This window comes from Vombatus ursinus, unplaced genomic scaffold, assembly GCF_900497805.2.
Source record: "Vombatus ursinus unplaced genomic scaffold, bare-nosed wombat genome assembly UNPS02014807.1, whole genome shotgun sequence".
NCBI lineage: Eukaryota > Metazoa > Chordata > Mammalia > Diprotodontia > Vombatidae > Vombatus > Vombatus ursinus.
In genome coordinates this window covers 59325804-59614161 of record NW_020954585.1, presented here as the reverse complement: position 1 = coordinate 59614161, position 288358 = coordinate 59325804, and the positions used below count along the sequence as shown (strand labels likewise).

Genomic DNA, 288358 nt, shown 5'->3' with positions numbered 1-288358 from the left:
TTATCAAAAACTTTGCTAACATCTAGGTAAACTATCTTCGTAGCGTTCCCCTCAGCTACCAGTTTAGTAATCTCACCAAAAGAGAAATGAGGTTAATGTAGCATGACCTGTTCTTGACGAAGTCCTTCATAATCACTACTTTCCTAGCTGGATGTTGGCCAACCATATCTTTAACGATCTGAACTAGAATTTTCCCAGGAATCAAAATTAAGTTCACTAACCTAGAATTTTCAGACTCTATTATTTTCCTTTTTTAAAAAAATTGAGATGACATTTGTCCTCCTTCCCCATTTCCCATGATCTTTCAAACTTTAATGACAGTAGCTCAGCAATCATATCTTCCAATTCTTGAATTCAACAAGGGCATTTACCTTCTCTCATAGTACATCCTTGCTTATCTTGGGTATCAAATCCCTATTAGTCATTTTTATTCTTCCGTTTTTTTTCCCCAATATGGTTTTAAAAAACACACAAAAATGCCTCTTTCTTTGTCCTTGGCTTACCTCTCTAGGCTCTGTTCATTCTGAGCTTTAACATTCCTAATGCTACTTTATAAGACCATGTCACACTCATATTTATTCTCTGTGCCCTGGCCTTGCTCCTATCTGCTGTACATTTCTTTTAAAATTCTAAGTTGGCTGGTGAGTTCCCTGTGTGTACACATAGGTCTCATTAGACAAATCCTATTTTCCTTCCTCATTGGAATCGTTTCCCTTTGAGTCTTCAAAATTTCATTCTGGAGCATCTCCCATTCCTCCCAGGCTGGCTTCCCCAGTAGCTTTTTATTTTGTGTCATCCTACCTAGCTTTGCTCTCATGCCTATGGAGTTTGCTTTCCCAAAATCTAGGGCACACATCAGACAATAATTGGACTTCTTCTCCTCTGTCATAAACTCTTAGATAAAGTGGTTACTTTCTCCCTTCAGGATTCTCATCCTTTCAACCCCCCAAAACCAGTTCCTCCCTGTTAGTGAGAATCAGATAAAAAATAAAATATCCTCTTGTTGGTTTCTCCACTTTTTGAAGGATTAAATTATCACTGAGTCAAGTTAAGAAGTTATTAGCTGCTCTACTTTTGAAAGAGAGAGAGAGAGGGAGAAATTCTTTCCATGCTCTGATAACAAAAGTCCCTCGTCAACTATTTTATCATACCCCTGTGCCAGGCTTCTCATCTGTTTGTCAAACTCCTAATCTATTTTCTCTTTTTATCCAAGTGGTCTATATTATTCTCTACTGTCAAAATTGTACTTGCTTCTTTCTCTCTCCTTAGACCTTCTCTCCAAATATTCTCTGTTGTTTCCCCTACTCTGTGGTTCCTAGATTTCCTCTCCTGAATATACCTTCTTCATACAGGGCATCCTAAAAGTCTTATTGCAGTTATAAGCTTTAATAGCTTTTATTAATTTAATAGCTTACATTAAAACAATTAAAGCTTAAAATTGCACTAAGACTTTTGGGATACTCTGTATGTGACTTTATCTTTCATTACCTTTTATCTAACCTATCCCTTTGTTTTTCCCACAATAACCCTGTGAATTATATAGTAAATGTATTATTTTCTCTTTTTAAATTCCATTCAACTCAACAATAGTTAAGCTTCTACTATGTATATAAGGTACCATGATAGGCATTGAATGACCCCATTTGAGGTTTTCTTGGCAAAGATAAGGGATTGGTTTGCCATTTCCTTCTCAAGCTCATTTTACAGATGAGGAAACTGAGGCTAAGAGGGTAAGTGACTTGTCCAGGGTCACACAGCTAGTAAGTACCTGAGGCCACAGTCAAACTCAGGAAGATGAGTCTTCCTGACTCCCAGTCCATCACTCTATCTACTGTGCCACCTAGCTGCCCAATTAGACACTAAGTATGAAAGGCAAAAAAGTGAAACAGTTCCTGCCCTCAAGGAGCTTACTTAGGGTTGGGGGGAAGGAGGGAGAAGATAATTCATGGTTACTTTGTTTTGTTTGTTTTTGGACCAATGATTTCATCTGTTTAGGCAGCTCCCACTGAAGAAACTATCACTGTGACCAATGTAATTTTTACTGTTAAAATATTACTTAGGGCACTGAGATTAAGACACACAACTATTACAGGTTGGGGGCAGGACTTGAATCCAGGTCTTCACAAAATAATTTCAAGAGGTAGCAGGCACTAATGCCTGGGAAGATCAGGTGAAACATACTGAGAAAGATTTAGTGACTTGCCCATAGGGACATCAGAATGGGAATTTAGACACAGGTTTTCTGGCTCAGAATCCTGTGTTCTTTCCACTATATCACAGAGTTTCCCAATGAATTTTCATTCAGCACTCTGCTAGATACTAGGGATAGTTTAGTCCTTTCATTTGTATCCAACTGTCCATGACTCCATTTGGAGTTTTCTTGGCAAAGATACTGAAGTGGTTTGCCATTCCCTTCTTCAACTCATTTTACAGGTGAGGAAACTGAGGCAAACAGAGTTAAGTGACTTGCCCAGAATCACATAGCTAGTAAGTGTCTGAGGCCAGATTTGAACTCAGGAAGATTCCTGACTCCAGGTTAAGTGCTCTATACAAAGTGCCACCTATGTACTGTGGAAAGGGGACACAAAAGAAGACTCCTTACCCTGAAGGAATTTATTATAATCCAGGTAGAAAAAAAATGAATATACATGAAACAATGGTGAACAGTAAGTACATAGATAAATGCTAAATGGTGAAGAAGAAACTGCAAATCTTGTAGGATTTCAGAGAAGGAGATGCTTTTCATACATATTATCACTTTTGAGTTTCATAATACTGCTGGGAGAAAAGTGATGAAAGTATTATTATCCTCATTTCCATATGAATCTCAGACCCTCAGATGATAGGCACTGCCTGGTTTTTTAGGTTTTTATATCCATGTCTCTAACACAGTACCTTGCACCTAGTACTATCTTCAAATAAATACATGTTGAACTAGATTCCTCAAGTTGATATACCCTGAATCTGAGATTTTGCTTTATTTATTATTGGGGGAAGGAGGAGCAGTTTGAATTCAACCTGTGATCTCATTGGTGTAGGGAATTTCAGGTGAGGAAGCTCCATCAGCCAATGCCTATCAACCCTTCCTCCATAATTTACTTAGAGAGTTGCCTGGCAGCACTGAGAAGTCTAGTGCTTTGCCTAGAGTCACACAGCCAACATTTTTTAGGAGTAGCACTTGAATCCTTCTTGATTCCAAGGCCAACTCGAGCCTCTACACCAAACTGCCTTTCAGATTTATCGTTAGTGAGACCGTAGTACATAACCTTATGTTCTGACTATTATTATTGAATCTCAGTTTTAGAAAAGACATCGTAGGGCTCTGTTTAGACTCCAATAGTAAGCAATGTGACCAAAATATCCCAGTTCTGCCATTGACTGCCTATGTAATCTTCAGCAAATCACTTAACCCCTCAATGTCTCAGTTTTCTCATTTGTAAAATGCAGAATCAGACTAGATGATCTCCAAGTTTTATTGTAGCGTGAAATCCATGATCCCTTGATCATTAGCCTCTAAAACTATGAGGATATATATATATATATATATATATATATACACATATACACACACATATATATGTATATATTGCACCCTTTAAATTAATACATAAATATTAAGTAGTTATTGTTGCTCAATACCATATAAAGCACTTTGCACCTCTTTAAAGTATTGTATAGGGGCAGCTAGGTGGCGCAGTGGATAGAGCACCAACCCTGGATTCAGGAGGACCTGAGTTCAAATCTGGCCTCAGACACTTAACACTTACTAGCTGTGTGACCTTGGGCAAGTCACTTAACCCCACTGCCTAGCCAAAAAAAAGAAAAAATAAATAAAGTATTATATAAGCATTAAGTAGTAGCTGTTGTTGTTCAATATTACATAAAGCACTTTTCACCCCTTTAAAGTGTTATATAAATATTAATATTTATTATATTATAATTTATTTTTAATATATTTATGTATTATAATATAAATATTAAGTCATTATTATTGTTATTCAATGCTTGTTGATTTGGTCAATATAACAAAATAGCTGATCAATTCCTCAAAAATAATCAAACCAGTTGCTAAGTTGTATCATTTTGTCATTTGATTGAATGAAATAGTCTTGGAATGAATTGATGCATCAATAGAATAAAAATAGCCAGACTGGGTAAAAACAGTTGAAAGTTCACAAAGACATTTGATTTTTTTTCATAATTGATAACTCCTTTCCAGAACTATGATTTCATTGGTTATATCGGCTCCCAATGAAGAAATTCCTCTTACCAATGCTGATCTGTAACTCATCTTAGAGAATTACCTGGGGTACTAAAGAGTTAAAATGACTTCCCTTGCCTCACAAAACCAACATAAAAGGTAGCACTTGAATCCCACTAGACTACAGATCTTCCTGACTCTCACTATAGCACCCTGTCAGGCCTTTAAATGCACAAAAGTCAGGGCAGGGCTGTCTCAGGATTCCCTCTCTTGGAATGCTTAGCAGCGTCAGCACTTTGGCGTGCTTAAGAAGCTATGGGTACGGGCTAGAATGTGATTTTTGTTCAGACAGATCCAGACGTGCTTGTTCCACCTCCATGTGAAGACCCAGGAGAGAGGGGGAAAAAAATCTGTTGCTTAAGTGGAAAAGAACAAATCTTCAATTAATTGTTCCCTAAGGGGATCACAGAAGGGGAGTGAGTCTTCTGTGAAATTTTCCATCTGCAAATGACTGTGAAAATGGATGAGGAAGGAGGTTACATTTTTATATTTCCAAGATGATCCTGTAAAACTGTGAGAAGGGAGGATTTTATTTTAAACTACCCAGATGACTTTGATCTTTTCTTCTCATTGTCAGCTCAAGTATGAAAATGCCTTGTTTATAGCTTTAACTTTCACCAGGTTACTAGAGATTAATGAAAAATGATATCGTAATGTTTTCCTGGCTTAGCACTTCATAAGCCTCGAGGGCAAGCATATCTTTTTCCTTGGCCAAGAGGGGAAGTAGAAGTCTCTAGACTTCTCTGGAAGTCTCAGGAGAAGTCCAGCGTCTTCTACTTCCCTGCTCCGCTCCACTGCCTCACCTCAACATCTCACCTTGATCCCTTCCCAACATCCTCCAAGAACCTGAGAGTCTACTTCATCCAGATAGCTGTCCCAGTACAACCAACCAAGAGAACTGCCAGCTCAGAGAAGAGCGGAAAAAAGAATGCATCTTTCTTCTTTACAGGAGTGGTAGGCTGTGAGTGAGGAGTAACAAAAGCTAAGATTTGTATAGTGCTTTAAGTTTTGCAAATTGATGTATACGTTATCTTATTTGATCCTTATAACAACCTTATGAGGTTGCTATTATTAATAATAATATTATGCTAATATGCTATTATTATCCCCATTTTAATGGAGGAGGAGACTGAAATTGAGAGAAGTTAAGCGATTTTGATATTTTATGTTTTAGTATTGTACATTGTGTTGGTTTGGAATTATGTGTTGTTTATTTTGCTTCATCGCTTTTTTTCTTCTTTAAAAAATTCTTAGTTATGAAGGATGGCTATTTCGGTAGAGGAGGGGAGAGGAATATATCTGGAAATGAAAGTAATGTAAATAAGGGTTGTTGGGGAGGGAGGAAAGGAAAAAATTTGGAGCTCAGTTTTAAAAACAAATGTTAAAAATTGTTTTTACGTGCAACTGGGAAATAAGATACAGAAGCAATGGGGTATAGAAATCTACCTTACCCTACAGGGAAATAGAAGGGGAAGGTGCTAAGAAAAGGCAGGGTTGATAGAAGGGAGGGTAAATTGGGGGAAGGGGTAATCAGAATGGATGGTCTTCTTGGGGTGGAGGGAGAGGAGAGATGGGGAGAAAATTTGGAACTCAAAATCTTGTGGAAGTGAATGCTAAAAACTAAAAATAAATAAGTAAATTTTAAGAAAAGAAAGTAATGTAAAAACAGAAGATAGCCATAATTTTTGTAAAAAAAAAAAAAGAGGTAGGCATCGAACACATTAACAAGCATCATTAGAGACTGGCTCTCTAGGAATTTGTCTTAGGATTGGGCTGACTCAGAGCAGCCTGGAGCTGCCCTGGAGCTGTGTGATGAAGGTGGAGCAGCTGGAAGAAAGATAGTACCATGAATCAAGTGAGATTTAACATCCTGCTGCCATCAGAAACACATCCAGAGAGCCCTTCTAGGGGATTGTTCGGGACCTTCCTCATGCTATGAATGGGCGACCACATTTAACAGAGAGAAAGAGGAAGATTGCTCTGCTCCATCATCATCATCATCATCATTATCACATTTCTAGAGTGCTTTAAAGTTTTAGAAGCTCTTTCCTTATAACAATCCTGCCAGGCAACTAGCATAAGTATTATTATATTCATTTGACATCCATAGGGATATAGTGGGGAAATGACTCAGGGTAGGATAATCAACAGCTTAACCACTAAGCTGAGCATTTTAACTCTAGCTCAGTCTTCGTACGCTGAGGATCATCTAAGTCCAAGTTTCTTTAAGTTTCTTGGCTTCATCAGTAACACAAAGCTCAGAGTAACTGCACCAGCCTTCTATCTTTCATCCTCCAATCTTTTAAAGTTCTGACTCCTCTTCTCTTTTTATCCAATTCCATCAATCCTATGAGGAAACTAGGTGGCTCATGGCTAGAGCACCGGGCCTGGAATCAGAAGGATCTGAGTTAAAATATGACCTCAGACACTTTATTAGGTGTGTGACCCTGGGCAAGTCATCTAACCCTGCTTACCTCAGTTTTCCCATCTGTAAAATAAGCTAGAGAGGAAATGACAAACCACTCCAGTATCTTTGCCAAGAAAACCCCAAATGGGGTTACTAAGAGTCAGACACAACTAATCTACAAAACAACAACAGTCTATCCTATGATCACTAGCTTGTCTTATTTCTTCTAGAAGACAATGTTTCAGTACCTGTTGATTGTAGGATCACAGGTTTGGAATTGGAAGGAACCCCAGAGGTCATCTTGTCCAATACCCTCATGTGCAGATGAGGAAAATGAGATCTCTTACCCAGGGTCACCCAGCTAATATGTCAGAAGTAGGATTTGAAACCAGGTTCTTTAATTTTGGAGGCAGTCCTCTTTTCTGCCTCCCAGGACTCAGAAGTCATATAGTCTCACTTCCTCCTTTTGTAATTGAGGCAACTGAGGCCCAGAAAGGTTAAAAAGACTTGCCCAAAGTCACATCCTAGAAGAACTAGGATTAAAACCCAGGTCCTTGGACTCTAAATTGAGGTGCATTTCCATTGGACCATGCTGCCTTTCTTCCCCTGGGCTTTCTTTACAGCACTTATGGTTTACCCCACACACAATCTGTCACTTCAGCATATATAGTCTTGTACTGTTTTCTAATTATTTCATTTGTCATGTTTCCTTAAAAATAATGTAAGCTCAAAAAAAAAACAAAAACAAAAACAAAAACAAAAAAAAGAGGGGCAGCTAGGTGGTGCAGTGGATAGAGCACCGGCCCTGAAGTCAGGAGGACCTGAGTTCAAATCCGGCCTTAGACCAAACACCTAACACTTACTAGCTGTGTGACCCTGGTCAAGTCACTTAACCCCAATTGCCTAAAAAAACAAACAAAAAGAAAAAAACAAAAATAATGTAAGCTCCTTGGAGGTACAATATTTATATTTCTCTTGTATTTGCACAGTATATCGACACTGTACTATTTGCACATAGCAGATGTTCAATATGAGGCAGCCAGATGGCTCAGTGGATAGGGTGCCAGTCCTGGAGTCAGGAAGACCTAAGTTCAAATTTGGCCTCAGATACCTAATAGTTGTGTGTCCTTGGGCATGTCACTTAACTCCTGTTTACCTAGGAAACAGTTAAGTGGCTTAGTGGGCTTGGAGTCAAGAAGACCTGAGTTCAAGTCTGACCTCAGACACTTACTACCTGTAGGGCAAGCTGCTTAACCTCTGTTTCCTTTAATCCCCTGGAGAAGGAAAAGGCTAACCATTAGAGAAGACCCTATGGACAGGATAGTTCTCAGGGTCACAAAGAGTAGGGCACGAATGAACAACTGAACGGCAATAACAGCAAGGTAGTCAGTATAAATACTTGTTGATTGGCTGGTTGAATCAGACCCTTAGTGTTGTGCTATATGCAAAACATGGTGTCCTTTTCTCTATCTGGCCATTGGCCCCAGAAGCAATTGGTTGCATTTACCCATTTCTCCAAGAAATTAGAAGCACTGTGTCTTGGAAAATTCATAATATAATTAAGGTCAGACTCTAGGTCTTGAGAGAAAGACTTTATATTTGATGTGTAGAGATTAGAAATATGGCATTTCCATAGTTACCTCCTCTATAAATCTGCCCTAAACATTGGGAACCAGAGTATGTGTCAGCTTTTTAGATCTCTTCCTAGGAGGGACCCCTCTGATTTCTTCTCCAAAAGGAAGTACTGATTCCTGGGTTCATTTCCAAAGTACACGTCATGTCTAATTTCAATATATCAATACTTGTCCCTAAGGAACAAGTATGACAGTTTTGAAAAAAACGGAACTGATACATTTGGCCAAAGTCCCCAGATTCTGAGAACCTGAACCACAAGTCCCTGGGATATATTGGAAGTAATTGTTCTACCCTAAGCTAATCCTGTCCTGGGAGCCTGGTATGACTTTGTTCACAGGAGCTAGCAGCTGGTTGGTCTGGTTATCTACAGGCTGCTCTATGTAATTAAGCTCACTATCAAGAAATGATTAACGATACCCATCAGAGCCAGCTCAAACGAGAAGACAACCACCGAATGTATTCCTCTCAGCTCCCATCCCAAAGAAGCAGATAGGAAATGGGTCATAGGGAAATGAAAACATTTCAAGGGAAATCAAATGATCTGGAATTCTCAGGTCTGATAGAATTAAATTAAAAGGAATGGGAGGGTGGGGGTGGAGAGAGAGTAAAGCAATCCAGGTAGGATAAATCAAATCCAGAATGTGAGTTCCTGTAGAAGGCTGGATGAAACGCACTGGTTACTCTTCATTCAGAACTGAAATTTCTGAGATAATCAAAAGTCTGCTGCATTTCCATATTGTTAACTACAAAATAAAGGAGAAGATTCTGGAAGAAAGCTGATGCTACAGAGGTGATCATTGTGTTTAAGGGATGGCTAGAGAAAGTGAGAGGGGGAAAATAACCAAAGAATGCTGAATTATTAAAAACAAAGGAGACTTAATAGTGATGTATCAAAAGAACAAAGGGCTAGAGTAAGAGTTCTTAAGCATTTTTTGTTCTTCAGCATTGTTTTGTCATAAAATTGACCCCTTTGGCAATCCGATGATGCCTATAGACCTCTTCTGAGAAAAATATTTTGAATAATTGAAGGAAATACTAAATTTCAATTAGAAGTTAGTGAAAATAAAGGTGTACTTTTTTTTCCATCCAAGTTCATAGACCTCCATGAACTCTATCCATAGACCCCAAGTTAAGAACTCTTAAGATAGAGGATCAGCAGGCCTAGCTTCCTGTCCTTCCTTTACCAGGACCTTCTTCTGTGACTGGGCAAGTTACTGACTTTCTGGTCCTCAATTTCCTTAGCTTCAAAATAATGAAGTTAATTTAGATGATCTTTAAGGCGCCTCCTACTTCTAACTTTTCTTCTATTCCAATCATAGTTTTACACCTGAACCCTAATTCCAAATGAAGACATATGAAATCCAATATAAACAACAGAAAATATTAAGGAATTTCTCAGAGAAGACTATATTGTACAATAGTGATTTCTTCTTTCCCCTACTAGGTAGTAAGCTCTTTGAGGGCAGGTGCCATATCATATTTACCTTCATATCATAGATTTATAACTGCAAGGAACTTAGAGACCATTGAGTTCAATCTTCTTCCTCCCTTTCCCCTCCTATTTTGCAGATGAATAAACTAGAACACAAAGAAGTTAAGAGACTTACCCCAAATTGTACAGCTAGTAAAAGTCTGAGGACTTGAACCTTTTTGTTGTTGTTCAGTCGCATCTGACTCTTTGTGACCCCATTTGGGGTTTACTTAGCAATGATATTGGAGTGGTTTGCCATTTCCTTCACCAGTCCATTTTATAGATGAGGAAACTGAGGCAAACAGAGTTAAGTGACTTACCCAGGGTCACACAGCTAGTAAATCTCTGAGGCCAGATTTGAACTCAGGAAGATGAATCTTCCCAACTCCAGGCCTGGCACTCTATCCTTAGGTCCTCCCAAATCCAAGTATAGTGTCCTATCCATTAGGTCATGCAACCAGCTCTTACTGAGTATTCTCTGAATTTTTATTTTAGCTCCAACTCCAGTCCCAGTCCCAGATCCACTCCAGTGACAGCCTGTTCTTATCTACTTCCTTTTCTTTTTACTGACTCATCTGTAGGCAATTCCAGCAAACTCCTAAATCTGTCCCTAGTTTCCCTTGTTTATCATTGTTATGACATCAAAGAAGTAGGCCTAACAGTCTTCAGTCTAACTGGTTAATTTTGCACAGGAGGCAAGAACATAAGTTTAGAGCCTAGTCCTAATGACATGGTATACTTGGGATGGTTGATTTGTGTGCAGGAGTATATACATACAGATACCTACATACATACCCATAAGTATGCAGTGTGTATGTGTATATGTGGGTGTATGTATATGTAAAAAATCAGCTTTGCAGGCCCAGAAATTTCTTCCTATCGGGGTAATACTAGAAAAAGCACAAGGGAGAGAGAAAGAGAGACATGGTAGAGGGGATGCCAGGTCATTTTTCATAATGAATTCAAGCAACCTAGAGAGATGTTGGAAATTAAGATAACTACTTGTTAAACTGTGGTTCACTGCTACACAATAAATTTTCCTTTCCTGAGCAAGACTTAAAGCTGGAGTCTTGACCACAGGCTATTACAATACGGCTTCTGTCCTGTAAATAATCCAACTACTATATCCTTGGGCCAATGCTGCGAAGAGGAAGAGTTCAAACAAAGAAAACTTTGTTGGTGCCAGTTAATGTAAGTGTAGCAAGAGAAATTTTTTTCTTTGGTACTTGGTATTGAATGAAGGTGTAACATTCTGTTCAATTTCTTTCAGTTGTTTACATATATTATTTTAAATTTTGTCTTGTTTATGTGTGTGTATGTGTGCATGCACATAGGTGTTTGTGCATGTGGCAGTTTGACAGGAATATCCTCGGGAAAAGTCTGAGCAGTAGTTTAGAAATAAAGACTACAACTTAAATACTCATTAATATTAAATTATAGTAAATGAGATAATACATGTAAAACATTTTGAAACACTGGAGAACGCAAAGCAAAAAAAAGCTTTGGGTTTACACGGACTATGTTCAATCCTGGTAGTCTTCTCTCCAAAATCTCTTTTTTTCTCCAGGGTTCCCCCTGGAATGTGAGATTTGCTTATGTCTAGATAACTATATAAAAGGAAGAGGACCTTCAGCGTTTCTGCAAGCACTAAGGCTATTATGAACGTCAAAAAACAGTGCAAGTTTTATTTAACTCCACAACAATAAATGCAAAGGACTTACCATCAAGTCCATAAACAGATACGACAACTCTCTTTCATTTTCCATGAGCACTACCTCCCTGGAGACCCAAGTGGTATTCAGATTTATAATATTACTTTGAAAGTCTTTCACCTTCAGTTCCTGATAAAAAGGAAATATAATTAGTGTTTCTAGAGAGTCAAGCAACCACTTCCCAGGGACCCAGACAGAACTCCTGACTTACAATAACACTAGACTGGATGGAGGACACCCCACCCCTCCCAACAAAGAGAAAGGGCTGGGGAACAGTTGAAAGTTGACTCCCCTTTGTGAACCTGCACAGATCACATATGGACGATATCAGTAAAGGAAAGTTCTGGGTTTGATCTTCCATGCCATGGCTACATCGCTTGATCTTCTTGCTTGGTCCAGAAACTAGGAGTACTCCTCTACTGGTCCAAGAACTCCAATTCCCCACATCTCTGCAGCTGGACAGTTCCCTTAACAACCACACATATATCTTAGTCCCTCCTGGGAATGGATTTCAAGTCTCTATTCAGCCCTTCTCTTTTCTTTCTCTAATTCCCCAGATCTTCAGTTTTTTTTTACTTCTTTTTTAAAGTCTAGAAACATAGCTCAAGGTTGTAAACTATCCTTATCAAGCATCCTCAGCATGGTGTCAAAGGGGCATCAAAAACATTTACAAATCTTCTGCTATCTTACCAAAGGGCGGCTGGGTAGCGCAGTAGATAGAGTGCCTGCTCAGTTCAAATTTGACCTCAAACACTTGCTAGTTGTGTGACCCTGGACAAGTCACTCAACTCTGCCTCAGTTTCCTATCTGTAAAATGAGCTGGAGAAGGAAAAGTCAAACTACTGCAATATCTTTGCCAAGAAAACCCCAAATGGAGTCACGGAAAGACAGACAGGACTAAACAACAATGAAATCTTATCAAAGTGGCAACCTTGTTCATAGAATTTCATGTCTTATTAAGGAAATGAGTCAACGCCAGGACAAAGCATCTCTTAGCAATAAGGACCTAGGACAATACCTGCACACATCAACTGACATACAAATTAAGGATTATTCTTAAAATGATAATGTCTAGCAAGACTATGTGGAAGATAGGCAGGACTCGGAGTCTAAAGACCTGAGTTTGAATTTCTAACACTACTGTTTACCTTCCTCTACCTCCCACCCCACTTTCCAGCTCTCAGTTATGTGCTGTCTTCCCTCTATTAGAATGTATGTTCTTTGAGAGTAGAGACTAACTTGATTTCTTGAATTTTTTTGTTTTTGCTTTTTTTTTTCCTAGTGAGGCAATTGGGGTTAAGTGACTTGCTCAGGATCACACAGCTAGTGTCAAGTGTCAGGCCAGATTGGAACTGAGGTCCTCCTGACTCTAAGGCCGGACCTCTATTCACTGCACCACCTAGCTGCCCCTTGAATTTTTTTTATCCCCAGCACTTATTTAGCACAATGCTTGGCATGTTGTAAGAACTTAATAAGTGTTTTATCTGTTATCTATCAATCTATCTCTCTATCGGGCAAATCTTAGCTTCATTTTCCTCATGTGTAAAAAATGGAAATAATAACATAATGCTATCTACCTCACAGGGCTATTGTGAGGAAAGTGTTTTGAAAATAGTCAAGCCTATATATCCATGAGTTATTATTATCATCAGTTCCTCTGTACTGCTGAATCTCCATGACTTCCAGCTACTCAGCCAATTCCTCTAAGTTGGGAGCAATTTAAAGATAAAAGAAACTGTCTGAAGATGCCAGGGTCACCTCCTCAGAATTTCATTTAGTTCAATTTTTTTTAAAGTCAGGAGCCAGGAACAAATGTTACAAGTGGGTTAGAGGTGAGGGTTGGCAGAGATAGGGACAAGCTAACCAACCAGTACAGGTGGGGGGGGGGGAGGCTCTTATCCAGGCATGATGGAGTCCCAGGTGAAGAATGAGGGGAATACCCATAAATATCTTCTCTGCTACTAGAGAATGGCTAACTGTAGTTTGTCAGCACCATGATTTTGTACCATAATTTAACATACACAATCACTCTCTCAGAGGAGGGCAACCATCACAGAGGAAGCTGGGAAAATACGTAAAATATTAGGTCACTGAACAGAATTTCCAAAAGTTCATATCAGCTTTCTCACCAAGAAGGTATAATCTTTTCCCATAATTCTTTTGACTCTAGGAAAAGAACCCTGTACCTTAAGAAAAATTCACAGGGGCGGAGGCAAGATGGCGGAGGGAAAGCAGTGACTTGCTAGAGCTCTCCCCCAAACTCTTCCAAATACCTACAAAAATGGCTCTAAACAAATTCTAAAGCAGCAGAACCCACAAAAAAACAGAGTAAAACAAATTTCCAGCCCAAGAAAACCTGGATGGCTGATTGGAAAGGTGTATTGTGCCGGGCGGGGAGAGGAGCACAGTTTGGTGTGGGTGCACAGGCCATAGAGACCCTGGAGCAGGCCTCAGAGGACTGAATCACCGGCAACTGTGGTGGTTTCCAGACTTCTCAACCCACGAACGCCAAAGACAACTTAGAAGGTCAGTGGAAAAAGTCTGTTACTGCAGTGAGAGAAGAAGCTAGATCTCAGCCACCCCGAAGGCAGTGGCTGGCTTCTGAGCTTCCTGCCCACAGACTAAGGGGGAATCAAGTGACTGATCAGAGGGGGATTGAAAGGATCTCTTTGACAGGGCTAAGGCAGGAATCTCTTGCTTTGCCCATGCTTGGATCTGGGTCACAGTTCTGAGGGGCAGTCCTGGGGCAAGGAGGAGTGCTGGCATGGTAGAGCTTGTTGTGGTGGTGGAGAGGAAACACCTCGCCCCTTATCATAGCACTTTGGAAGAACTGTTGCTTTTCAGGTCCCTAGAAATATCTCAGAAAACAGCTGTACAAATCCCCGAAGCTTGGGACAGTACATTCTCCACATTGGAAGCAGACTCTTATCTTAACAAAGAGTTTAAAACTCAAGTAATTGACTGGGATCATGAGCAAGCAGTGCTAGAAGAGTCAGGCTATATTATCTTACTTTGGTGACAAAGAAGATCAAAACATACAACCAGAAGAAGAAAACAAAGTCAAGGCTCCTACATCCAAAACTTCCAAGAAAAATATGAATTAGTCCCAGGCCTTGGAAGAGCTCAAAAGGGATTTTGAGAAGCAAGTAAGAGAAGTAGAGGAAAAACTGGGAAGAGAAATGAGAGTGATGCAAGAGAATCATGAAAAACAAGTTAACAGCTTGCTAAAGGAGACCCAAAAAAATAATGAAGAAAATAACACCTTAAAAAATAGCCTAACCCAAATGGCAAAAGAGGTCCAAAAAGCCAATGAGGAGAAGAATGCCCTAAAAAGCAAAATTGGACAAATGGAAAAGGAAGTCCAAAAGTTTACTGAAGAAAATGCTTCCTTAAATATTAAAATAGAGCAACTGGAAGCTAGTGACTTTATGAGAAATCAAGACACTGGAAAACAAATCCAAAAGAATGAAAAATTAGAAAACAATGTGAAATATCTCATTGGAAAAACAACTGACCTGGAAAATAGATCCAGGAGAGATAATTTTAAAATTATTGGACTATCTGAAAGCCATGATCAAAAAAAGAGCCTAGACATCATCTTTCAAGAAATTATCCAGGACAACTGTCCTGATATTTTAGAACCAGAGGGCAAAATAGAAATTGAAAGAATCCACCGATCTCCTCCTGAAAGAGATCTCCAAAGGAAAACTCCTAGGAATATTGTAGCCAAAATTCAAAGTTCCCAGGTCAAGGAAAAATATGACAAGCAGCCAGAAAGAAGCAATTCAAGTATTGTGGAAACACAATCAGGATGACACAAGATTTAGTAGCTTCTATATTAAGGGACCAGAGGGCTTGGAATATAATGTTCCAGAGGGCAAAGGAGATAGGATTACAACCAAGAATCACCTCTCAGCAAAACTGAGTATAATTCTTCAGGGGAAAAAATGGTCATTCAGTGAAATAGAGGACTTTCAAGCATTCTTGATGAAAAGACCAGAGCTGAATAGAAAATTTGACTTTCCAATATAAGACTCAAGTGGAACATGAAGAGGTAAACAGGAATGAGAAATCATAAGAGACTCATTAAGGTTGAACTGTTTACATTCCTGCATGGAAAGATGATATTTGTAACTCATGAGACCTTTGTCAGTATTAGGGTAGTTGGAGGGAAAAAATTATATGTATGTATATATATAGATAGATAGATAGATAGATGGATGGATAGATAGATAGATAGATAGATAGATAGATACATAGATAGATAGAGGGCACAGGGTGAGTTGAAGATGAAGGGGTCATATCTGGAGAGTGAAATTAAGGGGTGAGAAAGGATTATACCAGGAGAAGGAGAAAGGGAAAGGTAGAACAGGGTAAATTATCTCACAAAAAAACCCAGAATAGAACAGGCTCTTACAGTGGAGGGGAACTGGGGGAAGGTGAGAGGAAATGAGTGAATCTTATTTTCATAGGATTTGACTTAAGGAGGGAATAACATACACACTCAATTGGGTGTGGAAATCTGTCTTACCCTACAGGAAAATAGGAGGGGAAGGGGACAAGAGAGTAGGGGGATGATAGAGAGGAGGGCAGATTGGGAAAGGGGGTAATCAGAAGCAAATGCTTCTGAGGAGGGACAGGGTCAAAAGAAAGAATAGAATAAGTGGGGGGGTGGGATAGGATTAAGAGAAATAGAGTTAGTTTTTCACAGCAGGTCTACTATGAAAGTGTTTTGCATAACTGCACATGTATAGTCTATATTGAGTTGCTTGCCTTTTCAATGAGGGAGGGTGGGGAGGGAGGAATGGAGAAAATTTGAAACCCAAAGTTTAAAAAACACATGTTTTAAAAAAAAATGTTTTCACATGCAACTGGGAAATAAGAAATACAGGAAATGGGGTACAGAAATCTATCCTGCCCTACAGGAAAATAGAAGGGGAAGGGGGGGAGAGATAGCAGGGAAAGCAGACTAGGGGAAGGGGTATTCAGAATGCATGCCATCTTGGGGTGGGGGAGGGGCAAAATGGGGTAAAAATTTGGATCTCAAAATCTTGTGGAAGTAAATGTTAAAAACTAAAAAGAAAAAAAGAAAGAAAAAGAAAAAAAGAAAAAGAAAATTTCACCTATTTTTAAAAATTTAAAAATAAATTTTTGTTAATGTCTATGGTTTCTTCATTGCCTAGATTTCCCCCTGTATCTTTGCTACCACCCTATACCAGAGAGCCATCACTTATTATAAAGAATTTTTTTAAATAAACAAACATTTATTAAGTATCTACTAGCATTGCGCTTGGCACTGGGACCACAAATATTAAAAAAAAAATGGCGTATGGTGCCTGCCCTCAAAATAATTTATAAAGTAGTAGAGGATTAATCATATACACAAGTACCATGATACATTAAATTCACCAAGTATTAATTAAGCACCTATTATAAACCAGGCACCCACTATGCTAGGTAGCAGGGATATAGGTGCAAAGAACAAAATGAACCCTATTCTCCCTCTCTCTCTCTCCTCCTTCTCTCTCTCTCTTTCTCCTCTCTCTGTCTCCTCCCTCTCTCTCTCTGTCTCTCTCTTTCTCTATCTCTTTCTCTCTCTAATTTCTTATTTATTTTAAAATTCTTTTGTTCTAAAATTTTGATTCTTTCCCTCCCTCCCATCCTCTCCCCTGTTCACTGAGAAGGCAAGCAATATGATATTAATTATATGTGTTCAGTCATGCAAAACATATTTCTATATTAGCCATGTTTCAAAAAAAAGCAAAAAAAAATAAAGTGAGAAAATTATACTTCAATTTGCACTCAGAGTCCATCAGTTCTCTCTCTGGAGATGGATAGCATTTTTTTTATCATGAGTCCTTTGGGATTGTCTTGGATCATTGTATTGAGCAGAGTGCCAAATCTTTCACAATTGATCATCATTACAGCATTGTTGTTAACCGTGCATAATGATCTTCCAGCTCTTCTCACTTCACTTTGCATCGGCTCATATAGGCCTTACCATGATTTTCTGAAACCACCCCCCTTGTCATTTTTTTATAACACAATAGTATTCCATCACAATCATATGCCACAACTTGTTCAGCCATTCCCCAACTGATGAGCATCCCCTCAATTTCCAATTCTTTGCCACCACAAAAAGAGCTGCTATAAATATTTTTGTACACATAGGTCCTTTTCCTTTTTTTTTTTTTTGAGCTCTTTGGGATACAGACCTAGTAGTAGTATTTCTGGGTCAAAGGGTCACAGTTTTATAGCCCTTGGGGCATAGTTCCAAATTGTTCTCCAGACTGGAGTCACACAGCTAGTGAGTATCTGAGGCCATTGAACTCAGGAAAATGAATCTTCCTGACTCCAGGCCAGGCACTCTATCCACTGTGTCACCTAGCTACTACTGATTAGCAGGTACATAATTGAGATCCCAGAATTGATAAATATGGAACATGCTTCAAATTTTGCATAAGCACAAAAGAGGGAGTTTTCTTCAAAACTTGTTAACAACCAAACTCATGGGATCCAAGATTTAGAATTAGAATGGATTTTAAAAGTAACCTAGTCTGTCCCCTCATTTTACAAATGAAGGAACTGAGATCCAGACAGGTTACAATTTCTTGCATCAAGAATTGTAGAAGTGAAGTTCCTCAAGTGTGGAACATTGCATATGATAACAGATCTTTGTATACATTAATCAATCAGTTTTGCTAAAATTTTTTCCTATTTTTTTCTTCTTAAAAATTTCTTTATAATTTATAAAAATAAGAGTCATGCCCCAATTGATAAATGATTAAAGGATACATACAGGCAATTTTCAGAAGAAGAAACCAAAGTTATCAATAGTTACATGAAAAAAATGCTCTAAATCACTATTGATTAGAGAAATGCAAATTAAAACAACTCTGAGAAATGCTGGAGTGGATGAGGGGAAAAACAGGTACACTAATGAACTACTGGTGGTGTAGTGAACAGAATTACAAGGTACTAAATGGCTTCTAAATGCTTTTCTTCTACTTTTTTCAAGTGGTAGAGGGGTATGTGGCTCCTTGACCTAGGTGAGAAAGAGGGATTAGAGGCTCCATCTCAGAGTGACAGATCATTAGGGCTAGAATTGACCTTAGACATCACAATGTCCAGCCCACTCATTTTGCAGATGAGAAAACTGAGGCTCAGAGAGATAAAAGTCACAAGGGTAGTTAGCAGTAAATTTGGATTTTGAACCCCATGCTCTTCTCACCGTGCTCTCCTGAGTGACTACTTTTATTTGCAAGGGGAGAAAGGGGAAAGAAAGGGAGGTCTGTGTGCTTAGGTGTGTTTTTTGTCCTTTTTATGAAGATAGGTCATAAGTCTCATTGCTTCTGGTCACTTCAGTGCAGGTGGTTTTGTTGTCCTTGGTTTTTGTTTTTTTTGGTCTAGACCTATGATTTTACCTGTGTGGTGAACTCTTGGTTTGAAAACTCCTTTCCCCAACATAAATGAAGTCAAGTGACTTGCCCAAGGTCCTGAAGCTAGTACATATCCGAGGCAGGACCCACACCTAAAAGGCTTGATGCTATCCATTACACCATCCTGTCTTCCTTCTTGATGTATTTACATCCTAAAAATATACCAGGTTTACTTTGACAATTATTTTTAATTTGTCTCTTGGAAGCAACACCAAAGATCCAAAATAAAGTAGATTACTGGGGCAGTTACTCTTAGATCATTCATGAGCTCACAGGGTGATAGATTCAGAGTTGAAAGGGACCTCAGAGTTCAGTTACTTATTTTACGTGTTAGGAACTTGCCCAAGACTACACAGGTAAAATGTCTGAGGTGAGATTTGAACTCACATCTTCCAACTCCAGTGTCAGTGTTTTTTCCTAGTCCTGAAAAGATCTTAGTTTAAAAGGACCAAGGTCTCCCACTGCATCCTGGGCCGTCTCCAGTCGTCCTGATCAATATCTGGCCACTGGACCCAGATGACTCTGAAGGAGAAAGTGAAGTTGGTGACTTTGCACAGCTCTCCACTCACTCAAATCAAAATCAATTGGAAGTCATGTCCTCATCCTCTTTGAGAATGAAGGACAAACCACACAACCTCCCTAAATTCCTTCCTTTTTAATTTCGTCTGGTGCTTCATTCATCTGTCATTATGGCTCTAAATGTCAAACTTCTCTGTGATGTAGAAGAAGGAGCCCTGTGTTTAATGTCAAAGGACCTCAGTTCAAATACTGCTTCATTGTTACCTTTGGCAAATATCTTTCTGAACCTTAGTTTTCTCATCTATAAAATGAGAGATTCATACTAGATGAATTCTAAATCCTATAATCTATTCACAAGGGCAAATGAGCAGCTTCCTTTTGGGGATTTCTCACAAGGAAGGTGGTATATATGGTTATGGAATGCCCCTAGAATCAGTTCCTCAGAAGCAAGCCACTCCAAAATGTACCGACACCTCAGTTCCCTCTTTTAAGTTCTTATGTCTATTGTCTTTTGGACTCCAATAAAAATATGATTTCCCCCATTAAAAATAAAATTCAGAACATGATGAAATCTCTATTTGAGTCTCTGGGAAGTAAAGAGTACTGAATTAAAGAATACATATATAAAGAATATATAAAATGAGTATAATAGTAATACCTACTTCATAGGGCTCTTTTGAGGATCAAATTAAATAATATATGTAAAGCATTTTGTAAATCTTAAAGTGATATTTAAATGCTGGCTATCATCTCTTCCCAGTTTTGGAAGTTGTATAGGTGCTTTGTGTTTGAATTCAACTTGATATCTTTTCCCTCATCTGCCTTCCTGAGCAGCTGAGGGTTCTACCTGTCTTCTCCAACATTTCCAAGAAAGCAGACACATTTTCTCCTTGATGAGTCATGAAGTATTTTCTTCCTTGGGCAAGGTGCACAATCACATGAGCAGTTTTAGATTAGTCACTCTTATGTCTGGGCCAAAGGAGGAACATTTGTGCTATTTCTTCAAACTTTGTTCCCTCTTAAATGTGGTTATTAAATTTTTGGTTTGGGGGTTTATTTTTTTTCACTTAGGTAAAATGGTGAGTTTTCTCCTCTGGAGAAATTAAAATGATAACCATTCCTTTTATCTTTGCTTTAGCAGATAGTTCTGGACACAGCAGCATTTTCCATCCTACCCTTTGTAAGAAAGAAATTTTCTTTGTCCTCTTTACTATCTGCCTTCCCACTCCTTTGAATAAGGAATCATTGTCATTTAAGACGTGAATGTTTCTGGGAAGAATGTTCACATCCATCAGGAAGTTCAGATTGTTTCCCCTCTCTCTTATTTAGTAATTCCCAATTTAATGACTATAACAAGGTCCATGAGAGACAATGGAGTATAGTGGAAAGTTTTGGAGTTAGGAAAGGTCAGGTTCAAGTCTCTGTCACATATTAAATCTTTAACCCTAAGCAAGTAATTTAAAATCTTTGTTTCCCAAGTAAGTATCTAAGAATACTTTACAGACCAGTTGCATATTTGCATTGGTGGAAGAAGACTCTATACCAGGTGTTTCCACTTTAATGAAATCACTAGTCTAGACCTGTTAATAAATAGTATGTATTGAGGTTATGTCTTTGATCCAGCTTAGTAACAATAGATCTTAGGTTCAAAGGTTTCATTTTGGCCTGGGGGTTAATAGGCAGTGCAGATTGGAAACTCACAGTCGTCAGCATTTTCAGGGGTTTTGAATTAACTATCATGTATTCACTGTGTGTGTGAAACTCCAGAATGTGGTTATTCTTAATTTATAAATGAAGGATAAAAAAGATGCCCTTATATGTGCTCATTGTTAACTGTTATTGCAACCTGAGAAAAATAATAATAATGCAACTCTAAGCTGTGATTAGTGAAATTTTGCTATTTCAGATAAAAACTCTTGGGACTGCAATTTAATACTGTTCTGAGTTTTGATTCCAGGTATGACTGTTTTATTAAGCCAATAATCCACCATTCAAGGAGAATGCCATATGTTGCCCAAAGGGAGTATGGCCTGAGAACTCCTACAGGTGGATATCTGTGCTCAGGAAAGTTTGAGGGATTGACTTTGGAATTGACCACAAATTTAGATAAAAAAAATAGTAAGATCTTTCATACTTGCATCTTATTATAGTAACTCAGATATTTTCATATTAATCTATTAATTGATAGATTTAGTATTGCAACAACAAAACTTCTACTGTTTATAGATTATAGAAATTTGCTATGAAAGGAAAAAGGAGGGGCAGCTAGGTGGCGCAGTGGATAGAACACCGGCCCCAAAGTCAGGAGGACCTGAGTTCAAATCCACTTGACATTTACTAGCTTTGTGACCCCGGGCAAGTCATAACCCCAATTGCCGGGGGGGGGAAAAAAAAAAAGGAAAAAGGAGGAACGTGGTTATGATTATAGAATTTGTGGTCAATTCCATTTTCTAAGCAACTAAGTAAATGAATTCTTAGGCTTGCCACCCACTTGCTAATAGTTATATGTTCATGCATAAAATTAGATCTTTGAAGAAATCTGAGGCCTAGGCTATATAAATATATATATATATTTATACACATATATTATTTACGTAATATTTATTTACACACACATGTGTATATGTATGTATTTGTGTATACATATATACGTATGCATGCATATATGTACATATGTGTTTATATATACAATTGCCTTCCAAATGTTTCTAATGGGAAATTCAGGCTTTGAGTATGTTTGAGTAATAAGTTCTAAAAATTAGATTAAGAATTTAATTCATAAAATTAAAATGTACATTAATAATTATAAAGAAATTTTAAGATCATCTTTTTCTTACTCTGAAGTTTCTGTCTGATATTATTAAGGGACAGAAGGGCTCATTTTCTAAGTCAGGACTTCATGGGTTTTTGTTTGTTTACTTGTTTTTAAGATTCTTCCTTCAGTCTGTCTGTAGCAGTGTCCATATCAGATACAGGGTTGGGCAAAGGTAGAAAGAGCAAGTGCTATGTAAAACCTGAAATTCTCTGAAGTTTCAGGTGAATTATGGGTTTCTAATTAGGTGTTCTTCTTATTGATCTGTTGTTAATAGGATTAATCCATAGGATCTGAATTGATTTTCATCACATAGCAAACACTATATAAATGTTAACTATTGTTATTTTTATTTGGTGTAATTATCCTTTACTGCTTTTTGAATGCAATTGGTATAGAATACCAAATTGATAGATGAACTAGTTTCTATATAAGAGAATTTGGAAATACATTCAGCTGAATTTGATGTTATTTGACTGAGGGAAACTTTTGTGATGTGTTTTTAAAATCTATAATGTTATTTATTATTAGGCTTCTAATTTTTCTTGTATTGTGATTTTTGGGAAATTGCCATATGTAAACTGCTATTGCTTTGAGAAAAATGATAGCCAGAGCGTGATAAAATTGTATCGTTAGAAAAGTAACTTCCTTTTTAATCTGGATGATCTTGGATTATGAATGGAACAGGTGAAGAATGTGATCACTAAGTTTAAAACTATGATATTTAATTGGGTGTATTTTGCTTTAAAATGGATAATAATAACTTCCTGTTTATATTATGTTTATTATATTATATTATGTAATATTATGTAATAATAATAATAACTTCCTGTTTGGTAAAAGAGTACCACAGCCCTCTTAGGCTGTCCTTATCTGTGAGGTTCCTTGGGACTTTCTATTTGTGCAACATCATTAGCCCTATGAGAGAAGCTGCAAATATAATGGAATGGTTTGATGAGGGACTAAGACCACTCCCAGCCAAAGTGGAAGGATTTTACTTATAGTAAAGAGTAAGTTCTGTCTGATAGATTGTTTTGCCATCACCTATGAACATTATGAAATTTTACCTGTTAATTATATAATGTGTATCAAACTTACATCTTTGAGCCAATTTAGTAACAACAGGACTTAGATTTAGAGATTTTATTTTGTTTTAGAAGTTAATAGGTAATACAAGTATCTGTTAGTCTGAAAGTTTACGGTAGCCAGAATTTTTCTGGGGTTTTTGTGTTCACTGTGTGTGTGGGACTCCAGAATGTGGTTACTCTTAATTTCTAAATACTTGATTTCTGCTTCAGGATAGATTTAAACTTTGTGCTTTTTGTTAATGACTACTGCAACTTGAGAGCAACAATAATAACCTAGCCCTAAGCTATGATTAATGAAATTTTGCTATCTGAGGTAAAATATCTTGGGACTATAATTTGATATTATTCTGAGTTTTGATTTCAGGTATGGTTGTCTGAATTGTCATTGAGCTATAGTCTACCATTCAAGGGAAATGCTATGTGTTTACCAAAGTGAGTGCAGTCTGAGATCTACTACAGGTAGATGTCTATGCCTGGGAAAAGTTGAAGGGCCACCCTTTCATAAGTTAAGGTAAGATCCTTGAAATAGTTTCCCAATTGTGCTATTCCCTTACTGAATAGGAAATTTTCCCACCTGGTTAATTCTGAGCTTAGTCAGGATACCTTGTGAATAATGTGGAACTTTGTTGTATTATTGGCTATTATCTATGACTTTTACCTGGAATCAAACAGAGCTTGAGGATTCCTTTGTTTGTTTTTCCCTGTCATGCTTACATTGGGTCAGACTGTGCACTTGACAGGACAATCGTAACATATCCCTCCTTTTTCATTTTATAGCAAATTTCTATAATCAAGGCAGGTGAAGAGTAGAAGTTTTTGTCATTGCAATATTAAATCTATTAATTGATAGATAAGTACTGAAACATCTCTGAGTTACTGTGGTAGGATACAAGCATGAAAGATCTTACTATTTTTAATTTGCATCTGTGGTCAACTCTATATCCTAAGCAATTAAGCGATGAAAGAAATGATTATTTCTTTCCGGAATTATTTCCTCATCCAGAAATCAACCATTGTGGGAAATCTTGGGTAAGACTTACCCAACTAAGAAGACTAAGATGTAATCAAACAGAATAAAGAAATTCTAAGTTTAGGTGAATTGGTGGATTCCTGCTAAATGTGTTTACTCAGACAGATATGGGAAAATGTGAATTCTCCCTTTTGTCAGATGGATGATATCAATACAGATAATTCTCTTTGACCAGATCTGAGTGTTCAGTGTCAATACTCTATGACCCTCATTGGAATAAGCCTACCTCTCATTATAATATTCATTCTCTCATTACTTGCTAACCAATCAGTGTTGATTTCTACCCTCAGGTACATCCCCTTTCCAAAGACAAGCTCTGTCTCTTTGCTCACTGAGGGGAACAATAAGCCTATGTTTTTGACTGATTTCTAGATGTAGTTAATAAAATTGATTATAATTTACCCAGTAACTCTTTCTCTCAGAAATTTTCAATCATCACAGTGAATAAGATCTTGGGTTTGTCATCTCCTTGCTAATAGTTATATATTCATGTATAAGAGTAGGTCCTTACAGTATCACATTCTTTCAGGATGATATGAAGATAATATATATTCTCAAAAGAGGGGGATAGATAGAGATGTCATTTACAATTTTTAAATTTAATTTATTTTTTGTTACATTTTAAGTCTTCCTCCTTCCCTCCCCACCCCGCATTAGAGAAAGCCATCATTTGACACACATTTATAAAATATATATGAAACCATACTATGCTTACTTCAGTTTATCAGTTCTTTCTCTGGAGATAGATAGCATCTTCCTTCTTAGGTCCTGTATAGTTGATTTGAGTATTTATAGTACTCAGAATAACTTGGTTGTTCACAATTATTCTTCAAATGATATTGCTGTTGATGTATACAACGTTCTCTTGGTTCTGCTCATTTTACTTTTCATTATTTCAGGCAAGTCTTTCTAAAATCAACCAGCACATCATTTCTTAGAAGACAATACTATTCCATCATGATCATATTCCACAACATGTTTAGCCATTCCTCAGCTGATGAGCATGCTCTCAATTTCCAGTTCTTTGCTACCACAAAGAGAGCTGCTATACATTGTTCAGTGATCAACTATGAATAACTTAGCTCTTTTCAGTAATGCAATGATCAAAGATAATTCCAAAGGACTCATGATGGAAAATGCTATTCATATGCAGAGCAAGAACTAATGGAGTCTGAATGCAGATCAAACCATACTATTATCACTTTCTTTATTTTTTTGTTTTTTTTTTCTTTTGGTGTGTCTCTTCTCTCACAATATAACTAACATGGAAGTATATTATACATGATTGCACATCTATAACCCACATCAAATTGCTTACCATTTTAGGGAGGAAGGATGGGAGAGACGGAAGAAGAAAAATTTGAGACTCAAAATATTTTTAAAAGAATATTAAAAATTATCTTTATATGTAATTGGAAAAAATAAAATACTGTTTGAAAAAAGAAAAAGAGAAAGCTGCTATAAATATTTTAGAACATATAGGTTCTTTTCCTTTTTCTCTGATCACCTTGAGAAACAGACCTAATAGTGGTATTGCTGGGTCAAAGGGTATACAAAGTTTTATAATTCTTTGGGCAAGTTTACAATTTGAATGAAGTAGTAAACTTTGAGAAAAGAATAAGATTAGACTGTTTTCTAGGATCTTAGGGTACATATATAGTTGGTTTCCAAACGTTAGCTATACAGGCTTTGAGTATGGTTTAGTAGTAAGTCCTCAAAATTAGATTAGGGATTTTACATGTGAAATTATATTAATAATCATAAAGAAATTTAAAATCATGTTCGGTTCCTATTTTGAAGTCTCTGTCTGATAATATTAAGAGACAGAAAGGCTCATTTTCCAAGTCAGGCCTTCATAGATCCTTTTTAAAATTCTTCCTTCAGTCTGCAGATAGCATTGTCCATGTCAGGTACAGGGTAAAGATAGTATGAGCAAATGGTATGTAAAAACTGAAATTCTCTGAACTTTCAGGTGAATTATAAGTTTCTAATTTGATGTTCTATAGTTCTGTTGTCAATAGGATTAGCTCCATAAGGTTTGAACTGGTTTTCGCCATATGAGCTAGTTATTAGAGAAACAAATTTAGGAGGTTGTACTATTAAATTTTATTGAGTCTCAGTTACTGGTGGATTTTAGCAGTATTAAATAAGGAATTACTGCAAGTGATTTGGAACCAGAGAAGTAGATCTTCTAGAAGAAGCCCACTCCAGAGCTGCCCTAAGAATAAGGCCTATTCTAGAATTTCCAAGGGAAGAAGTTTCCAGGGAGCAGATGACCACAAGTTGGACTCAAAATGGACATTGGGAGTGGGTTACCAGGAACAAAAAGCCTTGATGTTATATAATATTGATGACCATTATTGTATTATTTTGCCTTTAATGTTTCATGATGTTTATGTTTATCTGTGAGAGAGGTATACCTAAATTCCTTTTATTTATTGTTCAAGAATCAGGGCCATTCCTCCTGCAACTTTTGGTCAACTGAAAGCCTATCTTCTACTTATATTAACCTCACCTTATCAAAACTTGACATATAGAAATAATAAGGTCAACTGTTTGACATTCCTCAAGTAGGAGCCAAAGAGAAGTTTGAGCTTCTTAAAGTGATTTGGTTATTTATCAGCTACCCTAGCTAACTGATGGTATGCAAATCTTCCCTCTCAACTAGTCCATTGTGAACCCTTTAAATTAGTATTTTAGTTATATTTATGTAATTACTTTAATTAGTATTTAATCTGTAACCTGATTTAGTTTACCTATAGAGTCTATTTCATACGGTTTGTCTCCTTAAGGGATGTATGAGATTATGACTCTTGTTTAACTAAGTTTGTTCAACTTTTATGACATTGAAGGAAGTATGGGATTATAATTTTTTATGTTGTTCGTGGCCACAGTGCGCTTATTTCCTAGTGTAAGTTTAAGTCCCTTGACTTACAGCCCTGAGACTAAAAAGGCTCTTCATTCTCTCCTCAGGATGGCTGACCATTGCAGCTTTTGGATCCCCAACTACTCTGTAACTGTCAAATCTTTGGAAACCTTAACTTCTAAGGGCACCCCTGACCATTTTATGTTACCCCAGACCACTTGCAAGAATATGATACACGTACTCTCAGAACAACCTGGAAAGACTTACATGAACTCATGCAAAGTGAAGCGAGCAGAACCAGGAGAACAGTATACACAGTAACTGTGATATTGTATGATGATTGGCTGTGAATGACTTAGCTATTCTCAGCAATACAATGATCCAAGACAACTCAGAAGGACTTAGGTGAAAACTACTATCCATTTCCAGAGAAAAAACTAATGGAGTCTGAATTCTCCATTCAGAATCTTGAAGCATACTTTTTTTTTAACTTTATTTTTCTTGGGGGATTTTTGGTCTGTGTTTTCTTTCATAACTTGACTAATATAGAAACAAGTTTTGCATGACTGTGCATGTATAACCCAAATTAAATTGCTTAACTTCTCAATGAGGGGGGAGGGTAGGGAGGGGAAAGGAGGGAAAAAGTATTTTAAAAAGAGAAAGAAAACTTTAAAAAACAAATTCTATGATTGTACATATATAATCTATATCAAATTGCTTACCATCTTAGGGATGAGGTGGTAATAGAGGGAGGGAAAAAATTTGGAACTCAAAATTTTAAAAAATTTAATGTTTAAAATTGTCTTTTCATGTAATTGGGGGAAAATAAATTATTATTTTTAAAATATTAAACTTATTTTACATGTAATTGGAGGAAATTATTAATATTTTTATTAATTATATTTATAATATAATTAGAAATATATTGTATATAAATATATAATTTAAAATAATATTATTTAAACTATTAATATTTTGTTATTAATTTAATTTATTTGTATTATTAATTAACTTAAAAATAAAGATTAAAAAAGGAATATGATTCATGGCCCCTTGTCAGAATTTTGTGCTTCTATAGCACAAAAAGGGAGGAATTATGGGTCCTGACCCCTTCATCCTGTCACCTGTTTGTCACTCCCTCATCATGTTCCCTGACCAGCCTCGAATAAGGTATCAACATGTCCTATTTTGCACCCCAACTGCTTAACTACAATATCCTGGGTTCGATGGACAAAGAGGTATGAAATAAGATCTTCCCCAAGGTCCTAGAAACACGTACTCCATCCCCAGTTCTCTCTGGCTCCATAAAAACATTGCTCCCTCCCTGAATGGTGTGATGTTATTTGTATGAGAGAGCTACCCTTACAGGTAAATTCAATAAATGTTGTTTTGGTTTAAAATAACTGGTCCTGGTTACCTGGTTATTCCCATCTCCCCACAAGATCCTCAGATGAAAGTTCTCCAATGAGGCCTGGCTGTACTCGTGGTTATTTCTGCATCGCATCCCATTTGATTCTGGATAGGGAAGACCTGGAACAATTCAGCTCTTTACCCATCAGGTAATTTATTTAGAGCTGATTGCTTCATGGAACTCTCTGGCACTTTCTAAAGATAGCTATAGATTGATTCATTTCCCTTTTCAAACACAGTGCATCTTAGATCCCAAATATTTGAACCTAGCTCCAATAAGGTGTTAGACCTTTTCCTAATTGGGGAAGACAATATACAAAGGAAGCTAAAAAGGAGTGTGTACCCTGAGCTGTGAACATAATGTTCTTGGAGTGGAAACCAAGTAGAGATGCTGTTGGAAAATGGAGAAAGTATTAACTAAGAAGGCAATGTTTTCGGTGGGGTTGAGGGGGGAAGCAAACTCATCATCTAAGCACAGGAAAGCATGAATAAAAGGGATAGAACTGAAACCCCTCCCAAACACCTGGTGATTTCTGGAAAGCAACCCAAGTAGAAACCTGAATGAACCAATGAAGAATTTAAAAAGCACTTATTAAGCACTTACTATGAATCGAGTAAGCGTTGTGCTAAGTGTTAGGGATACAAATTGGAAACAGACAGACTCTGTAACTTACAGTATAATGGGGAAAAGAGGTGACTAGGAAGGTGCACTTTGGGTCAAAAAGTTACAAGGATAGTGAGTGGGGCCAGATGATGACACACCTCTTCCAGAAATAATAGCGAAGTTGATTGGATCATGACTCATGATTCCTAGACTGGGGGGACGGGTATGGGGAACAGAGGGTAATGTAAAAGAGAAGGGGAGAAGGGTTACACTGGGGAGGAAAATAATTTTTAATATGAAAAAATGAATGCTAGGCATTATACCACCTCTCCCTTCAGTTAACTGTGGTTTCATCTTCAAATGATTTAAACTTATTTATTTTTCACTATAATTTCATGAAAATCATATTGCAATTCTCCCTATAATTGTCTAGTTCATATCAAAAGGTGGGTGTGGAGACATGCCCTTGAGTAGCCTTGAGAACACAAAGGCTCACAATCTTTTCCAGTTTCCACATGAAGGAAAGGGCCAGATTCCTTTCTTATCTCTGGTTGCTGTGGGTTCAGGGCTCCCTATCTCTGGATCTGACCCAGTCTCTGTGTGGTTAGGCACATGAGGTGGAGGTTTTTGTTTTTTTTGATTGGGTTTCTTCTTTCCCCAAATAGTGAGAACAGTCATGCCCTACATATTTGGGAGCTGAATCTAGATAAGGTAAGGTCATAGGGAGAAAGGGAGCCAGTATGGATAGCGTTCAGAGCCCCAAGGGGGGAAAAAAAGCATTTTCAAAACTAGGCATGATTAGTGAAGGTGGTCCATGTCTGCTACAGTAATCTTCCTGAAACAGACCCAGAAACTTGCTCAGAAAACTTTCTCTTGCCTAATGGAAACAACATTCAGAGTCAGAAACCTGAGTTCACATCCTGGCTCTGATCCTTAAATTTATATGTGACAATGAGCTACATCCTGGCTCTGATACTCAATTGCATGTGTGACAATAAGCCAGCTACCTTACCACTCAGTAGCCTCATCAGTAAAACTTGGAGAATAATATCTTTGCTATCTACTTTACAAGGTTGTTAGAAAAGTTTTTTTGCAAACCACAAATGTACTATGTCAATGTGACTTACTAATATTATCACTAGAAAACCCTTAGATACTAACCTTATCTCTATTGACTTCCTTTTTTTTCCCCCACCCTTGGTTTATCTGAATTCTAGTCTCAAATATGGAAAGCAAAGTCTTACATTCACTGAGGAATAAAAAAGACCTCTGCATTCTGGTCACATAGTGCAGTGGGAAAAGTCTGGAATTTAAAGCATTCCTGGCTTCCCTAGTTTTCCTTCAAAAGGCAGCTTAAAACTCCTGGAAACCTTTCCTAATATCCTTAATTCTCCCCTCTGTTGCTTATCTCTAATTTATCCTGTATATAGTTTGTACAAAGTTGTTTCTATGTTGCATACTCCATTAGATTGTGAACTCCTTGAGAGCAGTGACTGTTTTATTTTTTGCAGTCAACAGTGCTTAGTACATAATGCCTAATTCATAGTAGGTGCTTAATAAATGCTTATTGATTTTATTGATTGATTCTAAGTTAAAAACTTAAGTTGAAATCAAGATTGCCACTGCCTGAGTGACTGGACACGTCACTCAACTTCCCTATGTCTCAGTTCATCTGTAAAATTGGGAAGTTGGTCAATATTATAAAAATGACAATTTTACTGAAACTAACCTATTTATTCAATGCCAGCCCAATTAAATTACCAAAAAAAATTTTTACTGAGCTAGAAAAAATAATAACAAAATTCATTTGGAGAACAAAAGGTCAAGAATATCAAAGGAATTAATGAAAAAAATGTAAAGGAAGGAGGTTTAGCAGCACCAGATCTTAAACTATACTATAAGGTACTAATTATCAAAACTATCTGGTACTGACTAAGAAATAGAAAGGAAGATCAGTGGAACAGAGTAGACATTCAATATACAGTAGCAAATGATTATAGTAACCTTATGTTTAACAAATATAAAGATTTAAGGTTTTAGGATAAGATTTCATTATTTGGTAAAAAAAAAAAAAAAAAAGAATTGTTGGGAAAGCTGGAAAGCAGTTTTGCAAAAATTGGGCATAGACCAGCATCTTATACCATTTACCAGGTTAAGGTCAAAATGGCTACATGACCTAGATATAAAGGGAGATATCATAAGAAAATTAGAAGAACATGGAGCATACTACCTATCAGACTTACGGACAGTACAATTTATGAATAAAAAGAGGTAGAAAATGTTGTGAGGTATAAAATGGATAATTTGGATTACATTAAATTTAAAAGGTTTTGTACAAATAGAACCAATCCAGCTGAGATTAAAAGGAAAACAGAAAATTGGGAGAAAATTTTTAGAGATGATTTCCCAAATAAAGGTCTCCTATCTCAAATATGTAAAGAACTTTTTCAAATTTATAAGAATATGAGTCATTCGCCAAATGATAAATGGTCAAAGGATATGATCAGGCAGTTTTTTGATGAAGAAATCAAAACTATATAAAGACATATGAAAAAATGTCCCAAATCACTATTGATTAGAGAAACTCAAATTAAAACAACTTTGAGTTATCATCTTATACCTATCAGATTGACTAAAATGATAGAAGTGGAAAGTGACAAATGTTGGAGGAGATGTGGAAAAATTGGGACAATAATTCATTGTTGGTGGAACTGTGAACTGATCCAACCATTCTGGAAAGCAATCTGGAATTATGCCCAAAAGTTATCATGTCTACCCTTTGACTCAGCAATCCCACTATTAGGTCTGTTTCCCAAGGTGTTTAGGGAAAAAGGAAAAGAATTTATATATTCTAAAATATTTATAGCAGCTCTCTTTTTGGTAGCAAAGAACTAGAAATTGCCCAGCAATTGGGGAATGGCTAAACAAGTTATGGTATATGATTTTAATGTCATACTATTGCACTATACAAAATGATGAGCTGGTTGATTTTTTTAAGGTTTTACATAATTTATTTATGCTCTGATGAAAAATGATCTTCACGGATAAACATCACCCATAGTGCCTTTTATTCCTTCTTTTTGCCAGCACCAAAATTTGCCTTTGCAGTTCCCCTGACTTTCTTCATTTTCTTCTTGTGTTCCTTTAGCTATTTTCCTGATGTCTTTTTCTTCTCCTATAGGCCATGCCTAGCAAGTCCGTGCTTTGGTTCATTTTTCTTTGCATAGTCAAGGAAATCCTAAATCATGCCAAAGCCTGTCGTTTTGCCACCACCAAAATTAGGTTCTGAATCCAAAGACAAAAATGATGTCTGGAATTGTCTTGTACATCTTGGCCAGTTTTTCTCGAATTTCAGTCTTGGGCACTGTGGCCTTTCCAGAATGAAGGACATCTATAACCATCCATTTACACTGAAGAAGTTGGTTTGTCATGAACTTCCTGGTTCTGATGGTTACAGTGTCACTCGTGGTGGCGGCCAGCTCCTCGAGCAGCGGGAGAGGGAAAGGAGAAAGCTGGTTGATTTTAGAAAAACATAGAAAGATTTGCATGAAATAATGAAGAGCTAAATGAGCAGAACCAAGAGAATGTTATACACAGTAATAGCAATATTGTTTTAATAACAACTTTGAATGACTAAGTCATTTGCAGTAATATAAATATTCAAATCAACTACAAAGGACCTACAAAGTAAGATTCTATCCTCATCCAGAGAAAGAACTGATAAATAAAAGTATGTATACTATGGTTTTATATATAGACACATAATTGTATCTAATGGTAGCCTTCTCTAGGGCATGGTGGGGAAAAAGGGAGAAAAAAATTAAAAGTGTATGATAGAGAACAAAAGAAAATTTAGAAGGAAACACAAAAACAGAGTAACTTTGAAAAATATGTGTAGTATTTATTACAGTTTTTAAAAAAATAAACAATGTGAAAAGGAAATTCATGGTTTTATATTGAATCTTCTTTTTATGTTCTACTGTGTGCATGGAAAGGCTCTTTTTTTTGTCCTTTTGTACTGAAGTTCAAAATGAATAAAATAAAATGAAATAGGAAGTTGGATGAGATGATGCGCAAGGTTTCTTCTATCTCTAAATCAACAATCCTACATTTTCAATCATATTTGTCTCTGCTCTCTTAACATGTATCCTCCAATGAAGTTAACTAGTTTTAATTTCAGTTCCCTAAACACACCTTGCATTTTTCTGCTTTTGTTGATACAATTCATTCTATGCAGAACGCTTTGAAAACCTTAACACAACAATCCTGTGAGGTAGATACCTTGGCTGGTATTATACCCATTTTGCTGATGAGAAAACTGAGGCCTAGAGAGGTTATGTGACTTTCCCAAGGTCCTACAGGTAGTATTCAGAGCACAGCCAGGATTTGGACACAGGTCTTCTGATGATGATGAGGATGATGATGATTAATAATAATGATAATAGCTTACATTTATACAGTGCTTGGAGTTTTATAAAATGCTTTACAAATAGAATCTCATTCAATCCTCACAACAACCCTAGGAGGTAGGTACTGTTATTATAATGATCTTAGAGATGAGAAAACTAAGGCAAAAAAGGATTATTAAATCATTTGTGCCAAGTGACATAGCTAGTTAGTGTCTGAGACAGAATTCAAACTTAGGTTTTCTTGATTTGGGGTCAAGTACTTCTATTCACTGCACCCCCTAACTTCCTCCCAAATCCTGTGCTCATTTCACTGTACATTTTCTTTTTCCTTATTAAATTGTAAGTTCCTGCAGGGCAGAAAATATTTCTTAATTTTTTGGGTATTCCCCACAGTGCCTAGAAGAGTGTTTTATACATAGTAGATGATCAAGTAATGTTTATTGAATGAATATATGAATGAATGAAAATTTGATTTGAGAAATGTGACGAGACCCCTTTACTCAGTTACTTTTTTTACTGGCCTACCTCTATTCTTGAAAGTTCCACAATTAGGGAAGGTGCCCTGAATAACAGAATTAAGGCTCCTGTGAAAACAGAACTACTTTCTCAAGGGGGCGGGAAGCTAGGTGGCGCAGTGGATACAGAGCTGACCCTGGAGTCAGGAGCACCTGAGTTCAAATCCAGCCTCAGACACTTAACACTTACTAGCTGCATGACCTTGGGCAAGTCACTTAACCCCATTGCCTACCAAAAAAAAAAAAGAAAGAACTAATTTGCCTGGAAAGGGTAATATGGTACTAAAAGCAATACAGTAATATGAAAAATGCAGTTATAATATATAATTTATATAATGATACATAATAGTGATAATAGATAACTCCTCTATATATATGTATATATGTATATGTACCTGTATATCTATATGTATATAGATATACATACATATGTAGGAGTTATATGACTTCAATTTTTAATTTTGGTCCTGCCACTTCTTACCTCTATTTCTCTAAACAAGTCATATAGTCTAACTGAGTTTCAGTTTCTTCATCTGTAAAACTGGTTAATAACATTTTCACCACTTAGCTCATAGGATTGTAGAAAGGATAAAATGAGATAATGGATGTGAAATCACGCTGACTAGCTATTATCATTATCATCATCATTGTTATTAAACATTCAGCATGAATTTACTATATATCAGATTAGCTCTAGGTGTCTAGTCAAGCACTGGCTGAAGAAATGAGAAATATACCAGGGAAAATTTCCTGTGAGTTAATAGGGAGAGGAAAGACTAGAGTACTGAAGGACACTAAAGTGAATGGGGGGAGGGAATTCAGGAAGTGTCCGGGCAGCCAAGGGGCAGTATGTGAGCTCAGGAAAAAGCAGAGGGGGAACAAAAAGGAAGAGCAATGGAAGGATGATGGAGTAACTCTAAAAATAAATTTCAACCATTGGATAATTTTGCCTGAAGATGACTTTGATCCCTGAAGGTAAACTATTTAGTGTAGTAGAAAAGTTCATTTCTCCCTTCCGTCTCCCACTGATTACTCGGAAGTCCTAAGGTATACCTGAAGAATCTTTGATTTCAGCATTGTGGGGAACTCCTTGCATGGGGAATCTATCCACCAACAGAGATCATTATCACTTTTTGATTTAAAGATAAGTCCTAAAAAATAACCTGAAGGACAGACTTAAAGTGGCTTGTCTCAATGTCAGAGGCAGGTTTTGAACCCAGGTCTTCCTGACTCCAAACTCAGCCATCACAACTCCACCTACCACCACAACATGTTGCCTCTATCCAAGGATTAGTTAACATAGTATTATTCCAAAAGCATTAGTCCTTTTCTGGCAGGTCTCTGAGTCCTATAGACTCGGGACTTTGGGGCACCAAATTCAAATCCTGAATCTTCCCCCCTTATCTTTGCTATACTTAGGAGAGTTTTCTAGACAAAACCATAAATATTCTTCCAGTGAGGTTTACTGCTGATGTTGGCAAACTCAAGGGCAATCAGGTACCAAGTTCCAATCCAACAACCCCATTTCTGACAGAGACATGGAAACATAAATCCTCATTTGTATGATCAATTGGTTGGTTGAGAATTAAGAAGAAATCATCACTATTGTAAAAAAGAATTTGTCAGATGTTCTGTGATACATGGTACCATATTGGACATTGATCAAATTAAGTTGAATAGCCTTCTAAGAGGGAACACCTCCCCTTATATAGAAATCTTCCTCTTCCTTTAAGGTCCAGTAAGGATATATCCTTATTGGTGCAGTTTTCACTATTCCCCAATTGAATGACTTCCCTCTTTCCTCAGATTTCCCTAGAATACTTAGTTGGCATCTCTCCCTCATCCCCATAAATCTTTACCTTATATCACACTGAACTATATATATATATATATATATATCATCTGGAACCAGCAATTTGAGGTATATCTCTTGTCCAAGGCAGCTAGGTGGTGCCATGGATAGAGTACCAAGTCAAGAAGACTCATCTTCATGAGTTCAAATCCAGCTTCAGACACTTACTAGCTATGTGACTCTGGGGAAGTCACCTAACCTTGGTTGCCTCAGTTTCCTCATCTGTAAAATAAATTGGAGAAAGAAATGACAAATCATTCCAGTATCTCTGCCAAGAAAACCCCAAATGGGGTCATGAAGAGTCAGACACAACTGAAAAACAACTGAGCTGAAAAAAAGGCCAATCTAGCTAAATTCAAAGATTTGTCACCATATTGGCCATAGACTAATGAATCTGTGACCATAATATCTCTTGTTGATCACTTACTACATTGTAGTAGAAAGTTTGCAGTCTGTACTGGTTAAGTGAAAGCTCAAATTAGGAAATGAAGGATTCTTTCATTTACAGCCTCAGAGAATCAGAATTTTAAATTTGAAAGGCACCTAAGAAGCTATCTAGTTTAAGTGTATTTGAACAAGAACCCTTTCCATCATATGCCTGGCTGATGATCATCCAGAATTTACTTAGATACTCCAATAAGGGAGAAATTCACAAGGCAACACTTTGCACTTTTACATAACTCCAATCCTTAGGAAATCTTTCCCTTACATCTAAGCTAAATTTGCTTCTGCCACTTTAACCCATTGCTCCTGGTCCTTTCTGCACTTTAGGGACAAGCATAACAAGCCTAATTCCTTTTCCACATGACAATATGATAGCCATTGGAATTTTGAAGAAATGCACTGTACCTATGGCATAAGCTGAGGGTAAGGAATGTGTTGTTTTCCATCTTTGTATCTCCAGTGTCTTGCAGGTAAGAGACAGCTAGGTCTTGAAGTGTATAGAATGCTCAGAAAACCTGGGTTCAGATCCTGCCTCAGACACTTACTAACTGTGTGATCCTGGGCAAGTCGCTTAACATCTCTGAGCCTCAGTATCCTCATCTGTAAAATGGAGGTAATAATAGCACCTACCACATAGTGTTATCATGAGGATCAAATGAGATTATATGCAAAGTACTTTCCAAACCTTGAAGCAATATATAAACGCTGCCTATTATTGTTAAGAGATGCTTGATAAATGTTTGTTAAATGAAATGACCAGAAAACTTCTCTCCTAGGAGTGTTGTGAGGATAAAATGAGATAATATTTGTATTGTAAAACATTTTGCAAAGCTTAAAGCACTATATAAATGTTAGTCACTATTTTTACTGGTGTTGTTATTATTATTATTATTATTTTAGCAAAAGTACCTTTGCATCATTTAGGACCCCAGAGCCCTAACTGGAGCTGGAACTCCAAAACCAGCAAAACTTGTCTTTGACCATGCCCCAAGGGAATAGAAATAATTAGAGGAAGGAGTCTGACCTGCTGGACAGGTGGGTTTAGCTGGATTCCCAAGTTTGGGGGAAATGCTATGACTTTGGATCCTTGAAGGGGGTTATGGGAAAGAGAAAGAGACCACAGAAGGAGGAAGATGCCATAGAAAAAAAGCCATCTGGCTGAACTACACAGAGGAGTAGGGCTGGAGTGAGAAGTTACAGAGATGAGCCCTGCTCTGGGCTTTTTTTTTTTCTTCAACTCTGGGTTGCTGAAGAAGGCATTGGAGAAGGGTAAATGAGGGAATGGCCCAAAGACTACTATAAATGACTGGCATGTAGAAGTTTGAATTGCTTGTGGTCACCTGGGTGCTGCTTCCTTCATCTAGCTGCTAAAGGGTTAGCTCAAAGTCCCTAAATCCCAGTTTAACTATGAGTCAATCATTTCCAGGCCACTCTCCTTCCTGGCTAGCACAGGAGGAAAAAAGAGAGGGAGACACAGACAGGAGAACTGACCCTCCTGGGATGCCATCCAAAAGCGGCTGGGGCTCACACTTTAGTTACCATGACTAACCCTTTTCCTATGCTATCTTGATTGTACTCTATAAAAATGTGGCACCACCAGTCCTAGCTTGTGTGTTATTGATAGAAGTGAGGAGATGGAGAATTTCTTTCGCCCTCGTGGAGAGAGAGAGCTGAGGTGAGAGAAAGGTTTTTTAAATTTTTATTTTTATTTTATCTTAAATTTTTTAAAAATAAATTTTATTGATATATTTTGCTTTTACATTATCTACATTCCCCAAAGTAACCCTTTTCCCTCTGAATCTTCCAGGAATAACAAAGAATCAAAAGGAGGGAGGAAAAACAGTCCAGCAAAGTCAACCAATACATTCAAAAAAAGTCTGATATTTTGTAATGTTCCACGTCCATAATCCTTACCCTGCTGCCATCCCCATCTCTTCAAAGAAGGGAGAAGAGATGCCTTCTCCTACAACTATTTTCCTGTTTCAACTTACTTCATTTTACAACAATTCGTATAAGTCTTCCCATGATTCTCTGCATCTTGGTTTGGCCCTTCTTTTAGAGTCATTTTGGAGCATGAGGTCAGGAGGCCCCTACCCCATTTCCGGTGGGGGGTGGGAGTAGGGAGGAATTCATCCCTTTGTAATAAATGTAGAAAACTCTAGTCACGAAGATAAAAGCCCAAGTGAGGGGAGAAATGCAGAAGTTGACAGTTGAGTCTTTCTGGAGGTTTCTTAGCTCAAGGACTCAATGCTGCAGCTGCTAAAGGGCACTGAGGGGGTTTGGTTACACCAATCACTTGTTGGTCCATTACTTTCTTAAGTGAATAACCTAGTTTCATAATTCATTTACACATGAATATATATGTGTCAAATATATTTTAAGCTATATGTGATTATGTGTTGTTGTTGTTCAAACATTTTCAGTTGTGTTTGACTCTTTGTGACCCCATTTGGGGTTTTCTCAGCAGAGATACTGGAGTGCTTTGCCGTTTCCTTCTCCAGACCATTTTTTACAATTGAAGAAACTGAGGCAAACAGGGTTAAGTAACTTCCCCAGAGTCACACAGCTAGTAAAAGTTTGAAGCCAGATTTGAACTCAGGAAGATGAGTCTTCCTGACTCCAGGCCTGGCACCCCATCCACTGTACCACCTAGTTGCCTCTTTGTATGAGTATAGCACATACTAACATGCTACCCCTGCCATGCAGTAGAACTAAATGGATTGCTTCCTTCACTCTGTTTAGGGGATACTACTCTCCATTTTGGCAAGCACTTGTCTTATGGTTTAAGTCTTTGACTGGCTCACATGAAGCCAAGCCCTCTGCCCCTATTACTTTGAAAGTGAAATTGTAGACTTATTCTGTCTTCCCCTACCCCAACCCCACCTTACACTCTGTCCAGCTGCATCTTTGTAGTCCTGTAAGGATTGTTTGGAGTGAAAAAAAAAAAAAGATTCAAAAATTTCTTTTTTTGACTTCATAAGCAACTACCCCTTTTGCAGGGCAAGGAAAGTGTTTTTACCATAATTCCCTGGGGGGGGGCACTTCCGGCATCAGTCTATCGTTGGGTTTGACCCAAGAAATCAGGACAATCTGAAAAGGAAGTGCTAACTCTTCTTGCTGTTGACATCTGTGACTTGCTGTTCTCTAGTTACACGTATCTTGATATACTTGATACACTGTTGTTGGGTACAACAACAGATTAAATGAATTTGCTATCATAAGATCTCTTTGCAGACACACAGCATGAGACTTGGGTTTCATCAAAGAACATATGAACACAGAGATTATTTTGCATAATCTTCTCTTTGTAAACACCCTCTTGGGTGAGTCATGAGACTTTCTTAGCAGCTTGCATTTGGTGCCACATTTCATTAAAATAAATATAATTTCCTAAAGATGCATTTCTCCAGTAAAATAGCTTATGTAAATCATAGCTGGAGCATTGTATATTAATGTAATATGGAGGTACATTTCTAAACAAACGTTTATTGAGGGCAGCTGGGTGGTGCAGTAGATAGAGCATGGGTCCTGGAGTCAGGGGGAACTGAGTTCAAATCCGACCTCAGACCAGACACTGGACACTTACTAGCTGTGTGACCCTGGGCAAGTCACTTAACCCCAATTGCCCCAAAAAAAGAAAAGAAACGTTTATTGACAAGCTATCGTTTTTAACTGGCAGGAGTTTATATAAGCTAATGGGTAATATTTCCTAACTATATGACGGGCAGCTAGGTGGCACAGTAGATAGAGTACCAGGCATGGAGTCAGGAAGACTCATCTTCCTGAGCTCAAATCTGGCCTCAGACTTGCTAACTGGGCAAGTCATCTAACCCTGTTTGCCTCAGTTTCCTCATCTGTAAAATGACCTGGATTAGGAAATGGCACACCACTCCAGTACATTTATTTGCCAAAAAAACCCCAAATGGGGTCATGAAGAATCAGACATGACTGAACAACAACAAATATGACTATATTTTTTTTTAAGTTTTACAAGCTATTAGCAATTAAAGCTAATACTGTACATTATTGCCAAGAAAAGAGCAAAATCAAAATCTAAAGGGTCTAAAATCAAAATTACATATGACCTCAAAATCTTTTGAGTGGGTAAATTGATTTCTTTAATTTATCTCCAATAGAAATTGAATGAAAGGATTAAAATGTACAGTAGTAGAATGAACTTTTTCTGAAAGAAATGAACTTCCCATCATTGGAAGTATTGAAGTAAAGGGCTCCCTTTTGCCTCTGGGATAAAATATAAATTCCTTCACTTGGCATTTAAAGCCTTTCATGCTCTACCTCCAATCTATTTTTCCAGACTTATTTTTCATTGTTCTTCTTTGTGTGATCCTATCAAAGTGATCTCCTTGTAGTCCCCAAATATTCCATTTTCTGCCTCCTTGCCTTTGCAGAGGGTGTCCCCCATTCCCTTGCTTCTCTCTCTTATAATCCATAGTTCACATGTCACCTCCCACTGATCCCATAGCTGTTTGTGCCTTTTCCCTCCTTGTGTAAACTTGTGAGTTTACATGTTGTATTCTGAGTCCTCCCCCTACCCCCACCCCACACCATGTTAAACCCAACCCAAGTCAAGTCAATAAGTGCTATTTTAAGTGCTTTGATGTGACAGGCTCTGTGCTAAGTGCTGCGAACACAAGCAAAAAAAAGACAATCCCTGCCCTCAAGAAGCCTGTATTTTAACGGGAGAAGACGATACATAAAAAGGATCAGAAAAGGAGGAAGAAATGAAGGGACCCAGCTTGGGAGCATTGTAGAGAATGTCTGGGAGAGTCAGGACAGCAACTTGAGGGAAATGAAGATATGCCTGGCCTGGGCCTCCTCCTGCACGTGGAGATCCTGGGAAGAATCAGCCAATCAGAGTGAGAGGCAGCAGAGGCAGAGGCTACTTCCAGCATGTGAAGTTTGGGGCAGAATGAGCTTCCAGGGTGAAAAAGAGTTCTAGGGCGAAAAAGAGTTCTAGGGCATTGGATAGAAAGTCCCAGAGAGCACAGCCTGGGCTGCTTTGTATCTCTAGGTCTAGCAAAGTGCTGAGTACGGAAATAGGAGTTACAGAATAGCAAATGTGTGTTGAATTGCATTGGATTGATGAAGGCTTTTCAGAGGTTAGCAGAGAGAAGATTTGATTCCCAAGGAAGACTGCAATAAGGGACCTACTGTTTACCTCTCCCCAGGTACTCCTCTGATTTCTCATCTTCATCCCATCCCTCCACTAATATCTTCCCCACCCTTCCAGTTATATCCTGTCCTCACCTTCCCTTTGTCTCCTTTCCCTCCTCCATCAAATGCTGCCAATCCAGTCCAATGCCATCTCTCTATCTCATTCTGTCCTAGACTGAATATGTGCTAAAAAGTCTAAAGGTTTTTTTCTACTACTAAGGCTCTATAAACTATGTGCCAAGCACAGAAAGAATATATATTTAATATATAATATAATATACTTGTATAAAAAGAAGCAAAAAACAATCCCTGCCCTCAAGCAAACAAATGTGCACAAACAGGCTATGTACAGGATAAAGAGGAGGTAATTAAGAGACGGAAGGCACTAGAATTAAGAGAGGTTGAGGGTGAAAGATGAGACTTTCATCAGAACTTAAAGGAAGACAGGGAAGCCAATAGGTGGAGATAAGTGGGGAGAGCATACTCTCTACTACATTGCTTCAGTCCCTGGAAAGAGTGGGCTCAAACTTAAAACAGTTTCTACATAGCCTTCATCCCACCAAGTTCACTTCCAAATGTATGGCTGCTTTGTATGAATGATGAATGGATGAATGAATCCAAATGGCTGCTGCTGCTGCTGGATTGGGCCAAACAGGTCCATAGCACTTTGATCCTCTCCCTTTGATTCAGGCAAACCCTAGTATGGACTCCAGCTCCCAGGTTTAGGGTGGCTCACTCTCCTGACCTTTCAAATCTCACAAGGTACTTTTTCACCTAAAAGCCAGAAAAAGATGAACACAACAAAGACAATACTCCCCCTACAAGGGAAAGAAACCAGAGAGAACCTTGATGTATGGCCAAACACCAATTCAATATGTGGTCAGTAAATTCAAGACAAATATTAATCAAGTAGGTGTTTGGTCTATTCTATACAAATCAATCTCTACATTGAGCCAAATTTGACAACTTAAGTCATTTAACCTCGGTTTCCCCATCTGTAAAATGACAGGGTTGGACTAGATCAAGGGTTTTTTATTTTTTTGTGTGTGTCATGGATTCTGTTGGCAGTCTGGCAAAATATTTGTACCCCTTCTTAGAATATTTGTTGCTTACATTCATTATTTTTTAAATAATAGTTTATTTTCCACCCAGTTACATGTAAAGACAAATTTTAGCATTCATTAAAAAAAAATTTGAGTGGAATATGAATGTAATGGAATACTATTGTGTTATAAGAAATGATGAGCAGGCAGACTTCAGAAAAACCTGGAAAGACTTGTATGAACTGATGCTAAGTGAAGTGAGCAGAACCAGGAGAACATTGTACACAGTAACAGCCATGTTGTGCGATGATTAATGTTGATAGACTTAGCCCTTCTCAGCAATGCAAGGATCTAAGACATCTCCAAAGGCCTCATGATGGAAAATGCTATCCACATCCAAAGAAAGAACTATGGAGTTTGAATATAGATCAAAGCATACTATTTGCTATATTTTTTCTTCTGTTTTGTTTTGTTTCCTCTTTCTGGTGGTTCCTCCTATTGGTTCTAATTCTTCCTTACAACATGGCTAATGTGAAAATATGTTTAATAGGAATGTATATGTATAGCCTATATCAGAGTGTGTGCTGTCTTGAGGAGGGAGATGGGGAGGGAGGGGGAGAAAAATTTAAAACTCAAAAGCTTATGGAAGTGATTGTTGATAAATCAAAATAAATTAATAAAAAAAATTGTTTTGAATTTCAGATTTTCTCTCTCCTCCTCCCTCACCTTCCCCCTCCCTGAGACAGTAAGCAATTTGATATGGGTTATACAGTTATATTTATTGTTGAAGGCAATGCTGGATTTCAGTTGGTTAATGAAAATAAAGATGTAATATTTTTCCCATTCAAGTTCAAGCATATCCTGAACTTTATCCATGGGGGTCTGTGGATCCTTCATTAAAAATCTCTGGCCTACATGATCTCTAAGGTAGCTTCTAGCTTTAAGTCCTGTGATCTTATAATTCCTCCATCAGTGCATATCAATACTGCTCTACAACTTTAGTTTTTGTTGTTGTTTAGTTGCTTTCAGTAATGTCTGACTCTTTGTGACCTCATTTGGGGTTTTCTTGGAAAAGTTATTGGAATAGTTTGCCATTTGCTTTTCCAGCTCATTTTCCAGATGAGGAAACTGAGGCAAACGGAGATTAAGTGACTTGCCCAGGGTCACACAGGTAGTGTGTGTCTGAAGCTGGATTTGAACTCAGGGCTTCAGGCCCAGTGCTCTTGCATTATGTTACCTACATCTTGTAGATGAATAGCTAGTCCAGAGAGCTTTTCGCTATGGAAGAGATTCTTTTAAGTATATTCCATAAGAAAAATACCTGTATACACAAAAAGTACTGTATGAACAGTAAGAACGTCCTTAAGGTTTTATGCTAAGCATTTCAATTAATCAATCAATTAAAAAGTATTTATTAAATGCCTACTGCATGCCAGGCCTTCTGCTAAACTAGAGACATTTAAACATATCTCACCTTTACTAGCTCTTTCTTTGAGGTCAAGGGGGAGGGAAACCCAAGGTGAAGGGAATTCCCACAAGGCTGCTTAGGAAACATCAAGAACCCTGAAGGCAGGAAGTGAGTTAAGCAAGCCAGTTTATTCAGCACATACTCATAACGAGAAACAAACACAACACTGAGGTTAAAGGTTTTTATATGAAAATTAGTATTTACACGATTGAAGATGTATAAAGCTATACGATGTCAAAACATCCATTTATCATTTGTTACAGAAATGACATGTAGTAAGTTTTTTGTTTTGTGGTAGTGGGGTTGGTTTTTTGGTGGGAAGGGACAAGGAAGGGAGATTCCAAGCCTGGAATTCCTTCTAAAGAGGCAGATAAAAATCTACCTACATAGCTATAGCCTATGTCCTAGGGATTTGCGTGTTAAAAGATTTACCCAGGGTTAGATTAGTAAGTATCAAAGACCAGATTGTAAACCAGTCAATCTTCCTGACTCTAAGTCCAGCACACAAAGTCAGACTTGATCACAGCATTTATTAATTCAGAAGGAGAAAAATCAGTCAAACCAATTTTGGGGTGTCATATAAACTTTTGAAAAAAGGTTGATTGCTTTTTATACTTGTTAATTAGTATTTTACGTCATGCTGACATGGTCTGTTAAAAGATAAAAAATTACTTGTGAAGATGAGAGACAACTATCTAGATATCCCAAAGTTATACATTTTTGTTCCCTTCAAAGGAGCAAGACAATCTTTATTCCAAACATTGCCCCACAAATGCAGATTTGAGTGATCACAAAGTGATCATGTTTCATATCTAGGAATCTAAGACACTCACAGACAATGCAAAGTCTCACATACACACACACACACACACACACACACACACACACACACACACACAGAACCCAAAGCTGTAAAAACATAACTAGACAACAGCAATATTTCAAACAAAATACAAAATTAATAACAAATTATTCAAGAATTCCCACCAGAAGTAAAACACTCCACTTCCCTCAGTTGATTCAATTATCTCTCTAAAAAAAGATTTTTTTAACACCTCCCACACAAGCAGCAGATTCAGTCAGTTGGTGAGGATAACAGTGCATAATCTAGATAGAAGCATGAGCCTAGGGTGTGGAACAAGAATTACATAGATTGCTTAAGGTAGGAGAAGATAAGTCTGATCTTCTTAAGAGTAAATGTTTAAAAATGTTCATTGCCATTTTTGGTCTCATTTAGACGTTTCTTTCTTTCTTTCTTTTCTTTTCTTTCTTTCTTTTTTCCTTCCTTCCTTTCCTTCTTTCTTTTTTCTTTCCTTTCTTCCTTCTTCTCTTTCCCCCTTCCTTCCCTCCTTTCCTTTTCTCTGTCTCTCTGTCTTTCTTCTTTTGTCTCTTTCTTCTTTCTTTCTCTTTCCTCCTTCCTTCCTTCTTCTCTTCCTCTTCCCTCCCTTCCCTTCTTTCTTTCTTTCTCTTTCTTTTCCTCTCTCTTTCTCTCTCCCTCTTCCTTTGTCTCTTTCTTCCTTCTTTCTCTTTTATTCCTTTCTTTCCTTTCTTCTTCCTTACTTTCTTTCTCTTTCTTTCTTCCTTCCTTTCTTCCTTCTCTTCCCCTTCCCTTCCCTCCTTTGTTTCTTTCTTTCTCTTTCTTTTTCTCTGTCTCTCTCTTTCTCTCTTCCTTTGTTTCTTTCTTCCTTCTGTCTTTCTCTTTCCTTCTTTTCTCTTTCTTTCCTTCCTTTTCTTCCTTCCTTCCTTTCTCTTCCTTCCTTTCTTCCTTCTTCTCTTCCCCCTCCCTCCCTTCCCTTCTTTCTTTCTTTCTTTTTCTCTTTCTTTCTGTCTCTCTTCCTTTGTCTCTTCCCTCCTTCTTTCTCTTTTCTTCCTTTCTTTACTTTCTGCTTCCTTCCCTCCTTTCTTTCTTTCCTTCTTTCCTTCCTTCTTCCTGTGTAAATGAAAGACCTAGCCATGGCCAGATCCTAATAGTGATTGGCACAGAAGCTTTAACCTGCTCCACTTTTTCTGACCTGGACCTGTTCACCCCTTCTTAGGCATCTTGGAAGCCCTCCGCTTCCTGAAGACTCACCATAGTGGTGTAGTCTTAGTTCCAATACTCAATGAGCTTTAGCTCTAATGCATCTCAAAACTTCTGAATTCAAGCAATCCACCAGCCTCAGCCTTCCCTGTAGTAGGGATAACAGGCCTGTACCATCCATTGACCTTCTAGAATATTTTCCCAGTGAAGAGGCCCATCATCAAAGCCTTAATGAATTCCTGATTATCAGAACATCCTGGTAAAGTCCCTAACTACTGTAGGGTAGTCTCTGTAACTATACTGTTTTCATCTTAAATTCCTTGTGAGATAGAAATTCATTTTATAAACAATAGTCTGCAGGATTGGTAATAACGTGCACATAAACCAATGCCTTTTTCTTGAGATGCTCTAATGCTCTAGTGCTACAATGCCAGACAGAGGCCCTCAATTTGTGAAACTGATAAGTTTCTAAAAAGTTGGCCTCTGGGTAGCTAGGTTGTGTAGTGGATAGAGCACCAGTCCTGAAGTCAGGAGGACTTGAGTTCGAATCCAGCCTCAGACCAAACACTTGACATGTACTAGCTGTGTGACCTTGGGCAAGTCACTTAACCCCAATTGCCTCACCAAAAAAAAAAAAAAAGTTGGCCTCTAAATTGAATTTCTGTAAATAAAATAATTTTTAGATGCACTAATGGTGACTTCTGGAGGCAATGTGCCATCATGGAAAGAAAACTGGCACAACCTAAGTTCAAGATCTACCTCTAATACATATTAGCTTTATATCATGAGCCATTAGCACAGCTCATGGCACATAGTAAGCACATAATACTTGCATGTTGACTGATTCTATGACCCTGAGCAAAGCATTTAACCTCTCTAAGGGTACACATTTCAGGATAATGACTGATTCCCATTGGTAGAAAAGTGGTTTCTGAGAAAGTTCCCTATACCAAAGAAATGAGAGGTCTGGAAAAAAAGGAGTAATTTAAAATCATCCTATTTTTAATTCTTTGGTAAAGTTGAATAAAAGAAATGTTAATTCTCACTTCATCTTTTCAATTAAATTCTATTTAATAACTATTTGCTAAGAGCTTTTTGTTTAGACTGGATCTATGATTTCTTTAGTGTAGGTAATCATACACCAAGTAAGCATTTACTATATACAAATGCAAATTTTCATATTACATTTTGGGTTTCATGGATTAAGACTTAGACAGTGGGGCAGCTAGATGGTGCAGTGGTTAGAGCACCGGCCCTGAAGTCAGGAGGACCTGAGTTCAAACCTGGCCTTAGACCAAACACTTGACACTAGCTGTGTGACCCTGGGCAAGTCACTTAATTCCAATTGCCAAAAAATAAAGAAAGAAAGAAAGACTTGGACAGTACTAACCCTGGACAAGAAAGTGTGTAGGGAATGTAATCCACACTAGAGGACAGAGTACCCACATAAATAATAAGAATTATGACAATAAAGGCATTTATATAGTATGTTAAGGTTTACAGTGCTTTACATTAACTCACTTGATTTTCACAACTCTGGGAAGTAAGTGCTATTATTGTCCCCATTTTACAGTTGAGGAAACTGAGGCTAAGGAACTTAGGTCTTCCTGTCTCCAGGTCCTATTCTCTATCCACTGCACTACAGAGCCATCTAAGTAAGTATTTGTTGTGCCCCAGCCTATTAGGAGTCCTTACTGTCTAGTATGGCAGTAAGTCTCTAGAGAGAAGCACAAAAAGGAAGTGACTGGCCCACTTTACAATTTCTCCTTAGTGTGACTAGTATGTACTCTTTTGTTTCTCCTCAGCCCTCTCCCTGCTTGCCTTCTCCCCACCTCCTTCAGATGATCAGGTTCTATGTGTTCCCTTTTCAAGGGATTCTTACTTCAAATTCCTAGTCTCTTTCCTCTTTCAATAACCTTTATACCAAGTGTGTCTTAAAATAACAGTAGAAGTCACGTTCTCATAGCCCATTAATTTTTTTCCTTTCCTCATTTAACATTCGTTTTGTTTTTTCTCAATTACATGTAAACAAAAATTTTTAACATTCTTTTTTAAAAATTTTGAATTTTATATTATTTTCCACCCTCTCATCCTTCCCTTGTTCTTGAGAAGGCAATCAATTTGGTATAAATTCTGCAAGTACAGTCATGCAAAACATTTCCATATTAGCCATGTTGCAAAAGAAAACACAGACCAAAAAAAGAAACAAGATTCATAAAGAAAATTTAAAAAGTATACTTCAGTCTGCATCAGTTCTTTCTCTGAAAGTTAATAGCATTTTTCATCATAAGTCCTTTGGAATTGTCTTGGATCATTGTATTGCTAAAAATATCTGTCATTCATAGTTGATTATCATACAATATTTCCCTTACTATGTACAATGTTCTCCTGGTTTTATGCATTTCACTTTGCCTCAGTTCATGTAAGTCTTCCCAGGTTTTTCTGAAACCATCCTGTTTATTATTTCTTACAGTACAATCGTATTCCATTACAATCATATACCACAGCTTGTTTGGCCATTCCCCAACTGATGGGCATTCCCTCAAAATTCCAATTCTTTGCCACCACAAAAAAGAGTTGCTATAAATATTTGGATACATAAAGGTCATCTTCCTTTTTCTTTGATCTCTTTGGGGTACAGACCTAGTAGTGGTATTGTTGGGTCAAAGGGTATGCACAGTTTTAGAGTCATTTGTAGCCCATTAACTGTTTTTTGTATTAAAAATTTATTTTATTTTGGATTCATGGAATAAAACAAGCATTTCCATAACACGGTATAATAAGAAAGATGATTGCACATGAAATTGCAAATTTACCATGTACAACTTACTATTCCCTCCAAATACACAACAGTTATTATGTAAATTTCTTTTTTTTCCCTTTTTTCTCCCTCCCCCCAACCCTAGAGATGGCTACAATTAGACACAAATAGGGGTGTGTGTGTGTGTGTGTGTGTGTGTGTGTGTGTGTGTGTAAAATTGTTCTCTACATACTTCTATTTATCAGTTTTTTCTCTGGATGCAGACAGCATCTTTCATCATATGTTTATTTTTAATTTGTATATTTATAATAGTCAAAATTACAGTAGTTACTCAAAGTATACAATGATCTCTTCATTCTGCTTACTTTGCTCTTCATCGTTTCATGCAAGTCTTTCCAAGGCTTTCTAAGATGATTGAGCTCATCATTAACTTTTTTTTCCTTTTTTTTGGTGAGGCAATTGGGGTTAAGTGACTTGCCCAGGGTCACACAGCTAATAAGTGTCAAGTATCTGAGACTGGATTTGAACTCACATCCTCCTGACTCCAAGGTCAGAACTCTATCCACTGCACCACCTAGCTGTCCCCTTTAACTTTTAATAAACCTTTTTGGGGCAGCTAGTGGACTCAATGATAGAGTGTGAAGTGTGAAGTCAGAAAGACTTGAATTTGAATACACTATGGCCCCAGAGACTTACTATCTATGGACAAGTCACTTCAGCTCTGTTTGCTTCAGTTTCCTCATCTGTAAAATGGAGATAATAATAGCAATTACTTCCCAGGGTTATTGTGAGGATGAAATGAGATACTATTTCTAAAAGCACTTAACACAGTGCTTGGTACATAATAGGTTCTATAGAATGCTTATTCTCTCCCCCTATTTTTCTTATCTCTTCCCTTCCGTTTTGTAGGTGGTCAGGCTTCTTCAGGACTGAACCTAGTCCATAAATGCCTAGGTTCATTGAGGGCTCTTTAGTGAAGAGGGAGGTGAAGGACCCAAGTCCCCTGAGCCCAGCAGCAGTTGTAATTGCTACACTAACATTGACTTCTAGATTATCTTCAGCTATTCAGCTGATCTACAAGTTGAAGACCATTCCCAGGTCTGGATTTCTCATCAGAAAGTAAATAAATTTTCTGATATCATTGAAAAATCATCTTTTGTCATGGGTATGTGCTTAATTTGGGGGGATAGTTAATTGGGATTACTAATTTTTATTTTTTTTATTATACCAGACTCCAAATTTCTTCTTTAATTTCATGCCCTCAAGTAGTCTTGTACATTCCAAATTGGTATTTGTCAATATATAAATGGTTTTCTCCTGATTTGTAAGATTTTCTCTTGGACTATGAAACTACCATTTCTGGGTGAGTTAACTAAAGGATCTAAACGTAGATCCTCTTTGTTGGCATCCTGTGGATTCTGGTCTTTTGCACCCTGCCCTCTGTTTCTAATACCTCCACACAATTTTCTCACTTGATTTCCTGGAATATAGTATTAAAGTTATTTTTATTTATATTTTTCCAGGAAATAAATAATTCTGAGACTGTTTCACTAAGCTGTTTTCTGTTTCTTTGTTTTCTGGAGATCTGAAATTTTGCTTTTTGTCTTTTTTTCCAGATTTGCCATTTTAAATTTGTTCTCAATTGTATGTTCTTCCATTTCTGAATTTTTTCAGTCACCCTAAGCTGATCAATTTCTCAGAGCATACATTGTTTCATTAAAATGTTCTAATATCTTTTTCGTGTTATCAGCCTTTGTATTTGTCCCTTTAAATTCTTCCTTTAGCCATCTTATCTCCAGTTGTAGAGATACCAGCTCTTCTTTCATATCTTTCATTGTAATTATAAACCATTCTGGAGTTTCTTGCAACACATGCATTCTCTCTTTCACAGTTGTCATTTTATTACTTTTCTTTCCTTTTGGAGATTTATCCTTACTTTCTTTTACTCTCTAGTAACATTTTGATGCCTTTTTTTTCATGAATACTTTCTTTGTTTATTTTTTTCTACTAGTTTTCTCAAAAGGTTTTCCTTCGGGAGGTCTTCCTACAGAAGATTTTCTTGTAAGGGCTTCTTCCCTTTCCTCTCCTTTAAAAAAAAAAAAAAAAAGATGTATCTGTCATTGTTTGGAGGTGGTGCAGGGAAATTGGGTGTAGTCACAACTACTCACTCCTGCCAAAAGTATTTAGACACACCCTTAGAAAGCCCTTTTTTCCTGTCTATCCAATTTTTTTTCTTCCTTAGGCCTTCTCTTAAACTGAGTCATAGGCCTGGAATGTCCTTCCCTTTCTTCACTCCTACCACTCCAAAACTAAAATTGAATAAATTAAACAGATATTTATCCAGCACCTACTATGTGCAGGGAGAAGAAAAGAAAAAAACCTGAGGTAGACCTTTCCTTTAGGGAATTTATTACCTAGTATAAAAAGGGTGTTTCATACCTCTCAACCCCAATTAAGGTAAATAACAAAATGCTGAAGGCCCCACTGCCTTTATCTGCTGAAAATGCCTCCAAACATAGAATTAATCATAGAATTAAACACAGAGATTAAAGTAGGTATAAACAATTCTTACACACTCCTATTGGATCAATCAATCAATCAAAGGCATAAACTAGTGTGGAAATGTCTGTAATCAACCTGAAATGTTTCTAGGGATTAGATAAAATGAGATGACACTACACAGGAAGTGTATTGCACTTGGCTGAAGAAAATTAGTCATGTCCTAGGGGGCTGGGATAAAAAAGCAAGTGAATTTGAAATCCAGAATTTCAGTACCTGGCCAGCCTAGTAGTAGAACAGTTACAGCCAAGTCCATAAATAGGAATCACTTGGGGGAAGGTCAGAGAGGGGAGCCCCTTTGACCAATGGAAAACCTTGTGATCTTCAAAGGGTTGGAAGATTTGGACTTCCCATTGGCAATAGTAGCCCTGGTCTGAAGATAAACTACACAGGCAGAGGAAAGGTAGCTTCAGAACTTTACAAAGGTCACAACCCCCTAAGCCTAGCAGAATGCTAGGGGAACCTCTGACAACTGCACAAAAAAAAGAAGAGGACTTCCATCCAGCCAGGGGGAAATCTAGGCAATCCGGGCATTGTCTCTGGCTGTCCCTCAAGCCTGAAATACTCTCTCCTCAATTCTACCTTCTCACTTCCCTGGCTTCCTTTAAATCCCAACTAAAATCCCATCTTCTATAGGAAGCCTTTCCCAATCCCTCTTAATTCTAATGTCTTCCCTCTCTTAATTAATCTTTTCCCTTAAATACTTTTTTGAAGCTTCATATATTAATCTAAAGATTAAAAGGAAAATGGAAAGGTCAGTAGTTGAATGGAACCTTTATGGAAAGAAATAAGCAAAAACTACACAGGATGTGAGAGGTCATGGAAGGGTTGTAAGAAGCATCAAGAGAAAAAACACCTACACCAATAATGTCTGTCAAAATATTAAAAAGCACATTTTGAAATCAAGCTTTCCATCCCTCACAGGATCTCAGAATGGAAAATTTCTCATACTAGACTGGAAACTTCTTGAGGTCAGAAATTGTTTCATCTTTTTCTTCCCAGAGCCTAGTTCATACTTCAATACTTCAATGGCTCCATAATTGCATGGATGAGGGTACTCCTATGGATCATCTCCATCCTTGACCTCTCATCCTATGTAACTTTTCTCTAGGTCCTCCCATAAATCCTCTAAGCCAGTCCACCCCACAGGTTGGAAAGGCAATAGGCAGACAACAGGCATTTACTAAGTGCTTACTATGTACCAGGCATTGTGTCAATTGCTGGGATACAAATATAAGCAAAAAGAAAGTTGATCCTTGCCTTCAAGGAACTTACATTCTGATAGAGGAAGATGACACATAAAAGGATTTTGTTTTAAAAAGGTGGAGGAACATTTGGGGCATGGTGGGGAAGTCAAGAGAGTCAGAATCATAGCCAGGAAGGAAGCGAAGCAGCCTGGACCCTTCCCTAAAATGAAGGTTTCCCAGAAGGACCAGTGGGAGAAGGAGGCCAGCATGAAAGTAGGATATTCCACATTGAGGATGCTCTAGGTGCTGAGGGAAATTCTAGGTTCAAAAAGGCAGCTGAGTTATAGTAGCAAAGTCCAGAGAGTCAGAAGCACAGCCAAGAGAATGTGTCAAAATGCCTTTTGATATCATGTGATTATCAAAGCAGCACCTAGGATATCCATCAATATGATATACCTCATCCTAGGTCCATGGACTGATGGCTTCCTTTTCTGATCATCTTCCTGAATGATATCATTTATACCACTTCTTTCATGCAAGTCATCGTTTTGAATATTCTGTTGAGTACTTATTCCCATTGTATATCTCTCTGTTGTCCTCTAGTCACCCACATTTTTGACTGTGGTATTCCATGACTCGTAGCCATATAGCATCAAATAAGGCATAAAACAAAGCAATTCATGCTCACTAAAGATGTTTGTCATAGAGGAAATCCACTATAGAATCCAAATGGAAGAAGTGAGGTCCTTTTGGTGACTGGCATTGTGCTGATTATATCAAACCTCAGGATACTACAGAGCCTCCTAAATGAGACCCTCAAGTACTCAAAAGAGTTTAGTATAACAATCCCCAGAGGAAAAATAAGTAAATAAAGGATTCCTGTTGTCTGGACAATGATATAAAATTAAGCAGCTCCTATCCATCAGCATATATACCTCAGACAGACTGTAAAAGGGCATTTGAGATAGGCCCAGATTTGAAGAAAGGGAGGAAAGTTGTTTGGAGAGGCTTTTTAGGGTGAAAATTTTGCATCCTTTTTTGAAGATCCCAAACAAAATTCAAGTTCTTCTTATCTGATATCTTCCTCATAGCCAGTGCTTACTACATCTTAAAAATTGAATTAAGAATAAAAGAAACATGTGTTTGTTTTTTTAAGTTTGACTTAATCACAGATCTGGACCAAAAAAAGTGTCCTAATCATCCTCTACTCAAGTCCTCCACTGATGCCTCCTGGTGGTGTGAAGTTGAGCCTGGGTTCTTGAACCGATGCCAGTAGAGAGCAATGTCTTGCGGGCCTTGCCAAGCCGTAAAGGTGTGGAAGATGTCTGCTGGTCAAGGGTTAGCCCAACAGAGTTGGAAAGGTTCATCACCAGCTGGGCCCTAGGAGGATGGGCTTTTCAGCCACACCAACTCTCAGAGAACACTGAGTTTCAGAGACCGTAATCACTGGTGGGAGAATTACCTACACCAACAAAATTATGGGTAGTCTAACTATTGGTATTTGTCCTAACAGTCCTAGTGAAGCCTCAATCTGATTGACAGGCTTATAGTTTGTTGTAGCAGAAAGAGCAATGGATTCTGGGTCAGAGGACCCTGGAACCAGGACCAGCACCCTAATTTGACTACTGACTGCCTTTTGAGACCTGGAGCAAATTACTCCCCCTCTCTGTTTCCTCATCTACAAAATGGGTGGGGGTGGGGTGGGGGGGAGGTTCAATTCAGAATTCAACGGAATGACTTGTTCATAGTTACAGCGGCTAGTAAGTTTTCTTGTTGTTCAACCTTTGTTCTCAAAGAGGACCACCATCTTAACTTGCCTGTGAATTGGATTTAAGTAGCAGGGCAGCTAGGTGGTGCAGTGGATAGAACACTAGCCCTGGAGTCAAGAGGACCTGAGTTCAAATCTGGCCTCAGACACTTATTAGCTATGTGACCCTTGTTAAGTCACTTAACCGGTTTGCCTCAGTTTCCTTATGTGTAAAATGAGCTGCAGAAAGAAATGGCGAGCCATTCCAGTGTCTTTGCCAAGAAAATCTCAAATGGGGTAATGAAGAGTAGGACTCATCAACAGCAACGAGTCAAACCATGGGTATGATGGAACTTGCTTGAACTTTGGTTAAATTTTCAGTGTGAGCGTTTACATCTTTGAAATAGGCAAATGCTAAAAATTAGGGCTTGATTTACCATTTTGTTGATTGTCTAGACTAAAAAAAGTGATGGAGAATATGTTAGTAATGTGGATTCAACTTAAAAGTGTGTCCTGTGTACATGGTTTTGGTTCCTCCTCTCCCCCAGAGAGCTGATTGTTAAATATTTACCAGTCAATCTTTGTGACCTTACTCTTTGTCCAATTCTCTTTGTATTACCCAACCCAGTCTCATGTTATTTCCACCTCTTTCCTTGAAATATTTTATTTCTGAAATTTAAAATCCTCATCCAAATTTAATAGGCTCATTCATAGAATCATGTATTTAGAGGTCGAAGGGACCTTATATGCCATCTAGTCTAAACTTCTCATTTTACAGATGAAGGAAACTAAAATCCAGATTGGTTGTGTGACTTGACCAGGGCACATAGCTAATACATTTACTAAATGTTTGAGGCTGTGTTTGAACACAGGTCTTCCTAACCCCAGGTCCAGCAATCTAAAGCCTATAATGGGCAAGGCACTGCCCTAGGCCCTGGGCTTATGGTCTACAAAATGTAGACTATCCCTTGCCCTCATGGAGCTTACATTCTTCAGGAGAGAGGGACATGTTAGCAGATAAATACATATAAGGTAATACATATGAGGTCCTTCCTACCTATGACTCTGAGGATCCCAATATGAAAAACTGTACCCAGTAATATAGACCTATTTTTAAAAATTTAACAAACTCAATAAATATTTATTTCATGTGGATTTTGTACAGAATGCTGTGCTAGGTAACAGATGTACAGAGGAGATGGCACACCCTCTTCTCTCCCATTCACTCTTTCATGTCTGACAACTCTCAGGGTCAGGAAATTATCCCTGGTGTATAGTATAAATTCCTCATGCTAAAATTCAAGAATTTGTTTCATTTCCATAGAAATGGAGACTATCATACTTTATGTATTTGAAAACTTCTATTACATCATCCTTTGGGCATCTCTTCTTGTGCTTGGAGTTGAATCAAGAGAAATCTAGTGAGAAGAGCCTTTCTTCTATAACTTCAGAAAGATTCCTTAACATCCTTTAAGGGATGTGGGGTCAGGAAGAGCTGGACACAACTGGAAAATGACCTAACGACAATTAAGGATTGGTTTATCATTTTGTTGATTGTCTAGACTTAAGAAAGTGATAAAGAAAATGTTAATAATGTAAATTAAACAAAAGTGTATTCTGTATATATTTCATTTTCGGAGAGCTACTTGTTAAGCATTTAGCAGCTCAACCCCATCTGTAGTTGATCATTTAATTGGTAAATGGTACAGTGGATAGAACACTGGACTTGGAGTCAAGAAGACCTGAGTTCAAATCTGTTCTCAGGTACTTACTAGCTGACCCTAGGCAAATCACTTAACCCTTGTTTGCCTCCATTTCTTTATCTGTGAATTGGGGATAGGTAATAGCACCTACTTCCCAGAGTTGTTTTAAGGAACAAATGAGATAATAATTGTAAAGCACTTAGTACAGCACCTGAAATACAGTAAGTGCTATATAAATGTTAGCTATTATTATTATTCAAGTATGATCTGGATTAAAATCCTAGCTGTGCCACTTTCTACTTGTGTAACTGGGAGACAAGCCCTGAGCCTTTCTGGTTCCTTGTAGTTCCAAACCCAGATCCAGAGGGTCCATGAGCTTCAAAGTCCCTTAAAAACAAAGTCATGAGGAACATGGGTAAATAAGTGTTGCCCACTATTTTACATTCCTAAAGAAGGAACTGGGAGGAAAGGAGGGCAGCATCACTCACCTTGTACCAAAACTTCAACTTGATTGTCAAAGTTTACACCTTCCATAAAAAAGCTCTCTTCAGTTGTCTATTAAATGTAGAAAATTGTGTATTTGTGACTGAAAAAAAAGAAAGGGAAGTTACATTCTTACTCTTCATGCACTCACTTCAACTCCACTTTTGCCATGCTGTAGAAGAAAAACTGCCACTTGTGTTTAAAACTTTGTGCAATGTAAGATGCATATAACCAGAAGATGGTACAGTTCCAAACTTTTTTCATTTTTGAGCCAAGCTCCCCTTTTATTACTCCAGAGGAGAATATAGCCACCATTCCCAGATCTGATCTCGCTACTGGAGAAGCATGGAAAGCTCTAACCATCTGTGACATGGACAGGTTTGCCCTTCATTAGGCATCCTGGAGGGTTCACCGTACTGGTGCCAAACAGTGTGGTCACCAGATCATATAGCATAGAACTTCCAAACTCAAGTGATCCATCAGTCTCAGCTTGCTCAGCAGCTAGGGTTATAGGTGTGTTCCATCATGCCCAAAACAATCTCTTGTTTATTTTTGGCACAGGCGGCAACAAGTTTTCAATATATAAGAACGCAATATAAAAGAGAGAAGGAACCACACTCTCCAACTTGCCTTGTCTCAGAATGCTGGAACTGCTTTAAATCATTTTCTGCGTAAGAGGATTGCAAAGGATAAAAGTAGAAGATGGGTTGCTTCAAAACCTGAAACAAAGGCACTCCATCTTATTGATCTGTTATGTTAGATGTCTCAATTAAATACCTATATTAGTATCACATATTGTTAGACTCTGTATAAAGAGTCTTATTACTTTCTGTACAAAGAAAGTAATATTGTCAAGCATCTTCAGTAGTACATGAAAAGAGTGTCTGATTTGGAGTCCAAAGTTTGTTGTTATTGTTTAGTTGTGTCTGACTCTTCATGACCCCATTTGGGATTTTCTTGGCAAAGATACTGGAGTGGTTTGCCATTTCCTTCTCCAGCTCATTTTACAGAAGAGGAAACTGAAGCAAACAGGGTTAAGTGACTTGCCAGGGTTACACAACTAGTAAGTGTCTGGAGCCAGATTTTAACTTATCAAGATGAATCTTGGGGCAGCTAGGTGGCGAAATAGATAGAGCACCTGCCCTGGAGTCACGAGGACCTGACTTCAAATCTGCCCTCAGTCACATTGCCCTTTACTAGTTGTGTGACCTTGGTCAAGTCCCTTAACCCCATTGCCTAGCCAAAAAAAAAAAAGAGATAAGTCTTCCTGATTCCAGGCCCTATTCCACTGTGCCACCTAGCTGCTTGTGTAGTCCAAAGTATCTGGGTTCAAATTCTAGTTCTGCTATTTGCTACCTGTGTGGCCTTAAATAAATCACTTAAGGTTTATAAGAATGAATCTCCTCACCTGTAAAATGGAAGGGTTGTATTAAATAAACTCCAAAGTCCCTTCCAACTCAAAATTTAAGAACCTTTGATCTCTAGGCACCAAAACTTTAGGGCTCCTTCCTAATGGTTTGGAATTTAGAACAATCTAAGACCCTAATGATGAAGACAGAGATATTAGAAATATACATTAAATAAAAACATAAATAAGGAAAGGTGGAAATACATGTCATGGAAGTTCTACTTTACTTTATTTCTAGCTAGTCAGGGAGACCTTCTGAAGTCATCTAGTTCAGAAATGGCAGACACCTGGCCCCAGGGGTCCATGTGGCCTAAAACCCTCCTGAGTGTGGCTAGAACCAGATTAAAATACAATTGGAAAATGTTTAACAAAATAAATAAAAATACAATAAGAGAAAGATAATATTATGTTTTAAAACTGAATCAACATGCAGGTCGAAAGGATATTTATGTACTGTTTATTGACCCTCCTCATTTCTATTTGAGTTTGCCACCACTGATATAGTGCATTCTCCTGTTTCTAAATAGGACCTGGCCTGAGATCCAAAAGGACCGGTCCGTTCCTAAAGCATCTAAGGCCTCTGAATGGACATAAAATAGAAAAAAGTCTTTCTTTCCCTCCCTGTCTCTGTTGTTTTTCTGTCTCTCTCCATCACCCGGTCTTTCTTTTGTCTTATCTTTTATTCACTCAAAAGGAAATCAGTCACATTCTTTTCTTAAGGGTGTGGTTTCCAGGTACTGGAATAGGTCACATACTTTGACTTCTTTTCCTCAGCAGGGCTGAGGGTAAAGGACAATGTGACTGAGGGCTGTAACTTTGGATCTGGCCGAGTGAAGTTTCACCTTTCTCAGCAGCGGACATTTAAGGTTCCAGAGTTTGAGGAAGCTCCTGGGCTGGCCTGTATGACTGAGGCAGGTGAGGTCTGATTGGTCCCTGACACACTATTTAACTCCAGCGTGGCCCACACCCCGCTTAAATGAATCACCCATCGTGTTGCATAATGGCACTTTGGGGCTTGTTCCCAGCCTTCACCCGATATACTACAACCTGCACGAAGATTTCTCTCTCTGCCCATTTCTAGTTTGTGGAATGGGACTCGTCACTTGAGGTTGTAAAATGATTAGTAGATGAGATGATTCTACCCTTGTCATCTTCCAATTTATTTGCTAGGGACAAAAGTCAACACTTTGCCGGAGCAGTCACACCTGATCAGGGAGCTAACTCACATAAAATCACTGAATGGAAGCATTTGTTGTCGTTCAGTCGTTTTCATTTGCATCCAACTCTTTGTGATCCCATTTGGGGGGTTCTTGGTGGAAATACCAGGGGTGGTTTGCCATTTCCTTCTCCAGTTCATTTTACAGATAAGGAAACTGAGGCACCAGGATTAAGTGACTTGACCAGAGTCACATAGCTAGTATCGGGGGTCAGATTTGAACGCAGGAAGGTGAGTCTTCCTGACTTCAGGCCCAACATTCTAGCTATTGCACCACCTAACTGCTCAAATAGAAGCACAGAGGTGGCAAGTTCAGCAGAAAGAACACTGGGTTTGGAATCTATTACTGTTCTTCATCCTTTGCTTCCAAAAAGGACCAGTGACACCAGGAGGGTAATGTCTGGACTTGAGCATGAATCGGATTTAAGTGAGGCAGAGTTGCGCAAAGTCATTAGCTTCATTCTAAAATCTGTGGGTCTGGGCTCAAATCCCAAACTCTGTGTTATTACCTGTGAAATCTTGGGCAAATCACATCACTTTTCTGGGCCTCAGTTTTCTTTTTCTTTTTTTTTTAAACCTGCAGTTATAGGAATTCCCATATTATCCATTGTGCTATAGATAATATTATAATTCAAGTCTCAGTCAGCAACCTTTCAGAAGATGCAAAGCAGCTGAATACTGTTTTCCACCGAGAAGTAGTGGAGGGAGGGGGAGAGGCAGGCAGGAGGATTATAGGTTATAACTCTGAGTTAGTAAGGAACAACCAGAAAGATCCTAGACCCTGCTCAAAAAGGTCTCCACCCACAGCCAACCAATTAGAGATTATTTGTGGGTTAACCCCCCCCATTTCTCTTTTAAAAGGAAACTACTCCGTTTTAGCATTAAACCTAGTAGTCACTCACACCTTGTGATGAACTAGTTCAACAGGAATTCTATTCTTACTAACACTTACTAAGCAGATACCAGTTCAACCAACCAACAGGCAATGGAAATTTTTCTGGGGGGAGGAGGAAGCTGAGGTAGGGGATCCTAGGATCATACAATTGGAAGCAGCCTTGGAGATCAATCTAGTCCAACCCCCTATTTTATAGATGAATTATTAGAAACCCAGAGAGGTGAAATTTCTTCATATTGCCATACAGGTAATAACTGGTAAAACTAAAACATAAATCAAGGTCTTCTAACTTCAAATCCAGTGCGGGAAGAGGTAATTTTGGAGCAGGGACGCTTCTAGGAAGGGTGGACCAGGTAGAATGCTACCAAAAAAGTTTCTGGACAGACAATTGTAAGCCTGGAGTTGAATTCTGCAGGACAAGGGCAAAAGGGCACTAGGGCACTGGGAGATGTCATAGGAGTACAGAAATGAGAGGATGAAGTTATCAAAGGAAAAAAATCACCTGCTACACAATGTTGCCTGGGACTAGGAAGTCTGATAGATAACTGAAAATCACAGTGAGGTAGATTACAGAGGAATGTCTTTCCTTGGTCCCCTGAAGAGCCTTAGCTAGGGAAATACTGCTAATTAGTTACTAATTCGAACCTCCCAGGGTTCAAGAAGTTTCTCTGAATTCGTGGAAGGGTATTATTCTTGGGACTGCCTTTGTATTGCTTGGCAGTTCATGAAAAGAGTTTTCCTCCAAACCCCCCCATCTCTAGCCCTCTTCCAGGAAGCCTATAGAAAAGAAAGTGGCTACAAATAAAAAGAATTATGCTGTTTGGGGAGGGGGGAGGGGTGTGGAGTAGGAGAGTTTTCTGATCCCTCCAGCTAACCTGAGTTCCCCAAAGTTTTTAGGTCCTCAAATTCAATGGTCCCTCAGTCCCTCAGATTCCTATTCTTCACTGTGCAGAATGGAATTCAGGTATCATTTCTGCTTTTGGTGCAGCCAAAAGCTTTATGAGGAGAGGGTGAACCCTTTTTGTTGGTAAATCAACCAACAAATATTTATTTATTAGTTAATATGTGAAAAGCTCTGTCTGTGGCTCCTAGGAGGACAGCAATTTAGGAGTCAAATGCAAGCTGCTATGAATTATCCCTTAGCATTATTACTTCTGGGGAAAAGCAGTAGACAGCAATAAAAATGTTCACATCATACTAAATTCTTTTCAGATGGAAAACACAAATATTACATAGCTGTGTTCCATTACAAATAAGGTATAGATACCTAGTTTTATTTGGCTCAGCAGAAAGATGAGTAGCCCGCAAATGATTTTTAGACGATTTACTGCCTTTGCATAAGCCCGAAGAAAGAAGAATGTAAAAGAGAATTTTAGTTCTTGACTGGTAAAATTAGCAAGAAGCCAGGCCTTTGTTAGGGTCCTCTTTTTTTTTTTTTTTTTTTTTTTTTTTTTTGGTGAGGCGATCAGGGTTAAGTAACTTGCCCAGGGTCACACAGCTAGTAAGTGTTAAGTGCCTGAGGCTGGATTTGAACTCAGGTCTTCCCCACTCCAGGGCCAGAGCTCTATTCACTGCACCACCTAGCTGCCCCTAGGGTCCTCTTTGATAGGAGAGGCAGATGATGTGATGGTTAAAGAAGGTAGCCTTTGGAGTTGCGAAGACCTAGATTCAAATCCTACTTCTAACATAGTAGCTGTATGATTGAACAAGCCTCTCAGTGTCCCAGGAACTCTGAAACTATGAGTTACTCATCTACGTGTGAGTTTCTTCACAGGGAGTTCACCATGCCAATGAAACCACAGGTTGTGAACAACAAAATAGATAAATGGTGGTTAGACTAGCAACAATCTGGGTGGAAGAAGTTCAACAGCTCAGAGGTCCAGTGACAAAACAGATGACTGGAAGTGGGAAAGTCAATAAGATGAAATGAACATGCAGAGAAAACTGAAAAGCACCTAAAAATGGAGGCTAGACATTGTGTGATCATACCACTTTTAATCTTTAGGAGTTTACATGACAGGCTTTATTAAATTCCATGTGGCCCACCTCCTTGGGGCTGGGAATGAGAAGGTTTTTGTTTTTGTTTTTGTTTTTTCATTTAAAAAAAGATCTCCTTTTGGAAATCTTGGAGAGGGGAATAGAAATGAGCGTGGCAATGGGGAAAGGTACTAGAAAGGGGGTATCGTTGGCCACCTGATAAAGAATTCGAACTCTTTCTTCTAGTGTGAAGTGAAAATAAGATTTTCCATCTCTGAGGTGACTATGAACTCTGAAGGGAGCGATTATTTTTGCACTTTGTTTATTTCCTAATACACCTTTGGCACTTAACTATAATTATTACTAACAACAATAATAATAGAGGCAATGTGGTACGGTGGATCAGGTGCTGGGCTTGGAATCAGGAAGGCCCAGCTGGATTCAGATTCTTCCTTTGACACAAACTAACTCTGTGATCCTGGGCAAGCTGCTTAACTCCTCTGCACCTTAGTTTCCTCATCTGTAAAATGAGGGGATTGGTCCCCAAGGTCTCTTCCTACTCTAAATCTATGGTTTTTTTTTTTTCCTTCTGGATAGACCTGTGATTTGATTGAACAGTAGTCCAAAGGACATTAAATATTAAAGAACAATGGAGCTTGGCGTGGTGGCACTTTAGTTATACTTTGCTACAAAGGTGGCTGAAGCTGGTGGATCTCCTTGAGCTTAGGAGTTCTGAGTTGCACTGGGCTAAAGTATCATGAAGGACCACCCAGTAGCCTAGGCATGTGCTAACCAGTCCACGTTGGAAGTGGAGCATGTGAAAGCTCCCATGATGAGCAGAGAGGAAGAGACTTGCTTGGGCAAGATGAGGAGACCGAGTCTCAAAAAAAGTATGAGATGTACCAGGAGGACTATTGCCTCTGGTATGAGGGCTTGCTGAGCCCTTTTCAGGGCTGCTCATCCAACTCTGGAGTCTATCTGATTCACCCAACTCTCACGTGTGCCTCCAAGAAACTGTGACATACACAGTGACCACACCCCGGTAAACCTTCTTGGCACAGATGCTAAACCAGGTTGAAGGTAACCTACAGGCCTCAAACCCATCGATGAGTTGAGGGATGTCTACCCCAAGCATATAAGGACTTCCCCTAGTGGAATGGGGGGGGGAGGGTGAGAACAATACCAATGACCATGAAGTGGGCTGAAAGCAGGTGCTGTGGAGCTCTTAGAGCTTGATCAGACACTGTAGAAGCCAAGGTCTCCCACTGCATCCTGGCCACCACTGGTTGTCTTGACTTTTGTCCTGCCATTGGACTTCAATGAATCTGGAAGAGATAATGAGGCTGACGCCTTTGTGCAACTCTGCCTCACAAATCCAAATCATTCGCAAGTCAAGACATCATCCCATGATGTCATTGGTCCTCTTCAAAATCAAAGGACAAACAATAAAAATAGAATAGGCAGATGGTAACTTGCCTTAGGACTGTTTCTGTCTGACAATTTAGTGCTTTCTTTCTCCATCAAAAAACAAACAAACAAAAGAGAGACAGAGAGCTAATAATGAAAGGACTTTCTGCAAACACTGATATCAATACATTTTCTCATCAGGCTTCATTCCTTTGAATCTTCTCTACCATACCCCTGCAGCCTCCTCAACTTCACCTCTGGATTTCCCCTGCCGCCCCTTCCTCTGATTGGCTGATTCTTCCCAGAACCTCCATTTTAAACAAAGCCATTAATACATACATATAAATAAGAAAGAAGGGAAAAGAAAAGCTCTCAGGGAAGCCAAGTCTTCATTCTTCTCCAGGCTCCACACCATTTTCAGAACTTTCTCTACCATGCCCCCATCCCAGTACCTTTACCGTACCCCCATCAGGCTTTCACACATTGTTTTCTCCATTAGAATGTAAGCCCTTGAAGAGAAGAACTTTCTTTTTGCTTGTATTTCTACTCCCAGTGCTTGGCACAATACCTGGCCCATAGTAAGTGCTTTATAAATACTTGTTGACTTGATTTGGCCATCATCAAGTAGTCTGCAGTTTAGTACTTTCTTTCTCCTTCAAACTTAAAAGTTAAAATAAACCCATGAAGTTTTCCCTAATTGAGTGAAGTGACAGGATGGTTTTCCTGTCCCATTAAACTTTTGTTTTCCCCACACAAATAATTCCACACAAAATCATAAATTCTTAGGCTCTGTACATCTAACGATCCTTTAATTTTTGTTAGTTTGTCATTTGTTGGTTATTTATTGAGTACCTGCTATGAACAAAGCATACCATTAGATACAGTGGGGCAATATAGCATATAATGCCCAGTCCCTGCCCCCAAAGGATTCATAACAGCCACAAACATGAACAGTTACATAACAAAATGAATTAGTAACAATAGAAGATGAGAACACAATCAAAAAAAGTCAAACTTTTGCCAAATAAACACTATTATTTATGAATAAATGATAAATCCTTATCAGGTAGAGTTAGGTTCAAATCCTATTTTTGGTGCTTATTAACTATGACCCTGGACATGTCCCTTAACTTTTCTGAGTCTAAGTTTTCTCATCTCTAAAGTGGGGATAATCATACTTATTGTCTCATATCATAGGGTTGTGGTTAAGTCTCAAATGAAATTAGGGAGGGAGAGAACACTGTTAACTGTAGTAGTTAGGAAAGACTTTCCTGGAGGAGGTGAAACTTGATCAAGTCTTGAAAGACAGTTCCTGGAAGTGGGAAGAAAAGAGAGTAAGCATCAAGAAGACATGGGGAAAATCTGGAAAATAGAAATGTATGTGATCTCTTCTAGGATAATGAGTAGCTGGAACAGAGAATAATAGGAGAAGAGTGAAAAATAAAGTTGGAAAAGTATATTAGAAACAGACTACAGGGAGTCAAGCTAAGGAGTTTGGACTTTGTCCCATAGGAAAGGGGGAGCTGGCCTTGCAGTCAGGAAGACTTGGGTCTAAGTTCTGCCTCTGACACAAAACTAACTGTGTGACTATTGTAAAAGTAAATCACTCACTGTCTCAGTGTTCCAAGTTTCTAAGACTGTATGTTACAGATGAGTTCTTGATCTGTTTGAATCAATGGAGGGAGCTTCCAAACCAGGACTTCCTCACACAAATGAAACCATACCTTCAAATCAATTAATAGGGATCTCTTGAAGGATTTTTAGTACAGGAGTGACATAATAAAACCAGTGTTTTATAAACTGGCAGTGATATATTAGTTGGGCATAGGCTGGAGGCACAGTGGTCAGTTATGAAGTCACTGGGGTGATGGTAGTATGATGTTATGAGGATGGTGGTAGTGGTCATGAAAAAGATGGCAGGAATTTAGAAGACTTTACAAAGGAAAACTTTATGGGACTTGGTCATTAATTGTATATTATGATTGGATATCATTGCATAAAACTTTTTGCGGGGGAAGCAATCAGTTTTAAGTGACTTGCCCAAGGTATCTGAGGCTGGATTTGAACTCAAGGTCTCCAGACTCCAGGACTGATCCTCTATCCATTGTGCCACCTAGCTACCCCTGTCACATATCATTTTACAGATAGATTTAAAGCTGGAAGGTGTCCACTAGTTAGAACTTTTAACTTTATAAATGAGGAAACTGAGACCTAGAAGGGTTAGAGAACTTGCTTAATTTCACATAAATAGTAAGTGGCAGAGCAGGTATTTGAATCTGGACTAATAGAGAGGGAAAAGTAAAAAATAACATTAAGTTTTCAAGTATGAGTGATGTAGGGAATGACAGAACTATTGATAAGTATAGGTAAATCATAAAGAGGATTTGTTTTGGGAGGAAATGATAAATAACAATCATAGGATGTTAGAGCTATGGAGGAGAAAATTGAGGCCAAAGAGAAGGGGACCTGGCCTTATGTTCTAAGATCTTTTCAACCTATCAGTTAGTCAGGGGCAGCTAGGTGGCCTAGATAGAGCACCCGCCCTGGATTCAGGAGAACCTGAGTTCAAATGTGACTTCAGACACATAGCACTTACTAGCTGTGTGACCCTAGGGAAGTCACTTAACCCCATTGCCTAGCTAAAAAAAAATGAAGAAAGTTCATACATTAGGTGCTAGGTATATTAAAATGAAGCAGTCTTTAACTTTTTTTTTTAATTAAAATTAAAACAAAGCAGTCCCTGCTCTCAAGGAGATTACATTCTAAAAGGGAAGAAAAATACGTACACATATAAGTATTCACAAAATAAAGACAAGGTGATTTTAGGAAGGAGTTATTAACAGCTGGGTGAATCAGAAAATCCCTCCTATTAGAGCTTGAAATGAATTTTAAGGTGATTAGAGATTCTAAAAGGTGAGGAGGAAGTCTATTCCAGTCATGGGGGACATCGGTTCAAAAATCTGGAGAAAGGAAATGTGCTATGCTGTGTGGGGAATAGAAATAAGCTGGCTTAAATGGTACATGCCTCTGTGACTCTGAGGACTTGATCAAAGTTATATCTAGTTCTAGATCTATGAGCCTGTGATTGCAGTTAATTAGTGAGAGAACTGAGAACTAGAACTCAGGCCTCCCTAATCCCAATCTCTTTTCACTGCACTTTTTAGCATAGTGCTTGGCATATTTGTTGTTGAGTTGTTTCAGTCCTGTCCAACTCTTTGTGACCCCATTTGGATTTTTCTTGGTAAGGATACTGGAATAGTTTGCTATTTCCTTCTCCTGCTCATTTTACAGATGAGGAAACTGAGGCCAATAGGGTTAAAGTGGCTTGCCCAGAGCCACACAGCTAGTAAGTATCTGAGGCTGGATTTGAACTCATGAAGTTGTCTTCCTGATTCCAAATCTAGTGCTCTCTCTACTGTGCTACCTAGCTGTTGGTTTGAATATAGGAGTTGCTTAAAAAAAATGTTTGTTGACTTGGTTGAACTGAATTCAGTTTTGGTTGTGTAGTGATGGTGTGACATCCAATAGGAAGCTACAAGCATCCTAGATTTCTTTTTTCTTAATGTTTTTCTTAATATTTTGCTTCTTACATTACCATAGTTATGTCCCATGTATCTCTCCCTGTCCCACTCCCAGAGAACCATTCCATATGACAAATAGTATTTTTTAGAGAAAAAAAAATCAGCACACCTGATGGACTCATTGGAAAATATCTGAAAACACGTGCAATGTGTAACACCTGTGGACCTCCCACCTCCACGAAAGGGTAGGTCGGGGGTATCTTCTCGTATGTCTTCAGGAGAGTTCCTGGAGCTTTATAATTTTGTTACATTACTTTTGTTTGTGTAGTTGTTCTTTCCATTTACATTATTGTAGTCACTGTGTATATCGTTTTCCAGGCTATGTTTACTTCACTCTGCATGTTAACTTCACTCTGCATCAATTCATGTACATCTTTACATGCTTTGTATTCATCACACACATTATTTCTCACACCACAGGAATATTCCACTATATTTGTGTACCATAATTGGTATAGCCATTGCTTAATTGATGAGCATCTACTTGGTTTTCAATTTTTAGTTATCACAAAAGTGCTGCTATTTTTATTTTATTTGCTATTACATTTGGAGCATATGGTGACTTTCTTCTTATCCGTGACTGTGGGGAGGATGCAGCCTAGATTTCTCCACACGGGTACTGTTCCAGCACCTTTGCGCCTGCAGGCGGCGCTATAACTGCTACCTCCTCTCTCCATCCCCACCCTCCCTCCAGCTGCAGAAGGATCTTCGCTGCTCACTCCTCCTCCCCAAGCCGCCAAGGAGGTGGGCGGGGCCTCCAGGAGAGACCGACTTGCTCCTCGATTCGCTCCCTGAACCATCAATCCCGGGATTTCGCTCCCGCCTGCGTCACGTGACGTAGCCCATCATGGCGACGGTGGCGGTGGCGGCAGCGTTGCTGCTGCTGGGGCTCCGGGCTCCGGACAGCGGCTGCTGAAAGGCAGGCGGCAGCGGCGGAGGCGGTAGGAGCCGCAACCGCAGTATCGACCTACAGACCCTACGACGCGAGCGGGAAAGATGCTGTTTCCCGGGCTGGAGCGGCAGGGGCGGACCAGGAGCCGGGCCGGGATTTGGGAGCAGCGATTTGTCTTCAGGAGCCGGCGCGGGCGCCGCTGAAGCAGCCGAGGGAGGGAGATAGGGGAGAGCGAGAAGGAGGGAGCGACCGACGGGCCGGCACGTAGACGGACCCGCAGGCCCAGGGAGCCGGGATCCAGCGCCGGCCGGCTCCGGCCGCAGAGACCTCGCCCGCCGCCGCCTCCACTTGTGCGGGGGAGATGCCGGGGCCGCCGGGCGCGCTCCGGCCGGCGCCGCCTCGGCCGCTGCTCCTGCTGCTGCTGCTGCTGCTGCTGCTGCTGCCGCCACCGCCGGGCGTCGGGGCCGCGCCACTTCCGCAAACAGGTGCAGGTAAGAGGTGGGGACACCGCGGCGGAGGTCCTGGAGGAGGCGGGGGGGGGGACCTGGGGGGGGCCGGGGGGGGGGCCGGGGGGGGGGGGGCCTTCGGCTAGATGAAGGAAGAAAAAAGGAAGCGATGTATAGAGCGGGTTGGGATTTGGGGTGCCGCTTCGGGGATTTTGTTAGGGTGAAGGGGAGGAGGAGGAGAGAGATGAGCCGAAATCAGCCCGACGTCTCGGGAGGATGAAGGGGAGGAGGCCGGGAAAAGCCCGTATCGCGGGGGAGGGGGCGGCCGAGGGAGGGGAGGGAGGGAGAGCTCCAAGAAATGAACCTTTGGTTTGGGAGAGACTGGGGAGCTTCGCCGAGCTGGTGAGGGAGGGAAGGGAAGTCGGGTTGGGAAGGTGCAAAGGATGTGCGGACGGGAGCACCCGGCTAACCCCACCCCTGCCGCAGCCCCGGCCCCGTACCTGTTGTGCGTGGCGCCGGAGCCCGCATCTCCGCAAGGCGATTTAGCTTCCGCGGTTTCAGAGCCTTCATCTGGACGCGGCAGCTGAGCTTCCCCTTTTCTGCTGTCACCTACGTGCCTGCTGCGGGATTTTCACTTCTTGTAGCAGGAAAGAATTTAAAAATCCTTTTCGTACTGCATTGTAAGTGATTAGTGAGTGCTAGTTCTTCTATAGCTTCTTGAAACTTAATTGTTTACAATTTAAAAGCAAATGTTTTAGGCTTCTGTTTTGTTTTTTTAATTTCTTACGAAATGAATCTACGAAGATGATGATTTTGGAATTCCATCTGTAAATTACCTATTTGTTGAAATCATGTAATCAGAGTAAACTGCTTTGTACAGTTATTAGGAATCTGGTCTAAAGATGATTAAATTTGTTTTCTTAGCAGTGTCATTTATTTTTTTCCTTCTTTTTCCTCTATAATCTACATTTGTCAATTTTTCCCCCAAGAGTACATTAGCCCAATAAAGTATATTCTGCATTTAGCCCCTTTTTTTTTCTGAACAAATCTACATGAATTTGCCATTATGAGTTGTTGCTTGTTTGAAATAGGAGAGACCAATGTTAACTACTTAGGGAGCTTCTTGTGGTTTATTATTTTCGAGAGTCAGATTCTTGGAAGAAGAAAAACTGGAAAGCAAAAAATCTTTGTAGGATGAGTAACATTTATTGATCACATTGAAGTTATGTATATATTATTCAAGAAGCTTTGGAGAAAAATTCACAGTATTTTGAGACAAATACCGCTGAATTTGACCCAACCTGGTACGAAGAGAGTCTTTTAATTGAGAGTCTTTATTAATGAACTGGGTAATGTAATTTGCGCCAATTATAGGGACAGAGATTGGACTTGTGATTTCATTGCTAGAGGGAAGTACCAGATGAGGAAATCCTTCTTTCAATATAGATTACTGACATTTTTGGTATTGATAGTCTTAAAGAATTGCTTAGAGCACTGAGAGATTGAGACTTGCCCAAGGTGGTACAGCCAATAATTTTCCTAGAATTTGAACCTAGGTCTTCCTGGCTCTGAGGCCAGCTATCTAGCCATTACCCTTCAGCTTCCTCAACCAATTATCTTGTAAGAAGAATTTTGATCTAGTAGATAAAAAGAAAGGTGAATTTTTAATTAGCCCAGAGCAGATTAATGGAACATCCTCTAAGAGGAGAAAATGAAAAAAGATGTAAAAAAGTAATTTTGAAGTCAATTCAACAAACGTGTGAGTACCTGCTATATACAAGGTGCTATATTGCCTACAAGGAGCTCCTAGGAAGACTATGCCATGTATTGATTGACATAAATAATGAAGGGTATGATAAAGGTTGCTTGTAAAAAGAGTGATGAAGGTACAATCGTCAGTTCTCAGGATTATTGGGGACTTGTATTTTAAAACCTTAAACAAATCTTTTAAAAAAAAAACCCAAATCTTAAAATAACAAAAACAGTCTCTATTTGTGAATGCTAAATGTCAGTTACTGCCCTTTAGGTCTGTAAATTCGAATGGATGCTTACATATAAAACATAAAATGAAACATCAGCTTTTGCCTGAATATTATAAAACAAAACGACTTCTAAGGTCCTAGATTCTTACATTAAAAATTAAGCTATAGCTATAAATACTAAATAGATCTTTTCTAATTTATTGGTGTCTAGATTATCATGACAACTTTTGTAAAAATAAAGTTTTCCCAGTAGATGTTCACCTTGTGACGTACTGAATTCTGTTATTAGAGGGTTTCAATAGATGAGTGACAAATTTAAATGATAGTTATCTAGGTAAAATTCTGTGGAAATGACAGACTTAAAATATAAATCATGTTGTCTTATGTGGCTGACACAGTACTAGATATTAGAGTACAAAGATCCTGAATAAGTGTTGTTGGATTGGACAGATAATTGAGATGATTCAAAACTGAATTCAGTTAGGCCAAGAAGAATAATTTGAAGAAAACTTTGCATGTTATTATTTCTCACTAGGTAAGGCAGACTTCCCAATGAATTTGTACACTTGGTAAGAGCCATTAAGCATTGTAAAAATGATAAACACCCATCTTTTTTATTACATCAGTCATTCCCTACAAACATTAATTCCCTACATGCCAGCCATGGTGCTGGGTTCAGAGATTACAGAAACAAAAATGAAATAGTCTCTGGTCTCAAGGATATGACACACATATTATAATATGCAAATATTTACAAAATAAATACAAGGTAATTTGGAGGGAAGGCAGCAGCAGGGGTAGGGAAAGAAACTAGAGAGCCTTCATCTAAGAGGTGGTCTAATCCAGGGGTGGGGAACCTGTGGCCTCATGGTCACATGTGGCCCTCTTGGTCCTCAAGTGTAGCCCTTAAGAGCTAATCTTTAAAGGAAATTAGGATTCTTCGGGGAGAGGTAGTACATTTTATGCATGAAAGTGAAGAGGAAGTCCCTTTCAGCCTTGTGAAGGGAACAGTAAGGGAGTCATGAAATTGGAATTGGGAAGAACAGTTATACTTTTATCTAGAGATCTGTATATAGACTTATTTATTGCTTCTTTTTTCCTTTTGCTCTTTTTGTAGAGAAAAGGAAGGAAGAATAGCATAGTATTTCTTTTACATTTACAATAATTTTAAAGCTATTAGGTATTATCTAGCCTAGGTGAGCCTTCTCATTATTCACTTTTATTATTTGTTACTACCCCTTTATGTAAAAAAGATATGGTAAAGAAGTCATTTGAAACAATCAGGTAAAATCAGGCTTTAGAATTTCCTTTGAATTTCAGGTATCTTTAACCATTCCTATTTGTAAATGACAAAATAATCATAGATAAATGTAAGTCACAGAAAAGTCAACAGCTTGATTTTACCTTATTGATTCAAATTCCTGCTTAAATCATTCAGTTATAGTGTGATTGTGGTAAATATGTGGGTTGGGCTTACCCACCAGGTCTGAAGGAGTTTGCTTCATAACCCTCTTACTTGGCTCTCCCTTTAAGCTTCTTGGAGATGTTCTTGCAGTCAGTGATCTGAAGTCTTTTTTTTTTTTTTTTGCTGCTAGTCCACATTTCTAACAGGTCCATCATTTTTGGGCAATCCCATCCTGGCGATCTTCAGGAAAAAAGTAAAGTTCATTGTTTTCATGACAGTTGTAAAGTTAACAATTTTTGAACAATTTTTTCTCGGCCTCAGTTTTCATTAGATTCTGCTTATCTTAGGAAGATTTGTCTATGTATGCAGATTTCTTTTACATCTGCACTATTCTCAGACCTCTTACAAAGTGAAGAGACTTTGAATTGTTTTGAAACATTGAGTATTTTCCTATATTGAAGGCCCTCCTATAAGTACACAGTATCTTAGTGATATTAGGGCAGTAGTTAGTCAAGGAAACCTACTTCTATTGTTCTGTGGGATATTAGGTCACAGAGTACAGAAGAAGCTTTCAGCAGTTCCAGATAAAGGACTATACGGAAGTTTCAATGAAGCCAGTGGGAATCAGCTACTGATTAAACTTGAGTATGTGAAACTGGGGCTCTAGGGTTAGACTAAACAGAGACTTGTAACTTGCAAAATCCTTTTAAAGGGAGAATTTAGTAAAAGGCAAGTTTTGACATACTGACACACAGCTTCAAATTATTTCTATCACAATTTCCACAAAGGAGTTTTTCCATCTTTGTTAGAAATAGCCTATATAATTTAGTTGTAATTACTGCTGTAACTACTTTTAGTATAATGGATAAGAAAAAATACATCTTATAGAAAGGTCAGTTCAGATATTTTATAGGTCATCTACATATATACATCAAACCCCTAAGTTTTGATTGTGTTGCTAATGTTGAGTATCCATTTTTTTTCTTTGTTTTTTGAGTTAAAGAGTCCTTAGGTCGTTAGAGTTTTGTGGATAATGTAATTGAGATAATTGTAAAAAAGGAAGTAAGTTTTCTCTGGATTATATCCAGAATTCTGAAACACTTGGGAATGAATCCTCAAAATAAGGCTATGTGAATTTAGTTATGCAAGGAAAAACATATAGTCAGCATTCTGTTTCATACTCACTGAGAAGAGAATTTATATGAAGACTTGAGTTCAAATCTGGCATTAGACACACTTGCTACCTGAGCGACCCTGGTCAAGTTCACTTAAAAAAAAATCTCTTTGGCTCAGTTTCTTTGTGTGTAAAATGGAGAGAGTAACAGCACCAATTTCACAAGGTTGTTGTGAGGATCAGATGAGATAATATTTGTACAGCACAGTGCCTGCACATAATAGGCACTATGTAAATGCTAAGTGGTGGTAGTGGTAGGAGTGGTGGTGTTGGTGATATTTCTTTTTCCCCCCACTTAATAGTATTTTATTTTTTCCAATTACCTGTAAAGATAGTTCCCAATATTCACTTTTGTAAGATTTTGAGTTCCAGATTTTTTTCTCCCTCCCCTCCCCCTCCTTCCAAAGACTGCAAGCAATCTGATATAGGCTGTACATGCACAATCATATTAGACATATTTCCACATTAGTCATGTTGTGAAAGAAGAATCAGAACAAAAGAAAGAAAAAACAAACAAAAAAGAAAATGGTATGCTTCGATCTGCATTCTGATTCCATAGTTCTTTCTCTGAATGTATATAGCATTTTCCATCATGAGTCTTTTAGAATTGTCTTAGATTGTTGTATTACTGAGAAGAACTATATCAAAGTTGCTGTTACTGTGTACAATGTTCTCCTGGTTCTGCTCACTTTATTCATCATCAGTTCTTGTCTTTCCAGGTTTTTCTGAAATCTGCCTGCTCATAATTTCTATTTATTTTTTTGCATTATATTTCTTTTTTTTATTAATTTATTTTGATTTATCAGCAGTCACTTCCATAAGCTTTTGAATTTAAAATTTTTCTTCCCCTCCCTTACCAAGATGGCATGCAATCTGATATAGGCTATACATATATATTTCTATTAAACATTTTCACATTAGTCATGTTGTAAGGAAGAATTAGAACCAATAGAGGGAACCACAAGAAAGAGGAAATAAAACAAAACAGAAGGGAAAAAAAGAGCAAATAGTATGTTTCGATCTGTATTCAAACTCCATAGCTTTTTCTTTGGATGTGGATAGCATTTTCCATCATGAGACTTTTGGAGACATCTTAGATCCTTGCATTGGTGAGAAGGGCTAAGTCTATCAAAATTAGTCATTGCACACCGTGGCTGTTACTATGTACAACGTTCTCCTGGTTCTGCTCACTTCACTCAGCATCAGTCCATACAAGTCTTTCCAGGTTTTTCTGAAGTCCACTTGCTCATTATTTCTTGTAATAGTATTCCATTGCATTCATATTATTACAACTTGCTCAGCCATTCCCCAACTGATGGACATCTCCTCAATTTCTAATTCTTTGCCACTGTTTATCCTGTCCTTATTAATAATGGTCAAATATATCATTTCAAAGAAGGAAATATCTTCCTTCAGTTCAGGGAACCACTTCTAGAAGAAAGATACTAGGGAAGGTCTAGAATTTTTTGGATTGTTAAATTTTAATTACCCAGAAAACTCATTCTATGATACGTTGACAAAAGAAGACCCTTCATGCCTAGTATGCAGATTGCATAGGCTGGTGTAATTAATTCTCAAAATAATTTTTTGTATTAGTAATTTATAGGCAGAAGGACAAGAAGTAATTTGAGCCTTTGAGAAGGGGTTATGTAAATTAATGCTGGTCTCAGTATACTATACTGAGTTTTTAATAGAATAGTATGTTATTCTGTGTTTTTGGAATACTTTTTGGGGGACAAGTTGCAGTTATAGCAGCTCTTATAAGTAAAAAAAATTGCAAACTAAACAAAGATCCATCTAAATTGAGTGGATTGAAGAATGAATACAGTATTTTGTTGGAATAAAGCATCTCTGGAGACTGCATAGTAAAAAATGAACATTTAGTAGACATCTATCTGTAGGATAAGCACAAAGAAATGCAAACCTTAGTTTATCAAAGTTAGTTGATTTCCACCTAGGGAATGGTTACTAGTGGCTTTTAGCTATTAATCATTTTCCCCTACTTCCTAGCTGTCTAGCTGAATATCTCATTCGTAAGGGAAAAAGTATTATAAAATAGGGAAAGTTGGACAAAAATCCCTAGTCTGAAATGTGCAAATTGCTAATTACAAACTACTTATACATTCCATTGTTAACCTGTCCTTGGACCTTTCTTGGCAACACCGTAAGAACAAGCTAAGAAAATAAGATGAAGCTGGTATGTTGGAGCAAAATAATGAGATAATATATTTTAAAATTGCAGCTGGTGACTAATTTGGAACCATGCCTTGGCATTGCAGTCATAGCCATACTGACAGGCACATCAGTGAAATAACTTTAATGGTTAGACAAAAGTTAAAATAGATTGTACTTTTCATTCAGAATTAATATTTGATCTTAAAAACATGGAAGAAATGAGGACTATTGTTATCATATAGTCTAGGTACCTGAAATCACAATATGGTAGATGTTCTTTCTTTCTGTTTCCATTTCTGTTACCTTTTCCAAGCCTGCATCACTTGCAGTAATCTAGGCATTAGTAGTCTTCTATCTGCTCTCCCAGTCCAGAGTCTCTTCTCCCCTTCAACTGATCTTATACATTGTTCCCAGATTAATTTTCCTGAAATACTGTTTTTTGACATTTTACCTTCTCTGCTCCAAAATCTTCAGTGACTTCCCATTGCCTATAGAACAAAATGCAAACTCTTTAGCCTATCATTCAGTTTCTCTCCACAGCCTGGATCCCACCTAAGGCATCCAATTCATTTCATACCAATTTTCTACTGCAGCGGTTCCCAAGCTTTTTGATCTCAGGCTCCGCCCAAAGAGTTTTTGTTTATGTGGCTTATAAATACGTGTAAGTAAATGCAAAACAAAGGAGGAAGGTAGTTTGGGGGAAATCCAGGGAAGGCTTCAAAAAGGAGACATTGCTGAACCTTGAAGTGCAGTCATCATGATCTTGAAGTTAGATAATGATGACAATAACTTCTGACATTTAGATAAACTTTTTAACATTTGCAGAGTGGTTTATGTCCTCTACTTCATTTGAAACTTAAAATAAACCTGTTATTAACCCCGAGTTAAAACTCAGATTTTATGACCATTTTCCCCAGGAGGATTCTGATTCTCACAGAGCTTAAGTGATTTTCCCATGATTATACAGGTTTTAAGGCAGGTTTTAAGCCCAGGTCTTTCTGATTCCAAATCTAGCTCTCAGTGTACTGTGTTTCTGAACAGGCAGAGATGAGGGGAAAAGGCACATTACAAACACAGAGGAAGAGTTTCTGTGAAGGAAGTAGAATATTAGATTTAGGAAACAGCTAATAGTATAGTTTGGATAGAACATAGAGTTCATAAAGGGGGTTTAAAGTGAAGTAAGCCTCAACAGGAAGGTTGGAGCTGAATTATAGAGGTTCTTAAATACTGGGCTGAGGATGGGCTTCGATATCCGTTGAAATTCTGTGGATCTCATGAGTTTTATTTTATATTACAGGCAGGGAACTGCTAAAGGTTTTTTGGTACAGGAGTGGCATTGTCAGACCTGGGCCTTAGGAAGTTAATTTTGGCAGCTTTGAGAGCAGGACAAATTAGAGATGGGAGGATTTGGAGGCAAAGAGATCAACTAGAGGATATCACAGTAGCACAAGTGAGAGATGGTGAGGGCCTGCCTGAAGGTATTGGCCCTATGAATTGAGAAAAGAAAATAGATGCAAGAGGTGTTGTGGGTTTAAATTTATGGTATTTGGCAACTTATTGAATATGGTTGGTGGATGAGGGAGAGGGAAGGGTCAAAATGACTCAGCGGTTAAATGTAATTGACTTTGAGAATGGTATTCTCAACAGAAATAAGGGAAATTTGGAGGAGGTTTAGGGTAGAGAAAGAATTCCAGTTTGGTTTTGAGATGTTGACGTGTTTTCCATGTGGGAGATGTCTGGCAGTCAAGTTGTTGCTACAGAACTTGAGGTAGGCAGATAGATTAGGACTTTAATATAGAGTTAGAAGTAATATGAAGTGTGTTACCTACTAGCAGTGCCTGTAGCAGTGCCCTGTATAGTTAGCAGTGTGAGTTAACTGCTGCCAGCTTTTGCCTTCTTTCCCCCAGAATCCTGAGACTAGAAGTATGTATGGTTAAGCAATCACTTTATGATGCAAGGAGGGATGCTTTTTATGATTACTTTTTATAAATGCATATAAATGTGCTAACAATCACAGTTTGTAAACATTCACTTAACATGATTGGTATGTTAAATGGGAAATCCTGGTCCAGTGTGCTATGAGTAGAAATGCTACTAGAATAACTGAATCACTTCAATATTGACATTCTTGCTATAAATGAAGACAGAAAGCAAAAGGAAATTGCAGCTAAATGGAAGATAAGTGGGTTCTTGAATTTTATTGAGAGGCTTAGCTTTAACTGCCCTAGTTAGGCCATATCTGGAATAGTGTTCAGGGTACTACATTTTAGTGAAGCAAAGAATTTCCAGGTTAGGGCAAACAGGTTGGTGAAGGGTCTTCTTCTGTGAGTCTGTGTCATATGGAAGTCATTTGTAAGAATTGGTGGTGTTTAACTTGGACAAATAGAAAACTCAGGGAACTAGTAGCAATGGGTGGAAGTTGGGAAGAGGCACATTCAGGCATAATGTCAGGAAAAACTTCTGAATGGTTAGAGCTGCTCCCAAATGGGATGCGTTGCCTCAGGAATTACTGGGTTGCCCCTCCTTGGAGGCCTCCAAGTGGAGACTGGATGACCATTTGTCACAGTGGGATTCCTTTTGTGTGCAAGTTGAACCTCTGATGATCCCTTTTAATTCTAAAATTCTGCAAGTCTATGAAGAATGGTTCATGGGTAATTCATGGAAAAGCAAATAAAGGAGTTGACAGTTTTTGTTTATATCTTTTTTTAAAATTTATTTTAAATTTATGGAATAAAATAAACATTTCCATAATGTAGTATAATAAAAAAGATGATTGCACATAAAACTGCAAATCTATTATGTACAACTTGTTATTCCTTTTAAACATATAATAAAGTTATCATGTACATTTCCTTCCCCTCCCCCTTCTTTCTTCTTTCTCTGCCCCCTGCCCTAGGAAAGGCTGCCATAAAGAATACAATTTCATTAGACACATGGTCACTTCATATTATAGTATTTGTGAGAGCAGTTCCAAAAAAAACCACTATGAAGATAATTATGCTTGTACCCTAATATCAGTTGTAGGTCATGAAGTGGTAGAGACAGTCTATGAAGAACTCAGTAAGACCCTTTAAGTTAAAACAATGTTAAATACTTAGTGACTTCAGTGCAAAGGAAGTTATAGGCAAGAATGATGAGAGATTTTGGGAAAATGTGGTTTGGGTGTAAGAAGCAAAAGACCAGAGAAAACACACATGGGCGACACACACACACACACACACACACACACACACACACACACACAGACACACACACACACCCCCAGATGGCTATGTATCACGAATATTCTCTTCAGTAAAAGAATTAGGGCATGGTGGGCACCAAGTAACACCACAAGAAATGAAACTGATTATATCTAAATGGATCTGAAAAAACTACTTTCAGATGTGGGAGTCATTTCCAAGTCAATTATCTTTGTACAGTTAGATGATTAAATTTTTTAGAGCAAAGATCAAATCAATACTGAATTATTAAAAAAAAATAAAAATTAGAAGATCTGAAATGTCATTAAAACCATTCCAGCCTTTATGCAATTGATACTGAAAAATAGTAAATGGAGTAGACAGCTATATAGACTAGCATCATTTCCTAAGGATGCAACTATTTTCCTAACATTTAATTCAGTCATCACAGTAGTGAGAACAAAAATGCTTAGCAGTGGCAGCTGAAGATAATACAGGTTTAGAAAATAAGCTCATATGGAAAACTTATGAAGAAAGATGGTAGAAGGTCATAAGTAGTATTGTGTCAGGAAAAAATTGAGAAGTGATATAAGAAAAAAAATTTTATAAAAAAGCTTGGACATATGAAAAACCCGGTTAATTCAGATCATCCTGAGGGCATTTTGGGAGGAAACTGAAAGTACCACATCAAACAGATAAAAACGGAAAAGATTTGTTACTTTTCAGCCATTTTTAGACCATGTTACCTGCATTTGGCCATCCTCATCCTCATTCCACCATTATGGACTCTGCCCTTGGCACCTTAGGCTTTAGATAAGCTTAAATTTTATCTTGTCTAGAACCAGTCCACCTCATCACTTCCCAAATTGTGCAGCTTTGATATCATTCGCTTCTCCCTTTATGTATTATCTTCCCCCATTAGAATGAGGGAAAAGAGTTTCTTGCTTGTACTTGTAGTGCCTTCTTCCCACCCCCCACCCCCGCCCCCAGTTAACGCAATGCCTGGCACATAGTAAGCACTAATAAATATATTTTCATTCTTTCATTCATAACTATCATCATTTGTTCATTATGACAAATTAGTTATTCTCTCCATCAATGACAGTGAAGGCACAATCCCTGATATCCTGCATGAGGAAGTAGAAATGGCATTAAAGAAAGCAGAGGGCAGCAAGATGAGGGTATACGAAGAGCAGTGAAGAGTTGATTCTCGATATTGCCCAAAGAAGGCAGGCTGCCAGGCACTTGGGGGAAAATATTGTAGCTCTTACTGCTCCTACTTTAAAAAGACAGAGAGGAACAATCAAGAAAACATCCTACCTGCCCACTTTCTCATCTACATGAAATCTTAATGAAAATAATTTATACATGTATCAGCATCATTAATACAGATGTGAATAAGCGAATAGGTAGGATATTGCAAAGTATATCGTATAGTAGGCTACATTTTTATAATCACAAAACTGACTGAGAGTTGTAGAACACACAAGGAACTACTCTGTTTGTTACTAGTTGACTGAAAAAGAATTGGATTCAGTAATGCATAAGCTTTTCTTCAGTAAGATATCTCGTGTATTGGTTAAAGTCCTACAAGGTTCCTTGAAAGATAGAACAGAGATAAATTTGTTCAGCCCTCTAATTATAAATAGCAAGTGAGGAATAATGCAGAAATAAGTATAATTGTTAAGGTGTGTTTCCCACTCTTAAGGAGGATGATCAAATCACATGGAAGAGGTTTTCCATATAGATGGTGAAGTCCTCCAGATGATTCTATTTTCTGATGCCAGTATGCTGATCATATGAACATTGGAATGTGGGAAAGTCTCCTAAATTAAATCCACAATCACTCAAAGGACTGGTCAGTTGTCACCTCAGGAAAACCCAAGTGGATGAAGAATGTCCATTGATGAGGCTGTGTTCTGAAGGTAGGTAGACAGCTCAATAGAGCTGATCCATCAGTACACATATCTTGAAGTGACACTGCATGAATAGTGAACTGGTCCTAAATTTGTATAGAAAAAGAGAGAGGCCCCTTTGGCACTATTGATGGACTTGTGAATGGCCATAACCATTTTGGAAAGAAATTTGGAATTACACACAAAAGGTTATAAAAACAGTGTGTGCCCTTGACCCTACTATACCACTGCTATGCTTATGCTTAAAAGAGAAGAAAAAAAGAGAAAAGGGTTCTATGTGTAAAAAATATATATATACGTATATGTACACATATACGTATATATGTATTTATAGCAGTTCTTTTTTGTACAACAATTGAGGAAATGTCAGAAAGAGTAAGTTGTAGTATATGAATGTGATGGAGTACTATTATTGTGCTATAATAAATGAGGAAAAAGATGATTTCAAAAAAAACTTTGACTTACATGAACTGATGCAGAGGAAAGCAAGAAGAACTAGAAAAACAATTTATAACATCAGTAGTATAAAAAGGAACAAGTTTGATAAACTGATGAAGAATGAAATGAATAGAACCAGGAGAACAATTTATTCAATAACAACACTATAAAAAAACAAAGAGTGTTAAGAACTACAAGAATTACAATCAATACGGTGACTATTCATGTAAAAATATTGAAAAATATGCCTGGCAAAGGAGATCTTACTGATTATGTAGCAAGAATAAAGGGTAACAGTGGACAGCATGTGTGCTTCATTGGTAACCTCTTATTGTCTAGATCTAGAGAAGCTTCCTTGGTGGAAGATTAGTCAAATGACATGGACAAAAATAGCACAGATTGAGCTGGTGTGCATGAGTTATGACCTCTTACTATCTGGAAGGATTGAGCACATCAGGGAGAACATTGATTCACATGAAGCCTATTTTTAAGGCTAGAAAATTCTGCTCTTCACAGCATAGTATTTTGTGATAAGCTACATATTATAGTGAAAGCTTAAAGCCTTTTGACAGTATTTACCTTCAAATACTCAAAATAACCTTTCCTGACTTAATTTTCCAGTTTTTGTTGTTATTTTTGCCAGTTACTTGCAAACCACACCCACTAGCAGCGTTCAGGGGCATTGATGCCCTGCTCCATCCATTACCTGTGTGAGCTAAAAACAGGTGGAATGTTAGATGGTTCTGTAGAGTAGTAGAAGAGGATTGATTGTCATTGGGCAACAGAGGTGGTGTGATTTCTGTAGCTTGAAGAATTATCTGGAATTTTCAAGACTAAGTCAAATAATATTCATGAAATACCATGTTAGAGCTGCTAAATCTCTTTAATATGTAATTTAAAGAGGAAGCAGGTAATTCTTTAATTAGCAAAAGTTCATATTTTAACTAGTCATGGTAGTGTGCTGTGATATATCTGAATAGCATGTAGTATTGATAGGCCTGTGTAATCTGAAAATCTATAATGTCTCGATGGGGGGAAAAGTATATTTGTCTTAATCAATCTTGTATAGTATGGGAAAATACTTACTAAAAGTTGTTTATGTGTGAAAAATAATCCTGGCATGTTTCTTACTTTTTACTATTTCTCTAATTTGCCTTGATTGTTTGTGTGTGTGTATATGCCCAGCATTCTTACATTAATAGATTTTAATGATTTACATACAATCAGTTGGTTTTGATTTAAAACATAAAAGCACATTAACATTTGATAAAGATATGTAAGGATTTTTATCATTTTTGTAAGATAGGTAGTTAGGACAAAAATGATTTTGATGGAGAGGGAGTGCTTAATAATAATTACCACATTGAGATTTAGCTTCAAAGAATTCTATAGAACTTTGTCCTCTAAATTTGTTTGATACAGTACTAAAATGTAAACAGACCTGAAGGGATTTCAATTTAATATACTATAGCTAAAACTCCTAATTATAATAGATAAATTCGCAAAATGTTTTAAAATGTCACATAAGGGGAACTCCAAGGTTTCATCTCAAACCCATCAGAAATAGCAAAGTTAACAAAAATGGAAAATGAAAGATGCTGGAGGGGCTATAGGGAAAGAGGCACATTGATGCATTGTTGATGGAGCTGTGCATTGGTTTAACCATTCTGAAAGGCACCTTGCAACTGTATGCTCCCAAATTTACTGAATTGTACCTGCCCCTTTTCCAGTGATAACTCTTACTAGGCATATACCCCAAAGAGATTAAAGAAAGAAGAAAAGGATCTACATGTACAAAAGTATTTTAGCAGCTCTTTGTGGTGGCAAGGAACTGGAAACGAAAGAGGTGCCTAGGTGCCCATCAGTTGGAATGGCTGAATAAGTTATGGTACATGAATGTAATAACAGTACTATTATACTGTAAGAAATAAAGAAGTAGACAATTTCAGAGAAATCAGGGAAGGTTTCTATGAACTGATGCAGAATGAAGCAAGCAAAATGAGAACAATTTGCAATATCTCAAGGATAGAATTCTTTGCTGTATTGTTCTCTTGAATAGTGTTTCCTGGGGACTATTTTAGGTAAGTTTGTTATTTTTCGGAGTCTCAGTCAGTGTCCTGCTGTTGCATTTTAATGATAGTTTCAGGTAAGAGTAAAGTAGGGTCCTGAACAGTTAATGAAAGGCTACTTCCCTGGAAAGTATCATTTGCCTATGTGGAGAGTCTTTTCTTAGAGCCATTGTACTATTAAACAATTTTGAAAGACAAGAATTCTGATCAACCTTGATTCCAGGGGCCTCAATAATAAAGATTGCTCCCCACCTCGTGACAGAGAGGTGGTGGGCTAATAAGCAAAATAAGATGTACTTTTGGATGTGACCAATGTGGGAATTTGTTTTATTTGACTTTGCTTATTTGTTATAAGCTTTATGTGTTTTCTTTTATTCTTTGGGGAGAGGTGGAACAGGTAGGAAGGAGAAAAAAATAAATGCTTGATTTAGAAAAACTGTAATACTAAGGATTTGCAAAAAAAAAAAGTAATATAATTGTTCAACAATTGAAATTCTTGTTTTAAAAACTCTAAAAAATTATAGTGTATTTGCCTATCATCAAGCTAGCTGTTCAATTTACAAATTATAAGGTATTTATAATATATAACTACATTGGGAATGATACTTTTATGATGATTTTTAAAAAGTCAACTCTCGAGGCAGCTAGGTGGCACAGCGGATAAAGCACTGTCCCTGAAGTCTAGAAGACCTGAGTTCAAGTCCAGCCTCAGACCAAACACTTGACACTTACTAGCTGTGTGACCCTAGGCAAGTCATTTAACCCCAATTGCCTTAAAAAAAAAAAAGGATCAAGTCTCTTTCAACAGTTCTGACAAAAATAGAGGCCTATTTTCAAGAACAAAAAATTGGAACATTCTTAATTATGCTAATTTTAATAATATTTTTTTTCTAGTGGAGATGATTACTGATCAGCATAATTTATAATGTGAAGTAATTTCTTTTATTATGCAGCAAGAAATAGTTGATTGACCCATAAAGTAAGGTCCAACCCTCACATCAATAGTTTCAGATTGTGAATAGAATAGAATATATATTTGCAGATAGGATTAGAGAAATCATTGGTAATTGGCATTACTGGTCTATTAAGAAGTCTCTAAAGTATCTTAAAGTCAGAATGGATTAATGAAAAGGTTAGGAAACAGAGAGTCAAAAGACATGATTTCTAGGCTTACTTCTCCAGTTAACTAGCTGTTTGGCCTTTGGTAAATCATTTAATTTCACTAATCCTTTTTCATCCTTTGTAAAATGATCAGTTGGACCTAAATCTTTCAGTTGTAAGATTCTGTGATTCTAAAATCCACAGAGTCCACTAAGAGATAACTAATATAGCTGCCTTTGGTGATCAGAAATTTTTGTGATAAAATGGATATTAATTTTTTAAAAGAAAAACATATTTTATATTTTCTTCTCCAATTACATGTAATAACAGTTGTAAACATTAAAAAAAATTTTTTTTGAGTTCCAGAATTTCTCCCTTCTTCTCTTCCCTCCCTCGCTCTTTGAAGGCAATTTGATATAGGTTATACATGTACAATCATGCAAAACGTATTTCCATATTAACCATGTTGCAAAAGAAAACACGGACCAAAAAACAAAGCAAGAAAAACAAAATTTTAAAAAGTATGCTTTGATACTGCATTCACACTATCTGTTCTTTCTCTGGAAATGGATAGCATTTTTCATCATAAGCCCTTCAGAATTGTCTTGGATCATTCTCTTGCTGAAAATAGTTAAATCATTCACAGTTGATCATTGTACGTTGTTGCTGTTACTGTGTGCAGTGTTCTCTTGGTTCTGCTCATTTCATTTTGCATTAGTTCATACGTCTTCCCAGGTTTTTCTGAAGTCAACTTGTTCATCATTTCTTATAGCAAGATAGTATTCCATCACAATCATATACTACAACTTGTTCAGCCATTCCCCAATTTATGGGCATCTCCTCAATTTCCAGTTTATTGTTTCCACAAAAAGAGATGCTATAAATATTTTTGTACATATAGGTCCCTTTCCTTTTTTCTTTGATCCCTGTAGGATATAGAAATAGCAGTGGTATTCCTGGGGTCAGAGGGTATGCACAGTTTTATAGCCTTTTGGGCATAGTTCCACATCACTCTCCACAATGGTTGGATCAGTTCACAACTCCATCAAGAGTGTTTTAAAGTCTCAACATTTGTCATTTTCCTTTTGTCACATTATTCAATCTGATAAGTGAGGTGGTACCTCAGAGTTGTTTGTTTTTTTCAGTCAATAAACATTTATTAAGTGACTCTTATGTTCTGGGCTCTATGCTAAGTGCTAGGGATACAACAAAAGGCAAAGGAAAGTCCCTGCCCTCAAGGAGCACACAGTCCAAAGGGAGAGATAACATGTAAACAACTATGTACAAACAAAATATATACAAGACAAACTTTAGATAATCGGTGGAGGGAAGGCACTAGATTTGAGGGACTGGGGAAGGTTTCATGTGGGTGGGGCTTTAGCTGGGACTTGAAGCCAGGAGGTGGAGATGAGGAAGGAGAGCTTTTCAGGCAAGGGAGCAGCCAGAGAAAATGCCCATTGAGGAGTAGGAATGTCTTGTTCAAGGAGGAACAAGGAAGTTGATGTCCTTGGATATGGAGTACATGGAGTGGGGAGTGGAGGGAAGAGAGTGGCTTCAGAGTTGTTTTAATTTTCATTTTTCTAATCAATAGTGATTTCGAGCATTTTTAAAATGTGACTTATGGATAATTATGATTTCTTCTGAAAACTGCCTGTTTGTATCCTTTGACTATCACTTGGAGGATGACGTGTATTCTTATAAATTTGACACAGTTATATATTTGAGAAATGAAGCTTTTATCAGAGAAACTTGCTATAAAAACTTTTTTTTCTTGTTTTTTTTGCTTTCCTTCTAATCTTGGTTGCATTGGTTTTGTTTGTACAAAACCTTTTTCATTTAATGTAATCAGAATTATCCATTTCACATCCTGTAATACTCACTATCTCTTTTTTGGTCATTAAAATCTTCCCTAAGAAAAGCATTTTCAACTATAAATTTCTTTGCTGTACCCTTACAGCAACATTCTCTTGAATGGTGTTTCCTGGGGACTATTTTGGGTAAGTTTGTTATTTCTCAGAGTCTCAGTTAGCAATCAGTGTCCTGCTGTTGCATTTTAATGATAGTCTGGAGTAGAAGTAAAGTGGGACCCTGAACAGTAACAGAATAGCTACATCCCTGGAAAGTAGCATTTGCCGATATTGAGAGTCTTTCCTTAGATCCAAATTGCCAGGTTGAAAAGGGAGGAGATTTAATTAAATTTTTCTTGAGAAGAACATAGCTTTCTTTTCTTCTTTTTTTCTTTCTGTCGTGTGTATGTGTGTGTGTGTGTGTGTGTGTGTGTAAAAGAACCAAGGAGGCATTAGTATTTGTGCAGAATAATATTAAATAGATGAGACCCCTTCATTTGTATGTTCCCTAAATTGGTTATTATGGAGAGCAAATTAACTCCTAAAGTAAGATGGAAGAATAAAAGAATGTTCTGTTGAATGTGTCGAATTATAGTGAGTAGATTATCAGTATTTTTTGAAAGTAAGTTTAATACATATACTTGTAAGAAAGCAATATATAATATAAAACCCATAATTTATGCTAACAAGGCCCATGTTTGTGTTTAGCCAATTACGAACCCCTATAACTTGAGATCCAGAGAATTGAGAGGTCCTCCCCCAAAAAAAAATACTTTAAAAAATGTTTAAAGGAATAAGATAATCCTATGAGGAAGGATTTCTGAACCAGGGGTCTGTGAACTTAAAAAAAAATTTTGTAGCTGTATTTCAATATAATTGGTTTCTTTTGTAATTTTAAATATTTTATTTTATTCATTTAAAAACATTATTCTGAGAAGGGATCCACAGATTTCACCAGACTGTCAAAGGGGTCTATGACATACACAAAAAAAGGCTAATAAGAACTTCTGTTGTAAGGGAAGACTAAAGGGATTAGAGTTTTTCAATTTAGGAGAGAGATTGGTATAGGGGACTTGAAAATTTCTTAAGAGAATAGTGTTCTAAAAGAGGAAACTGCCATATACTGCAGAGCGGAACAAGATAAAATAAGTTTAAATTATACTGGGAGAATTTAAGGTAAATGAGAAGAATTATAGGTTCAGAGACACCAAAACAGGTTATTAAAAAGAGATTTTGTGATCATATACTCTGCTGAGAGGCAGCATGGGATAGAGGAATAGAGGAAGGAATGCTGGACTTAGAAATGAATTCAGATTCTGCCTTCTACCTTTGTTGGGCAGTCAGTCTTAGGTCACCTAATCCAAGACTCAGTTTCATCGTCTGCAAGTATTTACCTCATAGCATTGTTATGAAGTGCTCATGAGATAATATTTAAGTGCTTTATAAATCTTAAAAGGTCTGTGTGTTAGTTGTTCTTATGATCTCTTCACATTTTTAAAGGGAAAGGCAAACCCCTTTTGAAGATGACATTTAATCTACTGTAAGATCTGGAAGGTGAAGGAGCATGAGTGAGGTGATCTGATCTCCAGAGATCCTTTTCAGCCTTGATTCAATAAAAGTGATATTACGTTTTCTGAGGTTATTACTAATATTAAGCTGCCCTAGAAGTTTCCTTAAATTTTTATAGACAGTATTTAGAGGGGAAAAAATGTTCTTTTTTGGATTTGAGCTTCCTTTAGTGACTTTTCTTATTAAAATAGATTTCTCAGATTGAAAATTTAAGAAGTTAACTAGCATAACAAAAGGAGCTAACTGTAGTGGGGGGCTCGAGTCCAGGGGTGGGGAATCTGCAGCCTCTAGGCTGCATGTGGCCCTCTAGTTCCTCAAGTGCGGCCCTTTGACCTAATCCAAACTTAATAGAACAAATATCCTTAATTAAAGGATTTGTTCTGTAAAACTTGGACTCAATCAAAAGGCCCCACCCAAGAAACTAGAAGGCCTCAGGTTCCCCACCCTTGCTGGATTCTAAGCTATATTGAAATAACCAAATAATATGAAATACTTTGAGTTAAGAGCTTCCTTCTTTCTTTCCTTCCTTCCTTCCTTCCTTAAATGTTGTAATTTTTCTGATGCAGCTAAAAATTAGACTTCTTACTATGCATCCCCTTTGACCAGCAATACTGCTATGATGTCTATATTTCACAGAGATAAAAGAAAAAGGAGGAGGATCTATATGTACAAAAATATTTATAGCAGCTCTTTTTATGGTGGCAAAGAATTGGAAATTGAAGGATGCCCATAAATTGGGGAATGGCTGAACAAGTTGTGGTGTGTGCTTGTGATGGAATACTATTGTGCTATAATATGAAATGATGAGCAGGATGATTTCAGAAAACCCGCGAACACTTACGTGAATTTGATGCAAAGGTAAGTGAGCCAAACCAGGAGAACATTGTACACGGCAGTATTGTGATGATAATCAGCTATGTAGGACTTAGCTACTCTGATCAATACAGTGGTCCAGGACAGTTCCAAAGGACTCTTGATGAAAAATGCTATCCACGTCCAGAGAGAAAAAACTGATCCTTGAGTACAGATTGAAGCATATTTTTTCACTTTATTTACTGCCCCCCTCTCCCCTTTTGCAACATGGCTAATATGGAAATGTTTTGCACGACATGTACAGTGAGTATCATATTGCTTGCCTTCTTGGTGAGTGAGGGAGCGGCTTAGGGAGGGATAGAATTTGGAACTCAAAGTTGAAAAATGATTTTTTTAAAAATTAGAGCTCTTTTTGGGGGGGGGTAGAATTTAATGGAAAATGAAGAGAAATAAGCAATTTTACCTAAATCAAAAGGCCTTACTAACATTCTGTTGAGGCAATGATCAAATATACAACCTTCCCCTAATATTAGTAACAATTGGTGAGCTAGTCAACCTTGAAAATGATCATTACACAGGTTGGACAACATTGCCCATAATTAGTGCAGGGTGCAGTTTTATTTCCCTAAGCTGTTAATGTTTAAGTTATGTGTCATTTCAGGGTCTCTGACTCATCAGCTCTAACACCATTTACAGCATTCACAGTACTGCGTGAACAAGTATATTTAGTGCTTTGGTTCGTTGTCCCTGCCTTTCTAATATTAGAAGCTACTGAGACTTGAAATTGCTTAACATTAACATTATAACAAATGTATTGTTACATTGAGGCACAGAAAAACATTTTAGTGACTTAAGATTCTGTGTGCAGGAAACTCATGATAAATGTATTCATAATTTGTGGTTTAAAATATTTGTGATACCATTTTAAACACATTCTGTACCAAATAATATTGACTCTTCCCCCACTCCCCAACCCCCCACTGGTCATCTTCTATGTGGTACAGAGCTGCTTTCAAATGTAGGCCTATGGAAGAAATGGATGAATGATCTATTGTTGTATGCCACTAAATGATGTAATTTTATTTTATCCCTTTAAATTTGTCTTTGCTAGGCCAGTTGGTATAGTAGGACTGGTTTACAAGGCTACGAACCTCAGCCTTTCCCCATTCATCCTGTTCTCCCTAGACCAGTTTATTTTGCCATTTCAGGCCAGGTACTCTCTGTTCACCATCCCTTACACATTTACATTTACAGATGAATTTTCTGAAGTGGAAAGGGGTGATAGAAAAGAGGAAAAAGATTTATATATAGGCTTTTGTGGGTCCCTTTTTTTTATATTTCCCACTCTTCTTGTCCCTAAAGCCAACATAATGGGAAATAAAAGGGATGGATCATCAGGCAAATTTCTCCTTTTATGGTGATTCCCAGAATGACAATGGTGAATGTATCTTAATAAGTATTCACAGTATTTAGGTAGGAAAGAGAGATACTCTTGGGCATTTCTTTTATAGTACTAAAGTGAAACACTTTTATGAAATATTCTAGCATTGAAGGAATTTTGAACATTTATATGTGAAGAGAATGACATATACAAACACATAATACATAAAATTATTTTATTATCCTTGCTTCACACCTTAGGAAGTGAACATAGATAGATAGAGCTTAGTGTCTCAAAAACTGAGTTCAGATCTTTGCTTTGACATTTATTACCCATGTTGACATTGGGCAAATTACTTGGCCTCTTTGGGCCTTAGCTTACTTATCTATAAAATGAGAGCATTGAATTAAATAATGTCTAAGATCCCTTTCAGTTCTAAATAGTTGACCCTATTAATGTGGAAGAAATATAATACTCTCCCATCAACTCAGATGTACCATTGGTGTCATGTTTTTGTATTAAGGAAATACCCTGTTACAACTTTGGCAAACAGGAATTGCCAAATAGATAAGAAAAGCATTAAATATTTTATTATATATAGTGGATCTGAAAAGTTCCCAACTTCTGAAAAGTGGTAAAGGAGAGGACTAACTAAATCCAGTATGTGTAAGGAAATTTCTATTTCTGATTTGTGGTGGAAATACTTGCCGATGTGGATATTGAGGTCATGTTGTGCTTCTCATACATAATAATGACCACGGACAAGTCACATAACCTCTCAGTGACCTCGGTCTTGTCAGAGAAGTTGTTGATCTTCATTGATAGAAGAAGTTTGTACAGCATGAATTCACAGCTCCGTGTTTCCCTATTTTACAAGAAAAAACGTCATTGAAATTGACTTTCTTTTTTAAAAAAAATTATTATAAACTTAATCCTCAACATACACAAAAGTTTTAATATACAAAGACATACCAAATAATCTATATGAAACCATGAACTTCTGTTATGGATAATCAGTTTTGAAAAAGCATATTAAATTTAACATGACTAACAAATTACCATATTTTGTATGCTTTTCTGAATTTAAAGTTCTGGGTATTTTTTCCATGTTTTGTTGATGATTCATTTTTTCATCTCTTATTACTACCTTTTTAAAAAATTGTTATTGTATTTTTCAGTTAACAAATCTATTTCCTCTCTCCCTTTACCTTCCCCCCACACACACACACACAGAAAAAGGAGGAAAAATAAAATCCTTGTAATATGCGTAGTCAAGCAAAACATTTTACATTGGCCATATTAAAAAATATGTATCTTCTAAGTATATCTCTGAGTCTATCACATCTCTGTGAGAAGGTGTTTAACAGCAGCATGAGTTCTTTAGAAAAATGGTTGTCTTTCTGTTAAATCAAAACTTTCAAATCTTTCAGAGTTGTTTGTCTTTACAATCTTGTTATTATATGTTGTTCTCCTGGTTCTGTTCACTTCACACTGCATCATTTCATTTAAGTCTTCCCAGTCTTCTTTGAAGCTATCCTTTTCATAATTTCTTGTAGCACGGTAGTATTCCATCATATTCATATTTGTTTAGCTGTTCACCAGTGGATTGGGGTTCCCTTAGTTTCTAATTCTTTACCACCACAAAAAGAACTGCTATAAATAATTTGGTACATATTAGTCATTTTCTTACATCTTTGATCTCTTTGGAGAATAAACCAAGTTGTGTTATTGATAGGGTTTGCACAATTTAGTCTTTTGGGACATAATTCTGAATTGCTTCCCAAAATGTTCGACTTAGCAGTTTTTGTAAATGGCTGAGTGTGTGCAGTATGTAGACTGATTTGTGGAGTGACTGAATTAGTTCACAGCTTTACCAGTTAAAACATTGATGTACATGTTTTCTCACAGGCACTCACACACTTGTGATTTTCCTTTTTTGTTAACTTTGGCAATCTGATGGATGTGATATGGAACCTCAGTGTTGTTTTAATTTGAATTTCTCTAATTCTTAGTGATTTGGAACATTTTTAATGGTTCCAAATGGTTATTTATAGCTTGTATTTCTTCCTTTAAAACTGCTTCTTCATATCCTTTGAGCATTTATCAGTTGAAGAATAGCTCATTCCTAAATTTGAATCAGTTTCCTATGTGTCTTGGAAACAAGACTTTTATCAGAGAAACTTATTGCAAAGATTTTTTTTTCATAGTTCCCTGCTACCCTTCTAATATTAGTTGCATTGGTTTTGTTTATGCAAAAACTTTTATTAAATTTTTATACAATCAAAACTATGCCTTTTATTTATCCTGTCTATCCTTTGGTCGTGAATCTATCACTACTTATTCTGCACCTGAATCCTCATAGAAGTCCTCCGTTATAACAAGCGTAGTCAAGCAGAACAAGTCAGTACATTGGCTATGTTTGAAAATAGCATCTCATTTGGCATCTCTTGTCCATTATCCTTTTTGCCAAGAGGTAGGAGGCATGCATCATCATTAATCTTCTCAAGTCATGATTTGTCACTGGTTGATCAGAGTTCTAAAGTTTTATAAAGTTGTTTGCTTTCACATTATTTTGGATATTGTGTACATTGTTCTCTTGTTCTGCTTATTTTCACTCAGCTCATACAAATTTTTCCCTGAATTTTTATGGTTGACTTTCTTATGGTGCAGTGACATTTTGTTACATTTGTATACTGTAATTTGTTCAGCCATTCTCTAATTAATAGACTATTTTTCTTTGCTACAACAAAAAAAAATGCTACTATAGATATTTTTTTTGGTAGGCAATTGGGGTTAAGTGACTTGCCCAAGGTCACACAGCTAGTACGTGTCAAGTGTTTGGTCTGAGGCCGGATTTGAACTCAGGTCCTCCTGACTTCAGGGCCGATGCTCTATCCACTGCGCCACATAGCTGCCCCTAGATATTTTTAAACATGTATACTCTTTTCCTCTGGCTTGGATCTTTCTGGGGTATATGCTTCGTAGTGTTATTGTTGGGAGTACTTAGTGGGGTGGGATTTTTTTGTTATTGTTGTTTGGATATAGTTCCAAATTGTTTTCTAGAATGGTTGAATTGGTAACATCTCCACCACTAGGCATTAGTGTGCTTGTCCTCTTACAGCCCATTCAAGTAATTGACTCTTTCTTTTTTCCGCTCTATGGAATTTTTAGGCCAGTTTCATGAAAATTATTTTTTTCTCATTATACCAGTTACTAAAAAGCAGCTTACATACTTCTGAATATTTTTTTTAATTTATATGGTAATTTATTTATTTATTTTTTTGTTTTCAACATTTACTTCCACAAGATTCTGAGTTCCAAATTTTCACCCCATCTCACCCCTCCCCCCACCCCAAGATGGCATGCATTCTAAATACCCCTTCCCCTAGTCTGCCTTCCCTTCTATCTCTCACCCCTTCTCTTATCCCCTTCCCCTTCTATTTTCCTGTAGGGCAGGATAGATTTCTGTACCCCATTTCCTGTATTTCTTATTTCCCAGTTGCATGTGAAAATATTTTTTTTTAAACATGTGTTTTTAAAACTTTGGGTTCCAAATTTTCTCCCTTCCTCCCTCCCCATCCATCCTCATTGAAAAGGCAAGCAACTCAATATAGGTTATACATGTGCAGTTATGCAAAAACACTTCCATAGTAGACATGCTGTGAAAAACTAACTCTATTTCCCTTAATCCTATCCTGCCCCCCCCATTTATTCTATTCTTTCTTTTGACCCTGTCCCCCCTCAGAAGTATTTGCTTCTGATTACTCCCTTTCCTAATCTGCCCTCCTCTCTATCATCTCCCTACTCTCTTTTCCCCTTGCCCCCTATTTTCCTGTAGGGTAAGACAGATTTCCACACCCAATTGAGTATGTATGTTGTTCCCTCCTTAAGTCAAATCCTATGAGAATAAGATTCACTCATTCCCTCTCACCTTCCCCCTTTTCCCCTCCATTGTAAGAGCCTTTTCTTTTCTGTTGTTTTTTTTTTTTTTGTAGGATAATTTACCCCATTCTACCTCTCCCTTTCTCCTTCTCCTAATATGTTCCTCTCTCACCCCTTAATTTTATTCTCCAGATATGACCCCTTCATTTTCAACTCACCCTGTGCCCTCTGTCTATCTATATCTATGTATATGTACATATAATTTTTTCCCCTCCAACTACTGACAAAGTTTTCATGAGTTACATATATCATCTTTCCATGCAGGAATATAAACAGTTCAGCCTCAATAAGTCTCTTATGATTTTCTCTTTCCTGTTTACTTCTTCATGTTCCACTCCAGTCTTGTATTTGAAAATCAGATTTTCTATTCAACTCTGGTCTTTTCATCAAGAATGCTTGAAAGTCCTCTATTTCACTGAATGACCATTTTTTCCCCTGCAGGATTCTGCTCAGTTTTGCTGGGTAGGTGATTCTTGGTTGTAATCCTATCTCCTTTGCTCTCCAGAATATTGTATTCCATGCCCTGCAGTCCCTTAATGTAGAAGTAGCTAAATCTGTGTTATCCTGATTGTGTTTCCACAATACTTAAATTGTTTCTTTCTGGCTGCCTTCAATATTTTCTCCTTGACCTGGAAACTCTGGAATTTGGCCACAATATTCCTAGGAGTTTTCCTTTGGAGATCTCTTTCAGGAGGAGATAGCTGGATTCTTTCAATTTCTATTTTGCCCTCTGGTTCTAAAATATCAGGACAGTTTTTTTGGATAATTTCTTGAAAGATGATGTCTAGGCTCTTTTTTTGATCATGGCTTTCAGATAGTCCAATAATTTTTAAATTCTCTCTCCTGGATCTATTTTGCAGCTCAGTTGTTTTTCCAATGAGATATTTCACATTGTTTTCTAATTTTTCATTCTTTTGGATTTGTTTTACAGTGTCTTGATTTCTCATAAAGTCACTAGCTTCCAGTTGCTCTATTTTAATATTTAAGGAAGCATTTTCTTCAGTAAACTTTTGGACTTCCTTTTCCATTTGTCCAATTTTGCTTTTCAGGGCATTCTTCTCCTCATTGGCTTTTTGGACCTCTTTAGCCATTTGGGTTAGGCTATTTTTTAAGGTGTTATTTTCTTCAGTATTTTTTTGGGTCTCCTTTAGCAAGCTGTTGACTTGTTTTTCATGATTTTCTTGCATCACTCTCAGTTTTTCCTCTACTTCTCTTACTTGCTTCTCAAAATCCCTTTTGAGCTCTTCCAAGGCCTGGGACTGATTCATATTTTTCTTGGAGGCTTTGGATGTAGGAGCTTTGGCTTTGTTGTCTTCTTCTGGTTGTGTGTTTTGATCTTCTTTGTCACCAAAGTAAGACTCTTTTTGTGCTGCTTACTCATGATCCCAGTCAATTACTTGAGTTTTAAACTCTTTGTTAAGGTAATAGTCTGCTTCCAATGTGAAGAGTGTACTGTCCCAAGCTTAGGGGATTTGTACAGCTGTTTTCAGAGGTACTTCTAGGGACCTGTAAATTTTCAGTTCTTCCAAGGTACTATGATAAGGGGCGAGGCGTTTCCTCTCCACAGCTGCAACAAGCTCCACCACACCAGTGTTCCTCCTAGCCCCATGACTGCCCCTCAGAACTGTGACCCAGATCCAAGCACAGGTAAAGCAAGAGATTTCTGCCTCAGCCCTGGCAAAGAGATCCCTGCAATCACCCTCTGATCAGCCATTCGATTTCCCCTCAGTCTGTGGGAGCTCAAGGACTTGTGACTGAGACCTAGCTCCTCTCTCACTGTAGTCACAGACTTTTCCCACTGACCTTCCACGTTGTCTTTGGCGTTCCTGGGTTGAGAAGTCTGGAAACTGCCACAGCTGCCAGCGATTCAGTCCTCTGAGGCCTGCTGCAGGGTCGCTGTGGCCTGCACGCCCATGCCGCACTGTGCTCCTCTTCCAGCCTGGCGCCATATACCTTTCTGATCAGCCATCCAGGCTGTCTTTGGCTGGAAATTTGTTTCACTCTATGTTTTTGTGGGTTCTGCTGCTTTAGAATTTGTTTAGAGCCATTTTTTTTAAGTATTAGGAGGGCTTTGGGAGAGAGCTCACGGCAGTCACTGCTTTCCCTCCACCATCTTGGCTCCGCCCCCCTGAATATTTTTGAAATACAGGTTGTCTGCCTTTTGAAAGTCTATAGTAAGGCTTCTAGATTTTGTAATAGAATGGGCATTTGGGTATACTTACTGTGGGGGAAAAACTGGTTAGAAGCCTTTGACATTAAAGTGCTTTTCCATGTTTTTGCCTCCAAGCCCTCCATTCTTCCAAATTCCTCATTTCTGTCACTGTCAAAGGTGTCACCATCCTTCCAGTCTCTCAGGTTTGTAATACAGGTATTAATTTAGACTTTTTATTCTCCCACACCCCACATAGCCATTTGCCAAATCTTGCCATTTTTACCTCTACTGCATCTCACATCCATCCCCTTCTCTCCCCTCGCACCTTAGCTCAGGCCCTCTCCATGTCCTGTCCTAGATATTGAAAGTTTCCTGATTATTCTCTGTGCCTCAAGTCTCTTACCACATCAGTCCATCCTACAGACTGCTACCAACGTAATTTTTTGTGTGACTCCCCTAATTAAGTGATTGACTGATAGAATTCTAGAACCTGGTTCCCATACATGTTGTAACCTCTACCTTCTTTGTACCTTCTGGCAGTTCCACTGTTTTTATTATGTATATGGAATTATGTAATCTTATGGATATGAAGTGCTGACAGCATATGTGTACAAATATCATAGATCTGTTTATGGAAACAGCCTGGATTTTATAGGATGAGTCAAAAGTCTCTGGGCATTTACCATTGACAATTAAGTACAGTGAAATCCTTTTATAAAGATGATATTGAGAACTGTGTTTACGTTAGGTTTTCATCAAGTTTTCAGGTATCTGTGGTATATCCAAATCTTTATAATAAGTAGACATGTTATTGTAGGAAAATACTGTAACAGAGCACAATTCCTGCATATAAATAGCAGCATATTTTTATACCCGATCTAAAATATTGACAGTTGTACCTTCTACGTGTTTACAGGCCTGAATCTTCATGTCTTTTTTAAATTATAATTTCTCTTAGGCCTTTTGAGCAGTGGTACCACAGGAACATTTGGATCACACTATTTAAAGATTTCTAGTTTCATTGGCAATATTTTAAATACTTCATGCTTTAAAAATTATGATAAACAGATCTCTGAAGTTCATATTTTGTTCGCTCTAGATTAAATAGTATTATAGCTGCTACTTTTTTTGTATTTGAGAAGAATGAAAGGGTACTTTTTGATGTAAGTCAAACATTTTTTTCATTCAGGAACTTGCAGATTATACTAATTAAGTAATGTTTATTATGGTAACATTTGTAAAGAACACAGAGCTTAGGAACAACACTGTTTATTTATGATTATTTAAAAGTAATCATTTTTGAAGAAAAGAATGTTTAGCTTTCTTTGTAAGCTCTGATGTCTTTACTGTAGAGGCCACCTAATTTTTAAAATTTAACAGTTCTTCTCATGTATAAAGTGATTAATAGTATTTGACTCATAAAGATGAATATCTTTTGATGCATAACTTGAAAATGAATTTTAGAATGTTTCACAGTGGTACTTCCTCTTAACCTTCTCAGAAGGGTAAGGCTGTAGATTTCCCAACAGAACACCTGGGTTCAAATCTGTCAGTGAATAACTGTGGAATATTAGATCACTTCATCTCTCTGGTCCTCAGTTTGCTTATCTGTAAATTGATGAATCTGTGATAACTGGGCCCAAATTCTGACATTCTGTGGGTCTGAATCTTCCTGTAAACAAAGGGTTAGTGGTCAGTTTTGTTTTGTTTTTTTACACAAATTTGGAACCCACAATGTAAATTTTCCCCCTTTTCTTTCATTTTCAGGAAATACTGAAAATCTTAGTTCAGCAGAATAGAGGGATGAAACACAACCCTCCTCTCAGTAGGCAGGTGGGGGATTATGATGGGGGATGTTCCATGAACAATTAGATGCGGTTGTTATGCCAGTCATTTTTGCCTGTTTCATTGTTATAATGCAGAGTTCCTTGGGGACCAGGTTGTATACGGAAATCAACCAAACCTGCTCTTTCTGTAGTTATTGATGATCTATTAACTGCCCAATCTAAAGTACTTGATTACCATCTTCTTCTGCATGCTTGCTCTTCCTTGAATTTTCATAGTGCCCTCTTTTTTATTCTCTTTAACTACCTTATCATTCGTCTTTATCACCCTTTGCTGGTTTATCACACATATCTGACCCATTGACTATAGGTCCACCCCAAGGTACAATCCTGGACCCTTTTCCCTGCATTTTTCCTCCTACTAACATCATCAGCTCCCATGGGCTCTGGTTGTAACCCTCTTGCCAGGAAAATAGCTTTCCTCACCTCAATCTTTTAGAATCCCTAGTTTCTTTTAAGACATAGCTCAGGCACCACCTTCTACATGAAATCTTTCATGATCACTTCCCCAATGCTCTGCAGATACTATTCCCCTCACACACACGCCTCCAAATTGCCTTGTATCTAATTTGTGTATCAGTTGAAAACCCAGACCTAATCACAGAAAAGGGGCCAAAAGATTATATTAGTTATAAAATTTGGCCATGCCATATGATCTCTTTATGATATATGAACACAAATCTCTTGAGTAAGTTAAAGTGGAGCAATGTCATTGGACGATGATTGAGCATTTTCCCAGGAGACCCTTAAAAGACAGTGTAGGTGGATTTCAGAAAAATCTGAAAAGACTTATATAAACTGATGTTGAGTGAAGTCAGCAGAACCAGGAGAACATTGTACACAGTAACAGCAACATTGTGCAATGACCAACTTTGATAGACTTAGCTCTCCTCAGTAATGCAGTGACCTAAGACAATTCCAAAAGACTCACGATGGGAAATGTTAGAGAAAGAAACTATGAAGTCTGAATGCAGATCGAAGCATACTATTTTCTCTTTTTTTTGTTGTTGTTTTTTCTTTCTTTTGATTTTTCCCTTTTGTTCTGATTCTTCTTTTGACAATGTGACTAATGTGGAAATATATTTAATATAATTGTAGATGTATAGCCTATATCAGATTGCATGCCTTCTTGGAGGGTGGAGAGGAGGGAGGGAGAAAAAATTTAGAACTCAAAAATCTTATAAAAGTGAATGTTGAAAACTAAAAATAAATTTTAAATAAAGATCACTGTCTAGTCATTCCACTAGAAGTAGTGGAGGCAGGAGTCAAAAGAAGAACCCAACTCCTTAGCTTTTGGGGAAGAAGAGAATTTTCTCTCCTCCCATCACCTCTCACTGATTATGGCATCTAGTATTGGAGGTACTTGCTCAGATACCATCTGGCTTTTGGAAAGGCAGTTCCAGAGAGTTCAAAGAATACTTGAGAGAGGATGGACTAAAAGTGACAGCCATTTGAGGCTGGAAGCAACTTCAAAGAGCAGGACTTAGAGCAGTACAGAAGAGAACCCACTCTGGACTCAAAAGAGAGCTACCCTTGACAGTCTCTGAGAGTGGAGCTGCAGAAGAGTAGACCTTAGGAACCTAGCTGAACAACACCCCCCAGCATATGCTGTACCAGGAGTAACTTTGTGAGGACTCCACTGGGAAATGAAAGACATTCTGGAGTTCCAGAGTTGTGAGCTGCCTAGCTGCATGTGTTCCCTGTATGGTGTGCCTCACTGCCATTTTACTCTGTGCACTCTTCCCATGGACACTACATTTGTAGAAGAAGTTTATGCCCCAGGTTTATGTCAGAAATGTTTTGCAGCCATTATGGCATTTTTAGTAAATACTATTATTCTGAGTTAATTATGTCTGTCAGCTGACTTACTGAAAAATCACACTAGTGGAGTTTATAATGTTAGAAATGTAGACCCACAGGATGCCTATGCTATGTCCTGAGGTAGGAGCCAGCCTAAGGGGCCCCAGCTCATCAGCTGGAGTAGGAAGTTGGGGGAAGAGCACACAGGCCATGCTACTCTTAAATATGTACATATTTGTCTCCCTAGAGAGAATATAAGCTATTTGAGGGAAGAATTGTTTATTTTTGTCTTTTTATTCCCAGCAGCTAGCATGGTGCTTGACACATAGGTGCTTAATAAATGTTTATTGTTGTTTAAAATAAAGCCAAAAGACTTCCATTAAAAAGGAGTAGGGAGACTTGAGCACTGTTAATGTTGTACTGCATCACGCATAGAATGGGATATATTTTTGTTGTTCAGTTGTTTTAGTCATGGCCAACTCTTCATGACTCCATTTGGGGTTTTCTTGGCAAAGATACTGAAGTGGTTTGCTGTTTCCTTCTCCAGCTCATTTTACTGATGAGGAAACTGAGGCAGACAGGGTGAAGTGACTTGCCCAGGGTCACAAAGCTAGTAAATGTCTGAGGAATCTTCCTAACTCCAGACCCAGCACTTTATCGACTGCCTCACCTAGCTATTTTAGATTTCTTCTAATCTGTATTTTCTCTTGGAATAATGGTCTAACATATTTCTTTTTATTAACAAGATACCTGATCATTTACTCAGTAGACATTCAGTGTTGGTTGATGTTAAAAAGGCACCCTTCAAAATTCAATTTAATAACCAAAGGAACAGCACTTTGTAGTATTATTTGTTAAAAGATGATAAATTCATGTTGTGGAAAAGATTTTTCAAATGTGTCGTTTTTTTTATTAGCACTTCAGTACATAAGCACTTCACTACATAATTTTCTTGTGACATGTAACTCAGTATTTCCAAGTAAATTTTAAAAATTTTGTTACTAGCTGTCTTAAAATATTTTTGAAACATCTTCTTTGCATTCATATTTTATAGGATATCTTAATGTAGTGCAGATTTCCATTTGTATGGCTATTTCAGGGGATGTTAATTCTTTCGACTAAAATTTAAAAAAAAAAGATTTAGGCAATAGAGGTTTTTACTTAGCTAGTGAAATCTCTATTTCCTGTTACTAATAGGAAGCCAAGTATGGACATGAATATGTACATTTTTCCAAGAACAAAGAAAGATTGTATATTTTCATCAAATGCTACTAAAATTAGGTATAAAATAGTGGCTTAGGAAAATAGCTCTACATATTTGCTATTATACTTCTACTCTTCAGTTTTGGAATCAGTTTGGAGGGTAAATTTAGAAAAGTTACCCCTTAAAAATATCTGTATTTTTCAATCAGTACTTTAAAAGGTTTGCTATTCCATTTGAACCATTGTTTCATAAATGACTAGTAAATAAATTACATAGACCAGGGTTACATTTGTTTTTCTTAGTTAGGAATTTTGAGAGCTTTGTTTGGTATTTGAATTAGAGGATCAGGTGCCACCCTTGACTAAGCTGCTGAGTTATACTGAGAAACTTTCTCTCCATTTATCTTTCTGTAAAATGTAAAAAATATGTGCTTAGTCCTTTAAGTTATGTACTTACTTTGGTGAAGAGTAACACCCTGACATTAGTGAAATTGTGTGTCATTGGAAGTACCGAAGTTGAAGCAGGTTTCATGAAAATTCTCAATGTGATTGAGACCATCTGTTAGTGACTTTATTTCCCTTCCTTCAGGCCTCAGAACTTAACTCTCTGTATCTTCGTCCATCCTTGCCTCTTGCCTCCTTTTCTATGATCTCAGAGGATGAAGTAGCCTTTTTTTTTTTTTTTTTAAACCAAGGTTGACCCCTCCAGTTATACCTGTTTCCTTTGGAAGCTTGCCTCTTCTGTTGTTTTTGTCATCTGAGATAAGAAACATAAATGTGTTCTAAGCTTTAATGAACTATATAAATGCTAGCTATATAAATCTATGTTTACATAACAAATATAATCTCATTCTGTTCATCTTTTTGATGAAGTTCAGAGAGAAATGGTCCTGGGGACAAATTATTAATCTGCTATTATTCCTGTATATTTAATTATATGCAGGTTATTGTACAGGTGGATAAAATAACTGGTTGTTTTTGTTTTGTTTTGTTTTTTTGTAATAGAATAAAGGTATTAGTTTAGGATATAAGCTCATCCTCTGTGGATGCTCTGAAAGCATCCTTGGTACAACTTCAGTAATAGGCAAGTCAACAGGAATGACATATACTTTGTCCCATATGATATTGATCTCTTCTGTTAGGTCTATGTATTTTGAAAGCTTTTTGTTCCATATAGCATGAAGATTGAGAATTTGGTCTAGTATTTAAATGGTTATTCTTAACTTTTTATGAATCAGTGTTACGGGGGGTGGGTGGGAACAGTTTATTCTGTAATAATTGTAGGATAGCCGTAGAATTATTATTTAGTTCTTTGTGTTATTTTGAGGCCTGTATTTGTAGTATGGGGATTTTCCATGGAAGGTAAATAATTCTAGTTTCTGATAAATCCAGCCATCAGGTCATGTTTTGCTAGATATATGTTAGTGCTGAATTTTCATAGTCTGCAGTAATGTGTTGCAGTGTCTCTACCATTTACTTGCATAATCTACATAGATCACTAAATCCAGGCTCCTTAAGAATGCTGTAGTTTCTGTTGGCAATGTCCTGGTCCTGAATTATCATTAAAAAAAAAATCCTTGTTTCCACAAACAAAACTGCGTGACTCATTTCTTTGATGTTTCTCTGTTAAAATATTATTAAATAGCATGAAAATGTGGAGGGTCTTTTGATTCCTTTCTTGGATCATAACTGTTTTATAAACTTCATCGAGAGGCAAACCACTTTCACTTTCATGTGAACGTCCATTCTGGTGACACCTACTTCTTAACTACTTCAGCTATTGTTTGGTGAAGTGGTCTGTTTTTCCTAAAAATCTTTTGTTTAGATTCTCAGCCTATCATACTTGCTAAGAGTGTCTGTCAATCTTCTTCCTTTTTTTTTTTTTTTGTGAGGAAGTATTAATTATTCTGTAGCTGCCTTAGTATTGTGAGTCCTTTGTTTCATTAATATTATACAATATGTACAAAGGCTAAATAATAAACATATCGATCTTGTATCCTTAACTGATGAAGACAGTAGAATCATTGTTCATATATATTTAAAACTGATCTTCAGTTATTGTGTTACTTAGTATTATAGAATCATAGTTGCAGATTGGGAAGGTACCTTACAAAGTAAATCAGTCTTAACTATCTCATTTTACAAATGAGTAAACTGAGGCCCAGGGAAGTTATGCTGTTTACTCAGAGTCATACAAGTAGCAAATAACAGAGCCAGGATTTGAACCCAGGTCCTTAGACTACAAACAAATTATCATACTCCTTGTTTTAAAACGTCTGTTTCTGTGCCCAACTAAATCCATTACTTATTCTTGCTAGAACAATAATGATTATAAAACAACAATAACAATAATAGCTAGTGTGCACACACACATATATGGTACTTTTAGGTTTACAGAGTGCTATGCAGATACTATCTCATTTGATCTTCAAAGTAGCCTCAAAAGGTAGGTTTTATTATTATCCCCATTTTACAGATGAGGAAACTGAAGCAAATAGAGGCTAAATGACTTGCCCAGAGTCACACAACTGGAAAGTGTCCGAGGTAGGACTTGGTCAAGTCTTCCTGACTCCAAGTTCCATCCATCTAGCTGCTTAGGTTGCTGAATATCCTTTCACTGCTATTGTTAAATAATTTATTAAATGTAAAAAAAAAAATAACAAAAAGGCTGGTCAATCTTCACTGTATAGAAGTAGAGTGTAATAAAATACTTAACTATTAGAAGATTTAAAAAATTTTTCTGTTGAAATTGCTGATTATAAATCTATAGAAATGTACTAATTCCAAACCTTTTCATGGTTTATGTGATAAAATAAGGAAGCATTTATTATGAATGGGAAAAAAGTGAAAGTATTTTAGTGCCATTGGTCTATGGAATATGGAGGTGGGAGAATACCAAACAACAAAGGAATAGTAATAGGTTTCAGTTTTGACCACCTAGGTTTATTTAGGCTGTTTTATTAATTTTGGGGGAAAAAAAGGTTTATATCAATACTAGAGACCCATCATAGTGATCCTGGGTCTGTTGTATTTAAGGAAATTTTAGTATGTCATCTTATATTTATTCTACCTTTCATGAGCAAAAACAGTTTAATTTGCCACACTGTGTAATACCAACATAAAGCATAGGTTGAACTAGTTATCGACTGGCATAGGTAGAAGCAAAATAAGAAAAATGACCTTTAGTGGCATTAAATCTTAGAAAATTCAATTGTTAGTGATTTGTTATTATCCCTTAGCAAATTTCTGCAGTTATTATAAATGAAGGATGTGCTCAGAGGTACACACATACTTTAACAATGAGGATGAACTACTCCATTTCTAATTTAGTCCATTGTATTCTTTATTTTATAAAGTATTTTAAAGACTTTTTAAAAATACCATTTTCATATACATCTTACCATTCACATAATTCTTCCTTGTGACGACAATGTTAGTGCGACTTTTAAAAATCATTAGCCAAAAGTAAATATACACATATATTTGTATATATAAATATGCTAAAAATTCACCCAGTTTTCAGACCATCTGTAGACTTTAATTTGACTAAAAGTGAGATTCTTGTCCAGTGATCAAGATGTGGACATACTGCTGGCAGAGATGAATCATATCAATCTTGACATTCTTGGCATAAAGAAGAATAAAAAAAAGTTGTAGCTAATTGAAAATATGGCATACATACTCTTGGAGAAACAGAAAGGAGTTGGTAGCATTAGTTTATATTTGCAAAAAGAACAGTATGTAAATAATTGCAGTTTATGCACCAAAAGGTTGCTGAGGATGAAGTTCTACTAAGAACTCAGCAATATTTTCTATATTACATGAACGTACCTCTGATGCCTAAGGACTTCTTTGCAAAGGTGAAAAAAAAAGGTTAGGATTCTGAGAAGTATTTTAGAAAACATGGCTCAGGGAAAAGACTTGTAGACTACAATTGCAAAATTGATTATTTTAACAGATAAGAAAAGATTTATGATTGATGTGGAAGTCAAACCTGAATCAAATTACTTGTGTACCATCAGATCACCAACTTGCTAAAACAGTGATCAGAATGAGAATCAGAATTGGTTAAAAAAAAAAAAAAAGCAGGAAAAAAAATAACATAAACCTGTTGCCACAACAAGAAAGCCAAAAGAAACCAGAAAGTACCTTAGCAAACATTTTGCATGTGACCAGTCGGAGACATAGGACATTCAAAGGCTGCGCTAGTTTGAAATATAAACTTGCTTGTAAAATGTTATGAAGAAAGGGAATATAGCAGATTATAAGCAGTATTACCTCATAAAGCAGAAGCAGTAAAAATAGTTCAAACTAAGCAAAGTTGTCTTAAGGGTATTCAAAGATGAAAATGGGAGAATGACAAAGAAAAGGAAAATGGAAAAATCTGCCAAGATGACAGTTACAAAATTGTTAACTTTTTACCTTCAAGAACAGTGGAATGAAGATCTATGAACCATCACAGTTCCAGATGTGCTTGTAGGGGAGGTACAAATAGCACTAAATAGAACACAGACAGGAGAGGATCTGGCTTAGATCTACATAGAGGAGAGGGAGGCTGGCCAGAAGCACCACAACTGTTTGAACATTGAAGAATTAATAGGCAAGGGGCAGCTAGGTGGTGCAATGGATAGAGCACCAGACCTGAAGTCAGGAGGACCTAAGTTCAAATTCAGCCTCAGATCCAAACACTTGACACTTACTAGCTGTATGACCTTGGGCAAGTCACTTAACCCCAATTGCTTTAAAAAAAAAAAAAGAATAGGCAAGGTATTTGAAAGTGAGGTAGATAATAAAGACATAGAGAGAATCTTGGGCCTCATTGTCCACCATCATCCCCCTACAAAGGCAACTGAGAAAACGCATTGATAACTATCAACCTATACACCCATTCTCCCTTCTGTGTAAAAGCTTTCTGAGAGTTATCTGTACATGAATTGGGGGCATCTTCAAAGAGTATATTAATATGTAATACTAGGCTTTCACAAGCAATATTACACAATGGATCATTTGTCATTTTGCAGTTGACTGAAAGATGTAGGGAATATAAGATCCCATTGTACTTACTGTTAATTATGGAAAAAGTATTTGATTCAGTATAACAAAACTGTGCTGTACAGGCTTTCTTCCAACCATTGTCTCCCATTCATACGTCAGATCACTTAAAATTACTTGAAAGAGAGAACAACAGAAAATGAACTGAAACCGAACTCTGTTCAGGTGATGTATAAAACAAGATGTGTACTCACCAAAAATGTGTCTCATGGGGGAAATCCAGTCCAAGTTGAAAGATTCTCTGTAAATTCCTATTTGTGTATGACATTGTTCTTTAAATAGTGTCAGTATTCAGAATGTCGTGGAGCTTCTTGGAAGAGATTTCAGGAGTTTCATCTGACCGTCCACTCAGGAAAGACCAAATGAATGAAAAGTGTCTACTGCCCAGGTTGCAATATCCATGTGTATGGACAGCTTACAGATCTAATCCAGTGGCATCTATTGGAGATATACAGCACAAATGGATGAGTTGAGTCTAAAGTTGAACGGAAGGAGAATAGGCTGAATTGCCTTTGAGAAATTGTAGATAATAGTTAGAATTTATGTAACATTTTAAGATTTCCAAAGCACTTCACATATCTTATTTCATTTGACCTTCACATTACTTCATGTGTGAGGTAGATGCTATATTATTTTTATTTTGCAGATGTGAGAAAACAGGGGTTATAGAGGTTAAGTGACTGGACCCAGGTCACGCAGCTAGTAATAAGGCAAGTTTTGAATACAGGTCTTCCTGATTCTAAAGGATCACCTAGGATAGTTCCTCTAATGACTCCAAGCTTCCTGTGGAATCCCAGACCATCTTTTAAATAGCATCATTCTGCCAGTCTTGCTACATGGCAATGAAACATAGAATATAATGGTTTCTAATGAATTAAAAATGAACGTCACACAGAAGGCAGTGGAGAGTCACATAATGTTTGTGAGCTTGCTTTACATGTTAGTAAGGAACATCACAGAAGAACCAGAGTAAAAGATGTCTTCAAGAAAATACACGATTAGAAGAGATGTACTGATGGTCATGTTGCAGGGGTGCAGGAAGACAACTGTGTGACCAGAGTATACCAGCACCTCCTGATACTGAGAGAAAACAGGTAGGCCTCCATCATGTTGGATGGACCCCTTCGCTGCACTTACAGGAAGACATGGACAAGTCATATAGGACAGGCAGATAAGGATAGGTTGTGGTTTTTAGAGGAACTTCCTAGTTGATGACATTTTAAAACCATTTAAGTATTGAGTATCTGCAATGCACTGTGGCAGGGGCTGGAACTACAAAGATAAAAAGAAAACAATCCCTTTTCCCAAGGAGCTTACATTCCAGAAATACGCAAGTAGTAAATGCAAGCTATATACACAATTTTACAGATTAAGATCAATATAATATGTGTTTTAGAAATTGAGGGGGATTAGAAAAAGTCTTGTGTAGGAGATAGCACCTGATGTGCTTTGAAGGAAGCGAGGGATTCTGTGATTGAGAGATGAGGAAGAGAGTACATTCCAGCCTTGGGACCTCCTTGTACAAAGGCAAAGAGATGGTAGATGGAACGTTGTGTATGGGGAACAGTAGACTAGTTTGCCAAGAGGAGTAATATGAAATGAAATCGGCAGGAGTCAGGATGTGGTAGACTTTAAGTTCCAGACTGAGGATTTTGAATTTTATCCTGAAGACATTAGAGAGCCATGCAGATTTTTGAGTTAATCAAGGTTGGGGTAGAATGTCACCCCATTGTCAGATCTATATTTTAGGAATATCAGTTTGACAGATATGCAGAGAATGAATTAGGAAAAGAAGACTTTGAAGGATAGCATTAACCTAAATCAGATATGGAAAGTAATTTCTTAGGTTTAAAATCAATGTAATACAATGAGCTATTGAGGGTAACTCTGGAATCTCCTTCTTAATCTTTAAATATATTGATTTTTCATTCGTCTTACACTGCTAAGAACTTAACAGTACTGCCAAGAGGAATGTACTCTGATATCCTTTGACATTCATCAATTAACAGATTTTTTTTTTTTTTTTTTTTTTTTTTGGCGAGGCAATTTGGGGTTATTGGATTTAAGTGACTTGCCCAGGGTCACATAGCTAGTAAGTGTCAGGTGTTTCGTCTGAGGCCAGGTTTGAACTCAGGTCCTCATGACTTCAGGGCTGGTACTCTATCCACTGCGTCACCTAGCTGCCCAATTAACATAGATTTTTGCAATACATATTTTATAGCACAGATTTAAGTTCTGCTATCAGCCAAAATAGTTTTGTGAGAATTCTTTCACTTGAATGCTTATTACTGCGTTACTATCCACAGATAGGTTTTGTTCATACAAGAATTATATAGTGCTATAGAAGCATTGTAGAGATCATTTAGTCCAGCCTCTTTTTTTTACATTATTTTGAGTTATTCACATTTTTTTTAACTTCTCTGTCACTCCTCAGTAACTCCCCACTCCCCAATGAACTCTTTCTACTAGAGAAATATAGTTAAGCAAAATGGAACATTGAGCATATTTTAAAATTAATGCCTCATTCATCATCCTGTTGTTTGTTATCATACCTTTGCCAAGAGTCAAGAGACAAGCTCTCTACCCTCTGAATTCACAGGTGGTCACTAGACTAAGGAAAACTGAGGTCTTTTAATGTTGTTTTCTTTTACATTATTGTGGTCATCATGCAGATTGTTCTGGTTTTACTTACTTTACTCTGTTTTAGTTCGTGTTTTCCTAAGTTTCTCTGGATTTCTTCTTGTCATTTCTTATGGTGCATTGATATTCGATATATCAGACAGCAGTTTGTTCAGCTGTTCCTCAGTTGAAGGACACCCACAAACAGACCCAGAGGGAGGAATGATTTACCCAAGTTTGTGCAGTTATTATTGATGGGAATTTAGTGCTTTTTGTTTGTTTGTAGACATACTTTGGTCTTTCTTGAATGAACTAAATTTACAACAAAATTTACCTCATCACAATCCAGTTTTTTTTTAAATCTACTGTGATTTCACCATAGATATATTAGCTGCACTGTTAGTGAATAGTATTAAACTTAAAAGGAAAAATTCTTTATTTAGAGAAAATAGTATCTATCAGTAGGCCCCAAACCCAAAAATGTTCAGTCAGACTTGACAAATTATCATTCAGATAACTCATTCATTGCTTTAAATGAGACTCTTAAGTTGGCCAAAGCTTCATTCTAAGCATTTAAATAGCATTTGTTTAATATTTGATCTAGTTTATGCCTGGGGGTGGGGAACATGTATATTGATTCAGTGATTAAGATTGAATTTTGAATGCATTTGTTTTTAAGAGTACTTGCCTCTTTCTTTTTAGGGGAACCAGCTGCTGCAGAAGTGTCCTTACTTTTTGTGGTTCTATCTGTATGCAGTTTACTGACATTGGTAGTGCTGATTGTGAACTGTGTATCCTGCTGTAAAGATCGAGAAATAGACTTTAAGGTGAGCATTAAAAAAAAATTTTAAGTGGTCATTCTGGAAATAGCTCAGATATAATGATATTAAATATATGTAGCATCTTTGACAGTATTTACTACAGTGAATCTAAATTTTTGCCCTGCAAATAGGAAACCATGTTCATTAATTCATTTCTTGTAGGGGGAGGACCCATTCTTTTTAAAACAAAGGAAAAAAGCCCGTAAGACTTTTTTGACTAGTAAATTTGTGTTACTTTGTTAAGATTGCTATGGAACAGATGTCTGCAAACTTTTTCTGAAGTTGAGCTATTTTTCATTTCAGACTAGATGATCATTTGGGGATATTTTTTAGAGGACATTTCATCCTTCAGCTTCAGGTTGGACTAGATAACTTCGATGTCTAACTTCAAATGATTTCCAGAAGTCTTGATCTCCCTAAGGATAGGCTTTTCCAGGAAAATATCTAAATATTATTGGAGAGGAATACTACTGAAAATGGAATAGTAGTAGCAATTGCCTTAAGCTTTGAGATCTCATGGTAGCTCATAAGGTCATTAAAAATAATGTAATCCAAACAGTTCATTTTACAGATGAGGAAATTCAGGCCCCAAAAGGTAGAGATTGGTTAAGAACCTTAGCTATAAAGTTTTGCTTTTTAAAAAGGAAATATTTTCAATGGTCATTCCCTGGATTTTATTGGTTATTCTATGTTTATTTATCATGTGGAAAACTTCCCTTAATTCAGTGTTACTTGTGGATCCATATATTAACAATAATAATAGCTAACCATATATTAGTATTACCACAGAAGGACTAAGGACCACTGGTTTGGATACTGTAAAATCTTTATAAGCAAGTATTTTCTTGGCTTTGATCTATAAAAGCAGCTTTGTAATCAAAACCATCTGTGTGTATTGAATGGATGTTTCTAATTTATATGAACTTCTCTGGCAGGTGCTACTTTGCTCCAATCTAGTAGCACAGGAAAGTTACCAACTCTGTGTTTATCACTGGGATTCAATCCATACAAAGTAGGGGGAGAGCACGGCTCTAGGAAAAGAATCATACCAAACATGCTTTCCTCCTGGGAGCACAGAGGTAGGGTGACTACCTGGGCAGTGAAGTGTTATACACGCTGTTACAATGTCGTCATTTTGCCAGTTTGTTTTGGTAACCTCTTTTTGTTGTTACAAGAGGAAGGTTTAGTATTCCTGGTGGGAAAGATAACTCAGAAATGCTAGTAGAATGAAACAGTCATAATAAAGGGGGTCGGAATAATCATTAACAGTGATAATTTTATTTGTCTTTTAAAGATTTTATTTTGTTCAAGTGAGTCGGATATTGGTATCATCGCATTAAAATCATTTTTGTTAATTTAGTGACCAAGCTACCTTAGGGTTATAGCTCTGGGAATCTATATGCAGAGAGAAAAATCTGTGTCCATACAGAAAATTTTATTAATATCATGCTTTTATGTAAGCTACATTTCGCAGTGTGTTCTACTCACCTTCTGATCCCAGAGAGCCATCTCCCATAACCAAGAAGGAAAAAGGGGGGGGGGAAACAATTCAGTAAAACTCAACAACATATCAGAAAATTCTGACATTAGCTCTTCTTTAGGGCCAAACTTGGCCGTTATAATTTCAAAATATTTTCAACTGTTTTGTTGTTGTTTTTTCCATTTACACTGTTGTCTTATGTATATTTTATTCCTAGTTCTATTTACTGTACTTCGCATCATTTGATTTCATAATTCTTATTTATCTTTATTCATCCTATCTTCTACTGTAGTAATATTCCATTACTTTCATATGCCAAATCTTGTTTAGCCATTTTGTTTTCAATTCTTTGCTAGAATGCAAAAGATTCCATTATAAATATTTTGGTGTATATAAAGACTTTGTCGTTTACCTCCTTTGGATAATTCAAAATTGTTTTCTAGAATGGTTGGATTAATTCACAACTCTACCAATAATACATTAGTATGCCCATCTTTCCATAATACCTCCTACATTGACTATTCTTGTCTTCTGTTTATCTTTTGACAGTTTTCTGAGTGTGAATTGATACCTCAGAGTTTTGATTTTCATTTCTCTTATTTGCAATATGTAGTGTTTTTATAGGGTTGTTAATAGTTTACAATTCTTCTTTTGAGAACTGTTTGTTCATATCCTTTTCTTCTGATGGAAATGGCTTTTAGTCTTACAAATTTCTTTTAGTTGTCTTTATCTCTTGTGTATTAGACTCTTATCAGAAACAATACACACAAAGATTTTTTTTCTTAGTTGATTCCTTCCCTTCTTATTCTAGTTGCATTTATTTTGTTCATGTAAAAACTTTTAAATTCCATATAATCAGTGTTATCCTTTTTACCTTTTATAATTTTCTCTATTGCTTGTTTATTAAGAGTTCACTTCCTAGCCTTAGCTGTGAAAAGTACCTGGCCTGGTTCTCATCTGTTTGTTTTTTTTTATTTTTTATTTTTTCATGGCTAGATCTTTAATAATTTAGGTCATCTACCCATTTTGATTTTGTGTAATATATAGTATATAACATTGATCTAGACCACTTTCCAGTTTTCCTTTGAGCTCTTATCTCTCTGGGTTTATCAAACACTGGGTTATTAGGTTTAGTTATTTCTGATTCTTTGTCTAGTCTGTTCATTTATTTTCTTTGCTATTTTAAAATAATACTAAATAGTGCTGATGATGGCTCCTTCATAATATAGTTTTGAGTATTCCTTTTTCATTCCTAATTTTTTTTCATTGTTTACCTTGATAGGCTTGATCTTTTGTTGTTCCAATGATTTTTGTTATTATATCTAGCTCTGTCAAGTTATCCTATTGGAAGCTTGGTAGAGCACTAAATCTGTAAGTTAATTTCAGTAATATTGTTATTTTTATTATATTGGTATGACCCACTCATGGACATAGACCATCCTTTTGAATGGTTTATTTCTGTAAAGAGCATTTTGTAATTGTAACTATATAGGTCTATTGAATGTGCTTTGATAGATTGACTACCTTAAAACTTATGCATTTTGTAGTTATTTTGCATGGAACTTCCCATTCTGTTATTGTTTTCTGGATTTTATTGTTGCTATGTAGAAGTACTGTTGATTCTTGTGGGTTTATTATATAAACTGCTACTTTAACAAAGCTATTGTCTCAGTTTCTTTCCTGATTCCCCTAAGATTGTGTAAATAAATCATCATGCTATCAGTAGATAAATATAATTTCATCTCCATTTTACCTGTCTTTATGTCTTTCATTTCTTTCTCTTGTCTTATTGCCATTGCTACCTTTTCTAGAGATTTGTCAGGTAACAGTGGGGAAAGGGGAAAGTTGTACTGGAAAAACTTTTGGTTTTCTCATATTGCACATAATGCTAGCTTTTGATTTTAGATAGATGCACTTTATCCTATTAAAATGTATATCCTTCTACGTCTATGCTTTGTAGGATTTTTGGCAAAAATAAGTGTTGTCAAAGTCCTTTTTGCCATCTAGTGATGTGGTTTGGTATGTTTTGTTTTTAATAATATTAATTATGTTAACTCTTTGCCTTATATTGAACCACCCTTGTATCCCTGGTATGAATTCAACTTGATTATATTGAATGATTTTTTAAATAATTTATTATGGCTTTTTTGGCCAAGATTTTATTTTAAAAATTTGAATTAGCATTTATTAATAATATGGTCCATAATGTTATGTACCCCCCAGTTTAGATATTTGAACTATCTATATCTCATAAAAGGAATTTGGTTGAATGTTTTCCTTCACAAATTTTGAGAATAATTTTTGTGTATAGATATTAATTGTTCTCTCAAAAGCTTGAGAGAACTCTTATGTAAATCCATCTTGACCAAGCTTTTTCCCCTTTAGTAAATGGTTTTACAGCTAGTTCACTTTCCCTTTCTGAATTTTGATTGAAGGGGCAGCTAGGTGGCACAGTAAATAGAGCTCTGGCCTTGGAGTCAGGAGGACCTGAGTTCAAACCCAGCCTCAGACTTTGACATTTATTAGCAGTGTGACCCTGGGCAAGTCACTTAACCCCAGTTACCTCACCCCCCAAAAAATTTTTGATTGAGATGTCTATTTATTATTCTGTAATTTAAGTGGGATTTTTTGTTTTCTTTTTTTTAGCCTCCTTTTGAATTTTCAGTTTTATTGGAATGTAAATATGCATACAGTAGATTCTGATAATTTTTATTTCTTCTGGATTTATTGTGATTTTATCTTATACTCTTATTTTGATAATTTGCTTTTCCTCCTCTTGGGGTGGCTAAAAGTTTATTAAATTTGTTAGTCTTTTTCAAAGACTCAGATTTTAACTTTGTTAATTCAGTTCTATTGTTTATTTGATTTCTAATTTATCTATTCTGAAATTTTCAACATTCTCTCTTTTGTGCTTACTTTGAGTTTGTTAATTTTCTATTTTAAAATTTCATATTCATTTCATCATCATAATTTAGCACGGTATCTTATTATTGGCTATCCAAGTTCTCGTCTGAATAATTCCGTTAATAGAAGCCTGGTCATTTGGAGCCACACCTAAATTCTGACCTTTAACTGTGGTCACTGCTCCAATATAGTCTTCATTTTATCTTTCTTGGCCTTAGTTTCCTCATCTGTAAAATAGGAGTACTAACAACACCTACCTCCCACAGTGTTGTGAAGATCAAATGAGACAATATTTGTAAAGCACTTAACACAGTGCCTGGCACATAGTACATACTATATAAATGTTAGTTTTATTATTATCTTTTCTTTCTTATGTTCCAGCCCTTTTGAATCACTAGTGAAATGGGTATTCTGCTTATCTGTTTAGTCTTTTCTTAATAACAGAATAGGGGAGATAAGGGATAGGAAGAGTTAGACTTAACTGTAGCATGAACAGAAAACTTTTCTTCAGTTTTTGTTTGGTATCCTTTTTTTCCTGACAGTTCACATCTCATTGAGATTAGTGTGCAAGCAGTCTTGTAAGTAGAAGTGCAGTGGTCTGTGCAATAAGTTTTTAATGTGTTTGGGGTTAACAGGAATAGCCTTTTTCCTATGGAATTTAGAGTTAGTCATATAGAACTTACTCTAAAGATGGATAGTACAAGTAACTTCATGGGTTTTTTTTTTAGGTCTAAGATCACTATTGGCTGGTCTTCAGCTCCTGAGGTTATGTCAGTTGCATTAATTTAAGGTGTGGCATTATTGTGTACTGGAAATAGCATTCAGTCAGGGATTCAGAAGACCCCAGTTAACAGTCCCAGTTCTAACACATTTTATAATATTGGGCAAATTGCTCGGTCTCTCTTAGTCTGTTTATTCATCTGTAAAAATGAACTGGCCATCTTTTTAAAATTTCTCTGATTCTAATGATGTTCCAACTATAGTTTGTTGAACTTTTTAGGACAAATATAGGACATAGGAATTTTAGCTATTTTAGCCCTGGAAAGAACATTAGAAATCAACTAGTCAAAAACAATCAAAACCAAATGTTGCGAAATTAGAAGTATGCTTGGCCCCGAAGAAGAAATATGAGAAGATACCTTTGCAGAGCTAAGGGTTTAGGGGTATGGGACATTGCATCTAATGCTGCCAGGTTTTTTTCAATATGTTGGTTTTGCTATATTTTCTTTTCTTTTTTTTTTTTCTTTTTTTTTTTTTTTGGAAAAAATTTTTTTGTTATAACAGATGGCTCTCTGGGAAGAGTGAGGAGGAAAGGATATAGAGAGAAATGTAGGTGATATAAAAATCTGTTTTGAAAAAAGAAATCACTGGGGCAGCTAGGTGGCGCAGTGGATAGAGCATCGGCCCTGAAGTCAGGAGGACCTCAGTTCAAATTCCTTAGACCAAACACTTGACACGTACTAGCTGTGTGACCTTGGGCAAGTCACTTAACCCCAATTGCCTCACCAAGAAAAAAAAAAAGAAATCACATAATCAGTCTCCTCCTTTTTTGGGTGAAGAAAGAGGGGTGAAGGTCACAAAACTCTTAAGTCATAGAGCTGGGACCAGAACTTAATTTCCTGACTTCTATTCTAGAGTTTCTTCTGTTATCTACATCATATTAGCACCCTAAACCTGTGAAACACATTTTTTTTTTCCACCATGCTTTATGTTCAGTGACTTCCACTGACTCTGTTTTTTATAGCATCTTTATTGTGTAAAGAAGTGGTAAACTAGACAACATAATCATTTTAATGAAAGAAACTTTATAGCTTCCAGAGGGGAAATTGAGCAGATCTCTCTTACTTAGATGTTCTCACACACATATTGAAGTTGCCCTGTTCATTTGCCCTGTCTACCTAGTAGATGGAAATAGTGATAGCATCCATTAAAGCTTTTGCTTATGTGAAAATATAGCTATGTAGTATATAAGAAATATATTTTATGATTTTTCTTATCATACAGACTTAATTTTCCATTAATTAATTCTTTGGTCCACTTAAGCACTGTAACTTTATAAGACAGATACATGGGGGAACTAGGACCATTTGGATGGTGTCACATGACATGGTAGATTATGTCAGTAAAATAGAGTATTCTCGAAGAGGCTGGGAAAACAATATACATGACTGTTCATTATTTAAGCTATTAGATGCATTAAGCTAGTCCTCAAATTATGATGCTGTAGTGCTTATTGAAGATAGGAATTTTGTTATGTTTAGCCTAATCAATCACTTCACACCCTTCTTCGTTGTTTCCTGAATTTCCAAGGTGCTATCTTCAGATAATTCCAACTTTTGACAGTTTTAATTAAATTCAAATTATACAGAATCATTTTATACTAGTCCTTGTGGTTCGAGTCTTGATATATTCCAGAGATCAAAGATTTTATAACTAGTTTATTTCTTTTTATATGAAAGCTACTTTTCAAAATATCTTTTATATTTATTTTTTGCAAAAATCAACAATTAGAAATGGAGAGAAAATTAAAATAATTAAAATATGAGGAATCTGATTTGACTTGCTTTATTGGAATCTGTGAAAATGTTCATTGAAAATAATTTCTCATTTTATATCTAGCTTCATATAAATGAATTGAATGACATGGTATTTTTAAAGTCATAAATATTTTGGAAATCTAAGTAACTTTTAGACATAATTTTTTTGTATGCATGAAGGCAGGATACTATAGTGGTTATGGTGGTAAAAGAGTCCTTTAAATTAAGAAAATCTGTATTCAAGTCCTGCTTCTGACATATTAACTGAGGGACCATACACCTTTCAGTGACCAGGCATAGTCTTCTATTTGTTTGGTTGGCATTGCTTCATAGAACCTCACAGTAGGAAGAGAAATCAGAAGTCCTCTGAGTCCTCTGCAATTGAAGTGATGGTAAAATTTATAATTTTCTGACAATGTAATTTAGTCATAAGTGTTTTCTTTTTTTCTTAAGTGAATCCATTAGTTCAGGGAACTCCCAGGATGCAAATTCTCTCCACTAGAACAAATTAGCAACTCCTTTATATCTCACTCTTTTAGAGTTGTCTTACGTAATAAAAGGAAAAATGACTTGCTCTTGGTCACACAGCTAACATGGGTCAGAGCCAGGACTTCTTTTGACTTCCAAGATAGAACCTCTCTGTTCACTTTGCCATACTGCCTTTCTGTCCATTTTTTAGCTGTGAATAGTTGAAACATTTCTTATTAATAAATCAACATAATTGATATGTTTATTCTCTTCTACCCCAACATTTTTTTTAGGAGTTTGAAGATAATTTTGATGATGAAATAGATTTTACACCACCAGCAGAAGATACACCCTCTGTTCAGTCTCCTGCAGAAGTTTTTACACTTTCAGTTCCGAATATTTCTTTACCGGTTCCATCCCAGTTTCATCCTTCTTCAGGTAATATTATTGATTTAATTGCTGTCCTAATGTCAAGATTCACTCATTATTCTGAATGAAATCTAAAGAATAAGAAAACTTTTATCATTACTGGAAGCCCTACCAATAATCAATGAAAATTGGAGGTGATACTTATTTTGTTATCTCTATTCTTTTTATCTTTTCTACCTCCCAAAGACTATTCTTTGCCTTGAGTTAATCTTTTGTGCTGCCACTATTCAGGGATCAAAGGGGAGAACTTTATTCTTAGGAGAATATGAGTTCCGTTCATAAAAGTAAATGAGCACTTACTTTACTATGTGGCAGACAGTGTGCTAAGTGTTGGGGATGAAGGACTGGGGGGCGGGGAGGCACAAATGTCCCCTGCCCTTGAGAAGCTTACATTCTAAGATAGCACACAAAAGGGAGCTAAAAATTGGGTATGGGAATGGAAGTATCTGGTGGGAGCATGGTTTTGAAGTTGAGAAGTCAGGAGCAGAGCTAAGAATGAAAGAATGAATGTGGCTGACTCACCTGGGCCCCTCTTTTTCTGTTAGCATGGATAGTTAAAGTATATGACTACTCTTTTCTGTGTTGTGATATAAAAACATAGACAGTAGAGTAAATTACAAATATAGTTCCATATTAACCACTTGAACACATTAAAGTATAAAACATTTTCCTTTCTAGCTCATAAACTCAATTCCATCACCTAACCCCAGACTTTTAAAGTCATTATTCAATTCAATAAATTCAATTTAGTAAACATTTATAAAATGCCTACTATATATGCCAGGCACTGTCAGCACTGGGGATACACATACAAAAAAAGAAAGACAGTACCTGCCCTCAAGGAGCTTCCAGTCTGTTGGAGGATGACAGCACACAAAAGGAAGTTGAAAAGTCAGAGTGGGGGTGGGTACCAAGGGTACCGGGTACAGGGGTGTAATGTTTCATTGAGTCCAAGCCAAGCAGAGCTGCTTATGGAAAGCAACTGGAGAGTTACTTAGAAAGTTCAGATCCCAGACCCCTGTAAAGGAAAGCTTTGGGAGAAGTTTAGTACTCACCCTCCAAATCTTAGCAGCCTATATTATTTCTAGCTCCCAAGCCTAAGTCTTTGAAAAGTTATCTCTTTTTTTCTTTTTGGATCTACTCCTTTAATTTTAGATCAGAACTTTTCTCCTGGTCTTCTGACCTGTCAATGCAGCCAGTGTTTGTACATTCTATGTTCTACCCATAGAAAATGTTTGATCAATCTTTCTTGTAATTGTAGGCACTCAGCCACTTACTGAAATTCTTACAGCTGAGTTGTGCATTGTTACAGTCTTGGGTTCTGTTCTCTCTGGATCAATGCATCCTTTCATTCTTTCTTTAAGCTTTTAAGTGGTTTTACTAAAAAGTCCCCATAATTCTTTATCAATTCTTCCTTCTGTCACCTTCTATCGTGCCCCCAGAAACCATATCCCTTCAATAAGATTCTCTGTATCCCTTTCTTCGGGAATCACATAGATCAGATATTGTATTACTGTGTTTTTAAAAAAAAAGAGATATCTTTTTGCCTTGGAAAATCCCAGCATTGTTTTTACTTATAATAGTTAAAAAGTAATTAAGATCTTATACTTAACTTATTATCACATTAATTTCTGCCTCTGTTACCAGGAAGGTAGAAACTCTCTTGCTCTTTTTATTTTTTGGTCTTTGTATCTTCAGCACTTACCATGATGCCTTGTATAGTAGGTAATTAATTAGTAAATGTTCATTGAATTTGTTGAATTGGTATTGCTCTTCAGTGCACCATAGGAAGTGAGTAGATCTGTTAGTAAGATTGACATCTCACAGTCAACATTTGGGGATCTATTTGGTTGGATCCTACAGATTTACTACATGTTATAAATTAGCTATAAGAGAGCATATCATTAATTGCACCTTCTACTCCTTAGGTTTCAGTAATTGGTTAGAGTAAATTGATGTAATAAATAGTTAGAAACAAAAAATAAATAAATAGATCTATTGTGATTATGTAAGTTTACTATCACAAATGTGTAATGGTGCCCCAGGCATTTGTATTAAATGTATAATGAATGGCATTTTGATGTACAAATCCCTTTGCATTAATGGAGCCAGAAATATTTAGTATAACTCAGTTATTAAATTAAGTTGCTGTTAAAAGAGCTAATACGTGAATTGGAAAGCTACATCAAATCTATATTTAGTGTTAGCTAGGTGGTGCAGTGGATAGAGCATGGGCCCTGGAGTCAGGAGGACCTGAGTTCAAATCTGCACTCAAACACTTATATATATAAAATATATATATTTAGCTAAGTATTACCGTAAACATTTTTTCAACATATGTCAAAAACTATTTAGCAAACTGTTGTGTTTGCTATATCTCTTTTAGGTGTTAGTTTTTTTCTATTAAAGTTCAAGAGAGGCATAGTGGTATAGTGAATAGATAGTCAACTGAGTTCAAGTCTCACCTCTGATACACATTGCCTTTGTGACTCTAGACAAATTACTTGACCTGTGAGTGCCCTGGACGGGTCAGTAAGAATACAAATTGAAAAGTAGATATAGATCTTTATTGGTAGAGGGAGTTTTCTCTTTGGGAGATTCTCATAACAGTGAAGGCTCAGGAAGGTCTATTCCAAAACAATACTAATACAAATGCCTAAGGTTTAAATGGAGGGTTTGAAATTGTAGGATATGTTAATTTACTGGGTGTTTATTTTATGTTCTTTGCATAGAACTGTACTTACCTCTCCCATTTTTGAGGGGCGTATGGTATTTAAGACCCCAAGCTTGGTATTAGGGATACAAAGATAAAAAATGACAGTGTCACCTTCAAGAATATAGTTTTAGTGTAGTTTATGGTGGCAGAAGCTAAATTGCAGAGAATTAAGGATTGAGTTGATAGTGTCATGGTTGCAGTAGTTCAAATTACTTATTTGGGAAGTTTGGTGATTCTGATATTTAAAATGAAATATCCTAATGTTATTTGCCCATTTACCTAATTTTTGTATTTTAATAAATGCAACAAATATTTCTTAACCATCTGATAAATGTAAAACACTACTAGGCACTGAAGATGTGAAGACAAAAGGGAAACAGCCCTTGCTCTTAGGAAGCTTGTACTTAGTTATGTTAGGAAAAACTTGAAACTATAATACATAGTTTTTGTTATAGAATGTATACTTAAAACTCTGGTCAGTGTCATGACTAACCCCAACTCCATAGGACAAATGCCAAAGCATGCTTTCTATCTCTTCACAGAGAGGTAATAATTAGAGATGCAAAATGAAATATACATTTTTAGACATGGCCAATATATTAATCCGTTTTGTTCTGCTAATTTGTTACTGAAGAGGGTTTTTGAAATTTCTTTCGAATTTCAAATTGGAAGGGAGAAAGGGGATAGTTAACATATAATATAATGCAGAGAAAAAAAAAGAAAAGCATAAATAAGTAATTTTTAAAACCCAGAGAAGACAGGGGGCAGCTAGGTGGCGCAGTGGATAGAGCACCAACCCTGGATTCAGGAGGACCTGATTTCAAATCTAGCATCAGACACATAACACTTACTTGCTGTGTCACCCTGGGCAAGTCACTTAACCCCATTGCCTAGCCAAAAAACAAAAAAAACAACTCAAAGAAGAGATCAAATGGAGGTTTAGAGGGAAATAAAGATAAGCATGACAGTTTCTGGAAGTAATGTGCTGAAAGCTAGTAAATAAAACAAAACAAGTTGTACATAAGTAGATTCATATACAATGTTTTTTCTCATTTTTGCACATAGAAACATTCATATTTATTGATATTTGTGTTCAGAAAAAATTTTATCATATGACTGATGACTTTGTTACTTAAATTCTGGTGACCTTTAAAAAAAATTTAATATGATGGAGCAGGGTGTGGTTTTGTGTTTTTTTTTTTTCCCTGTAACAGAAGGAGTGAAATCTCAAGTTGCACGCCAGAGTCTAAACTATATCCAAGAAATTGGAAATGGCTGGTTTGGAAAGGTAAAAATTTAATTTCTGAAGCTTTAGTAGTGAAATTTTGGTCTTATGACTGATTGATCTACATCCTTCATCATGTAGAATTCCTATTGGATGTTGTAATTGAAAATCACATATCAGAAAATCTTATATGAATCCTTTAATTCCTCACATTTAAAAAATATTTCTACAAATTATGTATTTGTATATATATCAATTTTCTAGTTGAACTTTTAGTGCTGGAGAAATCATTCTTGTGCTACATATTTCATTATCTGATAATTTTTACTTCTCATTGCTCCTTCACCTCACTAGTTCCCAGTCTTATTTACCATGCATTTCTGCCTGAAAGCAGGATTTTAGGTTCAGCAACCTTGTGATTAGGACACCAAAATGACCATAATTGACCATTTGAGTTTTATGTTAGAGATTATGGGATGAGGAGAAAGAAAATAAGTCTTTATCTGAAATTCTTTCTTCCAAGTTCCTCCAAATTTGCACTCTTTAGCTTTTTGTAATTTTTTTTTAAAGAACTATCAGTAGTTCTTAAAACCTTAGAAATACAAGTAACATCCTGTCATAACAATATGACATATATTGATCGTATAGTATGTTTGAGACCTAGAAGGAACTTTCCTCACAGTAGTCCTGTGAAGTTCATAGTACAAGTATTAGAAGAAGCAAGAGATTCCGAGGGGTTAATGATTTCTCTATCATTACATATATATAACATGTCAGAATAGTATACCTAACCCTGGCCTCCTGATTCCCATTCCAACATTTTTCCAGTATTCTGTACTGCTTCTCTCTTTGTAATGAATACCATTAGAAAGAACCATTCTGTATAACAAAGCTTTTGATGCCTTTCTGTTTTTACATTATGGTCATTTTTGAGGAGTCTTCCTGTCTCAGCTTCATCCTTCTGTCATGACAAAGAAAAACATTTCAGCAAAGATATCCAATAGTGTTCACATATATGACATTGTATACATTAATCTGTCTTAGTATTTCCTAACCTTTCTTCCATGAATAGGGAGTTTTATGGGTTTTTTTCATTATCAGGACCTTCACAGATTTTTCAGTTACTCAGAGGTCAGTTTCCTTTTAGTGACTTTATCATCGACATTGCTGTAGTCATTTTGTATATTATACTTTTGTTTTTGCATTATAAAGTGAATGGCGAGAGAGAGTACTAAGTTAAGCTGAATTATGATTGAGATTTTTAGAATTTTTTTGGATCTTAACCATCTGAGTTATTTTTTAGATCCTTTTACTTCTCACCTTTCCCTCAGTTATCTCAACAAATTTCAATTCCCAAGCTACCTACCAAAATAAAGTAAAAGTTAAAAGATCAAGTAATTAGGATATGTACATATGTACATGAAAGCATTTGTTTTTACTACTGGTCTTTCAGTTTCTCACTCTTTTCTATGTTATTGTGAGAAGATTAGCCATTGAGTAATAAATTTTTTGTCACAGCAATTCACAGAGACTGTCACCTAAGGTATAGAAGGTTTGTAATATGTATTGGTGAGGGGTGTGTCCACACTGCTCAAATCATGGACCTTTGAAGTAGAAATATTTTCTCTATAGTGAATGCCATTGCTCGGTCATACAGGTCAGGTATGTGACTTCTCACAATATATTCATTATAATAAAATTTTACTACAACAAAATCATTTCAAGCACCATAGGAATTTCTTATAATTGTGTGTTGCCTGAGAAGTTAATTTTTCCAGATTGCAAAGAACCAAATATTGACATAATGTGATTCTTCTAACTCACTTCCATGTCAGTCTTTTATTTTTTGCGTGTTAGTGTCATTTTCTGGTTCTGCCTTCTGGATCAAGCAATATAAATTTAATCCCTCCTTTTCATGACACCCTATCTAAAATGACATTTGATTACACCTTTACATCTCCCCTAAATCTTCTCCATGGTAAAAACCTATACTTTCTTCAATAATTCATCAAATAGCTTATTTTCTAGTCCTCTCAATATTTTGATTGTCTTCATATGTTTGTGCTCCATCTTGTCAATGTCCTTCCTGAATATGGTGCCCAAAAAGTAATCCAGATGTGATATTACAGAATATAGTAGAACTATAAACTGCCCAATTTTGGACTCTAAGCTTCTATTAATGCAGTCTAAAAATGACTTAACTTTTTTATTGGTCACATCACATTATTAACTCATATCAAACTTTCAGTCCCCTAAAATGTTTTGGTCTTTTTTACATGAACTGTTATCTATCTAGGCTTCTCCCATTTGTATTTCAATTTAAAAAAAAAATTAAGCATAGAACTTTTATTTATCCTTTTTGAATTTCATCTTATAGTTGAGTCTTAAAATCTTTTCATATCTCAATTTTGTCATTCAGAATGTTCAGTGTTTCTTTTAGCTAGGTCTTTGACAAATTTGATTTGCCTGCCATTTATATAAGGTATTGTTAAATGTTGAACAGAATAGGGTGAAGAACAAATTCTTGTGACATTCTACTGGACACCTCCCTCTAAGCTGTCATAATCTTTCTACTCTTTAGGTCTCATTTTGGCATTCTGAACATTTTATTATGATAGAGTCCATTATTATATTGTGTTATATTTCTGTCTTACTCAGAAGGATCTCATGAGAGACTTGGCTGAATGCCTTGCTGAATTCTAGATTAATATGTCTTTAGACTTCCTCTGGTTAACCTGTACAAGAGCCATTCATAAAGGGAAATTTGGTTTGTCTCCATTATTCTTGAAGACTACATCTTGCCTCATGGATTTCAATTGTCTTACCCCTTCCTTAACATTCCGTTTTCCCCTAAAATAGATTAAACAGCAACAGTAAAAGAGCCTTTTCTGCCCTAATATACTCATCATGGCTTAAAATCACAAAGATCAGCTTCCTTTTCTTTATTGACGTACTTTATTTACCGCATTGGTGGCAGTATTTTTTTTCCCCACATATTGTCATTCTTATTACTTTAAAAAATTGTAACTCGGTTCATTAGCAAAGTTATGTAGTGTACATTTTACCTACCCTTTTATTTACCTTGCAAATATTGTTTGCTTATTTACAACCCTTTCTACGACAGATTACTAGTTTATTCAACCAGCAAGTGAAATAATTTTAAAATATTTACAAAGAAAGGGTTTTTCATCTTTGATCATTTTGATCTAAAGCCACATTAGCTATTGACTTTAATTTATGTTGTCATTTTTACCTTAATTACTATCCTCTAAATTACTTTTGCCATTTTTCATACTTGATCTTGTAGTTTTTTTTACCCAGATCTGCTTTTCTTGAATCACTTCTGTTAATCCTGTATTTCTTTAATGTTTTATAAAATTCAGTTAAACTAGTTTTTTTATGCTTCTTTATTTTTATTAAGGATTTTTAGTTTGTGTTTTGTTACTCTAATGAAGATACTCAGTGTATAGTTTTAGGTACAAAATAAAGGCATACTATTTCTGGAATGTGATGATTATTTTAAAGTTAGAATGTATCTAAAGGTTTGCTACTTACTTGCATCCAAGAAATGAGTACTTTTATCCCTTTATAACTACTTGCCACTTCTAAAACCCTAGTCTGTTATCTTATGACTACTTAGATTTAAGCCTGAGGTTGTTAAGGCCTGTGTCATTAGAGAACAAGATCTAGCAGATCCTACCCAATTAGAAAGTTTTGGAGCACATTCTAGTGACTGTTATGATCAGTCTAGCAAAATTTGGAGAGACACATCAACACTGGGCTGGACAATGGATACTGTCTTTTGGTCATAGTCACAGTAATAGTAATTTATAAAACATATAGGACATAGGGTACCCAGACAAATTAAAAATCAGATCCTTTGCATTATTTAAATGTAACTAAGAAAACTAACATAAGCCTGTCAAGGTAAAATGTTTCTGACCAATAAAATTTTAAAATAGCCGTTTAAACTGACCTGTTAATTGATAATATGTTTTGCTTAATAGAAAAGGTATTTATCTGTATACATGTTCGAATAATTTGCTTCTTTCTGAAAGAATTATCTACAACTTTTCAGTGGTGGTTTAGAAAAGGACTATTGTCTTCACATCTTATTTTTTCCCCATATTTCAGTTGATTTTAGTCAGGAAATGAGACTTCCTGTTCTAGTTTGGTGGGATTTATGTAAGGAACTATTCTTTGTTTCCAGGTTCTGCTTGGGGAGATTTACACAGGCAGTAGTGTAGCAAGAGTAGTAGTGAAGGAGTTAAAAGCCAGTGCGAATGCAAAGGAGCAAGATAAATTTTTGAAAAATGGAGAGCCATACTAGTAAGTAAACTTTAAGTTGTGTAATGATGTGAGTATATTCTGTTGAGTGAAGTTTTTTGTTTTTTTAATATTGAAGACACTTTTCTTACTATGTCTTTTTTTTATATTAGTGTGGTGTCTTTTGTGGGAAATATTTAAAGAAATTTTCATACTCTATGGCAAAACATTGAAAGGATATATTAATTTGCCCTAAAAATAACCTAGCTATATTAAATGTTGAATTATAATTCTATAATTAAATTTGCTAATGTATACTGGCACTATAATAAATGTTGGCTCAAAATTGAACCTTTCTATGTAAATTTGAATTACTATCCTTAATAAAAAACATTTGATGAAATATAGAAATGTTCTCTCTACAGTGAGAACTACTTTACTTATTAAGAAGTTATGTGTAAATTATAAATCAGTTTCTCCTGATCAAAAGTAACATGCTTATCTTGTCATTTTTAGTTTGCTCTTGATGTTTAAAGTTGATTTAGAATGCTCTGGGATGGGGGGTATAATGCTGGACTTAAGGGCAGGAATTTGAGTGGAGACAATTGATTTCCTGCCTCTCACACCTGCTAGCCCTGTGACCACAGGCAAGTCACAGCCTCTGTGAGGCCAGGCAACTCAGTAAAACTGACTTAGAAAGAGGTTGCAGTCTATATAGGTAGTGGGAGTTCCCTCATATCTAAAATCACAGGTCCTTAACATATTGGTATGTTATGATTGATTTACATTTGATTCAGTGCAAAAAAAATTGTGATAAAAACCTTGTGGGAGTTTTATTGGCATGCTTAATGAAGCACATTGACTTGAGGTTTTTTGTTTTTTAAAATATAGTATTCTTCAACATCCAAATATTCTTCAGTGTGTTGGACGATGTTTGGAAGCCATCCCATATCTTCTGGTGTTTGAGTTGTGTGACATGGTAAGTTTCAGGAGAGAGAATTTAAGTTCAGATTTTTAGAAGACTTTATTTGAAAGACATATGACATGGGGGCCAAATACCAGTTTCACCATAACGTCTTGCCTCAATTTCAGGTGCTTTTCTGGTAATTTATTAAAAAGTCGTAACTAAACTTTTCTGGGAAGTGTTTTATTTACGTGTTCCCACTGGAGGAGGAATATCTTGTTAGCTCTTGTACTTCCTGGACTCTAGGCCTTGAGGTCAAAGAATAACTTGGGTTCTTCATGATATAATAAACAACTTGATCTTCCACTCATTGTGTAAGGCTACCAAAGAAATGGATGAGCCCAAGCTCAAAAGCTCAATTCAACTTTATGGGTAACTATGGCAATGTGGTACTATTAAGTATCTATTAAGTCTAACATTCCATAAACAATTGTAGGTATTCCTTTCCTTTATTTTACCTATGACTCGTCCACTTCCTGTCTTGTAAACTTTTTTTTTTTTTTGGCTGAGTAATTAATATACTATTAGGCAGCTCACTAAAGCTGAAAGGATCTAAAACTTCTTCCTTCCTACCTAATACATTTGTTCAGTTAACCTCTCTTTTTTCCTTTTCGTTCTCTTTGTCTCAGTTTTCAGTCAGATTCAGTAATTGTGACGTTTAAATCCAATTCCTTTACAAAAGATTGATTTTCAACCTGTCAGTGACTACTACTTATATACATAATCCTTAACATTAACCATTCCTGCAAACAGTCAGTTCTTGTACAGTGCCCATCTTCATAATTATTTTTGTTTGACATGCTCCCCATTGAATTCACATACACATATGATTTGCAATCCTGAGTCTATCCCCATATTAAAATCTTGTGTCCAAAAACAATAACAAAAAAAAAAGTGGAAAAAAATTTCTTACATCCATCAGATTCTGGTCCTCATCCAAATGCATCCTTGACACATGATTTAACATTCCAGTAGAATGCCAGGCAACTTGCGCTAACTTTTTAAACAACAATTCTGCTCTTCCTCTTAAATGTCACATAGGGTTAATTCATTCATAATTCTTGGTTTTATAGATACAAAAAAAAATGAAGTAATGAGAACTGTGTTCCTGTTTGTTACCATGACCTTTGCCTACAAAACATGCTCATATTTTTAAAAAATTTATTTTTATAAGCTTTTATCATTTTTTCCTCCTCCTGCTCCCCTCCCCACTCTCCAGCCCTGTTAAACAAGAAAAGAAAAAGAAAACCTTCGTAACACATATGCATAATTCAGTGAAGCCAATTCCCACATTAACCATGTCCAGAAATGTATGTCTCATTATGTGTTTTGAGTCCATCACCTCTGGCAGGAGGTGGGTGGCCTACTTCATCTTTGGTTCTCTGACTTCATAGTTTTTTTATCGTTTTATTGATCAGAGTGCTGAAGTTTCTCAAAGTTGTCTTTCTTTACAATGTTGATTATCGTCGTGTAAATTGTTCTGCCTCTGCTCACTGCTCACTTTACATCAATTCATAGAGTTCTTCCCCATTTCCTCAGAACTGTCTGTTCTATCATTTCTTATGGTACAATAATATTCCATTACATTCATATACAATAATTTGTTTGTCCTTTCTCCATTAGATGGAGTCTTCCTTAATTTCTAATTTTTGGCTACTACAAAAAGAGCTGCTAAAAATATTTTTGTCCATATAGGTGCTTTTCATCTTTATTTGACCTCTTGGAGGCATCGTCCTGGTAGTGGTATTGCTGGGTCAAAGGGTATACACAGGGGAAGTTAGGTGGCACAGTGGATAGAGCACTGGCCCTGGAGTCAGGAGGACCTGAGTTCAAATCCAGCCTCAGACACATAACACTCACCAGCTGTGTGACTCTGGGCAAGTCACTTAACCCCAATTGCCACACACACACACACACACACACACACACACACACACACACACACACATCCGGCTCCTCATAGGGAAGGAGACTGTTGTACAAAGGGTATGCACAGTTTAATAACTTTTGGGGCATGGTTCTAAATTACTTTCCAAAATGACTAGAAAAATTCACAGCTCCACTGACCATGCATTAATGTGGTTCTTTTCCCATGGCCTCTCCAGTTTTTATTTTCTCATTTGTCATCTTTGCTGATCTGAGTGTTAGGTAGAGCTTCGGAATTCCTTTAATTTGCATTTCTCTAATTATTAGTGATTTGAAGCATTTTTTCATATTGTTGTTGATAGTTTGGGATTTCTTCCTTTGAAAATTGTCTGTTCATATCCTTTGACCATTTGTCTATCAGGAATGGGTCTCAGTCTTATACATTGGAGCCAGTTCCCTATGTATCTTGGATTTTTTATCCTAGAAACTTTCTACAAAAATTTTTCCCAGTTACTTGTTTTCCTTCCAGTTTTAACTACATTAGATTTGTGCAAGACATTTTAAATTTTATATAATCAAAAGAGCTCACTTTATCTTTTTTAATCCTCTCAGTTGCTTGTTTAGTCATAAGCTATTAGATCTCTCCATAGATCTGAGAGGTAATTTCTTCCTTGCTCCTCAAATTTGTTGATGATAATTGATTTATGAATTTGATTCCTGTGCTTCCCTAGTTGTCAAGGGGTTAAAGGCCTATTGGAATTTGAATATCAGATGAACTTAAGAGTGGAGCCTGTTAAAGTAGGGGGAAAAAAATCTTTGTATCAGATTTCTCTGATAAGGGTTTGGTATCTAAGATATATGAACAATTGGTAATTATATATAAGACTATTAGCCATTCCCCAGTGGTCAAAAGTTATGAACAAATAGTTCTCAAAAGAACTGCAAAGTATTCATAACTGCATAAAAGAATGATCCAAATCACTGATAATAAGAGGCAAATCAAACAACCCTGAGGTTTCCCCTCATGCCCTGCAAAAGGACAAAAATGACAAAAAATGGCACCAGTCAGTGTTGGAGGGGTTGTGAAAGGATAAGACACTTAGACATTGTCGGAGGAGCTTTGAAATAGTACAACCATTTTGGAAAGCAATTTATAAGGTGACTAAAATGTCCATGCCCTTTGGACCAGAGATTGCATTACTGGGCTTATATCCCAAGGAAGCCATCAATAAGGAGGAAGTCCCCATATACTCCAAAGTATTTATGGTAGCACTTTTTCTGATAGCTAAGAATTGTAATCAAAGCAGGTGCCCATCACTGGGGAGTGGATAAACAATTTGTAGCACATGAATATAATGGAATATTATGGTGCTATAAGAAATTATGCGTGTGATGAATACAGAGAAGCATGGAAATTCTACATGACTTGATGAAGAGTGAAGTAGGCAGAGCCAAAAAAAAGCAATTTATTCAGTAAAAATAACAGTGTAAGTAGAACAAACAACTACACACCAGAAAATCAAAAGTGAATGTAACAAAATTATCCAGTGAGACTTGAGTTAAGAGATATGAGAAGACAGCCCCAATCGAACCCTTAGGCAGAGGTGCAAAGTCCACAGGTGTCACACGTTGCATATGTTTTGGCATTTTCAAAGTTGTGCTGAGTTTTTTTCTCCTCTCTAAAAAAAATCATGTGTCGTATAGGATGGCTCTCAGGGAAGGGGAGGTAGAGAGATACTTGGGATAATTATGATGTAAAAAAGAAAATATCAATAGAAACTTATTTCTCAAAAGAAATGGGACCAATATTTTAGGTAAATAAAATAATAACAACAACTAGTGTATTTATTGTGCTTTAAAATTTGCAAAGCACTTTGTTCCCTTTTAGCTTCACAACAACCCTGGGAGGTAGGTCCTATTATTATCACCATTTTACGAATGAGGAAACTGAGACAGACAGGGGTTGAGTGACTTGCATAGGTCACACAGCTAGTAATTGTCTGAGGGAAAATTTGAACTCAAGTCTTCTTGACAGGTTCACCACTCTGTCCACTTGCACTACATATCTACCTCAGTACTAGTAATTTTCATCACCTAGTAGCTCTGTTTTCACATAGATTCCAATAATTAGGTTTCCTGAATATAGTACTAGAGTTGAAATTTTTAAATAATCAAGTAAATAATATATTCTTAATCTTAATCCAAAGCAAGTAGCTTATTTTTCAGCATAGGGATTTTTTTTTAATTGCAATTTAAAATGGAGAACATTTTTGTTTATAGTCCTTTATGTGTGAAAAAGTTGTCTCTTTTTTCTTGATTAAATATTGAAATTGAATAAGGATAATTGTAAAGTCTTAGATATGGTTTCAGAAAGAATCAGCTTCAGAAACACAAGATGGAAGAGGCATGGCTAGATAAAAAGTTAACTGAAAAAAGATTTTTAGTAGTCTGCAAGTTCAGTATAAGTCAATAGTGGCAGCCAAAATGCTTATGCTATCATAGTTTACATTAAGAAAGACATAGCATTCAAGCCTAAGTAGAAGGTAGTCCCACTTTATTCTGCTCTGGTCACACATTTTTAGTATATTGTGTTTAGTTCTGAATGCTGTTGTTTAGAGAAGGACATAAGCTTCATGGCAACTAGGAGCAACTGGTTCTGTATCATCTCTGGGATTAAATATAAGCTCTTGTTTGACCTTCAATGCCTTTTTACAGTATAACCCCATCTATCTGACTTTCCTTACTTTATTCTTCTTTATGGATACTACAGTCCAGCCAATCTGGCTATCTCACCATTCCTTACATAAGCCATTCTTTCTCCCATCTCCTTTCCTTTTCACTGGCTATCCCCCATACAGTCTTTCCGCACCTCTGCATCTTTGAATTTTTAGCTTCTTTAAGTCTTAACTCAAGCAGAACCTTCGATATGAAAACTGTCCTGACCCCTTCAGCTGCTAGTAGCCTTCCTCCCAATGTATTATATGTACGTGTGCTAGATTAGTAAGCGTCTCTAGGACAAACATTTTAACTTTTGTTGTTAGATCTCATTGCCTCAGCAACATGCCTTCGAAGTATTTAGTAGACAATTAAATGCTTGTTGATTGATATTTTCATTTAAATTTCATGATGGAGTTTGAAATGTTTTAGTATCAGTCATGAAGATAATGCATTCCAAAGAAAAGTGATTTCATGAACATAATTTGTTCAGGATTCTTCCTACTGCTTTAAGGAAGTGATACTCTGAATTGTGTGATACTCTGGAGTCATATTTGAGATAATTACTAAACAAAAGTCACATGAGTACTGTATTAGAAGGAATTCATATGCCTTTAGTAGCATGGTGTGAAGTGATCCATTCAAAGTAAATTTAATAACTTTTGATAAGGCTTTCATTTTTTGGGAGATCATTTAATTTAAGTGCAGTTAGTTTCCTTGATAAAAATAAGATGTCCCAAATCTTACCCTTCAGGCCACCCTAACACAATCTCTCCATTTAGCGACTATATTTTTTTCCCCCAGGTTTTGATTTAACTTTATTGTAATAGCATGCCAAACACTGTCATACATAGTCCTCACATAGCATAACCTTTTAAATACATAAATGGGCTATGAATTTTTAACCATAAATTAAATAAATAAGTGGAAGGCACATTACAAATCATAGTTAAAAAAACAAAAAGACCCCACCATTTTCTTTCAAATCCATCTACTAATTACATCTAAAAGAAGCCAAATCAGTACAATTCACTATGTACTCTGTATGATCATTGTTTCAGGGATAAACCAGATAAGGCCTGATATGTCTCTTGTTGGTAAGAGCCAAATTCTTTATGTACACATGTAATTGGAAATTACATGGTAGTGTATGCAAATTGAAACATTCAGGGGTCATAATGCAGATTTAACTAGAAATCCTGTTTTAGTGCTGAGACATTGTTTAAGGTAAACATTTTATCTGCATCTATAAGTGACATGTAATATTTCATATGAGCATTAGTTTTCCACTGAACCGTGTTGAAAATGCTGAAATGCAAACACTCCAGGTTCCAAGTGTCTTCTTGATTTTCCATGGTTGAAAAGAATGGCTTCTGGCAAATCTTATAGCATTCACTGAAAAGCCAGTTTCTTCCACATTTTGCCCTCAAAACCTTTTACAACATCCAACATACTGGGGTTGGATCTTCACTATTAAAGCCATCTGTCAGTTAACTTAAGGTTGTGTTGGAAGGCGTGGACAACAGTTTTCAAACGGTATTCAAAATGCAGCTTATGTCCAATTTCTACAAGTCGTTTGGCCAATTCAATTGTACCATGATTAAATTCTGGATCTGCAGGTTGCAGAGGCAAAGGATTGGGCTCACTCGGCGGGAAAGGTTCAGGTGCCTTCTGCCCAGACACCCTGGTCAGGCTGGGGAAGAGGGGTTCTGGCCATAAGACAGTGAGGGAGCAGACCACTGACAGTCCTTGCTCTGGAATCTTGCTCAGGAGGGTGGCCAGCAAGCAGAGAGCCATGCTAGGGCTGCGGCAGCAGCGAAGGAGCACTCGGCAAAGGGATGAGCGAGGTGCAGGAGTTAGCTGAAGGTGCTAAGTGTGGAAGAAAAATAGGGTTTCTAAGAGGGGGAAGTGAGGAGAGGTTGCATTCTAGGTAAATGGGATAGTCATATATACAGGATACTAACAGGATGTGTAACGTCACATAAGAGGAACAGCAGAAATCCAATTTGGCTGGAGTGATGAGTAAAGGCTAGGAATGTAGACTGGAACTAGGTTGTGAAGGCCTGTAAATGACCCTCTTCGCCAGTTCGAGACTCTCAAGTTCATTCCTCTTGCTGGTTCATCTTCCTTCCAGCTCCCAGCTTAGGCTGTTGTATCTTGCTCTCTCTTTTTTTTTTAAATTAAATTTTCTTTGTAGGATTATAAGATTTAGAACTGGTAGGGACTTTAGAGTTCGTCTAGTTCAAACCTCCATTTTAAGATTAGGAAATTGAAGCCTAGAGAGAGTAAGTGACTCCCCTGAGGACACACAGTAGCAGATGTCAGAACTAGGAAGTACTGGAGGATATGGTCTTTCCCTCAAGCAGCTCACCTTCTAATGGGGAGACAATGTGTAAACAGCGATGATCAAACAAGATATAATCAGAGTAGATAGTTGGGCGTAGATAGGAAAGATCTTTTGCGGAAAGTAGGATTGAGCTGAGTCTTGAAGGAAGCCAGAGAAACCAGAAGGTAAAAGTGAGGAGGGAGAACATTCTAGGCATAAGGGACAGCCAGTGAAAAGGCACACAACTGAGACAGTGTCAAATGCAGAGAGCAGGAAGAAGGCCAGTGTAGCTAGATTGTAGAGTACATGGTGGAGATTAAGGTGTAAGAAAACTGGAGAGGTGGGAAGGGCTTTAAATGCCTGAACGTAACGGGGAGACATTGGAGTTCATTGAGTGTCAGACTTCTTTTAAGAAAACATCTGGCATGAGAGATAGTTGAGGTGATGAGAATCTGTACCCACTGGCAACTGTGTGAGGGGATTTATGGAAAATGATGTGGAGGTTCAATAAGTTCTCCTGGCTAATGTAGCTAGGGTCTGGTAAATTCTGTCCCAACAAAAATCTTTGAATAGTTGTTTATTCTGCTTTATGGACATTTAGCCCTTTCTTTTTTAAGTTCTTTGAGCTGAGTTACATCTTTCTGTAAGAACATCTTGGATCCTGTTCTCATCACTTGTATTCCTGTTTGTTTTTTACTTTTTTATCATTAATTTCCTTTTGCAGTAAACATTCTTAAACTAGCCTTTTTTTGATGAATTAACTCATTCCTGCATCCTCTGACTCTTCTGCAACCGTAAGTTCACTGTAAAAAATAAAACAAAACCTAATTTTTCTCAACAAAAAATTTCATATCTCTACACCCATTTTCCCTATGTAAGATTGCTATTTAGTCTAGCATTCTAAAGTAGAGATACATTTTGCCATATGTAATATTTTTTAAAAACCACTTGATTTTATTTGAGAAGGTATAGAAATAGAGTACATTAGGTGGGGATATGTACATTCTGAATTACTTTGTGAATGTTACTTTACCTGTACTGTTTATTTAGAATTATAATTAAAACAAACTAGGTGAAGAAATGGCATATTCATTTGTTTAATAATTGTGAAACCTTCATTTTCACCTATTCTTTTTCCCATTCAGTTTTTAGATTGGAAATACTTAGTTCAGTATAGCCCACTATAAAAATTAAGTCTCTCAGAACAATTTCTGTTCATTTCTCTAGAATTTTTAAAAGGTATTTGTATAATCCTTTTTCAGCATATTTCAAATGAGTCATAGACGTTAGCTCAGAGACCTAAAGTAACATGTTGTAGTTACTTGCTGCCCTCTACAGTTAGATGTGGAAGATGACAGGTTTGTGGAAATTTTAAAAATTCAGATTTCTCTAGGGTGTTTGATTTTCATCTACAATATAAACTATTAAATGCCCATTGTAATTAATTTTTTCAAAGTAGAAAGTGCCATTCTAAAGCCTTTCCAACCCCACTCCACCCCTCTTTTTAATGAAACAATATAAAACAATACAATACAATCCTGGCCCATAGGTATTATATGGGGGGAGTTAACATTGTTTCATTTAAATGATAATGAAAATTTATAACTGGATGACCTCAGTATTTTCCAGGAGCTAAAAATCTGAATAAGGACTGGCAATTCTGTAATTGAACAAACCAATATGAACCAGTTGCTGTAATGTGAAATCTATTGAAACCAAAGACTTAATGCTGAATGTACCATGTGAATGCTTTTAAACATAGAATCGTTTCCTTCTGGACCCCATTGATTACAAAATAATTATGAGCAATCAAACCAAGTACTGGCAGTGTTCTAATAACTGGCATATAGAATCATCCCTATATCCTGCTCTAATGTGGAATGTCTTAACTTGGGAGAATATCATTGGGAAAAATTATATAAGTATTAAAAGAGAAGCCTGTCCATGGCTTATTAGTCATTTTTCTCCATGTGAAGGATTGCTATTACCATCTTAACATAGTTATATAAGTTTAACAAACCTTTACCTTAGTCTTTTGGGTTTTAGTGACATAGGAAGGAAGAAAGACATTTCAGAAAAAACAATATCTGGTCATGAATATCCTCTAGAAACATTTTTAAATGACTGCTGCCACCTTGCCATTTCTCCTTCTACCTTTGTAGTAGAAGGCACTTGTGAAAAATGTTAACTGTTTGGCAAAAGTTGTTGTTTATTTTGATAAATAGCCGAATATTATAGAGCATAAATCATCATGCCCATAGGTTTGTGTTTGGCCTCTTTCTTTGATAGATCTGATAAGATGGCCTTATAGTTAAGGAGTCTGCGTAATAGACTGGATTTTAATATTCCATTGGAAAGGTAGATATACATCTTTTTTCTTGTTTAGTTTCCAAATAGATTGCCTTTAAGTGTCCTCCTTAACTTATAACTCTGTGATCATTTGCTTGAATTGTTTGAATTAATTTAATTTGCATTAATCAACATTTATTGACTTCTACTTTTCGTAGAGCAATGTGTATGATGGCGGGTTTTTTATTTTTTGAGGTTATTCCTCATTTAAGATAGAGAAAAAGTCATAAAAGTGACAAAAGAGAATTTTAAAAGACACATAAAATAAATAAATTCAATGTAAAATATATACTTAATTCCTGAGGGAGTGGGACATTTAAGACTTGCTTTCCTTGTGAACAAAAATAGTGTTTGGCTTAAAAATTATTTTCAGTGAACAGTATGATAATCCAGCAGTCTTTGCTAAGAGCTGTAATATATTAGAGTTCTTCAGAGCTTAACTAAAATTTTAAAAGAAAAACTTGCCTTTTAGTTAGCATTACCTTTTTTCCTTGATTTTACACTTCTCTTTTTTAATTTAAAATTCAAAGGTATTTTCAGTTTTCTTTCCCAATGAGAAGCTGAGAATATAGTTATCTTCATTTTTAATATGCCCGTTTTTTAGATCTAGTTATAGATCTTATTTAATATAATTATAAAAAGCTTAAATTTAGAATCTAATCAAAGTTCAGTATAAGTCTAAATGTGGATTTAAAGTCATTATCAAAAAACTGAAGATATAACAGTAGAAATGTTCTCTGTTGTTATAATCAATTCCTTTTTTCTTTAGTTATTATATTTTGAACCTCCCTGATCACCACTTCCCCTCATATAATTTTTGAAACTACTTTCAACAATGATTTACATTCCCAGTTATTTAACTGAACGTGTAAAAGAAGTCCCAGTGAATTTGGAGAATTATGTGGTGGCAACATGGGAATGACTTAGTGTCTCAGACTTTAAAATTTAGGTAGTTTTAGGGGTATAAATGCAAAGCTAAATTTTATCATCTTGTTTATACTTTTTTATCAGAATTATTAACTTAGTGAAGTTTTTTAATTCATGGAAAGATATAGTTAAGGGAAAATACTTGTTGAAGAATCATGTCGTTTCAAGAGAGGCTAGACTTTTCCACCACATAGCAGGTGCTAGGTAACCTATTTGACCACCTGAATAAATTGTTATTGATTCTACCTCATTCTTTCCCCTTTCCTCTTCTAGTTCTATAAATTGGTCAGTGTTAGATTCTTAAGGATCCCCAGTGTGATAGAGTGGCAAGAACAGTGGGTTGAAATCAAAAGACCTGGGTTTGAATTGCAGTTCTACTTATCTCCTGTGTGACCTAGCACCAGTATAATTTAAAATGAATGTTATGAAGTTATGATAACCAAGTTTGGCCCCAAAGAAGTGCTGTGAGAAGGTACCTTCCTTTCTTCTTTACAGAAATGGTGGGAACTTTAGGTATGGAACGCTACTAATTGCGGCAGACATTTTGGATATGTTGGCTAATTTTTCTGAACTATTTATTTTCCCATCCCTTTTTTTTTTTCTTTGTTATAAGGAAACACAAAGGAGGAAAAGATACATCAGGAAATGCAGGTTATGTAAAAACAAAAGATATCAATAAAAATTTTTAATCTGTATTCCCATTTTCAGTTTTCTTATCTGTAAAATGAGTTGGACTAAGTGCAGGTACATAATTCTGTATTCCTGTGTTTTCTTAAGTTTGGTTTAAAAGTCAAAGCTATGTTATAAGTAATGCAATAATGCAGAGCTGTTGTTTTTTGGTTTTTTTTTTTTTAATGTTGTGCATATACTATTTCACGTTTGGCTGGATGAAGAAGGTGATATGATGGTCACTTATAATATACTAATAAGAAAAGCACTATGTATTTAAATTGTGTTTTGTAAGAATCATTATTTTTGATTTAAGACTTGATGAGTTGGAGGCTATTAAGTTCATTTATTTTATAACTGCTAATAACCTTGTTGATTGATGTTAACCAAGTAATGTGTTTAGTTGCTGCTTTCATCTAAAGTATCTCTTGGGCATATTTGGCATTCAAAAATAGTAACATATGTTAATTTATTTTTTCCAGGGTGACTTAAAAGCATATTTGTGTAGTGAACAGGAACATATTAAAGGAGATTCACAAATAATGCTGCTACAGAGAATGGCCTGTGAGATTGCTGCTGGACTTGCCATAATGCACAAACATCATTTTGTACATAGGTAAGATCTTCTGATTTGAGGACTGGTTTTATACCACTTTGTTGCATTCTGGGGAATATTTAACTTTCTACAAAGGTTATATTACTGAAACACATGAGGTAGAGATGGCAAAGTAGAGAATTTCTTAATCTGTAAATGTGGTTTGAGGTGAAACTATCTCTCTTTCATTGTAGACTTCTGTTTGCTAATATTTGACTGAATGGTAAAGGTAGAAATATACTCAAGCCCCAGAACAAATGCTTGACATTTTTTAATTCTTTGACAGACATCATTTCATCACTGTGGTTACTCTCTATGTTGATAAAGTGCAAAGCACTCTACAACTTCTCATTCTGTATAATTCATGTCCTAGAATTCCCATAAATCTTCCATAGAGGATTAACCTAGTATGTTCTTTAATACATTGGCGCATACAAGATATTAATTCAAGCTCTCTGTTTGCTCTCATTTTTGCCTAACTTGTTTCAGAACATGTATGTCCTCAATAATGCATCACATATGCCACCTGTGGCATACAGGTTTCTGTTGATAGCATGCTTCACCCAGATTACACTCAGCCATACATCTTTCCATTGACCTTTGGATTATTATCTTTTTATTTCTTCTGAGGGTGTAGTATTTTATAATACACAGCTAGATAGCATTACTGGGAGCATGGTTTTATTAAAGGGATAGGCTTTTGTAGCAGTGCATATCTTGAAATCGCCAGAAGTGCTACATAATTTCACAAATGCGATCCAACCATATCGCTGCCTCTTTCTTATTAGCAGTGCTTACCAAGATACAGATTGACAGACCAATTGAGTCTCTTTTGTTGAATCTTCATCTGAGTCACACCTTGTAATCATGGGTGTTTCCCCCAAGGCTTTCCTTTTCCCTCTCTACTTTTTCTTTTGGTGATCTCATCAGTTCCCTTGGATTCAGTTATAATCTCTATGCAAAGATTCTCAGATCCATTTATCTAGCCCTAACCTCTCTACTAACCTGCATGCCCATATCTCCATCTGCTTATTATACATCTCAAACTGGGTGTCCCATGAGCATCTTAATTTCATTATGTCTAAAACTGAACTCATTAACTTTTCCCAAAAATGCTCATTTCTTCCTAACTTCCTTATTACTATCAAGGGCATCATCCCCATCACCTAGACTTGGAACCTAAGTGTTATCCTCAGCTCATCACTATCAACCCCTCCCCCCATTTCTAATTAGTTTCCAAGTCCTATAAATATATGTGTGTGTGTGTGTGTGTGTGTGTCTAAAACATATATGTGTGTGTCTATATATATAAATACCTTTCATATATGCCCCCTTCTCTCCTTTGTACATAGTTGTTTTCATGATGTTTCTGTGTTAGACTGGTGAGGTCTTTAAGAAGACAGACTATTTTTGGCCTTTCTTTGTATTCTCAGTGCTTACAACAGTGATTGGCACATGCTTAATAAATGCCTTTTGATTTGACCAGTTCAGTAAGCTGCCCATCCCTTTACTCGTCACAACCTATGCAATTTAGAGTTCATAATGTACATTGTAAGTAGCTTGAAAGAAACATGTGATGTGCAAATTTAAACATCTCCACTCCCAAATGTTCATGTAGGCTATTTGTGCCTGACCTGTGGGAGAGCCTTCCAAGCTCACATTGGTCTGGTTAGCCACAGTCGGACATAGTGTGCATAGTGATATCATCTTCAAATATGAAGGACAATAACCTGTAAGCTCCCAGAGCTGCTGCTATCTTAACATAACATGCCATTTCTCGCCTTTATTGACCAAGAGTCTGGACTTAACATTCCCAAAATTTGAGTCTTCTCAGTGTATTATTAAAATGCCATCAGGTCATTTTGAGAAGATTATACTGTAGTAAATCAACTATATTATTATTTGCACATTAGCCACCTATATGTGTTCTGTAGTAGCCAGTTAAATATCCAGATTGTTTTACCCAGAAGGACTAAGCTCTTAAGGTTTTGTTCAATCCTGTTAATAGTATAATTTTACCAGAATTGTTTCAACTGAGAATATTGAGGTTACTAAGTTATTTAGGTGTCAGGTGTTATCCAGGTATATAATTGCACACTTAATATTAAGGAACATTTTCCTTAAAAGTTTTTCCTGGTGTGTAATTAGAGGTATAGGTATCTTAACCAGAAAAGCATAGAAGTTAGTTCATTCATATTACCAGTGTATGTATATTTTATAAATGAAGTTGGGGACCACTTTGCTTTAGGAACTCGTGACAGCACAATCACATCAAATGTAGAAAAATATGTAAATATTTCTTTTTCTTAGATTGAGCATAGATGCTAAGGAAAAATTGATTTTTAAGGGATCAACACTACAGATAGACAATTTATTGCCTTTAACTAGTTTTTAAAAGTTAAACATATTTGCTAATTTGAAAATATATATATATATATATAGAACATTTGTACACTGTATTATCATATTGCTTAATATATTTTGGTCCTAACCTTATATCTAGTTTTGAGTTTTCAAAATAATGATAATAGCAACTGACATTTACATAGCACTTAGAAGATTAACAAAGTGCTTTGCATATGTGATTTCATTTGATCCTCACAACATTCATGTGACAAAGGCACACTGTGTTACCCTCCCCATTATACAGATGAAGAAACTGAACCTCAAAGAGGTTAAATTAACTAATGACCCACGATCACCAGCTGGGAAGCATCAGAGGTAGAATTCAAACCCAGGTCACTTCTGACTTCAAGTCTTGCTCTCTTAACACTATACCACACTGCTTCAGGCAGACCTAAATAGAATATAGTGAGAAACAAGGCTGTTTGCCTACTATTCTTATGAGCTAGGTAAGTTCTAGCTCCCAAGATTTTTTAAGTCTATTACCCTAATGTAAGATAAATCCAACAAGTCTCCTGTGACCCAAAGAGTTCTGCCTTAGTCGAGGTTAAGTCTAGAAATCTCATTTTGTTCAAAGCTCCTCTCTTGGTCAACCCCCAAGCCTTGGGTTAGTTAACTGAAAGTATTTCTTAATGACCTGACAGATTCTCTGAATCACCCCAGGCAGGTGAAACACTTTGGCAGTTCTTTTGGCCTAATATATTTCCTTCCACTTCTCTATATTTTCTCTGGGCATAATAGGTTGTATCATATTTTGAGACAGTAAAATATATGTGTATACTTGTTTGCTAAGAAATACCTTGGATTTGGTGGCCTATACTAGCTCTCAGATTTAAGATTTAAAGAAATTTCTCAGAAAATAAAAGGCTTTTACATCAATTCACTGCCCAGCCTCATCCTCAAACACATAGCAGATGGCCTCGTTCACTTCCTACTTTATTGAGAATATTGAAACCATTAGCTGTCTTCCCATCAAAACCTCTACTCTTTCTCCCTTCTCTTGAATTCTTAGTCTGTACTCACCACCTACACTGTCACACTGCTCGCTCACTCACTCTTTAATGCTTGCAATTGGGTTTACATTCCCCCCCTTTCCAGGATCACCAATAATCTCATGACCAAATCCAGTGATCTTTTTCTCAGTCTTTATCCTCCCTAATGTTTCTGCATCATGTGGTACTATTGATCTCTGTTTGTTTTGCTTCCATCACACTGTAGACTCCTGGTTCTCTTCCTTCCTTATTGATCTTTCCTTGATGATTTTTCTTGAATCTCGAAGCAACAAAATGTGGAACTCTCCTGAGACTTTTTCTTCAGTCTTCTTTTCTCTTTACAGTCGCTTTCCTTGGTCATTTAATTCCTCCCTGCCTTCAGCTACCACCTCTGTACACATAATCTTTGTATCTCTTTAGCTCTGACTTTTTCCTCCCAAGTGTCAGACCCCATTTTCAGCTGTCTGCCAATCATCTCCACTTCAGTATCTTGCTTTTATCTCAAAATCATTGTCCCTAAAACTAAACTCATCATCTTTTTTCCTTAAACCTGTTCTTTTCCTTGAATTCCCTATATTTATCAATGACATCAACCATTCTCTCATTCACACAGGTACAAAACTTTATTCATCTGTGACTCCTTTTTCTCCTTAGTGTTCTATACCTTCAATATTGGATCTTCCCTGTCTTTGCTCTTTGTTCCCATAGCAGCTTCTGCCCTTTGTTCTCTTGAGTGTATTATTACAGTTGGTCTCCAGGCCTTTTGTTTTCTTTCCCTGTTCCCTCCATTATTCTTTGTTTCAGCAAGTATTTCTTAAGTACTTATTGCATATAAAGCATTTGCTATGAGGATGAGATAGAGTTAAGACTGGATCCCCACCCTCCTGAAGTTTACAGTTTAATAGGGAGATTATATCTAATACAGATCATTATGATATACAACCTTCCATGCCAAACTGAGCCTAACTTTTTTTGGATTAAAAATTATTTAATTTTTTAATTAAATTTTATTTTATTTTCCATTCCTAATTCTCTTCCTCCCTCCTACCCCTTCCTTACCCATTGAAGAGGTGAGAAAAACAAAACGTGTTACCGGTATGTATAGTCTTGCAAACAAATGCCTGCGTTTGGTGAGGGAGGGAGAGAAAATATTCTTCACTCTGCACTCTGAGTCTATCAGCTCTCTCTGGAGGTGGAGAGCATGTTTCATCATGAGTCGTTGTTTTGATCACAGTTGCTATGTTTTTCATAGTTGATTATCTTTACAATATTTTATTACATAAATTATTCCCTTCCTTCTTGAGTCTAATGTTGTTAACTAATCCTTCCAGAATTCCTAGGTCATAGGATTCAAAGCGGGAAGGGACCTTAGGTGTCATTTAATCCAACCATTTTTGTTTTACAGATGAGGAAATTGAGGCCTAGAGGAATTAAGTGATCTCAAAGTCACAGGGGTGTTGTATTAGCTCTCAGTTCCTCTGACTGCCATTCTCTTTCCATTACTCCACTATACTCTTTTTAAATGCCTTAGAGGTACAAAGCAAAGTTCTATGAAAGGAGTCATTACTGACCAAGGAAAACTTAAAGGATGGGAAGGAATTCAACACATGAGAAGGAGGAAATAGCAGGGAACCACACCAACAAATACATGGAAATGGAATGGTAAACTTGTTGAGTCTTTTGCATCTTTCCCCTATCTTAATGCTTTCACACCTACTTCAGGTTCTCATCATTTTTCACTTGTTCTGTTGTAATAACGTAACTCATTTCTCTACAGTCTTTCTCCTCTCCAGTCCATTTTCCACATAGTTGTCAAAATAATCTTAGGCAGAAATCTAGCCATAGAACTCCCCTGCTCAGTTTCAGCTTCATCTGTTCCCTATTGCCTCTGGGATTAAATATAGACTTCTCTACCTGGTATTTAAGGCCCTCTGCCATCTGACTCCATCTGAGTTCTCCAGCCTTATTTCACAGTTCTCTCTTTGATGTAGTTTTTTTTGTGTGTTTGTTTGTTTGTTTTGGGGTTTTTTGGCCTGTTTGGCTGTTCTAGATACTTTGCACTCCATTTCCCACCTCTGTGCATTTGTACAAGTAAACCCACCCCCATGCCTCCATACCAGGAATGTTATTCCCCTTCACATCTACTTTTCAGAATACTTTTTCCTTCAAGGTTCCACTCAAGTGCAGACTCTTCTATGAGTCTTTCCTGTTCTCTCCCTCTGTGAGTTAACTTATATTTACTTATCTATGTATTATATCCTACTAGAATTTTTCATTGGAAGAGATTGTTTTGTTTTTGTAACCCCAGCATGTAGCACATGTCTTACAGATAGTAACAGTTGAATAAATGTTTGTTGATTTGAATTTTATTCACAAAAAACAGACTATTTTAGCTGTATTTATAGTAAGTTTGAAGATAGTAACGAGAAATGGCTGGAAAGGTAGCATGGTGCCAAATTAAAGAGGGTCTTGAATGCCAGACAAAAGAGTTTGAACTTCACCTTCGAGGCAACAAGGGAGCCTCTGAAGGTTTTTGACTAAGGAAGTGACACGATGAGATCTGTGAGGAAGAATGATCATTCTGGCACTGGTATGGAGAATATAATGGAGGAAGGATTGGAGTTCAGAAGACTTGGTAAGAGGCTCTTAAAATAGGTCAGGCAAATGGAAATCCATCTTATGTACTGCTCACAAATTGTTCCATAATGTTATATTAACTCTCCATTGAATAACGAACTCCCATATGAATGAAGTCCTTTCTCTGTAGCTTCCCTTACAAGGCCTTCCACAATCTTAGTAACTACCTACTTCTCAGCTTCCATCCCATACTATCCCCTCTGACATACTTTTATTTTACAGCCAAAGTTGACCACTTGCCGTCTCCCAAACGCTGCTTGCGGTGTTGTACTGTCACTCTTTTGTTCTTGGAAGCCTGGTGGTATGGAGGATAGAGCACTGGGCCTGGAGTCAGGAAGACCTGAACCAAATCACAGCTTACTACCTGTGTGGCCCCGGGCAGTTCATCTAACCTCTGTTAGCCTCAATTCTTCAGCTGTAAAATTGGGATCATAATAATACCTACTTTCTGGGGTTGTTGTGCGGATCAAATAAGATATTTATGAAGTGCATAGCAAATCTTAAAATGCTATATAAATGCAAGCTGTTATTATTGTTCGCTATGCCCAGGATAGCTTCTCTCTGCTTCTGCTTCTGTAGCTTCCCCTGAATCTCCAAGCTTAATTCTTCCTCCTTCATATCCTATTCAAATTTATATTAATATTTATCTGTGTCCATTAGAATGGAAGCTCCTTGAGAATATAGTACTTCATTTCTTGCATTTGTATCCCTGGGACGTCGTAAGCATTTAATAAATGCTTGTTGGTTGATTGAGCACCATTGCTAGATATTAGATTCTTAGCTCCTTGAGTTCTGAATAGTATTTTATTTATTTTTGTGTCTCTGATAGCACATAAGATAGGCACTTACTAAGCATTTTTTGGAATGCGTGAGGGATGAACAGTAGAATAAAATTTGATATGCCCATAGGTGGTAGCACTTCATTGTATGAATTTTGGTATTTGTTTGCTTCAGATGGCACATAATTCTAATCTAGGCAGGAAAGTAAAAAATATTTGGCTTAAAGGCTCACAAATTGTTTATAACATACTCTTGGATTTTTAATATAAGAAAAGACAAAGTGAAATGGAAAAACAAGCTGAGAAAGCCATCCTGCTAGGGTTAGAGTTTTTCTCTTGGTTCAAAAAAGGACAGTATCTCCATCTCAGTGGCTCACCCACCAATACCCTTTGTCTCTTGGGTTTTAGGACAAAAATATCATGAAGGCAGAGGCTTAATCCAACTTTTTTTTAAAACATGATACCTTCCACATTTATGGGCTGTAGTTTTATGATCCTGTATGTGTGTGAACAGATTTGTCATTGCAGCTGTTTATTTCTAACATTTTCTTGATGATGTTAGTACATGGTAAAGCTTCAGCATCCCTCATTTTGTTGGGAGTGGTAGATTCAAACAGCAGGAATGATACTCCCTCACAGTGCTTATTTTCTGGACTTCTGTTAACTGATCTGAAATGATGAGCATTTCTTTCATTATTGGGTTATAATGGTTTTCCCATTTTTGAAGACATCAACATCTAGAAATCACTGCTACTGTTCTCTCTTGGTTAGGTTCTATAATTTCTTAAACTATGTGCCGGTTAAGAGCTATAGCTACAAGAAACCAGCAAGTTAGATTTTTTTTTTTCTGAACTACACATTCTAAGTAGGAGAATAATTGCAGCAAAATCAATAGAAGATCATCCTGAGAGTCATGAAACCAGGGCTTTGTCTGACCGTGAACAAGTCATTTAACCTGTCAGTATCCTAGGCAGCTCTCTAAGTGTAAAGTACACATGAGTTGCTAATGTGCATTGGTAGAGAGAATTTTATTATTTTACTTAATAAAATCACAAGTCCAGACAAAACACAAAAACTAAATAGTGATAGGAATTTCTAGCAGGTCACATTTTATTCTCCTTAATATTTATTTAGCCCTAAAACAAGGTGTATCTCTATCCAGTAAGTAGTTTGTTTATATAACAATGGGACTCAAATAAGCTTTTCTTTTTTTTCCTAACAAAGTAATAATCTACTTGATACTATAAATTATAGGGGTTAGGAGGAACAAGGATGAACTGAAAAGGTTTCTCTTTTATTATTCATCTTTAAGGAAAACAATCCTCTTATCTTGAAATTTTTTTCTACTATTAAAAATAAAGGAGATAAGCCCCTAAATTTAGTTTTCCACTTACTGGCTTTCCTGACCGTTCAAGCCCCAGCAAAAATCTTACCTTCTACAAGAAGCCTTTTCTAATGCCCCTTAATACTAGTGCCTTCCCTCTATTGATTATCTGCAAGTTTCCTGTATGTTTCTTGTTTGTCCATAGTTGTTTGCATATTTTCTCCCCCATTATATTGTGAGATCCTTGAGAACGGGGACTAGGCCAGCTTTTGTCTTTCTTTGTATCTCTGGCAAATAGGAGGCTCTTGATAAAAATTCTTGCTGACGAACTAACATGGTATAACACTGAATCAACTGTACTGACAATAAACCTTATTACTATTACCCAATTTTTGGTTTATATAAGGAATTTTTAAAGTTGAAGATCACAGAAGTTAAAAAATGAATTGGAAGAAATATAAACTTCCCTGTAACAATTTATGTTGATTAATTACCAAAGAATAAATTATATTGAAACAGATGGTGATAAAATTATTCCCCTTTGGTGGACTGCAGCAGAATTGGTAACAAGTTTCCAAGAGAGATTACTAACTGCAGATCATTCACTCTAATGTTTAATCAAGGTTTTATTTCTCAGTCATTAAACCATTAACCACTTTTATGCTCCAGGCACTGTGCTAAACCCAAAGGATACAAAGAAAAGCAAAAACCATACTCTGCTCTCGAGGAGCTTACAATCTAATGGGGGAGACAACATGTAAATAACTATGTACAAACAGGATATACATACAGGATAAAATGGAAATAATAAACAGAAGTTACTAGCATTAAGATAACAATATCATGTTATCTTTTCGTCCTAAGATTAATTTTTAAAAATTAGTTTACTCTAATGCCTGATAATGAATTCAACCACAATTCATACCTACATTAGCCATGTTATTGATTTTTGTCACAGAATTGGCTTTGCCTTTTCTTATTTTTGTTTCATTCTTCTTTTTTGTTTTCCAGTGACTTAGCCCTGCGGAATTGTTTTCTCACATCTGATTTAAATGTAAAAATAGGAGACTATGAAATAGGACTTGACAAATACAAGGTAAGTTAGAGGTGTTTTGATGTTGACTTTTCCTCCTAATTCAATTTCAAAGAATAATAACCTTTGTATTCATAAAATACCATTCTTTGTTCAATGCAGCTTTGGTCTTGATGTAATTTTTTAAAAGAGGGAATTACTGTTCTTATTATTTTAATGGTAGTTTTGGCTTCTGAAGGGGGGAGCAGGGAGGGGGATAACAGGATAGTCAAAGTCTGTGTATGGTCTTCCAGAATGTGATGTACTTTTACATAGGAAATTTAATATTTCCTTCTGATGAATAAGAAATTTTAAATGAGTGGACAATAAACCTTATTACTATTACCCTATTTTTGGTTTATATAAGGAATTTTTAAATTTGAAGATCACGTAAGTTAAAAAATGAAATGGAAGAAATATAAACTTCCCTGTAACAATTTATATTGATTTCTTACCAAAGAATAAATTCTAGAGAAATAGTTTTTTTACAAATCTAAAGCTTCTTTTTAATATAGAAATTCATTTTAAAATAACAGCAACAAATTACTTAACTTATATAGTCTAGTGCAATGGAAAGAGCTCTGGCTTTAGAGTCCAAGGACCTGGGTTTGAATCCTGGTCCTGCTACTTAACTATCTGTGTGACTTTGGGCAAGTGACTTCACTTTATAAACCTCAGTTTGCTTCTCTATAAAATGGGAGGGCTTGATTATTTCTAAGATCCCTTCCAGTTGTAAATCTATGAAACTGTGATCTTAGTAGCATCTATTATGTAATACCATACGTGTAAAACTTCTTCATATAGCCAGTAAAATTAAAGTTTAAATTCTGTTCCCTTCTGGATGTAATATATTAGTCTAGATTTAACTGTCAGAACATAACCCTATTTTGTTTGTTTATTTACATATAGATCACCTATGTAAGATAATGTATTTCTAACACTGTAAAATACCCATAAGTTCCGGCATTTATATCCAAATATTCTTTTGTTCTATGACTGTGGGTGATTATACACCAGATATTGTGTACCTTTGTTTTCCAGGAATTAAAGATCATTCAGGGCCATTCAGTAGTTCATTATTCAACTTATAGAACATTGCAGAGTTTCATAGAAGCTCATTACTTACCCTTCATCCTAGAATAGTTCTTTTGTGACAGCAAAAGCAGAAAAATATATCTCTTTACCCCACCCCTTTTTTATACAAACGTTTTTAGTTCATGTTAAGCATCTCTTAGAAATAAGTTATGATACCTATTAAAAGTCTGATTCTATTTTCCCATACTCTGTGTCTTACTTAACACCGTAGGCGGATTATATTGAAACAGATGATGATAAAATTATTCCCCTTCGGTGGACTGCACCAGAATTGGTAACAAGTTTCCAAGAGAGATTACTAACTGCAGATCAAACAAAGTTTAGTAATATCTGGTATGTAACTGTTTTTAGTTGTCATCTTGTATATATTTGGCAAAAATCAGATTGTGACTGTTTTTTAAGAAGAATGGGTTCTATGCTTGGGCTAAAAATATCAACTATAGTAGGACAAGATAGAAGAGGCCAACAGTATGTGAAAAAGTCATGAAGATTTTAGTAGATTACAAATTCAATTGAATGAACTAGGCTACTCAGCTAGAAGCATGGTGTCCATAAGAAGGTAGGTATTAATCCCACCATACTTGGGCACTATGTCTAAGCTGGAGTGTTCATACAGAAGAGTGACCAGGGGGCAGCTAGATGGCACAGTGGATAGAGCACTGACCCTGGATTCAGGAGGACCTGAGTTCAAATGTGGCCTCAGACACATAACACTTACTAGCTGTGTGACCTTGGGCAAGTCACTTAACCCCATTGCCTAGCCAAAAAAACAAACAAAAAAAAAAAAAAAGAAGAGTGACCAGGATGAAAAAAGGATCTGGAAAATGTGTTGGAGAAGCTACAGCTCTTTAGCTTGGTATAAATAAGTCTTAACGGAAATACAAGGTGTGGAAGAGCAATCACGAAGGATAAGATTTCCTCTGCTTTACCCTAGAGACCAGAATTAGGAGCAATGTGCAGAAATTGTAGAGAAGTATTTTTCAGTTCAATATGAGGGAAAACTTCTTAATCATGAGAAATGTTTACAAGTGCAAAGGGTTGCCTTTAAAGAGTGAGGTCCCCCAACACTAGAGATTTTCAAGGGGTGGCAAGCTGTCAGAGATGTTACAGAACAGATGTATGAACAGATTCCTATTCAAGTTTGGGTTAGACAAGATGGCCTCTGCAGTGTCTTCCAACTCAAAATAAAATTCAGTCCACTGTAAATATCCTGATTCCTTCATCCAACATGTTAGCTTTTGCTCTCATATGATCTGAAATTTTGATAAGCATTTCATCTTTGGCTTCAGTTGTTGATTTAAAAAAAAAAGTATTGAACAGAAAATCAATACTTAATGGAATTAATTTGTAGTTATTTTCTTCTAATTGATACACTTTCTAACTCAGGGTAAAATAGTAAACAGTTGAAATATTGGATATGTTCAAAAGAGTGACATAGTAGATAGAGTGCTGGACTTGGAGTCAGAAAGACTGGTTTTAATTCTTCTCAGACACTGTGTGACCTTGAGCAAGTCACTTAACCTCTCAATCTCAGTAATAGCACCTACCTCAGAGTTCTTGTGAGGATCAAGAGATAATTAAAATAGGTAAAGTGCTTGGCAAACCTTAAAGTGCTACATAAATGTTAGTTACTGTTATTGTTATTATTATTGAAAATAAGTTATCATAAGCAGATTGAGTTTATAAAATCTTCCCAGTGACAAATGTAATATCTTCTGTTTGGACACGTATAAAGTCAGTGCTTAGTAACAGTTTCCTGAAATCTCATTCAGTTTTCAGATCTCAGAATTTAATGGAAATAATAATATTTTTATTAATGCTGTGGTTACTCCTTAGTTTAGAGTTGAGAAGTCGGTAGATATCAGTGTGTCATATAAAGATACAGCACTGCATTGACAGTAGCAGAAAAGGGGCAAAAGGTGGAAAGAATCAAAGAGCTCTAAGGCTACCCACAAACATTAATTCAGTTGTTGATATTCTCAATATAAAATCTTTGTCCAGGAATCAGTGAGATGAAACACTGCTGAAGGAACTGATCACTGGCATTCTTAGTGTAAATGAAAGGAGGAAAAAAGTTGAAGATAAATAAAAGGATGACTAACCTGCTTTCTCTTTGAAGTGGTAAATAAGGGAGAGTTGACGTTATTATGTTCCAAAAGGCAACAAAAAACATAATTCCATGGAATTTCATCTCACTTTGTAAGCCTTTCAGTGAGCATAAGCAAATAGACTGACATGAAGCCAGTTAAAGCTTATGCCATAATTATACATCTTTTGCTGAAGATGAAAAAACAGAAATCTATGAAGAGTTTGACAGTATATTCCAAAATTAGTTAGCGTATACGTTCATACTTAATGACGTCAAAACAGGTAGACACAGAATAAAATTGCAAAATCTATGTTGGAAATGAAGGTCTGGCTTCAAAAAATAACAACAACAACAACAAAGCAGAAAAAGATTTGTAAACTTCTCAGAAATCTCCTAGCTTACAAATATTCATAGATAACTTTTGCAGTAAGAGATACAAAAGTTGCTGCACCTGCAAGCCAAATAGCTTTCATAAAAAGGAAAATTGACTACATCTGAACAGGAAATGATTGGTTACTGACACAGTTGTTTGAGAATCTGTTTTCTTTGTGCTGTCAGATCATTGACTGGTTAGAGCAAAATCAAAGTAAATACAAAATTAAAAGATAAAGGTAAGAAGCGTACACCATGTCTGAACATGCATCACAACTTGGGGACATGGATATTAAGTAAAATTAAATAAATAAAGATATTAACCCTCTTATTGCCATTTCTTAGAGAAATGTAATTGATGCAAAACAGTTGCTGTGATGAGGAGGCTAAAAGAACCCAGAAAAGGCCTTAGCCTGCATTCATCATCTTGGACAATTGAAAGATAGAATAACCAAGAGCCACAATAAGATAGTTTGTAATTTTCATTGTCATTATCCTTGCAGTATTTTTCAAATGAGCTTCAAAATCTGAATTTGTGATATTCTTGGTGAAAAGGATTTGAGGGGGAAAGGAAACTGTAGAGTTCAGCATGAGATCCAGCCAGACCAGCTTATCCCAAGAACATTTGTAGATAAAACCAGAACAACACCACACTGATTTAAAATGGAACAAATCTGCCAGTGTTTGTAGTCATCTGTTCTCATCAGCATCAGTAGCAAAACCACTATGTTTATACTGACCCACCTCTATACCTGATGTACCATAAATAGATACTTAAGTATTACTTAAGTCAGGAAGAACAGATCTGATCACATATCTCTAGAAGAAACCTGTGGTAGAGCCAGCAAAAATTTAAAGGCTTCTTGGGTTGATTTTCATAATATCTCAAAAGATGAATTTTTTTTTTATAGGCAATTGGGGTTAAATGACTTGTCCAAGGTCACACAGCTAGTACGTGTCAAGTGTTTGGTCTGAGGCTGGATTTGAACTCAGGTCCTCCTGACTTCAGGGCCGGTGCTCTATCCATTGCACCACCTAACTGCCCTTAGATGAAATTTTTTTAATGAAGAAGAAAGTTGTGATATTTTCCCCTCCTCTCAAAAAAAAGATAACCAAGAAAGATTGCAATTATAGACTCCTGAGCCTGCTTTCTTATTTCTATAAAATCTATAAAATCCTTGAAAACCATTAGAGATAGATATACACATACACATATATATGTAAATCAGAATTATCCTTTATGAAACTTGGTAATAACAAGAATTATTTTGCAGATTTTTTATGACAGACCACATCTGCAGAGTCACTAAGAAGGGAAAAAAATAGAAGATTCTGCTGTGTAGTAGTTTTTTATTTTAAAAATAATTTGACTTGGGAAAAGACTGTCCTCAGATAAGTTCTCTTAAATATACATTTTAACTTATGTAACCCTATCACAGATGCCACATCTGTGGAATTAACAGTCATCTGAGTATTGATAGCAAGAGAGATATAGAACATTAAGATAAATATTCATTTAAGGGGTTCACCCAGTGTGGTGAAAGATGTTCTCATTATTCAAACAGAAGGATTCTTATTCATGTTCTTGTTCAGAGAGGCATTATGCTAATTGCATTGAGCCTCATAACATTACAAATACATAGCTATACAAGACAGATTGGTCTAACCTTCCACACTGAAAATAAAAGAAAGTGGATGAAAAGTGAGTATTTCCCAGACTGATACAAGTTAGAAAGGCAAGCTATGAATGAAGGTAACCCACTGGATCAGAGTGTCTTTCACAGGTTCGTCAGATGAACAGTAAGCTGGACTGAGAATTCAGTTGAAGGCAGACTTTGGACTGTGTCACATTTGAGAAAGGGAGCAGTCCTTTTGAATAATCCCAAATACCTTCTGCCACAAAAGTCTCTCTCTCTCTCTCTCTCTCTCTCTCTCTCTCTCTCTCTCTCTCTGTCTCTCTCTCAAGAGCTTCATTCTCTTAGTAATGCTTAGATGTCAGAGAATCATGGAAAAGACAGAATTGCTAATAACACAAAGAATTTAGGACTGGTAGGAACCTTAGAAGTCATTCAGTCCAATCCCCTAGTTTTATAGATGTGGAAACTGAAGTCCCAGGAGGTTGTCATTTCCCCAAAGTTGCACAAATTTGAACTCAGATTCTCTGACTTCAGAGCCAATGCTCTTTCCTATTATTCAGCAGATCCTCTGTAATAATAGTAATATTATTATTAATAAGCATTAATAAAGTACTTTAAGGTTGCAAAGCACTGGTTGCTATTATCTCCATTTTACAGATGAGGAAACTGAGATGCAGAGAGGTTAGGTGACTTGCCTCAGGTCATACTGCTAGAGAATGTCTGAGACGAGATTTGAACTCAGATCTTTCACCTTTGCAGTCTGGCTTCTGACCATCCACTCCTGAAACTGCTCTTTCAAAGGTTTCAATTGATTTCTTAAGGGAGATGGCTTCTTTTCAGTCATTCTCCTTGATCCCTCTGCAGTTTGGTTTTTTTTTTTTACTGGTAGCCTTATGTCCTTCTCCTCCTCCTAGATAATCTCTCTCTTTCCTTCGCTTTATATTACTGTCCCTTGGTTTTCTTCCTGTCTGACCACCCCCTCAGTTTCAGCTGGTTCATGGTCCTTCTCCAGCCTCCCAAGCATGTATTTCATGAGGCTCTGCCCTCAGCCTGTTTTTTTGTCCACACTCTCTTGGTGACCTTATCTGTTTCCACAGGTTCAGTGATCTATTTAGATGACTTCACAATTTATATGTCCAGTTTTTATCTCTCTCCTCACCTCTATACCCACATCACCAGTTAATTACCTACTAGACATCTCCCTTTGGATGTTTCATTGAATCTCAAGCTCAGTATGTCCAAAATAGATCTTCTCAACTTCCTTACGCCAAACATACTTCTCTTCTAATCTACCTGGTTTCTGTTGAGATCATTACCATCCTCCCCCTTGCCTAGGTTAATAATCTTAGCTATCATCCCTGACTCTTCCATCTCCCTCTCCTTCCATATCCAATCAGTTTCCAAATCCTGTTTGTTTTACCACCCCAGTATCTCCCCGCATATCTTTTTCCACCATTCTTGTTCAAGCCTCGTACCTGTAATAATTAATTGTAGTAATCTCCTAATGGGTCTCTCTGCATCCAGTCTGCTCCTTGCTGATCTGACTTTCACAATCAGCTGCCAAAATAATCTTCCTAAAGTACGAGTCTGAACATGTCATTTCTCTGTTGAAAAATCTTCAGTTATTCCCTACTATTTCTAGAATAAAATAAAAATGCCTCAACCTGGCATTTTAAGTCTGCTACAAACTGGTTGCAATCTATATTTCAGATCTGGAAGTCTGTCTCTGTCAGAGGTGGCAAACTTATGGAAGTTGATGAGGTGACCAAGTAAGAGACTGTAAAAAGAAAAGGGCCCATGACAGAGTTTCGGGGTATAACCCAGAAGTTAGTGGCCATGACGTGTGTAAATACAGCAAAGGAGAATGAGGAGGGGCGTTCAGACAGGATGAAAAATAGGAAAGAGTATCCTGGAGGCTCTAAGGGTGGTCAACAGTGTTGAATTTTTAATAAAGGTCAAGGAGGATGAGGATTGAGAAAAGGCCATTAGATTTGAGGATTAGGATCAGAGATTTAGAGTTGGAAAGACTTTAGAGGTCATCGAGTGCAGCCTGCACTTAAGAAAGTAAGTTACAGAGCTTGAATGACTTAAGAATCATATGCAACATTGTCTGTGAGGTATGTTTTAAACTCAGGTCTTCCTGTTGCCAAGTTAAAGCCCTATCCACTATATTATGCTGCCTGTTACCATACCTCGTTGTTAACTTTGAGAGAGCAGTTTTAATTTAGTGGTGAGGTCAGAAGCCAAACTGCAGAGAGTTCGGAAGAGAAGCAGAATTAAAGAAGTGAAGGCGGCAAGTGTTCTGCTCAAAGGCTCTCTGTAAATAGGCCCCACACTCTCTACCCATCATTTGTTTCCAATTCCCCCAAAAGATCCTTCAGACCTCTCCTTATGGTCCCTAAAAGATACCATTCCCACCTCCATGTCTTTGTTTACATATTGAGTTTCTCCCCCATTCTATTCTGGGATGTCCACTATTCTGAATTCTCTGCCTGTATAAATCCTGCTTGTCCTAAGGTCTCTATCTTCTGTGAAGTCTCCCTTTATTACTTAAAACCGCATTGATCCTTCCCACCACCTTCCTTCTTCAGCACTTGTGATCTAAAATGTACTCATCTTAATACTTATCATGTGTGACCTTTTACTCTTCTGCCTAATGGGATTTCAAACACTTTGCAATCAGGGACTGTCATATATTTATTTTTCAATCTGTCTTCCCCACCTCCTCCTTATAAACACCCAGTAGCACAGTGTGAAACACATGGTAGTCAGTCAGCCAGTCAATAAATATTAATTAAGTACCTACTATATGCCAGGCACTTTGCTAGGTGCTGGGGATACAAAGAAAGACAGAAAGCAGGCCCTCCTCTGAAGGAGCTCACAAGCTAATGGTGAAAACCCCATGCAAATAGCTTGTTATGAAGGGCTTTGAATGCCAAACAGAAGATCATTTTGCAACTGAATGGAGGGTGAACTGGAGTGTTGTGGCAGGGAGACTAACCAGCGGGCTAGGTGAGAAATGATAAGGGCCGGCACCAGAGTAGTCGCAGTGTCAGAGAAGAGAAGGGGACATAGATGAGAAATATTATAGAAGAAACTTAAGTAGCTAAGGGGAGCAGTGAATAAATCTCTGGGCCTCTCGTAAGAAGACCTGAGTTCAAATGTGGCCACAGACACTATTTACTACCTTATAATCCTGGGCAAACCATTTAATCTCCATTAGCCTCAGTTTCCTCAACTGTAAAATGGGGATGATAATAATAGCACCTACCTCACAGGGTGGTTGTGAGGATCAAATGATAATATTTATAAAGTACTTATCACAATGCCTGGTATATAGTAAGCATTATATAAATGTTAACTGCTATTATTGTTATTATTTAAAATCAATGGGCTTTGGAAACAGATTAGAAATAGGGAAGGAGGGGAGAGTGAGAAGTCAAGAATGACACCTAGGTTGTGAGCCTGGGTAACTGGAAGGATGATGGTACCCTGACAATAATAGGAAAATTTGGGAAAAAGAAGTTAGATGACGAGTTCAGTTTTGTACATACTGAGTTTAAGAAATGTCTGATAGGCAACCGGAAATGGAGTTTGGAAGTCTGGAGAGAGGTGGTTGTTGTTGAGTAATTCAGCCCTCATTTTTTTGTTACTTAGTTGTTTCAGTCAGGTTTTCTTAGCAGAGATACAGGAGTGGTTTGCCATTTCCTTCTCATTTTACAGATTAGGAACTGAGGCAGCCAGGGTCACACAGCTGGTAAGTATCTGAGGTCACATTTGAACTCAGGAAGATGAGTTTTCTGACTCCAAGCCCATTGCTGTATCCACTGCGCCACCCAGTTGCCAGGAAGGAGGTTAGAACTGGAGAAGTAGATTTGAGAATCATTAGCATAGAGATGATCATTGAATAATCATTGAATCCATGGGAGCTTATTAGATTATGAAGTGATTTCATGCAATAAATGCTTGTTGATCTGAATTGTGCTTTTACCTCTACGCATCATACACTGTTAGGTGTAGTTTTTTAGCAAATGTTATATGATCTTTTCTCAGCCATAAGAAGCAAACTTGTATTGAAATGTAAATGTGTGTAGACTTGGTTCTCTCAAGTGCCAGTTTATTTCTGTGGCCAGTGATTTTATCCTGTGGCTGCTTAGAGTACCATGTTTTGACTAATATGGATATATGTTTTACATGATTGCACATATGTAACCTATATGAAATTGCTTACTGTCTTAGGAAGGGGAGGGGAGGAGAAAATTTAGAACTCAGAATTTTATATAAAAAAATGAATGTTAAAAATTGTTTTTACTTGTAATTGGAAAAAACAAAATACTGTCTGGGGGGAGGGGGCTGGGGGCAAGGGAACAAAGTACTATGTTAGTGAGACTTAAGTATCCTGATCTGTTACAAGCTGCTTTGAGATTTAGGAGGCTTTCCAAAAAAAAACTCTTTAAAAAAAAAAAATGGATGGTGATACTAAAAGCTACAGGCCTTTAATTTGGCACATTTTAACTCATACAAGGGAAAGTTGAAGGGATGATCCAGGAGGGAGAGCACCGCAAGAGGAAGCAGAGGCAGCGAAGGAAGGAAGGATATGGCATTAATAGTCACCATATTTTGGGTCTTCTCTTCAGGCCATGGCAGCAGGAAGAAGGGGTTCAGTGATAGTCTTTTGGAGAAGCTGCTCCTTGGCCTTATCCATTCAGCTCTAACTCTGCTGTCTCTGCCCTAACTGGTATGGGAAATGATAGCCTCCTTTACGTAGCAGCAGATCCTCCTATACAAGGACAACCTGTCTACTAGGGCAGCTCAAAACAGAACAGGTAAATAGTATTTTACAGGGAGTGATAGAGACTCAGGCTAGCACATCTGATTTATTTCCTACCTCTGATGTCACAGGCAGGAAGGCACCAGGGATTGGCTAGTGAGCATGGAACATAGAAGTTTCCAGCTTAGAATGTTCCAGCATGGAAGATTCCAGAAAAGGGAAGGCATATGGAGGGGCAGGGCTGCACACAAGTTTTATGGATCTCAAAAAGGCTTCTAAAACAAAAAATTACCACCCTACGGTCCTGGGTTTTTTCTTTGTATGTGCCCTATTGCCTTTGTTTTGTTCCATGCTACAGACTATACCTTTAAGTATGACCATTCAGTCATTTTATAAATGTGTCCTGTTGTTCACAAGGAGGAATAGGGAAGGAGGTATAAATGGATCAGTGCAAATCTGTCCTTGCTACTGTGTCGTCTTCATATATCAAAGCACATATTAACAATGAGGAGGAAATGTGCTAAACTCACACTTTTGTTCATGGTATTATTATTGTGATGCTAGGTCCAGGATTGTCATGAGTTCTTATTCTTTGTTTATGATTTAGTGTAAACCATCAAGAAATCTTGCAGTGCTGGTTGGTATAGAGGGATTTTGCTGTGTCACTTTAAAAAAAAAAGTTTAAAATGGCAAAATGTCCAATACATATTGTCCAATACGTATAGAAGCTTAGGTGAAAAAAAATTGTGGAAAAATCTGATAATCCTTTCATTTTTTTCCCTTGTCTAGGTCACTGGGTGTAACACTTTGGGAACTCTTTGACCATGGTGCTCAGCCTTATGCATACCTTTCTGATGTCGAAGTTCTCCAGCAGGTCATAAAAGAGAGGGACACAAAGCTCCCTAAACCACGACTGGAGCAGCCCTATTCAGAAAGATGGTAACCTTTGGTTTTACTTTGTTGGCTTTCATATAATTAGATGTTCTGAACATGTTCCCATTATGTTCATTTTGGAGGAATTATAGTTGTGAAAAGCCACTGTTTTGTGTATGGTTGTTTTTGGTTGTTTTTAATTGTTTTTAAACATCACTGTACACTAAAAAGCTTAGCTAACATTCTACTTACTGTTTTTAACTGACCTTTTTTCTTCTTTAAAGCACAATATGTTTTTTCTTGAGGTAGTAAATTGTGTTGAATTTTTAGGCAATATTGAGTTGTTGATGTAGTAGGGGACTTGAATCTGGAATAATTAGAAATAAAAACAAAGGAAATCATCTGGTTTTCATTACCTTTTGTCTTTTTTGGACAAAAATAAAAAGCAATTAAGAGTACTGTTAAAATTATAATAGTTATCTATGTAGTATTTTATGGGTTTAGAAATTATTTTCCATGTAACCTTGTTAAGTAAATGTTGATTGATTGAAAGAATTATTCCCACTTTACAGATTAGAAAATGAAGCTCAAAGAGCTCTTAATTGACTTGCTGAGCTACCTAAGGGGCCTTGGAGTTAAGATTCAAGCTTAGGTTTCCTAAAACAGATTTTTTGCATATAAAAAAATAGAGATGAAAACTCATTTGCATCAGTTACATTGTAAGGGGTTTGTACAAAAGAATTGCTTCTTTTTCATGAGATTATTTTATCCTGTGCTTTGTAACACTATAGACTTGAGCCCCACAGTTTTCCTTGCCTAAAGTTTACCATATAATCTTGAGTTATAACTTAAGATACTGACTTTGGTCAGGTAAACCTTTTACTTTGGACTTTGTGTTCTCCCCCATTTTTCTCCTCTTTTTTCTTCTCCCAAGTTACGTTGTATGCTTTATGCAGAAAGAATAATACATGGCAAGAATTATATCATTGTCAATTCTTTACTGGAAAGAGAACAAGTAAAGGACACTTGTCTGTGCTAGATTCGCTTAAATCGAAATGAATCTACTTAAAACATAAAAGAATGTTTCCCAAATAGAATGTCAATTTTTTGGAGTAGAAAACTACAATTAAATCTAAATTTAATTTAACTAAATGGATTTGGGATTGGGTAGTTCCCATAAAAAACTAATGATCAGGCAAAAGAATTGAAAGCAGACTTAAAGAAATGTCATTCTGCCAAAAACTCAGGCTGGATTTTTATGCCTGTTCTTTCCCCTCAATATCTTGATTGAATTGAATCTCAAGAATTAAAGAATAAAAATTGTCCAGGGGGGTGTGAAGGTCTTCTATTGAGATGGGAATTTGCAAAGATTTAGCTTTGTTATTTTATTATTTTATCTATAAATACAATAATTGCCTTTTATTTTTCAGGTATGAAGTTTTGCAGTTCTGCTGGCTACCACCAGACAAGAGACCAACAGCAGAAGAAGTACATAGACTACTAACTTACCTTCGTATGCAAAGCCAAAGGGACTCTGAAATTGACTTTGAGCAGCAGTGGAATGCTCTTAAACCAAATACCAATAACAGAGAGAGTTCAAGTAATGCTGCATTCCCAATACTTGACCATTTTACCAGGGATAGACTTGGTCGTGAAATGGAAGAAGTCCTCACAGTAACTGAAACAAGTCAGGGACTTAGTTTTGAGTATGTCTGGGAGGCAGCCAAACACGATCATTTTGATGAGCACAGTCAGGTCAATCCTGATGAGGCCATGTCATATACAAGCGTCTTTTTTCCAGTCGATGTTTTTGAGAGTTCACTCTCAGAGCCTGGACAAGGAAAGCAAGATGAAAGTGGCCAAGATGGGTCACTCAGGGCACCGGGGGTAGTCCCCGTTTTTGATGCCCACAACCTTTCTGTTGGGAGTGATTATTACATCCAGTTAGAAGAAAAAAGTGGTGGCAGCTTGGATCTTGATAACCAATCAACAATTCTCACTACAGAAGTGGATAATCCTGACACTGTAACTGATCAGAGTTCCCAATTCATGGTACTCAGGGATCTTGATGATGGGGAATCAAATACCGATGGAGATTTTTTTCACTACACTGGAGATCCTAAAGATATTGGTATACCTGAAGATTCACATGTTGCCAGTGTCCCTGAAAGCCCTTTCAGTAATATATTTAATGAGCTTGATAAATCAGAGGATTTGCACAGTCATCAAAAAATATTTGATTTATCAGAACTAAATGGGATTCATGCTGAATTTAAACCAGCTACTCTCAGCCCAAGCTTAGATGTGCCCAAAGAGACACTAGTAACTGGCCATCTTGAAAAAGAGACAGGCGATAATATTTTTGATCATGATGCCGTTTGTTTATCTGAAAATCTTGTCCATCAGAATGATTTTGACCCACTGGATATTCAAGAACTGTCAGAAAACTTCTTGTTTCTTCAAGAGAAAAACTTAATAAAAGATAAATCTATGAAAGAACATGCAAGTGATCTCCAAACAGAATTAGAAAAGGCAGGTTTTACAGGGAATATGTTAGAATCTTCGCATAGAAATTCTTTAGACATTGAGCTTAACTTCATTGCCAATAAATCAACCTTGTCTTTGTTACAGGATAATGCAAAACCTGAAAGTAAAGAAGAGTGCATAATGCCTTTAGGAGAAAATTTGAATGTCTCTTTGCAGTCTTCTCCAGAATTGCAAAAAACATTTAACTTGCCCAAAACAGAAGAAAAGGCTTGTGGTATACATCCAGATTCTGTTCTGTTTCAAGAAGAAACCAAACCCACGTGTTTAAATGTTGTTGCCTGTGATGATAGCCCCAAGCAAGAGATAAGTCCAAGCATTAAGACTGCCTTGGTTGAAGTGCTATCCAGTGATATGGTATCAGAGAACATTGAAAGTGGATCACATGACATTTCCCCCAAAAGTGAAAAATCCACAAATACCGCCAAAAGTGAACCTCTTCATTTTGATGAAGAAACTGCCTGTAATATAAATATGGAGATATGTCTTCCAGAAGAAATGAACCAGGACTTGGAAAACAAGTCCCCTTTAGGAGACCATAATGCTAGAAGTTTGCTAGAGAAAGAAAATGAAACTCTAGGGATTTCAAATCAGCTTACTTATAAAGAAGCACCAAAAGAAGTAGGCTTGATATCTGCCCTTTCTTCTGATTCTGCAAGCCAAGACAGTCTCTTGGAAGACAGCCTCTCAACACCCATGCAGACATCTGAGCAATCTGTAGAAACACCAGATTCTTTGGATTCATTAGACGTCCATGGGGTTTTAGATGCTTTAGGTACTCAGAGTCCTCAGAAACTTGTGCCACCTGATAAACCTGCTGACAGTGGTTATGAAACAGAGAATCTGGAATCCCCAGAATGGACTTCCCATCCTGCTGTTGATGATGCTGCAAATACAGGTGCCACATTAATTGATGATGGCACTCTTACTGCTTTGCCTCCCAATCCAGTTATCATAATTTCAGATGAAGCAGACAGCAACAAAGATTTTGACTTGACTTCAAAGACATTAGCATGCAGTACTCAAAACTCCTATCGAGACTCTGCCTATTTTTCTGATAATGATTCTGAGACTGATAAGAAAAACGAGGATGTCGCAGGAAACAAGGCACTGGCCTTGTTTACAAAAGATCAGCCTCAAAGGGGTGTATCCAACGCTGAACAGAGTTGTGACTCCAAGCATAATTGTTGTGAAGAGAGAGTTAACCAAAGCTCTTTATCTGGTTTGCAAAACACCAGTGAACCAGAATTACAAGACACATTAGAGCTGGAACAGACTGCCATTCCCAGACAGATTGATGTGGCTGAATTGGAAGCTGAAAATTCTTTGACTCTTATCGCAAGTTCAGAGTGTAACTATAGCGAAGAATTTGACGTTCTAGATGATCATTGCTGCAATCGCACTTCTACTGGCACCAATACTGATGAATTACTTGCCTACACAAACGCTACCTTTTGTTCTGGAAACCCTTCAGCAATGGCAGGGGCCACCTTTTCAACAGACTTGATGGGAGATAAGTCCTTATCCAGCTATTCTGAGGGGCCCAAGTTGAAGGAGCCAGATATTGAAGGAAAATACCTGGGGAAACTCGGTGTTTCAGGAATGATTGATATATCAGAGGATGGAATAGATGCAGATGAAGAGGATGAAAATAGTGATGATTCTGATGATGACCTGAGGGCTTTTCATCTTCACAGTCTCAGTTCTGAATCAGAAGATGAAACAGTACATCCAGTGCCAGTGATACTGAGTAATAATGATGATGGGAAACACTTACGGAGTTTACTGAAACCACCTATGTCTGTTGGAAGTGACAAGCTACCTGATAATTGGAGAAAGGATAAGAAGGCAGTAACATTCTTTGATGATGTCACAGTCTATCTGTTTGATCAGGTATCCATAATCTTCTAAATTCTTACTGGAGAATTTTTTTTAATGTTTAAAAATTAGTCATGTCAGGGGTTCAAAATATAAAAATGAATCTACTTAGAAAATTCTTGCCATTTTGAAGCTCTTATAACTTTAGCATCATCATTTTATTACCGTTGGGCAATTAGTCTCATCACTTTGTAGCATCATAATGTAGGCATGAAATCAGATTAAATTGAGGGACCACAGATCCAGGTTCTTTTTCTCATTTCACCAAATGGCCTCACCACCAAAGTGCCTCTGTTTCATATATTAAAAATTGCAAATAATATTTAATCCTTACTCAGCAGAACTAATGCACAGATGATTTAAACCTTTACATGTTTGTGACTCCCAGAGAGTACCATAGATAATAAGCATAAGGTAAGCTAAAGTAAAATATTCTCTGGATAACGTTTTTCTGGATCTCTGTCTTCTGAATCAGTTGAGTTACATTAGCCAAGATCATTGTACTCTGTGGTTAGGTGATTTCTATTAAGAGCATATTATGTAAATTAAACTCAGACAACTAACAAAAATAATAAGGTTACAGCAGCTAATTTTTTCTAATTCCTAATAACATGCCCTTTGGAAAAAAGTAAGGTAAGGGTAGGGATTTGGGCCTAGCTGTTGGGGAAAGGGATTAATAATTAGCACTGTAGTAACTATTGTGGTAGTGGCCGTGAGAATGGCTTCCAAAAGGAAGAAGATTATTGATCATAGATTTAGATGGAAGAGACTGGAGAAGTCATCAAGTCTCACTCTCTTTTTTTATAAATGAGAAATTTGAGGTCCAGGGAGATTGTGACTTCCCAAGACCACACAAATACTAAGTGGCAGAATCAGGATCTGAATTCAAATCATTCTGACTCTGAGTCCAGCATTCTTTCCACTCATCACTATCTGTCTTAAGCTTTGTGATATTTCTACCTCTTGATATCAATATTTCAGTGTTATACCCTGTTTAAGGGGGCCAGTTCAATTCAATAAGCATTAATTAAGGCCTCCTATGTGCAAAAGCACGTGTTAGACCCTGGGGATACAAAGACAAAACAAACAAACAAAAGATCCCTAGCTTAAAGGAATTTACCTTGTACTGGGTGGATACAACATGGAGAAAGATAAATATGTATGTTACTTTTGAGGAAGGAAAGAGCATAAAGCATTTATTAAAAGCTTGCTGTGTGCCAAATGCAAGTAAAAAGAAAGACATCCTAATTGAGGAAGATAACAAGAAAGGGAGGGGCAAAGAAGCAATCCAGAGGGTCAGGATGAGCCAGGTTTGAAGTGAGTATGGCTGTGTTGGATACTTCCTCAAAAGGAGGTCTCAGGGGAAGAGTTCTCTAATTGGGGGAAGAAGCCATGAGGTGTAATGGTATTGCCAACATGAGGCAGCTGCTGGCTCAGAGGTGAAATACGCCAGAGAGTAATGGGCCATGCTGATACAGTATGAAGACTAGGGGGAATTAGAAAATAGTTCTCATTAGAGATAACTCATGAGCATGAGCTGAGCTTTGAAGGAAGTCAAGAATGCCAGTAGATGGAGGTAAGCAGTGAATACATTCTAAGCACAGATGGCAGGCAGCCTATGCATAGGCACAGAAACTGGAGAGAAGATATCAGTTCAGGGAACAGCAAGTAGACCAGTTTGTCTGGAATGTGTAAAGAACAGCTAGGTGGCCCCGGGGATAGAGTGCCAGGCCTAGAGTCAAGAAGACTCATCTTCTTGAGTTCAAATCTGGTCTTAGACACTAACTGTGTGACTCTGCGCAACTCACTTAACCCTGTTTGCCTCAGTTTCCTCATCTGTAAAATGAGCTGGAGAAGGAAACGGCAAACCACTCCAGTATCTTTGCCAAGAAAACCCCAAATGGGGTCACAGAGAGTTGGACATGCCTAACAGCATCAACATAATAGCTGAAGGGAGAGGAGTAAGATGCAGTCAGTAAGCCTAGAAACATAGGCTGGAGCCAAATTGTGTAGGGCTTTACATGCCAAGGGGAGGAGTTTTATTTCATCCTGAAAACAATTATAAGCCATTGAAGGTTCCTGAGTAAGGAAAATTACATTCTTTAGAAGGCAATTTTAATTACTGTGCTTAATTTCACAAATAGCTTGACATTGAGATATAGTGCTTCTATTTCTGAATAGTCTTGAGTTGAGGTCATCTCTGTGACTTTTGATTTACCTATTTATAAATCAGACTTGCCAGATGGGTTGTAGTTCTTGCCAGAACTACATCTACAGAATATGCTGAGGCATTATCCTCCTTGAAATTCAGTCTCTATGAAATTGTTTGGCTTCTTTTGGCCATTTATAAAAGAATCACATTTTCTTTCCTCTTCTACACAGTGTCTTCCTGCTTAGGGACAGGCTTCCTCAGTGTCCACTGTAGCACAGGTGTCAGACTGGAGACTGAGAAAAACCCAGAACCAGATTAAAATGCAATTGGGAAATGTTTAGCAAAATAAAAATACAGTATAACGTGGGTCATGTTAATTTGTGGTTTTCTAAGTCAGTGTGGGGCCCACAGGGATCAAGATTCCTTGTGCTAGGGCAACAAAAGGATTCCTTGCTCTTTCTACTTTTCCTCTGCCTGTCCCCGCTTTGTTGCACAGAAGCCCATTTTCTAAAGCTTCCTTCAAGCTTTCCATTAGGATCTGCCTGCTCTCAACCTGTGGTGCCTTTTAATCTCAGCAGTTCTCTTTTCCCTGTAGTGTTGCATATAGTTTAAAACCAAAGCAGCTCACATTTATGTAGGTTTATAATGTGCTTTCTCCACAACAACCCCTTGAGGTATAGGTATTCCTAGAATTGTTCCTATTTTACATTTGAAGAAACAGACTCGAAGAGTTTAATTTTTGTTTTTATTAAAAAACCTTTTAAAATTTAAATACAAAGTAAGAAAAGAAAAAGAAGCTTTGCCATGTACACAGCAGAATGTAAGAGAGGATTCAAAATATACAGCAATAAATTTCTATTTCAAGAAAGCCTATATAATAAATACTACACATTGTATTCCAAGCTGCCCATCTTTTCTTTGCTTCCTTGTAAGTTTTCTTTTGTTCCCTACTGTTCTTCTTTCCCTCTTCCTCCCCCCCAAGAACGTTACAATTAGGTATGTATACATACATACATATATGTATACACACACATAAACATACATACCTACATGCATACATATGCATACATATATGTATATTTGTGCATGTATGTACATACATACCCTTACATACTCGTACATATGCTTAGTATCTCTAATCCTATTCATATATAGATATATACATTCATATGCATCTGTGTAAGACCATACTATACTTGTTTGTCTTCTGTTTCTCTGAAGGTGGATAACATCTTCCTTCATAGGTCCAAGTCTTTCCATGTTTTTCTAAGCCCATCATCTCATTTCCTATACCACAGCAATATTCCAACCTTATACTGTTTGGTTATTTTAAATAGTCTAAAACAATTTTGATTAATATAGCTGACATATAGTGTAGTTTCCCTTTTTTTTCTCTTTTGATTAAATCTATTTTAGCTTTAATTTTCTGAGATCATGTTTATTACCCCTGCTTTTTTTTTTCCCCTACTAAATTCAACTCCTGATCTTTATTTTATGTTTGTGTGTATCTCCTGTTTCTTATCCCCTCTAATTCTTCTACTTTACTTCTTTCTACCTGCTACTTTGCCCTCCTATTACTTAGCCTACTCCTCCACCAAAGATCCTTCCCTTATCTTCTCCCCCTACCCTGAAATCCCTCCCTTATCCTCTCCCCACTCCCTATCCCTTTAGCCTTTTACTTTTTTCTGAATTTAGAAGATTTTTATGCTCTTCCAGATATATATGTATTGTTCCCTCTTTAACCCATTCACAGTGAGAGTAGGGTTCCAGAACTACCAGCCCTCTACCCCATCTAATTTCTCTATGTCAGTTCTTCTAGCACCTCATTTGTATAAGATAATTACTCTCTTTATCTTTTCCTAGACAGTTTCCTTTTTAGTTTCACATCATACTTAGCTCTACCCCAATCTTTCTTTTGAACTACCCAATTTTACATTTCCTTGTATAAAAAGTAAACAGTCTGTCCTTATTGAGTTCCTTGTAATTACTTTTTTATGTTTACCTTATATTTCTCTTGGATCTCATATGTCAAATTTTCTTTTGATTTCAGGTCTTTTTACACCAAAATCCTGAAAGTCTGGCAGTTCATTAAATGTGTGTGTGTGTCTCTCTCTCTTTCTTTTTTTTTTTTTTTTTTTTCGTCCATTCAGGATTATGCTTAACTTTACTGGATGTGCTAGTTTTGGCCACAACCTCAGGTCTTTTGCTCTTTGATATATAGTGTTCCAACACCTCCAGTTTTTTTAAGTAGCCACTGCTAGGTCTTGTGTGATTCTGATTGTGGCTCCACCATATTTGAATTGTTTTGGGGTTTTTTTTTCCTTGTTGCTTGTAATATTTTCTCCTTGAGTTGGGGTTTCAGAATCTGGCTATGATATTCCTGTAGATTTTCCCCGTAGCATCTCTTTCAGGTGGTAATTGGTGGATTTTTTCTATTTCTACTTTCCCCTCTTGTTCTAATACTTCAGAATAGTTTTCTTTAATTACTTCTTGTATTACTGTATCAAGATTTCACTTTTGGATTGTAGCATTCAGGTAGTCTGATTATTCTTGTGTTTTCTTGATCTGTTCTCCCGATCACTTGTTTTTCTTATGAGATGTTTCACTTTCTCTTCTATTTTTTCATTCTTTATATCTTGTTTTGTTATTTCTTGGTCTCTTATAACATTGCTGGCTTCCCCTTGCCCATTTCTAATTTTCAAGGAGCCATTTTCTTCCTTAAGATTCTAAATCTCCTCTTCTAGTTGGTTGGCTTTATTTTCGTAATCTTTTTGTTTTTCTTGAATTGTTCTTTTTTTTTATTTTTCCTCAATCTCATTTGATTTTTAGTTTTTTAAGTTCTTCTATGAATTCTTTTGGGGCAGGTGACCATTTGACATTACTCTTTGGGGTAGAAGAGACTTTTTTAAAAAAAAATTTTTAATTAATTTATTTTTAGTTTTGGACATTCACTTACATAAGCTTTTGAGTTTTAAATTTTCTCCGCCTCCCTCCCTCATCCCTCCCCAAGGTGGCATGCAATCTGATATAGCCTCTATATGTACATTCTTAGTAACGTATTTTCACATTAGTCATGTTGTGAAAGAAGAATCAGAACCAAAGGGAAAAACCTTGAGAAAGAAAAAAAGAGAAAATAGTATGCTTTGATCTGCATTCAGACTCCATAGTTCTTTCTTTGGATCTGGATAGCATTTTCCACCATGAGTCTTTTGGAGTTGTCTTAGATCTTTGTGTTGCTGAGAAGAGCTAAGTCTATCAAAGTCAGTCATCACACAGTGTGGCTGTTACTATGTGCAATGTTCTCCTGGGTCTGCTCACTTCACTCAGCAATCAGTTCATATAAGTCCTTCTAGGTTTTTCTGAAGTCTACCTGCTCATCATTTCTTATAGCACAACAGTATTCCGTTACATTATATACCACTACTTGTTCAGCCATTCCCCTGTTGATGGGTATCCCCTCAATTTCCAATTCTTGGCCGCCACAAAAAGAGCTACTAGAAATATTTTTGTACATGTGGGTCTTTTTCTCATTTTTATGATCTCTTTGGGATGTAGCCCTAGAAGTGCTGTTGCTGACTCAAAGGGTATGCACAGTTTTATAGCCTTTTGGGCATAGTTCCAAATTGCTCTCCAGAATGGTTGGATCAGTTCACAACTCCACCAACAATGTATTAGTATCCAGTTTTCCCACATTTTCTCCAGCGTTTATAATTTTCCTTTTGTATTAGGTGTGATGTGGTTCCTAAGAGTAGTTTTGATTTGCAATTCTCTAATCAATAGTGATTTAGAGCATTTTTTCATATGATTATAGATAGCTTTACTTTCTTCATCTGAAAACTATTCATATCTTTGTCTATTTATCAATTCAGAAATGACTTGCATTCTTATAAATTTGACTTAGTTCTCTATATATTCTGGACATGAGGCCCTTATCAGAGACATTGGTTGTAAAAATTCTTTCCCAGTTTCCTGCTTCCCTCCTAATCTTGGTTGCTTTGGCTTTATGCAAAAACTTTTCAATTTAATGTAGTCAAAATTATCCATTTTGCATTTCATAATGTTCTGTATCTCTTGTTTGGTCATAAATTCTTCGGTTCTCCATAAATCTGACAGGTAAACTATTCCTTGCTCTTCCAATTTGCTTATAGTATTTTGACTTTATTTTGGTATATGGTATAAGATACTGATCTGTGCCCAGTTTCTACCATATTATTTTCCAATTTTCCCAGCAGTTTTTGTCAGATAGTTCTTATCCCAAAGCTGGGGTCTTTGGGTTTATCAAACAGTAGGAGAGACTTGTATTGCTTCAGTGTCCTTTGAAGAGGAACCCCAGTCTTCTGTATTCCCACAGTAACTTTCTGTGGTTGGGTTCTTTCTCCTTAGCCTGCTCATTTTTTTTTTTTTAATTTGGAGAAGCTTGTTATTGTAATCACTTCAAACCCTTTTGCGTTCACCGGCGTGGGCTGGTTCCTTCTCCCCTCAGGCACCCTGTCTTGGCTGCATATCTGAGCCTGGCATCCCTTATCAACAGAGGTTCCCTCAATAATCTTTCCCTGCTCAAACACCCATTTCCCCACATTGTCCAGGAGGTGAAAATACTGTGACTGGGGCCAAGGCTACCTTCTAACCCAGTTAGCCCCAGGTTGCTGTTTCAGCAGAACTAGCTTACAGGTGTTTACTCTTCACAAGGACCAAATCTTAGTTCTGGGATTTTTCTTTGGATCTTCTCCTGATTGTCCCAGGAGGACCAATGTTCTGCCCCAACTCTTGTTACTGCTCTATGTTTGCCCTGAGGCATTATTTTGTCTTGTTTGTGGGAAAAATTCAGAGTGCTTGGAATTTTCTGACCTTCTCCACCATATTCCCAGAATCCTCTCTCAAAGAGCTTAATTCTGTTCAAGATGATACAACTAGCAAATGTTGGTGCCTGAATTCAAATCTCTCTCACAGTGCTCTTTCCATGCCATACGTGTTTTAAAAATATGGTTGCTGCCTTTTAAATTTTTTCTTATTTCTGCCTACTTTGATCGTGAATACAGATATGATATAAGGACAATGCAAAAGGCCTGGAGTCCATGTCGTTTGAGGAGTAGTTGGGGGGGTTGGGGGGTGTTGATAGCTGCCTTCCAACATGTAAGAGGCCGTCATGTGCAGAAAGGGCCAGAATGTGTAGAGAGCAGAGCCAGGAAATGGGTAGATGTTGAAGAGACGCAAATTTAGGTTTGATGTCAGGAAAAACTTCCCTAACAATTAGAGAAGGCCAGAAGTGGCTGTGGCTGCCTTGAGAGGTAGTTAAGTTTCCTTTTCTCAAAGGTCTTCTGGCAGAGGTTAGACAATGACTACCTGTTATGGTGTAGTCAGGATTTCTTTTGAATGTGAGTTGGTCCCTTCCAACTTTGAAATATTGTTTCTGTGATTCAGATTTGATGTTACATTTATTAGTTTTAAGCTTGGAAACCTATATGTAACTTTTCAATGTTTAAAAAAAAAAAAGATGCCATCATGGTAAGTGAGGATTGTACAAAGCAATTCACTTGAGATTGGGAAGTGAAGGTTATGTTAATGGATTTTAAAAATACAGAAAAATCAGATGATGTCATACAGTGGCATAATAAAGTGTTAGGATAGAAGAAATCAATTAGAGAGTTTAGAAATTAAGACACAAATCGAATATTCTTTAGCTCTTCTTTTGATTCTGTTTTTATTTTTTTTTCCTGGTTTGTGTGGCCAAGAGTTTCATTTTCTTTTGCCTGATTAGTTTATTTGCTATTATTTATTTGACCTTCTATTAACCCCCCCTTTTAGTTTTACTTTCACTTTTGTTTTTAGTTAACTAAAGAATCCTGGTAAAAAATGAAATTCCTTTTTCTATTAAAGAGTAGAAAGAAAACTTAAATCCTTGGTTGGAAGGACTCATTAGATAACCCACAAAAATTAAAATTTCTCCATTATACTCTGTGTGTGAATTGCAGGCTTATCTTAACTTTTTTCATGGAACACTCAAACAAAATTCTGATAAGTAAATAATGTAATTATTTTATCAATATGTCTTTGTTGAGCACCTGCACATCCAAAGCATTCTGTTAGATGCTGTGGGGATTCAAAGCAATGTAAAATACAATTTCTGACCTCAAGAACCTTACAGTTTAGTTGGAGAAAGAACATACATATTCCAGGTAGATGTGGACAGGCAAAACAAAGACAAGGCAGGGAAGAGAACACACAAAAAATGTTGTAGACCAAGTTGTTGACTAAAACTGATGACTGATGTGATTTTTTTTCCCCCTTTTTTCCATGTAGTATATAATTAGAATTTTTATTTCCTTAGGAAACACCAACCAAAGAGCTGGGACACCAAGGAGCAGAAGCAAATAATCAGAACTCTAATAGTGCAGCACCATCATTAGGTCCCAATTACTTGAACAGGTTTACAAACTCAGAAAGTTCAACTGATGAAGAAGGTATTTTGAAAATCTGAGATAAGCTTTAAAATGTGATGTTTATCAGTTCATTTGTTTTCTCACAAATACTTAATGTTGCCTGACAATTTATCTCTGCTAAGAGAATTTTCATTTCAGTACACATTTTTTTTTGTTAATTATTGGTCAGCAAATTTTATTGTGTGTAATATGCAGAGTACTATGTATTTGGATTCTTTTCTTATGAATAATCAAGAAGCAGTTTCAAAACCAGAATTTTTTTTTTTAGGTGGAGGTTTTGAATGGGATGATGACTTCTCTCAAGAGTCTTTTATGGCAAAAACAGCAGAAAACCTTGGTTCCAAGCCCTCTCTTCAAACATCAAAGTACTTTTCTCCTCCTCCGCCATCTAGAAGTATTGAACAAAGTTGGTCACATGCATCGCCTTATTCCAGGTTTTCTATCTCTCCTGCCAACATTGCAAGTTTTTCTCTTACACATCTTACAGATTCAGATATTGAACAAGGAGGTGAGTGCCCACGTGACAGTGGGTACCTGTGCAATTGGGTCCACGAGTGTGGGAGATTTGGGAAGATGTTAATTCTTTGTTAAAGAAGGCAAGCCAACTAATATGGTAGAAGTTACTATATGAATACAGGTTTATTTCAAAGTATCTTGTTTCTTACAGAAAATTCTTAATAAGATAATCACAAGCCTTAGATCTTATTCCACAAGCTAACTTCTTTTTATCCTGTCTGTTCCATTCCACAAGCTGAGTGTATTCAGTAAAACCAGATATGCCAAATGTCTGGTGGGGATTTTTAGGTTCCCTTTCACCAGAATGAACAGAGCTCCCTGAGAGAGCAATGACCTGTTCCTCCCCGGTATCTTTCTGATCTTTGGTTTGAATTTTAAAAATAGCTCTGAATCATTGCCAGATGGGGCATGATATTCTCTTGCCCTTAAAAACCTTTTCTTCTCTCCCTGCTCTTTGAATACAGAAAGAAGAATACAAAGGATTGGTTTAAGCTCCTTAAACGTGGGGCATCTCTAATTCATGTTTTTGGTAACAGACCACACTTTGCTACAGTGTCTTTGAGGCACCTCCTTTTAGAATTCACTTTTGCTGTAAAGTGTTTTGTGAGGTTGTTTGGGTTTGGTTTTTTTTTTTTAAACTAATATCAATGTGCGGTAGATAGGGGTAGAAGTGAAGGGTCAGGGATACATATTAAATAATATCTTAGAATAAATACCACCTTTCATAGCTAGATTTAAAGATAAATGTTAATAGGTGCTCTGGCGTTGAGGTTTGCAAATCAAATAATTTCAAAGTAATATAAGAAGCTTTTATTTGTACTTGCGCTATATTTTACTTATACTGATTAGATAATACCAATTACCCAAGTAGTCCTACAAATAGGCAGATGTTTAGAGAACCTACCCAATTTTTTTGCATGCTTCAACCTGTGACATTGAACTAGATGTGTGAGTTAAACAGATGTGTTTCTTCTGTATGAGAGTACAGCAGGTGTTGCTTTAAAGCAGAAAAATGAGTCAAGTGCTAAGTCGTCAATTGCTTACTTTTCTACGTAATGCATTTGTGTTGAATTTGAACTAGAAAATTTTTACCCTACAAAAATTGTTTATCTTTATGTCATCTTATTGTCTTTTTACCACATAGGAAGCAGTGAAGATGGAGAAAAAGATTAAGTGGGTAGAATACTTTTTTTAAAATGAGAAACTGCTCATACAGGACAGCATGCCCACACTGATGGCCTGCACGGTATAAATACTGACAAACACAATTGTGTTCAGAAAGCCACTGTAGGCTTCTTCTGGAGTAAGAAGAGAAGAATCAAGAAACACAGAAAAGAAATGTTAAATAAGGACTTTTGATGTGTATTTGTAATGCGTGTTTTTAATCAGTGCAATTTGCTTTTCATTTGGAAGAGATGAATCTACAGCTGTTTTAAAAAAACTTGAAGTATTAATTCTTCAGACAATTGTAATTTGTAATAAACTTGTAAAGCAATTACACAACCTTCTGGTTATGTATGGGATTGTATCATATTCTTTTTATATTTTTCCATGTAGTTTATTCTATTTGAACCTACACCTGTCATAGAATTATACATAATTGTGTCTGTACAACAGGTGGCTGTGTCACTGAAACCGTATGAATGATAGTTGGTCAGTAGTGAGCCATATTTATTCTTGGGGGGGAAAGATCACTAAATACATATTACCTTGCTTTCTGTAATTGCACTATGGATATATGTTCCCAGAGTCCCCAACATTGTACAGAATCAGAATCGTAAATTATTCAAGGAAAATAAAGCAGGTCAAGCTAGGGCTGTTAACTAGTTTGATTTCTCCTGTTTTTATATTTTGTTTTCTATGCATGGTACTTGTAAAATTTAAATGAGTGTTACGCTGTTGTAGAATTTGCTGGAATCTTAAACCCAGTACCATTTTTCAAAATGATAAATGATTCTGAATGTTACAGTGTTCATGTTTTTATAGGAAATATTTTTGAGGAGTCTGAAAACACTGATCTGGGTTGCCAACTGAATCAAATGCATTTACGTTTTTTCTCTTAGAGTGACTTAAAAATATCAGGCTTCTTTCCAAATAGCTGAAGGGTCTTTCAACCAGTGATTCTTACTTTTTGTTTTTAAAGGGATGTGGAAACGATTTCACTCCTGAGCTCCCTAGAGTAAAAAATAAAGCTACTGTAAAATTTGGCCCAAATAAAATTTCTTAGCTTGTATTAACCAAATATGAGATTATTAAGTCAGATATTTCATAGTAATGTCATGAAGTTTTCTCAAAAATTAATTTAAAAGATCAGACTTATGGTGACAGTTTCATTCACCTTTGCTTTAAAAAGGCAGTGATACCAAAACTGAAAATGGGAAATGCAACCCCTGAAGTCTGTCTGCCTTAAAATAAGTACAAGTTAATTGCTGCTTACCCAGACTCCATCATTGGTTGATGTGAGCAGTTGAATAAATCAGCAGCCTCCCATGATGAACCTGGGTGACTCCAAATAGTTCTCCTGGATGGTCTGGCAGTCAGTCCATGAAATGAGTAATGTGGTGCAGTTTAAGGTGGCAGTTACCTTTACAATTGTGTTAGCTCAATCTTAGAGACCCTTCAGACATTGCTGTTATTGGCCTGAGCACACAGAAGTCATTTTCTTCTTTCTTTTTTTTTTTTTTTTTTAAAGCAGGGATTTGGGGAAAAATGCCACTAGATGGGCATGACCATAAGCTGGCCCCAGTGCTCATGGGACTGGGTATTTCCTCCTGGACTAAATCACGGTGCTGCTTTTTTATTAGTTTAAAAGCACTTGATTTTTAAGAGACTGGAATGCTCGAGACGCAGCTTTGTGATTGTTCAGAGAAGGGGGAAAGGGATTTACTCTAAAACAGACAATGTTTTATTTTTGAAAATTGATAATGGCCGCAGGTAAGCCTAGTGTCTAGCTTCCCCAAATACAATGTTTACAGTTGCCAAAAAGATGCAGTGATATTGTGCTGAGTGAAGAATCAAGTTCATGGTGAAGCCATTTATCGTAAGGGAAAGTTTGCCAGTCAGTGGGTTAGTTGATGCCATAGAACATTGTTCTTTATGTCAGCGAGTACTCCTAAGACCCAAGTATAAAAGCCTTACTGTCTTTAGTAAGTATGTTTTTACAGTCTCCACTACTCTAATAGCTTTGAAAACTTTGTTGGTCACAGTGTATGACTAAATGTTAAAAAATAGTTTAGACCAGTTGGCCACAACACCTTATAACTTATGATCTCAGTTGAGTAAAAATTTGCAAGTTTATGTAGTAAAATTTATGTACTACATGTACACATTGACTAATTTCTTGTAGTAGCATTAAATTTCCACAGGGGAAAAAAATTCAAAGTAGAGACTGTGACCCTTTTTAAAACCACTATTTGTTGTATACACTAAACACTTGCAGGAGTCCCCAAAGAGCATGAAATCCTGTTTCAGAAACTGTATTCATGTGTGTGTGTGTGTGTGTGTGTGTGTGTGTGTGTGTGTTTTCTTTTTAAATGACAGGGCATTAGAGTATGATTATGCCAAAATTAAACCTCAGCTCTGAATTTCTTGCTATGGACACTCCTTGAGTATTAGTAGTGAATGATATGTTTTATAGCTAATCACTGACCTAAATTGAGTAAAAAATGAGATGGCTGCTCTTATTTTACGAAGCTGTAACTATGGAGATTCAGCTTATACTGCTGACATCAGACATCAACAGATGTTAATTAAGCACCTACTAATACATTGTGGTAGATGCTAAAGATTCAAAGATCAAACAAAAAAAATTGCCTCTGCCCCCCAAGGAACCCATATGGTCAGCCCATCAAGATTTTCTTCAAACATTTAGGCAATTTCTTTTTCACTATGTATAAAGAGATTAGCCCAGAGCTTCCACTTAACAGACTTTTTTAAAAATTAGTACTAACCTGAGCCTCAATAAAGAGTTACTTCATTGAGTCTAAATGACATGTAACTAGTTGCCAAACATGCATCTTTATATGATCAATTTAGATTGGATTTTATGGAAAAATCTTACTATATTAGGATATGGAAGGTAGAATTTATTTACTAAATGTGTGTTAGCATAGTATTTTGAAATTTCAAGCAATACACAGTAGATGGTTCAATAAAATAGATTTATAGTTGTCAGCTCTGTGTTTGGAAATATTGGCATGTAGTTCATTGTTCAAATTTAGGGATTTTTTTGTTACAAGCAGTAGGATTTTTTTTAATGTTACTTGTTCTAAAACAGATTATGCAATTGAAAGTACATCATTGGGATCTTTCAGATTAGATAGAATTGGTTTATAATACTTGATCCACAACAGATATTCATTGCTAAACTTCCTTTTGATAGTTCAAAAAATATCCAATTTTAGGTTGCATCTTATTTTTTTCAGTGGTTTATTGCTGAATAGCTTGATTCAAGTAAACCTCATATTATCTGCCCTTTTAAAATTCCCTTTGTTGTCTCTCTAAAGCAGTTACCGAATTTTCTCAGATGACCCCATAATCAACCTAAAATAGAAATGCGTAAAAAGAACTTTCAGAATCTCAGATAACCTGATTTAGTGTTTATAAATTAGGACTTCAGGGTAGATAAACCACAGATGTGTTTAATTTGAAATAAAACATTCGGTAATCTGGCTTGTACATGTATAGATGGATGGGTAACCACTTTTGTAGACATGGGCTTATCGAGGCAAGGTTATTGTATATCTCTGCTGCACTAAAAATCCTTTCAAGCCACCTCCTTTTATTACTATTTTAAAGAGTAAATTTATAGGATTTAATGAATCTTTTTGAGTGTGTATTGAGGGGCTTGGCTAAAGGGAATAACTTCTAGTTTTGAACTATGTACTAAGCACTTCATTTAAAACATCAGAAGTGAATCAAGTGTTATAAATCCAATTGTTTGGATATGATGGGTAGCATCAACATATATTAGCCTTATGAGAAACAGCCTTAAAATAAGAATGGGGTGTACAAAATAACTTCAGCTTTAAGTCACAAAAACAATATTCTGAGATATTAATGGTATTAGTTCAAGTCTTTGATTTGAAAAACAAAAGTTCTGTAATAAAAAGGACCTTAAAGATGTGTTGACAGTATTTGTGATACCAGCAGCCTGTTAAAGATGTGTTTGAATGACTTAAAATAATTTGGTTTTGTTTAATAAGTTCAGATTTGCACAGGCCTAGGTGTAACTTGATAATGGTACTGATGTATATATAATGTTGAATTATGTTTGTAAATGAGGAATTACGTAATAAAATCATAGGTATGAGGGTTTTCATATTGTAATTTAATACAGGTATATGAGGTTTATGGCAATATCATAGTTAATGAAATTTCAGGTCAAATTGTCTTTAAATTGTGTACATTTTTAAATTGTAAGATTTCTACTGTATATTGATCATGCATAGTGTGATTCAATAAATTGCTTGTAATTTAAAAACTATTTAATATTCAAAATAAAAAATATAGTTATATATTTATAATCTCTGTTTCTGTGGTCATTTACTATATCTTCACTGTAGGAGAAAAAAAGAACATGTCAATTCATAGAGTTTAGAGTGGTCCTGAATGTTCAGCGCCCCCCACCCCTTAGGATAGCATTGGACTGAATTGTCACAGTTGAATTAAGAATCTGTCCTATTTTGGGGAGCAGCTAGGTGGTGAAGTGGATAGAGCACCAGCCCTGGAGTCAGGAGGACCCGAGTTCAAATCCAGCTTCAGACACATAATACTTAACTAGCTATGTGACTCTGGGCAAGTCACTTAACTCCAATTGCCTCACCAAAAAAAAAGGAAAAAAAAGTCCTGTTTTTCGGGAGCTCATCAGAAGGCTTCTGTGTCTCTGGGTAACAATAATGCTTTCCAAGATGGTCAGTACTCTCCTTATCTTTTGTCACTTTTGTTTAGGCCCTACAACTCTTACACTATGACTCCAGAAATATTTATGTAACCCACTAGGTACACTGTTTGTGTTAACATTAGTTAACTACTAATTCAGATACTAAACTAGATCTTTCTCTCATCAGTTTGGGAATTGCCTCCAGCAATAAACACGATTTATTCATGTCTGCCCATCTTGTACAACTCTTGTCCTCAGAGGATCCATCCAACCTGCCAGAGGCCTCTTTTGCTTTCTCCTGATATTAGAGGGATACTAGAGGAGCACCTTGGCCATCCATCCATCATCCTTCATTCTTGCAATATGACCAGCCCATCTCCTATTCTTTGATTGACAATTCCTTGATGACATCTTGTACCCTTCTTAACTTGCAATTCACACAGTTCCCCAGATCTTTTCCAGACAAACCATCTAACCATATTCCAACCACTACCACCACCACCATCTTATATTTATGAAGTTGATTTTTTGAATCCATGTAAAATTTCCCATTTATCCCTACTGAATGCCATCATAAGATGCTTAAGCTTGTCAAGATCTTTTGAGATCCTTACCCTGTCATTGAATCTCTTAGCTATCCCTTCCAGCTTTGAGTTATCTTCAATTTTATCCAGGTCATTGATAAAAAAATATTAAACAGCATGGGGCAATCTGCATATGGAAGGATGGAGGAGGGGGGAGTGCTTCTAGAAACCTTCCCAACATATCCTGAACCCAGTCATTCAACAAGCTCCAAATCCATCTAATTATCATCTCTCCATCTTTTCCACAGGAAGAAAATGAGGTATTTTAATCAAGTACTTTGCATATATCTAAATAAACTTGATCTCTACCATTCCCTGATCTAGCAGTTTAATAACCCTGTCTAAAAAGAAAAAAAAAATAGCTCCATCTTCTAAATGGTTACCAACCTGTTCTATAGCAAACTGTCTTAGAATTGTTTTTGCACTTAATAGTATTCTATTTTTCCCCATTTCATGTAAAGATAGTTTTCAACATTCATTTTTGTAAGATTTTGAGTTCTAAATTTTTCCCCTCCTTCCCTCTCTTCCCCCCCAAGGCAGCAAGCAATCTACTATAGATTATACATGTACAATCATGTTAAACATATTTCCACATTAGTCATGTTGTGAAAGATGAATCAGAACAAAAGGGAAATACCATGAGAAAGAAAAAAAAAGTGAAAACAGTATGCTTCTATCTGTATTCAGACTCCATGATTCTCTGGATGTGGATAGCATTTTCCATCACGAGTCTTTCGGAACTGTCTTGGATCATTGCATTGCTGAGAAGAGCTGTCTATCATAGTTGATGACACAATGTTGCTGTTACTGTGTATAATGTTCTCCTGGTTCTGTTCACTTCACTCAGCAATGGTTCATGTAAGTCTTTCCAGGTTTATCTGAAATCCACCTGCTCATTATTTCCTATAGCACAAAAGCACTGGGGATATGAAAAAAAAAAGGCAACAACAAAAATAAAACAAAAAACCTTCAAAAAACAATCCCTGCCTCCTAGGAGTTCACAGTCTAATGCACAACTACCTTTTGGGTATTTCAGATTGGATATCCCATAGGCATCTCAAACTCAACATGTCCAAAACAGAACTCATTATCTTTCCCCCACATCCCACCTACCCTAACCGATCTTGTTTCCTTTGAATAAAGTTTTCCCAACCAGAGTTATAGTTCAGTCACATGGATTACACTCCAGTAAGTCTCAGCAATACCTATTGGGCCTCTCCTTCCATTCGGTCGTCTAGAGATTTACGTGTACATATTTGAGGCCATTGGTTTTTACTTCTATATCCTTTCTTAGATTTTGTCTTCTGTGAACTTCATGGACACTTTGTATATATATGTAGGAAGTCTGCAGTAAAGGAATCTTTTAAAACTTGAAGAGGTGGAAAAAGTTAAATGAATATTTCTGGCCACCTGTGCACAGGGAGGCACAAAGATTGTCTTCAATTGGGTATAATCTGTTGCCATGCAACAACAAATTCAGCCATTGTATCCAAGTCTTTTTGTAGGTGGTGACTTCAGCGCACAGAATAAACTGAAAGCAATTAGTTTTCATTGTCCTAAAGCCTTTCTATCAGACATGAAAATACGGTGAAGTTTAAAGACTGTAAATGTACTCAATTTTTCCTTTTAATCAAAAAACAAACATCTTTGGTTATACTAGACAATGGAATAAATTAGGCTTTAGCCTGTGCCTCTGTTTGCCTAAGATAATGTTAACACAACAGACAGGTTTTTCCATGAAATATTCCCTTCTGATTTTCAGCTTCAGATTCTTACCTAGTTAGGCCCTTTTGACAAGTAAATTTCACCCATTAGAGGAAACCAAATTATTAATGTGACTCATTTAAAGTTTCCAGTGTAAGGAGGCGTAGTTGCTATAAACAAATGAATTCTATTGATTGTCTATTCATATTGATTCTTCCTTTGATGCTCAGTACACTCTCTACTTTCAATTTCCACGTTCTTATTGGCTCAGTACTGGAGTTCAGGACAACCTCTCACTCCCTTCTCCCTTCCTGCAAAAAAAAAAAAAAATATATATATATATATATATATGTATGTATATATATATATATATATATTCTTCACATGATCTAGCAAATTAGTCTTCTTAAAACATCATTTTCATGTAATTCCCTCAAAACTTTTGGAATGTCTCCATTGCCTAGAGGTGGGCCTCCAAACCTCCTGACCCTGGCTTCCAAGGCTGTTTTGAATGTAGTTTTGCAACTCAATGCCCCACTATTGACTGGGGCACTTCACTTGTAAAGGATCATAGATTTTGAGCTGGAAGGGACCTACCTAAGAGACCATCAAGTCCAACTTGTAGATAAAGATAAAGAAACTAAGGCCCACAGAGACTTGCCCAAAGTTACACAGGTAGTAAATGATGGAAGTAGGATTTGAACCCAGATCATTTGACTCCAAAGTCAGTATTCTTTCCATTGCTCCATTCATTTGCTCCAGTCAGGCTGGGATACTCACTATTCCATGATTCTTGCACTTTCCTCATCTCTCCTCTGTATCTTTGATCATAGTTCTCTCCTCTTCCAGCCATTCCTTCCAAACCCAACCCATCCTTAAAAGTACAACTCAAAAAGGGGAAAGCATCTCTTTTTGTGGTAGCAAAGAATTGGAAATCAAGAGGATACCCATCAATTAGGGAATGGCTAAACAAACTGATTTTGATGGAATATTATTGTGCTATGAAAAATGACAAGCAGGATAATTTCAGAAAAACCTGGAAAGACTTACATGAACTGATGAGCAGAACCAGGAGAACATTGTACATCCTATAATGAAGAATTGTGAATGACTCTTGGCTATTCTCAGCAATACAATGATCCAAGACAATCCCAAAGGACTCATGATCATGCTTCTAACTGCCTCCAGAGAAAGAACTGACACTGTCTGAATACAGACTCAGGTATGTTATTTTCACTTTTTCTTTTTCTTTCTTTCTTTTAATCGGAGACTTCTTATACAAAACGACTAATATGGAAATGTTTTACATGATTGCATATGTATAAACTATGTCGAATTGCTTACCGTCTCAGGAAGGGAGAAGGGGAAAGAAGAAGGGAGGGATGGAATTTGGAACTCAAAACTTTTTTTAACATGTAGTTTGGGGAAAAAATAAAATATTATTTAGAAAAAAAAGCACAACACAAAATCCATCTCCACCATTAAGCCTTCCTTGACTCTTCTAATTGTCAATTACTTTTCTTTTCTCTGAATTCGTCTGGTACTTTTTTACAACTCACTTCTTTTTTTTTTGTGGCTTATCCTTACACAGATCGTTGCATAAATCTTTATTGGTCAGTCAACAACAAGCATTTATTAAGCACCTACCATGTGCCAAGTTCAGTGAACATTTGATTGATCAATTGAAACAGCATCAACCCAAAATTCTTTGTTATAAGAAATGCCTCTCTGGAGAGAGGAGGGGCAGGAGGAGAAATAGGAAGGGACACTTAGATGATGTAAAAAATGAAGGATATCAACAAAAGTTATCTTTGAAAAAGGAAGAGCATTAGCTACTCTAACTTCAAAACTTTCCACCTGAATTATGATGAAGCAGCAAAATTATTTGATCAGAGATTTGCCTCTTCTCCCTAAGGATCCCACCTATTTCAACAATATCTTCTATTATCCAACACAAAACCTTGTCTCCTGTATAGATAAGGCATATTCACTCTAACCTTCCTTTATAATTTATGCTAAACTCATTTCATTGAAAGTGTGTACCTGCATGGCCAAGAGCTGAGCCAAGAGGGAGGGGAGGGGGTTACCTACACATACACCCACACATACACACACACACACACACACACACACACACACACAAAACAGAAATAAAATAGTTATAAGGTAACCTAGGGACAAACTCTCGGAAACCTACCCTGAAGTTTCCTGTACTTTCTTATTTCTCTTTTCTACCTTTATTCACAGCTTACTTCCTAGTTTTAGATAGCATTATCCTTTTCAACATGATTTACCTATATAATTTTGAAATAATTCTTGATTAATCAAGAACAGAACATACATTGGCCATACAAGTTATTTGTTGAGTATCTATTAGACACTCACCTCTATGCTGGGCACTATAGTTGTTGTTCAGTTGTTCTGTATAAAAGATCCTCTTTATCTACTTGGTCTGTCTGATATGGATGGTCAAGCTAAACTCTTTTGATCGACTATGGATCTCTTCTAGAAGGCTCTGCAATGCTACAGGGCAATAGTATGATGTTACAGGAGTGGTTATTCCCTAGCACATCTTAGAGGACCTCACTGTTTACAGGTAATCCCTCTTCAACTTGGACTCTGTACTGGATCTGATCCATCAAATGGTGAACACCTTTGGCAAGCAAACATCTCCTTGTTTTATGCCTTCCCTGGTTTTTATGATCAAGGTTTTAATAGTCATTGATCAAAGTTTTTTGTTGTTGTTGTTGTTGAGTCATTTTTCAATCGTGTCCAACTCTTTGTGACCCTGTTTGGGGTTTTCTTGGCAGAGATACTGGAGTTGTTTGCCTTTTCCTTGTCCAGATCATTTTACAGATGAAGAAACTGAGGCAAACAGAGTTAAGTTACTTGCCCAAGGTCGCACAGCGAGTAAGTGTCTAAGGCTAGATTTGAAATCAGGAAGATGAGTCTTTTTGTCTCCAGGCCCAATGCTCTATCCACCACACCACCTAGCTGCCCAGTGATCCAGGCAATGTATTTTGTTATATCTTTCTAGTATAGGGTGTACAATCAAGGACATCAATCAAGTCAGCACACTCTACTTAAAGCAAGTGATAAGATGCCCTAATAACAAAGTGAGAAGACTTGCTCAATCAATTAAATCTTAATTGTAGGTTTTAATTTAAATCAATCTTAGGCTTTAAACTAATTGTTTAAAGTCCTTGGAATAAAGATGATACTGCACCAGGAGATTGTTCAGATAATCTTAACTATTAAACTGTTCCAGAGATTAAAACAAGTAAATTGTCCTAGTTAAAACCCAGTTTAAAAAAAAATTGCTTGGGTGAAAGGGAAAGGAAGGGGATAAAGCATATATTTATATAGCTATAGCACTTAGTGCATGTCCAGCAAAGATCATCTCATTTGATCCTCATAACAATCCTAGAGGTAGGTGCTGTTATTATCCCATTTTGCATTTGAAAAAACTGTGTCAAACAGATTTGCCCAGGGTCCCCGTAGCTAGTGAGTGTCTGAGACTGGATTTGAACTCAGGTCTTTGCTGACTCCAGGCCCAGAGTTCTATACACTGTACCTCCCAAATGCCTCTAAGGATGCAAGGAAAAGCCTGGGCTTTGGCCTAAGTCTAGGTCTTGGCTGGAGAAAGACCTTAAAAGTTGTGAAGAATCAGGAGAATTTTGGACTTCCTGTCAGTGTCCTGACAGTATCACTAGATCAGCTGCCTTGGGAACTAAAGATTTACTTTGTAGATTCATGGCTTCATCAGAATACCAAAGAAGCTTTCCCTTACCTAAGGGTATCCCACAGAGGGAAGAAAAGAACTTCTGGCAGCCAGGAAGCTTTTTGCCACTTGAGCTCCTGTGGCTACTTTTCCCGATGGGCAGGTTGTCCCAGGCTTCTTCAGGCTGTTTTATGCCAACCGTTCTTACTCTATCACTCATAAATACCTCCTTTCTAAAGGCTATTTACATAGCCTGGCAATGGCATCCAAAGCCTGACTAACTGCAATGATTCTCAACTGATAACCATAAGGAAAAGTACATCAGAAAAGAGGCTCAGGCTCCTAGCATTGGAGGGAGAAGGGCCCTCTTTAATTCTGAGGGTCACTCACAGATCCTTGAGTAGAAGCAGCAGTCAAATTCTGTGGGCCCTACTCATCAGGGCAAGTAGGAATTAAGATAAAGCCTTAGAGGACGTATTAAACAAGAACTGTTGAATAATTTTGATTTATGGATGGGAAATATCTTGTTGGAAGAGAACCTTTAAGATAGTTCAATCAATATCACATCACACCTATCAGATTGGCCAATATGACAAAACAGGAAAATGATAAATGTTGGAGAAGATGTGGGAAAATTGGAACACTAATGCATTGCTGGTGGAGTTGTGAAATGATCCAACAATTTTGGAGAGCAATTTGGAACTAAACCCAAAGGGTTATAAAAATGTGTATTCCCAACCCAGCAATAGCACTTCTAGGACTGTATCCCAAAGAGATCATAAAAATGGGAAAAGGACCCACATGTACAAAAATATTTATAGCAGCTCTTTTAGTGATAGCAAAGAATTGGAAATTGAGAGGATGCCCATCAATTGGGGAATGGCTGAACAAGTTGTGGTATATGAATGTAATGGAATACTATTGTGCTATAAGAAATGATGAGCAGGCAGACTTCAGAAAAACCTGAAAAGACTTGTGTGGTCTGATGCAGAGTGAAGTAAGCAGAACTAGGAGAACGTTGTACACGGTAACAGCCACATTGTGCGATGACTAATACTGATAGATTTAACCCTTCTCAGCAATACAAGGGTGTAAGACATCTCCAAAGGTCTCATGATGGAAAATGCTATCCACATCCAAAGAAAGAACTACAGAGTTTGAATGCAGATCAAAGCATACTATTTGCTATTTTTTTTTCTTCTATTGTGTTTTGTTTCCTCTTTCTGGTGGTTCCTCCTATTGCTTCTAATTTTTACTTACAACATCACTAATGTGAAAATATGTTTAATAGGAATGTATATTTATAGCCTATATCAATTGCACACTGTCTTGGGGAGGGAGGTGAGAAGGGAGGGAAAGACAAATTTAAAACTGAAAAGCTTATGGAAGTGATTGTTGATAAATCAAAATAAATTAACAAAGTTTAAAAAAAAAGGGAAAAAAAGAACAAAAAATATAGCTCAATCAAACCAGATGTGGTTTGTTTTTCATAATCAACAATTCCAGTGGGAATTTATATTCTCTACATCCTTTACTTAATTATGAAATGGTATGAATTCCACTGTAAAATATCACTTACCTGCACGTTCCCTACTAAATATCCTGATTGTGGATTCCTTTCTGAGAAAATATCCATATCCAATTTGTTGCCAACGCCTGCCTATTTTACCTTTGTAATATCTCTCCTATATGTCCCTTTCTCTACTCTAACACTGCCACCTTCTTGGTGTAGACAGGCCCTCATTGCCTCATATCTTGCATACCTGCAAGCCTTTCCCCACTTTCTCCACTCAGCTGTCAAATTGATCTTCCTAAAGTTTAGGTCTGCTCATGTCATGCACACACACACACACACACACACACACACACACACACACACACACGCACTCCTTTACTCAGTAAACTCCAGCAGCTCCGCATCGCCTCTAAGATCAAACATAAAATCATATTTGGTGTTTAAAACCCTTTATGACCTACCCCTCCAACACACACACACACACACACACACACACACACACACACACAGAGTCCAGCCTTCTTACACCTTACACCAACTCCCTCACATACTCTATGATCTAGTGATGCTGACCTCCTTGCTGTTCCTCGGAGGAGACATTCCATCTCTTGACTCCATACATTTTCTCTGGTTTCTCCTTACATTTCCCCTATGCCTGGAATTCTTTCTTCCCTCATCTTTGCCTCCTGCTTTTCCTGTCTTCTTTCACAATCCTTCTTAATGCTAGTGCCTTCCAATTTATCCTGTGTCTATCTTGTTTGTGCATAATTGTTTTCATGTTATCTCCCCCAGTAGACTATAAGCTGCTTGAGGGCAAGGGCTGTCTTTGGCCTTTATTTTGTATCCCCAGAGCTTAGCATAATGCCTTGCAAGTATTAGGCACTTAATAAGTGTTGATTGACTGACAAGTAGCCATAACAGGTTGGTAGTTGATGTTTTCTCATTCGCCTTTTTTCTTTATTGATCTCAGCTGAGATTCCCCCCCCCCACACACACATACACACCATTGGTATCTTATTAATTTATTTATTTTTAGTCTTCAGTATTCACTTCCACAAGATTTTGAGTTCCAAATTTTCTCCCTTCTTGCCCCTTGCCCCATTCCTCCCTCCCCTTCCCCTGATTTGCCCTCCCTTCTATTTCCTTCCCCTTCTCTTATCCCATTCCCCTTCTATTTTCCTGTAGGGCAGGATAGATTTCTATACCCCTTTGCCTGTATATCTTACTTCCCTGTTGCATGTAAAAACAATTTTTAACATTTGTTCTTAAATTTGCGTTCCAAATTCTCCCCTTTCCTCCCTCTCCACCCACCCACATTGAGAGGGGAAGCAACTCAATTCAGGCTATACATGTGTAGTCATGCAAAACACTTCCATAGTAGTCATGTTGTGAAAAACTAACTGAATTTCCCTTCATCTTATCCTGCCCCCCCCCCCCCCCCCCCCCCCTATTCTATTCTCTCCTTTGACCCTGTCCCTTTGCTTCTGATTAGTCCCTCCCCTAATCTGCCCTCCCTTCTATCATTCCTCCCCCCTTTATCTCCTTCCCCCTATTTTCCTCTAGGGTAAGGTAGCTTTCCATACCCAATTGAGTCACACCATTGGTATCCTCAGCCTGTTCAGTTCCCTTAACACCCACACAACTGGGTCATTCCCCAGCACAGACATCTTTTATGTATACTTGAGCCAATCTAGCTGCTTTTCTCATCTTTGTTCTCTGAGTGCCTTTTTCTGCCTGCTTTATAAGAATATCCAAAAGTTCAAAGTTAGGAGCCCAGATCTGATGGCTTCACGGTCCTTGATGGTGAAAATAGTTTGTTGCAAAAATCTTTGCAGTCATCTGCAATACCACATGTCAGGCCCCAGGCTAAAATGCTGGGAACACACAATCAAAAAGTAAATGGTTCCTGCCCTCAGGGAGCTTACATTCTACTAGGAAGATACAAGATGTAGACAGAAAAGTAAATATATACTATGTATAAGTTTTACTTATCCAAAATGCCTTCCAATCTATATTCCCACTTTATCTTCACAATAGTCCTTTGAGGGTAGAAATTATTCCAAATGAGAAAAATGAGAAATTATGATTTTTCCGAAGAGAAACAGCTTAATAGTGAAACTGAGACTAAAACTCAGATTTTTCCTCTTCCTTCATCAATATTCTTTCCACAGATCATGTTGTTTGCTGTTCAATGTTGGTGGACATTGTTGGACATTAGACTTCACATCCCATATGACATTATACTACATGCAAATATGTCATGCACATACAAAGATGACCTACTATTAAAATATTAATGTTAATAAATTATATTACAATTTATTATAATTATATGACATTATATATTATATAAATATAATTATATTGTATTTATACATTGTACTTATATTATAATTTATAATATAATTATAACAACATTAATATTAATAAATAATATTTTAAAAATTTAGTGTCACCATTTCCAATAATAGTTGTAGCTTACATTATGGATACCCATGCTATCTGGTACAAATGTCCCTTGTGACATGTTTATGAGGTGGCTATATCTATGGTCACAAAACAGAAACATTAATCTTGAAGATTATATTACTTGGAGTGATTAGTACCTTTCAGAGAGAAAAATAATTGAGTTTTCTTTGTTAAGGTTGTTCAGCTGAGCTGGTGTCCAGTAGTTTCACATTAATTATCTATTGTTGGGACATGTTTGTTTTTGATAGAGAGGTTTGTTTTTTGTTTTGTTTTGTTTTTTTCCTTCAGGAGTCTCATATTTCTAGAATAAAAGTGAGAAAGACGACAGGAATTGTTAGTTCAGATAACAAAGATCTCAGGCTTAGAAGAAAATTTCTGTTTTCCTTACTGGTTATGATTTCATATGATTTCAAATCAGAACTGTAGATAATTGAAACTGTTGAAAACTAAGTTGAGGGGATGGAAGCTGAGAAAATAGTCCACTATCTTGGGGGATGGAGTGGAGGTGGAAGCAGTACAATAGCTCAGAATTTCAAGTCCAATTCCAGAGGACAGTCCCACTATGAACACAATTACCAGGAAAAGACAAGTTTCGTGCCTCCAGGGATGACAGTCCTTGAGGAGGAGTCATGGAAGCAAGCCTTCCCATACAGGGAGCATGAACCTGAAAATTACAGTACCCTGGGACGAAGTCCCCTTTACCTCATGCCAGTTGCAACTCTGAGTAAAATAATCAAGTTCTCCTCCTCAGCCTAACTCCTGTTCTATGTTGTTCCCCGGCTGAATATAACATGAACAGTCACTGAGGCCAGAAAAAAAGAGTACTGGCTTGTGATCAGATAGTTTAGCTTCGAATCCCGGATGAGTTGTGTAACCTCAAACAAGTCATTTCATTTCTTCAGGCCTTATTACCTCATCTGTAAGTAAGGAGTCTGGACTAACTGATCTTTAAGGTAACTTTCAATTCTAAGATTCTATGAGTCTATCTATGACACATTTTGTTGCAATGTACCTCTTTTGATCTTGGAATCAGGAAGACTCATCTTCATGAATTCAAATCTGACCTCAGACACTTTCTAGCTGTGTGGCCCTGGGCAAGTCACTTCACTCTGTTTGCCTCAGTTCCTCATCTATAAAATGAGCTACTGAAGGAAATGATAAACCACTCCAGTATTCTTGCCAGGAAAATCCCAGAATGGAGTCACAAAGAGTTGAACACAACTGAAAACGACTGAACAAACAAAATCTCTTTTGATAATCTGTACTTAGGATGTTATTTTCTCTCCAACTACCATCATCTCCAACAACATGCATAACTCCTCGGTCTCCATTATATTGGCTATATTTAAGCAAGAATCAAATTCTGATCAGCATCTGGCAAAAAAGAGCACAGCGCTAAATACTGAGAAAGACACAGTCTTGTCGGGCTTTGTGCATAGTAAGTAAATATTTAATCAGCATGGTGTAGCAAAAAAAAAAAAAATGGTGGAATTGGTTTTATCATTCCTGGCAAAGAAATTAAATCCAACAAGCATTTATTAAGAGAGCCTATGATAATAGGTAATAACAAAGACAAAACCAAAACACTCTCTGTCAGAAGGAGCTTTGATGAGACAGATCCATGATCTACAAGAAGCCTAACTCCTATATAACATCAATATTTTTTTCAAGAAGAGAGTTGGAAAGTAATGGGTATGATGAACAATAAAAAAAAATCACAAAAAATAAATTGATTAGAATTTAGTACATAGTAAATGGCTAGTCATCAATGTGAGAATCATTGCTTAATAAGCTATCTGTATAAAGACAAATCATTGACTTCTTAAAGAAAAAATTAAAATCAATATCAAATTAGAAGAAAGTAAAAATGAGAAGTTATGTCAAGCAGTTGAGGCATCTCCAATTTGACCTCTTTAAATAAGATGTTGAAATTGAAAAATGTGAAATGTATGAAAACAAACATTCAATATAGACCATCACCATTTTCTAAGAAAGTTTAACCAGTGTGAAATCCATTACCATGAGAAGACCAAAGAGCCGAGAAACCACCCTCAGCCAGCAAGTGTTTGATTTACTTGCCAAACTGAGAAACATAGCCAACAAGAATATATAGCAAGTCTTGCCTGGTCTACTTCAGTAGTTTCCTAATTGACTGTCCAAAATCTAGCCTTTCCCTTCTCCAATTCATCTTCCATACATCTGTCTAATTGATAATTCTAAAGCACAGATCAAGAATCTTCAGTGACACTTACTAGCTGTGTGACCCTGGGCAAGTCACTTAACCCCAATTGCCTAAAAAAAAAAAAACAAAAAAAAACAACCCCAAAAAACAATCGGGGCAGCTAGGTGGCGCAGTGGATAGAGTATTTGCCCTGAAGTCAGGAAGACCTGAGTTCAAATCCAGCCTCAGACCAAATACTTGACATATACTAGCTGTGTGACCCTGGGCAAGTCACTTAACCCCAATTGCCTAAAAAAAAGAAACAAACAAAAAAAAAAAACAAAAAAGAATCTTCAGTGACTCCCCATTCCCTCAAGCATAAAATACAAACCTCATTGTTTCACACCTACAGTCCTTTCCAACATGGCTCAAACTCAACCTTCTTGGCTCATTACACTTTACATTCCCTCAATCCCACGATATTCCAGCCAAACTGACATCCTTGTTGTTTGCCATATACGACATGCCATCTCCTTTCTCCACACCTTAGCTGTTCCCCATGCCTGGAATGCTCTCTTACTGTCATCTCTTAAAATCTCTAGCACCAGGTTAGTTTTAACTCAACTCCTGCCAAAGGCCTTTTGCTATTCTCCTGATCTGTTCATGCTCCCCTCAAAATTACTTTGTATTTAATTTATATTTATCCACACACATGTTGACTACAGGGTGACCCAAAAGTCTTAGTGTAGTTTTATGTTTTGATGGCTTAAGATTGCACTAAGACTTTTGGAACACCTTTATATACTTTTAGATAGCAGAAACTATTTTGCTTCAGTAACGTTTTCCCTAGTACCTAGCGTCTAACTTGGCACATAAGCAATTAATAATGTTGAATTCACAAGGAGAACACCAGTTTAGAATATAAATTTATTTATAAAACCATGCAAAGGAGGAGGATAGAACATTAGAAGAATCATCTCATCATAAAAATGGGAAAAGAAACTAAATGTGCAAAAAATGTTTATAGCAGCTTTTTCTGTGGTGGCAAAGAATTGGAAATTGAAGGGATGCCCACAAATTGGGGAATGGCTGAACAAGTTATGGTATATGAATGTAATGGAATACTATTGTGCTGTAAGAAATAATGAGCAAGTGGACTTCAGAAAAACCTGGAAAGACTTGTATAGACTGATGCTGAGTGAAGTGAACAGAACCAGGAGATCGTTGTACACAGTAACAGCCACACTGTGCAATGACTGACTTTGATAGATTTAGCTCTTCTTAGCAATGCAAGGATCTAAGACATCTCCAAAAATCTCACGATGGAAAATATTATCCACATACAGAGAAAGAACAATGGAGTTTGAATGCAGATTGAAGCATCTTTTTTTTCTCTTCTGTTTTGTTTTGTTTCTTCTTTCTTGTGGATCCTCCTATTAGTTCTAATTCTTCTTTACAATATGACTAATGTGAAAATATGTTTAATAGGAATGTATATGTAGAGCTTATATCAGATTGCATGCCATCTTAGGGAGGGAGGTGGGGAAGGAGGGGTAGAAATTTAAAACTCAAAAGCTTATGGAAATGAATGTTGAAAACTAAAAATAAATTAATAAAAATTTAAAAAAAGAAAAATCATCTCATAAAACAATATAAGTCAATGAAGGGAAAAGTAAATTTACAGAAAGCTTGGGAAGAGACTGAGTCTTCCCAAGAACATTTACAAATAAAATTGGAAAGGCAACAAGGAGGCAGAAAAAATTGGAAAAGATCTATAAATATTTCTATAACAAACATTTTCTCCTTTAATGATAAAAATGGGGTCCCCACATTTGGACTGCACCACCATAGTCTCAGATATTCTATATAAGGAAACAAAAATGGCACCAAAAGAAGGTGGAAAGAGAAGCTGGATAAGACTGGACAAATGGACTTTTGTGCTGGAGTGGAACCAGTTTTTAGAGAATTGAGGAATTGAATCCCAAGAAAAATGAAAGAGGAGAAGGGTACCAAATACTAGGGAGAAAGAATTTCATACTTTAAATAATTTTATCCTCTTTTTATTAATACCTCTTATTTTAATATCAAATTCTTTAGCAAATATATCTCTTCTTCTCCACCTAGTTTGTGACTAAGATTTTAAAAAGAGAGGGAAGAAAAAACCAATTCAACAAAATCACTAACACATCAACTGTGTCTGATAGTATATGCAATATTCCACAGCCATAATCCCTACCTCTGCAAAGAAGGGAAGGAGATACATTTTCTCAGTTCTTCTCTGGAACCAAACTTGTTTGGACCTTATCATTATTATTACATACATGAAGGCCATCCTTGAAAAAGGTTTGAGAAGAAAAAAGGCAGACTTTGGCAAGCAATATTCTACAACTGAACACATCTTTACACTTATACAATTGACTAAAAGGTATAGAGCATACAAGATTCCACTGTTTTTTATTTGTTGACTATAAAAAAAGCACTTGATTTGTAGAACAAAATATTTCCTTAACTTTTTTTTCTCTAACGAGGCTTCTCCCAAATATATGTCAAATTATACAAGATTCCTTAAAAGATGTAACAACAGGGATAACTTTGCTCAATAACCCTTTGATTAATATCAAGTGAAGCATAAAACAGATTTCCTCCAAATTTTATACCTTCTGTACTTATTTTGAATGGAATTTCTCTTTCTGACTTTTCCTGATGGTTTTTATTGGTACTAAAAAGGAACGCTGATGATTTATGTGGATTTATTTTATATCCTGCAACTTTGTTAAAGTTATTGCTTCAATTAATTTTTAGTTGACTCTTTAGGCTTTGCTAAGTAAATCATCATATCATCTGCAAAAATCAATTTTTTTATTCCTTATTTACCTGTGCTTATTTGCTGAATTTCTCTTTTTTTTCTTGTTACTATATCTAGAATTTCTAGGATTATGCTAAATAGTAGAGAAGATAATTACTTACTGGAAAGACCTTTAACATTTCTCCTTTACATTTGATATTTGCTCTTGGTTTTACTATTTACTAAGGAAAGGTCCATTTATTCCTATGCTTTCTAGTGTTTTAATAGAAATGAGTTGAATTTTGTCAAAAGATTTTTAAAGCATCTATTTATATAATTGCATGGATTTTATTATTTATATTAGTAACATGGTTTTTTATATTTATAATCTTTATTTTGACCAACTCTGCGTTCTTATTTTAAATACATCTTATTCATCATGTATAATCTTTCTAATGTGTTGTTATAGCTTACTTGCTAATATTTTATTTAAACATTTTGTATCCACATTCATCAGTGATATTGGTTTATACTTTTCTTTGCTTTGTATCCCCCTGGTTTAGGTATTATATTTATATTCTGTTTATTTGACATTTGTATTCTGTCCTTTTTTTCTTTTGTAATATTGAAATTAATTGTTATTTGAATATTTGATAGAATTAACTTGTAATTCCATCTGATCCTGTAACTTTTTCCTTTAGAAGTTCACTTATGACTTACTCAATTTCTTTTTCTGAAATTAGGTTATTTAAGTCTATTCTTTTGTTAATTTGGTTATTTTATATTTTCAAATGATTAGTTCATTTTCTATAAGTTATCAGTTTTGCTAGCATGTGTTTGGGTGAAGTAGTTTGATAATTTCCTTTATTTCTTCTTCAATTGTTGTGAAATCTTCCTTTCTATTTTTAACATGAATACTTTGGTTTTCCTTTCCCTTTTTTTGTGAATCAAATTAACTAATGGTTTATCTATCTTATTAGTTAAAAAAACAGCTCCTTGTTCTAGTTATCATTTCAATACTCTTTTTTTGCTTTAAATTTTACTTCTTTTTTATTTTCAGAATTTCTACTTTGTTATTGAATTGGGGATTTTTAACTTGCTAATATTCTAATTCTTTTTTAGTTCCATGCCCAATTTATTGTTCTGTTCTTTTCTTAATGAAAATATTTAGATATAAAAATTTTCCCCTAAGAACTGCAATAGGTGCATCCCATAAGTTTTGGTATGTTGTCTCATTATTGTCATTTTCTAGAATGAAATTTCTATTTTTCTATAATTTGTTCTCTGACACACTAATTATGCAGAATTAAGGTCACTCTGAATGCAGATGGAAGCATACTATTTGCTCTCCTTTTCCTTTGTTGTTGTGTTTTATTGCTTCATTCTTGTGGTTCCTCCTATTAGTTCTAACTGTTCTTTACATCATGACTAATGGGAAAATATGCTTAATATGAATGCATAAGTAGAGACTATATCAGATTGTATACCGTCTTGTAGAGGGGAGAGGAGAGGGAAGGGGAGAAAATTTAAAACTCAAAATCCTATGGAAGTGAATGTTAAAACTAAAAATTAATTAATTATTTTTTTAAAAAGAATTAAGGTTACCAAATACTTTTTAATCTTTCCTCAAAGTCTCTTTCTTGGATCTAGTTATTACTACACTGTAAGCAATAATATGTTTAGTATTTCTGTTTTTCTATATTTTTAGTGATGTTTTTATACCCTAATATACAATCAGTGTTTGTAAAGGTACTATGAACAGTTGAGAAGTATGTAAATTATTTTCTATTCCCACTCAGAAATCACCAGAGATCTATCATCTCTAATATTTCTAAAGTTCTAAACTTCTTTCTTGTTCACCTTGAGGTTAGATTTGTCTAAGTCTGAAAAGAGGTACATTGAGGTCCTTTACTATTTAGGTTTTACTATTTCTCCTTCTAATTTGATCAGCTTTTCCTTTATGTAGATGCTGTTATTTAGTATGTATATGGTAAATATTGATATTGATTCATTTTCTCTGGTGCTTTTAGCATAATGTACTTTCCTTGCTTATCCATACTTTTTATCATGTCTGTTTTACTATAGCTTTATCTGAAGTTGTAATCGCTGCCCCTGCTTTTTTGAGTTCAGCTAAAGCATTATGGATTTTGTTCTAGTCCCTTATTTTAACTCTGTGAGTCTTTACATATCAAGTGTGTTTCTTGTAAACCACATATTCTTTGATTCTGTTTTCTAATACATTCTTCTGTCTTCTTCTGTTTTATGCATGAGTCCCTGGATGGGATTCACAGGTATGATTGTAAATTGAGTATTTCTATCTATCCTATCCTCTTGTACTTTTCCCCCTCTTTGTTCCTAACCAAGCCCCTCTTTACAAATAAGATTTACAAATTTACAAATTATTTTACAAATAAAAAGGTGGAAAAAGAAAGTTTGCCTGATCTCTGTGATCTATAAATGCTATGGCCTATTTCACTTCTGTTGCTCTTCTTCTCTTCTTCTTTCCCCACCTTTGGTCTCAGGTTTTTATACTTTCTTCCTTTACTTTTAAGCCTTTGTTGACCATTCCTCTCTCAAATATTGGAATTTGTTTGCAAAATAGGTCTAATAATGTTTATGTCCACCTACCTCACAGGGTGTCTGTGAGAAAATCATTTTGTCAGTTTGAATTATTATAAAGTGAAATTGAGCTATTTTTATATGAATTGGGGAGATCAGAATATGGTTAATTTAGATGTGATTCTTTAGCAATCACTGCTGTTCTTGGTTTCTTAAAAGGTAACTATGAAAATGAAAATATATTTTTTACCAAAATGGTATTTTTCTTTTTCTCTTAAAAATATTGTTTATTTTTAAACATTTTTTCAAATTTTGAGCTCTAAATTCTCTCCCTCCCTCCAATCCTTCCCCCAAATAATGAGAAGGCAAACAATATGATATCCATTCCAAATGTGTAATCATGCAAAACATATTTTTATATTAGCCAGAAAACATACAATTTTAAAGTGCAAAAAGGAATTTGGTTTATGTTTTCCTGTTGCTGTCAATGAAAGCAGACTGTTCCTAAAGAAACATCATCATAATAAGTGTACTCAAAGTCTTAAGTGGGAAAGAAGTTGTGATATATATAAACACTGTGATGGAAGAGAGTTTGGTTCCTCAAAGCCTGGATTTTACCTGCTTTGTGTTTTAATGTTTAATTGAAAACAGGTTATTCTTCTTCAAGTAGCACTTGGTGTGGCTTAAGTTTGAGGCAATCCAACATTCTGTCATTTAACAGCAACAACAACAAATTCTGAACCAATCTATCTTTTTGAGTTCTCAACTTCCAGTCTGGAATTGGGGATGGGAGATGAAATAAAGAAGAAGGGCTGATCAGGAAGGGCAGGGTTTGACTGACAGATAACAATGAAAACTGTCAAAATAAAGTACTTTCATCAATCCATATGTTCCATTACTGAATACTTTGTAGGAGAAGCAAGGAAAGAGATCAAACCACAAAATATTTTGTTGGTTTAATTATTTAGGCCAGGAACTCATAATTCTCAGCTGCCAATAACAAGAGTCCCTAAAGACTGCTAAGCCTGATGGACAGCAAACAGATGGGCACAGAGCATGTATCATTTTCATTCCTCTGACTGGAGTTGAGTTTATGTAAGATAACAGACTCAAGCAATACTAAGAAGATAACTGGAGAGCTTCCTGAAATTGCTTGCCTTACAAAGGCCTCATTTTTTCCAAGGATGAGCTAGTTTGAAACAATTTCCCCTATGGATTTGAATGAAACAATTTTCCCCTATGCACACAGACCAACTTTTTTTCCATCTCAGCTATGTCCCACCCTTTAACCCTCTTTTTCCTAAAAGGGGGTGTTTCCATAGTGCCAGAGTTGGCATTCAGAAGGATCTTCCCAATGGGGAATCCAAAGCTTCCTTCTGCATGCCTGGTTTCCAAACTCATTTTCCCAAAGGTCTTCTTTGCCCCGCCTTCCTTTCCATGTTCTTTGGGGAAGGAAATGTTGTTTTCAGGGTGTCCTGTTCTGAATAAATATGCATACACACATACATACGCATATATACATATACTTTGTGTAACATATATGTCACACACATATATAACTAACATATTCAACCAAGCTGGCTGATTGACAACGTTTCAAAATAATCTTCTCTACTGACATCTCTCCAAGGGAGATTCATGATGTTGTTGTTCGGTTGTTTCCATTGTATCTGACTCTACAAGACCCCATTTGGGGTTTTCTTTGCAGAGATACTGGAGTGGTTTGCCATTTCCTTCTCCAGTTCATTTTACAGGTGGGGAAACTGAGGCAAACAGGGTTGAGTGACTTGCCCAGGGTCACACAGCTAGTAAGTATCTGAGGCCAGATTTGAACTCAGAAAGATCAGTCTTCCTGACTCCAGGTCCAGCAGTCTATCCACTTCACCACATACTTGCCCTCAGCAACTGTAATGATCTGAAAAGAGCATTGAATTTGGAGTCAAACCTGGGTTCAGATCCTAGCTCCATCACTTACCAACTCTGTCACCTTGGGTAGGTTCACTGTGCCTTTCTGGGCTTCAGTTTCTTAATCTGTAAAATGAAGGGCCCTTCTCCCTCCCCAGGTCTATCCCCTTCCTACTCTAGGTCCTTTAACAATGGTTATTAACTATGCCTAATAATTGATCATATTATAAGGTTACTGTTTTTATTATTAACTTGAATTTATAGTTATGACATTTATCTCACATATCACCAAGTACAGCATAATAGTTACCATTTACATAGCACCTACTATGTGCCAGGCACTGTGCTAAGTATTTCATAAATATTATCTCTTTTGATCCTCACAACAACTGTGGGAGGTGAGTGCTACTATTATCCCCATTTCATAAATGAAGAAATTGAGACAGAAAGACGTTAAGTGATTTGCTCAGGGTCACACAGCTAGTAAGTGTCCGTGGTCAGATTAGAACTCTGGTCTTTTTGACTCCAGTCTCAGTGTTCTATCCATTGTACCACCTAGCTGCCCAAGAATAGAGCCTGTCCCATTGGATAATAATAATAGCTAACATTTATGTGTTATATGTTATATGTGCCAGGCACTGTGCTAAGTACTTTACAATTATTATCTCATGTGATCCTCACAACAACCCTGGAAAGGAGGTACCATATATTAATTTCATTTTACAGATGAGGAAACCAGATGTTAAGTGACTTGCCCAATGTTACACAGCTAGTAAGCGTCTGAGGTGGATATGAACTCAGGTCTTCTGGACTCCAGGCCCAGTGCTCCTACCAGCTTGGTAGCTGGCCCGGAACAGGGTACCTCTTTTAGTTAGGAAGACCTTGGTTCAAGTTCTGCCTTTCACAAATACTGGTTACATGTGAGAGGCATGATTCAGTGGAATGTTGGGTAGTCAACAAGCATTTACTAAGTGTTTACCATGTGCCAGGCCCTGTCCTAAGTCGTGGGGATACAAATACAAGCAAAAAAAAAAAAAAAAAAAAGCTCTCAAGTAGTGTACCATTCAGAAAGACAATACACCAAAGAGAACTGAAGATGGAGGTGGAGTACCCACACAGGGCATAGTGGTGAATTCTGGAGCTTCAGAAGGAGAGCCAGGGGAGAAAGGCTGGAGGGGCCAGCATTGGAGCCCCTGGAAGGAGGTCACCCATGGGAGACAGAGGTTACAGAGAGGAAGGGCTGTTCCCAGGTGAGAAGGCAGCAAAGTCAGAAGCAGAGCTGGGAGGGGAAAGAGCAATGGTTCCAGAGTCAGAGGCCCTGGGTTCAAGTCCCAACTTTTGATCCTTACTACTTATGTAACCTTGGGCAAATCACTTAATTTTCCTGGGCCTCAATTTCTTCATCTGTAAAATGACAGTGAAGTCCCTTCCAGCTCTAGCTATAATAGTTGTGTAGCCTGGGAAGACTTATAAATGGTAGAAGAGATGCAGTTCTGTACAAGGAGGGGGAGTTTCCTCTCTGGGAGGTCCCAATGCCAATGAAATCATAGAACCAGAAAAAAAAGAGACATTTGTGTAGTCTCTAAAGAGTTTTTCTCTCACGTTTTTTCTCTCCCTGCCTCTATACTATACTTCGGATCTGCTGTGAATTTAATCCAGTTTTCCTCACAAGATTCACTGTTTTTCTTCACCTTTTTTTTTTTTTTAAACCCGTTTCTGTTAATAGTCTCCTCCTACACCTAAGAGAAAGACAGAATCGAGTTGTGAAACTGCCTGCTCCGGATACCCCTACTAGATCTATACCTCACAGAGTTCAATGAAAGAGGAGAAGAACCCACGTGTACAAAAATATTTATAGTTGCTCTTTTTGTGGTGGCAAAGAACTAGAAACTAAGGGGGAAGGGCATCAGTTGGGGAACTGGCTGAACTAATTGTATATGAATGTATGTATATGACTTGTGCTTTTAAGAAATGAAGAAAGGGACGGTGTTGGAGAGACCTAGAATGACTTGTATGAACTGATGGAGAATCAAGTGAGCAGAACCAAGAGAACAATTTCTATAGTACAGCCCCATTGGAAGGACTACCAGCTCTGAAAGACCAGAGCAATGCGATGACCAACCGCAGACCAGAAGACGACGATGAAGTAATCCATCGTTCCCCAGACAGCAAGATGATCAGTCCCGGGTGCTGAATGGGACATACACCCACATCCGTGGGTCGGGGATCTGCTGTACTTGATTACACATATGTGTTCCAGGGATTTTTCTTTTCCGATGGGAGGTGGGGAGAAGCGGGAGAGAGAGAGAGAGAGAAAATCAATATCTGTTAATTGAAAATTTTTCAAGAAAGAAAGTCATGCCAGTTCCACCCGGAGGTGGCCCAGCCGGTCAGGTAACGGCTTGGGACTAGGTTTCCTCCTTAAGCTCCTGCAGACAATGCTCGTTTTGTTCCACCCCCTGCCTCCGGCCTGCTGGACGTCCCCTCCCTTCCCTAGGCTCCAGGGGGGAGAAGCCCGACCCACCCTGCCAGTCTCGGTCTCTTCTCCCCCCCCTACCCCGCACCAGCCCAAAGGGTTTCCCCCCTTCCCTTTTTAAGAGGGAGGCAGATACCGGACAGACACCGCCCCCAACTCCTGTCCCACCCCTCGAACCCAGCTCCCGCCCCCCTCCCTCCTCCCCTCCCCCCAGCAGACTTCCTCCTCTCCCCTCCACTTCTCTCCAGCATCCCCCAACCTTTCCCCTCCCATGCCACCCCCTCCCCGGCTCATTTACATCCCGGAGCCGCTGGCCCAGCCCTGCCCCGCCCCGCCCGAGCCCGAACTAAAGCGACGTGTCCTTGTCCCCCGTGGGCAGCCCGAACCCTCTGGCCCCGCGCACCTGTGACGGCCGAGCACCTGTTCCAGCCCCAGGCCTCGGATCTGCAGGTAAAGGGGCGGGGGCGGGGGCGGGGGTCGCGCGCCGTCACCTGGGGCTGGGACCACTAACCTGGCCTAGGGGGTGGGGGATAGGAAGGTTGATTGCCCTTGTTCTCACACTTGGGGATGGGGGCGCTGGAGAAGGCAAATGGTGAGACTGGTGCTTTCTGAGTTAGCGGTAGTCCTATTGCCGCCTCTCGCTTCCTATTCCGCTGACTCTGGCAGAGCATTTACAAAGGTTCCCACTTCTATCCCCCTGCCCATATCTATGGGTCACGGAGGGAGAAGGCAGGGACCCCACTCGCCAGAAGCTGTCTGTGGGAGTTCATGCTCCTAAGCCAAGTCTCCAGGGATTTATTGTTTGGGGATGGGAGGGCTGCGCGGGGTGGGGGAGAGTGGCACATTTTGACAGGTCTCTTGGTGGGGTCGGGAGGCTGGGGCCCAGAGCTGCCTGTCCATCTGAGCCTTTGAATGTCTTGACTCCTCTCCCTTGTAACTTCTGCCCCCTAATGTCTAAAATCTTCCTGGCTACCCTGCTGTCGTCAGAGCTACTGTTGCATTCTTCTTGGACTCCACTCTATTTTTGTGGTCTTCGATTGGCATGTTTATGAAGAGCAGGGCTTAAAGGTGGGGAGGGGGCTCTTTGTATGTGCTTTCACGCGGGAACACGGGGGGAATGAGATGATGTGTCCATGAGGTTAGCAATCAGTGGACGTCAGAGATGTCAATTTCAAGGATGAATGTCCAGGCTTTAAAGAAAGTGAGACATGTATAACTTTTATCAGATGGCTTGCTGTCTTGGGGAGATGGGGAAGAAAGGGTGACCGAGGAGGAAAGTGAGGGAGGGAGAAAAATTTGGAACTCAAAATCTTACAAAAAAAATGAATGTTGAAAATTGTCTTTACATGTAATTGGAAAAAAATACAATTTACATTTTTTTTAAGTGAGAAATCAGTACATCTTGTCTTGGAGAGGGCAAAAGGGTGAAAGTCACACAGAACCAAAAAAGGTCCTACAAAAGGAGACAGGGTCACAAAGGTACTTGTGGGGAGCCCCACTGATCTCATTGCATAAATCTGAAAAAGTTCCATAATCAATCAGTATACACGTATTAAGCACTTACTACACAGGCATTGTGCTAAGCACTTAAGACACAGAGAAAAAGCAGTAACAGTCACTGTGGGAGGCAACATATTAACACAATCACAATAAATACAAAGTAGATAGAAGATACTTCAAAGAAAAGGCATTAAGAAAGAGATCAGGTATGGCTTCTCTGAGTCCTTCTAATGATGTTGAGCCCTCCTTGACAAGTGTGGTCATTCAGTCCAACACTGTGAACTGTCTGTGTCTTATTGTTAACAACCCATTCATGATTGGTGCCCAAAGATTTTTAAAAAGCCCTTTTATTTTTAGGAGGAAAAAAAATTGGAGATAAGCCTGGGTTGCCATTTCCCATCTTCTACTGAAATATGAAGACCAAAAACAAACCCACAAAGCGCAGGATTTTGGCGGACAAAGAGACATTTCATGGTGAGCCAACATCCAGTAAGCAGGACCTGGAGAAATGTTTGAGGAACAGGGACAGGCGGAAGGGGGAGAAGGCTGAGGGCAGCAAGGTAGGGACTGCCAAGAAGAAGTCATCCTCGGGCAGCCGGGAAAGCAATTTGAGGAGGTTGGAGAGTAATGAGAGGGAGAGGCAGAGGATGCACAAACTCAACAATGCCTTCCAGGCCTTGCGAGAAGTCATTCCCCATGTCAGGGCAGAGAAGAAACTCTCCAAAATTGAGACCCTCACTCTGGCCAAAAACTATATCAAATGTCTGACCTCCACCATCCTCAACATGTCCAATGGTTGTCTCCCTCCCCTGGAAGGGGAAGGATCTGCTCACAACTCTAAATTCTACCAGCACTATCAGCAGCAGCGAGGAGATGAGGAAAGTGAAGACCACCTAAAGAAATACTCTACCCAGATCCACAGTTTTCGGGAAGGGAGCTAGACGGACCTCCTCCCTCTGGACCAACATCCTGACATCTTCAGGCAAGGAGCAATGGACTCCGAAAAGGTGTAACTGTGTCATCACCTTATTTTTATTGTCTGTTACATTTTGACCAACATCTCAAATTATCATGCACAGACTACTGAGCGATTTTTTTTCCCATACAGAAATAGTAAAAGTGGTTCATCTTCCTTCTAAAAAATAGCCAATTACTGAGAAAAACTTGAACTGACAGCCCCTTGCTCAATCACAGTCCCCAAAGGGCATTTTCCATCGCTCAGCCTTAGGCACAGCGTGACTCTCACTCCCCTTGGGTGTCCTCAGACAGGTGCCCAAGGCCTGATTCTTGTAGCATCCATTTGAAACATGCCCTGAGGGGTAGGAAATGGAAACGGTTGGCTCAGCTGGAGTTTGTAGTGACCGGGGTGGTGCATTATTCCCATAAACATTTTGACCTTTGTAACTGAAACATTTCTGACCCTCTCTTGTGTGACAGATAATCTTCTAAGAGATTATTTTTTGTATATATCACCAACAGAAATTGAAGCCTCAGTCTACCTTTTTTTGCAATGAAGCCCATTTTTGGTGGGAGGGTCAGGAACTGTGATTTATTTGATTTATGTAGGGAACTCCACTAATGCAAATGGCAATTCTATAATTCAATACCTTATAGTGTTAGTGACTTGACCACAGTCAAGAATACGTCAGATGTGAGTAGTGAGCCCATCTTCCTGACTTCAAGGCCAAACCTCTACTCACAATGCCCTGTTGCCCACTTCAATCAATATCATCCTATGATTGTTGGTGTTATAGTATTTGAGTGCTAGAAGGGACCTTCATAATTATTTAATTCAATTCTCTCATTTTGCAGATAAGGAAACTTGAGGCTTAGACCAGTAAGGGGCTCACCTATTGAGAGTGTAGCAGGGTGGGGTGAGAGTTTTTTGCTTCTAGCTGATTATTGATGGAACAGAAAACCTCTAAAACTCCAGAGCAGGAGCTCTTAACCATTTTAATGTTATGGATCCCATTGGCAGTCTGGTGAAGCCCATGAACCCCTTCTCAGAAGAATGTTTTTAAATAATTGAAGGAAATGTAGAAGGTAGGGAAAATAAAGCAATTTTTTTTTCCAATCCAAGTTCACAGACCTCCCTGAAATCTATCTAAAGGCCCCTTTGGGACCTTTGAATGCCAGGTTAAAAACTTGTTTTAGGGGGAGTTTTGCTAGGAAGGCAGGATTTATATCTTTTTTCTCCTCCTTATGGTTTTCTATAAGACTGTCTCTTGGAAGAAGAAGGATGGAACCAAATCTAAGTTTGTGAAACACACTGTTGTGAGATCTGTGCTGAAATTCTTGCAATTCACTAATGTAGACACAAAAATCATGAGACAGTGCCTTGGAAAGGACTTTTTGTACTTGGTATAAAAAGCACACTTTATGCAGAGTTAGGGAGAAAATCCTCTAGGTCCTGGGCACTAGGCCACTCTAAGTGTTAGTATGCAGACTTTAAATGTTTTAAAATTTCTCCTTAAAGAGATCCTTAAAGTATCTGTCCTTGCAGAAGAAAAATCTGTTGCTTTTCTTCATGCAGAAATGCTGGCTTTCCCTTGTAGTCAGATTGTCCTGTTCTTCCAAGGGCTCAGAGTTTTGCCAAGCTCCATTCTGCACCCTTTTCTGGTTGGGATGCACTCTACCAACAATTCTTCGAATAGTTGTTTGTGTATTGTGTATTGTTCCAGGTGAGGGATGATGGGGGAAACTGCACACTTCCTCTATCTGCAGCTGCACACTTCCCTTGGCACCCCCCACCCCCAGATGGGTATCAAGTTGGGTAGTCAGGTAAGAAGGGACATGGTCCCTTTGGCTCCTGTAGCGTCCCGGTGGGCTGCTCTGGCACTGAGGACCAGACCGTATAAACAAGGACCGTTCAATTCCTTAGATACATTTCCTTGTGTTTCATAGAAGAGGGAGGTGGAGACAGGAGGGGTGGCACAGGGGTGCTTTTGCCTCATGAAAACAATAGTATTTCTTGCATAGGAGAGAATAATGTAAGATTGTGTTTTCTACTTGGCACATAGTAGACTCCATAAATACTACATGCTTGTGTGGGGATAGCTGGAATTCTCGGTATGATTCTCTTTGGAAGGATAGAGGAAGATCTTCAGGAGAATTCAGGAGAATTGTAAAGTTCATGGGAGCCTATAGTGTCCCTGAGCATGTGGGAAGCTGATAAATGTTAAAATGTTATTTAATTGTATTATAGTATAATTATGTAATATGACATGTGATCACTGAGAGTTCTATGCAATCATCAGGGAAATGTGCTGGGACTTTCTTGCAGATTGCTGGTTAAGGTTGGAAACTTAAAACACAACTCTAGATGTGTTTTTTGGGGGGCAGCTAGATGGTGCAGGGGATAACACACCAAGCCTGGAGTCAGGAAGAGCTGAATTCAAATGTGACCTCAGACATTTACTAGCTTTGTGATTCTGGGCAAGTCACTTAACCCTGTTTGCCTCAGTTTCCTCATCTGTCAAATGAGTTGGAGAAGGAAATGGCAAACCACTTCAGTATCTTTGCCAAGAAAACTCCAAATGGAGTCACAAAGTCTCATATAAATGAAACAAGGGTGGAATGTTTTCAGTAAGGGGCTAGAAACAGGTTTCTAGTCCCCTACTAAAAAGGATTGTTGACAAACTAATAGCTACTTGACCATGAGCAAATCACAACCTCTTAGCCTCAGACAACTCTCTCTCCAAGAGCGAGCCGCCTCCCACATCACTGTTCAAATCACAGGTCCCGGATGTATTGACTCATTTTCAAGAAACTCTCTGTTTTGTCTAGTGCCAAATCATGCCCTGTTTAAACACTCAGTAGGTATTTTATTACTATTTCTTGTCAACCTCCTACTGGCTGTCTACCAGACAATCCTTTATGATTTCCCTTTCTTCCCACTGGCCTGTCCCTTGAGGCAAAACTTAACAAAGTGAATGAGGCTTAAGAGTCTAGAGAGCTAGGTTCAAATGTTGCCTCAGATACACAGAGAGCTGTGTGACCTTGGGCCAAGTGACAGCCTCTCTGAATTTCTGTTGGCCTAGAGTAAAAGAACAGATCACATTTATATGGCCATGGAGATTTTCAAAGAACGTTCCTCACCACAACCCTATGAGGTAGTTAATTAGGCGACAATTGTGAAACCTGTCTTTCAGATGAGGAAACTCAGGCCCAGAGAAATTCAATGATTTGCCTCTGATCACACAGTTAACATTTGAAGCAGGATTCAAACCCTGGTCTCCTGATCTCAAGGCTAGCACTCTGGGGGCAATAATACTTCCACTTCCTACCTCATGGGGTTATTGTAAAGAACATCCTTTAGAGAAAGAAGTTATTTTAGAAATCATAGAGTCTGATAGCCTCATTTTACAGAAGAGGAAACTGAGGCCCAGAGAGATTGACTTGCCCAAGATGAATGTGTTACTTTATAGACAGAATCTCAGCTAAAAGGTCTTTAAAAAAACCCACAGTTATTTCTTCACTTATATATTTTAGAGAAAGAAAAGGACCTTAACTCTCAGCACATCTTTCTTCTTTTTAATTTCCTAAATACACACACACACACACAGTGTCCCAAAAGTCTCACTGCAGTTCCTGCACTAAGGGATGTTATATATATTTTATGTAAGGGGATCATAAGGTTAAGGGTGAGGGGCTTACATCAGGGTGAATTAATCCATCCATCGATCAGTGAATATTTATTAAGTGTCTGCTAGGCCCTGGTGGTAAATATATAAAGAATGAAACCCTTTTTTGCAATTAATTTACATTCCAACAGGGATAATAACAAGAACACATACAAGTGTATGCAGAATAAAAATAAAGAGTAGTTTGGGAGGAAAGGTACAAGGAGTTAGAAGAGTCAGAAAAGACTTCATGTAGACAATGATGCTTAAACTGTATTCTGAAGGACAAATTCTTGGTGAGGAGTGGGGACTGCATTCCAGGCATGAAGGACAGCCCTTTTTGACCAGTGCAAAGCTGAAGAGACAGAAGATGGAGTGTCATGTGTGAACAATTTAGAGAAAAGGCCAGGCTTGGTTGGATTGGAGGGGCATGAATGTACAGTGAGACCAGAGAAATGGGTTGGAGCGAGGTTGGGAAGGGTTTCAAAAGCTTACCTGGGAGTTTATATTTTAATCTACAGGCAATAGAAAGCTAGTGAAGTTTGTGGGCAGGTGAGTAACTAGAAACAGGTTTCTAGTCCCGTACTAAAAAGCATTATTGACAAACTAATAGCTACTTGACCATGAGCAAATCACAACCTCTTAGCCTCAGACAACTCTCTCTCCAAGAGCGAGCCGCCTCCCACATCACTCTTCAAATCACAGGTCCTGGATGTATTGACTCATATTCAAGATACTCTCTGTTTTGTCTAGTTGTTGTTGATGGGAAAAAATTAAAGGAGGCTAGGAGTCCTGACACTTGTGACTGACTAGGAGAATTCTAATTTCTTGTCTGAGTGCTTAGTTGTATTATATGTTAATATATTTTCCATATACTGCAAAAAATGATTTTTAAAGAGCTTTGAGAAAAACGGGACATGATTCACTCAAAACATTCGTCTCTTCCACTCCATTTCCCTGCTTTTCAAAAGTCCTTTGGGATAGAAGCTCTGGGATCTTTCTGTGCTGGACTATTTTTGATACAATTTCAAGTACTATTTACACAAATAGGAAAATGATGGTGGAATGAGTCAGTCTTGCTGCTGCTCTGGAGTCCGTGTCTGTTGGGACACGGTTTCCAAGAGTGAAGATTTCCTTAGGGTGCCACAGTCAGTCTTTCCAAACTCACCTTGCAGGGCCAGACACAGGAGGGAGAAGCAGTTGCTGTTGTTCTAACTAGCTTTTTTGGACTTAGGCAATTCTTAGGGCAAATAGAGGCATTATGAAATATCAAAGGGTTTGGCAAGCGGCCCTGTTTACATAAAAAAGGCATGAAACAGCAGTGTCCGGTACCCCAAGGTACAGATAATGACTTTGAGTTTGAATCTTAACTTTGCTGATCAAATACTGGTCACAGGAACTTGCTGTAACAGTCCTCCTCGCCCCAACTCATATCTCTTACAAAGCCAAATGCGAAGGTGCAATCTGTGGGCATTTCAGATATTCCCATAATAACGCTGCTTAGTCAAATAGAGGCAGGATGATCTGGGCTAGTTTAGGAGATACAATTTTAGTCTCAGTTTTACTGTTTTTACTGTATATGATACAGGTAGATCTATCTATACATATATACAAACCAGACCTATCATTTTATTGATACAGGGAACTCCCAGTGAGGAACCTCCCTCCACCAATGCTGCCCAGCACCTGCCCAGCAACTGAGTTGCCTGGGGCATTGAGAAACTAAATGACCCACCTAAGATCTCACGGACATTATTTTATAAGAGTATAGATTTAGAGCTAAAGTGATTCTCATTTCACAGATGAGGAAACTGAGGTTCACAGAGGTTGTGTCCTGCTCTGGGTCACATAGGTAATAAGTGTCTGAATTGGGATCTCAATCTAGGTCTTCCTGACACCAGCACTATCCACTGAGCCACACTGTACATGAGGGAAGAGAATTTACCTTTCTCTGCCTAGTTCCTTGTCTGAAATTTCAAATGGAGATAATACTTGTTCTCCCTACTTCCCAGGGTGATTGTGAGGCCCAAAGGAGTTAGAATGGATGTGAAAGCATTTTGAAAATCATTAAGCATGTTATATAAAAGTAAGGTAGATAATGGAGTTCTTTCTCCTCATGGAAACAAAGGTGTGTCATAGAGTTACTTTTCTTGTCCAAGTGAATTTGAATTTCTGTAGGTGGGCCTCGGATGCAAGGCAAGATTGCCCCCGATGTACAAGATTTTCTTCCTTTGCATCTTATGTGTGGTTTATTCAAGTTACACTCTAAACACAAGTCTTAGTTTCCCCATAAATAGTATCAGGCAAATCTGCTGTTGTGTGCGCCCAGCTTACTTTTGACTCATGCTATGAATGGGATGGGAAAGGAGGATCTAATTGGGATCTTAAGACAGCAGGACTTTAAGGGAACTCTTCGGACTGTCGGGTTGCTTTTTGAAAATGATTTGGATAGGTGAGCACGCCAGTTCAAGATTTTGTGCAGCCAGTTCTGGAAAGGGTTGGACTGCCCAGAGTGAACTTGTCTCCTGGTCAGTGGGACCACCTTGTTCTGCCTGCCAAGGACACCCTCCAAGGTGGGTGCCGCCATCACAAGAACTTTGAAATACCACACTGCTGTGAAACCCAAAGGCCTGATGGACAGAAAGTACTGCTTACCTAAGTAGCAAATTCTGTATTGGATGCAATAAATTCAGCTATCTTTGCTCACATTCTCTCTTGCATGCTGTATCTTGACGTAAATATTACCCCTGGAAAACAAGAAGACAAGTTGCTTGCCCTCCTTAACTCTTCTTGTCCTTTCTGATGGGACTTGGTAAACTTAATTCCCTTGTTTCTCAGAGGTCAGCATATAGCTTCAAACAGCCATTCCTTTTTTAATTTTTTCCTATCAACAAAAATTGATATTCTTTCCTTCCGTCAAGCCCCCCAAATTGGGAAAAAATACAAATGAAACCCTTGTAGCAAATATGCAGTCGAGCAAAACAAATTCCCCAATGGCATTGGAAGCCATTTCTCCTTGTTAGGTAAGAGACTTAAAAGGATATCTTCGATCATCATAAAATCTGTTCAGTACATGTGTATGCCAGTTGAGGAGTGACTTACAAGCAACGAGGTCGACTCCTTACAGCCCGAAAGACTCAGAACATCTTTCCTAGGTCACCTACTATTTATCTGGATAATTACTGAGTCTTTAAGAGATTGTAAATCTATGACTTTCAATCTAATAAATAAGAAGTGACAAGGGAGGGTTTAACTACACTCACACTGGGAGTATAAATGAGACAGGGGTGAGGTCCTGAAAATAACTCAGTGGGTGGCTTCAGTCTTTGACTTTTTATTCCCTCTTCCCAGAATTCAGACCTGAAAACTGATTTCTTGGATACGCAAGAAAAACAATCCTTGAAGCCTCTTGGTGTGTGTGTATGGGGGTGGTGGGAGGAAGGTGGGGGGACAGAATCCCTCTACCTCTGAATGGGAGGGGACTTCAACAGCTACTTAGTACAACTGATGAAGAATATCCTTTTCAACATACCTGTTGAGGGATCATCTAGCCTTTGCTTCAAGACCTCAAGAAAAGGGAACCCACAATTCCGTGAGGCAGCCCATTTATTTTGGGATAGCTCTATTAGGAGGCCTATCATTTTAACTTCTACCCACTGATGTTCTGCCCTCTGGGCCCAAGCAGAGTAAGTCTAATCCCTCTTTCACATAACAGTCCCCTTCAATCCCGATTTTCTTTTCTCAAGCTGAACATTCCAGTTCCTTCCTTCAACTTAATGCAGTCACAAAATTCTGGTTGTAGGGCATGGGTTGTCTTCTGGGATTGCAAATGTTTTCTGAAGCTAGCTTTCGCAGCCTGTTGGAAGCACAAAATCCCAGGCTGTAAATAGCTCAATCATTCATCTGAACCACCTCTTTCTTACATATAGACAGATCCTTGGGTAGGTGATATAACTACTTCACACAGATTTACAACATGAATGTACATTTCCTAAGTGGTATATGCCCATTTTCTCTGATGCTAAAGCTACAAGCTTCCTCATACAAATAAGCAGCTATATAATTAGATGAAATCAAACTGGAAAATCTTTCTAGCAAAAACACTGTGACCCATGGAACAATTTATTTTCTGAAAACATCTGACATAATAGCATAAATACAGAAAACGGACATTTTTCAGTCATTTTGATGCTCCCCACAGTGCACAAATGTACATGGGTCCTCTATACTTTGTATAATAAAGGAAGTGGCCTTGATGAACAAAATAAAATGCACAATCATTTTATTTTGGAATATATTTTATTGACTCAAAGAATTCTGGAAATTTGAGAGAATTTGGTACTGGTGATCATGTAAACATTCGATTCTCAAAAGGGAAAAAGAAGTTCACCCTTTGAGTGAGTGCAGAGTTAGAACCCCTAAAGGAGTTTGTTTTGAAAACAAATAGAAATCGACAGCATAACCTGGGAGTGATTTTTAGGAAAATACAGAACATAATGCCCATTTACAAGGAAATCTTGAAATGCAACATGTAAACAAGATAGGAAATCGACCCACTGTAAGTAAACAAGCTTCTCTCTTTTTTCTTTTTTTAAGCAAACCATCTTAAATAGTTTTCCATTTGGGACATCCAAACTCTATACCGGGGTGTCAAAAATGCCAGAAGATGCAATACATGCAAAAAAGACATTCACTTCAGGACTTCAAATCTGGTTCATGAGATGAAGTCACAAAGCAACTTTTCGTTCACAATCCTGTTCATGTGTAATAAAACACAACACAGAGGAATATAATTAAGTATATGCCTTTCCTCTCTCCTAACAACAGAAGAAAATAGATCAAATTAAAAGGATGCTGATTCTGGGTAAAGTTAATTATAAATCAGCTTCTATTTAATCTTAAAATAATAAGAGAATGGGCATTTGTTTTTGATTCACAGCACATGCAAAAGTCTTCAGTTTGGAAAGACAAACTAGAGAAGATTTCACCAACAGGATGTAAATCTGGCAATAAAATGACAGAAGAATTATCCATCATTGCCCTTCTGTAAAACAGATCAAAACCAAGGGCAATTTAATTTCAGCTGATGGAACGGGGGCAGTGGTTTTTCTGAGTGGAACAGCAAGCCTTATCTCATAAGGGCAGTTCACTGAAGAACTCAAAAACTAGTATTACTGAATGCTCACAGGGGAGGGGCTGAGAAAAACAACTCCCTTTTCCCCTCAAGGTGCCTAGTCCTAAAATTTACAGTCTTCCTTCCTTGGCCTTAGTGTTATTTGGTTACAATAATATAAGTTAAAGACTACTTAGAACAATGTCAATTCAAGTTTTTTGGACAAACTACAATTTTCTAAAACTCCTCTCTCTAATCTAATGTCATATCAAATTAATTCTTTCTAAATATGGCAGCACATTCCTTTGCAGCACAAGTAAACAGCAACAAAATAAGGAAAATTCAGTAGTATTATGTCTACACACAGACATGGCTGAATTAAGTCCAACTGCTTTTTTTTCCCCAAACAATTCACTTCATTAACTGGTTGTTGTTAGATTAAATCTATCCATTTTGTTTTGTTTCATGTTGAAATTCCACTTTATATGGAGATATAGCCTAAGTGAAAGAGAAAAAGAAAGTGTGTGTAACAAAAGAAAAACAAAACCCTTTTAACAAACAAGGGAAAAGAAAAATGAAATAAGACCACAGTGAGTGAGGGAGGTCTGGCCATCTGGTTGTTGCCTCCAATCTCACAACTCTCCTGACTTTCCTTCCCCACTGAAGTCCAGTGTTAGGCTCTAAGAAATACTAGGGGCTTACGCGAACTTCGTGAGCATGGAAGTATCATGCTTTTCTGGTGGAGTAAGTGAGCAGTTCAAGAAGGGCCTCTGGGACTCCTAGCTCAGAAATGATTCAGCCATAGATGGAGACAAAGGGACTGGACAGTGCTAATAATAACTCTCCTTCCTTTACCCTCTGGGAGGGAGGAGTCCTCCAAAATTCTTTCCTCCAACCCTTGCATCTCTTCCCCTTGTCTTTGCCTGGGCCTGTCTGCAGTTAGGATGCTGCTTAGGGCCCAAGGCTCTGCCTCCCCTTTGCCATTACCAAAAGGACAGGCTCCCAAACCAGGACTCAGATTCCTGTTTGTGGTGATAGTTGAGTAGAGAGAGCGAGAAGGAGAACAAAGGAGCTATTTCCCATGACTGTGGTTTTCCTGGGGAAGAGGACCCAACCAGAACAAGAATGTAGGGGTAAGACACTCCAAGAGGCATGGAAAGATAAGATTAAAGACATTTATCAGATTTGAGACAAAAGTGCAATGACAAAAAAATTCACATTTCTGAGGTGATGGGGTGGCCTCTGAAATGGCCACTTCCCTCAAACCGTGCACGGGCTCTATGCCTATCTTCTCTCTCGGGACAAACAGTTATATTTCAATACAAGAATAAAATAAATTTAATTGTAAAAGGCTCGCATAGTAAATCTAGACCCTACAAAATCTAGCAGCAACAGGGAACTGCTGCTGCTAAAACAGCCTCCTGGCTGAAGTTCCCTGCAGTGGGCAAAGGTTGTCCTGACTCCTTAGCAGGTCACTGCACTGCCATTCATCTCTTGTACTGCATTCATGACAAGCATCGTCTTGTTAAAGAAGCCGCTCTCCCCACTCCCATCTCCCTCTTCTAGGTCTGTTGTCCTGGAGAAATTGTCTTCCATTGTCTCCCGTGACACACTCTTCAGGGCTTTGGTGGTATTGGCCCGGACTGAAATATGGTCCCATCCTCCCTGTAAGAAAAGGATGAATAAAGAGAAGCCTGACTACTCACTCAGAGAGAACAGTAACCGGTGCCTGGAAAGTGAATGACACTGTTGGTTTTGTTCATTTTGTTACCAATGTACATCCCCCCAGGCCGGGGATGAGTTCCCAGGTAGGGATAGGGGTAAGAAGAGCTAGTAAAAATAAAAGAATCAAGTGCAGATTATCAATCTCCTGACAGATTTAAGGTACAGAATGAGACCTATTTAAAAATATTTATTTTTAATAAATAATTTATTTTCTCTTCCTCTCATCACTCCTCCAGCGTGTGTGTGTATGTGTGTGCGCGCACGTGTGTGTGAGACAAAAGAAAAATCCTTGTAACAAATATAGCATGCAAGTGTAGTGTTGCACACCTGTAACCCTTGCTCCCCAAGGAGGCTGAGGCTGCCGGATCAATTGAGCTCAGGAGTTCTGAGCTGTAAAAGTCCAGTACCAATATGATGTGTCCCTGGGAGCTGAGCATCTTCAGGCTGCCCAAGCTGGCTGAAGTTGGAAACCAAAACACCCATGCCAGTCAGCAGTGGGATGGAGCCCTTGCATGGCCACTGTACTTTCAATCTGGGCAAGTTAAGGAGATCCAGTCTCAAAAAAACCCACTGTACTTTCAATCTGGGCAAGTTAAGGAGATCCAGTCTGAAAAAATCCCCAACAAACCCAAAACAATAGTAACAACAACAAAAAAAATATGCATGGCAAAATAGAACAAATTCCCACTTTGTTCCTTCTGGACATAGCAAATTTGTGGATTTCTTTTGTTCAAGCAAAAGCTGGAAAAAAGCTATGCTGGTTTGTCTTATGTAGCTTGTGTTTTTCTTTTTTTATTGGGGAGAAGGGAATTTTGGGGAAGAAACAGGAGCCAAAAATAGCATTACCAAAAAGAAAGAAAGAAGGAAGAAAAAAAGAAAGGAAAGAGAGGGTCACTGAAACATTTTATTAGAATGAACAAAAGAGAACAGAAGGAGATTCAGAAGAAAACAGACATGTAAGACAGCTTTGAAAGTAATATTAAATTTGCTACAGACTTTTAAAAGCAAGTATCAGAGATTCATGTATCTTTTTTCCTGTTCTACCATGTATAGAAAAATTTTAGGGGGATGATTGTTAAATTTAGAATAAAAAAATTTGATGCTGTTAGAATAGAAAGACAAGATATATTAGTGGGGAAATTCTGAACATTTCTGAAAAAAATCTGAGATCTAAAATATGTAAGGAATTAACAAGAATCCCTAAGAGATAGTCATTTTCCATTAGATGGAAAAAAGATGTAAACAGTTTTCAAAAGGACTGCAAGCAATTGAAAAACCATAGGAAAAAATGCTCCAAATCTGAACAATAAAATAAAGGCAAATTAAAACAAATCTCCAATATCACCTCACTCACATTTATCAAACTGACAAAGATGGAAAATGTCAATGATGAAAGGGCTGTGGGAAGCCAAGCACACTCATCTATTGTTCATGGAATTGTGATAATTGGTCTGACTATGGTGGAAAACAATGTGAGAGAAGTTCTTCTTTGACCTGTGTATGATCCCATTCCCAGATACATATCTCCATACATCAGAGGGTATCTACTTCCTTTGATATGCCTCTAAGAGGCCAAAGACAGAAACAAAGGTTCTATATATACCCACAGATTCATAGAAACATAATTTTTTAATAGCAAAAAGCTAGAAACAAATCATGTGTCCAATGAAAGGGGTATAGTTGAACAAAATATGGTAAATGAATGTAAAGGAGTATCACTGTGTCATAAGGAATGACATAAGGAATGAACTGAGAGAAACTTGGGAAGATGTACAAACTTATGCAGAATGAAAAAAGTAGAAGCAAAATCACTATACACAGTGATCACAATAAGATAAATTAAGACACCACAATAAGGCACCATAAATCATGTACCTCAGCTGAAATTGCTCTCTTCAAAGCTACCAACAATCTCTTCATTGTCAAACTGCAGTCTTTTCTAAGGTGTACTTCTTCTACATCTATCTGCTGCGCTTGACCCTGTTGACCAACCTCTCCTCTGGATACTCTTCTCTGGGTTCTCATGACACTACTTACTCTCTCTCTGTCTCTGTCTCTCTGGGTCCTCCTGCCTTCATAACTGCTCCACCTCAATCTTCTTTACTGGCTCATTATCCACCATGCCCCATAATTGTGAGTGTTCCCAAACCTCTGTCCTAGGCCCTCTTCTCTTCTCCCTCTATACTCTCTCAGTATCCTAATTGGGTTCCGTGAGTTTAACTATCGCTTCTATGCAGATGACTTGTAGATCTACATATCCAGCCCCAGTCTCTCCTCTGAACTTCTCTCCTGGATTACCAATTGCCTCCCTAGACCTTCTAAAGAAACCTGAAGCTCAACAGTTTTAGACTCAAGTCTAAGAACTTTATCCCCTAAACCTAAATTCCCTCTTCCAGACTTCCTTATTTTTGGCAAAAGTACTACAGAATTTCTTAGCATTATCCAGTGTTCCTTTCTCTTCCTCACCCATATCCAATCAGCTGCCAAATCTTGCTGTCTCTACATTCACATCTTTCACTTCCTACCCCTTCTCTCCATGCACACGGTTACCACTTTGATTCAGGTCCTCATCACCCCTTTGTCTAGATTATTGCAACAGTCACTTATTTGTTCTTCCTGACTCAAGTCTCTCATCACTCCAATCCAACCTGCTGAAGTCATTTTCCGGAAACATAGATCTAACTACATTATTCCTCTATTTAGTCAACTCCAGTGGCTATCTTTTGCCTGTAGAGTAAAAACCAACCCCTCTGTTTAGCTTTTAAAATCCTACACAACCTTGCTCCAGCCTCTATTTCCAGCCTCACTGGACATTATTTCCTCTACCACATGCTGCAATCCAGCAAGCTTTCCTTTTTTCTGCCCCTTACACGCTCCCTCTCTATGTCCCAGCTCCCTGCCTTTTTACTAGCCATGCTCCACGGCTGACAAGCCTCCCTCCATCTCAGATCTCCTCTCTTCCTTTAAGACTCAGTAACTCAAGCACCAGCTTCTGCAGGAAGTCTTTTCTGCATTCTCCTCAAACACTAGTGCCCTCCCTCCCAAACTACTGTGCTCCAACTACTTTGTATATATCTGTATTGATTCACTTTATATATTTACATATGTGCTCTCTGTCTCCATCACACTCTAAGCTCACTGTGAGCAGGGAATGTGTCATCGGTTGTACCTGTGCCCCCAGAGGCCAGCACAGTGTTTGATACCCAGCAGGTGTTTAACAAATACTTTTTTTTACTGAATAATTGGCTAATATAGGTTCCGTATGAGTAGGATTAAAACATATTTCCTTTCTAATAAGGAATGAAAAACTAAAACTTGAAAGTTGTATGAACTGTCAGTCAAAATCACTATATTATGTGGTGTTACTTAGCTTTTTAAGGAAATTATTCTGCAGTTAACCATCAAAATTAAAAACTGAGAATTTCCAGAGAGAACAGAAAAAATATTATACAGGAATCTGCAAGTCTCTATTAATTATGTACAGCTTGCTTTTTAAAAAGTATAGTAAATTCTTTATGTTGCTTTCAGTTATCCTATTTGTGTTTCCTCTGAACTTTGTTCTATTTTCTTTTGTGCATTCTTTTAAATGCCTCAATGACACTTTTTTCTTTTCTTGGGCAATATGATGATATTCTCCATCTTTCACCAATTAAAAAAAAGAGAAATAAAACTCTTTGTAATATTCACCAAAATAACCTAAAACCAATCAATCCATGTATTGTCCATGTCCAAAAATGTATGTCTCCTTCTCATTTGAGTCTATTACCCCTGTCAGGAGGTGAATAGACTGACTGTTCCATCATCAATTCTCTCTAGTTGAGTTCTTAAGTCTTTCAAAACTATTTTTACTTACAATGTTTATCTATTTTTTATGGGACAATTACAATGTGATGATCTTTACTGGAAAGTGAATAATGCATCAAAACAAAATGCATCAATAAAGAATTAAAATTTAGAATGTGGACTTTTTTTCTTATTTTCATAAATGTCATCTTCAACTGCCTTTTGCCAAGTACTGATTAGGTAATGTATTACGCTCTTTCCTTTTCCTAAAAAATTACCCTAGCACTTAAGGATTCTAGAGCGAGAAAGTGCTGAGCAGCCCACTGCCTTCAGAAAAGGAAAGGTGGACCTCTAGTTCCTGATCTTCTTAATGACTTCACGCTCATCCTCTATAGCCCACTGGAGTACTTTAGCGTCCCAGCGATTTTTTTGGCCCAAGTACCTTCTGCTGTAATTGAAATCTACTTCTCTTTTTGGGACCTCTGTAAACAGAAAATAACAACTAATCCAAAAGTAAAACTTCGTGATAGGCTTGGGCTTTTCTTCTTTAGGCTAACTACCTGAGTTCACCTGAAAAAACATAAAGTAACATGAAATAACAGGGATTTCTGAGCCCAGATGACCACATATTCTTGAGAACTACATACAGTGATCGGGCTTAAAGCAAGGGACATGTGGAAATGAGATGGTTTGTCCACAGGCAAAATTACAACTGGGACAACTATAAAACAATTTCATGTTCTCTTGAAAAGAAGGGAAGGGCTCTTCACTCTTCACGTCCTCCTACTCCACACCAGGAATTCTGGCATCTTCCTCGTGACTAACAGAAGGTATAGAGGCAAATGATTAAATGGGAAGGATTACTGCAGCTGGCCATGCCACACATGACCCTAAACTCACCAGATTTTAAGACTGGGGGGAATAGGTGTGGACAGGGGTCTTTATGGTCTTACTGGAAAGTTGCCACCCACATGTCTTAGGGTGGGGAGAAGGGGAAGGGTCCCACACACCTGGTTCTCAAGTTCCAATTTCTAAGAGGTGTCTTCAGAAAGATACTCTCCCATCCCCCCATCTGTCTCTCAGTTTTGTCAAGGTTTCAGCTGGGAAGGTGGCACCTGGCAACCAGAATGTCCTCCACCCCCTCCCTTCTTCACCAGGTAAGTACGGTGAGTAAACATTTTAGAGGATAACTCGGTTTTTGAATCTCTGCCAGGTGCTTGGGGAAAATATGTTATCAGACACAAAGCTTTGCCCTCAAGTGGCTGAAGAAGCCAAACATACACTAATTCCAAGTGGTGGAACTCTACAGAATTGTATACAAATGTACTATGTCTGGTTTTGTTTTTTATTTTTTTTGTGAGGCAGTTGGGGTTAAGTGACTTGACCAGAGTCACACAGCTAGTGAGTGTTATATATCTGAGGCCCAATTTGAACTCAGGTCCTCCTGACTCCAGTGCCAGTACTCTATCCACTGCGCCACCCAGCTGCTCCTAAATGTACTATGTCTGCCAACGTAAGTGGACATCCTGCGGCTGACCAAGATGGTGGGAGCCGCTTTGCCTTTCATTCTCTGCAGGGACATTGCTGCATGCTCTACCATCTTAACCCCAAAAGAAGGGTTCCACACTCACCCCAATGCCATAATCCCATCCTTGCCCTTTCGGCTCCCGGGGTTGCACTCCTGTTCTGTGACACACAGTCCCGCAGCTCAGGCTGTGGCTTCCTTGAACCTTATTGGCAATGACCCAGACCTGAAATGGAAGAGAGAATAAAATCCTTGACTGTCCTATTCCACTGAGACCAGCAGCTATATTGGAAAAGCCAAGGCAAGAGTGAAATATCCTGAGGGGTGCTTTAAGCAGAGTAAAAAAAGACAGAAGGAAGGGGCATAGCTCAACTAGAAATAAAGGAAACCATGACAGGCTCAGAGGGCATATCCTGGGTGCTGAGATAAAGCAGTAGAGAGGTCTCCAACATTCAAAAGAGATTCAAATCCTCTGGGTTCAGGTTTTAGCTTTCTCTAACACACCCCAGGAACAAGTGTCTAACTGAAGGGCTTTTAATGACCTTACATCAGGGAAAACATATGCTGACCTGGTCCAGTGGGCCAACAGAAACTTTGCGGACATTATTAGAGACGTGGTCCCAGCTGGATCCTTGTGGGTAGCTGGGGGTGATTCCCTGTCGGTACCACAAGTTGCCTAGGAAGAATAAGTAAACAGTTAGTATGAGGAATGTGCTACTTATAAAAGGCCCTGCTCTTCATCACCCGGACAACCAGAAGCCAAACCCAGACCTACTGAGGCCAAGAAGGAAAGTCGCTTCCTTCTTCCAATTTTATGCTTTTGGCTTTAACAGACTTAATCAAACCAGGTATTTTTCTTTTCTTTTCTTTTCTTTTTTTTTGGTGAGGCAATTGGGGTTAAGTGATTTGCCCAGGGTCACACAGCTAGTGAGTGTTATGTGTCTAAGGCTGGATTTGAACTCAGGTCCTCTTGACTCCAGGGCTGGAGCTCTATCCACTGTGCCACCTAGCTACCCCTCAACCAGGTATTTTTTATAGTACATTAGACTTCCTTTTTTTGAGAACTGCTTTACCCTATGTTGCCTAGGCTGGAAGCACGACAGATATTTGTGGGCCTTGATCAACACAGAAGTTTTAACCTGCCATTTTTCCAAACTGGGCAGCTGGGTAGCACCCTCTGCTCCCAGGGTCTTTAGGTCTAATGCAGCTCAGAGCTCAAATGATCTACCAGCCTCTGCCTCTTCCCAGTAGCAGGGATGCCAGGCATGTGCCAACACACCTGGCCAAGTATTATTACCTTGATTTTACAGGTAAAGAAACTGAGGCACAAATTAATTAAGTGATCTGTCCAAGGTCAAACAACTTCTAAAGACAGAAGCTGAACTAGGATTTAGATCTATTGACTTCTAGTCTACTGGTTTTTTTTTTTTTTTTTCCTGCTACCATTGTCTGTGCCAGAGAATATTTCAGAGTCAAGTGACTCTGGGTTAGCAGCAGGATCTAGCCCTCCTTCTGACAGACTGTCCTAGAATAAATTCCTGACCCCATTATTCTAGTACACATGACAGAGCAAAAACATAATAATCTCATTTCATATGGCGATGACAGAATGAAGGGAAAATTGCCTTTGTCTTCCACTTCCCTACTCAGAGAACCCACTGACTCTGGCTGCAAGTTAAACCATCATGAAGTACAAATTGGGCTCCTATGCTCTTCCTTCCCATTGTTTTTGTCAGCTTCCCATAGTTCTAGCAATGCTAGCTACAATCATCAGACAAGATAACAGAATCATGGGAATAAACACTGGCAAAGAGGATGCAAAATTACCTCTATAGATAAGACAATGGTATAGAATACCCCAGAGAATCAGCAAAGAAATTCATACAATTAATAATTACAGCAAGGCTACAAGACACAAAATAAATCCAGGAAGATCATCAGCATTTCTTTAAAGTACTAACAAAATAATAAGAGAAATTCCATTCAAAATAACTGTAAAGTTCTTAATATATGTGGATGTTTATCTATCAAGGTACATACAAAATTTAGAATAAATACAATTACAGAATTTTTTAAAAGATATAAAGATTGTCAAATAATTGAAGAGAAATTTACTGCACAAGGTGGGACCATACTAATATAATAAAAATGACAATACTCCCTAAATTAATTTACATATTTTGTGCTAAACTAAATTACCATAGGTTACAAAGTAATGAACTTCATTTGGAAGAATAAAAAGTCTAGAATCTCAAGGGAAATAAAGCAGTAGCCATCAGAACTATTTGGTATTGGTACAGAAAAAGAGATCAGTGGAACAGATGTTGGCAAGAAACAGAAGTAATTGAAAACAGTAAACCGGTATCTGATTAACCCAAGTAAATAAATTACAGGGGGGAGGAACCCTTTGTCAAATAACTACCAGGAAAACTAGAATCAGCACCTTACACCATTTACCACAATAAGCTCTAAATGGATACATGAACTGGATCTAAAAGAGTCACATCAGAAAAAAATTGAAAAGAACAAGACAAATTCAAAATTAAGGTTAAAGTGAAAATTTTTTAAAATATATTTTATTTTTCCCCCAATTACATGTTAGAACAATTTTTTAACATTTTTTTTAAATTTTGAGTTCTAAATTCTATCCCTCCCTCCTTTCCCTCTCCCTTCCCTAAGATGGTACACAATCAGACACAGGTTAAACATACACAATGATGTAAAATATTTCCATATTAGTCATTATGTACAAGAAGACTTGAATAAAAGAAAAAGAATGAAAGAAAATAGCATGTTTCAATCTGTATTCAAAAGATATCGGTTCTTTCTCAGGAGGCGAATAGCATATTTCATCATTAGTCCTTTGGAATTGTCTTGGATCATCGTATTGCTGAGAATAGCTAAGTCATTCACAGTTCTTCATTGTACAATAATACGTTACTGTGTACAACATTCTCCTGGTTCTGTTCACTTCACTTTGCATCAATTTATGTAAATCTTTCCAGGTTTTTCTGAAATCATCCTGCTTGTCATTTCTTATAGTGCAATAATATTCCATCAGAGTCATAAATCACAGCTTGTTTAGTCATTCCTCAGTTGTTGGACATCCTCTTGATTTCCAATTCTTAGCAACTACAAAAAGAGTTGCTATAAATCTTTTTGTACAAATAGATCCTTTTCCCTCTTTTTTATATCTTTGGGATATAGACCTAGTAGTGGTATTGCTGGATCAAAGGATATGCACAGTTTTATAGTCCTTTGGGCATAGTTTAAGGGGAGAATTCTCAACCAAACGAGGCATATATAAACACAAAAAGTAAAAGATAAGTTATCTGCATAATAACTGCATAAACTTAATAATCTTTTGCAGAAATACTCAATGCAGACAGAAACAGAATGGGAAAATATCTGATTCCAAAGTCTGATATACAAAACGTATAAGGAATTGACACTAATATACCAAGAGTCACTCCTTGATGAAGTGCCAAAGAATACGAATAGTTCTCAAAATATTATTCACAAATTACAAATGACCACACGAAAACATGTTCCAAATAACTAATGAGAAAAATGGCAAAGATGAAAAAATATGCCAACAGTCCATTTTTGATGGGCTATAGGGAGATAGGCACATTATTGGTGAATTCTACGGTGGTCAAATGATCTGTAATTTATGCAGGAAAAGTGACTAAATTGCCTATACCTTTAACCCAGCAATCTCACCCCTGAGCATATATCACAAAAAAGTCAAAGAAACAAGGAAAAGGCTCAACATATATATGAAAATACTCAGCAGCATTCCTTGTGATAGCAAAGAACTAGAAACAAAGCAGGTGCCTATTGATCAGTGAAAGTCAAAAACAATTTTTCTTAAAGACTGGGTCTCCCTCTCTTACCCAGGCTGAAAGTTCAGGGGCTACTCAGGAGACTGATACAACTAGTGACTGGCATGGGAGCTTTGACTGTTTCTGACAAGGGCTAGTTTACCCCCCAGAGGCAATCTGGTGGCCTGATACACAGCAACAGCAGCTCTCTTTACTGATGCTGAACCTAGAGTGGACAGCCCATTGAGAAGCGTATATCCACTATCGCTCCTAACTCCTGAGCTCAAGAGATCCACGAGCCTCAGCCTCCCCGGTAACTGGGATCACAGGGGATGTACCATCGCACCCAGTAAAATATTTGTGTGTGTTTTATTTTTTTTAATGTCAAGGATTATTATGCAGGAAAAAATGCTGAATACTAGGGATTTAAAGAAATATGGGAAGATCTGTATGAAATGATCACAGGACCATAGACTTATAACCAGAAGGGACCTTAGAAACCATCTAGTCCAATCCCTTTGTTTTACAGATGAAGAAGAGATTTGTCCAAGGATATAAAAGTGACAAAGGTAGGATGTGAACTCAAGTCTTCTGATTCCAAATCCAGTCTTCCACTGTACCATGCTACAAAGTGAAATGAGAACCACCAAGAGAACAATATACACAATGACTACAACAATGGAAATGAGATCACTAAGAGGAAGCTAAACTTTGAGTAACAGGGGAAAAAAAGCCAGTCCCAGAGAAGAGACAACAAAACACATTTTTTTCCCTCAAATAAAGAGGTGGGAAACTATTAGAACAAGGTGTCCCAAAAGTCTTATTGCTGTTTTACCTTATTAAAGCTTAAAGCTGCCCTAAGACTTTTGGGACAATTGGTATTGTTTACATTGTCAAACACAAATCTTGCTTAATTGTTTTTCTTTACACAGGGGATGCTTGATGAAGCCCCCGGCTGGGCAGGGAAATGTGGAATGAAAAATGACTATGATGAAAAGATAAAGGATTTCAATAAAACGTACTTTTTAAAAAAAAATGGGCCTTTCTGTTGGTGGAATTGTGAATGGATCCAGTCGTTCTGGAGAGAAATTTGGAACTACGCCCAAAGGGCTAAAAAACTATGCATACCCTTTGACCCAGCAATAGCACTTCTAGGGCTGTATCCCAAAGAGATCATACAAAGAGGAAAAGGACCCACATGCACAAAAATATTTATAGCAGCTCTTTTTGTGGTGACTAAGAATTGGAAATTGAGGGGATGCCCATCAATTGGAGAATGGCTGAACAAGTTGTGGTGCATGAATGTAATGGAATACTATTGTGCTATAAGAAATGATGAACAGGCAGACTTCAGAAAAACCTGTAAAGACTTGTATGAATTAATGCTGAGTGAAGTGAGCAGAACCAGAAGAACATTGTACAGAGTAACAGCCACAATGTGTGATGACTAACTGTCATAGACTTGGCTTTTCTCAGCAATGCGAGGATCTAAGACAACTCCAAAAGACTCATGATAGAAAATGCTGTCCACATCCAAAGAAAAGAATTATGGAGTCTCGGGCAGCTAGTTGGCACAGTGGACAGAGCTCCAGAGCCTTAGAGTCAGGAGGACCTGAGTTCAAATCCAGCCTCAGACACTTGACACTTACTAGCTGTGTGACCTTGGGCAAGTCACTTAACCCCGACTGCCTCATCTAAAAAGCAAAAAAACCTCAAAAAACTATGAAGTCTGAATGCAGATGGAAGCATACTATTTGCTCTCTTTTTAAAAAATTTTGTTTTATTTTGTTTCTTCTTTCTCTTGGCTCCTCCCATTGGTTCTAATTCTTCTTTACAATATGACTGATGTAAAGATATATTTAATATGAATGTATATGTACAGCCTATATCAGATTGCACGCTGTCTTGGGGACAGTAGAGGGGAGAGAGGGAGAAAAAATTTAGAACTCAAAAGCTTATGGAAGTGAATGTTGAAAACTAAAAACAAATATATAAATTTATATAAATATATAAATTTTTAAAAATTGGGCCTTTCCTCATTTACACTGAACTTAAAGATCTGCCACTGTACAGAAGCAAGCGTAATAATATTTGTCATCAGGTGATACCTTGCCAACAGGTGGGTCTTTCTTAAGATTTTCTTCTAGGACAACATCTTATCAGTGGCCTGATACCTTGGTGACTCTGAGGAGCAGTGTTCTGGAGCACTCACCAAAATCTGAGGAGTAACTAAGCTATTCAGCATCACAGAAGTTATATTTGCTGTAATTACGACTGTACCTTAGAAAAAGCTTGCTAGGGGCAGCTAGGTGGTGCAGTGGATAGAGCTCCAGCCTTGGAGTTAGGACGACCCGAGTTCAAATCTGGCCTCAGACACATGACACTTACTAGTTGTGTGACACTGGGCAAGTCACTTAACCCCAACTGCCTCACCAAAAAGGCAAAAACAAAAAGCTTGCTAGCTAGAGTCTAACTAAAATAAAGTTTCACAATCACTTGAGTGGTTTTCTTGTCATATGATATGGTCAGTTTGGGGTACTTTTGACTTTACCTATTGGCAATATGGATAATCATAATTTCTGAAAAGCCAATAAAGAATTGTTTTTTTCCCCAATATTTATAGCAACTCTTTTTGTGGTGGCTAAGAATTAGAAATTGAGAGATGCCCATCAATTGGGGAATGGCTGAACAAGCTGTGGTATATGATTATGATTGAATATTATTGTGCTAAAAGCAGTAACTATGCGCCATAAGAAATAACAAGCAAGATGATTTCAGAAAAACCTGGAAAGACTTGCATGAACTGATACAAAGTGAAGAGAATTTATACACAGTAATAGCAATATCGTATGATGAAGAACTGTGAATGATCTAGCTATTCTCGGCAATACAATGATCCAAGACAATCCCATAGGATTCAAGATGAAATGTGCTATTCACCTCCAGAGAAAGAACTGATACTGTCTGAATACAGACTGAAGCATGTTACTTTTCTCTTTCTTTCTCTTTTTCTTTTTTTCAAGTCTTCTTATATAAAATGACTAATCTGGAAATATTTTACATGGTTGCACATATATAACCTATATTGGACTGTTTTACTGCCTCAGAGAGGGGAAAGAGAGGGATAGAATTTGAAAGTCAAAACTTTTTTATGCAAAAAATTATTTTAACATGTAATTGGGAAAAAAACAATTTTAAAAAATTGTTTTTTTTCCAACAACTATGCAGACAGTAATAATAACATACATTTGAAGAGTGCTTTTGATTTTTTCAAAGCACTTTTCCATCTAATATCTCATCCGATCCTGTAAGGTAAATAAGGCAGGTAATATTATTCCCATTTAAGGGAATTTAGGAAATTAAGGAAATTAGGAATTAAGGAAATTAAGGACCTTGATTTCCTCACCTGTTAAATAGGAATAATACCACATGAATGATTTGCTTACTCAAGTCATCAGCTGGTGTGGGCAGAGCAGAACTTAGAATCTCAGTCTCCTAATTCCCAGTCTGTAGCTTTTTACAAAAGTTCCTATTTCCTCTCAAGTGCCTGTCACACTTTGGTGAGCTATAACAGTTAAGATGAATCAAAAACAACTTACCATTTTCATCGAGTGCATATACTGATGTCTGTCCCACTGACACCTGTTTTAGTTTCTGCTTTGGAGGAGAAGGAATGTGGTACCAACAATCACCTAAAACCAGAAACCCATCTTGTAAATTGCAGTTGAGAAATAACAACACAACAGACACACAGTTCTCCTACCCCATTCCTATCCCTATACAACAATATTACTAATAATTACTAATTACTAAGAAGGTAGCCTTGTCAAAGTGAGAATGCTTTAAAGCTGTCTTCTTGTCCTTGACCTTGGAAAAATGGAAAAGGGGAAGAGAGGTACAAATCAGGTATTAATTCCAGGGTCTAACTTTCCTTCCGAGTTGACTTCTGTCCCTACCGTTCTACTGAACCTGTTTTCTCAGGTCCCAGTGATTCTCTACTCCTCCGTTCTGAAGACCTTATTCTCCTAGCTTCCGTCACACTGTTCTTCTCTATTTCTTCCCCTACCTCCCTGAATATTTCTGTCTCCTGTCTCCTTCACTGGTCTTCTTCCTCTTCCCACACCCTTCACAGAGGCCTCTACATGGCTCTCTCCTTAATCCTCTTGTGTTCTTTCTCAGCAATCTCCTTCACTCATCCATGGCTTTAGCTAAGTGTAGGGCATCCAGATCTCCAGCTCCAGCTCCATCCTCTTTTCTAAACTCCAGACTTGTATTACCTGCACCTTAATGTGTCAAATACTGAAGTCACCATCTTTCTCCAATCTGTTCTTCCTCCTGACTTCCCTATTTCCATTAATGATACCAATTTAATTCAGCAATCTTTTATTAGGTCCCTACTATAAAATAAGGGAGTATGCTTGATGGTAAGATGAAAACAAGAAATGACAAGAGGCCCTACCCTCAAGGACCTTAGAGTCTAACTGGGGAGATACAGGATGTACACGTGTAAGTATGCCACAAGGAAAGGCCAAGCAGAGAGAAAGACAACGTGCTTTATTGTTATGATTGGATGGGGAGCCTGGAAGTAGTCAAAGATCACTCAATAAGCCTTTATTGAGCTCCTCTTGTAGGCCAGGCACTGGGCTAGGTGCAGGGGATACAAAAACATTAATTGTCCCTACTCTTAGGGATCCCTGGGAGAGAGAAGAATATACAGGGGGAAATTTTGAAAACAGAAGAAATTTCTAGTGGATCAGGGTTCCAGGCAGCACACTGGAAAGAGCAGAAAAATGACAGGAACTGAGAAGTGCTGAGACAGATGGGAATAAGAATACAAGGAGATGTAGGAGAGTGCTGAGCAACAGTGAGGAGGGGACAAGGAGGCTGGAACTTGTTAACACAGGGCAAGAGAAATAATACTAAGTAGAAAGAAACTTAGAGACTAAATCAGCCTTAAGGTTATAACCAGAATTTTCCTCATCACCTCTCAATGCCCAATCACTGGCCAGGTCTAATCAAGGTCACCCTCATAACGTCCCTCAGAGTCATGCCCTTCCCTCTACCTACACTACAGCCACCAAAGATAAGGCCCTCATCACTTTACTGGTCTCCCTGCCTCAGCCTCTCCCTTCTTCAACTTATCTTCCACAGGTTGCCAATGGACATTCCTAAAGCCCAGGTCTGACCCCAGCATTCCTCAGCTCAAGAAGCTTCAGGGGCTTTACTGCTTTTATGATAAAAGTATAAATTCCTCTTTTGCATTGAAAGCTCTTCCTAGTCTGGCCCTAGCCCATCATTCAAAGATACATTATTCCCCACAGAACAGCCCATGCTCCAGCCTACTTGCCATTCTCCAGACACATATTCCATCTCTCCCCTTTGTGCCTTTGCCCAGAGTCCCATCCCCCTCCCCCACCCCCTGCCATGCTTTCCCTCCTCACTTCTGTCTCTTGGGATCTCTAGCTTTCTTCAAGGCTCAGTTCACAAAGTCTATCATGATCCCCCAATTGCTTTTGGAGGGAATGATGCTGTTCCCAGTTATTGTGTATTTATTTTGAATATATCTACACTTTCTCATTCACAAACAACGTACATCCACCCAGTAGAATATAAGCTCCCTGAAGGCAGGAACTTTCTATTTTTATCTTTGCATGCTTAGGGCCTTGTATAGTTCCTAGAACATAGCAAGTGATTGATAAACACTTACTGATTGACTAAATGAATGTCAGTGTGATGATGGCTTTTCAGGATCCTACCTTTCAGGTGCTACCTTCTCTTAAGCTTGAACCCTCAGAGGAGGATCCTTTTTACTTCTTCCCACTCCCCAGATATCCAATAAGTCACCAAAGCCTTTTAGATTTTCTCTTTACAGGACTTTCCGTTGGGGCCCTCATTACCTTTGGAAAACTATAATAGATTACCAACTCACCACCAGTCTCTCTTACACACACTTATGCCAGACTAGTCTTTTTAATAGATAACTGATAATACCACTTTTCTCTTTAAAACCCTTAACTATCTTTCAATTACTTCCCAAACTTGAGAGACGGCCAGACTGCAGAGGACCTGACATTTACGATCCACTACACTTTGGCTCCAAATGACATTTCCAGCGCCACTATGACCCTGTGGTCATAGGCACCTTCCACTCCTCCCCTTCCCCCGACCCTAATACATGTTAAGCTAGTTTTTCTTTGAAAGGTATTGAAAACATCCATAACACTTGATTGGCTCAGGGGACTAAAGGCTCAGGCCACTGACTTCGCCTTCTGGTCACCTGAGCCCAAAACAGCCAGGAGTTCCAGGCATGCTCTGATGCTTGGCTGCTGGACCACGATGAGCAACTCAGACAGGGAGCTTAGATCAGCTTGATCTCGTCTGGGTGTCATCAATGCATAGCCTTGCTGAATATCCTGTTGTGGCTAAGTACATTTTTTGTTAACTGCTGCATGACCTTCAAGTGTCTCATTTCATTCCACTATCAAATATAAGCTACTAAGGAACTGGCCTGAGTCAGGCCCAACCCAGCCAAACTGAACTACTCATATTCTTTGAAAACATCTTGCAATGGCCTGCATTTGCACCTTTCTTCTCTTGCTGCCTATCCCTAGAATGCCCACGCCCATCAACAAGGCCTACTGCCATCCTGCTTTGCAAGCCCAGTTTAAATGCTACTTCTTGCCCCCAAGGAGTCTCCGGGATGACCCCAGCTAGAAGTCAATTTTCTCTCCTCTGAAATCATGCAGTGCTTTGGACCTCTCTCATACATTAAGTACACTTTGTTTTGAACTGTATTTGGTTATGTATAGTTATTACTTTATTAGACTGTAAGCTCCTTGAGGGAGGCATCATCTCTTATTCATCCCTGAATTCCCTTTTGGTATCCCACCACACAGTGCCTCATCCGTAGTAGGTGCTTGATAAATATCTATTGAATGAATGCCAACTCTGTGACAAATCATTATTATCAAAACACTGCTCTCTCTTTCTACCTTATAAAAAAATCTCAAACGAAACACAGCCAGTACAAATTAGGGCTGGTATGATCTGTGACTTTTTTCTTTGTGGGGAAGTGAAAGCAAGATGCTGATTCAGACATTAGGATAAAACCACTAAAAGCGGGCAAAGTTTGGGAGCAATTTTCAAACTGTCTGGGAAATATCTATCTATAAAATTGGGTAGGGGACAAAAGGATCTCCTTAGGCTACAGCAGAATCCACTCCAAGAGGCTTTCTGAGCCTTTCACAATGTCCATACCTTGATAGCACACCTACTATGTGTTGAGGATATAAGGGGACAGCTAATTGTAGTCTGGCCCTGCTCGGGGCACAGCTGTACTTACCAGCTGGCTGTTTGGGGGACACAGAGCCCCTGTAGAATGCTGAGCCATCTCTGGCCACGGCCCAGACTTGGTAAAAAGCCCCGACAGACACTGAAATGAAGGGCTGATCCGTGCCAACATGCAGCCAGGACGAACCCTGGGTGATTTGAGAGAAAGAACATTTTTGAAAGAGACAAGACTCAAGGGTAGTCTAACCCACAGGGACTGGGAGTCACCAAGGCATGCAGGTGGCAGCTCAGGTAGCATCAGAGCTTTATCTGTGAAACACTCAACCACAGTGGGACAGCTCCTCCCAAGCAGGTCAGGAAAACTCACCCAATGCTAGTCCACTAATACAGCATTTCCAGGGATTAAACTGGTCACCGTTATTCCTCCTGTCACTTGGAAAAGTACAGGGCCTAACCAACTATGAAGGGTAAGACCTGTCAAGTATTGTCCTAGGAACATTATTAAACTAAGTGCTCATCCTTTCTTGGAAACTCTTTCTGTTTTTTTTTCTTTCTTTTTTTTGGTGAGGCAATTGGGGTTAAGTGACTTGCTCAAGGTCACACAGCTAGTGCGTGTCAAGTGTTTGGTCTGAGGCCGGATTTGAACTCAGGTCCTCCTGACTTCAGGGCAAGTGCTCTGTCCACTGTGCCACCTAGCTGCCCCATTGGAAACTCTCTCTGATCAGTGTAGAAGGGGCGCTCTTTCCAGATCTCCAAGGCTGACGTCCCTTTTCCTCCTCCACCATCTCCAGCACAAGGCCTAGAGGCAGAACTTGCCTCTGTTTTACTGCAAGGTCTGTCAGCTTTTCTGTTGCATTTCTGAAGTTTCTATTTGTTCTATTGGATCATTTTTAAAAAGAGCAATTGTCTATCATTACAAAATTCCCTTATTTACCTACTGACGGACTTCAGACGTATTAAGCCTTTGTGTGGTAGTAGAAAGAACTGTGGCCTGAGAGTGAAAAGTCTGTATTCTAGTCCCACGCCTTCCTCTACCTAGCTGTGTGACCTTGACCAAGTCCTTTCATCTCTCTGGGCTTCCATTACCTCACGACTGGTAAAATGAGGACTGGTCTAGATGACATGTAAAGTACCTTTCAGTTATAACATTTTATAACTCTATATAAATGCAGTGAAAGCCTCGGAGGGACAGCTGCCACTGTTTTTGTAATTATTTGGTTCAACAGATCTTCTTGTGGGGAGTATCTGAAAAGACTATCCCCAAACTCAACACTCACACGTCTCCAGAAGAAAGCCCTGGACATCAAATCAGAATTGCTAAGAAGTGTAGTCCCCAGTTATGAGAAAATTACATAGAGAAATAAACCAAAGGGAGGAGAAAGGATCTTACCGCTGGATTGAGCTCTGACACGCCCAACCTACAGAGAACGTCTCCCTTGTCACTGATGGCCCAAAGGGCAATTGAATCCTTGCTGCCTTCCTCACAACCAGGGATGATGGAGACATCCCAGAGAGATATGGGGGCAACTTCCAACCAGGGCCCACTGGTCACCAGCTTACATTTCCTGAGCATCAGAAGAAAAAACAAATACCAAAACCATGAAGTGCAGGTCTCCTGTCTTGCAAATACATGGAGCTCTCAAGGCCTATTTCATTTCTTAACCCAAACATAAGAACCACAAGAGAGGCAGCATGGTGTAGTAGATAGAGTTGGTCCAGGAAGATGTGGGTTCAAGTCCTGCCTTTGACACATACTAGCTATGTCACCCTGGGTAAGTCCCAACCTCTCATGACATCAGGCAACTCTCTAAGACTATCACTACAGAGAAGGTATTGGTAGAAAGGGTTCTTCACTGTATCAATGAAATCAAAGGTCCAATCTCTATCCTAAAAATCATGACTTACAAAGGAGGGCTCAATGCTACTAACATAGGTTGGGTTTTTTATTATTTAACAATTTTGGCCAGAATCTACAAACTTAATAACAGGTCACTCAGGCATAGGCCATGCCTAGGCAAGTTGGTCAAAGTGGATTCTGTCACTTTTATTGGGTTTCCTGGCTCTTCCAAATAATATCATATAAGGGAAGCAATGAAGAGGTAGTAGGAGCCATAACCCCAGTGCCTCACACATTGTTGTTGTTGTTCAGTCATGTCTGACTTTTTGTGACCCCGTGGACCACAGTACACCAGTGCTGTCCATGAGGTTTTCTTGGCAAAGATACTAGAGCAGTTTGCAATTTCTTTCACCATTGGATTAAGGCAAACAGAGGTTAAGTGACGTGCCCAGGACTACATAGCTAGTGAGCGTCTCAGACTGGATTTGACCTCAGGTCTTCCTGACTCCAGGTCCAGCACTCCATCCACAGAGCTGCCTCCAAAGCAAACAGAGAGTTGCCCAGGGTCACAAAGCTCATGAGTGTCTCAGGACAGATTTGAACTCAGGTCTTCCTGACTCCCAGCCCCAGTGCTCTATCCACTCAGCCATCTAGCTGACTCCACCTAGCACACTGTAGGTGCAAATACTTATTGACTGATTGAGGAGACCTTGGGGTCAGAGAGTCCCAAAGTTTTCTTGTTCTCTAGTTTGCTTATGCTTCTAATGAGCTGTCAACTACTCTGGGAGCCCCAGCCCTGCTCTGCCCACAAAGAGCACAGCCAGACAGTGACATTTCTCCTATTTGTTCTTGAAAATAAACACTTGAGAAAACAAGGGAGCACTGGGGACCTCAGGGCATTTCCTGGTTTGACATTTACTTTGATTCTATTTCCGCCTCCAATTTGCTCTCTGCTGGTCAAAAGGTTTATTCCAAAAGGTATAAGAGAAGCCAGATAATTCCCTAAAGAATTCCCAGCAGTTGGAGTAGGAGATGCTACCCATCCTTCTTTGGTTCCCCACCATTACCTTGCCCATCGTCTTCGTCTGACAAAATCCTTCATAGTTTTGTATCCATGATAAGACCTGTGGACAGAAGGAGAATTTTTAATACAGCTTAGCTTCAAAATCTATTTTCCCCAAACAACTTGGTGGCTATGAGAAACTGCTCCTACAAGTGTGCATTCTTTCCCCCACTCTTGGTCACCTGGTTAATTAACAACCACTTACTGAGCTATCTACTATGTGAGGAGCCTGTTCTAAGTCCTATGGGAGACCCTGAAGTAGAAGACATGATCCCTGCCTTTAAGATGCTTCCAGTCTAGACATGCAGGGGGAAAAATACCCATTTAATGCTATGAGAATACCAACATTTCCACAAGCACAAAAATGATAAAATCCAAACTGAATGTTCAAGTGCTATAGCTTCATTTGTAGAAAACAGGGCTAATTAGAGAAGGGATTCTCTTCCTTCCTAGGAAGCTTTAAGGGTCCTTTAAATTTAGGAACGGGGCCCATTCTATAATCCTTACATCTATCCTTAGAACTGTGACTAACGGAAAGTTATGAAGGTTACTCCTGAAGGGAAGGGAAGGGAAGGAAATGGGCCATCTTAATTTCATCTTTGTATGTCCAGAGTCTAACACAGTTATTGGCACACAGCAGGCACCCATATCAGAGTATGGTCACATCAGAAAACTTGAAAACTCTGGCCCTAGGGCTACTAAAGTAACTGTGGTCTTCTTTTCTCTTAACTGTTGATTCAATGGATGAGCTCTCTCTCTCTGGTCCAACTCACTCACCTGATAAAGCCAAAGAATCATTCCTTTGGGCCAGCCATGACCTCAACTTACCACCATTTGTATATGCAATCTATTCAATTCACTATATGTCCATGGGTCAGCATGGTGAGGTGGACAGGGAACACACTGGACTCAGAGTCAGAAGATGGAGGCTTGAGTCTGAACCCTGACTCTTCCTAGCTGTATGACTGTGGACAAGTCATTTAAGATCCCTTGAAACTTAATTTCATAATCTGCAGAATGGGAATCAATCAACAATCACTTATTAAGCTCCTACTGTGCGCCACACTGCTCTAGGAGCTGGGGATACAAAGAGAGAGCTGACATTCCAGTAGGGAAACAACGTGTACACATAGAAGAATACATGCCTCTATCACAGGGTTTTTGTGTAAGAAAAATGCTTTGTAAAACATAAAGTATTACTGCAATGTAGAATATGATTATTAATCAGGAATGGAGTTCTATTTTTCTTTCTTTCACACAAAGTTATTCTTTGCTTTGTGACCTATCTGCAAATTCAGGAATCCTGAGAGGACTAGACTCTCATCTTAAGGGAGTGAGGCGGGGTAGATGTCCAATAGGAGGATCTAATAGTCTGGATCAGTTAGCTCAGTTGGTATAGGCACAGTATTAATAGGGACTAAGATTCTGTGCCCAATCTCAAAAGAGAGCAGTTCAATTGATTCCAGCACTTTCCTACTGCCTCTAGGATAAAATATGAACTCTATGTTGCTGTTAAGCCCTACACCACCTGTCTCCAGTCTATGCAATCCAAGCCAAGTGGCATCTTTTGTGTTCTTCACATTCACAATTCCGTGGCCTGTCTCTGAGCCTCCGATCATCCCCCATGCTTAGAATGCCTCCTCCATCTCATCAGGTCCCTCTGTTCCTTAAGATACAGCCACTCAAGCATCATATTGGTTGTTTCTGATCTCCCCAAATGCTAATACCTTCCTCCCCAAATACCTAGTACTTAACTAATGTGGATATACTTGTATTTATGCAGTGTCTATTTATAAATATATGTGGAGTCTTTCCCATGGACATGTTAGCTCCTTGCAAGCTGGGATTGTCTCATTCTTCATATTTGTATGTCCAGTACCTAAGACAGGTGCTTTGCACAGAGCAGATTCTTAATAATACTTGCCGATTTAATTTGATTCCACAGCCACAGACCACAGCCCTGATCCCTTATTGGCTGTCTTGGTTATAAGGAGGAACAAAAGTGAGAGATTTGGAAATGAATCAGTCCCACTGAGGGAAAATGCCTCAAAGAATACGTCTTATGGTTCACAGGTGTCATTACAAAGAAAAGTTTATGTTATTTTTGTAGAAGTAGTATTTTGGCATTGTCAACAGAGCTGGCATCAAATCCAGGAAGAAGTGAGTTCAAGTCCCAACCTTGACATATACTGCCTGTGTCACCCTAGACAAGTCACTTAATCCCAGAGTATAAGGCCACTCTTTAAGACTTTCTATTGCACTGAAGGTGCAGGGAATTTCCTCACCTGGGCATTCTCCCTAGCAATCAAATCACAGGTCCTATTCCTAGCCTATTTTTCTATGTTGAAGCCATGGAGCCAACGACAGTGATGATTCTCATGGAAAATCTCTTCCATTAGGAAGCTCCTTCAAAATGTGACAAGGTCTTACTTAAGGCAGCTCTTTTCTTTTTTATTATTATTTATTTTTAGTTTTTAATACTCACTTTTATAAGATTTTGAGTTCCAAATTTTTCCCCTTCCCTTCCCTCCACTCCCCAAGAGAGCATACAAATCTGATATAGGTAATACTTGTACAATTATATTAAACATATTTCCACATTAGTCATGTTGTGAAAGAAGAATGAGAACCAAAGGGAAAAATTATGAGAAAGAAAAAAAAAGAGAGAGAAAATCATATGCTTCGATCTGCATTCAGACTAAGGCAGCTCTTTTCAAATAGGACTTCCTATCTAATCCCCATTTCTGTTTTTCCCCACATAGTTTTTCATTTCAATTTCACCCAGCTCTCTACCAGGTAAGACATGTGAGGACCACCTAGCAGACACCACTACATATCAGAGAGAATAAACTGACTGAGCACATGGGAAATCTTGAATGTTTCTACATAAACAGAGCCTAGGTTGACCCTCTTTCTCCATCTTCCTCTGAACAGCTGAAGCTGTAGGGCTTCCCCCAGGAGCCTGCTAAAGCAATCTAAATCCACCAGTGGGTAATCACACCAGCACAAGTCTTGTTCCCACTCTTTAGCTTATTAACAAATTGTAATTGTTCACAGCTACTGTTTAGAGGGCTCAGCTTCCAGTGTCTGAGCCAGTTTGGGGAATGATTTTTTTTTAAACCTTAAAAGGTTAACATATAAGCCACTAATATATGGCATTTAAGGATGATCCTGAAATGCTTCCTTCTATCTCACAAGACTAGACATAGAGTGACTATCTGAGGCCGTTAAGTATCAGGAAATCATAACTTCCATGATGACACAGCAGAGCAACTAGATTTTGGAAGAAGGGGGGAGGAGGAAGTGTTACTTAATGAGTTAAATATTCAATATTTAACTACATGAAGGGTTTTTATGAGAAATTGCAAATAAGGTAATATATACAAAGTACTCTGAAAGCTTTAAAGAGCTATAAAAATACTAGCTATTAAAAGTCTGCTGACCAGTTTTGTTTTTTTTTTATATTCATGAAAGCATAAACAAGGAGAAATGGACTGAAACTGAATCTGGAGAAATTATGGCTACACATAAGGAGGAAGTTCATGACAATCAGGGAAAAATATACTAGGATGGGCATCTGGGTAAAAGTATGGCACTTCTGCACCCACCTTTCCCTTCCCAGTGATCTTTAATAAGGGAAGATTTTGTCAATCAGCTGCCTGAGGACACTGACCTTCTAAATCAATGGTTTCTCAATAACACTTTACTATATGCATCTAGAAATGGAAAATGCTCACGATGGAAAGTCACTTGCATACTGCCATCCTTCTCGATCAGTTCCACCAGATGTGTTGAAATCAATATACCAGTCAGAAACCTAGAGTAGAAAGAGAATGCTGTTAGGAGCTGTTTCTCCTCCCTTCCTCAAGTTCTTCCAGTACAGGGTGCCCATCAATTGAAGAATGGTTGAACAAATTATGATATGTGACATACTGGGATATCACTATACCAGAAGAAATGATGAAAGGGATGGTTTCAGAGAAACCTGGAACACTGAGTATGAACTGATGCAGAGTAAAGTGAGCAGAATCAGAAGAACAATTTATATAGTAACAACAACACTGTAAAGACAAACAACTTTTAAAGACTTGAGAACTCTAATCAATGCAATGACCAACCATGATTCCAGAAGACAGATGCTGAAGTATGCTACCCCCCCACCTCCTGACAAGAGAGTTGATAGACTCAGGGTGCAAAATAAGATGTGTTTTTTGACATGGCCACTGGGGGCTGTTTTGTTTGACATGAATATGTGTTATAAGAATTTGGTTTTATGTGTTTGTTTGTTTGTTTGTTTTTTCAATGAAGAGAGGAGGGCAAAGTGGGAGGGAAAGTAGATTTTTGTCAATTAAAAAAATTAAATTTTAAAAAATGATGAATAGGAGGGTTTCAGAGGCAGAGTGAAGTGAACAGAACCAAGACAATTTATATAATAACAGTAACACTGTAAAGATAAACAACTTTGAAGGACTTAATTCTGATCAATGCAATGACTAACCACAATCCTAGATGACTCATGATGAAGAATGCTACACACCTTCTGACTGGGAGGTAATGGATTTAAGATGAATGATAAGATACCTATTTTTGGACATGGCCAATGGGGGTATTTGTTTTGCCTGCTTGTGCATATTTGTTATGATTACAAGGATTTTGTTGTTGTTTTTTCAACTGGGGTGAGTGGGAAAGGGACAAAATGTATGCTTGTTAATTTAAAAATTAAAATTAATTTAAAAAATTCCTCCTTGTGCTAGCATTACTTCCCTAAGTCAGGTGACATGAAGTACAGGGCCCAGGACTTACCCATGTCCAATGGAGGGAGGGAGGCTTGGTGTTGGCCTTTGTGCATTCTTGCAACCCAGTCACATCACTCCACATGTAGCGGTCAGTAGGCAGACCCCTGCAATGAGGCAATAGGAAGAGATAAGATACACAATGGAGACCTTCAAAGCGTCTCCAAAGCAACAGGAAAAAAAAACAAAACACCACACTCTTCCTAGTTCCCTATGTTAACACACCTACTGTGGGATGGGTCTAATGACACTAAGACAAATTACCCCCAAACAAGAATATCTGGATACAAGACCTGCTTAAGTCATGAGCCAGGCTGTTCCTGGAAGCTGGGTAACTGCCTTTCTCAAGTCACCTCCAGAAGGAGGCAAGAGGAGGAAATGGAGGTTACTAGCTCACACCACACCAAACCATCAGTATACATGAGTTTACAGGATGTGACCTGCATGATGACTACAGCTAATATAGTTCCTGGGGACCACTCAACTTTCTGCATCCCTCCTGAAACAACTAGATCATTAGAGTCCCAATCCTTGTTTTCCGTTTGAGCTGGAAAGACTATTAGCTCTAGGGACAATTTCCTGGCACTCTCTAACCTTGTAGCTAAGAAACTCTAAGGTAGGTTCTAGTGTATGGATGGTCTGCTCATTAACTTTGGAGGGAGCTGAGGTACTTTACAAGCCAACAGAGCTGCTCCTGCTGTCTCATCTCATGGATTTAAAACAAAGCAAAACTAAATTAATCCCCAGAAACCACAGGGTCCTTTTTTTCTTTAAAGCTCACGCTGCTGACTCGGTAAACAAGATGACTGAGGGGGCAAACATCATTCTTGCCAACACTCATGATTACAAGGCTTCCACTTCAATCCAGGGTTAAATAAACAGGTGGCCATCTCAACCTCTTCTCTCCACCTCCGGTAGGCTCTGGATCCCTTTCCCTGGAGTTATGGCCTCCTGCCACCCATGCATGCCTCTCTGGTGTTACAAGTGCTTTATGCTCTCTGCGTAGTTAAATTATACTGTCATTATCTAGTGTAGGCTAGTGGATAAAGCTCTGGTTACAGATTTTGCTACTGACTTGCTACGTAACTTTATATCACTTAGCCTCTCAGAGCCTCAGCATTTTTCTCTCTAAAATGGGGATAAAAATACCCGCCCCTTTTCTCCTCCTCAGGGATAAGAATTGCTGTTTATAGAAAAAATGCTTCATGATAACAGAAAGGTGATGAACTAAGGATGCAGAAAGAAAGAGATCTTTAGAAATGAGTAGTTCAGGAAGCTGTTTGCTTGATTATGTATGTATAAGGGTTTTTTTCTTTTCTTTTCTTAAATGGGGAGAGAGGACTAAGAAAATCATTAGGGGTCCCCTGAGGTATGAGGAGAGAAAAAAAGAAGCAAAATTTAATTTTTAAGAAAAGCACCTATGATTTAAACTTTTTAAAAAAGTAATGTACTATAGGAATCTAAGTTACAGAAGAACTCATTTATAACATTGGTGATGGGCATAGCACAAACATTTATGACTAATAGTGTCTATCTTATGCAGGGTGTCCCTGACCATAAGCAAGTCAATTAAGCACTCAGGGGTCTAGAGGCCTCTAAGACTGTATGTGGCAGAGATGGTTCAAACCTGCTTTGGTACAGGGAGTTTTCTTACCTGGAAGTGTCCTACACCATTGAAAACATAGGTCCAGTCCCTCTCCCTAGAACACAGGCAAACCTGAAGACAAACCCTGGCTCTCAGAGAAGAGGGGAAACACCCCAGGTCTTCCAGGCTGACATTCCTAACCCCTGCCTGGAAGTTTGTGGTGACTGTTCTCTCTTTTCACTGCTATCTGTATCTCACCTGCTGGTATAGCCCGTGACAGGATTCCAGCGCTGGTTTTCATAAATATAAACGCATTTGACATCTGACTGCATGTAGATGTTACTGGTACTGCTGGCCAGGCCTGAAGAGGAAATGTCCTCTGTGAATCAAGTGTCAGGCAACACTCCCTGCCCCCTCCCCAGCTTCAGGTCCACAGACAGATACCTGCCAATGGAAAACAGGCTTAACCTGCTACTGCTAAGAACATAAGGTTCTATTCTCAGGCTTTCTTCATTTCAAAGCCAGCAGAAGTTACAGGCTTACCTGAGCTTACCAGCAAACAAGGCATTTTCTTTTACATATGTCCCAGACAGATGGCAGGATCCCCCATCAGATCCAGCCCAGAAGACTGGGCACACAGTTGGTACCTAAAAAGGTCACAGCTACAGGTTCTGAGCCCAGCTAACCAAGGCAATGGGGAACAGCAGAAACAACACTGGCCTAGGGGCTAGGGACTGGGTTTCTACAGCCAGGTCAGTCACATGCTTGCTGTTCACCCTCAGGCAAGTCACCTGAGTTCTCTGTGCCTCAGTCCCCTCACCTGTTAGGAAAAGAGAAATTGGACTAGAGAATTTCTAAAGTCCCTTTTCCACTCTAAAACTGTGTGTTCTTACAAAGCTTACTTTTACTCAGCATATCAAAGCATCGAAAAGCAAAGACTTGTCCAACAGGTTGGGAAGCAGAAAATAAAGTCATTCCTCCCAGTTCTTTCCAGAAACATGCCCACTCAGACAGGCTGAAGGGGCAGTGATAGGCTGGTTGGTGAGGGGGCTCCACTGATGGGACAGAGGAGGGGCTGAGGAGAGGCCCCAAGATGCCCCAGGCAGCAAATGCCATGACACTGGGACTCTGTTTCCTTTCCCTTCCTCATCTCAGCCAGGAGGTTGGCATCTCTGAAGGTCACCTGTCAACCAGCTGTTTGCTAGAGAGTAAACATCACAGCAGCAGCTAGAGTTCAGGCATTTGGTAAGAAAACAAAATGGGGATTAAACCAGGGAACAAATACACCGCAGACCAGTTAAAAAGGGACATGGTAAGTTGCATGGCTTCATCAGTAAATAGGAGAGAGGACCTTGGTGACCCACACTGAACAGCCTGGAGACGAGTCCTTGCTTACCTTGAAAAAAGCCTCCACCATATCCCCCAGTGTACACCCAGGCTGTGTGATCATAACCGATGCCCCATACAACACCATGGCTGTTGCACTCCACTACCCGAAGGTGGCCTCCAATCTGACGCCAAAACCTAAGAGAGAAGGGGTGACAAGATACACATTTTAACCTCCTGACATCCTTAAGGAGTCAGCCAAGATCTCAGGATTCTGAGCAAGCAGGAGACATCCAATCTGAATCCGTGACCGGCGGTTGGGTGGAAGGTAAAGTTTAGAAGGGTGATTTGGGGTCAGGCCATAAATGTCAAACACAATGGTATCCACTTTATGGATGGGCCAAAACTCTCCTTATGAAAATACCATGTGATGGATTATTATTATTTCACAAAACATGGAATTAAAGCTTTTAAAAAGTGAAATGGTGTCATGTTTGCAAAGTACTCCATGGACTAAGTGGCAAATTCACATGAGTTTGACGTCCTTGGTCTTAAAGGACATACAATTGGCTCTAAAAAAAGTGCCAAATAGGGTGACAAAACACAGACTGTGGAGGAAGGAGATGAGGAAGAGGTAAGTAACATTTTGGGGGATGCCTGTTAGCTCCTATGAACTGGACAAGACCAATCTCTCAATTCGAGAGTGCTTCAAATTAATTTAGAGCTTAGTAGGTAGCCTGCACTCACTATTAGACTAGGCCTGAGCCTAGAAAAGAGGGAAGAGAATAAGCATTTATATAGTGCTTACTACGTGCCAGGCACTATGCTAAACATTTTACAATTATTATCTATTTGATTCGCAGAACAACCCTGCAAGACAGGTGCTCTTATTATTCCCATTTTACAGTTGAGGAAACTAAGGTGAACAGAGGTTAAGTGACTTGCCCAGGGTCCTGCAGCTACTAAGTATCTGAAGTTGGATTTGAACTCAGGTCTTCCTGAGGCCAGGCCCAGCACTCTTATCCATTTGCTATCTAGCTGCCTCTTAGTACATCCAGTTGGACTCAGTCTCTTAAGATCCCTTTCAGGTTTAAATCTGTAATGCTATGATGCCAGCTGGACTATACACCCCTAAAGGAGAGGTGCTATGGCTTTTACTTTTCCATCCATCACAACATTTAGTACTAGTGGCAAGTAGTAGATGTTGAATAAAGGTATGTTTAGTTTACTAAAAGATTAACCAACTAAATGGTAGTGTGTAAAGGTGCTGGACTTGGAGTCAGGAAAACCTGAGTTCAAATCCAGCCTCAGACACCTGCTAGCTGTGTGATTCTGGGCAAGTCACTGAACTGCTACCAGACTCAATTTCCCCATTTGTAAAACAGGGATAATAATAACAGTATTAACTTTACAGTGTTGTGGTAAGAATTAATACACAGTGCTTTTCAAAACTTAAAACACTAAAGGAATGCTATTAACCAGAATAATGAGGAGTCTGTCCCTTGCTATACAGAGACTGCTTAGAGACAGAGAGGGAAAGAAGTAATGGCTAGTCTCAGATTCTGCTGCCCTAGTGACAACCAATCCTGAGAGGCCCTACCAACAAGCAAGGTCAGAGATTATTCTTGGGTATATTCCAGGACAAAGCAATGTCTACTCTGCCACTGAACATGCCCTGCATATCCCCACCTCCACTACTCTTACACATTATGTTTCCCTGGCTAGAATTCCCTCTCTCCTCCTCACTGCCTATTCAAGTCCTACTGGATCCTTTGGATCCCAGAGCAAGACCCATCTCTTCCACTAAACACTCCACTAAATGCCAGTGACCTTTGTCTTGTGAACTCCCACATCGCAGCAGCTTTAGAAAGACAGGATGACATCCTATTTACCTTTGCACCCCCCACCACACTAACCACTCCACCTTGTCCATAACAGGCTACTGCTAATTAGTCAACAACCTAATGGGGTAATATAGAATCTCAAGAACATATCAGTAGTCTGATGAATACCTTGGCAACCATGGTATTGTAGAACAAACACTGGGTCTGGAATAAGGACAGAGCAACTGGGTTTGAACCCTGGTTCTGTAGCAAGCATAGTACAGTTCAAAAAAAGCCACACGGCTCTGGTGTCAGAGGGCCTGGGTGACCTTGGGCAAACTGCTTTGTCTCCCCAGGCTTCAGTTTCCTGTTCTGTAAAATGAAGGGGGTTGGGGGGGATGGGCTCATGGCCTCCGAGAGCCCTCTCAGACCCAGGGACGTGATCAAGGCAGTCCCTTCTCCTCTCCGAACTTCAGTTTCCTCATCTGCAAAATAAGGAGGTTGAGCGAGATCATCTCTAAAGACCCTTCCAACTCTAAATCTTGTGATACAAATTTAAGCACATAATAATCAAGCTTTATTTTATATGTTGTTTATGGCTGCCTATATACTAAATCATTTAACTTTCAGAAGCATGGGGGGGGAAGATGCAGAGCAGTTATCATGATCCCTATTTTATTTAGTTAATTTTAATTAAAATAATTTCAATTTAAAGCAGCAATGATTAATATTATTTTAATTTTAACTTGCCTAAAGGGCCCAGGGCTGGATACAAAGGACAAAGACTAGAACCCATATCTTTGGACTACTAGGCTAGTCAATTTTCTAATCAATTGATAAGCATTTGTCGAACACCTGCTATACTATATACTGGGCACTGTCCTAGACTCTGCATATAAAGACAAAAATGAAACAGACCCTGCGCTCAAAGGGCTTCCATTCTATAGAGTAAGACATCATGGACAACACGTAAAGATAAGTTTACATAAGTACATAGAAAATAAAGACAATCTATAAAGAGAACACCATATTTATTGTTTCTCTTTATCATTTGTCCCTTGAGAATGAGGGGAGAAGCAAGGGGCAGCTGGTACAGTGGAAAAAGCACTAGATTTGGAGTCTTTAGGACCTAGGTTCAAATCCCAGCTCTACTACTTAGAGCATTACCAGAGTGATATTAGACAATTCACTCACCTCTCTGGGACTGTAAAAGGAAAGGGCTGGACTGAATGAGCTCTGAGGGCCCTTAGAGCTCTACAGCCATGATCCTATAAAATAGTAAGCTTTACTAGCAAGAGCAATAAATGCTTCCTGGAGTGTGACACCACAGAGGAGCTCTGGGCAGCCATGTGACAAAGCAAGGGCCCTGAGTGCCTGGACCATAAGCATGCAGGCATTTTTAAATGGGGAGGTGGGAGGGAGGGAGAGAAGATGGATTTTTGTCAGCTGAACAATATCAAATTAATTTTTTTCTTTTTAAAACATGAGTACAGGGTAAAAGAAGCAATGATGAGAAGGAAAACAGTTAACTCAGAAAAAAATTCTTACAGCAAGTTTCTCTGATAAAGATTTCATTTCCAAAATATATAAGGGACTTATTCAAAATTATAAGAACAAGAGCCATTCCTGGATTAATAAACTGTCAAAGGATATCAATAAACAGTTTTCAAAAGAGGAAATCCAAGCTACCCATGGCCATATTAAAAAAAAAATGTTCCTAAACTAATCAGAGCAATGAAAATTAAAGCAATTCTTAGGTTCCACCTCATATCCCTTAGATTAGCAAAGTTGACCAAAAAGGAAAATGACAAATGCTGGAGGGGCTATGGGGAAAGAAAACGGTGAATTATTGGGCCAGCTCTTCTGGAAAGCAAATTAGAATGATGCCCAAAACTAACTATGCATGTCCTTTGACACAGTGATACCATTACTAGGCCTGTACACTCAAGAGATCAAAGAAAGAGGAAAGGATCCATCTATACAAAAATATTGATAGCAGTTCTTTTTCTAATGGTAAAGAACTGTAAACTAAGGGAAGGGATGGGCATTGTTTGGAGAACAGCTGAACAAATTATAGCATTTGAATGTAATGGAACATCACTGCGCCATAAGAAATGATGAAAAGGATGGTTTCAGAGAAACCTATTAACATTTACATGAAATGACGCAGAATAAAAATTATTCTAGAGAGCAATGATGAAAAATGTCACCCACCTCCTGATAGGTGACAGACACAAGGTGCAGAATGAGACATGTTTTGACATGACCAATGTGAGAATTTATTTGCTTGATTATGCATATATCTTACGTGGCTTTTGTTTTTGTTTTTTCTTTTTTTCAACTGGTAGGAGAGGAAGTGGGAAGAGAAGATAAATGCTTGGTAATTGGAAAAACAAAAACAAAACAAACAAAAGAATCAAGGATATAGGCAGGGCAAAGTCCCAAAGGATTAGTGGAAAGACACTGAAGAAAGACAAGCTGCCTGTCAGACATTTATTTCTTCCTAGGGATCTCATACAGCACAAAACCAGATCCTAAAACTCCCCCTTCCTTAGGAATTACATATCCCACTCCACCTTTCCTCCTGGGAAATCAGCTCTAATTCATCCACTTACACATCAAAATGTAAATAAATTAGTCTCTAGGGTTTGGTCTCTCAGGAGGAAGCTCTCAGGTGTACTTATCCTTCAGGAGCCAGGAGGTAAAGCAATACATTAAGCTGATGGTACAACAGACACTTCTGACATATGGACCAGAGAGCAGGTTTGCTGGGAATTGCTTACATTTGGTCACATGGCATTGGATGCATGAGTGCCTCCAGGTCCGCACTGGGCTCACTCACAAAAATGTCTCCTTTGCAAGTGACAGACCAGATGGCCTGGGGGGAAGGGCGGCCTTGGATCCTTCGGCTTTCGGAGCATGATGTACTGAGTAGAGCAAGCTGTGAAGATGAGACAGATGGCAAGTAACTGACCCAGAAGAGTAGCAAGAAAACTCACAAGAATCCCAGAGGACAATTTCCAGGGAGTGATGGGGAGTGACTCGCACATTTTTATGAGGAAGAAAGGAAGGAAGAACGGCCCTTGTCCCTGGAGATTCATCCTAATAGCAGCCTGGTATTTGGGGGAATTTACCATCCTGATTTGTGAATCTGGAAATGGATCATTCAAACCCTCACCTTGAAAGATTCACCTTGGCCAAATCATGTGCCCAAGAGGTTTAACACTCACCCAATCATACATTTCTTGCTCAGTAGCAGCAGCGAGACGGATGGGCCACCTCTGTTTGGTTTTCTCTGGGGTATAAAGGGCAAATGAATGTTTGGCCTCATTTAGTACGGGTACCAGCACCGTCACTTCATTGAGAAATATGTGGATGTACTGTTCAAAGAGGGCAGGAAAAAACCATAAGCTTTCCATGAATGTTTCCTTCCTTTGGGTTCAATCTGTACCCTTTTGTCAATATCAAGGGGACTTAGGGACAGATGCTACCTGTGCCTCACCCAGTATTCTTAATCACAGAAGGTCATGCCTGAGAGGAACTAAGCCACCTAGCTCTGTATTCCCCCAGACCATACGTCCTCCTCTTTACCTTAACCATTTTCTTCTCTACCACCACATGTCCCTTCTTTTCTTCCCCTTTCCACCTTCTACCTCCTTCTCTGAGAATTGTAATCAAATCACCTCTGGCCCCTGGAAAGAGTGTCTTAATGGACTGCTCTAGTGTTCCATTCACCATCTTAGTGAAATTCAGGTCAGTTCAGGACTCTATTACCTGTGCACAGTTCTCCTACATGCATAATCCTCCCCCATGAGGACATAAGCTCAAGGAGAATAGCAACTGTTAAAGCTTTTAGTTCATTCAGCAGCAGAATCAGACCTCTTATTACTCAGTTGTGTTCCCTTCCTTACCAACACTCTTCTTTTGGAGAGGGACAAGCCAGGAAAGCAGCTAGAGCCTGTGCTCTCCACATTCTTATCTTGTCTATTAAAGTTGTTAAAACAACAACTACTACAACAATAGTGCCATATATGTGGCTAATCTAAGTCACCCAATGAAACTCAGATCTCAGGGTGAGGACAGGGTCTCAGAACCAACACCTTGGCTATCAGTTAGTGCCTGGCCTCTTAATCAGTACTAGCATCCTGAACAATATGACCCACACCTGCCACTTAGAGCCAGCAGGTACCTGTTGGGAGGTGGGAAGCTCCCAGAGCATAGGAACTAAGGCTTTGCACTCAAAAAAATGTTACAATTAGGTAGTTAACATTTTTTTAAGCCAGACGTGCAATGTAACTTCTTTTAAAAACAACTCTATAATTCCACTGGTGTAAGAAACAACCAGGAAAGTATTTCTTTCTTTACCAATGCAGACCACAGCCTTCTCTGCAATATCTAGTCTTAGAGAGGTGCCTGGGGCACTTTAAGGTAAAGTAATTTGCCCAGATTCACACAGCTAGTATGTGGCAAAAATGGAGCTAGAACCCAAATCTTCTTGATGACCAGGCCATCTCTATCCTCTACACCAGAGGTGTCAAACTCATGGCTACAGACTGCAAAACTCTAGAGCCAGGGCAGGAACCAAATTAAAAATGCAACTGGGAAACGTTAAACAAAATAAATAAAAAATAACAACATAGATAATCTTAATTTGTGGTTTTCCAAGTCAATATACTAGTTGCAGGGACGTCTTTCTATTTGAGTTTGACATCACTCTTTTCTATCACTCTACCTTCTCAAATAAACATACACAGTTAAATTTAATAAAAGCCTTTCTGATAACAAATTTTGCTCCTAGGAATTCCTACGGCTATGGTATTTGTATTTCAAAATCTCAGACTAGGATTCCTTTGGATACTTTCTTCCCAAAATAGGTTTGCCGAGGGCAGCCTAACCCCCTTACTTTCATTCCAGCTTCCTTTGTGTCCCCTCCAGGGCTTGCCCTGGTCCCCACTCCCTTCCTCTCCCTTGCCATCTGCTACAGCACCTTCTTTTCCTCATGGAACATGTAGTAAATGAAAAGGATGCTGTCTCGAGTCCCATCATTCCCAGTGAACTGCTCCAACGCTACCCGGACATCGATCCACTTGTGGGGCTTCCAGTCTGCCCACCACTGCAGTGTGCCAGTCTTCACCCACACCGACTGCAAGAGGCACCCAGAGAGTGTAAATACAAAGCAGGGTTAGTGGCAAAAACCCGAAAAGCCTAAGGAGCCTTACGCAGACCTAGACAGATGCCTTCTGAAAGAGACCCCACAGCCCATGTGTGAAGCACGTGTTCGTTCCTTTTGAGAGTTGGGCAATACCTTTTAAAGTCCCTTAAGAGCCCCATGTGCTTTCTTACCCCTCACTTCTCTTTGTTCCATCTCTATAAAACAGGAAGAAGCAAGCTCTGGAAGAACCCAGGGCACAGAGGGCCTAATCAGGCCTCAGGTCAGGTGGTAGGTCATCAGTGGAGAAGGGATCATTCTCTGGGCAGAGCTCTCTACAACAGGAGGCAGCCTGTTGTAGGGGAACACAGGACCCAGGAGTTTCTGGTTTTGTCATTTACTCACTGGATTACCACGGAAACCTTGACCTCTCTGTCTATAAACTATAAATTATAATATCTATATTGAAAAGGCACTGTGAGGAAAGTGTTCTGTAAGCAGAGCAGGGACAGGAAGTGGACCTAGGGAACTCTCAGGTAAAGAAATTCCCTTTACCACTGCAAATGGACCCATATTCTGCAATTTAAAGTTTTCAGAGCTGCCCAGAGTACTGACAGGTTTAGAGACTTGTCTGGGGTCAAACAGCCAGAAAGGATCAGGGGCAGGACTCAAACTCAGAGCTTCTTAGCTCCAAGGTCAGTTCTCCATCCACTAGTCCATGGATGCCTTAAAGCATAATGTAATCATCACTACTCGTTATTATTATTAGAAAATGTTCATTTCCCCTTAGCTTAGCATTTAGGCCAACAAAGGGCTGATTGAGCAGGGGCTGGTTTCCAGGTATTTCTGGGTCCAGAGTCAGGACAAGGCTTCAAGCGACTGATCAATCTGTTGGCCCAGAGACTCCACACTGCCACCAACAACTTAAAATTCAAGGCTCAGTGACACTGGTACAAATTTTGTTTTTCCGACAGTGAAAAAGCAACAGTGGTATTAACTGGTTAGAAGGGTCAAGAAGTATCCGCTCACCTGCTCGACAGCCTGCTCATAGTGTCTGAAATTCTCTAGTTCTCGCTTGGTCCTTTCCGTGAGCTGCTGGAAAATCTGCTTTCGCCACGCTGCCGTCTGGGCCGGAGTGATAGACAAGGAGAGCGTCTGCATGGAGGTGGAGAGACCTGAAAGTCAGAGAGACATGATGGTCATGTCAAGGGTAAGCAGCTTGGCTCAGAAGACAGGTGTCAAGCCTATACAAAGAAGGGTGGCAAACAAAGGCATCCCCAACCCCCCCCCCTTTTTTAAAACGAGGCTTTGTTTTTCTCAAGAATCAAAAAAATAGAAAAACAAACAAAACCACTCTTCTTTACTTGTCCAAAACCATTACTTGATGGGTAAGTTCTAATTGCATCACTGCACCAAAGCTCTGGAGGTGGGAAGGACTTTAGAGTTCACATCTAGTCCAACCCACTCGTTTTAAAGACACAAAAACTGAGGCCCAAGAAAGTTAAGGTCACATAGGTAGCAATCATGAGAGGTAAGATTTGAACTCAAGTCCTATGACTCTAGAGGCAGAACTCTTTCTAATATTTCATACTGTCTTGGAAAGGAATGCATTCACGGTTAATGCTTTTCTCTTAACCTGGGAGGAAAATAAACTAACCTGATCAAAAGAGTGAGATTAGATTGGGGTTGGGGGGGAGGAGTTGGGGAAGAGCAGGAAAGAGAGGAAAGGACCTCAGACAATTTTTGCTACCCAATGCTGTGGGAGCTGGTTTCTTTTTTCATGGTACTTTATTTGTCAATTAACAAGTATTCACTTTCTCTCCCTCTCACCTTACCTCAAAAAAACCCAAAAAAACAAAAAAATAAAGCTCTCTTAAAAAATGTGCATAGTTGAGTAAAACAAGTTCCCAAATTGTCCATATCCAAAAATGTATATCTAATTCTGCATCTTGAATTCATTACCTGGGAGCGAGTTTCTAAAATCCATACCCACACTTAAGCTCCAGGAAATTAGATAAAAAGCTAGTTAGCACAGTTGGCTAGGGAAGAGTGCCAACAGATCCAAAGCCACAGGTGCAATGCTGATATGAACCATTTATGATCTGTTTACTGTTTCATGTTGGTGGCCATGGACTGCACCTGTAACCTTGGCCTACCATTTTGCAGGTGTGTGCTGCTGGTCACAAGGGGGTCTGGGAGAAAGAGTATGAATGCTTCTGTGCAACTGGTCCCCACCACTGGGCAAACATCTCAGGGCTCTGACAGTGGCAGGTCAATCTTCATACCCTATTTTAAAAGTTAATAAGAAGTGGGGGAGGGAGCAGGGAAGGCACAAGAGTTAATATCTGCAACGAATCAAGTTCCAGTATAAGGATTCCTTGAGGATGAAGAACAATACTCAGAGCAGGATTCGTGAGATTGGTAAGAATGGCTAAACGTCATGGCAGAAAAGAGAATCTGTTTGTCCCTACAGTCCTGGTCACCCACCACCTGACGCTACCCAGAGTTTTGTCATGCAACACCTGATTACAAAGCCACATTTCTGGCTCCTGGGGAAGAGGAATCCAAAAGGACATTCCTCAAGTTATATAGCATCTGTTTTACGTGTAATCTGCTGTCTCAGCCAGGAAAGGGGGTGGGGAGAAATGCCCTGTGGAGAGTTCTACAGAAATAATGCCCCAAAAATCCAGTTAGCCAGTCTCAAAAAGCTATATGTCACCCAGGCCAATGGCACCCCATTCAAGAATTTTAGGGCCCTCTCCTCAAATGCCTTTCCCCTTGTCTAATAAACACAGGGGACACCTGGGGTTAGCTGGACAGTTTGCTCTGAGGCCCCTGCCTCAGAGATCCCATGATAAGGTACCTGAACTGAACAGCAGATCCCAAATCTTGGTTTCTAAAACGTTCCCCAAATGGAAATGGAGAACCCTTAAGGTGAGTCAACACTACAGATGTTTCAACCAGTACATTTACAGCTCCACACCACAGCTGGAAGATCCCTCGCTTCCCTGCCAGCAAACACCAGTCTGTTTTTAGAACTGATGCCATCTGTCCTTTTTTTGCCCACCTGAAAGACATCAGTTCAAGTCCTGCCCCAGATACCAGCTAAGTGATTCTGGATAAGTAACTTAGGCCTCAATTATCTCATATAAAATGAGAGGGCTGTATTTGATGACCTCTAAGGTCTACTGTAGCTCTAATCTATGAATCTTATGTGGCTTCATTTCCTTGCGCCTCAGTTTCATCGTTTGTAAAATGAGAGGGTTGGACTTGATTATCTCTGAGGTCACTTTCAGCTCTAGGATCCCCACACATTGCCTGGCCTGCCTCAGCTCATCCCAGCCTTTATTTCTTCTGTGGTCATGCCTGTGCTTATGTCGAGTCAGATCTCACCAACTCTTAACCCTACCCCAGTCCAAGAAGGTGAATACCTGACTGAACAGTGAACCACTTCAGGACTGTATGGGTCTCCACTGTGCAGCCTCCTCCAGACACCCAGGCCCACAGTGGGTGATCATCAGCTCCATAGCCCTCCTCCAAACCCATAGGAAAGAGCCCCAGAGAAGAGAGGCTGGTGGTCTCCGCGTAGCAGGCTGCAGAGTGGGCAGAGGTTTTCCGAGTTTCCTTCAGGTCAATGTTAGTCCAGGGGAGCTCAGCCGGAGCAGGATCTGGCCTGGGAGATGGAGCGGTGACCTGAGCTTTCTCCTCTCGGTTCACAGATAAGGCTGCCTCCTCTTCACTGGAGTCCCCCAGAGCCCCCGAGCCCACGGCAGAGCTCTCGGGGCAGGGCCTGCTGCTGCCTGAAGATAGCTCATACTCAGACACCAGCCCTGGCCTGTCAGCCTCAGAGGAAGTATCAGTGTCACTTGGAGCCAAGGAGTCACCACTGCCTCTCACTTCGTCACCAAAGAAACAGCCAGCACTGGGGATAAAAACACAACCAAGCTATTGTTTATACACACATCAAATAACCTGAATAACTCAGTTCCCGCAAACCTTGTCCTAACAGGTTGTTAAGAAGAAGGATTCCTACTGGGTGAACTGAAGAATAGTCAGGGCCGGAACATGGGGAAATCTGGGACATTCATCTTTCCCTCACTCTGTGGAGGAAGGGTGTCTCAGGCTGATGGAACCAGTACAACTCTGCTCAGAGAGGAATACCAAGTGTTATCCTCTCACTCAGTCACTGAGCCAGCAGACCTGGCTTTGACTTTGACTCTCATCTCTGCCCCCTACCAGCTGTGTGGTCTCAAATAAGTCACTCAACCACCGTGTGCCTCAGTATACTCACCTAGACAACAAGGTTGGACCGCTAAGGTCCTTTTTGTCTCTTGCATTCTGATCCTACGATAGCTTTCTTGGCACCTGGATCTCACTCGTACTCTTCTTTCCTCCAATCTATGTTTTTCCCCTTCCTTCAAACCCTGCTCAAAACTACCCCTCCCATGAATCCTTCTGTGGTTATGCCACCTAACTCCAACCTACCAGCACTGACTCAGTACCCAAGACTATGCTAAAGCCTGTGGGGGATAAAAGAAGAACAGAACATGGTCCCTGCTCACAAGGAGTTTATCACCTGGGGGACAAGACCAACAGAAATGAAATGAATGCTTCACTATGTGGTTCTAACTCAAAGTGCTTTCAGAGAAGGGTGAGACCAGATGTGGCTGGAGAAGCTGGGGGCTTCATGGAAGATGCAGTGTTTGTACGGAGCCTGGAAGGATGGAAAGGATTTAGATGGGAGTTAAAAGGCCCTCCAGGAATGGAGAAACAGTATGAGGAAAAGCAGAGATGTGGGAATGAGCATGACCTGTCTGAGAATGAGGAAACCTGTCTGACTTGGAATAAACAGTGAGTGCTGAGGAGCAGGAGAAGATAAGTTGGTATAGATAAGTTGCGATAGATTATGGAGAGCCTGGAAACTAGGCAGAAGAGTCTGGACTTGATACAATGGGCAACAGGGAACCACTGCTGATTCAGAAGCAGGGGAATACCATGATAAAACAGTGTTTTGGGAGGGCTGGACTGGCAGTGATGCTTGTGAGGCAGTGAAAGGGGGAGAGTCTGGAGGCAGGAGGACCAGACGAGGGACTGCTACATTCCCTCAGAACACGACAAACATTTTGCACTTTATTTCATGTTTATCTGGGGATTTATTTTGAATCTTTTTCATGAGGATGTATCCTGCTCTTCCCCAAGACTATAAATTCCTTGAAGACAAGGACCCTGTTAATTCCTTCCTCTGAAGCCCTCAGAGGGCCAGCTAATGCTTTTCAAATATTGGAACCTTAACATCCCTTTCTTTTAGGCAATTGGGGTTAAGTGACTTGCCCAGGGTCATAGAGCTAGTAAGTGTCAAGTGTTCGGTCTGAGGCCAGATTTGAACTCAGGTCCAACATCCTTCTAAGAAGAATAGGCCTCCTTCTTAAACTGGAAAGTATCTACCACATCCTTACCATTCTCCAGAACCCATTTTTACTGCAGACACACAGACACACAAAGACACACAGACACAGACACAGACACAGACACACACACACAGACATACAGACACACAGAGACACAGACACACAAAGACACACAGACACAGATACATACAGACACAGACACACAAAGACACACAGACACAGACACAGACACAGACAGACAGACAGACAGACACATACACACACACACACACACACACACAGATTACCTAAGGAGGCTGGATGAGCTGCCAGTGTGAGATCGGTCATTCTCTCTGTTTGCAATGATGGCTTTCCATGTTTTTCCACTAAGCTCACTTGGTGTAACACCTTGTCGGAAATAAACTGCTCGATCATCACATCCAATTCCCCAAACCTAAAACAAGGAGGAAACAAGATATCTGGAGTCAAATCAATAAGCATTTATTAAACACATAGTATGTGTCAGGCACTGGGAATTCTAGCAGCTAGGTGGCTTAGTGGATAGAATTAAGACCTAAGTTTAAATCTGGGGGGACCTTTTTTTTTTTTGGGCAATGGGGGTTAAGTGACTTGCCCAGTCACACAGCCAGTTAAGTGTTATGTGTCTGGGGCCGGATTTGAACTCAGGTCCTCCTGAATCCAGGGCCGGTGCTCTATCCACTGTGCCACCTAGCTGCCCCACTAAGTTTAAATCTGGCCTTGGACACTTACTAGCTGTGAGACCCTGGGCAAGTCACTTATCTTCTGTGTCTTAATCCACTGGAGAAGGAAATGGCAAACCACTCCAGTATCTCTGCCAAGAAAACTCCACGGACAGTACTGGTGTGCTATGGTACACAGGGTCACTAATAGTTGGACACACCTGAATGACAACAATATGTACTAGGCACTGAGGATACAAAGAAAGGCAAACAAGAGTCCCTACTCTCCAGGAGGTACAAAGTCTAATAGAGAAGAAAACATGTACAAATGTACAAGTTTGTACTATGTACAAATAAGATAAACGCAGCATACACTAGAGATGATCTCAGAGGGAAGGTGCTAGTGTTAGGGGGGACTTGGAAAGTTTCTTGCAGAAGGTAGGACTTAAGGAAAGCAAGAAGCTGGAGATGAAGAGGGAAAGAGTCAAGCACAGGATAACCAGTAAAAATGCAGAGTTGGGAAGTGGAATGTCTTATACAAGGAACAGCAAGGAAGCAGTCAATGTTATGGCTGTTTCTGGTACATGGAAGGGAGTAAGGAGGAAGAGGAAGGGAAAGGCTGGGAGGGGGCCAGGTTATGAAAGGCTTTAAAAACCAAACAGAAGACTTATATTTGATCTTTGAGATAAAAGAGCCACTGGAATTTACTGAAGAAGGAGGTGACATTTTCAGGCCTGTGTTTTAGGAGGATCATTCTGACAACTGAGTGGAAGATGGAGTAGAGTAGACCCAAGAGGGTTTCTATTCAGATGAAAGAAAGAAAGAAGTATTTGGGGGATTGTGGAGTGGACTTGTGATTTTATTAGCATAAGGTACTTCTGGTGACCAAACTCCTTCTACCAATACAGAACAGAACCTGCTCGGTAATTGGTCTTAGTTACTTGGCAGCCCTGAGAAGATGAGTGACTTTCCCAAAGTTACACGGCCACACAGCTAGTAATCATCAGAATCAGACAAGAGACTGTGGTATATGAAGGCTGGTAGAATGAATGGGGGTGTTTAGGCTGGAAGAAGAAAAGGCATGGAGAGAGGAAACAGAAATAGGATAGCTGTTTTCACATATTTCAAGAGCTTTTTAGGGGAAAGAGGGATTAGATTTTTCCTATTTGGCCCCAGGTCAAGAAGTAATAGGTAGAAACTGCAGAGAAGCCAATTTAGACTTAAGAAAAGTTTTTTAACAAGCAGAACTATCCAATAGTGCAATGAACTGCCTCAGGAGGTAAAGTGGTCTCCATCACTGAAGGTCCTGAAGGGGAAGCTAGATGACCTCATGTTGGGGACAGAGGAGAGGGATTCATGTTTGTGGCATCAGATGACCCCAACACACTCTTTAATCCAGTGATACTCGTCTTCTTGCTGTTCCTCAAACATAATAATCCATCTCCCAAATCTGAGCATTTTCACTGGCTATCCCCCAAGCTGGGAACTCTCTCCTACCTCGTCTCTGCCTCCTAGCTTCCATGGCTTCTTTCAGAGCTTAGCGAAGGTCCTACCTTTTATAAGAAGCCTTTCCCAGGCTTCCTTAATCTTAGTGCCTTCTCTCTGAGATTATCTCTAACTAACCTTGTATATACTCTGTTTGTACATAGCCGTTTGCATGTTGTCTGCCCCATTAAATTTTGAGCTACTTGAAATCAGGGACCGGTTTCTGTTTGTTTTTTGCTTTTCTTTGTATTGCCTGTGCTTAGCATAGTGTCTGGAAGACAGCAGGTGCTTAATAAATGCTCAATGATTATGAGGTCCATGTATGCATGCAGTTAATAATTATGAGTTTCATCTCTACATTCAAGTAAGCTAAGTAGAAGCTAAATAGAAGAAGATATTATATAAGCAGTTGGATGAATTTTACTCTACGGACCTAAGTCAGTGGCTATTCTGCTCACTTGGACAGAGCATGATGGGCTTATAGACTCAATCTCTCTTCCATGGACACAGCATTAAACACCTAACCCTGAAAGACATATACAGCTAACAAAGTGGAGGAAGTCTATGTTTGAGAATGTATAGATAAATCAGTATAAATACATCATCATATTAGAAAATACACCAAGTCCTTGTCCTGCTAACCGTAGGTTAGCGGTGTTACAACTATGTTTACCAAAGATGACAAATGTTTAAGAAAGTAACAAAGTACATTTTTAAAAATATATTCGTAAGTTCAGACTTTTCATAAATTCCAACAATGCTTCCCTACCCTGAGCAGAGGGTATAGATGATAACAATGTCTCTGTACTCTGCATAACATTTTCAAGAAACCATAATTTAGTCAGATTTAAAGAAATCAGCTTGGTCAGAACTTTTACATGACCTCTTTTTCATTACCTAGGAAAGCACCTTTTTTCCTATTAACCAACACTAAAAATACACAATACATTCAATATCTTTCTATGATGAACAAAAACAGTACCATCTCTGGCTAAAACTAATCCAACTCATCTGTGTGTCTCTGAGTCTACACAGTGTGGCCTCTTCTAGAGGGTAATTGGGCATATGCCCAGGAGCCTAAGGGCAAGCCAACTCTGCTGGCGTACTTTTTCCCAGAGGAGGGGAGGGGGAAAATCAATGGCCTGAGGCCTTAAGAATCCTGTCCAGTGGCCTGGAATCTTGGCAATCCTCCTGATCTTCTCTAAGAAGGCTGCCTCACCTGGTAGTCATTACTGCTATATTTATCCCAGGTGTTCTCATGGTAAGACAATTGCTGCTGCTCTGTACACTGACTCAAACACCCAAGGATCTAGATGTTCCCAACATATTCTGCAGTCTTACCTGGTCATTTAACCCTACGTTTACCATCATCATTTCTCCAACCATCTCAATCCAGCTGGTGCCACAGGGATTGTGAGAGTTGACACCTCTTCTGAACCAGACCTGGTGAAGACAAAGGAAAAAAAATACATTCTTCCAAAGTCACAGGAAAGGTAAATTAATTGTGTTTCACCACAAATCAGTCCAAGAAGTCATTTAAAAAAAAAAAGGCTGCAATTTTCACTGGCATGACAAAAAGCATGGTGAAGCAGATTGAGAGCCGGCCTCAAAGCCAGCAAAACCTGGACTTAAGTCCTGCCTCTGACCCAAACTGGCTGGAAGACCCTGGACAAATTGTTTAACCTCTCAGTGTCCTCCAGGCAACTCTCCCCAATTTGAGTTTCAGAGGAGGGCGTCGGCAGGGGGAGCTCACTCCCCCCAGAGCTCCCATATTGTCCTCTTCCTGACACTTACTAACTGCACAGCAGCTGGCAAGGCCTCTCTAAAATGATAATATTTGCACTACTTGCATCAAAGGGTTGTTGTGAAGATCAGATGAGAATGTCTACCATGTGCTTTGTAACCATACGGTGAAAGATGAATGTAAACTCTCATTACCTTACCCCATTTCTAGAATAGCTGAGCATTTGTTTACCAGAGAATCATTAAAGGTACTACAAGGGGAAAAAAACATTAACTCTCCAATAGACAGGCTGGCTGAGCCAAGACTGATAACATGGATTCTTATTATTTTTATTTTTTTTTTATTTTTTGGGCAATTGGGGTTAAGTGACTTGCCCACGGTCACACAGCTAGTAAGTGTCAAGGTTCTGGTCTGAGACCAGATTTGAACTCGGGTCTTCCTGACTCTAGGGCTGGTGCTCTATCCACTGCCTCCTAGCTGCCCCGATTCTTATTATTTTTAAAAATATATTGGTGCACTTGATTGGTTGGTTGGTTGTTGTCCATTCTCAAAGAGGACCAAAATGATATCACTATGTTGTTGTTAAAGGACAGTGTGTCTGACTTCGGCTGATCAGACCAATATGAGCTCAGAAGGCTCCACCACAGGTCAGGCACAAATAGTCTACATGAACATTTGGGGTGGAGACGTCTCTAAATTTTTAAAAATATATTAGTACATTTACTCTCCAGTAGAAGGGGTGATTGAGTCACTACTGATAATTTACATTCTTTTTTTAAACTTTCCTAACAGGCTGCCCTGCCTCTAGCCTCCTCCCTCTCTAATCTATCTCTCCAAACAGGTGCCAAATTCATCTTTCTAAAGCACCAATCTGTCCATGTTGTTCCCCTGCTCAGGAAACTTCTGTGGCTCCCTATTATCTCTAGGATAAAAATGTTAACTCTTCTGTTTGGCATTTAGAGCTCCTCATAATCTGGCTATATCCTATTTTTCCACATTTGTCCTTCTTTACTCCCCTTCATGTACTATGTTCCAGCTAAACTTGCTGTGCTCTTCCTTCTCCCCCCTCACCCCAGCCAAACCTAGAACGCCTCCCCTATTCACCACTTCCTCTTGGAATTCCTACTTCCCTTCAAGGCACAGCTCAAGGGCCACATTCTACATAAAGTCTTTCTTGATTTCAAATCCTTCCTCAAAATTACTTTGTCTATTTTGTGTTTTTTTACAGGTTATTTTCCTCCAGTAGAATTTAAGCTTCTTGGGGACAGGAATGTTTTCATTTTTATCTTTGTATCCCTAGCACTGTGCCTGGCACATAATAACAACAACAGTAATGGCAGCTATTTTTGACTTTAAGGTGTGAAAAGTACTTTACAGATATTATCTCATTTGAACCTCACAACCACCCAGTGATGTAGGTGCTATTGTTACACCCATTTTATAGATGAGGAAACTGAAGCTAACAGAGGCTTAGTGTTTGAGTAGGTACTTCCCAAATACATGTTGTTGCTATAAGATCTTTCCTCTCCAAGAGCTCTGAGATGCCTGATCTCACTTATCTTTGCAGCATTCTTGTTACAGATATAAATATTACTGGGTTCATTTTACAACCAGAAAGCCTGAAGTTCAGAGGTTAAAGAACTCATGCAATGACCTAGGGCCAGTGTTAGCTGGTATTCCAGCCTGATTCCAGTGCCAGTAACTGGCCTACTGACAGCTGTGCCCTTTCACAGCAGGCATTACCAATAGGCATGAAAGAGGGAGGATGCTCATTCCATCACCAGCCAGGGCGGTGATTGCCCTTTTCCCTTTGATGGTGTCTCCTCTGTCTATCAAATCTAGAGAGTAACCCAAGGTCAGAGCCCATTATCTATTTTTAAATTCTGTTGGAGCTCATAAACACTTAGGCATATCACAGAATACAGAAAAACCTCAATTAGCCAGAATGCTTGGGTGTTCTGGTTAATTTAATTCTCTGGTTGGCTGAAGGGTAAGACATTCATCTTTTCTGCAGAAAGGCTTTCTAAAATGCCTTTAGTCTACTTTCGGTTCTCAGGAAGTGGCAAAGAGGGAACATAATGGCATCTTTGCTATGAAGCTGTGGCTCTTGACTGACCTCCAGAGTCATGACTTTAAACATGAATTTTCAGTATCTGAAACTAGAAGAAAATATGGATGAAACAGAGGAGCCTGACCCCGATGCATCTTCAGGAAGTTCTAATTAATTGAAGGCTCATTTTTATATTAAATCAAATGGTCTCTATCATTTGTGCTACAGTTGTTTCTCATCTTGGCATCTCTGGGCATGGGGAAAAGGTTCTACAGTCACGAGTCAAACATGTTAAGTAAGAGGTCAGAAGTCATGCTACAATTCAGAAGGCTGCACAGTACTTCTGGGTAGTTATCACATGCCCCAGAAATTACAATTTCAACAGACAATACAAGTTATTTGGCTGTCTACTTTATTCTATGTCAAGAATGGAGTCATAAAATCAATGAAAAGTAATAATATATTAATATCACAAAAGGGAGCAAAATCTAGTCTTCAGATACCCTCCAACTCTTACTTTTCTGTCTTTAGTGACTGCCCAGACCACGTTGACACCAACAGAGATGTGCATGATTCCATTTTCAGGCACTGGTGGTTCCACTATTGACCAGGAACTGCCTATATGCACCCAAAATAAAAACAGAAGAAACCTAAGATCAGGCAAGAGTCCCCGAGGGCTCTCTGAGCTTTCAGGGGACATAAGACTCTGAGCTAGATACCATCAGCTCATTACCTTTGGGGTTATTTCTATCAATTCCTTCTCGGACCATTGCTTGCCCTTCCCAAAGAGTGGCCCAAAGGAGATCATAGGGCCCACAACTGATTTGCACAGCTTCCCCAGGGGTTTCTACAAGTGACCAAGAAGAGCCCTCAGGGTTTGGGTGGCAGACATCTTCTCTGTACCATACCTAGAAAGCAAGAAAAATGCATGATGGAAAACTTTAAGTATGCTGTGTGCCACTGTGAGGAACTCTTTCTGATCCATAGCTCTAAATCAGGGCAGAATTTCCCCTCCAACAGAGACTATGCTCTGTATTCCTTAAACAGCATTTATTTATGTAAGAGGCTATAGGTTTCTGACAGTTCTCAGTGACTTTGCTTTGGGTCAAGGGAAGACTAACATTTTCTTATGTTCACTTTGACTATGTAAACTGCCTAAGGCAGAGTCAGGGCAGTTGTCACTATGTTTGCCTTGATATTTAGAAAACCGGATGAGATTCAATACTACCATCAAAACTTTAAATAAACTCAGCAAGAACTCCCCAACTTTCACTGAGACTTGGCCTTCCGAAGATGTGTCTAACCCAGAAGATTTAAAACCTGTTCCTAAAGCCTGGGAGGAAGGCTGAAAGAAGTCATTCTGGCTCCATAGCTATCTGCCTCCCACACGCAGCACTGGAATCTTTAAACAGAATGTGGCTCTTCATCCCCCAGTTCTCAAACTAAGTATTATGACTGCTTTCAAGCTCAAAGTGTAAAGTGCTGGCCTTTGACCGCATCGGCCTATACTAAGCAGAAGATATACTAAGCACTCTGCTACATACAGTTGCAACATACACATAATCCTATACGTACAACTGCATACACAAATGCCTACATGCAGATATACACACATGTCCCAAACCTGCACACACCTACCAGCTTTTAAATAGCCCATGGTTCAAGGGCTGAGACTAGACTGCAAATGGTGGCAGCATATTTTGTCCTGTATGTCCCCCTAGTGGAGGCCGATAGTTAAGGCAGCCCTGAGCAATGAAAAAGCAAGTACCATCTGAAGAGGAAGTTGGATGTCAGAACAAAGCAAGGCAAAGAAGGGAGGGGGGAAAGTTAATGAGGGAGAAAGAGGATGGCACTGGGATCCTTCCAACTCATTCTGGGGGGGTGAGGGGGACAAATCTAGTCTAAGGCTCCAGGAAAGGGGTGGTAGAAAAAAGGAGATCCTGAGAAGGGCAAAGGAAATGTCTGGGCTTTGTCATATGCAAATATGTAAGTTTTACTGGTCCTGCCCAGCAGCTTAAAGGAGACACAAGGTGAGAAGAGGGCTTCTGTAGCCCTACCTTCTCCCACTCCTAAGAATGTATGTGTGATTCAACTACTACAGCCACCGCTGATCTCTGTCCTTCTTAGTCACCCATTGTACTATCCCATATGTTTTTTCACTCAAGCAGATTCAATTTAATAGTTAATTACACAGTTTTACATTATTATTTGTTTCTTGGCTCTCCAACCAAATTGTAAGCCTTCTTTCTTAAGGTCAGGGGACATGTTTTCTATTCTTATATCTTTGTCACAAAAGAGGAACTAGGTTCAAATCCTGCCTTGGACAATTATTACACAGGTAATAATTGACCCAGGGCAAGTCATTTAAATTCCCTGAGCAGTTTCCTTGGTTGGTTGGACTAACTGGCCTCAGATCCCTTTCAGCTTTACATTTATGATCCTATGAACACTTCAATAAACACTAATTCTACATTTATATACAGTCAATTTTCCATTATCCACATTTGGCTTCATGGATTACTTTGGCAAATTTCTGATCCCAGTCAGGCTACCCCTTATCTCTGCCATTTGTTCTTGGGTCCTTTCTTCTCCCCCCAGCCCCACCACATTCCCCAACCCAGCCCACCTGCCAGGCATTAACTAGCATGTGTACAGGGAAGCAATTGTAATTCTGATATCTGTCTAAGACAAATACGATTTGGAAGGCAAGCTACTCTAAACAGAAATGATTTCTGGATTAAGCATAATCAAAATCTTGTGGAAAAATTACCAAAAACATTCCAAAATCAAAATAGAAATTAAAAAAAACAAAAACAAAAACAAAAAACTGACCCGTATATTTATTCCTAGGGATACACTTGGGGACACATACCCACACACATACTTATACCCTTGTTTTGTTCCTGGCTAATTGATCTCATCTCCTCTGCTCAGACCAAAAGCCCCTTAGCATAATGGGACCCGATCTCCAACCTTTAAAGGAAAAAAAAAGGGGCAGCTGGGTGGCACAGTGGATAGAGCACCGGCCGTGGAGTCAGGAGGACCTGAGTTCAAATGTGACCTCGGTGACTCTAGGCAAGTCACTTAACTATAATTGCCTCACCAAAAAACAAAACAAAACAAAAAAACAAACAAAAAAACAACAAAAAATCAGTTATCTGCTCCATTATCATGCTAGCCCCTGAGAAGCACATAAAAAAATAAAAAACACTGTGCTTGCACTGAAGCAACCTGTAAGTGTAGCTGAGGAGACATTGCATACACATAAAAAGAGATTATTAATAATGTAAGGCAGAAATGCTAAGCTTCATATGAAACAGCATAAATAGTAAATGCTACAGGAGCTCAGAAGGGGAAATCCTGAAGAAGTGAGATAATCTGAGAAGGTGATATCTAGCTGGGCCTTTTAAAATGAAAAATGGGTAGAATTTCAACTTGTTTTTTGTTTGTTTGGGGGGAGAGGATGAGAAGGGGGGGAGAGTTCAGCCAGGTAAAAATAAGTGCATTACTTTTCATTACTTTAATACCATGGTATACTCATACATTTATAAATACACTGTGATATACAGGATGAAGACAGAGGAACGGAACACTGGAAACCCTATGCTGGAGGAAATCACGTATGTATGCAAGGATGGAAGAACTCTGACAATGATTATGATGGAGAAAAGAATAAGTGACAGTTTTATGCTTGTCCCCAGAAGCTCACCAACAATGATAGCTGAGCCACCAGGCCTCAACTAGTTGCTACAGGCACCTGGGCCAAGCCTTCATCTGAGTTCTAATTTAGGAGGATGAACAAGGCAGGAACATTCAGGGTCAGTGTTGATAAAGGCAACATGCAGGGCACACAGGCCAAGGGCCGATCCACAGAGTAAGAACAACAGCCTGACTCTGAGGACAATTGTGGTTTGGTATAACACAGTGTATGCACAGAATATTCTGGAGGATTATGGCACACTAAAGTGGAAGTTCTGCCATAGACCAGAGCTACACACAGTAGATGATCCATAAATAATTAAACAATGGCCTGCTGATGACAAGGTACTAGGTATCACCTTTCTCCACCTACACAAGAAAATAGAACCCATAGCGGGCGGGGAGAAGAAGTCGGAGGGGGAGAAAATTTAAAACTCAAAATCTTATGGAAATGAATATTGAAAACTAAAAATAAATAATAAAAAAAAGAAAAGAAAATGGAATCCATCACCCAATCTCAGTAAGTACAATTCTGATTGGACCTCCCCTACCCCTTCCCTAACTCTCATTCCCCACCCCAGGTTAAGAAAAAGAATAAAAATAAAATCCATAGTTCTACCTTGCCTTGCAGAGAAACTGCCCAAACAGAGAGTCGACCTACAGGTTCATCTGTGATTTCCCATCCTCCAATGGAGAGATCACTGAAAGGGTCAGGTAGCTGTTTAGGGTCATCATGGGATGGAATCTGAAACAAAGAGGGAAGAGCCCAAGAGGACACCAACTAATGGAACCATGAATGCTCCAAAACTTTCCTTCCTACCCTCCAAGTGAATGCAAAATTCAAGGATTTCTAATTTGTTCCCCAAAACCCTTTATTTCATGTTTATTTTTAAATTCCACATCACCATCATTACTAAAAGGTCCAAAGTTTCTATCCTTCTTTGACCTTTCATTCTTCTATTAGCTACGCCTGACCCATTCCCTACCAGTCATAATGCAGCAGACACATTCACCCAAGATTCTCCAAGACAAAGACTTGGCCATTTCATTGTTATGTAAGGCTATAGTATCATACTTGTGTAAGGTGAATTCCAAGGGCAGCTAGGTGGCACAGTGGATAGAGAACCAGGCCTGGAGTTAGGGAGACTCATCTTCCTGAGTTCAAATCTGGCCTCAGACACTTACTAGCTGTGTGATCCTGTGAAAATCATTTAACTGTTTGCCTCAGTTTCCTCATCTGTCAGAGAGTTGGAGAAGGAAAAGGCAAACTATTCTAATATGTTTGCCAAGAAAATTCCAAATGGGGTTACAGTTACGGAGAGTCAGACATGACTAAACAACAGCAACAAATAGAGCATTACACATATGTGATATATATAATGTACTATACACAAATAAGATTATATATATATATCACATATATAATGCACTATAGACAAATATAATACTACACACATGCATGTACATACATACATACATGTGCATACATATACATATATATATGAAATACAAGGACTGGAAAGAGGGACTAGATCACATACAATCTTCTGTTCTACTTTTTATTCTAAAACACTCTTTTTTGGTGTTCATTAAATTCAGAATAATTTTTTTTTTTAAATAGGGACTACACCTGTTACTTCATTGGCATAAGGAATTCCCAAGTGAGGCCATTTCCTCTACTAGTGAAGGTCAGCCCCTTCTCTGCTTCTCTCCTTAGAGACGTGCCTAGAGACCAGAGCACTGAAGGGCTAAGGGTGTTGTCCACAGTCACAGAGCCAGTGAGCATCAGGAGCAGGACGTGAACCCAGGTCTTCCTGGCTTCCTGGTCTCTTTACTCTATAACTCAGCTCCTCTATGACATTCATTTTATTGGCATCTTTTGTTTTTACATCACCTCCATTTACCTCTTCCTTCTTTCCCTACCTCTAATCCCCATGAGCCAACCTTGGAATAAAGAATAAAAAAGGGGAAAAAATAGCAGTTTATCAAAAATAACCAGAAGGACCTAGGTTCAAATCCCACCTCTGACTCATATATATACCTGCATGATCTTGGATAAGAATATAACCTTAGTTAGGCTTCAGTTTCCTCATCTGTAAAAGAAGAGGACTATATGTGGACTCTCAATCCATGATTCTGTGACCTAAAGGGGAAAGTGGTTGAGAAAGTATGGATGGCTTAATTCAAACCCAACTCCACAAATGAGAACCCCCTACACACACACACACACACACACACACACACACACACACACAGGAAGAGAAAAAGAACTTAGGGGTGTGAAATAAAGAAATTCCTAAGCTGCAGTATATATCCACAGTGTGTAAACAGACTATGTAATAAAAAATATAATGTAAGTAGCAAAACATTTTTTAAAAAGGAGGCAGAGGGAGAAAAACTCCACCCAACTTAAAAACCCACATCCTACCGATGGTGGGTCAATCAGGTGAGTTTTGTGTGTGAATGATAGTATTTATATGGGGCAGTGTAGGCTGTGAGGCATGGAGGGCTAACATGAAGCATAAGAAATGAGCTTGGTCAAGAATTTGGAAATATTTATAATATTTCCACATACAATAGCTAATATCATGCTTCTTAGCCCTGGAAAGAGCTTTCTTTTGTGACCTTCACTCAACTATTTCTGATCCACTGAGGGATGGATCAAAAAAAAAAAAAAAAAAAAGGAACAAGGAGACCTTGGCCCAAGTGTCCCGGGACTTGTATCTCCTGTAGCGAATCCACTTCCGCCGCCGCACACAGGAGTTCCATTTCTTGTCCCTAGTGTAGGTGGCAGGAAAGTCCATGGCATATGTCCATCCCTGAAACAAGAAGGGAGTTTTCCTTTGTGAGGTTCAGGTGGAGGAATATGGAGAAAGCATTGGGGTGGGTGGTCAGGACACAAGAAGGGCAGAAGGGAGATGGGGCAATGGATCCTGAAAGAGACAACGTCACACACAAGCACATCAATCATAGCAGAGCAAGCAGGAATGGCACACACAGCAATGGCCAGGGTGGGGGTGGGGGTGGATGCTAATAGTGGGGAGGATGCTAATTCCAAGTGGTACAGAGGGGAGAGCAGCATTTCAGAGGAGGAGCCTGGCCAAAGACATCAACTTCCTATAGGGAATCTAAGTGGGTGGGTATTTGAGTCACCTACCCCTTTCTCGGTGGGTTCCCCTCCAAAATTTTCATCCACGTACCAGTCAGACTCCCACTCCCAGTGTGGTGATGGCAGCACCAAACTATCCAGCTGTTGGTGCTTGAGCCCACTCACGTCGCTCCACTGCCAGCGGTCACTGGGCATGAGCTTTTCACAGAAACCACCAACTGGATTCCATCGCTACTCAGGAGAGACAAGAGGGAAAATACAGCCTTCAATTGTGCTTTTGACAAAAAAAAGTAACAAAAGAGTGCTGGATTTAGAGTCGGGAGAGATTTTGGTTTCAATCCTGCCTCTTAACACTTAAGAGTGGTATGACAGGGGGTGGCTAGGTGGCGCAGTGGATAGAGCACCAGCCCTGAAGTCAGGAGCACCTGAGTTCAAATCTGGCCTCAGACCAAACACTTGACACTTACTAGCTGTGTGACTCTGGGCAAGTCACTTAACCCCAACTGCCTAAGCAAAAAAAAAGAGATGTATGACAGTAGACAAGTCACTTAATACTTCTAAGCCTCAGTTTTCTAATTTGTAAAATGGGGATAATACCTGTAGTACTTAGACTTCAACAAGGTTGTTAACTAGGTTTAAATCAGATAACAGGTGTGAAGTAATTTATAAACTTTAAAGCCCTACATAGATACCAGCTATTAATGATGATGATGATAATAATAATCTATGGTTTAACCAGGGCTCTGGATTGAGATAGCTGGAAGAGAAGCCTGTAGATGAGTTCTTTTCTAGGAGAGGGAGGGAGTTACAGGTGTCTTAAATCTCTGGGAGGGTAATTAGTTATAGCTATATAGCATTTTTATTTATTCTACATATATTATAATAATAGTTAACATTAGTATAGCACCTTAAGATCTGCAAGCAACACATTTTATATGTTATCTCATTTAATCCTAATCCTCACGAGTGAGCTAAGTATTATTATTATCCCTATTTTACAGCCTCAATTTCCTCACCTGAGAGACTGACTTGCCCAGGGTCACACACCTACTAAGTGTCTAAAGCAGAATTTGAATTCAGATCTTCCCAATGCCGAGTCAAGCACTCTATCTACTATGCTACCTAGCTGCAACTCTTTATCCTCACAAAAGTTCTATGAGTGAAGCAGGAGGGACAGGTATTTCTCTCATTTGATAGATAGTATTCTGAGCTAATGAGAGAGTAAGGACTTTGTCTAGAATCACACAACTGGTTAGTGGCAGAGCTGGGACTAGAACCCAGGTCTCCTAACAATCTAGTCCTACATGCCTAAGCACAGAGGGACTTGATGCTCCATGGAGATTGTCTCTTCCTAGTAGAAAGGCTCTGGCCATGTCCCAGAAGAGGAACTGTTTACATTTACATTTTAATCTCAGCCCCAAACATCTTAGAAAACCAACTAGCCCTCAAACATCTAAGTTGCCTTTCTTTGTATCCCTGACACTTAAGAAAGTGCTTGGCAAATAGTAAGGCTTTAACAAACACCTATAGACTGAGTGATGAGAAACTCCACCTTCTGATATTTTAATTCTTATTTATTGAGCTTGGGACATAAAAGAGGAAATTAAACTTCGGTCTGTTGGAGAAAAAGGGAAATAGGAATAAAACAATGAACCATTTTCTCTGCCTGCCAAAAGTTAAGGGTTATTGCTCAATTTTGCTTTTCATAGAAACAGACTACTAGTACTAGAAGGGACCTTAGAGAGCAAGGGGTCCAACCCCTACATTTTACAGAGGAGGAATCTGAAGCCTAGAAAGATAAAGTGACTTGCCCAAACTCACCCAGCACCATGACTACTATTCCTGATTTGGAGCCCAGGAATCTTTCCATTACACAAGGCCCCTCTGGCATTTTTTCATTTTTAACTTTAAATCAAACCAAGTTTGATTTAATCATACAGAAGGCAAGTGAACTTAAACCTCCATGGAGACGGAACTCTGGGGAGCCCCTACCTGGTTCTCATAGGTTTCCTCCCGGTGCCGGATGGGGACATCACTAGAGCACACATACACATAGACTTGATTGTCACAAGCAATCCCCCAGCAGCACTGCTTTACTGCGCTGACTCGCTTGAACTCTAGATGGGCATCCTTGCAGAGTTCCCAGTACTGGCCAGCTGTGGCAAGTGTGTACACTCTCCCAAAAATATCCACAGCCCACAGCAAGGAATTTGGCATGGTTGGGCAGCAGCTGAGCAAAAGAAACACCAAATTAGTAGGTAGTCAGTGCCTCCAGTCTTCCCCACCTCTCCACGGGTCCAGCTAAATAGCTCCTACGTGTGAAAAAGCCTGAATAACTCACTGGTGGTGAGTTACATAACTCACTTCACAATTTGGCTTCAGCCTACTTCTGCAGACTTATTATATATGACTTCCCTTCACACACTTTAAGACAAAATGGTTTACATGATGTTCCTCACAAATGATTCTGTATCTCTCACCTTCTAACCTTTTGCACAGGTTGTCCTGTATGCCTGGAACTCCCTTCCCTCCCTTATGCCTCATTAACCTCTCACTTCCTTCCAGGCTCAGCTCAATCTCCACAAGAAGCATATCCTTATCTCATTGACTGTGCCCTTCTCACCAAAATATTTACTTCGCAGATATTTAGTATTTTCTTACCTACATAAAAGTTCCAAGGGAATGTAAATTCCATGTCTTTGAATTCCCTAGGACAATGCCTGGCATAAGGTAGGTGTTTAGCATATGCCTATTAAATGAATAAAGGTATTCAGTGGACAGTGTCCTTGGGAATCTATTTGGCCCTATGCTGTGTCACATACATATTTGGTGACTTCAATGCAAAAGTGGGAAAAGAGGATGGTGGAAAAAAATGTATTGGAAAGAATAAAGAAGAAATGAGAGGTGAAATACTACTCGGAAGATTCATGCTTTTACATTACGAACACTTTCTTCCAGAAAAGAACTGGTAGGCAAACAATAAATAGCATACAAAAAATTAAGTTGATCATAATTTAATGGAAAAGTAAAGATTTGTTATTATTGTAAGGGTCTACCCTGAATCAGTTATTTGTGTACAGTCAGACCACCAACTTACTAGAGAAAAGATCAGAATGGTAAAAACTAGAAGAATGAAAATAATGAAAAAAAGACATGGCATATCATTAAAACAACTCAATTGAACTATTTAAATAAGTAATTGATAACAAAAATTAAGAAACGAACAACAGAAATGACACAGACACCAGTTATAATAATTTCACATGGAAATCTGGTCAGTGTAAATCAATTAACACAAGACCACCAAAGTATTTAGGAAACACTAGTCAGTATGCACAACTTATTTATCCAGTAGAGAAAAGGTGATAAACGAAGGCAATACCAATTTAGCATATAAATTTATGTCTAAAATCTTATCAAAAAGGGTGATGGATGATTTCAAGCAATATGATCTCACAAAGCAGAGATAAGCAGTGGAGGATAAAACCAGTTTAGAAAAAGCTTGACAAAATATCCAATTAAGCCAAGTCATCTCAAGGAAAAAACAGAAAGAAGACAACAACAACAAAAAGAAAATGGAAAATATTTGCAAAAATTACTATAACAAACTACTTTTACCATCAAGAACAGTAGAATCACCACATTTGAGCTCTAACCTCATAGTCCATGGAAGGGGAGGTAGAAATGGTACTAAAGAAAATAAACATGGGGGAAAAGTCACATTGGACTATACAGAGATGATTGTGCTGGAAGTGACAGAATGGTGAAGACTGATTCACAAGGAGAGGAAGAGACTCAAGGTATAGGAAAAAAAAATTCAGTTCCTACTAATGTAAAAAATTTGAACGAGAAAACAACCATCAACCTATATGTCTACTTCTCTTCTATAAAAAATTTTGTGAGGCTAATTAACACATAAATCAAGGGTATCCTCAATGACAATACGAGTAATTTTGCTAGTAATATTCAACAACGGACTACATCTTTACCATTTCACAATTGACCAAAGATGCTGAGAACAAAGGATCCCACTGCACATATCTGTTAAGCATTTAAAAATCATAATAAAACTCCATTTTACAGTCTCTCTTCCAACAAGTTATCTCTTATTGATACATCAAAATTATTCAAATTTCCTTGAAAGATACAGTAACAGAGATAACCCTGCTCAGTGACCCTCTGATTATAAACATCAGGAGGAGTAAAACAGAAATGTTTGCCAAAGGCGCTCTCCACTGTGAAGGAGGAGATGCAGCCTAGAGTCCAAGCTGAAGAAACACATGGTAAGGTCCTCCAGGTGCTCCAGCTGGAGTGACACTGTGCTAGTTCATTAAGACCTGCAACTCTGCAGAGTCTTCTGGAAAAGATTCATAGCCATTCAAATAAGCTTATCTGGAGATTGGTGTAGGAAAGACCAGAATGAAGAATATCTACTGCCCAGATTATGTCCATGAGTATATGTATCTGGGACAGAAATTACAAATGGACAAGAAGTTTAGCCCAGAGTTGAACAGAAGAAGAGAAAGGTAGATTGCCTCTCTGAAACTAGTAATCTCTTTTTAGAGACACCAATATTCCTCTGAAAATAAAGGCTCATCTTTTTTTAAGATCAGGACTCTACCTGTGCTGCTGTATGGAGTAAGGCAAGAAATATGACCATTTCCAAAGAACTGAAAATGAGTATCATAAAAATTTCTAGGAAAATGGGAAAGCAACTGGGTAGAAATTAGACTGAAATGAAGAGTTCTTAATTTTTTTTTGTGTCATAGATTCCTTTGACAATTTGGTGAAACCTATAGATCCTACTCAGAATGTTTTTAAATGCATAAAATGAAACATGAAGGACTGCAAACAAAATCAATTCTACACAAATGTAATTATTTTTTTTTTAAACAAGCTATGGACCTCAGGTTAAGAACTCCTGATTTAGACCAATATCATATATCCAATAAGCTCAAAATGAACATATGACCTGAATATCAAAAACCACACCATAAAAAAATCAGAGGAGGACCAGATCAAGTCATCTTTAACAGTTAAGGCTAGAGAGTGAGTTCTTAACCAAATAACAGATGAAGATGATCACAGAAGATGAAATAGGTCATTTCAATGATTTGAAATTGAAAAACTTTTGTAAAAAAAAAAAAACAAAAAAACAAATGCAACCAGGATAAAGAAAGGAAGTGGTCAATGGGACGGGGGAAGAAGGGGAGGGAGGGGGGAAGAGGGGGAGAAAATAGATATTTCTGATAAGGGCCTACTATCCAAAATATAAAGAAAACTAAAACAAACACAAAACCCAAAAATTATTCCCCAGTGGTCAAAGGGAATGAACAATTACTAAATGAAGAAACCTTTCAACAACAATATGAAAGACTACTCCAAATCACTAATAATAAAAAAAATGCAAATCAAAACAAATTTGAAGCTTCACTGCACACCCAGAAAATTGGTAAATCCAACAGGAGATGGGAATAGCCAGTGTTGGAGGGGCTACAGTAAATTGATCCAATGAATTTGAAAAGCAATTTGGAATTATGCTAAGAAAGTAACTAAACTATCCTCTTTGGCCTAGACATCCTTCTAGGAGGCATAGACCCCAATGAGGTAGAAGATGAAAAATATAGATGTTATATAAACCTAAAATATTTAGAGTAGCATTTTTGCACTGGCAAAGAACTGAAAACAAAATGGACGCTCACAAATTGAAGGCTAAACAAACCTGAATATAATGGAATATTACTATAAGAATTAAGTACAGTGATGAATATAGAGAAGCATAAATGATTTTTAAAAATAAAGTACACTGATATCTTTTATTTTTCCCTACATGTCCCAACATACTCCCCTCTCCCTTCCCAGAGAGCTATCCCTTAGAACAAAGAACATAAAGAGGAGAAAAGCTATACAAAACTAATCAACATATCAAAAAAGTCTGACACTGTAGTCAGTTCCACACCCATAGTCCCCTACCTCTGCAAAGTAGCAGGGGAGGTGACCTCTCATATTTCTTTTTATAGATTAAGCCTGGCTGTTACTATTGCACTTTATTCAGTTCCAATTGCTTTGTTGTTGTTTTTTTCCATTCATAATGTTGCAGTTGCATATATTGTTTTCCTGGTTCTACTGATTTCACTTTGCATGAATTCATATGAATCTTCCTAAATTTTTCTGTATTCATAATATCCATCATTTCTTACAACCCCATAATATTCAATTACTTTCAGGTAAAACAACTTATTTAGCTATTCTGCAACTGACAGACATCAACAAATCTTCCCATGGGGGAAAAAAGGCTTTCATGTACACCAAAAGTTGTAATAAATATTTAGGAGTACATGGTATTTCTTTTTATCACAGGAAGACTTGATACAAAGTGAAATAAAAAGAAGCTGGAAAACAATATACACAAGGTAAATGGAAACAACAAAGCAAATGAGAATTGAGTGCTTTAGCATCCCAATGATTAAGCTTGACCCGAAGAAAACATAAGAAAAGGCATTATTTGCTGCTTCATTACAGAGGCAAAGGTCATGAGTGTGGAACACCCCTATGTCAGACTTTTTTCAATGTGACATAAGTGATTCTTAAAAACCAAGATATTAAAAAAATTTATTTTTTAAAATGTACTTAAAATAGACCTAATTAAAAGAGATAATCAGGGAAACTATTATGCTAAAAGGTACCACAGATAATGAATTAATATAAAAAAATTTTATAGGAAGTTTCTCTGATAAAGGCCTCATTTCTCAAATATATACTGCAAATAGAATTGAGTCAAATTTATAAAAATAAGATCATTCTCCAACAGATAAATGGTCAAAAGATAGGAACAGGCAGTTTTCAGAAGAAAAACATCAAAGTTATCTATAGTTATATGAAAAATGCTCTAAATCACTATTGATTAGAGAAATACAAATTAAAACAACTCTGAGGTATCACCTATCAGTAACACCTATCAGAAATGGCAAATGCTGGAGGGGACAAAGGAAAAATAGGTACTCTAATGAAAAGCTGGTGGCATAGTGTACAGTCCAAACTGCCTGGTGGACAATTTGGAACTATGCCTAAAGGGCTAAAAAACTGCAAAATCTTTGACCCAATAATGCCATTACTAGGTCTGTATCTCAAAGACACCAAAGAAAAAGGAACTAAATGTACAAAAAATATCTATAGCAGCTGTTTCTGTGGTGGCAAAGAGTTGGAAATCAATCGAGGGGATGCTCATCAATTGGGTAATGGCTGAAAAGTTGGGGTATGTGACTGTGGAGGAGCACTATTGTTCTATAAGAAATAGCAAGATGGATGGTTTCATAAAAACATGGCAAGACCTGTATTACCTGATGCAAAATGAAGTGAGAAGAACCAGGAGATCATTGTGCACAGTAACAGCAATGTTGTAATGATGATCAACTGTGAAAGACTTGGCTACTCTGATCAATACAATGATCCAAGATAATTCCAAAAGACTTATGATGAAAAAATGTAATCCACCTCCAGAAAGAGAACCAATGAACTCTGAATGCAAATTTTCTCTATTTTTCCTGCTTTAAAAAAAATATGCTAACATAGAAATATGTTTTACATGATTTCACATGTATAACTGATAGCATATTGCTTGCCTTTTCAGTGGGTGAAGGAGTGGGAGGGAGGGAGAGAATTTGGAACTCAAAATTTAAAAAAAAAAATGCTAAAAATAAATAATTTTTTAAAAGATGTACCTCAAGGGGCAGCTAGGTGGCGCAGTGGCTAGAGCTCCCACCTTGGAGTCAGGCAGACCTGAGTTCAAATCCAACCTCAGACACTTGACACTTACTAGCTGTGTGACCCTGGGCAAGTCACTTAACCCCAATTGCCTCACCAAAAAAAAAGAAGATGTACCTCATTCTCTTCAAAGCAGTGCACCAAGTATAGCTGGTCAGTTTTGTTGAGTTTTTTTTTTTTATTCTTTGTATACAATGGCTTTCTGGAAAGGAAAGGAGAAAGGAATATATTGGGAAATGAAGGTGATGTTTCGAAAAGTTGCCAACAGAAATTTTAGAAGGAGAAGAAGGAAAAGGGAAAGGGGGAAAGGGAAATGGGGGAAAAAAAGAAAAAAGGGAAAAAAAATCATGCAGTGGAAAATGGAAAGGTACACAGGCTGCAATAAGTACCAAGAAGGAATTTTAAGGAAGCAAAATATGTTATGAGGGAAATGTGTGATACGAAAAGAAGATGGGCTGCTCACATGTGATGGACAGCCAAGGTCCTCCACTGGTCTACTTGGGATATCAGATGAAAAGTGAGGAAGGCCTCCCACATGTTAAGTAGATCTCCTATGCCAAATTTATGGGAAAACATGGACAAAAAAGTTCCATAGGAAGCATGGACAAGTTGCAATTGGATTGTCAGAGGGAATATTCAAATCAATGAAATTATAGAACCACTTGAATATCTGAATAAATGTAAAGCCTCCAACTTCAGTTAAAAAAATCAACCTCACAAATACAATATGAGAGAGGTATGAAAAAGAACTGGAGGTTTTGATGCAATGCAAGTTCAATCTGAGTCAAAGGTGTGACTTGTCAGCTAAGAAAACTAATACAATCTTAGGCTGCATTAAGAAAAGAATATTATTGAGGGCAAGAGAGATGACAGATACTCCTACTACTCTGCCCTGACCAAACTACATGTAGAATAAAGTGTTTTGTTCTAGAATCTAGACACTACATTCAAGGAAAGGTATTGATAAGCTGAAGAGTGTCCACAGGAGGACATCCAGGATGATTCATTTATTTAATGGGCATTTATTAAGTGCCTACTGTGTGCCAAGCACTATGCTAGGCTCTGGCTACAAAATCATGCCAAATGAGGATCAGTTGAAGGAACTGGGGATGTTCAGCCATGAGAAAAGAAGATTATCTTTAAGTATATCAAAGGCTGTATTTCAATTGCACAAGGGAAACCTTTTGCTTAGCCCCAGAAGGCAAAACTGGGAGTAAGCTGTGAAGTTACAAGGAAACAAATTCAGACTTGATGTCAGGAAAAACTCCCTAAAAACTTGGGGAATTTGAAAAAGAACACTGGCTCTGGAGTTAGAGAATTTGGGCTTCAATCCTGCCTCGGATGCTTATTCTGATCATGTGCCTGAGGCAGGTACCTTGGACAAATCACTTACATTCAGTTTCTTCATCTATAAAAGGAGCCAGTTGGATTACTAGATGGCCTCTGAAGTCTTTCCTAAGATCCTATGAACTAGACTACCCCAAAGTGGAACAGGGTAGGGAGGAAAGGGGGCACATCGGGGAGTAATGGGGACAGACTGAGATCCCCCTGACTGGAACTCTTCAGCCAAAGTGGAGTGACAGATTATGTGCTGGATCAGTTATAGAAGGTATGTTCAAGGACACACTGGACTAGATGCCTCTGAGGTTTCTTCCAACTATGAGAGGCTGTGATTCTTTAAAGTAGAATCAGGTCTTCTATGCTTGCCTTTTTTCTGGAGGCCGACCCTACTAAGAAACTGATCCTAAATTCCTTGAAGTCCCTCTCAGTTCTGCCTGAGTAGACACTTGCATATGCTTACTAATAACTATGGAACACTATGGAATTATGATATCTCAAATATACATCCACTTCTCTCTTCTGACAACGTGGCCACCTAGATTGTCAAAATATTTTGGAGTTACTGTTTTCCAGAACTAAAGTCCAGCAAGCTGGCTGTGTCCTGAGCTTGGCATAACAATAATCCTTTGCACTCAGGATGATATCACCTCTGGCAAAGTGTTAGTTCCCCCTATTTCCCAGGTCCATCCATGGGATGTTCACAATCCCTGCTCCTTGTCATTTATAGGCATGTAATCCAGTTTCCATCACAGAGCTCTGATTCTGTGCCACACAGGGTGGACACAACCCCCAAGACTTGAGACAATACTGTTTCCACAGGGCCTATAGGGACAGTAACTCAAGATCTAAAAATGATTATGTCATGGTCCAGCCCAGGATGTATATGAGACCTGGTTTCAGTCTCGCATGTTAAGCCCCCTTTCTTGGGGGGGGGGGCTTCCATATGCATAAGTCATTTCCCTCACTTCGAAATTAATTAAACTTCTGTTTGCTTTCTGACTCTCCTGTCTCTAGCCTGCTCTGTTTGTCTGGGTCTGGGCACCCACAGGTTAGAGGCTGGTTCCAGTCTAGCAGACAAGATGCAAGCCTTCTTCACCTCACACACGGACTATTGCAATAGCCTGCTCATTGGTTTCCCTGCCTCAAATCTCCTCCCACTCCAGTTAATTCTCTACTCAGTTGTCCAAGTGATCCTTTAATGCTCAGGGGTTACCATGTCACCCCACTTCCTACTCACAAAACCAACAGGAATAAGAATGCTATTTTTCTTGACATATTTTAGAAAGCTGGTATCTACTTTCAAATTCTAGGCTAGTATCCTTGAAATAAATGTAAGAATAACAATTCCTTAAGTAGCAACTGACAGGTCAAAATGATGTCAAATTTATTTGGGCAGTGACTTCTGGGAGCCAAGATGGCAGAGTAAGCAGTAAACTGTTGCAACTCTCCCATACTCACCTCCAAACAACCATAAAATAGAGCCCCAAAACCTGGAACAGCAGAATGAGCAAAAAGATGGGGTGCAACAATCTTTTAGCCCAAGAAACTTGGAGAATTGGCAAGAAAGGTCCATCTCACTAGTGAAAGGGGAGTGCAGCGCAGGTCGGGAAGCATCCCAGCAAGCCAGCAGCAAGCCCCACCTCAGCAAACCAGCAGATCCTGAGCCCCAGTGTCCCCAGTGTGGTGGAGCAGGCAAACACCAATAACAAGACAACACCCCCCGCCCCTTAGCATAGCCAGGGGACCAGCAGACTCCAGCTCTGAGAACCACCAGGTGCTCCAGTATAGCCCCAGGAAAACAGGTAGACGCCTACCCTACCAGAGGCTAAACAAACAAGCAGCCAGCCGCTTCAGCACAGCCCTGAGCAAACAGGAAGCCTCCAGCGGTCAGATCTCCAGGCTCCAGGTGCTTTAGTACTGTCCTAAACAGGCAGCTGCCAGCCACCACCCTACCAGGCTTCAGCGTAGCCCTGGCCAAATAGGTAACTTCCAGAAGCCTGACCACCATGTGCTTCAGTGTAGCCATGGGGAACCGCAGAAACACTCCACTGGGCCTCAGCACACATCAGACACCATCACTAGGACCTCAGCTTAGCAGGAGGTAAGCTGCCAGACCCCTACAGCCTCCAGTCTGCCAACTCTCACCCATGCCTTCAGCAGTACCAGACACAAGGGTCTCCCCTGGGCCTCAGGGCAACATCAGTGCAGCACTAAGTAAACAGCCAGGGCCTGCAGCCACTAACACAAGAAGCTGCCAGCCTAGGAACAGAACTCAAATTTAAAAGAAAGGAAAAAAGCAAAAAAAAAAAAAAAAAAAAAAAAAAGGACAAGCAGAAAACAACGAAGAACCCGACCACAAAAAGTTATTATGGTGACAAGACACAAACTCAGAAGAGAACAAAGTCAAAACACCTACGGGCAAAACCCCAAAGAAAAACAGGAAGTGGTGTCAAGTCCAGAAAGATCTCATGGAAGAGTTCAAAAAGGAGCTTAAAAATCATATAAGAGAAATAGAAGGAAAAATTGAGAAAAGAAATGAGAGTGATGCAAGATAATTATGAATTTGGGAAAGGAATTGATTCTGCAATCGGCAACCTTTTGCTTCTTGGGGACATGTGGATTTTTACTGTATGTATCACTCATTTAAAAAGCACATGCTTCCTTGTGCTGATTGTTTATCTGTAACTATACACATATATGTATGTACATATATAAATACTTTTATATACACACATCTGTCAAGTTAAGTAAAACAGTATTTATTATGTATCAGTTACTATGTATAGTGCTTTAGAAATACCTCAAAGAAAGGCAAAAAACCCAGTCCCTGCTCTCAAGGAGCACAGTCTATTGGAGGAGACAGTATGAAAATAACTATGTACAAACAAGATATAGACAGGATAAACTGGAAATAATCAACAGAGGAAAGGCACTAATATTAAAGGGGATTGAAAAAGATTTCTTGTAGAAAGTAGGACTTCAGCTAAGACATGAAGCAAGCTAAGGAGACCAGGAGGTAGAGAGGAATAAGGAAAGCCAGTGAGTCGGGAGAAGGAGTGTCCTGTTTAAGGAACAATTAGGAGGCCAGGGTCATTGTATCACAGAATACATGAGAGAAGCAGAGTGTAACTACAAAGAGAGCCAGGTTAAGAAGGGCTTTCAGCTGGGAAACAATTTTTACAGTCAGTGTCTCTGATAAAGGCCTCATTTCTAAAATATATAGAGAACTGAGTCAAACTTATAAGAATACAAGTCATTCTCCAAATGATAAATGGTCAAAGGATATGAACAGGCAGTTTTCAGATGAAGAAATTAAAGCTGTCTATAGTCATATGAAAAAATGCTCTAAATCACTATTGATTAGAGAAATGCAAATTAAAACAACTTTGAGGTACTACATCACACCTATCAGATTAGTCAATATAACAAAAAAGGAATATGATAAATGTTGGAGAAGATCTGGGAAAATTGGAACACTACTGCATTGTTGGTGGAATTGTGAATTGATCCAACCATTCTGGAAAGCAATTTGGAACTATACCCAAAGGGCTATAAAACTGCTCATATCCTTTGATGCAGCAATACCACTACTAGGTCTGTATCCCAAAGAGATCATAAAAAAGGGAAAAGGACCCACATACACAAAAATATATATAGTAGCTCTTTTTGTGGTGTCAAATAACTGGAAATTGAGGGGATGTCCATCAATTGGGGAATGGCTGAACAAGTTGTGGTATATGAATGTAATGGAATACTATTGTTCCATAACAAAAGATGAACAGGCAGATTTCAAAAAAACCGTAAAGACTTACATGAACTGATGCTAAGTGAAGTGAGCAGAATCAGGAGACATTGTACATAGTAACAGCAACACTGTGTGATGACTGACTTTGATAGACTTGGCTCTTCTCAGCAATGCAATGATCTAAGACAATTCCAAAAGACTCATGATAGAAAATCCTATCCACATCCGGTAAAAGAACTATGGAGTCTGCATGCAGATTGAAGCATACTACTTTCTCTTTTTTTTTCCTTTCTCATAGTTTTTCCCTTTGGTTCTGATTCTTCTTTCACAACACAACAAATGTGGAAATATGTTTAATATGATTGTACTTGTATATCCTATATCAGATTGCATGCTATCTTGGGGTGGGGGGAGGATAGGGAAAAAATTTTGAACTCTAAATCTTGAATGTTGAAAACTAAAAATAACAAATATTTTTTAAAAAGGAGTTTATTAAAAAAAAAAGAGTTTATTGAAGAGGTTGGGGGGTGTGTGTGGTGTGTATGTATGACATGGTCAGACCTGAGCATTAGGAAGATCACTTTGACAGCTGAGTGAAGAATGCAGTGGAGTGCAGAGACACCAATCAGCAGACTATTACAACAGTGCAGCTGTGAGGTGAGATGAGCTTACACCTGGATGGCCACAGTGTCAAAAAAGAGAAGGGGGTATATACATGAGATATTATAAAGGTAAAATCAACAGGACTTGGCATTAAATTGTATATGAGGGCTTGAGAGAGTAAAGTGTCAAGGGCAAGACCCCAAAGAGATCTTTTTGTGGTGGCAAAAGAATTGGAAGCTGAGGGGATGTCCATCAGTTGAGAAATGGCTAAACAACTGATGGTATGTGAAAGCAATGGAATACTATTGTGCTGTAAGAAAGAATGAAGGGGATGGTTTCAGTAAAACCTGGGAAGATTTGTATGAAATGATGCAAAGTGAAATCAAGAGAACCAGAAGAACAATCTTCACAGCAATATTGTAAAGTTAGTCAACTCTGAAAGATGTAGTAACTGATCAACACAAAGACCCACCACAATTCCAAAAGAGTAATGACAAAACATGCTATCCACCTCATCATAGAGAATTGATGGATTCGAGTGAACACTGAAGCATTTTTTTTTCTCTTTGATTTTCTTTCTTATTTTCTTTCTTTTTTGGAACATGGCTAACGCAGAAATGTGTTCTGTGTAACTATACATATTTGCAATCAATTTTGGTTGTTTCTTTTCTTCCCCTCCTCAAAGGGGAGAGGGAAAGGGAGATAATTTGGAACTAAAAAAAGAAAACAATAAAAATGTCTCTGTGCTTTCAAAAAGGGTGAAAAGTCAGGGATGACATCTAGGTTGTGAACTTGGGTAACTTGGAGAATGGTATAATAGTAATAAGGCAGTGTGGAAGAGGGGAGATGCTGCGGGAGAAAAATGAGCTCAGTTTTGGAAATGTTAAATTTAAGATATCTACAGGACATCCACTGTGAGATGTCCAATAGGAAATTGGAGATGGGAGTCTACAAGTTAGGAGGGAGATTAGGGCTGGATAAGCATATCTAAGAATCATTAGCATAGAGATGATAATTGGATTAATGAGAACTGATGAGAATACCAAGCAAAATACCACAGAGGAAGAAGAGAAGAGGGGGTGGAATAACAACACCCAAGTTATTGAGCATAGATGAACATTCAGCAAAAAAGAATAAGGAGAGTCAGGCAGGAGAACCAGGAAAGAATAGTGTATCAAAAAGAGGTTGGAGACAGTGTCAAAGTCTTCAGGGAGGTCAAAAAGTATGAGGACTGAGAAAAGGCCATTAGATTTGGCAAATAAGAGATCATTGGTAACTTTGGAGAGAGCATTCAGTTGAATACTGAGCTTTGAACTAGACTATAGAAAGTAAAAAGAATAGGAGGAAAGGAAAAAGGGAGAAGAGATATGGGAACACAGCTAAACAGATGGATAAAGTGAAGGAATCCTTTTTCTCTGACTAGATTGCAAGTCCTTTTCCTGAAGAGATCCTATCTTATAGCTTGTCGTATCCACACAGTCTTGGTGTACCTAGCTCTTACGTGGATGATAAATTTCAGAATGTAGAAAAAACACTAAGCCTAAAAATAGTTAAAGGAATTTTTTTAAAGGAATTTTTAAGGAATAACTGAATAGATGGTATCATTTGAATGAAAACAGACAGATTACAGAGAATTACAAATGTGTAAATTATTTCTAGAGTGCTTTTTCCTGGAAATAACTTTTTCTGTTATTTTTATATAAATAGGCCTTCCAATATCTCTCCTACTTCACTATTAACTGTGTAAGCAAACAGCTAATTATGTGTTTATTGGTGAAGAAGTACTATAGTTTATGAGTGGGTTTCTATTTTTACAAGTATTTGATAAAACCTCATTTTAGGAAATAAATAAGCAGTAATCTCCATGTAAAAAACAATGGAATAATTAGGATGACTACAGAGAAATCCCTGGAGCTATGGGGATTCCCAATACTACAAGAGAAGAGTGGAAAGAAGGAAAGTCTGTATGGAAAGACCTTGATTACCCAGCTAAGAATAGAAAGGAAAATAGAATTACCCCATTAACTAACTCAGCACCCAGTTCCTACAAGACATTCTTCTAAGCATTAGCTGACAACATATATAGCAATGGTACTCTTAAAAATCACAATACCAGGGGCAGCTAGGTGGTGCAGTGGATAGAGCTCTGGGCGTGGAGTCAGGAGGACCTGAGTTCAAATCTAGTCTCAGGCACTTAACACTTACTAACTGTGTGAACCTGGGCAAGTCACTTAACCCCAACTGCCTCACCCCCCCCCCCCCAAAAATCACAATACCTTCCAAAAAACGAAAAGGAATCAATCTCTACTGGAAGAATTTCAGGCATTGTGCTAGACTGCAACAGGAAAATATTTTTTTACTATTATACTATTATATATAAAATACATTTTAAGGTCTCTTTTTCCTTAGTGAAAATATTAGGAAGTAAATATTTCTGTAGTCTAAAGTTTCCTTCCAGACTTAACAGAATGAAGGAAACCTTTATCAAGTAATAATAAACTTCCAAAAATAATGCCTTCCATTAAATCCCTTTTCCAAAGCCTAACCATTTTCTGTTAGGAAACTATTAAAGAAAACTCTAGAGTTCTAGAAAATGGATCAAGGGTGGTAATCAGACTTAGAATTGGAAATATTTTAATGTGGCGTCATCTATCTCTACTGGAGATGAATTGAACGATTTAAGAAATTGTGAAAAATTAATTTTCTCTCTTGTATTTAATAACTAATTATTGTATTATGACTAAGGTTTTTCCCCTTATCTACTTCCTCATCTAGAAATCAACCAGAGTGGAAAATCTTGGGCAGAGATTTACCCAGGCCAAGATATAATCAGACAGTAAAAGAAATTCTAATTTTGGGCTAATGAGTGCATTCCTGCTCATTGTGTTTGCTCAGACAGGTCAGGGAAGTGTTAATCTCTCCCTTTTGTCAGACAGGTGATATGGAAATTGATAAGTGTCTTTGACTAAGATTTGGGTGACCCAAGTCATTTATTCCAAAACTGTTACTGTAATATAGCCCACCTTGTCATTTTAACATTCATTTTCTCATTAAATGTTAACCAAGCAGGGTTGACTGCCACTCTGAGGAGCTCCTGCTCTTCCAAAGGCATATAAACTGAGTCTACCGACATTAGAAGTCTTTGGTCTAAAAGAGATGGCTAAATGACCACTTTTTTATTAATAAACGAGCTGGCCTTATTAATAAAATGATTAAACTACCCAGAAATTATGTCTCTCAAACCTTATTTTTTTCTTTTGGTGAGGCAATCAGGGTTAAGTAGCTTGCCCAGTGTCACACAGCTAGTAAGTGTCAAGTGTCTGAGGCCGGATTTGAAGTCAGGTCCTCCTGACTCCAAGGCCTGAGCTCTATCCACTCTACCATGTAGCCACTCCTCTCAAACCTTTTTAAGTGCCACAAAATGACTCCTTTAGGATGCACCACATATTTTAAGTGACAATTGTTTGGTTTGAAGAAGCAAAGTGTTAAATGAACTGTTATCTAAACACTGGACCTTTGCTCAATATTAATAGCAAAATTTTCTTTGTTCAGATGTGCCATAAATCCTTGACTTCAAACTGTTAAGAGAATTTCTAAGGGCAGAGGATATTGCTAGTTTGGGCTTATCTCTTTCTAAGCAGAAAAATGCTTAGATAAGAGTAATCAAAAATTAATAAAAAAAAAAACCTTTCTTGTGCTTTAAATTCAAAGTACAGAATTTTCTTCCACAACCCTCACCTCTCAAAGTAGGTCTTATAGATCATTACTTCTCTCTATTTCACCATGAGAGGACAAGAATTGGTACCACAAGGGAATAGTCTTCCTCAGAAGAAGCAGGACATCAGACTGAACAGGTTTAGTATCTGACCAACCAAAAACTTACCTAGCAAAACATTTAGGCCTTCCACCATTCCATTAAGAGTATTCTGGTTGCCACCCTGAAAACTATACACTCATATGCACTATTACAACTTCTTCCATTATAACCACAAATCTTTTCAGAAGCCAAAAGATGCTTCAAACTCTCAGGAAATGGAATGGGAGTGGAGGTGGGTGTTAGGGAGAGAAGATTAGCTAAACTGAACTTCCCAAGATTCATTTCTGCTAAGTTCTGCTCAGGGCAGTGTTTCATGAAAAGACACTTCAGTCTTTATATAGTCTGTCAATCAAAAGTCTACAGATTATATATCATTCATCCTAAGATGTATGTACAGAAAACACCACGGTAACTTTAAGACAACACAGTCAATTCCAGGTATTGCCTGGAATTCAATTCAACATTTACTATCTACTATGTATAAGGTCCATGAATAATTAGGCAGCTATATTTTAGGTATTAAGGATCCTTAGGGTAACAGTAACACTGAAAGCTAAACCTGACAGATGAGTCAAATTTTCTTTAGAAAATTGACCTTATGTCTGTAAAAACTGCCCTACACTGAGGACTGCACCAGCCAGCCAAATTAAAATAAACTCTTATTCCGATCACAGGCAAGTTAGTTCAAGCTTCTAATTAAGTTTCTTTCTCCTTTGGAAACATGTGTTTGCAGCCACTCTGACAGAGTGTCAGTATGTTTTATGGCATTGTCACAAGCAGCATATGTGAAAATCTCCCAGCCCCCTGACCATCTGCCCATAGTAAATCCCTTTGCAAACAGGTTTATTCTGGTGTGCCTGACACCCACTTCTCATGACTGACTAGGAAACACGCTGTTACTGAAGAGTTAGATGTCTCCAAATTGTCACAATTCTTTAATAAATGTCAGATTCTATCAAGATGGCACACAAAGTGCCAGGTCCAGATACTTGTGTGAGCAGTTACGGCTGCCTATCCGACAGCTTAGCATAGTGCCAGCACATGATGGGTATTTAATAAATGCTAGTTGACTGTCCCGAGGTGGGAGCTGAACGAGAGCAATCCTATTCCCTGACTCCAAATGTGCAGAAAAAAGGAGAGGAGAAGTCTTTCTCTTCATTTTGCACTCCCTCCACCCCCACCCCCGCCCCAAGCAGCCAATTCAGAGTCCGCAAAGCCATTGAGGGGTGGGAGAAAGAAGGTCCTGCTTACACGAGTTCCAATTTCTCTGCAAACAGGGCCGGATGTGAGAAAGCACAGGCATCCACCTCCCTCTCCTCTCCAACCCCGCAGCCCCAGTCCTACCTCTTCAAAGTCATCCAGATGCAAAGCAGACAGGAACGTCTTCAGCTCCCTGCTCCACTCCCCACCTCTTCCATCTAAACCTATGCTCGCAGTGCTCGGGATGCTGACCTAGGCCACTCTCCCAGGACTTCTCTCCAGCAGCAACACACCTGGTTCTGGAGCTGCTTGGGAGCCCCGCCCCCTCCAGATGTGAATCAGCTCCCCCACCGTCCCCTTCCCCCCCCCCGGCAGATGTGCTACCCCAGTATCCACCTCAGTAGTGGCTGCGAGCGTTCTGCGGCCCATCCAGAGGTGGGCGAAGGAGGGTCTGGGGCGGGGGCGGCTCCAGTCACCGTCAATATCCCACTCCCTCCCTCCCTCCGCTCCCAGCCCAGGCGCAGACCTCAGACCCTCTCCTCCCGGCCGCCGACCCGACGCAAAGCCCCGGCCCCACTCACAGAGGAATCCGCAGGAGACCTCGCGGCCCTCGGATTGGTCGCCCTCCGCTCCGGCGCAGCCCGCCTGCGCCAGGCGATTGGCTCAGCCCGAGGCTGCGTCAAGGAGGTACATTTGGAACGCGAGCGCCCCGCCTCCCGAAGAGCGGGGAGGAGAGGGGAGGGAGATAGCAGAGCACAGCGGGGGAGGGGGGAGAGTAGCGGTGTAGGGGGAGGGGAGCCCAACACGGGAAGGGGCGGGGCCAGACTTGGGAAGGCAGGAGAGAGGGCGGGGCAGAACTGGGAGAGGGGGAAAGGCGGGGAGCTGGGAGAGGTGGGGAGGGAGGAGAGGGGGATACAGCTGGGAAAAGGGGAGGGACCAGAGCTGGGAGAAGTGAGAGACAGGGGCGATAACTGGGAGAGGGGGTGGGGCCAAAGCTGAGAGGGGGGGAGGGAGGAGGAGGCTAGAGCTTGGAAAAGAGGAGAGGGAAGGAAGCAAAGCTGCGAGAGAGGGGAGGTGACCAGAGTTTGGGAAGGAGAGAGGGGCCCAGACCTGGGAGAGGTGAATGCTGGATGCTGGAATGCTCCAGTGCATTCTCTGATGTTCACTGCTTTGGAGCATTTCATCAGATTGACTGTGTTGCTTTCTTTTTAAAAATTTTTTTAATTAATTTTTTTCAATTAGCAAGTATTTATTTTCTCGCCGTTCCAATTCCTCCATCCTACCCCTTCCACTTAGAAGAAAAAACATGAAAAATGAAACCCTTGTAATGAAATAGATATGCATAGTCAAGCAAAACAAAATCCCACGTTGGCCATGTGTAAAAATTGTATGTTGTATTCTGTGTATTGAGTCCATCACCTCTCTGTCAGGAGACTTTGATCCTCTAGCAAGTGTTGCTTTCTTAGTCAGATGTCCCCATCTTTGCACTGAGGATAGGTGGTCGTGCCTCATTCAGCATAATGCATTCAGGAAAAAGGAGAGGGAGGGAGGAAAATAACCACATTTATAAACTGTAGAGCCTGAAAGCATCATTTGGCCCGCTGACAACTAAAGCTGATAAACGTAGCCCTTAGGATGACCATCTTTGAAGCTCCATAGGTTCATAGACTTTTTAAATTTTTTTTTTTTTGATGAGGCAATTGGGGGTAAGTGATTTGCTCAGAGTCACACAGCTCGTGAGTATTGTGGGTCTGAAGTCACATTTGAACTCAGGTCCTCCTGACTCTGGGCTGGTACTCCATCCATTTTGCCACCTAGCTGTGCCAGATCATAGACTTTTGAGCTGGAAAAGACCTGGACCATCCAGGCTAGTAAGGCATTTTTTTTTAAGGCAATTGGGGTTAAGTGACTTGCCCAGGGTCACACAGCTAGTAAGTGTCAAGTGTTTGGTCTGAAGTCAAATTTGAACTCAGGTCCTCCTGACTTCAGGGCCGGTACTTTATCCTAGTAAGGCATTCTTAACCTTTTGTGGGTCTTGGAGCCTTTTGGCAGTATGGTGAAATCTGTGGAGCCCTTACCAAAGTAATTTTTAGATACATAAACTATGTAGGATTGCAAAGGAAAATAATTATATTGGAATATAGTTATCAAAATATTTTTAAAATAAGCTTACATATCCTAGGTTAAGAACCCCTGATCTAGTAAACCCCTTCATTTTATAGGGAAAAAAGAAACAAACATTTATTAAGCATCTAAGTGCCAAGCACTGTACTAATCACTTTACAAATATCTCATTTCATCCTCACAACAACCCTGAAAGGCGGGTGCTATTATAATCACCATTTTACAGTTGAGGAAACTGAGGAAGGCAGTAATTTGACCACTGTCACACTGCTAGTATATGACTTAGGCTACATTTGAACTCAGGTTTTCCTGACACCAAGCCCAGAACTCTGTCCACGGTGCCACCTACCTGCATAAGGCAGGAAGAGGAAACTGAGTCTCCATGCCAAACTTTTCTGTAGTGTTGTGTTGAACCCTCTAACCCTCTTGTTCTGAGTTTGAGGTTTTTTTTCTGAAGATTTAAGAGCTCTGGAATTAACTGGCTCCTTTTTCCTTTAAGGAGACATCTTCTCTCCTGAAATATCCCAGAGGTGAAAAGTAAAGGAGAATTGGATACTGGCCTGCATGCCTGCTATCTCTCTTTTTATTTAATTTTTTTTTTTGCAAGTTTGCTTTCTGCTTTTCACTGATCTTTTTTCTGAAGGCATGGACATTTTGCAGTTGAAAAGGTCTTGGGAAACTTGGACTACTGCTAGAATCCCAGATTCCAGAAACAGGAACAGACTTGTCCATTTTTTTTAGCCTTTTTGTTATTATCTTGTAAACTGTCATTGGCTAATGTGAGTCATAAGTCAAAGAGTTCTCTGGGAATGTAAAATGCCTGCTCCTTAAGGACCTCTGATTGATGCTATGAGATGTTTAAAAGATTAACTTGTACAGAAGTCGTTTGTGTTCTTTGAAAATAAAGAGGCTCTATAAATTCAGGGAAAGGAAAAGAGTTAATCCAAAAGATGTGGAAGAAGCAGGATCTAGTGTAGTTTTAGAAGAGGAGGGCGAAGAGAGAAGGAAGAATTAAAAAAATAAACCTAAATAACTTAAAAATTGTGAGCCCAGGGGAGTAGAAGAATTACAGCACCAGGGGCAGGTCTACGACATTTTTTAGATTGGACAATTCAATTCAATTATATTTTCAACATAGATATGTCTTAGAGTCACAAACTGAGATGGAAACACGGACATCATCTACTCGTTTACACTCTTAAAAATAAATGAGGACCTCCTCCCCAAAGAGCTTTTATTTTATAACCATGAATATGCTGATAAATGTTTAACAATCTATTTCCCCCCAAAAAAGACCATATACTCCAACACACTTTAAAGTTTAATCTGCTGATAAATGTTTAACAACCTGCTTCCCCCCCAATGGATGCTCAACACACCTTAAATTTTAATCTTAATTTTCTTCTTAACTTTCTTATTTCTTAACATTCAACAAAACAATAAAGCAAGCCCCAATTTGTAGTTTGCCAAATTCCAAAGTATAAATGATGGCACTGAAAATTTAACAATTTTAACAGTTCAAACTGACTCCAGCACACCCCTGATTATAGTTCCTGATACTTAATACATTAGAAATTAAAATATCTTAGTATTATTGTGAAAATAGTTTTGGACTAAAGGACTCCCTGAAAGGGTATCTGTTCTCAGATCACACTTTGAGAACTAATGTACTAGCTGACCTCCAAAGTCTGTTCCAGCTTTATAACTGTGATCTTAGGTAATCCCCTTATTTTGTAAATGAAAAAACAGCCCTTGCTTCAACTCAGATCTCTAGAATCCCAATCTAGTATTCTTTCACCCCATTTCACTGCTTCTTTGACACCTGTTAAGTTCCAAATTGCTTCCATGGTTGTAGAGAAATAGTGAGAGGCCAGACCTGAACATGTAGATTTTAAGGAACAATAGTTTTAAAAAGTCAAATCAGTTTTTGGCTGCTTAGCTAATAAGGTAAATCATTGGTTTCATCAGAGGATCCATTCAGTTTTTGACTCTTATTTTGGCCTTCTTGTATGTAAGTTCCACTAGTTACAAAGACTGACTAGGTGAAAGTGTTGCTGTCTCAGCATAGTTCATCCCTATCAATGGGGAAAAAAATAAACTTCATCTTGTTTAAATTAAATAACTTTTTGCCTAACAAGGTTATTACTATTGTTCTATCTAATGTCTCTTCACACTTTATTTAGCTAGCCCTAGCTTGTGTTTCACATCCCTTCTAGCCTCCATCAGGAAACCAGGGCCTACCCAATATGGGCTTGCTGTCTATGCTGCTTCTGCCCCTCCCCTCTCCCCTCACCAGAAACAGGTAACCTCCAGAGGGGTCCAGGCCCCACTCAACTTTGGTATACAGCCTTGAGGCTGAGCTTTCTTGATAGGTGGGTAAGTGAGTGAAAATTGACTTAATCCTCTATACCTAGCTGGCCCCAGGCTATGCTTCACATCCCATCCAGCTATTCTCCAGCAAAGCAGAGCCTACTCCATTCTTGCATTTTTCCAATTTCCCTTTCTTCCCACCCCCCAACCCCTTTCCACTTCTTGCTTTTACTCTGGGAATAAAATTAAGATTATAATTGCTACTGGAAAGAGTCTAACACTTGATTCACAATCTCTATGACTTCTCAGACCACAATTATTTTTATACATACACATCATATACATGTGTGTATATATATATATATGCACATACACATATATACATACATATATACATGTATATATATAGACATATCACCTCATGTATATATGTTTGGGGTGTGTATATATATATATATACATGTATATATATATCACTATATATTCAAATGTAATTTCCTTTTTGGTAAGAGCTATCTTACTTTTTTTTTATTTGTATCTCTAGCACTTAGTACAGTGCCTGGCATGTAGTAGGTGCTTAATAAATGCTTATTTGTTCATTCATTCTTAGGGGATGTTAAAAGTCCTTTGTACTACCCTATTCATATAAAAATGTGAATAGCTTATAGTATAGTATAGAATAGTAATCTGATCTGAATGAAGATGGGAACAGCTAACCATGGTGTCACTCCTCTTAACAGGAAACTAGAAACACAAGATGAATCATTGGAAATTAGAAATTAAAAACTCATTTCTAAATTTTTACTCAAGAATTGATGTTTGCAAGTTGAGTTAGGATAAGTGGAGTTAACATAATGAACTTCTCTTGGCAACCAAAGTAATGTACTTCCTTCCCTTTGCATAAGCTGGAAAAACAGTTGAACATCTCATTAACCTTATCGAGGAGACTCAAAATCCTATCCAAAAATCTCTTCAGAAAGGGAAGAGTTCACATTAAAAAAAAAAAAAACAAGTCTCAAGAACATTCCAAAGTTCTGAAGAAAATTAGCAGCTTTCTGAGGAAAGATAGTTCAAGTATCTACTTGGTTAATCTAGCTGAAGTGAGACATTGTCAAGGATTGGCCCCGAGAAACACTGTACAATTTACTCAATCATAATTTCTAGCCATAGTTTCCCTACCTAGGCTGTGACCTCTTTGAGGGCAGAGACTGCATATTCAACTCCTTTGTGTTCCCTTGAGTGCGCACCACAATGGCTGCTGTTCCTCCCCTCACTTTCCCCCACCTCCACATCAAATCCAATGTTAATCTTATTGATTCTATTTCCCCATTCCTCACATACTTCCTCTTCTCTCCCAAAAACATGGCCACCACCCTAGTTCAGGCCTTTATTACTTCTCACCTGGACAACTGTAATTGGTCTTCCTTCTCCCTCTGCATCCAATCTATCCTACACACAATGAACAAAGTAATATTCAGTCCTATGTCATTCCACTGATCAGTAAACTCCAGTGGTTTCCTGTTTCTTCTAGGATCAAATACAAACTCCTCTATTTGGAATTTGAAATCGTTTACAATCTGGCTTCAACCTACATCACTAGCCCAATTATATAGAATGTTCCAA

General features: G+C 38.2%; 3 protein-coding genes across 8 annotated transcripts; 2 read left to right on the top strand and 1 right to left on the bottom strand.

Annotated features, from left to right (window-relative positions):
* Positions 1 to 68357: 68357 nt before the first annotated feature.
* Positions 68358 to 176375, top strand: LOC114052271 (serine/threonine-protein kinase LMTK2-like). Its single transcript, XM_027874809.1, has 14 exons — positions 68358 to 68487; positions 108809 to 108933; positions 116610 to 116754; positions 120676 to 120749; positions 124897 to 125015; positions 125844 to 125931; positions 137251 to 137384; positions 146510 to 146594; positions 147877 to 147998; positions 157324 to 157473; positions 158838 to 161844; positions 170310 to 170442; positions 170690 to 170929; positions 172082 to 176375. The coding sequence occupies exons 1-14, from the start codon at positions 68358 to 68360 to the stop codon at positions 172108 to 172110; spliced, it is 4581 nt and encodes a 1526-aa protein (XP_027730610.1). The 3' UTR covers positions 172111 to 176375.
* A 22650-nt stretch (positions 176376 to 199025) lies between these two features.
* On the top strand, positions 199026 to 201702 carry LOC114052305 (class A basic helix-loop-helix protein 15-like). Its single transcript, XM_027874854.1, has 2 exons — positions 199026 to 199148; positions 200556 to 201702. The coding sequence occupies exon 2, from the start codon at positions 200612 to 200614 to the stop codon at positions 201137 to 201139; it is 528 nt and encodes a 175-aa protein (XP_027730655.1). The 5' UTR covers positions 199026 to 199148; positions 200556 to 200611; the 3' UTR covers positions 201140 to 201702.
* A 7398-nt stretch (positions 201703 to 209100) lies between these two features.
* Positions 209101 to 282881, bottom strand: LOC114051966 (tectonin beta-propeller repeat-containing protein 1-like). 6 transcript variants are annotated; one of them, XM_027874378.1, is made up of 26 exons: positions 282446 to 282626; positions 271713 to 271797; positions 265824 to 266061; positions 263880 to 264062; positions 263419 to 263541; positions 261342 to 261467; positions 257757 to 257931; positions 257541 to 257641; positions 254571 to 254672; positions 251352 to 251497; positions 249088 to 249578; positions 246686 to 246831; positions 245495 to 245650; positions 243738 to 243887; positions 243291 to 243448; positions 238755 to 238882; positions 237617 to 237719; positions 235784 to 235880; positions 234718 to 234797; positions 230985 to 231041; positions 229471 to 229645; positions 228133 to 228268; positions 224390 to 224482; positions 217536 to 217642; positions 217073 to 217192; positions 209101 to 211598 (listed from the first exon to the last, which is right to left on the bottom strand). In XM_027874378.1, the coding sequence occupies exons 2-26, from the start codon at positions 271715 to 271717 to the stop codon at positions 211398 to 211400; spliced, it is 3597 nt and encodes a 1198-aa protein (XP_027730179.1). In that variant the 5' UTR covers positions 271718 to 271797; positions 282446 to 282626; the 3' UTR covers positions 209101 to 211397. The 6 variants fall into 6 exon arrangements, with proteins under 6 accessions (XP_027730179.1, XP_027730177.1, XP_027730180.1 ...); XM_027874376.1 differs by lacking the exon at positions 282446 to 282626 and adding an exon at positions 275082 to 275103; XM_027874379.1 differs by lacking the exons at positions 271713 to 271797; positions 282446 to 282626 and adding an exon at positions 282828 to 282881.
* Positions 282882 to 288358: the final 5477 nt, after the last annotated feature.

Excerpts from the sequence above, each read along its gene's own strand:
- LOC114052305 (XM_027874854.1), top strand. The coding sequence starts at position 200,612 with ATGAAGACCAAAAACAAACCCACAAAGCGCAGGATTTTGGCGGACAAA.
- LOC114052271 (XM_027874809.1), top strand. The coding sequence starts at position 68,358 with ATGCCGGGGCCGCCGGGCGCGCTCCGGCCGGCGCCGCCTCGGCCGCTG. Across the intron at positions 68,488-108,808 it reads ACTTCCGCAAACAGGTGCAG|GGGAACCAGCTGCTGCAGAA; the intron begins GTAAGAGGTGGG and ends CTTTCTTTTTAG. Across the intron at positions 147,999-157,323 it reads ACAAAGTTTAGTAATATCTG|GTCACTGGGTGTAACACTTT; the intron begins GTATGTAACTGT and ends TCCCTTGTCTAG.
- LOC114051966 (XM_027874376.1), bottom strand. Across the intron at positions 261,468-263,418 it reads CCCGGGACACTTGGGCCAAG|ATTCCATCCCATGATGACCC; the intron begins GTCTCCTTGTTC and ends TCTTTGTTTCAG. Across the intron at positions 228,269-229,470 it reads TGTCAGAGCTCAATCCAGCG|GGTTCGTCCTGGCTGCATGT; the intron begins GTAAGATCCTTT and ends CAAATCACCCAG.